Raw genomic sequence first — 265,752 nt, forward strand, 5'->3', positions numbered from 1 at the left:
CACCTGAGAAAATCCTCCTGTCTCCTCAGATCTCCGCTCAGATTGTCGTGGCTCATTTGCATGGCACTGGCGAAGCTACCGTCACAGACAAGTCATTGAGACAGTAAAGAGCTGGTGGTGTGCTTGACTTGGCCACGACTGGCCAACTGAATGTGAATTTATAATGCGGCGGGTTGGTTCCAAAAGGCGTTGGGTATCATCTCTCCTCTGCAGATGTGTTTTTGTAGGCCTAGGTTAAATATTTGAGGAGCACATGTGGGGATGAACGGTGGCACAGGATTTCATCATAAACCTGTGAAGGGCACGTCGGTGGGGGGTCATTTTAAGAGCAGTGTCAACATGGTGCGGACCCCACTTCTGTCGACTCAGCAAACAGACGCGTGAAAAGGCAGCGACGGCTGTTTTCTGGAAAGGCCCGGTGGTTTTCCCAGAATGCCTTTGATGGTGCCAACAGTCTCTGGACACATTTCCCTCAAAGACTCTGGGTTGTGTCCACAAAGTAACCATGAGATGTAAACTGATGCTTGAGAAAAGAAAATAAGATTGGACAATGGGAACGAGCCGACCTGACAGTAAACAAAGATGAAAGCCATTTACGGTAGGTGGTTCATCTTGCCATGACATTTCCATGTCTATTGTGTCATTATTATGGGATGCCGCTGCTGCTGGCTTTGCAGATGTGCCGGAGAATATTACATCATGTAAGTTTTTCCTCTCTCCTGGTTGTCACAGTTTCCCGTTGTGACATCCCAGCTGCATCCCAGCTTCCCCTGAAATCATCCGCTGCCTGCAGATCACAGCTTCTGATTTTGCAAGGAGCCTCGATGTTTTAACTCTCCCACTCAGTCAGTCGCCGGGGTGACAGTCGCATCAGGCTTTTGCTGTCAGCTCCTGCTGCGGGGGCTGCTGTTTGCACAGCCTGCCCATGTGTGGACATGTAGCACGGTTCACCTCCCTAAAGCAGGGAGTTTCAATCCAGCCAGAGATCCCTACAAGTGAAAATGTATCATTCAAGTGAGAATCATATTGACTCTGTTGATCATTTCCGATCTTTTACTTATCTCTGTGTTTAGTTAGCGTTTTGTGTTTTTCCAATTGAAAAAAGTTTGACTTATTTTTTTTTATTTGAGCCATCATTTCAAACTTCAGTTTTGCCCTTGACTCCTGTCCTTGCCCCTGCATCGCTGTGCATCATTTCATCCATTACCCAAACCATCCATCATGAGCCCCCACTTTTTTGTCCCTCTTTACTTTGCGTTTGCCTCTGTCTGTTTGCATGTCCACTGGGGGTTTCCATGCAACGCTTCTTTTCCCAGAACAGACACCTGCCCTTCCCCACCCAAGACAATCCCTCTGTCAGTCTAAATGTGAAAAGAAGAGAGAGAAATGTCTTTGATAAAACTGCATTGACTTCTCTCTGTGGTTTAACCCAACTTCAGTCACCATCATTAATGTACACCGAGGGGGGGGGGGGGGGGGGTGCAACACGCCATACGTGTTGCACTACAACAGCAACGTTTGTACGGAGTCGACTCAACTCTCCCGATACATCATTAAGGGAGGTTGTGGTTTCTCATCATTCATCACAGCAGCATTCAGCACAAGGACCCGGCTGGCCAAGCAGTATGTAGGCAGAGATGAGTAGCTTTCAAGACTTCTCCACTTTAAAACCTCAGATCATCCTTCTCCTATAACGCATCCCCAGTCATAAGGTGACTTTGTGACCAATCAAAGAATCAGTGCTTCCTGTAACTAAAGGGGTTGCGTTGCCTTTGTCGATCTTAACGTAGGTTCATGTTATCACCTCAAGTGAAATCAAATCTATTTGTTTCAGAGTTTTAATAGTCTGCCTACAAAAATTACTCGACACAGGAGTTTTCCAAATCTTGGATCAGAACATCGCAATGTGGGAATGTCACAATTTTACAGTTTATAATTTTAGCGTAAATTAAAATGACTGATGGTTCAGGAGGAAGCTGGAATGTTTGTTCAAGATATCTTGCAGTTATGGATGTGGTCAAACTTATAAGCTCTATAATTCACATATTTGTTATGGCGAGCATTTATATTTAATATTATAAGCAAGTCCTCCTATTGTTTTTGCTAATTTATCAAACCTGTCAAGACCTTTTTTTTTAACTTGTTAACCAGTTAAGAACAATTAAAATATTTTGGTGTATGCATTTTGGCCAAAGTGTTCAGGACTTTTAATGAGCTGGCAGCTACAAAGAAAGAAAATCAACATTGTATTACAGTCTGAGTGATGAGATCTTTGTTCAATTATACTGAACCACCTGTTGGCTTGTAAACAACAGAACAGTGAGATGTCAGAACTAATCATTTAAACAATATGCGACTTTATCCAGCTCCAGCAAATGATTTACTTTGTCAGCATTTATCCAACGACATCCAAATATGTTGAAATGACATCCTGACATTTCACCCTGTCTGTTGTAAAGAGAAGTAACTTTTTTTAGTTACTGTGAAACATAGAGAGTCTTATAGCTTAGCCTTAGTGGAACGCTCCCTTATCACTCCAAGTTGTGGGGGTTATTTGAACAAATACTGCCCCCTGGTGGATAACATATATATATATTTTAGATACATCCAATCGAAAAAAAGGAACGCAAATATGTAGTTAAGGTCATATTCCTATATTAATTATGTATCTATGATAGAATTACACGAATGAACTCCACAGCAGTCTTCAGTGAATGATGTGTAATATGTAAATAACATTTAAAATATTGCCATTTGATGAGTTGAATTTTTTTAATAATGTGGTACTAAAGCTTTTTTAAGGCATTGCCACTCGAAATAATAAAACTATAGAAAGAAATCGATAAGAAGTAAAATGATTACATTTTTATGAAATCTTAGTTAAGTGAAAGCACTCGTGAAAGCATCGTTTCGGTGTCCGTTCGTTCTCAAATGTGTTAAATAAGGAGGAACAGCTATTTTAAGCATTGTGGTGATGTGTCTTTCATCTCATCCAACATCCATCATTCATCTTCAGAAACACTCGTAAAGTTTGGAATAAATGGTTTTAATGAGACAAAAATGGTTTGAGAACTGAAGCGAGACAAGAACAGTGGCGTGAAAAGCACAATGTTTACCAGGAATATTTAGTGGAATAAAAGCATGATGTTGCATAAAATGGAAACACTCTACTAATGACTGCTCCAAGCTGGCAGACAGCATTTCACTTTATTTAAGACTTTGACTGTCATCCCTTGAAATGACACCTGTGTGATGAAAGCAGGAATGATGTCATTTGGGTTTTGCAGGGTTATGATTTTCCACCGCTAATGCACCAATTTGAGCTCTGACTGCTTGGCTCGCATGCCACACGTTTACACGTGTCATGCATTTCACTGACAGCCTCACTGCCCGGCACTTCTGGATGCTGCAACCAAAGGCCAGACTTTGTTGAGAGGTCTAACGTGTGTCTGTTTTATGTGAGGCCGAGCTCACAAGAGGAGGCGTTTGAATCAAAGCAGCGCATGTGGCAGCCTTGGTCTGGAGGTTCTGACTGGACAAACACATTACTGCAGATGTTGAGCTACAGCCAGACCAGAAAAAGTGGTAGCGACAAAACCATTTAAACCCTTTATGACACATCAGCTTTTATTAGTGCCGTTCTCAATTATATATGATTGACAGGAAACAAAAGAGATTGTTTGGGAGCAGTTCCATTTCAGACAGATGTTGCACTGGAAAGTATTCAATCAAATATTGTTACATAGAGAACAGGAGATCAACTCCTCAAATGCTGACAGACAGGGTCACAGAAAGAAAGCTGCATGCCACCCGACATGCAAGGATGGGCTACAAAGAATTAGTATTAGGCTAATAGCACATATGAGGCAAACAATATCCGACTCGTCAGCGATTTCAGCATGCAGAGAATATCTGACCACACTGGTATTGATGTACATTGTGTTGCCGTTTAACATAAACCTATGTCTATAATCTGTAAATTTGTTTTTTTTTAAATTTGTTGTCTTTCCTCTGTTTCCACTCCCAGTTTCGAGTCGGTCTAAAAGCAGCTCAGAGACGTCTTGTCTCCCTCAGCTGAAAAGAGTCAGCCTCTTCTTCATGTAGAAAAAAGCGAGGTACGCAGCCCCTCCTAAAACGCTGATCAGCAGAGTGGTGCCAACAAGAACCGGTGCATTCTTCCTGGCCACGCGGAACGCCACGGGGAGGACGGCGGAGATCAGGATGTTGTTGACGTGGCCCAGCACTCTCCTGAAGGCTGGCCGCTCCACCACGCGCTCGTAGTACGTTTCCAGATTAACGCGGTTACCGTTGCCCCAGTAGCGGCGGGAGAGGCCGAGGAACTTGAGGCGGTGTAAGATGACTGCCAAAGAGACGTCAGCTATGCTGAAGAACTCGCCGCATAACCAGGAAGGACTTCCTTCTTCTACGAGAGGAAGACGATGGAGATGAAATGTGGACATCATTGAAAATACAAACAATATGGTTCAGAAACAATAGAAAATGCCTTTCATTGTGTGTGTGTGTGTGTGTGTGTGTGTGTGTTTCCTCAGTACCCGGTGTTTCCTCCACCCTCCTCTGTAGCTCTGTCTCCACCTGGTCCATCACACTCTCCAGTTCATCCAGAAGCTTCTTCAGGTACTTCAGGTCGTCATGATCGAACAACTTGGACTGGACAATCATTTTCATTTTTTTTTTTGTGTTCATTCCCCGGCATAGATTATTTTTTTATTATGAATAACATAAATAATATTCTGTCGACATCACTTACTTTCAAGCGCCTCTGTTTTGCCAAGTAAGCATCTTTGAGCTCTGGGTTCTGCTCTGCCAATTTCTTCAGCTCGGTTTGTGTGTTTCCAATCTGCGCTGTCCCACAAAAGCACAGCATCGTGGCAGAGAAAGAGAATTCGTACAGTGATTAGCATTATTAAGCAGGTTTCCAAATTCCAAATGTATAATTCCATGTAGAAAATATCGCACAGTGCATGGACTTCTTTTGATCTCTTTGTGTGAACTGTGTCTTACTTCGTATACACGTGGCAGCGTATGCAGGGATGTGGGAGTCCACAGTGATCTCGGGGTGGAGGATGCAGCCATGGGTGTAGGCGTCCATCTGCAGCGAGTCCAGCAGCTCTCTGTAGTGTTGGACTCTGTGATAGTATGTGCTGCCCTCTTCTGGGATCAGCCTGGGGGTTCCTTCTGGAGGAAAGCAAGCCACAAAAAAAGCAAGGATCGGTGATGTAAGGCACTGCGGAGGACAGACAGCATGATCTTCCACATTAAAGAAACACTTTAAGGGAGAAAAAAGGAGAGCTAGAATGGGAATTTTTAAATGGAGTCATTTAATGGTGGATATTCAGAGACATATTACAGTGTATCTGGCTCATTTATTGACATGCTTACCAGATTTCCTCCTCTTTTACGTTGACTGGATGGGACCCTTAGAATAAAACGACTACGGATGAATGCAAACCAATAGAAAACGGAAAAATTAAACAAAAATGAATGGTTGCAAAAATGCACAATGAATTCAAACACACACAAAATCTGTAGCCGAACGGGTCGGTTATTTTATTTATTTATTTATTTTTTATCTCACCGTCATTAAAATTCTGCTCCAAGTAGTCCATGATCTGTGTCGGGTCACAAATGACTGTGTCATGGTGGACGAGGACCGGCACCTCACCAGTGGGGTTCAGATGCATGAACCAGGGCTCATTGTGCTCACTGAGGGGGAGGCTCACGTCGTACTCCTCACAGCGCAAGCCTTTCTCTGCTATGGCAAGACGCACCTGCAACAGGACACGAAAGGCATCGTCGTTGTGCAATTAAGACCATATGCGCTCGAATTAGACATTTGTTGATGTTTTTTAAATGACGTGGCAGACTCTTCTTTTTTTTTTTTTTTTTGCCCATTTAAGATCATAATAATTTCCAAATACTATGAACGTGTCACCCCCCTCATAAATCATAATAATGACAGCCAGAATCCACACGGGGTATTTTTGCAAATCAGGATTGCGCCATTGAGATTTTAGCGGAACCCTCCGCCGGGGCGCTGTCCGCCGCCCGGTGGTGCTGAAACGTGGAGACCCTCACCTTCTGTGAATTGAAGGACTGCGTCCAGTGATAAAGCGTTAATTTTGACTCGCTTTGTGTTGCGACTGATCCACGTTGTTGAAGCAGCCCGTCACTTTGCTCACTGTCCGTCTCTGGAAGAGCTTCTTTCCCATCTTGAACATCAGATGTTTTTTCGGACGCCATTTTATCTGTTAGTATATTTATGAGGGTATTTACAGGGTTATTACAGTCAGCGTAGTCCTCCCCCTACTGGCTCGGAGTGGAACATCAACACTATTCGTTTGTTTTTATAAGATTTATGCAAACAAATTATTACATTATTTTTAGCGTTGTAAATTAAAACTTCTTCTTCATCGTCTTCTTCTTCTTCGTCTTCTTCTTCTTCTTCTTGTTGTAAATGTATTTGAACAGCAGAGGTCGCTCTTGTCTAGGTCATTTGTACAGGACTGGCTAATAAAGCATTCGATTGCACGTAAAGGTGTTGAATATTCTTGCCAATTAATTTACATCTATATATACAAGTTTAGCGTGTTAATACTATGTAATTGCATTGACTAAATGTCACTGCTAAAATTAAGTTGTTGTTTTTTCAGCAACAAATTAAATGGTCGTGGAATGTATAAAATGCTTTAAAAACAATTTGCTACCTGTATTAATGTGAATTATAATGGGAATGTGGTATATGCCTATTATATTATGTAAAGAAACTGTGACATATTAAAACACTGTAACAGTGTCGTATGGTCATGGAAATATTACAGAAGAATAAATTAAATAAGTATATTGACTAATTCGCTGTGAGTATAAATATTTTATAAAATATAATCAACAACAAACTATAATTATATAAGCCTATATAGTTTCTAGCTTTTCTAGCTAAGGAATTCAAGAGATTCCTCATGACTGTGTTATTGATACTGTACAAATATGATCAGTTACATATTCTCTTCTCAAAAATAGGCCATAGGTAGATAATTATGTAACAATGGGCATGAGTTGCAATATGTCACCATTAGCTCAGTATTCACGGGTCAGGTGAATTGCGTAATTCCCTCACACCTGCTCTTTTGGAGCGGGCTTTGGGACAGCGAGACGCAGGCTCCCTTATTTGCGGCGCGTCCTGCCTCTTCTCTGGGAGAGGGGAGGATGGAGAGGAGGAGAGTGGGCGGTTCCTGTGGTGTGACGTTGCGATTGGCCCAGTGTCCGTTCCTTAGCAGGGACTCGGCGCGTCTCTCTCTCTCTCTCCCTCTCTCTCTCTCCCTCTCTCTCTCTCTCTCTCTGTGATCTGTGGGTGAGAGGGGGGAGACGCGCAACACACAACGGAGAACCCGGCGTGCGCCTCCGGTAAACGACGCCCACCGCTCATACCTTTGCATTTACCGTTACGCATGCCTTTCCCATTGCATGTCAGTGTCTGGAGGCGCCATCCTCTTTCCTCACGCTCCTATTTCTCGTCCCGCTACAGTCCATCATCTTGCTGGCTCATCCTTTCGTCTCGCCACCGGTCCCGGATCCCATCACCTCCGCTCCTGGAGACGCCTGAGTCCACAGCAGCGCGCGATCGGCTTTATTTCCAGCCTATATCTGAATGACGGGCGGAAGGTTTGACTTCGACGACGGTGGCACTTACTGCGGGGGCTGGGAGGATGGCAAAGCCCACGGACACGGCATCTGCACCGGACCCAAGGGCCAGGGCGAGTACGCCGGGTCCTGGTCGCACGGCTTTGAGATAGTAGGGGTCTACACCTGGCCCAGTGGGAATACCTACAAGGGCTACTGGTCCCAGGGGAAGAGGCACGGACTCGGCGTGGAAAATAAAGGCAAGTGGATCTACCGTGGCGAATGGAGTCACGGTTTCAAAGGTCGGTACGGCGTCCGGCAGAGCCACAACACACCTGCGAGATACGATGGCACCTGGAGCAACGGGCTGCAGGACGGGTATGGGATCGAAACCTACGGCGATGGCGGTAAGAAGCGCTGTCCTGTGCGCGCGCGCGCGTGTGTGTGTGTGTGCGTGTGTGTGTGTGTGTGTGTGTGTGTGAGGATGCTCACATTAACAGCGAGGGAAATACATCAGAGCTTGATTCTCCTCCATCTGATATGAGCGGAGTTGAAACTGAGATTGTGCGCACTGCGCACCCTGGTCAAGCACATCATCATTTGCTTCACAAATATTATTACCCTGGTAATGTTACGCGCTCTACACGAGCACGGAGCGTCTCTTGTTTCATCTCGTTTTTTGCGGAGTGACTGAGGAACGTGTCGCGGCTACAGGGAGTTTAAAAATCACAGCAAATCAATCTGTTCGGAGCCAAACTATCACTTACTTCTCCATCGTTGTCACGTTTGCACCTTCACTTCGACAGCAACGCCTCTTCGCGACTGTATCATTTGCGCACCTGCCAACACTTAGAATGAAGTTATTACATGTCTTTATTATTATTATTTTATTTTTTGAAAGGTGCAGTTTTCATTAACAGTAAAGTCATTCTGTTGACATTTCCGGGCATATCCATAAAACAGGTGAACCCACAATGAACACTAGTGCAAGTCGCTTGTATGCATTTAAAAATGTAAATGTAATTTAATAATATAATCTGTAATGCTATATATAAATATATATATGAATATAGCATCATCTATATATTAAGCTACAGCGTATTTTTATTATTAGTATTATAATGGCACCCAGGTAGCTATACAACATATATGTGTGGGCATCATCTCCACTAACAGAGGCCTTATGGTGCAGAATAAATATCTCCTACGTGACGGCTACAGAGGGATGGGAAATCAGCTGATCCTAGAGGATCTACAGAACATCTGGCTGTCTGACCTCGCAGCATCCTGATAACTTTATCTGCAGGGGGCACCAATTTGAACTGCAGCACAGAGCCAGCCTGTTAATCCTTCTGAACTCCTGCCCAGGCTGGTATATCATTTTCTGTGAGAATCTGACCATAATGGCTTACTTCACTGCACTGGTCAAAGGGATCTGCAGCGCTGGATCAACAAGCCTTTCTTATTATTAGGATCAGGATTGCAATACGATGCTCTGAAGAAGCTACAGTAGGCCGGCACATGTTTGTTGGGCTCAGCAGCACCAAATGGGATTATTGAAGTATTCCTCTCGTTATGTGACTCATATAGCAATTCTCCCTCGTCAGAGACAAACGGGTGGTGGTGGTGGTGGTGGTGAATGTGCCTACTGTCAATGGGGGAGTTAGAGACTGCCTGAAAATAGGCTCCGAGCTGAGTGGTTCACATTCATCCCAAGTGATTCTGAGTATCTTAATCAAATCTCCATGATTGACTTCGTTTGCTCGTAGTCCCGGAGCTGTGGGGAAGGGGAGGAAATACTTCCTCGGCTGTTATACTCTGCACCCCCGACAGCAGTTCTCCTCTCTAGTCCCATACTTACTGTTGTTTCAAGGACCTGGGGGCTGATATTGAGAATATATAGGCAGAAAATATCATTTGTACAAGAGGGGGGGGATGAGCAACCTCGTGGATCACCATGTATGATAAGTGCAAACCGTCAGTGGAAAGGCAAATGTTTCCCAGATTAACGCTCCCTTTAACATCTATTTTTATCACTTAACATTGCTTTTGCCTTGTTCACGTATTGTATGGTGAAAATCCTTCCCTGCAGATGATTGCTAGGCTTATATATACTTTTTCAACTCATTTAAATAAAAGGCAGACTGTTTTTGGAAGCAAACCCTGTGAGACAAAAAGCTTTGTAAATTGTTGGGAAACCAACTCTGATTATGCAGACAATGTTTGTATATAAAATACTCTACCTGTCTTCCAGGTACATATCAAGGCCAGTGGATGGGTGGGATGAGGCACGGCTATGGCGTGCGTCAGAGCGTTCCCTATGGCATGGCTACTGTTATCCGCTCTCCCCTCCGTACATCTCTGGCCTCCCTGCGCTCTGAGCAGAGCAACGGCACAGTGCTCCAGGACCTATCCTCACCTGCAGACACGCCGACGGGCAGCCGTGGCGGCTTCGTCCTTAACTTCCATTCAGACAGCGAGGTCGTCACTAGCAAGAAAAAAGGCCTGTTCCGCAGGGGGTCACTTTTCGGCAGCCTCCGGCAGTTGCGCAAGTCTGACTCTCGGACCTCGATCTCCAGCAAGCGCAGCTCTGCACGCAGTGACGCCACCATGAGCCGCATCAGCTCCAGCGATGCCAACTCTACCATATCTATCGGTGACGGCGAGCTGCCAGACGAGGACCCTCCTCTCGAGGATCACGTGGATGCCACCACAACTGAGACGTACATGGGCGAGTGGAAAAATGACAAGCGCAATGGATTTGGCGTTTCTGAGAGATCAAATGGGATGAAGTATGAGGGAGAATGGCTTAACAACAAGCGCCACGGTTACGGGTGCACGGTTTTTCCAGATGGCACCAAAGAAGAAGGGAAGTACAAAAATAATGTTCTGGTGCGTGGAATTAGGAAGCAGTTGATTCCTCTTAAGAACCCCAAAACCAAGGAGAAGATGGATCGGGCTGTGGAGGGGGCACAGAGGGCAGCAGCCATTGCCAGGAGTAAAGTGGAAATAGCAGCCTCCAGGTACTGTGCTGATGTGTTTGTGTTATGCATCTGAATGGGCATGTGGGTGTATACAGTGTCAACACACACACACACACACACACACACACACACACAAAAACCCTTTAGACATCACTAACAGTTGAGGATTTTGCACAACCAGTGTGATCAGCCCTGGAAAAGCTTATGTTTATATTCTCTTCCCTTTTCTTCCATTCCCAGAAAGAAGGGTCAGGAATCTTGTGCGTGTTGGTTTGTGAGTGTGTGAGATTTGTGGGCATTGGGAGCATAGCCATACCTGCCCCCCCCCCCCCCCATGCCAAATGTGTCTCGTGTGCCCAGTAACGATACCTGCTCGCCATGCCAAGCCTCGCTCTGATGTGGCATCTGCTCTTCAATAGGTGGATGAGGTGTGACCTTTTTGCTTAAAGCCTCCCTCCTACTGGGACACGGTCCAGCTTACGCAAGCGTCACTTTGACATCCTCGGGTCTCATTGCGTTAGGGAATTTATTAGATTGGGGGAGTGTAGGGATGTGAACAAGCTGTGAAAAGGTCTCAGTCATTAGAGCCGCACATGGATTTGCACGCATGAGAAGTACAGGATGAATTTATAAGCAGAAGCCATTGTGTTTTTGTGCCGTGCACATTAAGCGCAAAGAAAATGACTAATAATCGCACACATTGGTATTTCAAAAACAGTCAGACAAATGGAAATATAATCAGTTAAATCTGTCTTTTATCCTGCAGGGTGCAGCTAAAAATATCTCCACAAAACTTTGTCGATATTGAGATATTTTTCAGAATTTGTGTTGCAACCACAAGACTCAGTGTCCCACCAAAATCATAAGGACGTCATACACAAAAAATATCAGGACCAAATGTCAAAGCAATCTGTCCTTTAGACATGTCACTTAAAAGGACAACCAGATAGAGACAGAAAGTGAATATCTGAACAAAAGCTCGGCGCTATTCGACGTAATAGCAGACTTTATGAATAACGGACTTTATTATAATATACCGGCAATCTTAAACAATAAATCCACAGCGCTGCCACAGTAAAAGCTTTATTCTGCACATTTCAAGGATATAAGATAAAGATGGATTTACCATGCGTGATATAAAACACTCCTGCATCCTCTCTGCTCCACTAAAGACCCATGATATTATGACTTTCCCTCTGTGTCAGCGAGGATGAGATAAACTTATTGGGATGAGAGTAAACTGGATAATATGTTGTAAGATATAAAATCGTATCCCCTCTTTGGCTGAGCGATTTACAGCAGAAGGAAACACATAGCTTGATGCATAGCGCTAAAGCAACAACAGTGGAAGCATTCAAATGGATACAAAGTGTTTATGGAGGCAAACAAGGTCTCCTGTACCGTAGGAGGTGATCGAATTGCTGCCTGGTATGTGCCGCTGGAGATCTCAAAACGAGCTCTTCCGTCCTCCCGGCTGAAATCAATACATCCATTTTCAATAACTGCTTATCCTTTGCAGTGTCGCAGGGGTGGGGGGGGGGGCACTGGAGCCTGTCCCAGCTGACATTAGGTGAGAGGAAGGATACACCCTGGACAGGTCTCCAGTTTATTAGACAGCTGACCGTTTTTGATCACATTCACATTCGCACCTTCGAGCAATTTAAAGGCATCGATTTACAATTTTATTTGCCATGTTTTTGGACCGTGGGAGGAAGCCCAAACGCACGGCTTCCCACCCACTCGCAGTGTGGAGAGTGTGGAAACGCCACCCAGGAAGCCACCAGGATTGGGGCTGAACTCCTTACAACAGTCCTGACCTCAGCACCGCACTGACGACGAAAGCAAGACGTACCAGTTAAGACCTCGAATGGCATGATGCGGGGCTTGTGGGTAAGCAGGTTGCATAAGTCTCATAGCACAGTGCAGGGCAAAAAGATGCAACTCGTATCGATCCAGTTCTGGTCACATGACTCTCTGTCTTTGAGTGTGGAGCGTATCCAGCAGCTGCCACGGAAACGTCAGGAGAGACAGAGGAGGAAGTGGAGGTGGTGGGGGCGTTAAAAAAAAATGGATGGAAGTCGGAGAGGTGGGATGATTGTATACGATGATGGATGCAGCTTCTTTGCTGAGCAAGAGGTTTATGAGGAGGGAGCAGGGGGTAACAAAAAAAGGCGCAGAGCAGACCCCCCCACCCCACCCCACCCCATTGTGCATAACTGTATAGAGAAACTATCCCACCCTCTTCTGTAATGGAGCGATGACCTCATGCTCGTGATTAGCCACCCGATAGACAGCTGGTGTGATGCGGTGAGAGGAGCTCTGTGTCTATGACCCCCCCCCCCCCCCCAATTCACTGATATTTGTCATCGGCTTATGCTCCTGTCTCTGTGTGTGTGTGCGTGTGTTCTGTCCACGGCCTGTGAACTGAGATAAGTGACTGTGCCATTGAAATGTTTACTGTGTCACAATGCTTTGAACCAGAAAGCCTTTTTGTTACAGATGAGCAGTTCAGGTGTCCCGGTGGCCCACTAGCCGGTGGCCCACTAGCCGGTCGGTATATACACTGTCATCTACTCTAATGGCTTGTGTTGCTCTTAAACTTCCCAGTTGCTCACTATGTTATCCCGGCTCTCCTTTGAGGTTAGGTGAATTAAGGACACACACCCCCCCCCCCACTACAATTCTAAGAATGATTTAAATGCCAAAGCAAACATACTGTCAGCCAGCTGGTACATGGAGGTCAAGTGTACGTTTACATTTGATAGCGCTGTTTGTTCTGCGGTCTCTAGTGAAAGGTTAACCAACACCTAATATGCTGGTCCTACAGGCGTCGGGGAGATATTTATATGATGCTTATTTTCTCCTTCCCAGTGATCAGCAAAAAGTTGAGACTCATAATATTTAGGAACGGTTGTATCATTGTCACATTTCAAAATTTGCAGTGAGTGCGGTTTTAGTTGATGTAATATCTTTTGATCAAATAGCAGAACGAATTAAAATAAAGCCCCTGGCAGCAAATATTCCTCAGCGATATATGTGCATGCCTGTAAAATGATGACAGCTAATAAAGTGCAGAGTGTACTCTGTTATACTGGACTTCAGAGAATAAAAAAAATGCTTTGGTTGCTCAAAGGAATTACAACCAAAACAGCATATGAGATAATTAGTAATGAATTTGCATGATTGGAGTCATTATGAAGTAGCTCTGACAATAATTATCAAAGCTCCCCGGTAGAGGTAATTATATGGTCAATAATCCTTGAATTATGTTTAATTAGATGTTACTGAGTATAAATTCAGGAGGTTCGTTATCTCCAAATGTTTTGCCTCATGGTTTATTTGTATCATTATTTCTAGGAAAGCAAATTATAGTAGTATCACATTGTGTTTTTTTCTAATGTGTTTTTCTGAAGTAGTATTTTTAATGTCCTCAACATAGGAAGCGCAAAAATATGCACATTACTACGTTTGTGCTGTTGTATTTGTGTCACACTTGGGGAAAACGCGGACTTTCTGTTTGAATTCATTTAATCAGACGCGACCTGTCTGAGCAGAGGAACGCCTCACACACATGGACTCATGCACAAAACAGATGTATACAGTCAGACTGAATGTACTGTCTGCCTCTATGCTGGTGTGTCAGCAGTGAGCACTGACTAAATAAGGCAAGGCATGGCTTATCAACACCAGCCAGGAATACATACCCGTCCTACCACTGATATAGCAGCCCGCCATCTCACTCACACTACCATCTCTCCTAATCGCCTAGGTGTGTGTGTGTTCAAAAGAGAGTGGGAGAAACCTTTTTGAGAGATGGGATAAAGTTTGCTCTCATTTGGCAAGAGAACATATCAAGTGTGTGGATTGTTGTTGTGTTGTTGTGTGTTTGTTTGTCACCTGCTTGCGTGGTCACCTCGGCCACTTGCCACCAAATTAATCCCAACGTGCAGCATGTCATGTAAGACTCCATTTGTACATCTCCAAATAGGGGTAATGAGGTGTAATTTAAAAAAATATATATTCATCTGTGAATGCGCGTGTGTTTTGTGAGAGTCTTAATAAAGTGGCGCCACACACCTTTCAAAACGTATGTCAAGTTTCTCCATTTATGATGTGACAAAATGCACAGTAGCCGCGAGGCGTGAGGCGTTCTGCAAGTGTCACTGTGGGAAGGACTGCCAGTCATCTGAAACGCCGTGAAATGCAGAGTAGAGGCAGCTCTATCACACAGTTACATCATTCCCCTGACATGTCCCATGTTAAAAGGAATTTGATGGCGTGAGGTAACGCGTATGTTTCCGAAAGTACAGACCCACATGCAGGCGTGTGTGAAATGTCCAGCCTCGTGTGTCTCATGCTGTCTGTAGAAGTAGAATTAAGACTCAGAGTCATTGTTGTCAGCTTCTACATACGCAAGAGCTATAAATAATATAGCTGATGCAATGGTGCATGCATCATGAGTTCGTCAAGCAGTGTCCACATTACCCACAGTGTAAGCAAATTGCAGTTTGTAATGTAATCACATCCTGTGTTTAATCCAGTTATCATAATATAAAGTCATATTAAGCAGCCTTGAAAATGTCAGAGGAAGTCATTTTAGGCAGTGATAAAAGGAAAAGCTGATTAGTCTGGTGCCTTAGTTTTTTTTCCCCTTTTGCAACATGTTGGGTTTGAAATCTCCGACCCCTGCTGAGTCGATTGCTGTATATTTTTGGATGCACATTCATTCCCCGTAAGGTTCTCTCCCAGTGTCCCAGGTTTTGCTTTTTTTATGTGTGTTGCTCCTGTCCCTGAGAGATTCTGGATCCACCGCTGACCAATTACCTGTAAAACTAATGACATTTCCATCAGCCTCAGCTCGGCTGTGTTTGGCGCTAATTAGTCGGCAGCAGAGATGGTGAAAATAACGAGTGTGATCTTGTAAGCATCAGGATGCGAGCATTCACTTGTAATTTATTTGTTTAAAAAAGTAAATAACACAAATTGTGCTTTTATGAGCTTGTTAGCATTTAACTCACAGCATGACTCCCTTATGGAGCCACTAGCATGCCCTTAAACTCTAACGTTATACATGTAATACAATGTTAGAGGCGCTTTAAAAGATCACAACACAATTTAGAACATCTTGTTCTGTCCATTCAAATGAATGCGAATTCCTCATTGCAAAACCGCTTACAGACAAGACATTACATCACCTAAAATGAATGACTGGAGTATCCTCTGCTGTGAAGGCCCATTGTGATGCCGTAGTTGGAGGTTGGAGAAAGACCAAACATACTAAATGTTCTGACTTTCAGTTAGTTACACTGCATGAGAGATTTGTTGCTGGGAGAGGAGAGCTTTTACCCGTGACTAAATGTGAGTGGAGCAGGATTCGTGGTGACAGGATTGGCTTCCACCAGATTACCATTACGCTGTTTGGCTGCGGCTCGTTATCTCCTGGAAAATGGCACATATTTGTGCACCGTCGCAAGTAAAAAAAAAAAACATTGAGTCAAGCAGGGAGGCAGGCATGTGAAGGGTAGGGGGTGTAGAATCCACAGTTGTTGCAGTTAACTCCTGCAGCGATTCACCTGAAATCCTTAAATATTTAAAGGTACTCTTTGTGCAGCTGGGTTCCCCGGTCCTCGAGTTCCTCAATGATATCGTGATATTATGACTACAAGTATCCTTTTGTCTCTGTGTTGTATCCTGGGTTAATGAATATTGAATATTGTATGATACTCAATGATTTGGGATGTGGCAAAATAATGAGCATAAGATGATTGTATTTCTGTTCAGTGAGCTTGAAAGATTTCATTCCGTGTGCGTGTGTGTGTGTGTGAGTGTGTGTTTTCCCATGATGTGGCAATATATTAAGATATTCTATAAAATCCCAACTGCACCTGTTCAAGAGCTGTTTAAATAATTATACATACCGGTAGGTAGATTATATAAGCCTATATTCAGCCTGGTTCTAAAGTCTACTAGTGATGAAACTCTGATAAATGCACTTTACTTGCTCTGCTGTGGATTCTGCTGAAAGGGCTCACTTCCTGGCCAAAGCACTGTTTGATTGCTATAAAAGAACCAGTAAGGAATAAAACTCATGCATGGAGAGTGTCGACGTCTGACATTAAAATAGGGAGAGCATACTTTTAGGCCTGAAATCAAATTGTATATTTAATTAGATGCTTTATACACAATTCCCATTGTTGTTGCCTTAAAAGGCAGCTCTTAAAATCTGTGTGCTGTTGTGTGCCTGCGACCACAGATGTGCGTATTTAACTTGTGGCTGCTGATGTGCCCTGCTAAATCTCTTCTTCAACTCTGATTGGCTAGCTAGGCCGCGCTCCCTCCAGATGTTCACGGATTGGATTATGGAATTACCACTTCTCTTGTTGAGTCACAGTGTTGCTTTTTCTACAGAGAAATCCTTTGTGAAGCACTGAACCACACTTTTAATCATAGACATAGATAATGCTGTGTGGCATGCGTTACCACGGGACGCGGTTTCTTTAGGGTTTGTTCAGAAGCAAATGTGACAATACAGCGAGGATTATTTCATTTTGCACTGTCAAATTTAAATGCTATAATCCACTGGATTATATTATTTTAATGATGCAAAATTGGACCTGCAGTTGATTTCTATAATAATAGTTTACATTGAATGCATGTCTTCCACAAACTAGCGGTAAGCAATAAATTTACCGTGTAAAGACTGCGATGTGATTTTCAATTGCGGGCAGATGTAACCTCACTCTAGTGAGCCATTTTGCTGTGCACTCAAGAGGACATTGATGATCGTGTGTGTGTATGTGTGTGTGTGTTTGGGAGCGACTGGAAAACTTTAATTGAATCTATTCTATTCCGTACAAGTGTATACGGATAATGAAATGGTGATGTTACAACATGGAGCAGTGCCCCATAGTAACAATTTCCAGCATACTGATAATAAAATAATAAAATAAAAATATTGCACTGTTAATTACATGCCAATTACTATCTTGCACTTTATATTGTGTATATCAAGCTTCTGTAAATTTTGTAGGTATTCAGACCTGTATTTTGGCTGTCTATACATCTGCTTTATGATACTAGATCAATATTTACTGTAAATATTGTCGGCAAATATTCATCAGCAACAGCGGTTGTAAAATCTTTGATTGCATTATTGCTTCAACCTACTCCATTTGGGCAATGATGGTTTTGTTTTTATTCTATTTCTCTTTTTCTATTTTACATCTGAAATAAAGAATGACGACAATGGTGATGATGATGATGATTCCTGAAACTCAAGTGGTTGCCGAGGCAATGTGACCTTTACTCACACAGGCCCAGTTTCAGCTGAACCTGTCGCTCTTTGTTTTTAAACCAATACATCCATGTCTTCTTTTCTTGTATATCTGTTATAGTTTGTGCATGTGGGCCTGAAGTGCATAATTATCTTGTGGGCTGTCGTGTTGCTTTGTTCTGTCGCAGATCCATTGAAACAGGCCAGATGCCCCGTTTGACAACTCTCTCAAGTGGTTAGCACGGTTACTGCCTCACTGCCGTCATCATCGTTGCAGCCATTGTTTTTCTAATGGAATAGTAAAGTGAGGAGGTGTTGTTAGTATAATGTAATATCTTGTTATGCATATTTGGTTCCAGTTGGATGTACAAAGATTTATGGTCTGTTATCATAGAGACGACACTAGGAAGTCACCTCAGTGCGTCCTTTATTCACAGTGAGTGCCTGATTCCCAGTCGGCCTCATTGTGGCATGTCTCACTGATGGTCCTTTTCAACACTTGGTGTGTGTGTGTGCGTGTAAATGCGTGTGCGTGTGTGTGTGTTTGTAGGTGTGTGTCTACGGGCATTTTGAAGGTGTGTAATGTTATATTGCCTCCCAGCAGCTTGTCTGTGTAAAAGCAGATGAAAGAGTACAGAATATTCACTTGTGTGATTTGTTTTTTCTTTGGTGGGTGTTTTCTTCTGCTTCAAAGAATCGATTCATATTTAATTTTTAAAAATGCTACATATTTTTCTCAGTGGGTTGTCATGTTGGATTTAATGTATGTTTGCAGTGAGAAATGTTTCTTCCCAATATCGAATCTATTGTCAGTCTCACTGTGGGGAAATATTACTTGTGTAATTCAATGTGGGCTGTAACACTGAAGATGGTGTCAGGACCCACTTTGATTGAGAAATGCAATTCGGAAACTGAATTTGATCATGATAATATATTGCTGGACATTGATCATCTGGTCATTACTTGCTGTCGAATGTTGGCCACACGCACACCTTGTCAAAAACTTTGATATTGGGATTTTCCTTTTCTATTTGGTATACTTCATCATACAATGAATGATACTAGGATTCTTTTTTTTATATAAATAGGTTTGACAATAATCATATCTAAAATGAGAATAACAGCAGTATCATCAGAAGAAAGTTACTTTATGGTGGGTTTGCCTCCAATGGCTTTAAGCTTTGATGTTGATTACTATAGATATGATATAACTCACTAAGCAACTTACTAAACAGCAGCATTTCTGGTTTGAGTATTTACCAAATATTTAATGCCAAAAAACACAGCTGACTAACACAAACGCTCAAGGTGAGAAGGTGACTTAAGGTGCATCAAGTTTTTTGCACTTGGAGTGAGAAGTCTATTTGTGATTTCATTCATGCCTTCTATGTGTTTTCTATTTCTAAAGGCATGTCAAAGATTATATTTGGGGTTGTGTTGGCTTGATTTACAGGTGCCCCCCACTTTCCATCTTCAAAATGGTAGTGATATCAGACCCCTATTTTTCTTTTTTTTCTTTTTTTGCAGTGTATGACATTAGCCCCTTCCCATTTGTGTCATTAGCTTTATCAGCTGTGGCCATGTTTCAACAGCAGTGTTGACACAAAGAGCGCAGTGCTGAGATCTGAATCCCTGCCATTGCCCTTCACCAAAACCAGAGGTATCATTTCAGCAAGAGATTGTGTGTCACTCGCTCAACAGACTCATATCATCACAAGCAAATCAGACATTCAAACAGAGCAGAAATCTAAACATACAGGCGGTCCATCACACTTTTGCTGAATTTATTATAGTAGAAGAATACATGCATGCTGACAGCAGTTTTTGCAAAATACACATTCGTCCACATGCAAAATCACATACCTTAAACCCTTTTTGGATGAAGTCAATTTGAAGTCTCAGTGGAGGGTTCAGCACAGAGATCCTGAGTGGAGAACACAATGGGAGATTAGAGAGATTTTTTCTTCTTTGTTTAATCAAAATCATATTCTACTCATACTCGTTTCCTGAAATGAAATCTTTTCAGGAGTCAAATTTCAATCTGTTTCAACCTGCTTTTATCATGCTACAGGCCTTACATGGTGCTAAATCAAAGTAAATGTGAGCTCTATTCAGCACACAGTCGTGCTTTTTCCACGCTCATTGTCCCAGCTCTATGCACCGAGCTTTGCTCATTCACCACTGCGCTCCATGCTTTTCTAATTGTCACATTATTCATTCAAGTACCTGCATCTATCATTGTGTTTCTGTGCTGCTCCAGTGCTCCATTGTGCTTACATTGTGTTTTATAAAAATAAAATGTAAATAAAAACATTAAAATTCCTTTTCCTTCAGACATATTATTTTGATCGGCCTTCCACAAGGCAAGGAAATATAGAATAATGGGATAGAACCGAGACCCCAGACCCGAGGTTTCAAACAACAGTCCTGACTACTAAAATGCTTTCAGTGCACAGCCATTCCATTATTCCCATTATTCAGCGCGATAGTTCTCTCTTCAGGATTAGGTTGGCTGGGGGAAATTGAACATGGATCCTGTGATAGGTATGCTCACATCGGTGTGACTCTTTGCTGTCAGAATGCGTCATTGGTCATTAAGACTTCTATTAGAAGGGAAACATTTCACATAACAGAACATTTTTTAGAAATTAAGCATCACCTGGCCTGGATTTGAAGGCCATTAACTCAATACGCCTTTATTTGTCCTCAATAACAGACATTGAATGTCTTGCATCTCCTCTCCATGCTGCCTATACTGGCACCTGGCCATGCCGTTCATGGCCGATGGCGAACGCAGGCCCCGGGTTTGTGCTCGGTCTCCGTGTGTTCTGGCGAAGGCCGCTGGAAGAAGTAAGAGGGATTCACACTCACAGCTTGTGCTATGAGTGTGAACACCCCCCCTCAGGCCTGATGGGGTCATCGTGATAGAACCGACGGTCCCGTGGGAGGATGGATGTAGCGAGGCCTCAGAGAAACGCCTCCGGGACCCGGCTGTTCCCAGGAGAACCCGGCTGCAGTCTGTCTGGAGATGCTCACAGGTCCGGGGACCAGGAGGGGGAGGAGGAAGAGGAAGAGGAGGAGGGAGAGCAGGGGGAAGAGGAGGAAGAGCAGGGAGAGGAGGAAGGGCAGGGATAGGAGGAAGAGCAGGGAGAGGAGGAAGAGGAGGAGGGAGAGCAGGGGGAGGAGGAAGAGGAGGGAGAGGAGGAAGAGCAGCGAGAGGAGAAAGGGCAGGGATAGGAGGAAGAGCAGGGAGAGGATGACGATGATGAATATATCATGAGGAGGAGGCAGCAGACCCAACCTGCTGGCCCCCCCCCCGAGCTCCTTCTGTCGCTGCCCGGATCTAAATACATTAAGAAAGATCCCAAAACGCATGTTTGACATCGCTTTCAATGAATAATTTTACTGTTGGAATTTTATTGATTTTATATCCGTGTTCACATTTTTATTGTTTGTATTTCCTGTATTACTTTACTGTTTTTATTATGTACAGCGTCTGAGTTTTCAGAAAAGCGCGATATAAATAAAATGTATTATTATTTTGATCTTCTGCCGAGTTCCGTGTCGTTCGGACCCGCTGATGACGGGCTCGGGTCGTGCGCGCTGCTAAGCTAGCCTGTTAGCGTTCAGCGTTGCGCTCTGGCGGCTGGAGTCAAACTTGTGTGTTCCGGAGCAGAATGATTCAGACTGTTTGATTGTTTTAGGTTTATTAGAAAAATCTGAAGTTCATCAGCTGTTTAATTCAAATAAATATTAATGAGCGGGTTTAGTATTAACACAACAAAGTGTTTATTTCCTATGTTCAGCATGTTTGTGGGGGGAACCCGGAGAACCCGGAGAGAACCCACGCAGACACGGGGAGAACATGCCAATGACTCTGTGATGAACTGGCGGCTTGTCCGGGGTGTAGCCGCCTCTAATAGTTTCATCATCGAGCCGAGACTTTGACAGCCCAATCGGGTCCAGCAGAACCACCAGAGAACTGCAAGTAGTTATTACAAATACAGAACAATGTAATAGACGAGACGATAATAGCAACCTTTAAATGTTTTATTCAATTCGTTTGTGTTTTGTGAATTCGTGACGCGATCACGTGGAAACGACAGAACCCAACTTGACCCACAAGAGCAAGCGCTTTGGCAACGGAGGCAAGGAAAAACTGCCCTTTAACAGGCAGAAACCTTGGACAGAACCTAAGCTCATGGGGACGGCCATCTGTCTGACCGGCCGGGTTGAGAGAGAGACTGGCAGGTCAGAGGAGAGTCAAAAACAACAACTCCCATCTGTAGCCAGTCCAGTATCGGTGTCCTGGCGACTTGTTCGGGGTGCACCCTGCCTCTCACCCATAGCCAGCTGCCATAGGCGCTGCAACACCTACGACCTGCAAGCCGGGGAAGCATGCGCACACGCCACGAACGTCTCAACAGGACTTGGACGGGTCTTTAGAGCTCTTGGACCTGCGAAAGAGGCCACAAACAGACCGAATGACCCGAACAAATGGGTTCGGTCTCCTCGTCTTCTCCAGACATCTGATCAGGGTGTCGGTGACGATCTTATAAATCCCCGTCCTCTTCCCCATCATGTTCATGCAAACTGTCCAATGGGTGCCCATCAGTTTGCATAACTTCTTATGGACACGTCTGGCGAGCTTGTCGACCTGCTTCGTGTCCATCTCCAGAGTGATGGACGACTCCTGGATACTGGAGACAAGCACCCTCGTCATCATCTCCTTGATCTCCATCATGTCGGCGACAGGAATGTTCTTGCCCTGGAAGATCTTTGAGAGAAGCACCGTGACGATCCAGCCACACTGCTTCTCCAGGCCTTCCGGCGACGATGCCGTTCGGACATCGCTCCTGTCTTCCGGACCACAGACCCTTGCTGTGGGGAGATCTTCCTCCTCCTCGGGTACCGAAGGCCGAGGAACCCCCCCTTCCACGATGGCAGGGGCCTCTGGTAGCTCTGGAGGAGTTTCCTTCTCGCTCTCTGCGGGTTCACAGACGAGCTTGTCCTTGTTCTCGTAGTAAGTTTGGATCTCCAGGACAGCTTTATCGACGGCGTTGTTGATGGTCGATTCTGAGGGGAACACATCTCCCATCTGAATGGAAGGGATCAGATCTCCCATCGTGGAGTCCTCGTGCTCAGATCCTTCCGGCGAGGCGAGGTCCTTCGCTGCCGACTCTTCCTCTTTCAACCAGCAAAGGAATTTGCGACTCTTCTGAGCAAATCTCTGCAGCAGCTTCCTGAAGTGTCGCACGATGGAGAGCTGCGTGGGGCTGGGACCTCCCGCTGCCTCCTGCCCGCCGTTTGCAGCTTCTTTGAGGCTGCTGCGTAAGCTCTTCATGACTTCTTTGGACACCAGACGCGATATCTCGTACGGAGCCAAAGTCTCAATCATCTCTGGAGCACCCATCGTCGAGGCAAGGACCGGCGGGAGGACTTCATCCAGCGCTTCCTGGACTTCCTCTGTATCAACAGGAAGGCTGGTCCCCGACGTGTTTGATGTCGGGGGAGAAATGCTTTGCTCACACAGTTCTGGAGATTGTTCCAGAACCGTGTGACTCACTGAGTCGGCCACGACTTTGATTATATCACGACTCATGTCCAGAAGACGTGCTTCAGTCTTCTGGTTGGTGGTCCCTGACTGCAGGCCGTCCCACTCTTTGTCGGTCAGTTTCCCAAGAAAGTCTTGGAAAACATCACCGAGCAGGGACGACGTCTTTTCTGGAAGGACCAAACTCGTCACTCTTGCTGGGAGATCCAGACTCATCACTTTTGCTGGACGGACCAGACTCGTCACTCTTGCTGGGGTGAACAGACTCTTCGCTTTTCCTGGGGGGACCAGACCCGTGTCCTTGGAGGTCCATACCGGTGCTTGCATCTCTTTCTTGTACATACGAGAGTGTTGAGAAAACCACTACCTGAGAGGATTCGTGTGCTTGTATAAATAGGTTCCCACTCAATGACTTCAAAGACATAGACATCAAAGTTCAATAAGTACATCAATTGAACTTTGATGACAAGCTACATCAAAGGCACAGCAACGCAGTATGGCAGCAGTTTCATCAGTGACGTGATGCCGTCACATTGAGCGATATCACCGTGCCCCCGACTTAATTTAGCATCGTACCAAAGACATCTACGACTTCACGGTTAAATGTGAATGAATGTTTTAATAATAAATTTAACATGCCGATCACCGACTGAGCCCCCCCCCGGCTCGAGCGTCATGAGAAAACGTGTTTGCTTTTGACGTCATTAAACGCAACACCCGGATGAAGAGCGTCCGGCTCGTCTTACCTGCCTCAGGTGAGCTCGACGGTCGCCTACGGGTCAGGTCGAGCCCGCCCCCATCCAGCTAGTCTGTATCCCATTTAAAGCCCCATTTGCTGTAGCCACTGTCCTTCCACCATTGTAGCCGCTGGTAATGTGAGCCCAGACCTCAACCCAGGAGTAATTCCTGAATAATATCAGAGTCTGGTTGTAGCTAACCACTAATGGTGTTAGTCATGCTTGAGTAATCCTGAATTAGCACCAGCAGGGAATTCAATAGCAGGTCCGCATGGATATGAAAGATATGTGCAGGGCTAAGCTAAGTGCTAATTTGAGCAGACTTTCTGTGATGTTCTGTGAGCTGCTCTTTTGGGTCAGGACACTGTTTGGGCATGATGCAGGGCAGTAATTGCTGCTGATCTGTAATTTCCTTTCAAGGGCATATTTGTGCACAGAGATTAGGAGCATCATGGCTCAAATGGAGCACGATCTTGACAAATGATATTTGCTGTGTATTGTTTCTTTGGGCGTAGGAGCGATGAAAGGCAGCTTAAAGGGAAGATGGTAAAGCGTTGATGTTTTCCACGGACTAGGACAAGATTTCATCATCTGTCTCATTGCGTACCAGTCAGCATTCCAGTTACCATACTTGGATTAAAGGGGAGGGGGATTGGCACAGCGTGATGTAGAGAAGGAATATGAGGAAAAGAAAAAGGGGAGGGTGGCACATTGGAGAAAGAAAAGGGGATAGAGACGATGGGGGCAGATAACTGTGTCACCATGTGAGGGAGGGAGATCCTTCAAATAGGGCATAGCCTGGGGAGAATAGGCTAAAGCGTTACTTAATGGAATGGCCACATCAGACAGGCACACATACAGTTTTATACAGGAGGTGGAAGCATAACCCAATTCAAAAGAGGGTGCATCGTGCTGAATGTTTGCTGGGGTTACCCGGCCTACAGTAAAATGAGTGGGGCTGCGATACATAACTCAGCAGGTCTAAATACCCGGAGTTCTATAGAGGGCCGGTCTGTCTCATTCTCGGACTACAGATCTAAATTGCACTCCCCTCCATCCCTTAATTACACTTTCTTCTTTGTGTGTACATTTTTCAGACTCATTCTATATTGCAAACACACAAACACATTTTTCAGACAGGGCAGGAATCCGCTGCAGTTTGCCGCATACATCTAATTAATTTCGCAAGAAATAGGCAAGGAATTCAGCAGGCCTTCCGTCTCAATAAAGGATCTGCCTCACAGTCTTCTTTCTATATTTTCTACTCCTTTTTCCTCCAAGCAGCTGTGTGCTTGTGTGTCCCTGTATGTGTGTTGGTTTGTTTGGACCCATCCCAGCAGTGCAGCACGCAGCCAGACCTCTCAGAAGCTCAAACATTTGCTTTTACATCTATCTTCTACTCGCACTGAGCAACACTTTTAATCCCCCGAGTTAGTTGATAACAATAAAGCTCTGATGAACTTGTTGTAAAATTACAACACCAAAAAAGTTAGCAATAATAAGATAGCGGACTGGTGAAGCAGTTAGCAATCAATGTCGGACTAAAAACGCATCAACCCTTTCATGTCAGTCTTGTCCCACCGCTCCATCACACCATCATTCTCTTCCTGTCATCGCCAGCTTCTTGTGCCTGCCTGTGGCTTTGTGCCAACTCTTCTGCCTAAAGGGAACTGTTTAGATCCCGTTATGTCATGGGCATGCTGCATACATTGGTGGCACATTTAAGCCCCCTTTAACTTGGTTCCATATATATAGAAGCATGTATGTATGTTGTGGTAAGGTGTAGCAGTGGTGGTATACTGTATACTTCAGTGACTTGATGTAACAAACTGAAATGCTTAAATGTCAGTTTTTAAAGTGACATCCTCTAAATTAAGACAAAGAAACCATACACTTGTAGCTTTTGTCCACACTTTCACACACATCCACACATGCATGTTTGTAACAAGTCATGGCAACAGACAAAGCATGGTGTGTTTGACTGTTAAAAACTTGTTGAATCTGATTTATTTTTTTCAATTTGCAGCTGGCCATTGGTTTCCAGAGTCTGTGCTGCCTATAAATACAGTCTGAGTGTGTCCTCTGTATCTTGGACTTATTTCTGGAGAGGAAATAGACTGTCTCTCCGGCCAGCATGTGGCTTCTCATGCACTTTAATATCTTGCATCAAAAAACACGAGAGCCCAGAGTCCACGGACAGAGAAAAAGTCTGGAATAGAGACATCTGTCCGTTGGGGTCACTCTTGTCAGAGGGACAGAGGCACAGGGAGGATAGGAGGGGAGGATGTGAGGGGATAAGAGCAGGGATGAGGAGAGAGAGAAAAAACAGGACTGAGCATTGACTGAAAGAGGAAAGGGAGGGTGAAAGAAAGGAGTAAAGGTGAGTAAATCCTAGATGTAAAGACTCACAGAAATAGTCATGGTCCCGTGGGGGTGCCACTCACTCTGTCAGCACACAATAAGTGACAAATGCTGATTTAACCTGATGAAGTTTATTTTGTTGTAAAATTAAAGCCTTTTTGAAGGAAATCTGGGTTACACAGTGTATATATATATACTGTATATTTCTACACGTAAAGCTGCCACTATTTGATTCCTTGCGTAGCCCGCATGTGCAGTATCTTCTGTTGGATTTTTTAAGGGATTTGTTAAGCGGGTCACTCCCTGGCCTCGGTCTGGCTAACCATGGTTGCTCCCATAATACCGCTCAGTGCTAATGCTAAGCTCACATTGATCCTAAAACGTATGACTCATCTCCCATTTGGTCTTTGAGAATCAGCACCGTGTAGTCGATGCGGCGCTTGGTTTTCTCATGCTGATGTCCAGGCAGCGCAAAATATTGTTGCAATTATAGTCTCCTTATATTATTGTTAGTGTCAGAGTTGGATTAAAAACATGAGCAAAATGAGGATTATAGGGATATTAGATTAATTTGAATTACCGGTATTTGCTTTATTAATCATTCATTTAATCGCATATAATTGCTTGTGTGTGTGTGTGTGTGTGTGTGTGTGTGTGTGTGTGTGTGTGTGTGTGTGTGTGCACTGTTCCTCTGGTGTCCAGTGACAGTGCTCCAGACTGGATTAAGGTCTTGCTTGGTTGTGGCTGCACTTCATTTGAAAAATCAGGATTTTGGATTTGAGAGAGGAGCAAAAGGGGAGGTGTTATATCATCCCCAGAGTGAGTAATGCAGGGAAGAGGGAAGAAGGAAGGATGGAGAGTAAGGGAGGAATGAGCTGAGAGGTTGGAGAAGAAAACAAGACAAAAGACTAGTTTTGATGCTGAAAACGTGGCGATCACATGGAAAACAAACAAAGGTTTATCCTCTTTAACATCTTTGTCTTGCGATGTCTTTCCCTCTGATTTTCTCTTTTTTGATCTTCCCAGGACAGCCCATGCCAGGACAAAGAGTGAAGCTGCAGAGCAAGCCGCGCTCTCTGCTGTACATGATTCTGAAATTGCCAGGGCAGTTGCCAGAGAGCTCTCTCCCAACTTCTACCAGCCAGGTAACCTTTAACTACCAGCCTTCATTCCCAGAGGTTCAGCTGATCTTCTGCTTTCTGAGTAAGAAGCACGAAGAGCTGCCAAATTAAATGTGGTGCTATAGCGTTCCCAACAACTACTCTACTTTAGCAACTTGCTGCTTCCTGCTATGTTTTAAAATATTTTTTTAGATTTTAGACATGACGAACTAACGATTTTAGACATGACTAACCAAGATAAAGTTGCCGCTCCCCCCTCGGTCACAGGGGGGAGCACTTTAACACACCCCCCAAAGGTGCAACATTTAGAAGTTATTTGAAAACTGCCCTCATCTCCTCTATTGTATACTTGTTTTTAGGAATAGGGCACCTGGCTGAGCGATTTTTATGAATAATTTTAGCATTTTAGAATTTATTTTTTTTGTTTTGCATGCACAAAAATTCAGAATTTGGTGTTTTAAGTTTGAAATCAAAGAGAAGCCGAATTGAGGATGGCTTCTATCACCATAATGCAGGACTCTGTTTGTGTGTAGACAAAGCAGAACCAGCTTGAAGCAGAGTACTGTATTCTGGATGCAAGCCTTGCTGTCACTCTGAAAGGCCTGCTTAGAAATACTTGTTAAAAATTTGCAGCCGTACATTCTGCCAAAAACAAGTGAGAAAAATAAAATGTTTCTGTTCTGTTGGCGGTGGGTTTTCTCAGATCACAGCAAGCTTGTGCTTTATGGGAGTGCAGAACTGTTTCACAGGTGTAAGAGAGGCGTTAACCTGCTGCTACCAAGCAGTTTTAACGTTTGTCTCGCTGTGAGTTTGACAGGCGCACTGCTATACTCCCCGGCAGATCCCAGTGTAGGGTGTTAACTTGACTACGATGAGTTTATTTACAAGGTAAGCTGATTTTTACAGGGCAATGGTGAATAAATGGGGAGGGGTGCAAATCCTTTTTCGTTAAACAGATCGACATGCATTTGTTCAGAGGTGAAATATAAGGGCAAAGACAGGGCAACGGTCAAAATGCCTTAGTCAAAAATGAGTTGTTAATTACTGAACTTTTCCTTTTTGGTTTCTCTGTTGTTTTTGGAGAGCACATTCAGACCAGTATCTTCCGTTAACTCTAACAAGCAATTGTTTAAAGAAATAGCAGCAACTAACCAGGTTTGACTCTAGTAATTTGAAATTATTGTATTGAATTCAACAAAAAAAAATCCATTGATTTGTTCTTTAATATTTAACTGACAGCATATTTATAAATGCTATGTCATACCTTTTTTGTTTTGTTTATTTTTATTTATAGCTTAAGATCTATACCGGCCGCCTCTTCCACTGCCTTATATTTAGGTCTATGAGCTTGCGACCTCGGACCTTTGCCAGAAGCCACGACAGAATAGTGGGTGACAAATATATTGACAATGATTTCCATTCAAGTATGTCCCTGCGCTAAGCCACAGATACGGCTGACCGAGCCAGAGACATCCTGCATCATGTTGTGGAAAACGGTGGTCGTGTTTGGCAGGTCGAGTGATCTTTGCAGAGACGGTTTCCTTTCCCGATAAGCCGGGTCATGAATGAGAAAGTCGGTGACGTCATAATTATGTGCAGCATATGGCAAGTCTGCAGTTGCAGTATTCAAATGTTCAGTTGCGTAAGTGAATCTGGTAATCAAATCCAAAAGCCAGACAGTCAAACCCTTTTTCCATAGACTCATTTTATGTCCACCTTATGAAAGCCCTAACGAGAAAATGTCCTTCTTTGAGATTTGTTTGCAAGTTCACAGTTTGTTCTTTTGAAGGTTTGATCATGTTTTAGTGTAAACGCTTGCCTCTATTTGTAGCGTCCTGACAAAATGACCTCTGCTGCCGCCGACTTAAGAAAACAAATATCGGTACAGTTTAAAGAAATCTATCGAGTTGGAAGAGGAACCCAAATCACCCTGTCTCCCCTAATGCTGCAGTGGGAATGAACAAGCTGTCCAGTGTGACTACCTAGCGTTAGAAGGGACTTGGGTGACTTTCTCAAACTAATCTGCTTTGCTTCCTCTATGTCTACCTCGACAGTGGAAATATTCTCACTTACAACTGTCTCTCATCTTGTAATAAGTCCACTAGGGAAACAACCAGGGGTCTAAACCTCTTGTTGTATGTAATTGTCATTTCAAACTCATGTCAGATTATCACCCAGATTCTGAATGTGTGTTTCAAAAGGAAAACAAGGGTCATAGGGAACAGGACCCTGACCTTCATGATTGGTTCACAGACAGCATCCCTGGACTGGCAGCAGTGAGGGTTAGCTAGGCGTGGTCTATGTTGTGACGTTAATTGGGCTATATTTGGTGCGCACTGGAGTCTAATGGAGACATAGCTGGAATCCTTGTGCACTGAGAAGAGCTCAGCCCTGCACTTGTCCCTCTCAAGGCCTGACGCAGAGCAGCTGTCCCTTCCTTCAACTGGTCACTGGGGGCATGGGGGGACAAGGGGTGGGGTAAGAGGTTGGAGGTGGATCCGCCACACCACCCTTTTTGACCTAGTCAAGGTACATTAGACCAGGTGGAACCATAAAAGCCTGGACCTGTCAGAGACGTGAGCAGGCGCTGCTTTGCATCCACAGCGGCAGGTGTCACAAAATAGGTTTGAAGTTTAAAGTCTTTCAACAACTTATCATTTTTCATTTGTAACATTTGTGGAAATTATAGTCATAAGTCATGAGGAAAATGGGACAAAGAATTCATGATGCCTGTAAAACTGTATGAGAATTTGGGGCTTGAAGAGGATTTATCAAACTTCCAAAAAACATGAAAAAACGTTGGATTTTATTTTTCAATGGAGCTCTTTCCTAAATAGGCAATTGTAAATGTGTCAAATAGAAAGTTTGTATTCTGAAGAGTATGCAATATTTTCTGCCATTCCCTTGTCTGGATTTGGCTCTTTTCATGCGGTGTGTTCAATCATATTTGTGTGTGTTTCTAAGAGACAAATCATCAGGAGATATTGACATTCACTCAACCAGCATTCAAATACAATGGGCTGTATGTAATTTGCATGTGAGGAGAGAGAGAGAGAGAAAGAGACTTAATGACCCTCTTTGAGGGGCTGCAGCCTCAGTCCAGCTGATCGGTGTTCAGATGAAAGAAGCACCACAGCCATTTGGGTAACTCAGTCCCAGTACATGTTCCAGCTGACGTGTTCGGATTCCTTGGTAGAGTCTGTGCAATAAATCTTTGCTCACTCATCACAGCAAGGTCAAAACGCCCCAGAATATCTACCAAACAGCCACAAGCAAGGAGATTTGTCAAAGAAGATCCTTCTGTACCTTGGCTGCAAATGGGGTCAATGTGTGTAAGGCTGGGGGAGGGGGGGGGTTGAAAACCATTCAGAAAATGCATGGCAGGAATGTGTCCCCAAACAGTGTAGAACTGCTTAAGCCTGCACATGAAGCCTCAACTCTCACTGAGCTATGGTGTGAAATTAAGCTGGGCAGATATATTAAGGCCAGCAGATGTTCAAATGTCCCCCTGTCTCTTTGTAGTGGGTCTTATTGGTCGTAGCATTTGTGAAATAATTGAAGAATGCCATGCAGCAGAAAAATACTTTGGGTTTATGAGCACTGAGACACAAAATATTCTGCAATAATCAAATTACAGTGTGTAAACCTATTAAACATGCATACAAGGGCTGTCAGATAAATCATTTTGATCGATCTGTGGGATTAAAAAGACCAATAACTCAATCCCATCAAGCAACAGAGTTTATCTCAGTAACCTTCCTCCAGACTCTGTTCCTTCTGTTTCAAATCGGCTGAGGATCCTGTTCAGGCCATCTGATGTACTTGAAAACAAAGAAGTATTGTCCCTGAGTTAGTCACACTGACAAGATGTAATATACTAGTTGAAATGGGAAAAAAAGAAAACAAAGAACCTGATGTCCCTAATACATATTAATTCAGGACAGAACAAAGGGACAGCTAATGTGAACATTTTCTCACATGCAAAAAGACATTCAGACTTTTTAGACAATGTTATCTGCAGGTTAGAAGACATAATGTCAATGAAAATTGTAAAAAGTATAGTAAAAACAGGAGTGCACATTTATTCTAGATGCAGTTATCACCGTCGGCATCCACTTGACTAATCCAAGATGGCAGTCCATAAACTCCAGATGGAGAGACTGGAATTAAGTGGATGCTGAGAATTGATCGGAGAAGGGCCCTTTCCAAGAACACAAAACTGATTAAAGAGACTGACTGATGATGAAGAGGAGCCCTCAGAAGAGGCTTCCTCTGTGAATTGTGTTAGTGACCCTGCATTAATCAGTCCAGTTTTCCTTGCTTTAGTCTTTGCAGAATGATTGCATATAAATAGCCTCATGTTGATTTATGAATATTTCATTTTGAAAAGTGCAAGTTTGCTTATGGCCTTTTTTTTTCCTCAGTGGATGGGATGGATGGCAAATTAAGAGTGCTCTACTGTTCGAGATACAGTACAACCACCTGCAGGTTGTATCTTAGCTTAAAGTGTGGACATAAAAGTGCTTGGCCAATATATATTATAATCTAAAATAAACATCTGTGGAGAAAGGAATTACATAATTTGCATAATGGAAAATATTATCAAGCTGTTTCCCATGGTCAGGAGAAGCTGAGGTGATGCAGGTTTCCATGTTACACATGTCGGGTATGTTATTGTCTGTTACCTCTCTCACCTCTGCAGGACCTGACTACGTCAAGCAGCAGTCGAAGGAGCCTGTCGAGATTAAAGAGGTCCCGGTAGAAAAGAAGAACAGGTCCCCAAGAGATTCACCCCACTTTTACCGCAAGGGCACCACGCCGCCCCACTCTCCCGCGACCAGTCCTGCTGCCACGCCTCCCCCCTCGCCACACTCGAGCAAGAAGAAAGGTCAGCTTGTCAACAGCACCAGCCGCAAAACCAGCAAAGAGGAAAAGCCTTCCCGCAAGACAAGCAAAGAAGAGAAGCCAAGCCACAAGAACAAAGAGGAACGGTCGAACAGGAAGCTGAGTAAAGAGGAGAGGCCCTCCATCACTGATGGCCCTAAAGTTTCTCATTTGCATGTAGAGGCCCCTTCCAAACCTTCTAAAATTCAGCACGTTACATCCACATCCTCATCCGCTCCTCCACCACAGCCTCCAGCTATTCCAGTCAATGGTGAGCTTCATAGCGAGTACCACAGCTACTATGTCAAGACCCCAACAAAGGCGCCTCCGCCACCAGACCCTGAGGAAGATCCTGATGAAGAGCCTAGTCCCCTGGCACTTGCACATATGCCCCCTCAATCTGTTAAGTCCTTTAGTATCCCTACTCCAAAGCCAGCTTCCATACGGGACGGCAAGAGTGACCAGAAACTCAGGAAGCAGGATTCCCTTAAGCCAAAGAGCCTTGCAGACACAAAGAAAGCCAGCATGGAGATTGCAGAAAGCGTAGAAGAGACAGTAAGTGTTTTGAAAGTAATAGAAACTTGTATTAAGCTATGCTAACTGGCTGCTGGCTGCAGCGTCACAATTATCTACAAGCTATGGAATGGTGACAATTTTCTTGCCTAACTTTGGTCAGAAAGCGAGTCGGTGTTACCCGATTCAATTCTGCCTACTTGTCTTGGTTCAAATGATTCTTTAAAAGCTATTCTTGTGACGATGCATAATATATTCATCATAATGTCATCTTTTGCAGGGACCCAACTCCATTCTTGTTGCTATGGTAATGCTGTTGAATATCGGCCTTGCAATTATATTTGTCCATTTTCTGACATGATGATGCTGTTTCTCAGGTAAAGATCAGATTCATTTATTTTTGTTTTGTTTTTTGGCACATTTATTCTTTATTCTTTATCAGCAATTAATCACTAATGTATTTAAGTGTTTAAAATTCTGGTGTTGCCTTTACACCCATGCTGTGTGTGTCTTCTGCATTACAATGTGTGTCTAAAATATTACAAGCAAGCTATTGAGTAAATAAAAAATAACTGTTTTATGTTGCAGTGAAGCCATGGCAACCAGTGCAGTTGCATCGCCAGCCTTGAAGAATGGAAAAGGCGCCAGTGAGACACGGCGGGCGGTCATAGGTGTATTCGGAATCAATATGACACCGAAGAGAAACAGGAAGAAGGCATCACTACCACAAACCTGTAACGGGCCTTCTTTGTGACCAGCCCTGTGAATTAGCACAGCTTTGGCTTCTCTGAAAGCTAAAGTGAAGTGTTGTGTCTAGTGAGATTTAAAAATAACAAAAAGTTTAAAAATGCAATCAAACATACTCTGTCTGAAAAAAGAAGTAATTGAAACCCACACGTGTGCTGATCCAAGCACTGGTCTCTGTAGCCCACTCCCTCGGCCTTGGCAGAGATAGTGGTGGACTGAAGGACTTTGCTGGATGGGTGTGGAGATGCACTTTTAGATGATGGGAGCAAACAGCTGCCTTTCTATTTTGCCATCTGACGTTTTGATGGGGAGATATGAGCCCAGTGGCCGGGGCGGGTAGGTGGGAGTAGTCACAGTGGGAGCATGCTCGGGTGTTCGGAACTTTTTCTGGGGTTCACACCAATCGTGTAACAGCAAACTGGGCATGCTGGTTGACAGCAGTCAGTGCTAGCGCCACCACTAGCCAGTCTTATTGTGTTTACCCCTATCATAATAGCAGATTTCTCAAGGTCTATCCATTGTAATGTAGGTTACTCTGATTTGACAAACTCCCCACTTTTATTTTTATTTTGTATTGATTTTCTGTTATATTGTATTTTTTCATTGTTCTCTAAATGTTGGTTTCCTGCAGTTGACAAGGAAATGCATTCTCTTCTCAAAAAGGGTCAATCAAATTGTAATCTCTTTTATTTTGAAATTGTACTCATTTGTAAAAAGAAAAATAATATTTGTAATTTGAGATTACACGTTCATGTCGCAGTGCAATATTTGTATTTTATTTTAAAAAGAAAGCTTATAGACTATTTTGCCAAAAAACAAAAAAAGAGGGGGTTGTATCATAAAAATCCTATCTTCCATTTGAATAGACTGGTTCATGATAAATCGAGAGCGTGCTAATCAACAGGTCTGTTGTTTTCGGGAAGGAGCTTCACATTTTAAAGGCTACCTAGCTCTTGTGAACGTGATATAAAAATGTCTTATGCCGGTTTTATAAGTCAGAGGGAAATGTGTTTTATTGTACATGGCTAAACTATTTTGCTTTTATTCCTTAATTCTGGTCCTTGCTTTAAATCTCTCAACCTAAAAAGCACAGTCGCGGCTCTCAGCTGCTTCTGTAGGCCCAGTAGTGTTTTGGTATATTTGAGACTGGATCAAAGACAGTCTTGCAGAAAGTGGAAGCTGGATTTATTCAGGTTGAGGCCATGGGGAATGTGGCAGCAGGGAGAAGGAGAGACTTCTTTAAATGTCTTTAACAGTACGACTGTGTTTACCTCAGAAAAAAGATGAGGAAGGAAGGGGAGAGGAAAAAGATGCCGTCCTTGTCTTAACGTTGTCCTGTGGGGGATACTTTGACTGTTGTCATCACCAGAATTATGCTTTTACCTTGCCTCATCATTGCATTTTGTTATCTTTCTCGGAGGCATAGCATGAATTTATTTGATTTAAAAAAGAAGAAGTGATTATTTACATGGTTCACGTTTACTGTCATCACTAACAAGATTGATTATATATTCATGGTACATGTGTTTGTGGGTATTGGGCATCATGAAAAGGGCTTCAACATGGCTTTTTTTTGTTGGTGTAATTCAGTTTTGAAGTTCAACTTGAATATATCGTGACAATGGAGAATGCTTTAGCCTGTTGGATGTTTGCAAACTGACCACATAACTACTGGGAATTAAATAATGCAGTGTATTAAATAGACTGTATACACAGACCAAGAAACAAAGTAATTAAAAACATTTTTTATATCACAAATGTGTATAAAATAACGTTTTTCCCCTATTCTTTGCCACACCCTCTTTTTTTCTTGCTTTAACTCTCTTCACAATAACATGAAGACTGGAGTTTCCAGAGGGTTTAAAAGAGCAGCCTGTTTATGGGATATTTTTGAAACGCAACATAGCATGTTGAAGTCATTTATATAAAGATTATTATATGCTATTTGTAAGGATTTTTACAGAGCACAATCCAGAATCTGGTATGAGTTAGTATTTTTCTAACAATTTGCACACCTGTATTTTGACAATGACTATACCTTGTTTGTAATTAGTAATGCACATAAAATGACTGACCGTGGGGGGAAAAATACTTTATTTCTAATTGGATGTACTGTATGTACCGTTTGGGGATGTGAATGGCAGATTTTCTTGTTTAAACGTTTTAGGATATACCAAGGAACTGAAAGAGCTTTTTCAAATCTCAAGGTTCATGTTATCCCACTGATGTGTGCAAAGTCTTTGAGATGATTATGTGTACAACAATAAAGATGTTCCGCCTCGTTAAATTACATTCTGCTATAATTTGGGATGTTTTGTCACGAATAAGCAGCCAACTACGTTGATTCATAATCTTGAGCTGATGTGTTGGAAAGCACCTCGCGAGCACGTACCAACCCGACTGTCACTCAGACCGGAGCATTTGGGAAATAGTTAGTAGGATCTTTTGGAAACAAACTCATGTGACATCTTTTGACGTGACTTGAATTTTCCTGGTGGCAAAAAAAAAAGTCAAATCATCTGATTCCAAATTCCTTGGACCTGGAAATCTAATCCTACAATTTGGATCATCAATAGATTATGTATCTATTTAGAAAAATATGATTCTATTATGGTGAATTATATCTATTTTTGTCTGTCCTTTCTTACCATTCACAGTTGTGCAACATTTATTTGAATCACTATGACTCTGTATTAGTTACATATTGATGGCAATGTCCCCCCCCCCCCCCCCCCGAGCATGACCTACGAGACAGTGGCCCCTTAAGGTCCGAATGTGGATCTACCTGTGTCTAGTGATGGAATAACACGGCTTATGCGTTTGTGCTATTTATTTATTTATTTGTATTCTTTATTTTGGCCTCTTACTTCTTTTCATAACAGTGGAAAAACAGATTTGATAAAGGCACTGCTGGGTTGAAAAAAAGTGGAAACGCAATCCAACATTGACATCTGATCCTGAACCTGCTACAAAATGCCATCAACAAGTCTTCAGAACTGAAGAAGCCTCTTTCTTGGGTGACAGGTGAAAAGTTTTCAACCAAGCTTAAGCAACTCCAGTTGATGAATCGCATTTGCTATTTGTGATTTACCTCGACCCGCATGACGGAGAACCTACACAGGCGTCATCAATACGTTATCAAGTACAATTTGACAAAACTGACATTTTTCTATATAGTTTAACAAACATAAGCGAACGCATGACCTCCTTCAACTCTAGTTGGCAAAAGTGATATAAATAAATTACTTATATGAACATTGTATAATAAAATACAATATTACTATAGAAAAGCACTCAGATGGCGCAGCCCTCTGCCAAGCAAGGCATTAACTCTAAATTGTGATTTAAATTTGTTCTGACAATTTACCCAGAATCAACTGGACCTGTCTCCTCAGTTATTCAAGATAGAACAAATCCGTTGACATGCTCCGATGCTGAATTGGCTCACTTATCAGATGACGCTTGTTCGAAATCTCTATAGTATTAAATGCTCCATTTACTGAAATATTAAAAAACATTTCAAAGTGAACCAAAATCCAGGATCTCTTTCGGATCATCACCAAAATGTACTTATTTCCTTAAAATTTCATCATGATCCATCTGTAACTATTTGAGTTATGTTGCTAACAGACAGAAAAACGCCAGATAGATGAATGCCAGCAAAAACATAGCCTCCTTGGCGGAAGTAACAAGCCATTTATGAAAAGCTGTATGAAGCAGCACTGGCCTTGATATTAAGATTTTTTTTACTGCATTCTGAAATAGAATAGAAATAGAATAGAAAGCCCTTATTGTCCTTGTATAGTCGATACACAGTGAGATTAGGAGAGTGCAGACGCTAACGTGTCGTCTGCAGTGGGAGTACGTACAGGTGGAGGTCACCGGCCCAGCTGCAGCCCATGAAGCGGACCTCCAGGACTTTCACTCTGCAGCTTGGACCTAACTTCAGGATCCAGAACCAGTGACCCGCCCTGAGCAACCAGCTACCTCATCATAGCTAGATTGATATATACTTTATTTATTCTGAAGGAATAGTTGAACCCAGGAGAGTTGTGTGCGAGCCAGGAATCCTAACCACCAGACCAGGGGTCTGCAACTAGCGGCTCCGGAGCCGCATGTGGCTCTTTCATTCCTCTGCTGTGGCTCCTTGTGGCTTTAGAAAATAAATAATGAGTATTTAATTCAATGTATTTTATTTTAGTTCGTTCGTTTTTTAAATGTAACTCTATATTTGAAGATTATGGTGATTATAAATAATACAAAATAAAACGTATTCAATTTTTTTGTCGCTCATAATATACGTCACAACCATCGACATATATCCGGTCACAACCGCCTAATTGCGCGCGATTTCTTGAATTTTTCGACCCCCAGTTAGGATAACTATGGATAAATCTAAGAAAAGAAAAGTGTCTGAAGAAAACAGAACGTTTATTGATACGTGGGCAGATTTGTTCACCTTCACTGCTGACGAGACGCCGTTTACCGGTATGCTTAATATGTAATGAGAAGTTAGCAAACAACAAAAAGTCAAATGTCGCAAGACATTTCCAGAATAAACACACAGACTTTGCTCAAAAATATATGTCTTTTTTCGGAGTTCAAAATGTTTTTGTTGCGTGCAGAAATGTAATTTTGCTTCTCTGTAACAGTTCATTGATTCATAAATGCAACACACTATAGTTTGTTTATACATATATAAAGGTAAAAAACGATGATGAAAAGATGCAGTGTTGTCTTTGTGGCTCCCAGTGTTTTCTTTTCTGTGAAAAATGGGTCTAAATGGCTCTTTGAGTCGTAAAGGTTGCCGACCCCTGCAATAGACCATAGGGAAGCACATGGGCCGGTCAGAACCAGGTTTCCAGGTGGTTTTTGTCAATGAGAATTTGTCCTCGTTTGATTTTACCTGGTAAAATAATGGTTCAATAACGTTTCGCCTCCATGAACTTTAACAGCTGTGTGAATTTTAAATCACTAATCAGCAAACAATGAGCCAAAAAAACACAGCTCAGGTGAGGGGATCAAACCCAGAACCACCAGAACCATACCCGACAGCCAACCAGCCTCTTTACCCAATGAGCTACTTCAAAGAGCCTGAATGGAAATAGTTTCAGCGGCTCTTCCTGTTTCAGCAATTCCATTAGGAGGCGCTGTTGCATAGCAATATCAACAGCCTGAGTTGTCAGACTGATAAGTAAAACTCCTTCCAAAGTAGAAATAAGGATTGGAAAATACCTGTAGACATTGGAGCTCGTTAATTCACAGGTACAAAAGGAGTGAATTTTCGTGATCAATGAAAAAGGAGCTGAAGAGACTTGAACCACCAACCATTCAATCATCGGACAAACGTCACTACGAGCTAAGCTACAACTAGTGCTCATCTGCAATGCCTCGTCAAACACCAGACGGGTAAAATCCGTTTCCTGCCGGCGCCTCCATCGGACAGCTCTTCCTCTCTCTGGTTGTCGGCATTCACCAGCGCTGAAGATGGCTCAGCGGATAAAGATAACAACTCGACGCCGTGGGAAGTAGGATCGAATCCTACCCTGGCATGAGGTAGGAAACGGACGGGTGTGTGTGTGTGAGGGGGTCAAACCAAAAACTAAAAACCAAAACAAACAACTTCAAAACCTAAAAACCAAAAATCAAAACAAACAACTTCAAAAACCAAAAATCAAAACAAACCACTTCAAAAGTCAAAACAAACCAAAAACCAAAACAAACAAAGCCGATATCCGCGCATTTCCGAATTTCGCGTTGCGTCTGCCAATTTCAACGGAATGGACTTCGAGGGAACCAAGAACACAAAAGGTAAGTGGAATTAATTATTTTTTTCTTTGACCATAATAAGAATTTAAATATTACGAATTACACTTTCTGTCTATTTTAGATGAAATTAGGTTAATTTAGATGAAATCCCATAAACATTTCTCAATAATCAACTGAGCTATTGTGGAAAACAGAATCCAGGATCTCTTCTGCATCATCACCTAAATGTCATCATCTGTTCCTGGTAACATTCCCAACATTTCATGAATTTGCATCCAGATCTGTCCAGAACTTTTTGAGTTATCTTGCTAACGGACAACCAAACGCCGGCGATCACATGACCCCCCACCGAGGCGGAAGTAATAATACAGAACAGCATATACACCAACCAGTAACAGGATCAAAGTCAATACACTATCGTGGAATGTACTGATGGATCTGGATAGATAGATGCAATGACTACATGTCTTTCCAGAATGTGTTAAATTCCCTGGCTGATGTTCGCCTCTTTGGATCTCCAAGGTTTGTCATCTCATTTGTGGCTTCAGCAATGGTGACCTCATGGTGACCTTCTCCTAATGAGATCCTAGGGGAAAAGACTAGGCAAGAAATCAAAGTATTTTTGTCAGGGTCCCACATTAGGGGTGCGAGCAGAGGCAAGTGCCTGTTTGTCTGGGGTCAGTTTGTACTGTTTCCACTGCTGATCAGCCTTGGATTAGTGTAGTGTTACACCAACAGCGGCACCTGCCTGGTATTTGCCATTAATGCCGTGTCATGCTTGCTGCGCCCCGTGCCCTGATGCCATCAGACACTGGGATGCAAAGTGTAAATTGAGGTTTTCAGAGGTAGAGTAGATTTAAATTCTGAACTCATGAATAACTTGCTATTTGTTTCTGATAACGTGGAAAGTTCCCCATTATTTATGCATTTAATTTGAATTGTAGATGAAAATATTTTATTGTAAGATGACTGTTGCCTGTGAAGGATTTTTTTTTTAAGATATCAGTCTGGCATTTGCTTAAATGGGAAGCTTAACTCATCAGTTACAGTATATAGAATATCCCTGTTACTAATCTGATGAGAGGCAGCATGCTGGAAAATATTTGATTGCTCAAGCAGTCCTGGACAAATATAAACCAAAACCTTATAAGCATATCCTACCTACATCAAGGCTCTTTAATGAATTCAAATGACAGATATGATTCTGTCCAGGGTGGAGACTGCAATAATCAGGGATTGGGCAACTCTTCTCATCACCAATCTTGTTGCATTCTCAGACTACATCTTCAAAAGTTGCTCATAATAATTCAGTCAGATAATTCAACATTAAAAAGGGGTACAGATCAAAAGATGAGATCAGAATAGGGGTTGAGAAAATAATAAGATGATAAATTGAGATAACCCATGTTACCATTAAGATTTCAATAGCTATATACTTCTTTTAAACGTATGATGTCTCTTATTTTTGGACTGTGAAGTCATTTCTGGTCTCTCACTTGACCATTTGGGTCCTGCGTGATGCGCAATATCCAGCTCATGCTTACTCAGGCACTGATTGGTGAGATTTAGAGACGTGGCGTGAAGGTGTAATGATAATTTGGACCGGACACTTCTGAAAATGGATCCCCCTGTATTTCGCTCTTTTCCTCCACCTTTTCCTATTTTTATCTTCCTCCTGTTAAACTGTGCTGCAGTTCTAATCATGCTTGTATTAAGTAAACTGGGCAGGGAACAGATTTGCTATGAAGTCACTGCTACAGAACTGGTGGACAACGCATTGACACATGCCAACATGAGGCTGGCATGCATTTTAGATGTATTTCAGTTTGGTCACATGGCACTTGGCTGCTGTTGTTAGAAGCTTCCCACTGACCATCTGATGAATTTACCAACAGCTTACATTTTTTTCTTAATTCCTGGGTTACCAAAGCTGACTGTGAGGAAGAAAAGGTCAAATTTAAACAGAGAGAGTACAAGTGATAAGTGTCATGGAAATGATTATACAGCATTACGTATAATATTTAACTGGACAGTAAAATGTCATATTAAATCATAGTACTGTAATTTAAATCTTGGTATAAAAGATATTGTCCATGATATTTAGTGGCATCTAGTGGTGAGCTTGCAGATTGCAAGCAACTGAACACACAGCATCTCTTTCCAAGCATGCAGGAAAATCTAGTACGTGGGTCTTTGAAAGATTTGAAATGTGAACTATTAAGATTAAGATTTTACAACCACATAATCTTTTTTAGGTACAAACATTTTTAGGTTGTTTTGATTGAATAAATAAATACCAGTAGTAATAATAGGCTTCTAGAAAATATCACCGGTGTACTGTGTTAGTTAACATTCATTAACCTTTTATACACTAGATGTGGAGGCTTTACTCGAGGGGTTGTAATAATTTATGAGCTCATTAATTAACATAGGAAACTAATGCAATAATATTTACTCTCTGTTTATCATATATATAATATTTGTATCACCTCTGAATAGGTTGAGCAGTCATCTCAGGTTGGTCCACAATTTCTTTTTACGATTGATTAATCAAAATTAAATGTTTCTTTATCTGGTCTTTTTCTGGAAGGACTCACTTTGACACACAACATTTGTATCGTTCATGGATGAAGGCAAGTTCTTCTCATATGTATATTTAACTTCTTTCTCTGAGTCCAGGCCTCCACCTTCACTCTGAAAAGCAACTTGGTTATGCTTCTAAAATTGAATTAAGGCTTGTAAGCAGTGAGAGGATATCAGTGACGAGCGTTTTTAAAAAACTGTTGCTAAGACATCAGTATTAAGCAGATCCCCTTTCCATGCCTTGCATAGCTAGCTTAGCTTAGCATCACTTCATCTGTTATATTTACACAAACAAACCTTAGTTACGAAAGCATAAACCAATCACTCTGTCATCGAGAGTAAACTACTGCTGGTGTCTTATCATTTAAACATGCATCACTTTCTTTTTTGTAATGCCACAAGCTGATTTTAGAGGGGAAGAACAGATGATTAAAATTTAAACACAATTCAGTTGTTTGACTTTTAAGTGCAAAATGTTTTTTGGTTCTGTTTATTTGACATGTGAGTTGGTGAAGGGTTTATCATAGGGGTGTGTTGGGCGAGTCATTATAGGTCAAACAAGAAAGAAGAAAGGCCTCAGCACAGTGCATTCGCCTGAGGCTTTTCAAAGCAAATGACTGTCACATCCACTTATCTGTTTGTTATACCATTTAAAGCTTTATCATGTGGCGTGGAGGTGGAAAAGAAATATGCCAAGGTATTTTTGCCAGTGTTTATCTGTCTGTTTATTATTAGCATTAGATTTATGGACAGATCTTGATGAATTTTTCAGAAAATCTTGGGACTGTTACCAGAAACAGATTATTACATTTTGGTGATTATCCAGAAGAGATCCTGGATTCTGAATCACTTTTAACTTGGCGTTAACATTGCTGTCAATTAAGCTTCACAATTTGTTCCTCAATATATTGATTGATTATTGACCGACGTTTATGGAATTTCACTCAATGTTCTTATGTAACATAACATGCCTTAACATCACAGAATTTTTTTTATAATGAAATGCTTCAACAAAAAAAATAAAACAATCAAATCAAATCAAAGCACATTAGCTATATTATTTAGATAGTACTTTTTTTTTAATACTATTGAATAAAATGTGTTTTATTGATCCAGTTGTATTAAACCATTTGACCTTTCACCTAATGAGACATTATTGTTTTTGACATGCATTGATAAGGCCTCTCTCCAGCAAATATTTCAGAGATCAGCACGAGAACTGCAGAGAGTTATGAGTCACTGCAAGCAAAAGGGACAGTACCCGCAAATTCATTGTGACAAGCATTTTCCTCTTATCAGAGAAGAAAAGCCCAAAGACACTCCTCCCCCATCTTTGTCCTGGTTTTAGTCAGGGCCTCTGAGACAACTGAGCTATTCTACTGTTGATAATTTAGCCCGTGTGTTGACATTTCACCTGTGGTATGTAAGCATAATTACATCTGCACTTTTGAAAGCCTGTGTATCTTAAAACATGCTGTATATGGCAGTTTTCAGTTTTCACCATTGCAGATGTCACAAACACTGCCATAAGTACACTGTCTGGAAAGTTAGGGTTACCTTTCATTTCAACCATTTCCAGAATCACCTGACATACACGTAGTGTGTGAGTGTGTGTGAGTGTGTGTGTGTTAAGGAAGCTCTGTTCTGAAGGCCCACAGCAGCCTCCCCAAAATAGATCTGAGAGCAGCTGCAGGCTGCAGTGGGGTGGGTTGTATCAGAAAGACATCAAAGCATCTGCCGCCACCCTCATGCTCTGATCTTATAAGCACTAATAGCGTAATGGGGGACTGGAAGGTCAGTGATTGTTTTTGGTTGTGTGTTGGAGTGTGGTTAAGTGCGTGTATGCCTGTGTTTGTGTGTGTGTGTGTGTGTGTGAATCAAACAGCAAAGCATGTAGTAAACAGGCAGGAGGTTAATAGAACTTTATGGACCATGAGCTGAGAGCAGAGTTAGACTTTGTATTACTGTAAGACAAATACCAGGGCAGGTGTTACCTCAGATAGCACAGACAAATCAACTCACCCCCCAAAAAAACTCTGGAAACAATTGTTTCCGTTGTGCCACCTAAGTGTTTTTATCACTAATATCTGCACTTAAATAAACAAAAAAATAAACAACAAACATTAAAAAAAAATCCTTACTGCCTTCCATGAGGAGTACTCAATGTCTGGGTCAAACGGCAAAATTTACAGACGTGTTCAGTAATCTCCCGCTCTATAGTGTCACAGATCAGATAACTCTGTATCCATTTGCGAGACTCAGATTTCAGTGGTCAACACTTTTCCTGCATGCGAGAAGTGTAGTCAGGATCAGAGCAAAGTCATATTCCAAATCAGACCGTGACTACATGTGCCACTTATAAACTGTCTCTGATCTATGGCTTTACCACCTAGAATAGATTAGGTGAGTTTGAATGGAGGGTTGTTGATATAATAAATGAAATGTATTCAAATGTAGGAGTTTTAGATGGCCCTGCCTGGTCAAAACACCATTCACAGGGTAATGTGTGTACGTTTTCTTTTTTCTTCAGCCTACCAAACTTAAGTAAATTAAATAGACTATAGGTTTTGTGCAGTGGATGATAATGCATTGTGCATGCTCTCTCTCTCATTCTTTCTAGAATACATACTCATGGCTCCACACAATGTCTGTCATGTCACATCAACACCTGCTCTGGTTGATCACTGCCAGTGAAGACAGTTCGGGACGATATCTGAAACACAGGCGCCCCCTACAGTCTTTGTAGCGAAATTTAATCTAATTTCCCCCCTAATTTGTAAATGAAACAAACAAAACAAAAAACTGACAGTCAAAAAACAACAACAACAACAAGGGTTTGTGTCCTTACATAAACGAATAAATTAGCTGGGCAGGAAACGTCAAATAGATTTTTATTTTTGTTAACTTCAGTGAACTTCACTCGGCGCGACGGACAGGAAAGGAACCTTCTCTTCACGAACGAGTTTCTGCGGAAGATATTCATCGCGTACGGGTGTGCCTGCAAACCAGTTCCGAGGATTCGAAGCCAGGTAGCTAACGCCAACCGAGATCTGCAGTTCATTTTCTACAATAGAGTGGTAAGAGAGAGTACCGTCTGATTACTGGATGTGTGCCAGTGATTTTCGAACTCTTTAATCTAAATCAAATGTATTAAATTAGTTACTAAATACTCTATCAAACAGAATATTGTTCACTTGACACTTGGTTTGTTAGCTTGGTATCCAGTGCAGGCTAACGAACTATGCTGCGAACTCAAAACATTTCGGATGTTTAGAAAAGCTGTGATAAATTAGCTGACTGTGTGCTTGGGTATTGTGTATTTCAATTATAGTAACATACATTTTTAGGAGTCGGCTAACTATATACGTTGATTTTTATTAAAAGTAGCTGAAGCGATAAGGCCCCGTTTAGCCAAATCTTAACGTCGATGTGATTATTTTGCTGCTTAAAACTGTGCGTCTATGGTCTGTGTGATTTAGAATATGTATTCGATGGATTTTGTGTTAAGACGATATCTTTTTTTTTAATGTTCCCGTTCAGGTTTAACACAAATATCGGAAGCAGGATGGGTGAGTAACTGACATAAATAATCTATTATTTTGTACTTTCCCCTTAAATATATAATTCTGTTTTATTGCTGTCTGTTCACATGAAATTAATTTGCGTGCCTTGTCACAGGTATAATTCCTTTTTTATATGGGCAAATCCTATCCAATCACTGACGCCATTGCAGTTGGTGTTATTTTTGTGTGGTATACACGCATTTGTTGTACACGTGGTTTGTCCTGCTTGCCAGATGGAGAAGATAGAACCTATGGTGGCTGTGAAGGGCCAGATGCCATGTATGTGAAGTTGATCTCATCAGATGGCCATGAATTTATTGTGAAACGAGAACACGCCTTGACGTCTGGGACTATTAAAGCTATGTTAAGTGGACCAGGTAAGGTCTCGAGAAACTGTGTGTGTATATATAGTATTAAAATGTACTTGCTTACTTGTTGTGAGATTTAGCCAGCTATAGTTATTTTTGTTTAGCAGTTATTTCTCCCTGCCCAGGAGCTGGCACTGTGTTTCCTTTACATACAGCCGTTTTGTTAGCGCTCAAACATGTTTGTCTAAAGTGATCTCTACTCTTGACACACAGTGTAACATTTCAACTACAGGTCAGTTTGCTGAGAATGAAACCAATGAAGTGAACTTCAGGGAGATTCCATCTCATGTTCTGTCCAAGGTTTGCATGTACTTCACCTATAAGGTCCGCTACACCAACAGCTCTACAGAAATCCCCGAATTCCCTATTGCTCCGGAGATTGCGCTGGAACTGCTCATGGCCGCAAACTTTCTGGATTGTTAAAATGATGGCGATGATGTAACGGCTTAAAACACTTTTAAGTTTTGTTTGTTTTTGAATATTTAAACGTTTTCAAATTACATCATATGAAAATATGAGCATGTTCGCACCTGCCTCTGTTATAATTGTATTAATATTAAAGGATTTCAAATTTATACCGTGGCTGTATTGCTTTCCCCCCCTGAATAAGACAAATGTCTCTTTTACTCATATACATTTACTCACTCAGCTCTCCAGCTCAATAAAGACTTGTTTGGTGGGAGTTTTGCTTGCCAGTTGCTAGTTACTTATGACTATGACTTTTGATATCACATTTTCTAAGTTTGCATCATCCTGTATATGCTTTGATCTAGCTCAAGTAAAATATTAGAAGTAGCTAGTATTTGGTGGAGAGAGGTTGCACTAAAATATGTGATTCAAAGTTGGACATGGTTGATTTAGCACAGAGGAAAGTGGCTGCTCATTACACAACATATAGATATTTGGAAAATAAGGTGAATATTTATCAAATTTAGTCTTTGAATGATAATTTTCAAAACAAGACTGTTGAGTTTAATTTACAAATTGTACAACTTTGGCAAATTTGAATTGTATGTCTCAAGAGTTGTCAATTGTTTTATATAGAGGGGTTAAATAGCGTTTAACAGTTATGCAATTTTTAATTGAAAGTACACTGATCGGTGTGTGCAATTAACGCAGTACTTCTCTTCATGGACCGTCATAACCTCCTAATTTTAGCCTTTGGAATGGCGGCACGCTTTTCAGTCAGAGCTCATGTGGAGGATGTTTGCTGTCCAGTGCTGGTGCATGAACACACTACTAAACTAACCCCACAGGATTTTAAAAGGTTTGAATTGAGGCTCCAGGACTTCAGCATCCCTGTTGTGATTATGATTGGAATGAGTTGGGTCATTTTCAGACTCCACACTTCTCGCAAAAAGAAAATCAGAGAAGCCTGCCCAAACACCAACATTTCCATCCAATATAATAAAAAGATGAGCGTCATAATTAATAAATGAAATAACTTGGGAATAATAATAACAATCTGCTCCGCACGCCCTGATCGTCTCCTGTTTATCCACATATTTATTATTTTAATCAGTTAAAATGAAGGTGAAAAAAAAAAACATCTTCAAAACAACTTCTCACGTCACGTGACCCCGTGACGTACAGTCCTGCACTCTGCGCTGGTGCAGGGGGGGTTTCCATCATGGCGTCGATGCAGGTAGGACTACTATTGGCAGCGAGCGTATTTGTGTAAATTTACGCCACCACTGTGTGTTTGTCTTTTCGTTTAGCTTATAAACTACCTTCTTTAGACACACACAGTTTTTCGGAGAAGTGACGACGGTAAAGTAAAAGCGACGACATTTAACCTCAACTATTCAGGGTTAGCGCTTGCTTAGCAATACAGCTAGCATCATTATCAGCCGCTTCAAGGCTCGTGTAAAAGGCAGCTTCCAGTATCTGCGTGAGGATTAGAGGTCATTAATGTTTTAACAACAATACATGAAAGACAGTTTGAGGAATCTGTTATTCTGACTACGCAGTCCTCCTTAAATCTCTAGAGCGCCAGCTGTTATTCGCCGCTGACGTTCGTTAGCTAGCTAGCGAGCCAGCGCAGAACGAGTTGATGGTTTCCTTCTTAAACGAACAGGAGTATCACGTTCTCAAGATGGATTAGCTGCGTTACGAGGAGGATGGTCAAATCAGGATTGGGCTCTCCTAAAACTACAAATGTACTCCGCTCAGATTCAGAACGTTAGCCGCGGCCACGCCGTTGGGAAGTGACACAGAACGTACATTCATCCTTGGTATTGTCCCCGTTTTTTGGGACTCGCGTAATGAAACATGAACCGGAAGTATTTCTCATTGTCTGGTTTGTGCTTTCCTGTACGGGTTTTGTGTGTGGCGGAACCTCAAACGCATTCTCTCCAACAGAAAAGGCTACAAAAGGAATTATTAGCTCTGCAGAATGATCCACCCCCAGGAATGACTCTAAATGAAAAGAGCGTACAGAACACCATCACACAGTAAGTTCTGGCTGTTATTTCACGCCATTGATATGCACTTAAGACGGTCAGTTCGGGTAGGAATGTTTACATCACTGAATAAACAAGCCCGGGTCCAATTGGGTTCCGCTTCATCCCTACAACAGTGCTGTGCGGTGAGCCTGCTCGGTGCCACACATGCATAGGCTCAAAGATCTTGGAGCCTTGCCAGACAATCGGTGTCGTTTCAGTGCCTGGCAGCTCTGCCCCCCCCCCCCCCCCTCAGACTATCTCTAATGAACAGCGTCACTACTCGTAAAATATTGATTGGTTCGCTTGGGGTTGGTCTGGGTTACCTTAGCAAGCAGCAGGAGCTGCGTGGCTGACCTTTCTGTCTGGGTTCCTCGGTTCTATTAAATTGCTGCGGGTGAGTCAGATTGGTCTGAGGTAAAGACCAACACAGTCGTGGCCTCGTAAAATGGATGCATTGTGAGTCTGAGAGCTAGTCACATGGTTATGAACGTCCCAGCTGTCCAGCGTTATCGCATCTTAACGCAGCAATACATACGAATGTTCTACGTTGTTAATATATATATATATATGTTTTTGACCAGGTTGCGTGAATGATAGTGTGTTGTGCAACTGACAAGCCTCTGAACCAGTTCAGCTGGCTTCTGCTTTTGTGCATCTCAGGATCGCAAAGGTATTTATGGGTGGCTGGCATTTTGTCTTTAACAAATAAAGCTGCGCAGAGTTTGAGTTGGTTTCTATTCATCGTGATTGACAGTGTGGATTTATCACCTTTTTGCAGTAAAAGGAGCCATACGCTCTGTTTTATATAAAAGCCGATCATAAAGATCAAGTGGTGGGAAGAAGTCACCAGTGCGTTTGTTCTTGTGACGTTGATACGGTGTACAAGTACGACTAGTTCAGTAGCTTTTGTTTGTATTGCAGACTTTGTCTGTCAATGCTGATTGTCAGATTGTTGTGTTTCATGATACTGCCTCCTCTAAGTCAGATGCCCTGAGCCCTTTGGACTTAATAAGAATGGAAAAAAAAAAAGATTAACCTTTTATGTAGGCCTAAATGATTACCAGCCTGAGGCTACTTTTGAAAGAGGCACAATACTATAACCCGGGAACGACAGCAGCATGTCTTAATGGTGTCCGATCTGCACGACTTGCATCAAAGAAATGAGGCCAGAACTTGTGATGCTGTTCTTTTTCCCCGCCTCTGACGGTTCAACCTAAACCAGCCAATCTCTATAAATGTTCTCCACTGCACTAAAATAGTTTCTTCTTAGCCAGTGAAGCAATATCTACCTGTATGATAATAACCCCCCTGTGTTTGTTATTGCTGTATCTTCCATTCTGAGGAAGATGGTGAATCCCTCAGAGTTTGGTCAGTGGAGTTCTGTTGCCAGGCCACAGAGGCGTAAATGTATTTTGTCCACAAGATCAATAGAGCGTCACATTATTACGAAACCACTGTTATAGCTCAGATGAATATCGAATATCACTGCAATCAGTCGAACTCGACGCTTTTGATGCCATGGAGTACTTACTGGAGCATGTAATGACAATGAAATCTGATCCCTGCAACTCACGAGCAGAACATGCAGCATATTCATGTGAAGATAATAAAATAAGGGTCGACAGCCTGTGTGTGTGTGTGTGTGTGTGTGTGTGTGTGTGTGAGAGAGAGAGAGATGCCTGTGTTTACCAGTTGAAGTCATTGTAGCTGTTTTTGTTTGTGGGAAGTGATCAACATGTGTTGTCTTTTCTTTAGGTGGATTATAGACATGGAGGGAGCTCCTGGCACCATGTATGAAGGAGAGAAATTTCAGCTGCTTTTCAAATTTAGTGGTCGATATCCCTTTGATTCACCTCAGGTAAGTAACGTTAAGTGTCTGTAGGTAAATAACATGGTACTTTGTTTTTTCAAGAACATGTTTTAAAACTGCTTTGTTAGTCCAATCCATTTATCATGTTGCCCTGAGATGTCAGTATGTTTCAACCTTGATGCTCAAGGTGCTTTGTGGGAAAAAAATAAGCCACACAAAAGAAGACAGAATCAAACTCCAAAGAAACTATAGTTTCAATCTTTAAATAATTGTTTAAGTGAATTCAGTGTAAAATAGACATTTACTTGAGTCGCAAATATTTTTAGGAATACAAGGCTTTTTTTTTAAATATAAATGCAGACATGAAAAATTAAGTGTATTGGTTTTAAGATATTTATGTTTGTTAAATGTGAACTGAACTGATTTCTGTGAGGCTTTGTAAATCGCTTTGAGCACCATGAAGCTGTAGAAAGCGTTATATAAGCCCAGTCCATTTACCATTAACGCTGGCGTTCAGGACTTAAGCATGACTTTATACAACAAGTCTCATTTTTAGTCTTTCATGAAAAACACCCACTGAAAGAGTTATCTGGCATGCCTTCAGTAAAAGAAAGAAAAGTTTTATTATAAGAACATATAAAGTTATCTTCATCACTGCTGATTTACATCTCTCTTTTCATTCCAGGTAATGTTCACAGGAGAGAATATACCTATCCATCCTCACGTGTATAGTAATGGTCACATCTGTCTGTCTATACTCACGGAGGATTGGTCACCAGCCCTCTCAGTGCAATCCGTCTGTCTTAGCATTATCAGCATGTTGTCGAGCTGCAAAGAAAAGGTAGGTCGCCGGCAATTGGTGACAAATGGGCTGCAAAAGCATTTATTCCTGTAAATGATGCACCTCTCAAATGTTAACAAACTCTGACTGTTCTTTTGCAGAGACGCCCGCCTGATAACTCCTTTTATGTAAGAACGTGTAACAAAAATCCAAAGAAGACAAAATGGTGGTATCATGGTAAGCGTTTTCGGCTTTTTACATTTTTTCTCGGTTGACATTAAAGTCATTATTTTCAAACGTTTTAATTATTTCTGTTTTCCCTTACAGATGATGCATGCTAATGTCCACACTTTGCGTATAGCACTTTTTAATCATTCAGTCTTTGAACTCTGACCTTTGACTGGAATTGAGGACACGGTGTGCTGGAGACTCTTGGCTGCATTTTCCCCCATGGACAGTTTGGATGCATGTTTTTGTCGGAAACGGAAATTACGGAATATTCGGATGCGCCCAAGCAAAAGGTTGTAATGCAGAGAGCGAGCACAGCAATGTGGATTTGTAGTGAGGTGATTAAAGTTCCTGTTTTAAGATTAATATTGTTACCTTATTATTTGAGTGTGGGTGCTTTTCAAAGTCCTTGTGTTGTGCAATAATAACTGACAGAAGCATGCTTGGGCCCGCAAAGAGTAATCCAAACGTAATCATTTCCCGGATGGGATTTGACCGTCAAAACCCCAAGAAAATGCTTCATCTGTCTCTCTTCTTTTATTTAATGCACTGTGAGAGGATGATGTTAAAACAGCACTGTATGTATATTAGCCCCAAAATTGCATCTGGACTTTAAGCAGTCCCCCATTTCTTTTGTCATGTTAAATGGTTTTTGCTTGCAAAATGCCATTTTCTCCATCTTTCATCTTAAACAACGGCTGCAGTACTTCCCGTTTGACAGAATGTCGGTACAGATGGGAACAAATATAGTGATGGCTCTCTTGGTCGGCTGATAAGCTGTGCACACCTGGTTGAAAGGTTGGGCTCAAATCACCAAATGAAGGTGTGCAGCAGCCACTCTTCCGTTGTTGTAAACACGTTACTGCGTTTTTCCAGTTTGTTTGTGTGCTACTTTTTAAGTACATGTTCTAATCTTCTGAAATTTTAAATTGATCTGATTTGTTTATTTTCTTTACTGTTTTTCCAACTTGCTGATTCTTAACAAGAAATGAGGGTTGATTTGATGCGTCAGTATATATATTTTTTTGTGTGTTATATAATTTCAATCTTTGCGCTCTAGGATGATTTTGAATGAAGAAAAGGAGAGTCTTTATATATGTTTTAGTGCTCTCCCCTTGGTTAGAGATTTGGCTCAGGTACTTTTTCCAATAAAGAGATCTTCTCTAAAAAGATACCAATCATATATTTTGAATTTATCTATATTTTCACCAAAAGAGACTGTTGTATTGTAAAGGTATAACATGTCTGGAACTATTTGTGTATATAAGTCTTTAAACTGTTGGGTGATGTGAAAGAAATTAGCAGAGGCTGCATTTGCTTTCGAGCAGAATGATAAATTTGGATGTTGGCCTGCATCTTTTGCTAATCAGAATGTATATAGATGGCAGCAAACACTACTGTTGGTTAAAAAAAACAAAAGCATTTAGTAGTCTTACAGTGGGGGTGCATGTAATCTCAAACCCTGCTGTTTCTCATTGGCATCAGACATTGTCATATCTTTTGGTCTTTCCATAACATAGGTCATGGTTTATGGGATGGATATTGCAAACCTCAGCTCCAGATGCTGTGTGGCTCTGTCGTTTCAGACAGTAATCACTCCATCCCTGAAGAGATCTTCATGGCCATCCAGTCAGACATACTTGAATTTTCCATCTTTGGTTGTTTGTATTGCTTTTTTTGCATTATTTCTTGAATGAACTTGAGTGAATGTGATGCTAGTCTGTATACTGAGGATATTTCCACAGGACGCTGCTGTCTCGACGATTATATTGATAACTTAAGGATATCTATTTAACCAACGTATATTTTATTAGATTCAATGTAACGGTCTTGTCTGCTGCTGACGGAAAATAGGATTCAGATGATTGTGTAAATGCAGACGTGAAAAGAGTTTGAAGATGAGAAGCCTTCACCCCTCAGTGTATCGAAAGAGAAGAAAAAACATACAAGTGAATACGGTTGTTTTTTTTTAATCTTCCAATTTTTTCTGTTTGTATGTTTAATTCACAGGGTGATGAGTGCTCAACACTGAGTGTGTGTAACTTATATTTGAAATTTTGTTCTGGGATGTTCAAGCTCCATGTAATAGGTGCCTGTTCATTTTCATAATCTATAATAAAAGCAAAGATTCACTTTCATTCAAGCTGGGTGTGTGTCCAAAATGTGTATATAATCATTATTTCCTGTATCTTGCAAATCTTTTATTTCATGCTGACAAATTCTATTTAAATAGTTAATAAATAAAAAATGAGGGCTTTTAAAAACATAACCTATTATCAATGTTTTTGATGCATTCATGACCATGTTTTATCAAAGCACATAAGGCGGAGCCTGTTAAGTGATTGTCTGATCCTTGACAGACTGCACTGGAGTCAGCAGAGCTGCAGAAACACTGCTGAAGACTGTCATCTCTTCTCCTGATTGCTGGTCCTGAAGATAGCCGCTGAGAGGACGGCCATGTGTAGGAAAACTAATCGATCTGGAAGGTTCGAGCAGAGGTCCAACCCACTAGCTATGATTGACAGACCAAGTCGTTCTGCTGAAATACAACATTATGAAATAAAAAGGTTATTGTGGAAAAGGACATTATATAAAAAAAAATAGACTTCGTTTTTGTGTCATAAAGTAGTGGAAAACAAATAGAAAGTCATTATTTAAAAGTATGGCATTGTTAAAATAATTATGAAATATTTAATTATGATTTTGCAGATTGTGTCTGCAATAAAGATTTGATTGAGTGATTGATATAATATAATTATAATAATTAGATATTAAAGAATAGTAAAATATAATTCGTAATACCTTATTTCATCAATTAATGACCATATTATATATTTGTCTGATAATTATCAAAATGTTATTTATTTCAAAATTATGTTTTTATTTATTTATCAATCTTTTGGGCTTCCTTCCATAGAAATCAAGTTTGAAAAGGTTCATTTTTGTTCTGAATCAAAGTTGCGCTGTTTCGTGCTCTGAGGAAGCGAACCCGGACTGAACCATTCGCCTCCCTGCGGGTGATTGATTCATTCAAGCTTCCCCTTGAACTGTCACAACGATGCAGTGAGGTGTGGAACACGTGTCGCTGTTCACAAAGAAAATACAAACTTCGTACTTAATATACAAAAATAACAAGTCTCTTCCCTCTAAACCGTCAAATTTTAATGTTTTCCCGAGACAAAAAAAAATGTGGTCTGTTCCCCTCTTCCATCCAGTTCTCTTTAGTGTTTGCCAATGTCGGAGGTGTAACTGGGGTCTGGCCCAGGACAAAGGTAAAAACAATCTGGAATATTTGTCCCTTTGTTTTGGGAGAGCCTCTTGAATATCCGTCAAACTGTCGCCGCTCCGTGCGTGATGTTGCGGTGGTCTGTAATCGCCCAGACCGCCGCGTAAGACTGGACGAAAGGGAGACGCTAGCAAAGAAGGGTGCTCGGCCGATCAGCCATGATGAGCATTAACCGGCTAAAAACTTGGCGTTGCTGGAGGCTAAAAGCCGCTCCGTTCATCAGGAGAAACCACACGAGCACATCCACGACAGCAGAAACACGAAATCAGTTCTGCGTGGCCGAATTTAGGAGCTGACATTTGCAGGAAATGCCGTTTTTCCTCGTCGCTGTCGTTAGCTTCCCTGCTAGGCTGTGTTTCAGGTTGAGAGGTTTGCAGACGGGCTCTGCTCGCCACCCTTTAATGATCAAACAGCGTCACCTCGACATTTAACTTGCTGTCAGGCAAAATGCGCTCTGGATGGCGTTTGGCGTTTTATCTGCGTGTTGCTGCAAGAGTGAGAGGAAGAAAAGCGAGAAAGCTTTTTGATGTAGCCAGGGGTCGGATGAGGTGTGTCGAAAATATGAGCAGTGGAGCAAAAAGCTTTTTATTGATTCAGTGCAAAAGTGAGAGTAACTAGCATATTTATGTGTTCATTTGCACTGAAAATTCAAGTATGCAAAAAAAAAATTAAGCCTTTATAATATTTAAAACCTGTTTCCAATCAAAATAAGAAATTGGTGAAAGACAGGTGTTTTTAATGCTCTAAATTTAGTTTTGTAGATTACATGTTCATTAAAAAATATGATCCAGCACTTGGATCTGCCAGTCCAGAACTGAGGGAAGCGTCTTGGATGGGGTGTAAAACATTTTAAATAAGAAGTCCAGTTGCTTCATATTCATCCCTGAATACAGTCATTAGCTATAAACGCCATGATAGATCGGTGACGTGGTTACCCGTCAAAAATATTAGGTTAACCACATTAAATCTGACAGAGTGAGTCAGCCCCAACACTAATAAAACCAGAATAATAACTGTACTTGGATCCATCTCTTTATCAGGAGCTCCTAACATAAGCCCTAAGCCTACGGTAGTGTAACTCAAGCTCTATTGTAGACCATGATTGTCTGTGTTACGTTAGTAGTTGTTCATTACTTCAGCATAGATGACTGTTTTTTATTTATTTATGTTCTTCATTTCACTTTCTTGATGGATTCAACTGGTCATGTGGTCTTCCACAAAATTTGATCCAACGCAGGCCTTCTTCATAGTTGGTTTTTGGTTTATGGAAGGGCTACACAAGCCGTGACTACAACGTCACGATTGGTCTCCTAAGTCATGTGGGCGTGTTTTCCTTTTTATAACTGTAATTCGTAGAATATTTTTAATCCTCTCTATCTATGATTAAGGGAAAATACATGCTGGTATGTATTTATTTTTTTTTACTTGCATAGTCACAAGGCCTGTGTATAACTGCATTCAGCCCAATATTGCATGAATGCACCAAAAGATAAAGTTAATCTGGGTTTTATTTTACTTTTAACATACTGGTTGGCCCTCTCTGTCGTTCATCTTAACATACTTCTATTTCACAAAGCCTAATATAGTCGTAAATAAAATATGCTCTGAGTTCATCGTCTTGTTGAGCCTGCTACCGCTGGAATTTCTCTTTTTTTCCGGGGAGCTTAGCAGCAGTAACGCTCATTCAAATAAAGCTTTATTGTCTGGGGTGTATTAGCTGCCCGGGGCTCAGATTGTGCGATAGAATGAGGACTGCTCATTTTGAAGTCCAAGACCACAGAAATGTGTCAATACATGATACATTTCTTATTATGAACATGGTGTCTCATGCTAGTCTGCTTAAAGTGACTTGAATATATTATATAATTGCTGATGCCATTGAAATGCTTCATTGAGTTGTTACTTGTTGTCAGGAATAGAGCATGGCTCAAGTGAAAGTACAGACTTCAGCACCCCTGGCTGGTCCTGGCCTCTCCCCAGGAGTTGCCCCGGCGGCCATGGCCAGCCCAGGATCAGTGGGTCTGCAGCCCTCCCTCAATGGAGCATGTCCTAGCCCCACACCCGCCTGCCCTGCTCCTGCAGTCGGATATGGGGACGCTCCTGCGTCTGCCGCATCAACAGGTAGAATGCCAGTAGAGTTCTTGTCCTCCAGTGAAAATGAAGTGATTGTTTTTTCAGTGCTTTTAGAGTCTTGCTTATTATTGTGATAATTGGTTTATTTGACTTGTTAATCAAATAATGAATTGTTTACATGTTATCTGCCCTTCAAAAAAAAAAAAAACTTGAATTGCCATAGGCATTACAAGAGTGAGTAAATATTTCACTGCCGCACATTGGCTGGTATTCTACAGTTATTGAGTGGTTGTAATAAATATATTTATATCTAAGAATACAAGAGTATAGATGCAAAGACCGACAATGTATTCTCAAAATCCACAGCCCTGTCTCAAACCTTCTTTATGCTTAATCAGTGACGGGCTGCACACACCAGAAACCCACATGAGGATAAGTGTTGTTCCCAAATAAAAATACACACACACACACACACACAAATGAACGAGTTTAAAATCTTTCAGATTAAATATTCTAAACGTGTCTATAAAAATGAATCCTCTTATTTTCCTGAATATTATTTCAAAGTATGCACTTTTCATTCACCTAAATTGCATCTCTATTACTGTAATCATCACTCGCATTCGGTGTAAAGAAAATAAAGGTTACGGTCATGCCAGTTTCACATATTTTCATAATTGCAAATCATCCACCTGTCGTTTACACGGAGGTAATTATTTTTAACAAGACAAGCTATTTACAGGTTTAAAAAAATAATCTTGTTTGGCATTGTCACGTGATCTGACACTAAATTGTTCACATTTAATCTAACAATACACAACTATCCTCCATGTACATAATATTTTCTCGGACTGTAATCGTGTTGATTATTGTACCACATGCTCTGCTGTGCTCTATTTTAGGCCCACCCCAGGACAACATGGCAAACCCTAAAGAGAAAACTCCAATGTGTTTGGTGAATGAGTTAGCCCGTTTTAATAGAATCCAACCACAGTACAAGCTCCTCAATGAGAGAGGGCCTGCACATTCAAAGGTAAGGAATAGCTTTAGTACTTAAAGTTAAAAAAAGAAGAAGGTGCTTTTCATCTGTTGTATCGGCAAAGTACTGACGATTTCGATCAGCAAAATGTCTTGAAACATAAATAAATGTTTTAAGATTTAAGTGTCTGGAATTTGAAGAGGTTATAACAACGTTTCTGGGGAAAAAAGAAGGCGTACCGGTAGGTTTATTTTTTCAAAAGTTGTGTTTTATTCTTCCAGTGTTTCAATCTGTATTTCACAATGGCGAACATTACGCCAACGCCGTGTTTATTGTAGGATAAAAAGGGAGAGCTTTCTCGTTGAGGACTTGGTGAGCAGCAGGCACAAACATAGCACAAAACGAAATTATGAGGTGGTTGGAGGACAAGAAATATGGTGACTAGCAGAAACCATACAAGGATTTGTGTGTGGTGTGAACATTGTCACAAAATGTTCACACTTGCGACAGTGGCGCAAAATCCAAAAACCACCAATGCTATGCTGGCTAGAACAGGATTAACACTGAAATGAAGAATATAACAGAACGTGACGAAGTCACAGTGTTGACATTATGTTGCACTGACATTTCCCTCCGGTGACTCTCGAATTCTTTTCATGCTTTATTTGGGGATGCTTCTTTCTTTGGGCGCCACTGTTCCAGATCTTTACGGTCCAGCTGACTCTTGGGGAGCAGGTGTGGGAGGCAGAGGGCACCAGCATTAAAAAGGCCCAGCACTCCACAGCTGCCAAAGCTCTGGATGAGAGTATCCTTCCCAGGCCAGCGCCCCGATCTCCTAAAGTGGACATCAACAGCAACCCCGGTATTACAAAGACGACAAACCAGATTTTTGTGTCTGCCAAAAATATGTCTATTAAGGATTACAATTATTTCAATTAAATATTTTAGAAAAGTGGTCCATGGGAGGCAAACTTTCAGTAAGGGTATATTATTATTATATTATGGTCATATAGTGATATATCCTAGACTGTTTCTGATTGGCTCATTATATCGAAGATGTTTCCCACATAATTACAGCTCCATTTTTTCACACAAATCTGTCCACAACTACAAAACACTGCAATGTCTTTACTACAGATATCCTGTACCCTGCCATTTAATCTTATATTCCCTTGTTGTAGGCAGTATAACACCCACGGTGGAGCTGAATGGTCTAGCCATGAAGAGAGGAGAGCCAGCGATCTACAGGCCTTTGGATCCCAAGCCCATGCCCAACTACAGAGCCAACTACAACTTCAGAGGGATGTTCAACCAAAGGTGAGCTCTGGAAAAGATGTTGTGTTAATATCAAAATGGATCTGTTTTTGAACACTTCCTGTGTCTTCCAGGTTGCATTTCTTAAAGATTCTAAATTATTAATAAAGTCAAACAGGCAAAGGTACGATGGCTGTTCAGGTATAAATATGGAAAATATAGTGCATGAAATGCTTCATCTCTAAATATACATTTAGGAAGACCTTAATATCACAAAAAATAGTTGTTCCAAGCTAAAGAAAATGAAATATATCTAAAATAATTTTACCCGTGACCCAGTGGAACATCGGTTCTCGAGCAACTCAGTTTTCGACCAAAAAAAATGGAGTTTAAATTTAAATGTCAGAGAAATCATTGGATCATCTATAATGAGAGTTTGTGCTTTTTTGTTGACCTTTATTAGAGTTCAATACAAAATCCATAAATAATGTTTTACAGGGGATAGTAAATGGTTATTGTTAACTACATCTCTCATTGTTTGGCAGTATCATTTTTTTTAAACGCAGAGGAAATGATGAGGACATGATGAGATATTCGAATGGCCTCAGAGTGCGTTGTCTTTGATCCCTCTGGCACAGATGTGTGTCGGCTGTGGCCCCCTTCCCCATATGTCTTCTAAACTGATGAGTATCGTGCCCTCCTGGGGTCCCTTTGAACTCAGTCTCTGTCAGGTTTCTTTCTTCCTCTCCATTTTATTTCAATTTTCTTTATTTTTTTTTTTTTACTGCAGCCATCCAGCCGTTTTCAAAATGCCATTAAAACACCACAGCGATGTAATTAATGTACCCTACATAATCCCATACATAAAAATGTATTGAGTAGGAAAACACAAATTTCAGGTGCACTGTTGCACCCTCGAGTCAGATATCATTTTAATCACAAGAATGCTGTGACATAAAGTTGTGCAGACCGTTTACAGCAGATGAGTTATGTAGCCTCAGGACGCAAGCTGTCCCCAACAGCGTGGCTAAAATCTTGGGCCGTGTTCATCCGTTTAGATTAGATTCATGGGCATGAAGTTATTTTTTGCCAGCCGTTATTCCCTCCAGATGGCAGTGTTTCCTCACTTTCAAAGTCCAAAAGCACTTCTTTTCTTGGGGGGGCCTGAGCACCCATTTTGTAGCATGTAAGGCAGGAACATAAGGATGTGACATATTTTCCCCTTGTATGGCTCTCTGCAGTATAAATCCATTGTATTTCCATGCAATATTATTGTGAAGCATGAAGCATAAAAGGCCATTTTTGAAAAGCGTACACATCTATTTGGTTTCTCACATAAACTTTGACACATTTAAAATTGCAGTATGAGTTCTCATGCCAGTTTTTATGGGACGTACTATTTGTGGATACGCTGGCAGAATAGTCAGTAAATCTGTTAGGTTGATGGGTGACCGAGTCTCCTCCGCAAACAGTCTAGCATCTGGCTCACATCTTCCACTATTTGATCTATGGAGAAACAAACATGGGGTGAACGACAAATGTCTGTGGGTTAGAGGAAAGAAATCTGTTTTCCCAGCATCTGTCTGTCAATGTCATATGTCACAGTGATGGGCTTTTAAGAGACAGGCTGTATCTGTTCATCATGGTCTGTTTTGTTTTCCTATGGCACTTCATAAGGACGAGAGCGGGGATGTGGGTGTCTGCAACAGAGCAAGACACAGGAGGATCTATTTTCCCAAGGTCACTTGTGTTTTCATTAGGTCTCTGTCTTTCAGTGTGGTCGAGGCCCAGATTAATGAAAGGGAGACCCTTTGAATATGAATTCTCTTCATCTGATGACTGACTGTGTGGCAGAATGACAGGCCAAATCTCCAATCGGTCTCCTTAATGATTCTGCAAGGAAACTAAGGTTTCCATATGCCCATGTCCTTCCCTATTATGATGAATAAGAGTGATCCGGAGTCATGTTGATGGAAATTCTCACCATTAAAAGGGCAGCCTGGCTCTGATCCATCAGCGCTCTAATCACCACCGAGACCACTATTGATTCATTCAGAAAGTGCTCGGATGAGAAAATATGGCAATAATATAAAATGTGCATTTATCAGCGTCTTAATGAATCTTATTTATGGTGAAGGGCCTGTGCATAATTTCTTACCATCCAAGCCTGTGTTTAAATTACTCATTCATCTATTATAATGAAGTTCTAACCCAACCTATTGTTCATTCTCAAATGCTGAGTGAGCATAGTCAAAAGGATTCGTGTTTTGGGGGTTTATTCAATCAGTTACCGGGAAGCCCTGAAACGGCGTTTGAGAATTTAGCTCAAACGTTTCGCGTGAATAATCCATTGAATATTTTTGCTGTTAAGAAATGCCGTGAAATCAATGTTTTCATGGACTATCACTGATTCCCCTGTTATCATTGGAACACCTGATTCTATTGCCTCATACTGGGCTCCTCGAGTCCATCGGTGGCACTCCCAGCTTTTTCCCTGCTGCTCCGATCCCAGGGGGGTGGGGGGGGGCTGTATCTGTAAGAGTTAGAATTTGGATTGGACTTTCCCTTTTGGAAAGCAAAGTAGACAGTCGGAGGCCGCCCACCTCCTCTGGATCCTTTTTTGGTTGTGACAGTGAATTATGGCAGCTTGGAAGAATTGTGACTTGATAACCGAGGCTGCTTTTCTCTGTGACATTTCCTTCACATTTTCTGTCGCCGTCTTCCGCTGTTCTATAAATAAGTTACCAGGAGCGTTTTATGTCCACGGCACACCGTAAGATCAATCATCATGCTCATTCCAGTGAAACTAATAAAGGTGTAGCAATGATCATTCAGCTTTAAATACATTCAACACTGTTTTCTTGGCTCTTGCACGTTGAAGAATCAAAAAGCATGAAGGCTTTGATTTCTAATTGCAAGGTCATGTCTGCGTCCTTTCAAAAATAAATGACAACCATACCTTAGTAACACAGTGTATGGCGTGCGTGTGAATGCTCACGTAAGAAATACAAAGAGACAGTTGCCATGGACAGATACTTATCCTTGAAGAAAAAAAAATTCAATCCCCGCTCTGGTCTGCAAGATGTCAAGACAACGGCAGACAGAGAACCATGTAGCGTGCGCACACACAAAGATCTCTCACACACGTACAAGTGTACTTTGTCATCTACATCTAATTTGGCCAGCCGGTTCCCTGCAGTAACAAATCTGCTCTTAAGAACAAAATAATATTAAACATTTCCTCTCATCTCTTCCTATTAGAGGCATCAGATGTCTCCTTCACACACAGTCAGTCCTCTTGTATTTCTCGGTCTTTCTCACACACATGTTAGTTTCTTAGCTTTGGTTGCACACAGGGTAGCAGGGTAAGCTCTTTCATTCAGGCACGCCACATGTACGGTTTCTCTTATCCATACCATCATTACCGCTGTCGGGGAAACGAAATGGAGCAGACAAAAATCTACAAGCTTAATGCTTCAGCGGCAGAGCCTTCTTATTAATTCTGATTATATATTTTTTGTTCTTGAATCTGCATACATCAGTGAATCAGATGCATTTGCTCAGTTAATAAATTACGGTGTGTGACATGCCAGAACAAAGGATTATCTGTCCAAATTATACAAATGGGTGTAAACTCATAAAGCGATGTTTTATCGAGGCGACTTGGACTGGAGGAGTGGAATAAAGGTCCAATATAAACAAATTCTCAGAATGATTTGTGCTCAACAGACTCGGTGACACAGAAGTCTTGTCTCTTCTTTCATCTCCTCTCCTTTGAGTGGAGTTTTGTTTGTTTGCGTATCACTACGCACCCTCTTCTTTTCTTTTGCACTGAAGTATTGAATGCAATATCTGACCTGGGACCAGTTTGCACGACAAAGGTCGTATCAGTAGAGATACTGTGTTTCATTATGCTCAGCAGGGTGAGTCGGACAACTAAAGTGGGCTTCTTCACAAATCTCTCTGTAAATGCAAACTACTCTTAAGCATGTTTTCCCATAATATTCTACCCTTCTTTTTTTATTATTATTATTATTTATTAATTTGTTTCAAGCAGAATAAAATTTAACAAAACAAACTTATACCTTTTTGCGTACAAGAAAAAAAACCCAACAAATACGTCCAAAACAACCACCAAAGTTCATGTACACAAAAATAGCAATAATAAATTATATAGTGCATGAAAAGGAGTGGGAAGAAGAAAAACTTATTAAATCCCACCCCCATAATACAACTGCTATTGTTCATGTATTGGACAACCAGCAATGGAAAAGAAAAAAAAAAAACAACACAATGAAGATGAAAAAGCAAAACAAACAAAACAATTAAGTAACCCTCATACATAGAATAAATTACAAAATATAACTCTATATATATTGAGCCAGTATAATTAAGCCCCGCCCTCTCTGTACTGCATCAAAATCATGCGTTTGTAAGTAAATTTAAATTTTTGAATATTTTTGCATTGTTTATGTTCAACATGCAAGCTATTCCACAATTTCACCCCACAGATGGTTAAACAAAAACTCTTCCTGGTGGTTCGAACTTTGGGTACTGTAAAATTTCCAAATCCTCTTATGCCATGATGGAACTCTCTTAATGTAAAAAAACATTGTAATGTACTTGGTAGTGAATAGTTAAATGCTTTAAATAAAATTAACAAGGTATGATATTTGACAAGATCATTAAATTTTAATAAATTTGATTGAATAAACAGATTATTAGTATGAGATAAAAATTCAGTTTTGTGTATGATTCTTACTGCTCTTTTTTGTAAGATGACTAATGGGTGTATTGTACACTGATAAGTGTTCCCCCACACTTCAACACAGTAGGTTAGATATGGCAGTACGAGTGAACAATATAAAGTTCTGAGTGCATCATGATCTAAAAATTGCTTAGCTTTATTTATAATTGAGAGGTTTTTTGAAATTTTGGTTTTTATATGTCTGATGTGTGGTTTCCATGTCAACTTGTTATCAATTTTCACTCCTAAAAATGTATATTCAGTAACATATTCCAATTGAACATCGTCTATCTGTATTTGTTTTCCTGGATTACTCTCGTGTTTACCAAATATCATCACTTTTGTTTTATCCACATTTAAAACCAATTTATTACTATCCATCCATTTTTTAATTTTTGTGAGCTCACCATTTACAGTACTCAAAAGTTCACTCTCATTGTCACTACTGTAAAAAATATTTGTGTCATCTGCAAATAATATTAACTTTAGTAACTTAGATACATTGAAAAGATCATTTATATAGATATTGAAAAGTTGAGGACCCAATACTGACCCTTGAGGCACACCACACGAAACAACAAGTTTTTCTGAAATATGTCCTCCCATTTTTACATACTGAGTTCGGCCTGTTAAATAGCTTTTTAACCAATTCCCAGCCATTCCTCTAATTCCATATTTTTCTAATTTCGTGACCAAATTTGAGTGATTTATGGTGTCAAAAGCCTTTTTTAAGTCAATGAATATTCCAACTGCATATTTTTTTGCATCCAGAGCATTTGTTATCTCTGCGACTGCTTGTGTTAGTGCCATTGCTGTAGTCCGTTTGGCTCTAAAACCGTATTGCGCGTCGTTTATTATTTGATGCTTTTCTACAAAATCTTCCAATCGAGAATTAAATAACTTTTCTAGAATTTTTGAAAACTGTGGCAGCAAGGAAATTGGCCTATAGTTTGTAAATTTATGCTTATTTGCATTTTTATATAACGGAATAATTTTTGCTATTTTCATTTTTTGGGGAAAACAGCCAGTTGTAAACGACAGATTACAGATATATGTGAACGGTTTTAAGATATTATTTATAACAGTTTTTATTAATGCCATATCAATATCATGACAGTCTGTGGATCGTTTGCTTTTGCATTTTTTAACAATATGTAATATCTCTTGTTCAAGAGTTGCAGATAAAAACATAGATTTAGGATTTGTGTGTACAACATCACTAGACTGATGAACTTCTCGTTTAGGGATTTGAGCTGCCAACTCTGGACCGACATTCACAAAAAATGCATTAAAGCTGTTAACTATATTTTCAGAGTTGTAGTGTCGTCCGTCTATATCCTCAAAGTACTCTGGGTACATAGTTTTAAGAGATCCACGTTTTATTAAGGTATTTAGAATATTCCATGTTCCTTTTATATTGTTTTTATTTTCATATAGCAGTTTTTTATAGTACAACTCTTTGCTAATTCTGATAATGTCTATTAACTTATTTTTATAGGCCTTATACCTTAATGCTGCTTCCTCAGTTTTTAGCTTGACAAAGTTTCCATACAATTTATTTTTCTTTTTGCAGGCGTTTTGTAGTCCTTTGGTTAACCAAGGGCATTTAGAATATTTTCTGTGTTGATAGTGTTCTTGAAGAGGGCAACATCTATTATAGAGCGAAATAAATATATCAAGAAAATTATTATATGCATTATCCACATCATTTTCACAATAGACAGAGCCCCAATCCTGTAACATAAGACTGTTATCAAAAGCAGCGATCGTTTCTTCTGTTCTTAAACGTCTATATTTAACTTTTTTCTTTTCCTTGATCTTCGTAATCTCACAGTCATAAACAGTAAAAATAGGTAAATGGTCCGTAATGTCACAAATGAGCAAGCCACTGAGTGCGTGATTCAACATATTATTAGAAAAAATGTTATCAATTATTGTAGCACTGTGAGAAGTGATTCTACTGGGTTTGGTTATAGATGGGTAAAGTGACATACTGTACATTGTGTCAAGAAAGTAATCAGTGGTATTTTGCTTAGTTGGATTAAGTAGATCTATATTAAAATCTCCACAGATGAATATATCTTTTTTGTATATAACAGAAAACAACTTCTCCATCCACTGATTGAATGATTCTACGCTTGACTTGGGTGACCTATAAATACAGCTAATAATAGTATTCTTCTTTTTATTATTAATGATTTCCACTGTTAAACACTCCATTATGTTGTCTACTGTAAGGGTCATATCTGTCATCACCGTAAATTGTATAGATTTATGAATATATAAAGCTACCCCACCTCCTATTCTATTTTCTCTATTCATAAAGTTAAATTCATAGTCTTCTAAATTAAAATCAAAGTCTTTATTTTCATTGAACCATGTTTCTGTTATAGCTATGACACTAAAAGGGTGCGTGAAGAGTTGTAAATATTCCTTTATGGAATCAAAATTTGAGTACATACTTCTACTGTTAAAATGTATAATTGACAATTTTCCCTCCTGAATGACATTACTGGAGAACTGCTCTTGCGTGTAGTATTTACAGTTGTTCTTAATAGCTGCTTGTTGCTTCAGTACTGAGAGCTTTTTCCCTGCACCTGGATATCTGTGCAGCGCTATCTCGAGAATGCATGTCAGATTGTTGGCGCACTTGTGCGTAAACATTTTGGGAAATACAAAATTAAAGTACCGTAATATGGGAAATCTATCAAAATGAACTAGAATCTGCCCGTTCTTGCTTAATTAAACGATTAACAGATTGGTGGTTATTTCATTTACGGGATTTGCCGGTGTGGTGAGTGATTACTTAAGCACTGAAGGCGAAAACTTGGATCACATCTACCTTCACAAGGTACAGTCAGGACTTCTCACTGATTCTGTCTGCATCCAGTTCCAGATGGACTGATTGCCTCCAACTGAATTTAGGACATCAAATTAAGAAGAACCATTTATCATCCCATAAAATATGCTGCGCGCTACTCGTAAAGAATCATTTGCACGCAGAGCAATTTGGCAATCGCATATACATGTTAGATCTTAATAGAAAGTAGAAGAGGGGATTTTTTCCCCTCAACAAAGCAATGGTTTTCCCTTCTTAATGACAATGAACATAAAACAGCAGGTCAAAATGTAATATTACTAATGAGGACGGCACGGTCGGAGTTTAGACTGATTCCCAGCCAGCCATTCCTCTCATCCAGCCAAGTCTAAACAGTTGGCACCAAAAGGGCACAGAGGTTAAGAAATGCTGTGTACTTTTGCTGTGTGACATAAATGCATACATGGCTCAATTGTGTTGCACATTCTGGCACGTCTTCTATTCCACTGATATTTTTCTGCACTTAAGAAGTCATTACTATTCTCACACGGCCTATTTTCAGTCAGATTATTAGAGAATAGTGCTATACGCTAGTCATTACTTGTATTTCATCATAATGAAATCAAACAATTTTTAACGAGTATTACCTTGCTTTTTTCCCCATTTTTTTTTATTCCTACCAGCTACAGTCCTGTAAATCTAGCATGTTTGGAAACAAATACTTGATGCACGGCCGTGACCGAGTAATGAAATGTGACAGCGGGCTGGTTTGGTTTTCACAGCCCTGTGGCTTAAAGGGATGGATGGAAAAGGAGCAGAGAGGATAGCACTCTGATTCCAGAGCTCTGAGAGCTTTCATCTCTTTGAAACCATAACAAACAGTAAGAACAATGCACAAGATTATATTGGACAATTTAATAAAATGAAATAAAAGTTAAGAAAACTTACATTTTTGGGGCATGCGTCTGTTAACAGTTATTGACGAATAGCTGTTGTTAATAAACAATGTAATAAGAGTAAAGACACTAGCTATCTGCTGCACAGACATACACTGGAAGAATATGTGCTTAATGCGCAATAGTATACTGTAGATGACCATGTGTTCTACCAACAACCGCAGCTGATTGGGCTGAATAAATTAGGCAACACACCAATCAACCATAATGTTATTATGACTATTGACAGTCAAAGTGTATTGCTACTTATTACCTGTTTATCATATCACTTACCTAGCTTAAAGCATCTACTGCTAATGTTTTGGTGCCATGTGCCACTGCACATCAGGAGGTCTAGTGGGGGGGTGTCCATGCCTTAACAGATCAGAGCTGTAAAAGAGGGATCTACATAATATTATGGCTGATCGGTGTATATTCTTAAATTTGTGACTCTATCTGCTGCAAAGGATGTCAATATGTTGCTTAATAGTACAACTGTAAAAGTAGTGGTAACAAGGTTTATTCATGCAGTGAGAGAAAGAACGTGTTTTTTTTCTGCATAGGCATTTAGAGAGTAAACAGATTTCAGTACCATGGGAGAAAGAAGTTTCCTATTGAAATGTCACCCTGTCATTTATAGTTTTAATTACAATACCAAATCACCCATATCGCAGTGGGACTGCATGTTGACTGACCTTTTGAATACGGTAGGTCTTTAAATGATTACGATGAAATGGTGACTGACATGGACCATATCAAAGGAAGCTGTCGGGACTCTGACCTTAAAATCTTATGCATTATTCTTAATTTTGATGTTATCATTTGATTGAGTTGTGTTATCTATTTTTTTCTTATCTTAGAGTCACAGCAGACACGTATAAATACTTGCATCATCAGACAAAAAAAAAAGTTTGATCTTTCCATTTCAGCAGTCTCCACACCCTCCCTGCAGGTGTCCGAGTCCAATTCCCCCTCTGTAGTAATAATAACACGATAATAGTCGATAACACAGCACAGGCAGATGCGACCAGCGTGTGCACATTTTTCTACTGGCCACAGAGCACTGGCGTGATTTTTCCCTGCTTCTTTTGTCTGCATGATTTTGATGTGTGTGCTCGCCTGTGTTCTTGGACAACTTTATTGTGTGTAAGCCACTACTTTCCCACGTTGTGGAGTAGGAGCTCCCACAGGTCTCGCTCTATGTCCCCCCTCGCTCTGCCCTTTCTGAGTTTTTCTCTCTCTCTCTCTCTCTCTCTCCAGTAAGTCTCCTTCCTCTCTTTCTTATTCCTTGCTCTCTTTCCCTGCACCTGTATATTCGGTTCTCCAGTCCCAGCTGCTCCCATCTCAGTTCAGTGCTGTTGGCCAGGGCCCATGTTGCACTTGGCATGTCCTCTGAGACCCTGGGGCCACACTTGACGTGCGAAGGCGGGCCCCCACCCAGTCAAGGCTCCTGTGGCCAGGAGGAGCTAAAAGACTGGATGAGAGGAAGACTGTGGGCTGGAGGAAGACCTGCTGTAATTCTGGGAGTAAAATGCGGACTCGTTGTTAGGCATGATTGAGGAGAGACTTGAAGATGGAGCAAAAATGGGAAGAGATGTTTAGAGGAAGGACACGTGTTATGAAGAGACAATAGTTTTGGTACATTTGTTATGTACAAAATATACCTACAGTGTCCGCATTTAGTTTCTAGAGAACTCCATGAAGTTGATGGATAATTCCACTTAATTGCAATTTGGGTCAGAGGTGTAGCGATAATTGTGCCCCGATGTAACTGCTTAGATCTGGGAACGTTTCACCATTGCTACAAGTAATTGTAATGCCTGTCATCTGGTTATAAACAAGCCAGTAATTGACACATTGCTAATCCCACCCAGCAAATGCAGCTAGCCAATCATAATGTAGCATTGCCTGATCATTATATTAGATCCATAGATTCAAAGGCTATTAGGCACTTTCTGGCTTTTGCTCCCGTCATGCTTTAGGCTGGGACCTGTGAGGTGTGTGTGTGTTAGAAAGTCTTTTTCCCAAAGAACAAAACATCATTTTTTTAAGTCATTAGCTACCAATTTTATTATGTTTAGCACTTGTACAAGAAATTGTTCATAGTTTTGAAATATTTCCAAAAGCACTTTTTAGAGCTACATTTTCAGACCTTTTGTTTAATGACTTACGGTTCACACATGTGGTTGAGAAAGGAGCTGCAAGGTTTTTCTGCCGGACTTATCTGTGCCTCTTGTTTAGTTTTTAGTTTTAGTGCCCCCCCCCCTCCCCCCCCGCCCTGTTTTCACCAAATTTCTTTTCAAGGGTCATATGTAATGGCTGCTTCAGGCCCAAGTAGAATATTTGATGTGATGAAAATTAATATAGATGGATTCACAGAGCAAGGACACAGCTGTTCTATCTTGAAGTCGTTTCTCGGTTCTCTTCAGGATGTGATAAAATACACTCCACTGCACCATTAGCTCTGCCAAGGCAGCTCAGTTTCGCCCATTATATCATTTCACCTAAATAAAATCTTATGATGCTTTGACCCTCATAATATTAGTCTTTCACCATGCAAACTGACCCCTAGAAATAAAATGACATGGGGATCATTATTAGTTTGAATGGCTCTTGTTTTTTTTGTTTGTTGAGAAGTTATTTTCTCTTCCCACAGACCTCGTACAACAGGCTCAAAATGTACAATAAAGAAAACTAAAGATCTTTATCTTACAATGTTTAAATGATCATTGTATAAACATGGAACATCCTAATCTTTTTTTCCATGCGATATGAACAGCTCATTCGCTACTTTTTATCACAATCCACCAGCATTCATGTGTTAGAGATGGAAATGATTGAAAAGAAGAGTCCCATTTCACAATGTTGAAGTTTAAAATCACATATGTCAGGTATACTCTGTCTATGTGAATATACATTTATACTGGCGGGGAAGAAAAAGAACAGGGAGAGGGATATTAAGAAGTTCATATTACACTCTGCTCTTATTAGCTTTCCCACTATTTCTCTTGCTTGTCCTTGATCCGGCAGACATTCTCAGCCCTTCTCCCCCCTTACCCAGGAGGGGGGTATTACACACGCGGACACGCAGACCTCTAAATCTGCTCAGTGACAGTTCAGTCCCGCTCTGTCAGGACCCAAAGAAAGGGAGGAAAATCTATGTTCGGAGCCAGAAGAAAGAGGAGAGGATATATGTGTCTCTATGCTTTGTGTTCTATCCCTAAGCTGAGATTCAATAGCAAGACATCGTTCAAGTAGTTAGCCAACAGACTATTGTGCAGTAATTGACCCTGAGGAAGTGGTGGGCCTTTTAATTTGGGAACCGTGTAAACAGTGTGAATTGGAAAAAGTTGGCTAATGCCTAAACCTCTCCCTTCTTTTCACAGATATTTTATATTTATGAATAACTAATAACAAATGAAGAGGGGTTTTTTTTTTATAAAAAAAATTCCCTTTCCCTCTGTTGTTTTGTAAATTCCAGGTACCATTATCCTGTTCCCAAGATCTTCTATGTGCAGCTCTCTGTGGGGAGCCACGAGTTCATTGGAGATGGCCGAACTCGCCAAGCAGCCAGACACTGCGCTGCCATGAAGGCCTTGCAAGCCTTGCGTAATGAACCCATCCCCGAACGTCCACCCCAGGTAAATGCATTTAGAGTTAGCCTACATAGGAAGGCCATCTTCTTTACTTTGCTCTCCTATGGTGACCATATAAAAAGGGCATATTTCATCAAAGATTTGGTTTGTCTGAGCTTGACCACTGTAGAACGATTGTGGTGCAACTTGTTGGACTCTGCAAGCAAGTCCCTCTGTAAGCCTATTCTAATATAAGGTGAGGAAATAGATTGACGCAATACGGTCACGTCTAGAGGCGAGGTGCAAGATATGATGGGAGGAGGATGAGCTGCCTGGCAGGAGAAAACTAGAAAGGACCAAAGAGAAGATCCATGAATGTGGGGAAATATAACATGGCGGTCGTTGGAGCAGTGGAGAATGAGAACAGGTGGAAATGGAGAAGAAGAGTCTGCTGTGGCCACTCCTGATCATGGGTAGCCACAAGAATATGATGCTACTGAAAGCTTTTAAAGCTCCACCCTTCAAACTCTGGTTTCCAACCGGATGCCCTGTTATGTGTTCCATTTAGAAAAGGCCATTCCTCTTTCCGGTCCATTAATTACAATCTCATCCCTTCAACATTTTTTGTCACCTTGTGACTGTTTCCTCATAAGATGATTGCCTCTCCATGCCCCCTCCTGCTTGAAACCTCTTCCCTAAATGAAAAGCCCAAGGTTTTGCATTGCTGATCAGTTGTTGCTCTCCCTTGTGAGTTTTTGGAGTGTTGTACAATATTTTTTTTTTTAGACACTTTTATAGATGAATGCATAACCATCTTTTCATCAGATTAAATCCAGATCCATTTATCCACCGCTCTAATTCCTCTCATGCATAATTGAAGCTCCACAGTCCCCGTGGTATAGTTTGCACCTGGCAGGAGTGCATTTTCTTTTTCTTTCGTCTTACTCCCAGTATCACAGTACCTTTCCATTGTTTCCCAGACATAGTTGCTACCTGTTGTTATCATCTCCCACCGGAAATCATATTACCCCATATCCTCACCACCTGGCATCGCTAATGGTCATTCAAAACGTTTTTGGCTCCTCTCACTTACCCAAGTCGCTGTCGTATGGCGTCGGCCTCCATTAATGTGCTCTTTGTTTGCTGCTGCTTCTGAGTCTTTCTTTACAAATTGCGGCAGATTGAGTTCACAGTTCATCTGTCATTCTGTGTCCACATTAGTGGTTGCTTTTACATGTATTATTGTGTGGATAGCCTCAGGTTTAAAAGATTCCTTCTTAGTATGGGCTGACTTTACTTCTAGGCCTCTGGTAAATATCAGTGATGCTCTAATTGTGTTGTCTTTATATACAAGTTGAGGAAAAATTAAATTAATGATGTAAAATATGTAACAAGCAGACAAACACATCTAAATTTATGTCTGAATGTTGGAAAATATCAAAGCTCTGTTTTGGCAATAAAAAGAAAAGACAAATTATAAATATGCCTCCTTAGTTTCAAAGTCAAGAAACTAGTTGATGTTGAAAACGATGTTTAAGTCCATAAAAATCTAATAATTTAATGCAGGATTTACATTGTATCTTTTTTACCATCCTTTAATCTAGAATTTCTCTCCTCCCATTACGAAGCCAACTGCCCAAGAGCATTGATGTGAATGTGAGCCTTTTGTTTGCCCACCATCAGCGTTCATTCACAGAGGCGCCCTCAAGAAAAAAGTGTTTAGTCGAGCAGTATGTGGGTTCTTATATTGATTACACTCTTACACACCCAGGATTCTCTGTCCTGTAGATCTAAAAGAAGATATTGTACCATTGTCAGATTTAGCCCCCCCGATTTGTCTTTGTCATAGCAAGGGTTGGCCGTCCGTTTCTCTCGATAACACACTCCCACAGACATATGCAGGTACTTGCACAGTGGCTTGTCAATTCATCCGTGAGAGCGCGTTCACTTGATTAATCATATGCATCACTCATGTAGGCAGCAGGAAATGTAACCATGAATATAAACTAGAACTTAAATGGAAACAGATCACTGAAGAATTGATGAGGTCTCACTCCTTGCATGTCGACCTATGAAACAAGAGGCCGACAATGCATGTTAGGGAACAAAGCAAAGTTTGTGCACACACTCTTGCAAACGTGCGATAGGTGTGCACCGTACCGCGTGAATGTGTTTCCTGTGAAACACAGATCGCACCGTATGAATCACGCATCGTATCAGGTCCCACGATGAGGCAGGAGAAGGGAAGAAGCCCAAAGGGGAAGACGGCAGACGTAATCAAACATAGAGCTGGATATGAGAAGATAAAGATCAAGACAATCGGCATTAAAAAGCCTCGAGTTGTGTAGTTGACAATATGATCTCATTGATGTTAACCCTCTTCAATTCCTCCTTTTATGTGTAATAAATGCTAAAATATCTACTCTTGTTTCCTCAGACAAGTAGAGACCGTTCTTACTGTTCAGAAATTAGATTTTCACTATCTTGAATCATAAGGTAAACGCACAATGATTCTCCTTTAATGAAACATCCACTTGAGAGACTATCCTTTGCTGACCACTCATTTCCTGGAATATGGTTGACAACCGAATGCAAGATATGGATCAAAGCCAGAAAACAGGCTTTGGAATTTGATCGTGATCCATCCTGCAGGCTTTTAGATTTTTTGTTCAAAATGTTTTTTTTTTTTTTACTTAAAACTAAGGGGAAAGGCCATGCTGAACTCGATATAACAAAGTGCCTTATTTTCCATAGTAATGGTTTCGAATATAAAGAACTTTTTTTGTTTGCATGTGATCAGCAAGCCATCTTAAAATCCATGCGAACTTGCTATTACTCCTAACTTAATTTATTCATATGAACATCATTGGCCTCAAGCACAGCATGTTCTGTACTGCCGAATATGGTTTTACATCTGAAGCACATAAGGGAATCCATTATTTCTTCAGCCAGTACTCTGAATATCTTGCACCTAAATGCTTTTTCATCCATTTAATTACAAATGTCAAAGCATCATGAATGTAGCCATTTCTTCAGACATAATATGAACCTACATTTAAGTGCTTTTACAATTCCCACATTTATGCATAGTTGAATCACTGCTCTAGTTTGGGGGGGGGAATTATATATATGAAATTTAATTGTGTGTGTACTCTGTGCTGAATGCATTGACAATAAAGATTCTTCTGATGTCAGAGGCTGTCTGGCGCTGGTTTCATATTTTCTTTAACATTGTAAAATAGCTTGTTTGTTTTTCCTTTCTGTTCCAGAATCCAGAGGAAAAGGGGGATCCTGAGGAAGGCACTGATGCCAGCAAATCAGAGATCAGCCTGGTCTATGAAATTGCCTTGAAGAGGAACTTGTCTGTCAACTTTGAGGTGATGAAAATATACAATTATCCTTGACTGTATATGAATAGCTCACAAACGCCTATGTGGTTTATTAATATTAGAATGGATTGTCGTGATGACTCTGTACTATGATGCATTTTGAATCCTGACTGGAAATCCTAACTGTTAAATAGAAATTGAAACGACTTCCTGCTGCTGTCTCAGACTTTTTAGAGAGAAAGACATTTTAAATATATGCTTATGGCAGAAGACCTCTAAATCAACTTCATTTAGGACAGGTTTGATTTTGGCTTATTTGAATGACTGTGTATGACCAATGTAAAACCATACTGAGGAATCAAATTTTTGAAGGCAAAAATGTGCTTGGTTTACTGTCTTGCACAGTCTTGCATGGAAAGTGTTAATAGATGGAGATTTTCAGACCAAAATAAAGTATTTTACCTGCAGTTCTCATTCTGTTCTGACCTGACCTGCAGCATGATGTGATGAAACTGTATCACTCCAACATTACTGTAGTGCTGCTACCAGGCCGGTGGAGGTTACACTTCAACAGCTCCTAAACATTATGGAATTGGGCAATGCCACATAGTAATTATTAGAGGAGCTGAATCTCAAGCAATCGCTGCACCTGTGTTTTCTGCTGTCGCGGTATATGATTATGTGTGATAGGATAAAGTATTGACGGTTAAGCTTCTTGCAGAGGAGGGTTTCTGACCTTGGTATGCTCAGCTGGAGCTGTGCCGCTCCGCTGCAGTCCTCCCACAGGACAAAAAAGCTTTTCACATTTGCCTTGCACGATTCCTCTAGACATCATACACAGGCCCATCCAAATATAACTGTAATGTCAATGTGAAGGACGGGCATGAGGAATATACACGGCAGCTGAATTTCTCAGTGCACATCATGGGCTAGTGTGGTCAAAGAAGAAACCAAACACGACACTCCTTGGGAGGAAAATGAACAAACACAGTAAATCATATTTTTGATAGTTACTTGTGTTTTCATCTTTGATTAGACATATTTATTTACCAGTAGTGAAAATTAGTTTTGGTGCAATCATGCATATCATGTCTGTCCATCTAGCCATCCTAAATGTTTTGCAGTGTCACAAGGAAGCTGGAACTTCTCCCAGGTGACAGTGTTAGAGGTGAGACATACCCTGGATCGGTTGCCAGTTCACACACAGATTAGGATGTGTGTGTTTTTTTTTAATTATTAGAGCCACTGTCCCAAACCTTATCTAAATCTAAGATGAAGTATCGTATGTCCTTACATGACCTGTTGGGTCCATTTTCTTTGGCATTCACCATATCTCAGCTGACACAGCAAGGTGCCAAAAGGTTCAGTTTACTCTTTCTCCACAGAATGCCTGCCTTGCACCTCTCCTACCATGCCTCCCAAAAATCACACAGAGGGCGTTTGCATGTTGAGTGCTCGGGGATTAGAGGAAATGGAGAAACGGATGGATGGAAGGAAGGGAGGAAGGAAGGAAGGGAGGGAGACCAACTCTTCTGAGTTTGTTGATGTTACAGCTTTACACAACATTGGGAAAATCTATCAAAATCTGTTCAATCATCCTTCTTAGTTTTAAAAATGCATTTGGATGGCATGGATATCCATCTTGGAACTGCTATTAATAATTCCAGCTGGCTAAATTGGGAAAGGTGTTTCATCATGTGCCATGTCTTTGTCATTGTCAGGAATTATGCAGCTTTCATTTTCAGGCTGTCCAAATTGAAAGCTGATGGTGGCGCTTTTTAAAAGCCACATTCCTCTAAATACTTCTCTCTTCTGCTCAGTGTCAGTCTGTGACTATTCATGACTGCCATCTGTTCAACAGTGAATCATTAACATCTCTCCACTTTGTCTTTAATTTCACAATCTATCTTCCTCTTCTTCCTCTTTCGGCTTTTCCCGTCACAGCAAATCGACCTTCAAGTCGATAGCATGCTTAATTCATGGCTCCCACCATGCTGTGGCTTGAGACAAAGAAAGTTTGGCCTTTTCTCCTACCCTGCCATGCAACATCTTTTTTCCTGTTTTCTTTAATGCACTGAAAAGGAATGGCTCTGTCCCACACCAAAGTAGCAATCAAGTTCTTAGTTCACACACACTTGTATGATGCAGAGATATCCATGTAACCGATACAACACTGTAACAGTCATTTCACAGCAGCCATGTTTTCAGAGCATCTCATCCATGGCCTCACTGGGGCATGAAATTATGCATGAGTCACTTATTGCAAGTGTCTGCTTTCTTATTCCTCTACAACGATGAGGGTCGCCACCACCCTGAAAGCCAGTTGGCTTATTTAATCCACCCGTCAGGCAATATCAAACAGATGTCAGCATCAAAGCAGAGCCAATCTATAAATCACGGCTTGTGTGTTGGATCAGCGGCTCCTCTTCCAAGAGGGACACAAGAGAAGAGGGTTTGGGCCAAGAACCACCCATCTTACAAGAAGCAGTATCGCTCGGGGCTTGTCCATCCATTGCTCATTACAAAAGAGCCTTTCTTCCTGCACCAGTCTCCACCATTGTCCCACCTTGCTACCAATAGCCTCCTCCTACAGAGTACCTGGGGTCTTGCTACAGATCCTAAGACTTCTCAGGTTATTAATGTTGCCATTAGAAGCTGAAGAGAAGGCTTCCTATGTTACAGAAAAAGAGATCAGGAGACAAGGACTGACAGAAAAAAACAACATTGAATTACCAAGTGTTTCCTGCGCACAACTTGATCCTTGCCTCGTTTGGTGTGTGTGTGTGTGTGTTTAGGATGCAATCTAACAATAACAGACCCATGGCTGCTACTTTTAAACACCCAAATTACTAAATATACTTTAAAAATGTGTTGGTTGTATTGACGAGGTGCAGGGGTTCCTGTCATCACGAGAGGTCAGTGATAGGTTTGCGTCACGATGAAAACAATGTCAAAGCAGGTTTGTTGCAGTACCACTACGAGGCAGAGCTTTCATCTAATGGAAAACAACCTTGAGTAAAGTACATGGTGCCAAAGCAGGTTGGATTCAATTAGGGAAATTGCCAATGTGACCCTGTCCTAAGGTAACAACATTTCTCCCAGCACGTTTTAAGGTCTCTTAATAAAGCTTCATATTTCTTAAAACATACAAAAGCACAGGTGCAAAATGCCCAGCTTAAAGGTATTTCTTGACTTTGATCAGAACATTTCTGGAGACCATGCTTATTGCCTGATTAATGGAATAATGATGTGTAACAGAGTTTCTTTGTCTCAACCCAGGAATGTTGTGGTCACTCACCCGGATGCAACTAAATTCATGTCTTAGTCTGCTCACCATCCTGCCCAACCTCATGAGCTGCGATTGACACCAAAGGGTTTGATGAGTGATTAATAAGTGCAGCTACACTTGAACCCTCCTGTCCCTGTCCCATCATACATTATAGAGACACTCCAGTTATGTCTGCGTCCTGTTAAAAGCATTTATTTCCTCCACGTGTTATAATTGTTGCTGACCAATGTCATCATCGGCTCCATTGACACAATGGAAACAGTTCAGGAACATGATGCATCTATTCCCATTGCGTATTGTAATGTACATGAAGCTGCCATGTTCCATTTATTTTATCTGGCGATGAAGAAGACCAGATAGAATCCCCTCGGTGGGAGTGAGTTTGGCTGTTATGTTGGACAGTGTTTCCAAGGCTTTCCGACAACACACATCCTTACGATACTTAAAGTCATTGTGTTGAAATTCTGACAGGCAGCAGCAAGGATGATGGGTTACGATTCGCAAACCTAAATAGAGCCTCACATTTTCAGCCTAAAAAGGTTGACAGTATTCAAACTATATTATATTATATATATATATATTATGAGACTGTGTACCTGAAAGAGCTGTCATTTTGCCACGCTGACCCCTGTCCGAAGTGCCTACAAGGGCATGTGAGTGTCAGAACTGGTCAATGCAGTAATGGTATGGCTTTAAGAACACACCACCGTCCAGCGCCTCAGTTCTCAATCCAATCAAGATTTGTGGGATACGCTGGACAATCAAGTCCATTCACAAGAGTTCACCAAGCAGTTTACTGGAATTAAAGAATCTGCTGGTCATGTAGAGAAGGAAGGGTATGCAGACCTTGGGGTCTGGTATTAGTCTATGTTGATGTGTGAAACACCTGTGGATTTCTCAGGATTGTGTTTATCAGTTGAATCTGTTTTATCTGTCATTGGGTTCAAATTAACAGTTTCTAGATTGCATCTGATTGCTCCAATTTCCGCTATCCACGCCACAATATATCCTTTAAATATAAAGGAGAATGGGATTGGGGTGGTGATGGTGGTCACGCCATTTATGGACAGCAGCTACAGCTAAATTAGCAGCAAGAGTCTGACTAAGAGTTGAAAAGCATCAGCATCAGCATTCTCAGAGCAGTAAGTGTGGGAAAGTTAATTCTTCCTTCAGTCTGTTTTCTTTAATAAGGTTGGGGAAAGCCCCACCTGCTACACAAACTCACAAACTGTGCAGCACTTCACAGGAAGTAGATGTGATTGCAGAAGCATGACCTAACACTAGCCGGTGTTTGTTTTAGGTCTCCCAGGTGACCAGAGAGGAAGGAAACTGAGCCCTCAACACTAGAGACTGTCATCTAGGAACATATTCTTCTTCATATGTGTGTGTTTCTTTGTTTCTGCGTAGCACACACAAGTGGGTAGTTCTGTGACTATCAAGAACAGATGTTTTGAAACACCTGGTGTACTGAGCTCTCGTATACATTATGCATTACGAAAAAACCGCTTCGTCATTTTTGGGGTCTCTCTGTCAACATTTGTCAGTTAATGTGGTAATCCCTGTTTCGTCTACGCAAGTCCTTCATGTACTCATTTGTTCCTTTACTTTTATGGTCTGTATCCTTCCTTACAGGTGCTGAAGGAGAGTGGGCCACCACACATGAAAAGCTTCCTGACCCGCGTCACCGTGGGGGAGTTCTCCGCTGCGAGTGAGGGCAACAGCAAGAAGCTGTCCAAGAAGCGTGCCGCTTTGTCAATCTTGCATGAACTGAAGAAGCTGCCCTTCATCCCCGCTGTAGAGAAACCCAAGACACACTACAAGAAACGTACCAAAACCATCCTCAAGGTACTGCAGCTTGGTACAGAAACTGGATTATGTTTGTAGAGACATACATACTGTCATTTGAGGCTGTGTTTTGAAATACTCAAAATACTAATGTTATGAATTCTCTGACACTTTAGAGATATCTCAATTTCACCTCAGGGCAAAATGGGAGTAAGCAGATGCAGGATTTTAGCCTCTGTCTATTGCATGCAAGGAATACAGTACTTCAAAGAATAAACATTTACACCTGCTGTACTGTGCATCATTTGCACATTGATGATAATATGATAAATGAATGCCCCCCCCCCCCCCAGACGGGACCAGACTATGGACAGGGCATGAACCCGATCAGTCGTCTGGCTCAGATCCAGCAGGCCAAGAAAGAGAAGGAGCCAGAGTACGGACTGCTCTCTGAAAGGGGGATGCCTCGCCGCCGAGAGTTCATCATGCAGGTAAAATACGGTTTGGCTGTCTGTGTCTTTGGACACAAATGTTCTGTTGTTTTTTTCACTTTCTGGGCCTGAGCTGCAGTTAACAGGGCTAATGTATTGATTTTTCATCACCAAGTATGAACATATGAACATATAGCACATCTTAGCAGCCCTGATTTTCCTGATACAGCAGACAATATTTCATTTATATTATACTTTACTTGGTCATCTTTCTGTCTCTGTGCCAGCCAGTGCAACTTTTACCTTGTCATTCTTTCCACACTAATCATCTTTCATAAGAGCCAACCTTCCGTTAGCATCATGCAGCAGCAATACAGCCTCAATCCCTTTATCCATGCCTCTTTGATACTCACATTCGGCCCTGTGAGTGTGTGTGCATTCCTTTTGTGAAGTCCACTCACTCTTCTAAAATTTCCACATTGTTTCCATTGATAAGCAGCAGGACTCTGATCTGCCAGGTTTTTCCCATCTTTTTTTTTTTGGGGGGGGGGGGGGGGGGGTCATACAACTTACATACTCAAAATGACATACAAAAAGGGTATGCAAGAGTATTTGTGTTTTTTGTTTGGTAATTTATTGAGGCTTTCTTTCTCATTGTATATTTCACCTTCCTGGCCCTTTGACTAACTGCACTGGGCCCTCGCTGGTCACAGACTTTGGCTCTGAGTGTTATTTGTGGAGTCTAATTCTCTGTTTGTATAACATAATAATGTCTTATATTCTCTTGGGATATCTGATTACATTCTGTGTAGGCAGATTTAATGGTTGGGGTCACTGAAAAAGAAACTCCTCACTCTACAGCTTTTTATTTTATTTTATTTTTTGCATGTGGATTTCATGCCTGACTCGGCATTAAGTGTGTTAAGCTGAAAGTGAACAAAAGTGTGACAGGAATAGAAAACTAATGAGAAAAATTACTTTAAAGCAAATTATCAATTATTTTTCACTGATTCATTCACTGACAAGATGTTTATACCGCCATAGTGCTAATTTGTGATCTGTGCATAATGCAGGTAAATGTGAATAGTGAGGTTGCCACAGGAACAGGACCCAACAAGAAGGTGGCCAAGCGGAATGCAGCTGAGGCGATGCTCCTGCATTTAGGATACAAGGCCTCCACAGTCCCTCAGAGCCCCACTGAGGTACAAACGCCGCTGAACTTCTTGCTCATCATATACATATACAGCCATCCCTCCAGTTAGACTACTCCTGGGTCTCTCTCCAGTGTTCTAGACATTTTCTTTATGCTACTAGAAGGCTATTCGTCCACCGCATTCCTCTGCAAAGGTTGTACCAAAGATTCCTGGACCTACACCTTGATCTGAAAGTAAAATAGGCAAATGCAAATATAAGTCGATAAATATAACGACGGGATATGGGTGGGAAAAGACATTATTAAAAGCATTTATTTTCATATTTGAAACTGTACTTGTTTTTCCTCTTGTGATTTTTAATTAGCATATCTGTGGGTCAGTCAAGTTGGAAGTCGTCATCCCATTTTCTGGTAAATTGATAAATCAAAGAGATAAATCATTAATGGATCATAAAATTGTTGTGCTATTATATTGTCTTCATGCTGTCGTCTTCACAGCGCTATAGAAAATAAAATAGTCTTATTTTTAGATTGTCACAAATTACAGTCCAATTCCTGTTATGTAATCCGTTTATTTTCTCAGAACCAAACGTGTTTTGAAAGCAACCGTTGATTTCAATCTTCATTTACCTTATTGGTTATTACTCTCAGGGCAGGTTTAGATAGTGATATTACACAACCAGGCTTATTGTGGGATCCTAGACGGCTCATTAGTTCGATATTTACAGATGTATGTATTTTATTCATACAGCAATGCACTATAGCTAAATGATGACACTCTGCTTTCAACAGCCTACATATTCATAAGAAAAACTGTCAATATTATGCCTTTACTTATTTTGTCAGCACTGACAAACTGTTCGAAAGCTTCAGCATGTTAGTCTTAGAAAGTGTTGAACCCTGTGTGTGCAGAAAATGCTCCAGTTACGTGTTGATAAGAAAATGATGCAGATTTATTTTCACATCATTGCATGCTGTATGTGTTAGTCCAATAAGCTACTATGTTCTGATGTCTGACGCTTCAGATTAATGACAGTCTTCGGTGCGGAATATAAGCAAGCCTCACTGTTTAAAATAGTTCCTGGCAAGAGACCTTGCCGGTTACCCTTGAGCCAGAGCGTTTAAATGGAATGAAGTTACTGATACATGGCTGTCCATTGGCCTGTCAGCGATAAGAATGATTTGGAACGCCTACTTCTCATTAGGTCCTCAGACAACCCAAAGGATTTTGTCTTGATTGAACTGTGTTTTCCTGGCTCCTAGGACAGGTTGCTTTCTTTATATCTCGTTTTCTTCTTTGCCTGCCCTTCTGTTGGGAGCTTGGATGCACGAACAATCCACCGTGGGATTGTGGTTGATCTGTACAAAAACAAAAGAACTGGCATTTGTTTACAACCATGCCACATGCATGATTATGACTATGCGTGCTGTGTAGACATACATGCCACGTACCGCAGGAGAGGTAACACACTGAATTAGAGACTGCTTTTAGTTACCAAACACTGACAACCCCCCCTAATTAAGAAGCTGGCCTAGACAGACACTCGGCTCCCTAAGCGTCCCGTCTTGTGAGCGTTTGTCTCTTTGTTGCTCCAAACAGTAGGAAGGAACTCGTCTGACATGCGTGAAGAAGCTGTCTGTTCAAGACTCTACATCTCTCTTTCCTCCCCCTTCTTTCCTTCTCTCCACATCACTACAGACGGACAGCAAAGGCTGGAACGGACAAAAGGCGTCATTTACCGAAGCGACAAGTAACAGTGAGTATCAGCACATCCTCCTTTTCCTTCTCCTCCTCTTCTTTGGGTCTCCATCGCTCCCTCCATCCCGCAGGTGGTTTTAGCCGCTGAGACGGCCTGGCGTTTAATCTCTGTGACTGGTCAATGGGCCTCAGACTGTCAGCTTAATCGACCGTGTGTCCTCGTGGGGAGCCTGTGAATTCAGGCTCATTCAAACAGGCTTACAGGGCCGCACACTGAAGCCCTCTGGGGAGTCCCCCCCCCCCCTTGCCTTCCTGTCCAAAAAAAAACAAAAACCATAGCCTTTCACTCAGGATTAACTCACAAGCAAACTGGATTGCAGATGTGCACACACACACACACACACACACACACACACACACATATTCCTGTACACACGTGGACAAAAGGGTGAGCACACATATATATAAAGACACACACACACATATTCCTGTACACACTTGGACAAAGCGGTGAGCACACACCTTTATATACACACACACATTTTATTTTTTTGCAAATTTTGCAATGTTATATTTCCATTGACACACATTCACTGAATATATATTTATTACAAGAATCCACAATCACAACATTGTTCAAGCAGATTGAGCTTGAACAATGTTGTGAAGCCTTTTTAGGTTGTATTTTTGTCACTCAAGCCTAGTGGAGGCCTTTAGCAGGCCTGTCGTGCTCTGATATTCTGTATCCAGCTTATGTCTGGAGTCAAGAATGATTGCGATTCTCCAGTTTTCTCATGCTGAAAAGTACACAACAGATTGGTATAACTAATCATTCTGACTTTATGCTTTGCCAGTAGTGGTTCAGACTTGATTTACAAAATCAAGATGAGAACAGCCTGAAATGATGCCTCACCATAGGTGCTTTAAGGATTATATACTTACTATGAGATCATTACCAGAAGAGCTAACATTTCAGAGGAGTCATAGATTAAAATCAAAAACTGATAAATAAGTGCAGCCAAGACAATTAATAGATCTAAATGCCAATGAAAGGATCTTAAAAACAATTGTAGAGCAGATAGTTAGCCAGTGCAGAGACTAAAACATTGCTACAGTGTGTGCCGTCACTCTGGTACCTGTCAACGACGTTAACATAACATAATGTTTTTGGTGAGGTAACAAATGCAGAAATACACACATCTGTAACCAGTGACATCCTCTATTTTTTTCAAATTCTGTCAAATTCCCTTGTGTATGTAATTTAAATACTTTGTATGAGAGGCAGCCTCCACCAATCACAGTAAAGAAATTCAATAAAGTTTGCCTTACTGAATGCAATGCAGAAACACTTGGCTAAAGAATCATCCAATAAATTGCATACCCCCCCCCCCCCCCCCCACACACACACACTAATTTCTTGTTGGTATAAATGGTTGTAACCATGCTAGCATTAAGACAATTCTCTGCTAAGCTGTCATTGGCAAGATGAAGACAATAAGTAAATGTGTTCCGACCCTTCCATTCTTGGTTTACCATGTAAAGCACACACATTGTAGAAGAGCTCATTGTGTGTGTTGCAGTGTGCGGTTTCGCACTTTGGCCTGTGTGAGCTGTGGGGTACAGTGCTGCAACAGACAGGGTGGGTTAGACAGAAACGGGGGGGGGGGGGGGGGAGGTAGAAGAGAAAGAAGTAAAAGCAGAAAGAAGAAAGTCATTTTTCTCCCTTCTTTTCCCATGGGTATTGCAGCAGGGCTTTTCACTCAAGTTGCCACATTTCATTTCCTGCTGTGCATATTTGTGTGTTTGTGAATGTGTGTCCGTGCACCGTGTGCATGTGTGAACTATGTGAGGGTCTTGCTCCACAGTGGTGATTTATAGCGGTGGGCTCTGGCCCTATCTGTTTTCGATCAGTCTCATGCTTCGCTCTGGCTTCCCTCCAGCGCTCCCCTGGCCCACCGGACGCTGAGTCTGGGTGGGACCCCTCCAAACAGCCTGGAGCCAGCACCATAAGCACACACTCTCCCCTACGCCTTTATCCCCCCCCCCCCCCCATCGCACAGCCTCACTGGTTTCCTCGTTGTTCTCTTCCCGCTCTAACTTCATGTACACAGTTTCACAATCTCTACACGACATCCTCGCACACAAACACACTTTGTCACTCATACTTAATCAGTCTCACTGTCTCTGCTCTTGTCTCTCGCTCTTCTGTCTCTTGTTGTCACGATCTTGCTCACCGTCAACCGACACCAGCTTCAAGCAGTCAATCACACAAATATGCAAACATCCTCACCGGCACGCTCGCACTCTTCGGCAGACAATCACGCACACTCACATGGACTGCATTCACTATCCCATCCCAGCTGCCGCAGTATTCTTTGTCCACAGCTGATGTCATGTTGGCTAACACCTTCCATTTTTTTTCATGATAGATTCAGAATGCACAAGCCTGCGAGTTTTACTTGCGTAAATTCAAATTAAAGTTGTCATCATGATTGGGAGGGGGAAGAAAAAATCCTAGCAGTTGTGTCATTGCTGGCACGAATCAGTTTGTTGTAGTATGAGTAATACGTCCTGGATTTCATTGCTGTTTCCTTCATTTTCTCTGCTCTCCTGGATGTAAACCTTATTGTTCATGATGAGAAATACTGTCTGTAGGTTCCCATAAACCTTAGACCAAGTGCATGAAGGACTCCGTCTATCCATTGATGTTAATGGCTACGCAGCCAGGAAGTGGATAGTCATGCACTTTCTCACAGCTGTTGGGCGGTTGGTCCGTATGCAAATGAAAACTACCACACACAGATGTACAGTATGCGCCAATACACACAGCTGGTCTTCCTTTCTCTGGTGACCTTGGATGGGCTTCTGAGTCCCCGCATGGTTTCCACATTCCCACCTCCTCTTCCATAAGGACTAGCTTGTATACCTTACTCTATCTTCACCTCTTCCCTTTCAATGCAGCCACAAAGTGACCATTTCCCATTCATGAAGTCATACCCGCACTGTTGATATCGGAAGGTGCTTTGTTTGTGCCTGTGTGATTCTGTTTGAAAGTGAGGAAGAAATGGGAAGTGTCCGTTCTCAGAGGACACTTTGATAATGCTTAGTTTTATGTGGTATGGCACATACCACATAAAACTGTCATCTCCGTTTGGTAATGGAATGCTAGTTTGGGAGCCAACACACTTGCTTATGCACACACAGATGCAAGCGCATACACTGGCCTTTCCCCCCCTGTATTTGCTCTTTGCCATTTTTACCTTTTATTGATTTTATAAAAACCTCAAAACATTTTCCATCTATTCAGCCTCTATCTGCTCTTCCAAAATATCTCATCATCTGCCCTTTTTTTCATTCATCCAAACCTTAATATGTATCTCCTTTTCCTTCTCCCATAATCTTTGCTACGTCTCCCTTGATCCCTCCAGCCCCAAAGGGTCTGCTCCACCTGAGTCCTGATGTCTACCAGGAGATGGAGGCCAGCAGGAAGCAGGGCGGAAGCACTTCAGGCCCTGGTGGCAGCAACTACTTGACATCCAAAGACGTGGGCGCCTGCTCGGCCCAGTTACCCCAAGGACACCCTCCATACTACAGTGGCTCAGCTTCCTCAACTAGCCCAACAGCTACCATGGCCAGGGAGCTGCTTCTCAATGGTCAGTCACCTACAGCCGATGCGTCCCTGCCCATGAAGGGAAAGAGCCCGACCGTGGCCTGTGGTGTATCAGTGCAGCCTGCACAGCAGTTGGAGTATCTGGCTCGCATCCAGGGCTTCCAGGTGAGATGCAAAGACGTGATGACACTAATTAATGGGTGGTGGTCTCAAAGGGTATAGAGTTGGAAATGCCAGTATCACTCAAAGTCGTACTGTTTTGGCCGTTTTTCTTACACTTAGACCAAGAAGCAGCGAGGCAAGTGAAATTAATTGTTTAATATTAATTAAAACTAATTCCGTTACCATAGTGGAACGACTTTTCTGTGAGTGAGTACATTTTTGTGTTTTGCACTATATTGGTCTTTTGTTCCTTAGGATTGAAAGCCACATTAAAGATCCCTCCCTGCTGTTCCTGTCATTATGCAGTTGACTAAAACCCACTATTTAGATTGTGGAACATAAGCTTGTATTTAATTTGCTCTCCCATCATTTAGCTCTTAATGTCATCATTTAAAGTCGGTGGAATCGGGCCCTCTGCTGTACAGTTCTACAGTCTGCACACATGCTTCAGCTGCAGCACAAATGTTGGCGTGACCATGCATAAATAAAACATCCTCCGCACACAAGCACACCGCCGATATGAGAGGCATGATTTTGTAAGGAAACGTATCTAGGTTGACATTGCATATTAATGAAGAAGGGAGGCGTGAGAGAGGCGATCTTATGGAACGATTGGACTCGTGAAGTAGGGAGTGAGTCGTACATGTTGATAACACACTATCCGTCTTCTGTTTCTCGCTGTGGACGTTATTGGCAGGCTATGAAATTAGAGCTGGAACTAAACCTCACAAGTGCTTCTGTCATTACCTGTCTGGACACACACGGAACGGAAACACACACTTGCTGTTAGCAGGCTGTGTGTGTGTGTGAGTGAGTGAGAAACGGAGGACTAGCCCATGTCTGTTTTAATCAGTTCCGGCCGATCTACGGTACATACCATCCCACTGATACTAGCGCCTGTTCGTTTTAGCTGCAGATGCTTTTTATCATTTTAAGAGAAAACATTTTATTTTAACCTGCTGAGGGTTCCTTTGAAAGGCCTTTGTTATTGCTGTTAGCCTTCCTGTGTGTGTAACCTGAGAGAGTTCTGCAGCCTGGCCAAGCCCAAACACAGATATGCACACACAGCAGGTTCCGTTTAGGGGGAAAGGAAAAGTTGGGCCTAGGTGGAGAAAAGTCTTTCTCATTCTCTAAAAACAATATCACATATAATAATATACACATAGATCTATCTCTATAATATAAGATAGGTGCTCAAGATGTTGAGAAATGATGTGTATCTTTGTTTTTACATGCATCAATCGGTATGCACTCAAGTATCAATCACAGGTTTTGAAGCAGCGGCATCAGGCTTGAATCGAGACTTCCCGACAATGTGGGTACGAGTGAGCATCTGTTTCATGTGTGCGTGTAATGAGAACATTTTCATTTTGTTGTCTATAGAGTCGTGTTATGCAGACCTTTTAAGGATTATGTATACTCATGTGTATTTGTGGTATAAACCAAGACATATTAAAAATGGATTTTACAAGAAAAGAAATGCCCTTGACTGCTTTTCCATTGCCTACGTAATACACTGTTTTGTGTCAAACTGTTTTTCCGCTTTCCACACTCCACAACATGCAAGATTCTCTGCTAGTAATTATTATTTTTTAAGTAATTTGATAATAATCTCCTTGTCTGATTAGTAACTTTGTTTTGGTCATTTCATTTTGTGACGCAAGTGAGGGGATTACAGCGACGAGCCAACACTGGATTAAAGCAACTAAGTAAAGCGCTGCGGACATTCTCTTAGTGTCTGTTTCATCCATCCAGCCTCACAAAGGCCTGAGCCTACCTGCTAAGCCCTTTTGATTTGATTGGAAAATAGCCTCTGGTGAAGGCTCCAACTGGATAAGCAACAGTGTGTTGTACTCATGCCAGTTTTGAGCAAGGATGCTGGCACTTACTCCTGTGTGTGTGTATTTCCTATTAATTTGGCTGGTGTGTTGTTGGCACAGCGGGTATGAGCGCTGGAAGTAGGGCAGAAACAAAGAAGCAGGGGGTAATGGACAACACATGGACCAGGGATAAACCAATGAGTAAGAGCCATGTATGAGATTCTCCCTCTTTTACTTTGTTCCCATCTCTCTCTCTCTCTCTCTCTCTCCTTCTCTCTGCTATCTTTAATCACCTCTTTCACATCAGCCTCATTTCCTCTGTTCTCATTTCTTCTGTTTTATTAATTTCTTTCCCCGCTTATACATTTTGAAGTAGTTGAAGGGTTTGATCCCAGCGTTGCACTCACCAGCTGCCTGTTACCTCACCTCAATGTGAGCAGGAACATAAGGGATTGATGGAAATCTGTTTTTTTTTCTTTGTCTTTTTAAGCATTGCACACCTGCACTGAGACAAATCTACTATATCAGAGTGGATTTAGTCATTCCTTCACACCAGTATACAACAATTCTTTTTTTTAACGCTGGCGTATTTATCAGAACGCCTCTGTTTGTTCAGGTCTGAATATAGAGGCAGAAGCGGAGTTATTTAGTGGATGAGAGGGGAAGAGAGAAAGGAAGTGTGAATGAATGACTTCAGGGTGTTTTTGTTGGAGTGTGTGCCAGTACTATTTGATGCACACTACTGGGTTGACAGCAATGAAAGTGGAGCATGTGTATTGTCTCCCTAGCAACATCAGTAGCCAGTGGTGGCCATTTGTGCAGCCTGGCCTCATTGAGCCGGTTGTACATATTCATGTTTCATGGTTCAGCTTTTCTTTGTGGGAAGAAGAAGAATGTGTAATTTCATTGTCGCTTTAAATTCGGTCCACTACGTTTAACGGTCGTGTGCATGGTAAAGAGTTCGACCAGACTGGGGAGCATTCACGGCCTGCATAAAACATAACCAGACTAGAAAAGCAGTCGGAGAGCGCAAACCTCCGCCAAGCCGCTCATTCCTCTCGTAATTGGATTTACAGCAGAAATGATTTTTATTTTATTTACATTTTTAAATTCACTGACTATAAAACATACAATAGCAATTGAATTCACACTGACATCATTAGTGCAGTAGTTATGTTATTAAAAAATATATTTTTGTATCCAGACAGGTATCTGGATCACTCTCAAAATTTAAAGGGATCCAAATTATACCAAGACCCATCTTCAGATTTTTTTTCATCAAGATCTATGCAGCAGTCTTTTCCTAATCCTGCTAACAGTCAAACAAACGAACCCCGTCAAAGACACATCCTCCTTGGCGGAGGAAATTATTCATATGATTTGACAATAAATGCATTTAAAATTTTCAAAACATGAGTGCTTGATCCTCTCGTCTGTGAGTCATTAAAGTTGAACCAAAAAACGTGGGGCTAGATGTCGTGAGTGACGCAGGATATTGCTAAAATGGTTAATATCCCTTTTCAAATGGCCATCGAAGATCCCCGTACACTTATGACATCGCAGGCTGTGTCTGGTAGAGTTGAACGGTATCTACTCTATCCATCAGCTCTGACCACCTGCTAAATCCAGATGCAATAGCACAGCAGAGATAACGAATGGCTGAGTTACGTTGTCTACCCATGGCTGACTTAACTTGGGAGGCGGACTGACAGGAAAGGGAGGGCCCACACTCTTTTCTGTTGGAAACCCCATGTCAATGAAAACACGATCCTTGGCGGGTGTCTGGTGTTGAAATCCATTTAGTACAGTTCCCAGGATTTCCCACACTTTCACATTGTTTGTTCTTCTCTCTCGCCGCTTCCTTCTTGGTCTGTGTAGAAAAGCTCTGTCAGATGGTGACGACTACACCTTGTACCACTCCTACCGGTTTCTACCCCCCCCCCCCCCCCCCCTCCCCTTCCCTTTTGTTCAAAGATTCTTTAACAGTTTGTGTCCTCCTTCTTCGTCATCATCTAATTCCTCTACTCTCTGTTTACGCTGGGATTTGAATTAGAAAATTCATTTTGGGATGGCTAATCCCACCACGTTTGATTTCTGCGGCGGGATGATGGCTTCCAGCTGGGTTCTGTGGCATATTTGTGTGAAGAGCAATCTCCAAAACAAGTTCTGTCAGCGGGATAAATCAGAGCGTAAATGCTTTGCTGGCTTGGTACATGGTCTCTCTGCGTGCATGGTGGCCCATGGTGTGCGTGTCGGAGCACATGCCTGTGCCTTTGTGTGTTTGGCAAAAATGAGTGATGATGTTTTTACGACACAATGAAGCCCATTTGAAAACACTTGAATCAAATTCCCTTGAATGCTGAAACGGCGTCATGCAAATTTTAATTTAAAGCATAGCTTTTTTCTTCTTAACTTGCTTTTGTTCTTATTTTGTCATAATATTGATCACTTCATTGATCCACTGGAGAGTGGATAGTGTGGCAGCGTCGCCCCAGCCCCAGTGTTGGAATGATATTCTGTTTGTAATCCAAACGGTCCTTTTCATTATCTGCTCAACATCTGTTGTTGTAGAAATGTCTTAACCGGTTTTCTCCGAAAGTAAATAAATCCACCTAGTCTGGAAAACTTCTCAGGAAAAACAAGACAGAGACATCACTGATCCTCCTTTTTTATGTGAAGCTGTGGTTAGTTTGATGGCTGTAGTCTGATTTGTTTTTATGGGAGTGAAAACGACTGAGCTTTTTTCATCTTTTGTGGAAGATTTTCATTAAATTGCACTTAAGCACTTGAAAGATTTTACATAGAAAAAGACAGAAGAGCAGGTGAATCGGGAAATGACTTTGGAAATATGAGTCACAAATCCTTCTCTTACCTACGGTATAAACATTTACTCGTCTTTCGCTATCCTTGGAGAAAGAAGTGCTTCATAATATCAGTAATGTTTGAAGTATCAACTTCACATTGTTAGAAAACGCCCAGACCTTTCAACCATTTCACAATCGCATGAAACAATTTTAAGAGAAATTATTTAGCCTGGTTTGCCGCCAGTTTATAATAAACATACTACACTAAAATTCGGACTCCATCATTTTGCTTTTAATCTGTAAAGCATATCCTTGTTTTCTTTTTTCTTGTTTTAATTTCCTAACACTAGAATCCATTTAGTTTTATGAGTTAGTTCATTCGTATCTTTTGTTAGAATTTGGATCTTCTTTTGTCTAAGTTGCCTAAACCTTTTGGCATTAGAAGTGAAACGTGTATTATCGTGTGCTGTAAACCCCACCGACCCCTGAGGTTTCCACTGAAGTGGCTCAATGTGGATCTTTAATTGCTTCCCAACACTAATAGTGTTGCTCAAATGGGGAGGGCCTGTTTATTTTAGTGAAGTGGAAGTTTTTTCTGTACTTGGTAACTGACCACAGCTTGTGCCAAGATTAGTCTGGAATGTTGCCTGCATGTGTTTCGTCTGCGTTTTTTGTTCTCTTTTGGATTATTGTTATGCATATGAATATGTTGGCACTTTTGTGTGAGCACGTCTGCATGATTGCTGCAATTGGAATTGTGTTTTCAGTTTGTGCATGTTTGTGGTTGTTCAACTGAAGAGGAGCTGTCCAGCTTTAGATGTCAGAGGTCGTTCCACATTAGTGCTGGCAATCAATCGCAGGCTTTGCATAACCCTCCTGCTTCTTTGTCTCTGAAGGAAGTGGATTAGAGACTGTTTTCTGAGTTGGGACCTGGGATGATTAGCCTGGCCTGTTTAGAATGCATGCGCTCACAGATGCATACAAACATGCCCTCAAAATGGACAGCCTGAATGGCTGAATGGACATTTTGTCTTTAAGATGCTCGTTATTTCACTTTCTGCCAAGTTATTGCAAAACACCGATTCTCCGTTGATGCTTTTGTAGCAGGCAACCTTCTGTCTGCTGGAGTCATTTGAAATTCCCCACTGTAATCAGAAACTTGTACCATTTTATACATATTTCAAAACATTTATTTTGTCATGTCAGGTCACAAAATGGCTTGTATTATATTGAATAACCTATTTATTGAAATAAATTATTTCATTGTTACACAAGCTTTTAGTGTGACAGACTTCCTCATCTTCAAAGACACCATCCCAATGATGTGTTTCAGCAACTGAACATGGATGATTGTATGGGCATACCGTCCGTGTCCATATATCTCCTACTGGACGGCACAAGCGAAGGGCCTCATCCTCCACTGAAGTCCTGACCACTAGCAGTAGATGAACCAAACAAAAGGCCTGCCAAATAGACCACATGATTACAGCACAGTCTCCCAACCGCAGGCCCAAAGAAACCAGCATATCCAGCAGTCACGAATAAAAACGGTTGCAATGATTCTTATTTTAATGTTAACACTTAAAAGCGCCCAGTACTGTTCTCCTGGTTATGGGACCAGCTGTATTTCCTTCTTGTGTACATTTATGAACTTAATGTTACCAAATTATTATTTCTTGTTAATGTCTGCAGAATTTATTAGAGATACGCTTGTCAGCGAGGGCTTTTACCACATCTCGCTTTACTACATCCATCATTCATACACATAACAGGTAGCATTCCACAATTTATGGCTACTCCATCAGGTGTGTATACGTGTATGTGCACAGCGATGAGTCTGTGTCTACACATGTCCTCTGCATAACAGCACATATCTCTGCATGTTCATCTGTGTTTAACATGTGTCATAATGGGTCTGCATCTTAATGAGCTTCTGGATGGCTTGAGAGTCCGTAAAGGTTACCACATATGCTAAATTATTCAGAAAGACAAACACACAAACCCATTCTGGAAGCTTTTAGTCACCGCTCATTGTCACTTGTGTTTCTGTGCATGTACGTGCATGCGTATAAGTGCAGCGTGCATACTGAAAAAAAACACAATAGACTTCATCAGATTAAACTTGGACCCAATCAGGAGAATACGCGCTTGTATTGTGATGTGCATTTTCTGTTGATTAGAAGAATGTAATAACTTCACTGTCCTCAGCCAACAAAAATATACACAGAGAAAACCAACACCCACACTACATTTTACAGATGCTGACGTCAAACTGTTTTCAACTCATCCTGTAATTTTAGATATTTTATCGAAAGGATTTGTGTATCCGAGTTACAGTAGTCGCTGTTATTCGTTTCACTCATCATAGATCAGAAACTGAGGAACAGGCCTTTTTTATGGCAGATTTGAAACGCATTTACTGGCTGTTTTATTCTCAGAATGTTATTCCTCCACACAGTACTTCCAGTAATTCCTGCCACTGTCCTGGACATAATCTGGCCAGGAGAGCACATGTACATGTACACACACATTGTATAAGTGAGAGACAGTGAGAAGTAGGGCAGACAAGCAGGCGGGTATTGCTGAAGCAGGTTGGACCAGACTCTCCCAGCGGAGCGTCGTGTTATAACAGTCCTGATTGCAGGGCATTTAAGAATGCCTGCAGAGTTAACCTCTCAATGATGAGGGGTCACAAGTGATGTCATCATCACCGCCTCAAATGCCCCCCCCCCCCCCCTCCAATTGCTCATGCATGTTTTTGCAATCGTTTCCCTCAATTGTGATCTCGTTATGGTGTAGGGAAATTCTCTTGCGTTGGCAATCAGACTTGAAAGATTTCAAGTCAACGGTGTGCCATGGGCCAAACGCAAATGCTTCTGCTGACTTGGTGATCTTCTTCTTCTGGTGATTGGTGAAAAGTCTGGGGTAACTAATGTTTCCTTCCTCTGCTCTCTCTTTCAGGTGCAGTACAGTGACGCACAAAGTGGTAAAGATTTTGTCACCTATCTGACACTCTCCCCTGTGCAAATGACTTTCCACGGCACCGGAAGCACCCTCCAAGCCAGCCATGACCAGGTGTGTGGGAGGATCGGGGTGTGTGTGTGCCGGTTCTATAAATGTGAAGGGAGAGTGAGTGTCTGACTTTTGTTAAAGGTACGATGACCCTCAGAAAGTGGGCTTACGATGGTCTGATGTCAGTCAGCTGGTTTTAGCAATGCGAGCAGGTATCATTACACGTAGAAGTGATTGTGGGTGGTTCATCTCTTATTTTCTACTCAATAGAGACCAACCAGTACTGCCAGTATTAATATTGTAATATATTGTCATATGAATTGATTTTAATATTAAATGTATAAATAGAATAAATACTTTGTAATATGAGATGTCTGCTAAGATACATCTGGTTAAATACAATTTACATTCGAGCAATGAAGCTCAATGATGACGCTCTGCAATTATTATACAGTAAACGGCAACGTTTTGACCAACATCATGATGAGGGGGACACTGTCAGGAAGACACTCCTCCTTGGAGTCCACTTACACTGGGTTCGGTGAAGTGTAGCGTATCATGTAGTGCTCTGTATATAGGGCAAAGCCTCGGCTCATGGTTTTAATATTGAACAGCAGGACAGCAGAGGCACCTGTGCTAATAATAACTCCTCAACAAGCTTCCTGTCCGCCTGGTCCACCTGCATACAGTTCTGTAGGATTCTAATATCAGAAAGAGAAGCTCCACAGCTTGTGGCGTTACCCGCCTCTCTCCCTCGCTCGCTAGTTTTCTGACTCCCTCGCTCTCTCTCACATGCTTCTCTGTTTTCAGATGGAGGTTCTTTGTCTTGTGTTGCCCAAGCAGAAAACCAGTTGCTTACATTCTATCATTTAAACATAGGAAGCCCTTTTATTCAGCATTCTTCAAAGCTTTAATAAAGGGCCGACCCGGACCCTGAATGGGCCAGCTGACGGGGGGCTAGTGCCGCCACTGCTAACTGAGAGCCAAGCCAAAATAGGCCAGGCAGGTCTTGTACTCGGGACCTGTTGTTGCCAGGAGCACTGGGGCATGACCGACTGTTAGAGAAGGCCTCTCTTCTTCTCCTCTCAGTACAGTGAGGAGTTTGACCACAAAGGGAGCACCTAACAATAAGGGGTCACCATCAGCAGCCCTCAAAGCGCAACGCTCTTTGAACAAAGTAAGACTGAAGGCATCCTGCCTTTGTTTTTTGGGGGTTGTGCACGGACTCTGGCAGCTGTGAGATGGGCCTGTTCTTGTGAGCAAGGCAAAAAAATAAACATAGTTCTGACAGAATCCCAGGCATCCTGTTGCACGTGCATTCAGATCGATCCATCACTTCATCAAGAAACAATTTGCAGGTAATCCGTGTGTTTCTTCTGTTGCATGTTGGGCTTGGCCCCCGTGCGCAGAAACACCATCTTACAATTTACTTTGTGCGGTTAGATATCGTGTGTATATATAATGAGATGAGTGGATCTCTTCCCTAGGAGTTGGTGAAGGTCTTTCCTGGTGCGTCTCTGTTAACATGTTTAATACTAACTCTGTGGGAATCAGAATCATCCATGTCTTGATTGATGACCCATCTATTTCTTATTGTAATTTGTTTATTCTTGCGGTTTTGTCTTTATTTGGAAACAGGAGAAAGTCTTAACCAAACACTGATTTTGAGTCGTTGATTAAGTGTCAGGAATATATTTCAATTCGGTTGAATTAAAAATAAAAATGGCAGATTTTTTTTTTTTATTATTTTCTCCAGATTGTCCGGTTTCCTCCCACCTCCAAAAACATGCAATTTAGGTGAATTGGTTACTCCAAATTGTCCGTAATGTACGAGTGCTTACGTGAATGATTGTCTGTCTTTGTGTGGCCCTGTGAGATGCGCTGGCGACGTGTCTGAGATGTACCCTGCCTCTCGCCCATAGCAAGCTGGGAAAGGCTCCAGGAATTTATGTGACCCGCAAATATATATATATATATATATACATGTATATGTGTATTTCATACCAGCAGGGTCTGTGTGAAAAAGCATTTGTCCCCTAAGAAACTAAGTCCTAAAACATCCAAACTGCATTCAGAACTGGTTGCATTTAGACTGGACACACCCAGCCCTGATTGCTACCAGCCCTGTTCAATAAAATCATCACTTCAATAGTCCAAGCATGAAGTTGGCTAGTAGATCCTTCCATTTGCACACCATATCAAAATGGGAAAAAGGTGATTGAAATACATCAGTCTGGGAAGCATTACAAAGCTATTTCTAAGACTGTGTTATCCACAGTGAAAGAACGTTGCCTTCAAATGAAGAAGACTTGGAACACCATTGATCCTCCCAGACTGTTCTGGCATTCCAAAAATCTTCCAAATTACCGGTACTCAAAGTGAATAGATCTTATGTTTTGGATTGCTTTGTTCAGGAGCCGAGTACATTCTCACACCGGTGATTAAGGCATTGTAGAACCTTTTGGCCATATTATATTAAGTTGCCATTTAAAACTTGCATTTTCGTATCATCAATGTTGTTTGTAAATGAATGACCCAACATTCAGTATGACCTGAGTGTGGACACGCACACACACACACACCAAACAACTCCAGAGGAGGTCTAATATTTTTTCACAGCGCACAGCAAACGCTATTTGTTTGACCCCTTGAATTTGCATATCGTTAACTGACTGAGTCCAGTGTGATAATTGGAAGAGAGAGTTGATTAGCCATTAAAAGTAAAGCGTTGATGATCTGACCTTAACATTTCGGTATAGCGTTCTGTTCCACAGTAAACGCTAATGATTGAGAGCAGATGTGTTGTCATTGCAATTTTTTACAATGGTCTGCTCTTTATCAACAAGTGCAAACACACACACACACACACACACACACACACAGGAGCAGCATAATCCTTGGCCTTGTGTAGACATTCCTGGAGGGCCTGTATGTGTGAGAGATATACAGCTGAGTGCTCTCTTTGACCTTAAGTGCCATCTACTTTGTGCCATCTGCCAAACACATGTTAGCCCATAGACCAAACATGTTTGTCAACATCGTCCGCATATTGAAATCTAAGGCTGTCTTCATGCTATGTGGCTCAAGCGACCCAATGTCTTTTTTCTCTAATGTAGAAGGAAAGATTCTCTTAAGATCAGATTTTCTCAGATGGACTTTGGACTCTTTCGAATGTGGAAGTAGATCAGAATCAGATATGTGCATTTGTGTCCGTCATTCAAGCAGACACATTGGATTTTCTCATTTTTTTGATGTGAGATTGTAAATTGTTTGTATGCACGTAAAACCTCAGTTTCCAGATTCAGCGGCAGGTTTTATTTTTGCCCTGTTTGATGCACCTCTGGACTTGCAGGTTAGTCCATGTCCACAGGCTCTGTCTTGCAGCCTATTCAAGACTCTCAAGGTCATATGATTTTTGCATATTAGAATCTATATGCTTAATTGATCTGTGAATTACAACGCCAAATTGAGGGCCATTTCGCTGGGGTTTAGTTAGGTTACATGCTTTTTAGACAGGCGGATTTCTGTGTTTGTTCTGCAGACCTGAAGTAACTCTGTGGCAGTCCCTCTGTGGCGGCAGTGGGACACCAGGGGGGCCGAGCCCCACCAAGCTGTGTGTGAGGTGTCGCTGGTCCAACATGAACGGTCTACAATCGAAGATGACAGGGTGACTGTTGTCTGCCACTGGACGCAGTGCATGTGTGAGTGTGTTAGTTGGCAGCAGTGGGGTGGGGGGGTTACTTTGCGTGCAGTAATGTCCTCAGCTGAGCCACCCCACTGCCCGGGGGCCCTGTCTCCCAGATTGTCAGCTGTGGCTGTTTAGCTTTCCTGCCGCAAGAGCGCATTTTGACTGATTTGATATGACATGTGCATCAGGATTAAAATGTGTCTTCGACATACTTTCAGGTAGTGAGTCCTTCTACTTTGGATTGACTCTTTCTGGAGATGTTTTTCATCCATTGTTCTAGCCCTGCAAAGTCTCCCTGGCAAATTTATTTGATCTTTTCTTTACGTTTTTTTTAGTATGTCATGATAGAAGCCACAAATGATCCTATATTGGTGAAGTGCTGCTTGAACGGCGAGGGATAGAAACGTTTTTTACACCCGAGCATCTTATCTTCAATGCTCATCAATTAATACAGGAATTTGAAACAAATGTATATTCTAGTCGTGTTTATGGAATGATATTTTCACGTTGGGTTCATGATATTGGATTATTGATCATTGAATTCAAACATCAGTCTTGAAAAAGGATTATTATGCCTGTATAGGAAACAAAGGATTAAAAAAAGTGTGAGTGTGAGGATAACCACTGTTGGGGCGTAAATATATTTACATGTACATGTCCTTATTAAATATGAATGAGAGAGCAAAGAGTAACAGCAGGGGGGTGTGGTAGCACTGAGAGCACAGACAGAGCTGATTCATAGTGTGGTGGCTGCTGGGATGGTCTTCAGAGATCCCCCATGGAGCCCAGGAGAACAGCGGGAAGAGGGGCGGAGGGAGTACAAGTCTCGTGTTTGAAGTCTTTCCTTCCCAACTGGGGCACAGACGTTACCCAACGCTGGGCTCCTCTCAGGGGGTCCTACAGGAGTATTACCCAACCAGGCAGGCAGCTGTCCGACAGCCTCTTCTCTCTTCTTATCTGTCTCGTCTGTCTCCTCTTTATGTGCCTGTGTTGTGTAACCAAACACAGCACCTGGATGTATCCTAAATCACTGTATGTGGAGACAAAATGGGAAAATCGTTCCTAACCCGAACATTTTAGTCAAGGCGTAAATTGCCAAAAGCTGGAAAAGACTCAGCAACCCTTTGGCTTACATAAAGACACAGCTGAGTGTAATGATCCAGAACTTTGGCCTGCAGAAGTGTTCATCTGTTCCTGTGAGCCGAGCCAATTAAAAAGCTCCCCAGCTACATGCAACAAGTGGAAACATAATGCAAGTACTGTTAAAGTCCAGATAAGAAAAGATAGCAAAGGGGCATTTAAAAGAGATTGGACAACCCAAAGGTGAACAACTCAGGGCTCGCTGTATACTGTAGACCTTGTAGCTGAGCGCGTCTGTACAGTCAGGAACATTTTTAAAGAGCCTTGAATTTCTGAAAGACAGTCCTTTATGTGTGGGTTTTGTTCTGTGGTTTGTGGATGAAAAACTTTCAAGGACAAACCATATTTGAAGTGAAATGTCTGACTTGCTATCCCAGCTTTAAAAAAAAAAAAACGAAACTGTCACCCAATTTCTTTGCCGGAATGTTGCTCGTACTTTTGACTGACACAAACTTTGGTTTATTTAAATAAGGGCTCAGCAAAAAAAAAAAAGTTGCTTATCTTCTTTAGATGATCAAAATCAGTTTAAAGAAATACATATATATATTATGACGGTTATAATCAGAATTTGTATAACTCTTATTCTTTTATTAGATGAGGGGGTGGGGCTAACAGACATCTCCCCCCCACAAGCCCTCCTCAACACCTCTCAGAGGAGCTTTTACCTTGCTTCCCTCCCCAACACCACCTCACCCCCACAGTCCGACGGTCAGACCCACCCGACCCCTGCTGCTCCCCTCACCCAACCCCACCTTGTTCCCTCCTCGAAGAGAAGACAACGTGAAGCATGCAAAGAGAGATCCATCACTCCTGCCTGTCTTCTTGCATGCCCTCCTCAGGAAACACCTTTCAGACCGGGAGATTAGAATGTGACAGGAGGGGAGAAGACAGTGAAAGAATGATGGAGGAGAAAGAGTGGGGGGGGTAAATGATTCAGTGAGCTAGAGAGGGTGGAAGGAGGAGAGGGGCCAGTGGAGAGAAATTGAGTGAGTGTGGATACATGAGATTGATGAGGACAGTGAATGAGATGGGAGATAGAAGTCTTTTGTTAGTCTGAGCACCGGAGGAAGCCCGAAGTGTGGGGAGAGCGTAAACATGAACTTGCCCATTAGAACATGTGTTGATAGCTCCAAGTGGCCCCTTGGAACATTAGCATGTCTTTTAAGGGCTGACATGGTGTAGAAAGGGACACGCTGCCATACACAGAGACATGCTAACAGTTACTGTCCTGGATGCTAACAGTGAGCCTTATTTAAGTTTGATATAATATGAAAGATAAGCAATAAATTAGAATCACGCGAATGTGCTCTTGCAGGCTTTACATTGTGTTGTTAGTCGCTGTGCTTTTTAGACATTTGTCCTTTTAAATTAAGGCGATGCCATTTCAACATGTTCCTCCCACGTCTAAAATAAGCTGTGGAATCACTTTCGGCTGTTATTCAATTTGACAGTCTTACCAGACCAGACCCAGGAACCGTTTCATATCATTTTCTGTTTCATTGAGTGGAGTCTTCCAAAAAATTAAGTACCTCAAAGCCTTCAAGAGTAAATATGCAGGGTATGCAATGATTACAAGTGGGCTTCTTTCAGAAGAAACCGTTTTGTAAGCCTCTCTCTATGTGATATGTGCTGGGAAGTAAGGCATTGTAGTAAAATCCTTAACACTGAAATATATCAAATATAAATATTTTATTTACTTTGTACATTGTACAATGACAATAAAATAGCATACAATCCCCAGTAACAAAAAGCACAAGACCTTTTAATTTTGAAGACGCATATTTACGTATTTTTTTTCTTTTGTGGAAATCAATTTTGTTAGGGAAAAAAAATGAATGAGTGTTGTGTGTATTTTTAGTATTTATATCTTTATTTATTTTTTAAAGCCTCCAGTTTTTGTTATTTATTTTTTTAACTTGTGAGGCCAGGGTGGTGCCTTAAGGCAACCCAGAGGTGTTACATTCATTATCGCCTCCATGCTAAGAGCAGCAAGTTGTTTTGGCAGTGGCCTTGCAGCCTTCAGTGCTGTCGGGCTTTTTGTGTGATTTCCCACACAGACAAATTTGGTGTGGATAAATGTCTCCAAACCGATCACACCTTTCTTCACTCATCACCCCTGTGGGGAGGCAGGAGCTAGTCAGGCCACTCCCCATTGTTCTTTGTTACATCTCTGCCTCATCAACTTAATGCCATTTGATACTGAGTGATAGTTCGCCTCTCTGAAAAGGTCTCAGAGATAAGGGGCAGGCATTTAACCTTTTCCTCTGCTTTGCCATTGCCCCGTGACGATGTGTGAGATATGTCACCTGTGGAGAAAACACATTTTCTAACACTGGCACAGCCAGGTTCTCACTTTGCAAAGGGTAACATGTCTCCTTTGTTTCATAATCAGCATAATGCAACCTGATGTGGTCCCTCTTACTTGTCAAGAAAAAAAAAATCAAGGTTCTTGTTTGGTACAGATTTGCCACAAATTATGTACTTAACCCTAACGACAAAAGATACGCAAAAATGTCATGTAAAGACAGACAATCATTCACGCACACACTCACGGACAATTTAGTGTAACCAGTTCACCTAAGTTGCATGTTTTTGGTGGCGGGAGGAAGCCGGCGAACCCGGGAAGAACCCACGCAGACACGGGGTGAACATACAAACTCCTCACAGAAAGACCCCAATTTGGATTTGAACCTGCAACCTTCTTGCTGTGAGGCAACCCCTACCACTGTGGTAATATGGAATACACTTTTCAATCTCAAAATAGGCTAAATGGCCAAAATAATCCACTTTTCCCTGATTGGGGGGTAAACAGCTAGGAACTACGCCTCCAGTGGTCTGAGTCGGGTCAATGTCCCGTTAGGATCCTTGCTCTACGGCTGGTTCCTGAGTTATGGAGATGAGCACAGTGACTGGGGAATGTTTTTCTATCTGTCTGAGCCCCCCCTTCTCCACACCTCTCTCCACTTCAGCCACCTCCCTCTCATCTCGATGTTAACGCATTCTCAGGCCTCAAACAGCAGACATTTTGAAACTCTCAAAACAGCCACGTCGGGGGTTAACACCAGTTACGACTGAGGTGTCACACACTCCTGCGGTTTAAGTAAACATTGTTTGTGTGTGTGTGTGTGTGTGTGCACGCGCACCAGTCTCTGCTTCCCTACATGCCCAGTAATAATATCTTCATAGTCTTCCAAATCTCCTTTGTTACAGCTTGTGCTTTATTTTACATTTTGCATTTAAAGGAAAGTTTAAGCAAACTTAAATGTGGAGCGTAAGGAATCACAGCAGCAAGTGAAACGAGAGATCCAAAGCATTTCAAGACGTTCTGGCGTTACCCTTGTCCTTTCAAAAAATATAGAAATTTCACACACACGTTTGAGAGATTCTGTGAATGTGCATCTCACAGCTAAATTGTTCATTTTTATATTTAGAACTATATTCGCCTCCAGTATTTCTTGATGCTGTTCTATTTGAAAATTCAAATTAGCTGACACATTTTTATTCACTTTTTTTTAATTATTATTATTATTATTATTATTATTCTAAAGAGCCTTTTAAATTACTTTATATAACAATTATTTAACCCTAAATGGACACAAAACGGTTCGAGTGTAATTCAAGAAAAATCAGTGCACAACAATTCTCTCAAGCTCCGTTGTTGGCTGGCTGCAGCTAAAATAGCGGCATCCTTTTTCTAATTTTCTCAACAAGAAAAATAATAAGAATATATCCCATAATGAACTTAACTTTTGATCTAACACAATAGTAATGAATGTGTCCCTCAAAGCTTAATGTAAGTACCCCTCATATTTCCTCTGCCCTACCCTTTGTGTGTTGTCCAAATTATGTTCATTACAGAGACAGTTGTTTTACGTTTTCTCTCCATGCCTCAGGAGTTGTATGTTATTGATTAGATGCTCTTAGTGTCACGCAGACGACGAGGCAGTAATGCTTCACATGTAAAAACAAAACCTTGTCAGGAAATTGTTAGTTTTAAATCCATATATAACTCATCTGGTTTTGGATGCGTTGACTAAAGGAAACCGCAGAATGTCATGATCTCAGCAATCATTATTCCTTCTTTAAAACGCACGACTCAATTGAACATAATGGGAGGGAAATTATGTTTTGATTGCACTTCTACGCTTGCACGTGCACAAATGAGGAAGGTATTTTATCTTGACTATTTTCACATGTGCCCCGCCGGGTACGCACATTATGATAGTGATGCTGTAATGACTTTCCCAAAATGGTGTGATTTATTGAACATTCTTTCAAGTGAAATGTCTAATGCTGCACAGTTACTAAATAAACAATAATTTTAGAGGCCCCATTTCCCTCTGGGACATCTCTCTTCCTAATATCCCTCTGTGTCTCGCTTGAGTTAAACTCATTCTCTTTATTTCTTTCTGTTTATGTCTTTTCCTGAGTCTCACGTTCACCCCCACGTCCATAATCTCCCCTGTGCCCATTGAGTAAACGTGGAACCGTGTGAGCCTTCAGGACGACTTTGAAATGAGACGTGGCTGGGGACATCAGAGGACTCTGCCACTCTCAATGAAGCCTGCTTGATTTATAAGAGAGCATGGGGTGGGGGGCGGTTGTTTCCAGAGGCACAAGGCCACGAGGTCCCCCATTAGTACCCTGACCCCTGTTTCATGGGAGCCCAACCACTGCATAGGAGGAGAGGGAGAAGAATGGAAGGGTGAATGGATGGTGGACATGGGGGGCTCGTGTGTGAAGAGGTCTTTTCTTTTTTACCATAGAAAGTCTGCTATTTACATTTTCACTGCTGAGAAGGCAGCAGAAATGAGAAACCCTCGCTCTGTCATTTGTCAGCGGCCTGTGGTGTCCTGACTTACACGTCTGCTGGTTGTACCTGATCCCCGACTCAGGCCCGTCTCTGGTCCCTCTTTTACGATTCCCCCTCACAGTTTTACTGTCTGCAATCTAATTAGTTGTCTTAATCACGTGTTAAAGCGCAGCGCCTTCCTGGTGTTTACTGTCTGTTTGCCATGCTGTAAAAAAAGAAAGAAAAAATGTGTAAGGCGGCTCGTAAAAACTAACCTGCAGAGGATTAAGTATTAGTTATTTCTTTCTAATGGATAAAAATCAGGGAATCTGCGACAGGAAAAGGGGCTTTAGTGTCTGCGCTGTGCTTCAGCAGGAAGTGTGTTCTACTGATGTTTGTGAGGATGAGAGAGTGGAGAAAAAAAAGTCATTATTGTTGCACATTTAAATTTAAGTTGGAAAAGTGAGGGGAAACTGGAACTTGATCAATCAGTTTTGATCCTATTTGATGTGATTTTGGTGGAGTATATGACTTCATAGAGAGATATGATAAAAGGAGTCTTATTTGATTTCAGTTTGACAGACATGACTTCTTTATTTTCCTATCCACCCATTGAGATCATATCACGCTGTTACGTCAATCTATGTTGGATAATTACATCAGTCCTTTCTATGTTTGCAGACAGAATCCATAACATGGCTTCATTCCTGTCGAGATCAGTTCCTGTTGTTTATGAACTCATTGTGATAAGCCTGTCAGCTTCAGCCAATTTGGTAATGGCATCGTAGGAATATTTTTTAAAAGACACATGTTTTAGCGTACATTACATTCAAACATTTTCCCAATCACATACCATCTTTGTGTAGTTACTACGTCCGCTGCGCCTATTCATCAGAAAGCCCGCCTGGTTGGATCAGCCTTATCCTGCTGCTTGATATAAGCATGCTGGAATTTATTGTTTTCAGTAAACACTCCTTAAACGTAATCTCTGACTGCGGTATACACTGCTAGTTGCCGTAGCAACATGGTGGGGGTTTCATAACACTTCGATGGGGGGGGGGGGGGGTCTCAATCGGCCTCATTATTTCTTAGGATTTAGGTAAGAGACAAAATCCATCTACAAGCTAAGCAAGCAGAGGTAATGAGAAACAGTCGCAGGCCTTGTAGGGATCCATAGAAAACGATCAAATCCTTCAACAGCTTTTACGGGCATGTTCTTCATGGGTACAAGGAGATTAAACATCAGCACAGCAAAGGCGCCGAGGGGAGCGACAGTGAGGACGAGACAGGAGGAAGAAGGTGTAAAACGCCGTCTGACTGTTTGTCCTCTCTTGTTACCGGATGCATCGGCTCGCTTACACACACACACACACTGCTGTCTTGGTAAGAAAATATAAACGGTTTGTGATGGAGAGTTGTGGATTATTGCATGCAGATGGCGGCTCTCCGTGAGACACCCCTCTACCTTCAGCCTTTATGTTAACCCTTTCATATGCTGCATCCCCCACTTCCTAGTTCTGGGTTTTACTCGACAAAAGCTTTGTGCTGCAGATCTCATCATCCTTGCTGTTTGAATGAGTCGGTACTCTTCCAACCAAGTTCTTTGGATTACTCTGCATTTACATTTGTGATGCAAGTGCCTGAGAAATTGCATGTGATTGTTTTTTTTATAACTTTACAAAGTTCCAAGTTTGGTATTCATTCCCAGCTAGATAGTGTCAAAAAGCTCCCCCCCCGCCCCCCACAAGTATTTCAGTCCTTTTTATTGATAAAAAAATATATATATATATGTGATGGGTCATGAATGTCTTTGAGAAGAGACTGTAAAAATGGTGCATTATCCTTAACAACCACAATCACATCTTGCTCCTTTCTTCAGTTGGAATGCAACCAGCAGCTGTTTCCATAATGAGAGAGTAGGAGGATTCGATAACTACTTTCTAACGTATCTTCTCTGATGACTCATCAGATTTTAATACAATCCTTGTTTAAATGACCACCACTTATGAAAAGATGCAGGAAAAAAATGCAATTACATTTTCAGTGGGAGGACTGACGGCAACCTCCAGTGCGCTTTGATTTTCAGCCACAGTAGTGATTGATGAGGCCCACTGCAGTTCCTTTAGGTTATTATCTAAACAAATATTAGACAAGGCACAAGAATCATTCCTAAAGTACAGTAATACCTCGACATACGAGTGCTCGGAGACACGAGCAAACCTGCAAGCAACATGTGGTCCATCGCGAACAATGAGACATAAATTACTAATCAGAAAAGAGCAGCTTGGGATGCCTCCTGAGTCCAATCGCCGTCCCGCCGCTGATAGGTGTGAGTGCATGAAGCTGACTTTTTTCCCGCTATAGACTTTTTGTACATCCCCAGAGCACTTTGAGTCAAACTAGCGAGAATTGTCGAAGCTTCTTCCCTGCAGTGAGTAACCCTTCTTTGGAGTCACTGGGGAAACCTGGTGGAAACAGGACAGTCAGAATGGAGTCCGCTGTTATCCCAGTAACAGCGGCATTTGGTGATCTCATCTTTTCTGTAATTGTAAGACGTCCTCAGTGTGAATGAAATAAGCATGTGGGTGGGTTTTTTTTTTTTTTTTAGATAAAGAAAGACTTCATTCAGACTTGTTCTAGTCTACTTGGTTTCATCTGTGTTCAGTGGGAGATGTCAGTTAATGAGAATTCTGTTATTCAGGAAGAGCTTCAGTTGAGTCACCGGCCATGTTGGTGAGTCACTGCAGCCGTCGGAGGGTTTTCTGGTCTTGTCCAGTAATTTCACAGACAGTAGATCGATCAGCAATGCGTTCATGATGCATCTTTTCTCAATCTATTTTTAGTCATTCATCATTCTTCAGAAATTATTGAACTATGTTTAAAATATGGAAACTACAAACGTATTCTCTGTCATTTCATGTGGGTGGTATGTTGATGTCAGACTCTTTTTTTTTGGCAATTTAAGGCTATTTTATTCAGTCTAATGTTGCTTTTATGATAATAAACATGTCCTACTGTGACTTTGACTTGCTTGATGTTCATTCTCCCACATAGTCAAAGTTCATTCAGTGACTGGCTTTCCTTAAAGCAGTCGTCATGCCCAGCCAATCAGTGGCAGAGAAGGCCAGGTCATGGCATTACCATAGTAGGATTTCTTTTGTGCCCTCTGGGTATGACATGCTGTTCAAATAACTCGGTTCAATGATTATGTTAGTGTTTCTTGACTTAATTTATTTATGGTATACTAGTACAATGTTATCATGAGGCTGTATCTGCTTTTCCTCTGAATAGTTTTGCTGACAAGGCGGGAGTATGGTATGCTGAGGTGCTTCTGCCCTCGCCCCTTACCCATATGTTTTCTATTACAACCTAGGAGGTGCCATCCTCAGCAGCTCAGTGATGGGAGGGGGATAGAGCAGGCCTCTCCGGCCCAAATGACGCATGACATGGCGCTACGCCCTGGGCCTTAATTTATGGCTTCCCATGTCAGCAAAGGCTCGCTCCCCCCCGGGGGAGCCCCCCACCACCATTACCTACTACGCAAGCCATCGGTGCCCATCTGGGCTCTGAGAACACACACTATCCACTGTAGGACTTCTGATAACCAGAATGTGGCAACAGGCACACATGCCTGAGAAGTATGCAGAAATCCAATAGCGTTCCTCAAAGAGGAGATGTTTGTTTAGCTGTAAAACATTCACAGTTGCTGCACTGTTTCACAAGATGTGAAGTGGTGCATATGAAGTGCTACTTCAGAAGAATTAACGTCATGCCGGCTGCATCTCGTCCACAGCCAGGCACACACTGCTTCATTTATTAATCCCTCTGATGTGGGAAAGGATGTGAAATCTGGAGACAGAGTGAGGAAGAGATTTTGTGGGAGGATCTGAATTGCGTTTCCAGTTGAGCTGCTCAAGAATCCATTTACACATCACACCGCGTTAGCAAATGGACATATACTGTATACACTGCCAGCACTTGTGCACACACAGGTGTTCACCGTGGGCTATCCGGGAATCTTCCAGTGATCTCTCTCCACCGTTTTGATGTGGGTAGAGGGGGAAAGTAAGAATTTAGCGGAAATGAAGGCCAAGGGATGAGAGGAAGCTCGAGAGTAGATGACAGAAGAAGAAGAGGAAAAACTGGAATCGATGACATTAAAAGATCAGAGAACGGTGTGAGGCAGCACGGCAGTGAAAAAAGGGTTAACAGAGGACAAGGGGACCGGGACAATGGCAGAGGTTTTCACCTCCTTGGTATCAGATATTTCTTTGTGCTTTGGGGAGGGAGCACTGTCAAGGTTTTATGTGGCCTTTTGAAAACAGAACAAGCCCTCTTCAGAACAATATATCCCGCTTCAGAACCTCTCGTACAACAGGGCACTCATTTTTCCTAACTTCCCAGGTCCAGCCTGTAAAACACCCAGATTGAAATCCACTCTGGTCATTGTTTAGTCTCGTCGAAAGTCCCTTAGATCATCCTCATCAGCAGCTGTTCCGTATCCCCTTCATGTTTCGGAATCCTCCCGCCTTTCAGCAGCTCAGTACAGCCACCTGACATTAATCAAAGTCGTTACTAAAACCTGACAACCAGTGTGTTTTGCGGAATAAGTACATGCAACCTAACGAAACCGAGCCGTTTGGCTTATGGTCCGTCCGACCTTGCTGCCAAGCCTTCTCTCAAGTACGAGGAAACACTTAGAGAAGTGATTGTGAAACAACATTGCGGCTCGTATCGATGATAGCATGGTGCTTTCGTGGAAGTTGGCGATGTTGTTTCTTCTAATGATGCAATGTTGCCCTAACATGGAAGAAGTCTTGTTATTTACTGACTGCTTGCAGCGGCTCATAAAAGACTCCAACTCTGAGCTACATCATTGCCGTCCTCGCATCCATCCAACAACGGATCCCATCGACTCCGACACCACGTAGCGCCACGCACCGCTTTTCTTGCTTCATTTTTATATGTGCTTGCCAACATGCAGATTTTTTAGTTCAGAGTTGTGCAGGCTTGGTTTCCGCTCCTGTCAAAGGTGGCGAGATGAATGCGTCTGTGGGGGAATCCGGCAATGCCCTCTCACCCACCATTGTATAATGTGGACGTCCAAAATGCATCCATCGATGACACAGAATCAAAGAAAAGCAGCCGCCGCTAGTTGACGCCCTTGGCTTTGATTTAAGATTACATAATGGTAGTTCAGCTGGGTTGTATACATTAAAACCAGAGAGCCAAAGCCCTGCGAGTTTGGATCTGCTAAATGCTATGACTTCATCATCAAGGTTGAAGCTCAATCCTGGCGCCTTTTGTTTTTATCTGACCTCCAGCAGAGCAGAAGCAGAATCTGATCTGATAAAGACAGAAGAACATTGAAACTAGGCTAACCTTTCCCTTTCATCTTCTGCTCTGAAGATTCAGAGTTGGAGGTGAGAAAGAGAGGCGAGTATCCGAGAATGAATGATGTGTTGTCGGCCTTCTCCTGATTAAGACCTCCCTGAGGTCTTTGATGGTTCCGAAAGGCCAGAGGCTGGCGTGATGGAGATCGAAGTGTTGAAGCCTCATTTTCCCCGTCGTCTCTGGTTCTTCTCCCGCGAGACGTGTATGTGTTTCTCTCTGCTCTTTTTTCCATTCTTTTATTGTTCTGTCTCTTCATCATTGTTAGCAACTCGTTCCTGAAATGCCCTTATAGCTAGTGACTAGTCTCTCGCCCAACAGCAAGTGTGATCCTCTGATCCATCAGATCCATTAGAACTGATGCCAGGGACTCCGGGGGGGGGGGGGGCTTGTTCAGTCAGGCCGCTGACAGAAGTGAAGACCCCGTCAGAGAAACCATTAAGAACGCAGCGGGCCCAGAAAAATGAGCTGGCCTTGTCACTCCACATCAGGAGCTCAGCCACGGCTGCAGATCCCCCCTCAGACGCCGTCGCATTCAACCACTGTTCGTCCGGGCCTTTGAACCAGACACAGCTAGGTAGATGGATGAATGAGCCCATGTGTGTAGAGGCTCCCTGTCTTGGATCGATGGCATTCGCAGGCTTGACATCTGAAGCTTGGGTGAAGTCAGGATAGGTGGCGTGGGAGTGATTCGGTTTGGCTTTACTTCTTGCTTCCAAGGAGCTGAGGTAGAGTGCTCTGAAAGGTACGAATGAGAAGATGAAAGGTGGTACCGGTAATCCGTTCCGAGTGTTATTGGGTTATGATAAAACTCAGTACGGCTTATAATGTATTCAATTGACTATAATTAAAATTGACTACATTTTTTTTATGTTTCTGAGCCTATTGACTTGCCTGCTTAAATGTCCCATTATTCTACTTTATAGTTTTAAGATGTTTGGATCTAGTGCACGGAATACAGTAGTGCCCCCCCCCCCCCCATCAGCTTTTACTCCAGAAACTCAAAGGCAGAATTAACAAACAGAAGGGAAATAATAATAAACAAACAAATGTTGGTTTGCATTGACTGTCAAGCCTGCTAGCTAGTAGCTAGTTCTAGCTCTGTGTTGCTTGAAGACTGATGAGCAGATAAACAGATTGATCACATTTTTATTGGTTGAGATAACTTGGTTTAGTCCGAGCTTCAACTTTCTCTAACTTTCTCAATCACTGACAATCACACCCTCGTTGCGCATCAATTACGCGTGTGTGCTAGTGAAGCCCTCGGCTCCCTCTTAACCGTTCTTTAAGCAGCCATTTGAAAAGCCTCTGCTTCTCCTCTCTCGTTTGTTAATGACACCGTATCCTCTCCACACATTGTCTCCTGAGCCCCCCCCCTCTAACTCTCCCTTTGTTCCGTGACGGAGATGGAACACCTCCACCTTGCGTGTCACTGCCTCAGACTAAACATTCTCTGCTGGTGTTGATGCGTCGGCGTAGCAGCTACCTCTAACGACGGCCGACTTATCTCATTAGAATAATAATGATTTCACTGGCTGCCATTCCCACAGATATGCCCCGTATTTGTCTTGGGCTGTGTTTCCTGCGCCGGGGCTGCTGGGCCAGCACGGCCTTCGTGCCTGCCTGTCGTATATCAGCGGCGCTGCCACAGTCAAGCCCCCTGATTTATAGCTGTTTATCTGTAGTCACCCCCCCACCCTCCAACAGATGGGCTCTGAGTATTTGCTCAGGGGAAGGAAAGGTCCCCAAACCGATGAAATACAACAAACAAGAGGTAATCAGAAGGAACCTTCTTTTGATTACAATTTATTGGTCACCAGGATAATGGAGATTGATTTTTCTACGATGTTTATCGGGTGTTACATGATCGGATGTCCCGGAATAATGTGGCCGCCCCTTATCTTAATGAGTTTTTCCACTTCGGTGTGTTTTTGGCGATTCTGTTTATGGTGAGTTTCTGTGATGGCACCGCATGTATTAAATTATTATAGAAGAGGTCCGTCATGATTTATTTTTATTAGCAAAGTGATTATGAAAACATTCCCTCCGCTGCCACGCTCTACAGGGTTGTCACCTTAAATCTCTACAAATATAGTCGGGCTCTAAATCTCCTCGGCTGTCAGTATCTTCACAGAGGGAGAAGAAGAAAAAACACATTGCCCCATAAATTGTCGGTTACAGGCTGAGAGAGGCTCCATTTGATTTCTGAGTCTCTGGAGAAAGGGCTCAAGTAATAACCCAAGCCTATCAATTTTTCAAACTGGTCGCACTATATTGTTTTAGATTTTTCAGTACCTGCATTAGTTGTGTTTTTTTTTTTTTTAACTCGATGTGATGGATTCAAACCAGATTTTGACCCTTGCACCTGTTGGTCGTAAATTATGATTCCTGGTTTATGTTACTCATATTCTCAAGTTAAACACTTTGAAAATGATTTTGGGTGCAAGCGGACGGATAGCGATGCGTAACACCCTCCTTGTACGTCTCGCATTCCATAGCGACACAATAATATGCCATGCTCGTGGGATTTAGCTTTTCTCAGAATTAGACCGTGATTCATGGTTTCCCCCCCCCAGGTTTCCACGTTGGGCCTAAATGCAGACAGTATCACACGGAGACATCGCTCCGAAAAATGTCTCAGATTCAGATATTACTGTGAGGAGAGAAGCTAATTTGTCAGTGCCCAGTTCCTGTTCCAGCCAGTAAGAGTAAAGCGCGCATCGATGGTTGATGGGCTCCATTATGAGGTAAACCCGGCCAGTCATCGCTCCTCACTCATCTGTTGAGCAAAGCTGCAGATTCCTTATCTCGCCTCTGATTAAGCGGTGATGGAGTGTAAAGAATCTGGGTGAGTTCTGACCATATAGAACCAGATGTGTGGAAAATGATAAAGCGAGGCCCACATTAGATACACAATGTTATTGTTGAAGGTTTTAAATGGCATCTATAACATTTATTTCATAGTAGGTCTATTTTTCAATATTTCATTATTGTATTACTCGTCTTATTATTTGCCCATACAGCATGTTTAAGAAAGGCTGTTGGCAGCATCAGGAGATTCAGCATTTATTCCAGAGGTGCACCAAAATAGGATTTTAACTTCTATACATATAGCTTCGGTCCATACGTAGTCATCCTGTCAAAGGGACAACGACTGCCATTACCTCCGGTAGTTTAATGATGGCGACTGCTTTGAGGGAAGTGAGGCAGTTTGGTTGGGTGATGTTCTCCACAGCTGGGTCTCTGCATCAGCTGACCTCTCACAGAGAAAGGGAGAGGGAGGAATGGCAGCACATCTGCAGGATGATGGAGGGATCTCTTTGAGGGATGGGCCAGCAGCCCGCTTGGACCGGATCGTCACTCTTTCGCACTTTAAAGCCAGTCTTGAAATATTCAGAAACATTTCCTGCATGCATGTAGTCGTGTGGGAGCAGGGATTGGTATAAAGGGAACTCTTGGTTGGAAACTCCCCACCTCAAGACAGTTGATGTCAATGGGTTTTGAATTACCGCCGTCTGCTGGACTGTCTTTAGTCTGTTCCAGCATTGCCCCCCCCCGCCTGTCTTTGTGAATGTAGCCGCATGTGAATCATTCTGGCAATAACCTGCGTGAAAGAGGCACCTCCTCCAGAAGTGGCTTCAAGTGGTTTCTGTTTGTGACAGGAATTGTTTGGTCATGATGCTTTAGCTTTGCGGTTGCCAAGGTGTCTCCCCCCGAAGCATGTTGTTCACCAAAGGCACCGCTGCCTCTCAGGTTACGTTCTACTCCCTCGTATGTTAGCAGGCTGGACCCTCCTCGTATGTTAGCAGGCTGGACCCTCCTCGTATCACCAGCAGCCCCATCTAGCTGGCGTGGACGGCCAGACGACGAACGGGAAAGGAGATTACACAATCGCATTATTTTTTTATTGCGACTTGACAGAAAGTACCAGAGAATTACTGAAGCTGCGCGCGCGGAAATACAAATAGGATGTAGCTGTTCAATGGCAGCAGATTGCTACGCATGGATGGGTTGTGTCCTGATTACAGTATATTCAGTAAGACGCTACGCAACTAATAATTCGATTATTGCACGCATGCTTTAAGTGCCACTTAGAGCGGAATATAAGGCCTCACGGCTATAATTCTGCTTCTTGTGTTGCGTTTTTTGACGTATTGACATGTTGGCGCTGCTATTTGTTTAGCTGGTCTCTCTGAAAATGCAGATGTCACTCCGGTTGACTTGGGAAAATACAGAGCAGCCAAAACATAAAGTGGAAATGTTAACCCAATAACGCTAGATAAACAGTCAGCGGAGAGGAGCCAAAGACAACAGAGAGTGAAGGGAAAGTGTCCTGCTGGCATCAGGTTTCCCAGAGTAAGTGTTATTTGAAAAGCAGCTGAAGGGTGACACTCACTCTCCTCCCACCCAATCTTCCTCTGTCCCTCCTTCCTCCCTCACTTATTCGACCATCTGTTGTTCTCCCTCTTCTCAGGCTGCTCTAAGTGCCTTGAAACAGCTGTCTGAGCAGGGACTGGACCCAGTGGACGGCCCCATCAAGGTGCGTACAACACAGATCCACGGCAAACTCTCAGTCCAGACGTTCCACGCTCCTTCCTGGTTGGATGTTGAACCAGTCGGCAAGTCAGGGTGGACAGATGCTGTTCTAGTGAGGAGCCAGATGCGCGCGTGCCAATCTGGCTTTTTTGTAAATCCTCTTCGCTGCAGGCTGGCCCATCATCAGCTTCCTCCCCACCCACAGACACATGTTCAACATTTCTGTTCTGCATTTTTCCCCTCATAGGAAACAGTCGGCAGATATATATTTACACGCATTACACTTCTGTCAAAGCGCCATCCTCTTGTGACGCGATCGCTGCCTGGGCTCAAGTTATGACGGATAAGAAGCGCCCCCCCCCCCAACCCCCCTTGTTCCCTCCACAAGGAGGATGGACAACAGCAGAGAATATGTAGGAAAGATTTGTGCGTGCGTGAAACAATGGAAGAAATCAAGCAGGTTGGGAGTGTTTTCATAGTAGGCGTGCCCCGGGAGCCTCTTGCCTCCTTTAGAGCAAGAGAGGAAAGGAACAAGGAGAGGAAAGCAAAGCCACAACGTTGTAATAGCTTTGTTTACGTCATCACAGGAAGAGGGAGGCAAATATGGCAGCAATTTCTCTTTCACCTGAGCATTTAATCATTCATTCCTTCCTCCGCTCTTTTCCATCGCCGTCTCTGAAACTCGTTGACTCACAAGTGCTTTGCCCTCAACACATTTACGGTCATTTAGCCTTGGATGATTGCGGATCACACACACACACACACACACATTTTTCTTGACTGTCCTTTTCGGTGAAAAGCACAGAACAGGAGCCACAGCAGATCGGTAAGTGTGAAGGTCAAGGACTTCTGCCGTGTCTCGTGAGGGAATCCCTTATTGTGCTTTCAAAGAATGACTCGCTAAAGACTGAGCATATCCTGATATCTTCTGGGGAGGTCAGTGGAGTCCTTGGAAACGATCTGCTGTAACACACTTGTATTTGTCTTTTCAGACCAGTGAACCATGTGGGAGGGAGGACGGACATTAAACAGACTAACTCAGGCACCACCACTCAGGGCTGCAAGGATTCATAGGCTGTCGTCTAGGAGCTGACGACCCCCGAACCCCTCCTTCATCATACTACCCTCACCCTGATCTCTCTTAACCCAGAACCCAGCGCCCCACCCGGCCCCCACTACCCTCAGTTCCCTCCCTCGCCCACCCACCCACCCCACGACTGCCACTGTATCCTGCGAAGCCTGTCAACATGCAATAGGGTGGATGTGCACGAGAAACGACACGACTAAAACACCATTACCTGAGTCTATGTGAAGACAACGCTCTCTTAACACGTTTATTGATGATTTCGATCCAGATTTAGAGAAAGAAAAACTTTAAAAACATGAAATACAAACTAATGAGATCAATGCATGGTACTGTATGAAAATCGAGGGAAATCCAAAGTGCACAGCATCGACGACGTTCCCTCTGAATCAGTGTCTGTTGGTATGGTTAAAACAAATATGTATGTTAATCATTCCATTGAAATACAAGAGAAACATTCCGGGGGGGGGGGAGAAACCAACGTACACACAGTATCTTACTTTGTTCCTGGGATTATGTTTTTTATTTTATTTTTAAATGTATTTTTTATTAATCTAACAAATGCTTGAGTACTGTATTTAGAATTAACCAATGCCAGTGCTGTGAAAGTTGTAGTCGTTGTCTTCATATATAGTCACCCAGCTTACCTTGTATTCTGACATAAGGGAAGAAAAAAAAAACGGTTCATCATTCTATATGGATGTGTATGACTTACGAGAATATCATATTCCGAAAAATAACACACACAAAAAGATTTTCATGTCGACAAAAATGGCAAAACTGGTGTTAGCAGTTATCAATATAAGCGCTGACCACCCAGGAGGGAAGGTTGAACGAACCTTTACTTCCTGAAGGGGGTCTAACCTTCCCAAAAGCTTGGCATAGCATCACTGGAGGTGATCGCCTGACAAACCGCAGAGGCGAGGGGGGTGCTGCCAAACGCCGTGCTTTGTAGCTAACGTAAGAAGCGAGTGTCTTGTGCACATTCTCTAATGCCAGTAAACCTTTCAACAAACTTTAGGGTGGCTTGAAGGGGTGCGACCACACAACCTCCAGGGAGTCCTCTCCAGTCCAGTGATCCTGTGGCGGTGAATCTCACCCCTCCTTCCCGCCACAGTTTTGTCGATCACATCGACACCCATTGTGTGTGTGCGTGTGTGTGTGTGTGTGTCGTATTGACCCACCAAGACATCGACTGGGTGCTCTTAATGGCCTGCATTTTCAAGTATAACTTATGAGCAGAGAGATAATGTGCATCTGGTTTGCAGACTGGTTTCCCTTCCCTGAAGGCCACTTAAAGGGAGAGTCACAGAATCACTTTGTTCACTGACACTTGAGGTTGTATCTTCTTTGCTGTGAGTGCAATTGTTAATAAGGCTGTTACTGAAATGCAGTAAAAAAAAAAAAAAAAACCTCAGCTCATGTGGGGAGGAAAAGAAATGTTGTCCTGTCTTTATTTTCTCAAAACAGGTTAAAATGTTAATTGTTCCTTAATCTAGTGTAGTTCTTCTAGTTTATCTGGTTCTTTGTTATCATTACCAAATGTTCTCAGTTGGCCTGATCGTGTCGCTTTGGTCATGTGACGCATTTCAAAGCTGTGAGCTGTGGCTCGCAGGATTTCAATAAACGTTAACCACTTCTTGTAATAATTCTTAATTAATATTTTAAATTAATAGACCTTGCATTATTCACAATAAGAGCATTTATTGTGGCATGACTTTACTTCCTAAATGCCCGCGCTACTGCATTAATTAGTCAAAAGGAGTAACAGAATGTAATGAGTAAAATACAATGCATTTGGTGTAGCTTTTCCTCCAATGTTAATGCTTCCTCTGCAGCATGTAGAATATTCTTCCTGTCCTTATTGAAGCTTGTTCAGGACGTCGCTATGCAGCTCATAACAAAACACTTGGAGGTCAGAGATGTTCAGATCTTTCTTTCTTTTTTTACAGACTTTTGGATCATCCTGTTAAAATTTAACAACAGAAAAAAATAATTAATAATAGTTAACGAGTTAAGGAAACAATTCCCAAGTAACTGACTCTGCAGGACTGATGAAGGATAGATAATGTGAAACTCACCTCGCTTGCGTTGCATCATTCGATCACCTTTCCTCGGGTTCTACACGCAGCTCAGCCGCCTCTGCAGCACCGAATCCTCTCTGCAGTCTCCCATTAGCAAGATGAATGAATGAACGGGGCAGCGGTGGTCTAATTCAGCTTCGCTGACTAATGGACTCAGCTGGCGGCTACATCTGCTAGCCATTGGGGAGAGCCAAGTCTGTTCACACACACATTAGCAGTAGATCTCTATTCCAGAAGCTTGTTCAAGTAGTGGCCGACCAGCTTGAGGCCGTGTTAGACCCAAGATGAATTGCCTTGTTCTGACCAGCCAATATGGGAAGTGAACCTTGCTGCCCGAAATAGAACAAAATCAACGAGGCTGTGGAGCCTGTTGATGCCATGCAAAAGCCTGTCATTGATCTGAGTTATGTCCCATTGACTCCCTTGAAGTCCTCTTAATTAGACCTGTATTAAACAGGAGGATAAAATAGTCATGGGAATCCTGTAGATGTCGACACATGCCGAAGCAATGATTCAAGCCAAAGACATCTTCTCGCTTTCCGTCTCGGATGAGTCCAAAGCGTTTCCTGACCTAAAGGCCTGTTTCATAAGTCAGGCTGCTTGCACGGTCTGTCTTGAAGTGGCTGGTTCTGATAGAGGGGATGGTACCTGTCAGTACAGCTCTCCCTCATATTCGAGCTAATCTGCTGCTGAGCAACTTTATCCAGTCCGAATTAGTCACACAGCAGGACTGTTGCGCTGTGGAAGGAGCCTGATAGCTCATCGCATCCGTGTAATGCACTGGGAATGCTGGAATGTGTGATTGGTCTGGTCGATGGCTGCATTGTGTGTCACAGACACACAGAATGTTACGACTTCAGAAGTATTCCAAACAGCTGGTTTTTGTGATGCAAAGATGATTCAGTGGCTGAAATCAGCCTCAAAAGCTTCATTTTTACGTATTAAAATGCAGAGTCGGAACCCTTAAGCTCTGTTACCAGTATATACGTGCTTGAGGGTTAATTTTAATGACTCATCTAAAACTGATCTGCTGAGGTGTCTCTGGAGAAACTGCAGCGATGAGAGAAAGACTAAAACATGCGAGTCTTGGGCCTCGTGACCTTGGTATTCCAAATATTTTCTCCAGGGGTAAGAACATTCATCAAAAACTGTTTTGTTTTTTCATGTTTAATGTATTTAATAGCTTGATTGTTTTGATGGGTCATATTACTCAATTAAAGGCAGCCCTTTCATCGAGCGATCAGCTGCAGTCTGCGTGTGCACAGAAGAAATATAGCAACGTTTTCTGAAGTTGCACAAAAAAATCATGTTTGACTTGTGTCAGAAAAAACTATAATGAGGTCACTGAAATTTCCAAACATTCAAAGAGCATCCAGCTCAAACATGTGATTTCAGATCCAGCTCGTGTGTGACACCAATTAGGAGATGCTCGATTTCTTCAAGCAGGACTTCTGGGCGTGCTACATAACGGAGTCTCTTTGTTGTTGCTCCCCGTGCTGCCAACCTCGCCTCCTATTCCCATTTTTGTAGACAAACCTTAGATGTGATCCTTTTCAGCAGTGTCACTACTTCTGACCCATTTGTTGGACTTGTTTTTCTTTTTTTATGCGTCACCAGACATGTTTACTCACAAAGGCTTTCTTCTCATGGCCTCTATAAAAATAAAAGCTGCCTGACTGTGTGGCACAATGTGGAGGACTGTGATAACGATCCGAGTGGAAAACATTGAGTCATAAAGAGGAGAAAGGGGCAGGGTGGGTGTCATCTTTACAAAGGAAACTGTGTCAGCCCTGCGTCAGATCCTCTTTACTGTCAATGCAATGATTCACAGAATTAATACAACCCACTGCTGGAGTGGGAGGGTGGGTGTAAAAGCCCAAGGTTTGTCATTCCCGGTAATAAACACACGTCATTTAATAATCTAAAACACTTTTATTAATTTAAGTTAGGCAGAGACACTTAACATAGGAACAACATTTGCTTGGCTATGGAGTGGTCTTCAGAAAAGAGGCTTAAAAACAAATGGTAAAAAATTAAGAGGTAGAGAATTAGGCAAATCACCGTGACTGAAGGAATGATGCCTATTGGAATGTAGTTGAAACTCAAACTCTTGTCATCCAAAGGTTATAATAAAATATTCTTCTATCAAAGACACTTGATAGAAGAATATTTGGTGGAGACATTTTGGGATGCCGGGGATTTCACAACACAAAGACGTCAACGTTTCACTTAAACCGGAGACTGTGGTCGACAGACCAGAGAGTTAAAAGTGTTACTTGGGACAGAATAGTGGAGAGCTAGTGTCTAGAATGCGTTTCCCTCCATCACACATCAGTGTTGGGACAGCGGTTCACCTGGAGCTACAGCCTCTTTTGCATTATGTTTTTTAAAACACAATACTCGTAACAGATTTACAACATAAACACAACATAACGTGAACAAATACCGACAAGTGAGAGAACTAAAAATTGATTTTTTTGCTCTCGTTTTCTCCCAAAGTAGTAGATTCTCAACGCTCGTCTAACCCCGGGCACTGACTCCCTCCTCCGCTTTCCGTCTGAGAGGTTAGTCGATTCGGACCTGAACTAACAGGACCGTTAAAGGGACAACGTTACACCTCGCGATCCTGCGAGGATTTAAATCAGCCACAGTATGACATTTAAACTCTCCCATTTGGAATGACTTCACTCTTAGCATTCATGCTTACGTGTCTGTAACTTTAGCTTTTAAACAACAACGGTGTGGGGGTTTCGTTTAATTGTGAAATATTCATCATGCTTTGCTCATGTGGGATAAATCAGAGAGCTGCAGAGCTGGACCAACTGAAAGACGGACTCTGCATGGGGAGAAGTCGAGTCATTCATTTCCAACCGCTTTGTCCGGCACCGAGTCGCGGGCCAAGCTGGAGCCTATCCCAGCAGTCAATGGGCGAGAGGCGGGGTACACCCTGGACAAGCCGCCAGGTCATCGCAGGGCAACACAGAGACGAATTCCAAATCAGAGAAAGAAAAAAAAATATGCTGGCAGTGTAGAGAAAAATCTGAAAATACAGTGCATGTCTACTAAAATTAAATAAAAGGTGAAAACGCTCTTTTTACTGTTTGTACAGTAACATACTGTATATTTCCACAATGACACTAGATAAGGCTGGTGACTACATTATGTAAAGAGTTAATTAATGGATACCTTTTCTGTATGATTTCAAAACTAGTGACACAGAATATAAATGTTGGTTTCTTTAAACAAACTTAGAAAAAAGACAAAACAAAGTCAAATATATCCTTTGTGTCGTACACAGCTTTCTTTGTTCCAGGGGAAACAATATGGTAAACCTCTGCATTTCCTCAGTGCAAGTGCACCAGTCTGGATTCAGTCCTTCCTTCCCAATCATTCTCAGTGGTCGTTTCCTCACGCGTGAAGCCTCTATTCACGTTACGAACAGCGCCCCCCCCCCCCCCCCTAGATCCCGTTCTTCGCCTCGTTGTTGTTCATGGCCTCCTTCCTCTGAGCTAGGAAGGGGTACATGCACTTGTCGGCCCCCAAGAACCGGTACATGCATACGATGGCTTCGAACGGCAGGATGCTGCGGACACAGGACAGCGGAGATACGTCACACGAGATACGGCGGTATAGTTTGCACAAGTTGGGACAACTGAAATTGGAGGGGGGGGGGACTGTCGTGTAGGAGTGAGCCCACCTTTTCATAAAGTTGACCATATAGACGATGCGAGGTGTACAGATCATGGGCTGATCGGTGAGGATGGCCCTCATGGCCTGCTTCACGCAGAACTCCGGCTTCAGCGGCGGTAAAAAAGGCTCGATTTCCTTCCTGAACGGACAGAAATATATCATTGATTGATTATTTTACAGGCTCAAAATCCAGTGGGATGAGATTGAATGAAGTGATTGTACCTTTAAATGAAGCAGTAAGTGGAGTTTTAAGGACATCAGTTCATAACAGACAAAGTTTTTTTTTTTTTTGAAGCGTTCAAATTACGATGACTTTTAATTAATCCAATTAAGTGACACCGCTTCAAAATGATTGTGCACAGCTTCACTCCAAAGCGGCGTTACTGTAAAAATAATGATCATGTCACCTGCTGACAGCGACCATCAAATAAAAGTGAGCGCAATTACAGCAGAGCAAGAGCGGGGGGGGCAGGGGGGGGGGGGCGCAGTCAGCCAAGGTGCACCTGTTCCCCTGGGAAAGTCACCCTCTTTGTTTAAGAGAGCGCTGGACCAATCCTTGCGGCGGGCTTTATATTATCTCCTACACAGCAGGACCGTCAGCTGCCGCTTTGAACTTCAAAAAGGTGTTTATGAGGCTATTTTATACGGTGAAAATTAGAGATTTCAAATTCATCCCAGATGCCGGAAAGCTTTTGGCTGTGCACAGAAAAGCCTTCAAACAGCGCGGCGTGGATGCTAACCTTATCCTGCAGCCTTTGAACATTCCCGTGTCTACCAGGTAAGGGCACACCAGAGTCATGTTGATGCCGTCCTTCTCGGAGGCCTTCAGCTCGTGGCTCAGCGATTCGTGGAATCCGATGGCACCAAACTTACTGGCGCAGTAATCCTGGAGGAATAAAGAGAGAACGGGTTGGCCCTGTGCATTATGAAACGCGTGTGACAAGCGCAGAGGTCACTCCTCGCCGTTAATGGTACAGCCACGGAAACAGAAGTGAGCCTGTCCGCCGTTCTGCAGTTTCATTAGCATTCTGCCCCCCCGGGGCATCAGGAGGCTGCTACGCATGGCGGGAGGGTTTTGATGTGGTTCGCCGCGCAAATGCTCTAAAAAAAAAATGGCTTGTGCAAACACAGATGCAAGTCAATAAACACAGGGGGGGGATAAAGACAGTTGGCTTCATCCACACAACAGGCAAGGGGAGGGCGTTAGTTCCCTGAAATGAATGTTCAAGGCAATTCAAGCGTAATAATAATAGTAGTTACACAAAAGCTACCTTCGCTTCCCTTTGAAGCAGGACTCGATCATTATGGATCAGCACATGTGCAACAAAAGCAAACGTGCAGCTATAAAAACAAAGGCAAACGGAGCAGCGGTCCCGGTAGACAATCTGAAAATGGCGCCCTTCTCGGGCGAGGGGATGAATGAGAACTCTCTTCTCTGAAACGTAACGCAAAAACATCCTAAGAGGGCTCCCGACTTACTCCCGCTGCGGTTATGGAGATAAATGAGGGTGCTAAATGGTTTAATATGCATTAAAATAACAAAAAGATTCTGTACTGGGGGGGGGGGGCAAAAACTTTGCTGCTGTGAACTGAATACTGAGTGAGGACCGAGTTGTTCACAAAGCCGTGATGAAGATGTCTCTGTCTCTTGGGGAGAGCGGCGGCCAGAGCCCAGTGAGGACCCAACACCCCCCCCCCACCCCCCCGCTGCAGATAGAAGAGTCTATAAGAGGCTCCCCAACGCTCATCTATGTCCTTTAATTTGATGGGTGGAGGGACAACTAGAGAACGGGGGCCTAACTTCCCCAGGCCCAGTGTGCTGGCTGGCACGCAGAGGGCTTCAGAGAAAGCGCTGGTTCTGGACGGTGGGAACGATGGGATGTGTGTGTGTGTGTGTGTGTGTGTGTGTGTGTGTGTGTGTGTCTCGTCGTGTATGATACTAACCTCCACTCCAGCTGTGCTGAATAAACCCAGCGAGCTGGCAACAGTCACAATGTGGCCATGATTCAGCTCCAGCATCTTGGGTAGAAACGCCTTGGTGGTCTGGGGGGGGGGGGGGGGGGGGGGGGGCAGAAGACACAGAAGGGCAAAAGAAAAAGAATAAGGTTAGTTCACTTGGGCAGTCAGTCTGTGCCAAGGCCTTTGATCCCATCTGCCCCCCCCCCCCTTCCATGTGTTTCTCCCTCTTCTCCATGGTGATTCATTGAGAAGCGTCTGAATGAGAATTCATAACAGGAAAAATAATGCACTGGAGGCATTTACGTTTTACGTAAATTAGATTTTGAGGGAAGAGAAGAATGAGAGTCCCCCCCCCTGGGTATTCATTGACGGGACAGGTAATGTGGTGCGCGCTGCTGTCCAAGCCGTTCTTTTTCCCACACAGATCTGGTGCCCATCGTTGGGCCCGGTTCTAAAGACTCGGTGACAACACCAATCACAGGCCTCTGTTCACTCAACAATACAAGTCAGCCTCTCGTCTCCCCACACAGACCTGCGTCCTGCCCGGGCAGCAGTCGGTGGAACAATCAGCAGCGAGGTGAGCGCAGAGATGAAAGACTTTCACCTGGGAGCCACGTGAGAGCTGGAGCGGTTCCGATGAGCGGCGTGCGAAGTGGTGAGAATGGCGAGTTAGTGGGAAAGAGTGATTCATTTATTGATCCATTCCTCATTCTGCCTGTCTGCTGACTGGACACAGCATGAACCAATCAGCAGGCGTGGCGTGTGACGGCAGTAAACAGGAACCGACCGCACTAGGAGGTCTGCAATCAATGGAGCAGGGCTTCTGATTGGTGCTGCTCATTGTGAAGAAAAATGTTAATTATCGCTCAGGTTGAAAGTGGAAACTGAGGCCATCTTAATACCTGCGATTTTATGATTACCAACGGCGCTGCATTAAAAAAAAAAAGAAATCTGTCAAAGTAAGGGAGGCAGAGAATTAATCGCTACCAATTTTAAGGCAAAATAAATAACTCCTGCTGGTTACAGCATATGTAAAATACACAATGCGATACCTTTGTTTTTTTGGAACTGCGTTTATGCCACAAATAAAAAACTGGGGTGAAATAATCATTTCATTATTACTTTTGACATTTCATTTCTCGCTCCCAATAATTCCGTGGCCGTATTAACGAGAGGTAACGGTTTCGGCGGTTGGTACAGTTTGCGATCCGGGCCAGAGAAATGATTCAGCCTCCTTTGTAAACATTAGCCGCAGAGGCGCACACAGCCAGAGAGTGCATGGTACCAGGTTGCACAGCCACGAAACCACTGGCAAGGGAGGAAGAGCCTCATAAAAAACGGTACCCAGAGATTTAACAGCATTGCACCTACTGACATCTAGCGTAATCTCAGCTATGCTTAAACTATCGCTGTTTAAACACATTTGGGAAGCGATAATCCAGATCTATGTAGAGAGAAGCCGGCGAAAGAAAGATGACTTCACTCGCTTGGGTTTATTCTACACCCAGGTACAGCAGAACTGATCCGACTCGGCTCCACACAGCTGCACTCTTCTCGGACATAAATTCCAACTCGCTGCAATATTCAACTGATCTTGATGGTGGGGCCCAAAGAAAGGGAGTGGGAGAACGTGACGTCGGAATACAAGCCTCTGGAAGGCAGACTTGGTGGATGAGGCTTGCGTGCAAACAAAGCATTAAGCTACAGATATGCCCATACCTGACTTGAGCCAAAGTTTCCCACTCCCACAGACACTTCCAGAGAGCACGGCGCTCTCAGAATAAAGCCAACGCTCAGATATTGGAGAAGTATGCCGGGCAAGGCTGAAAATAAGTGAGATTGATGGAGGAGACGCCGGCTCCCTCAGCTGGAGGACGGCGGGGGGGGGGGGCTGAACATGAACGAGCGCTCCGTCTCTCGCCCGCCCTCGCGTGATGTCCTGCTTCTCATGGCGGCTCTGGCATGCGGGTTTGACCCCCGCCGACCTCTCAGACACAAAATGTGTGAAGGCGACCAAGGGCTCGTGTCTTACATCCGAGCTGCTGTAATTGGGCCTCAACGCTCCCTTGTTCCGCTAAATTACCCGCTGACACAGTCGGGCCTCCTTGGCTCCTATGTGGGGGTGCCTTACCCATTGCACCCCCTAATTGGTGTGTGCCCCCCAGGAGCATTTACGCCACACAAAGCTCCTTGCAGCTGGAGTGTCAGGCTGCATTAGTGCAAGCGCCTGACCATCAGGAATATGAACAAAATATTGGCCTGTGCGTAGGACCAGATGGCCATTTAATTGGGTGGACTTCTCCCTGGATGAGAGAGCGAGGCAGAGAAACGGCCAAGGGCCCGTCTGATCCGACAACAGACCGTGGAATTTGAGTGGGTTGTGTTTACTGGTCAACAGAGATGATGGACACAGATTGGCCATGTTGTGGTGGCCATGCTTGTCAGAAAGTCTCTGCTACAGCTGAATGAACCCCCCCCCCCCCCCCCAACCCTAACCCCCCCATGCTGGTTGTATTACCGGACTCCAATTTTACCTGGAGAGCAACAACATAAATATCTCAGGGGAACAAAAACAATCCAAGCCTCAAATATAATGTTTTAGAAAAACTACATTTGATGTAAATAATCCAATTGGCTTCACAGTTAGCTTAGCTTCTCTGCATTTAGTCACTATTCATTTTTACAGATTTTTTGGGGGTCTTTTAATCTCATCTAAGAAGTGTTCTATATAGCTTAGAACTCCATAAATACACAAAATCTATAAAAAAAAAATTGGGGGGGGGGGGCATTTGTTGTAGCACAACATAAATTAATGGTGCAAAAAGTCAAATGTGAAAATTGTTTTAATAACTTTTCATTCTTCTTTGCTCCCTCAAAAAAAATAAATGAAGCTCACCTGCAGCTGAAAAATAAAAATGTAAAATGAATCGTTCATGTTTACTGGATACAAAAAGATATTTGAAGACACAAAAGGGATGATAAATTCTAATGGGCAGTTTTTTTTTAAACCAAAAACATCACTGAGTTTAACAGATAATCCAATAATACTAAACTAAAGGCCTAATCCCCTGCCATGAGAGTACAAGTACAAGCTGAGGGCAGTAGCAAAGATGGGGACAGTCCTGTCAGGGGTACAGGTGCACCCGGCCTAAGGTGGGACCCACATAAAACCAGTCGAGTAGGCCCCTTCTGCCTGGCTGCCCCCTTTCTCTCGATACAGCAGGAATGCAGCTCGCAGAACTTGGCTCCTGTCTCCTGGCATTTCGTCAAACCGATCCACAGACAAGAAACCAATTGTCAGATAAAGTGGGTCAGCAGCAGCTCACCGTTACCCTCTTGCCACGCCTGAGGATGCGAAGGCACTACCTTCCTTCCTCTTTCCTTTGCACTGCTCTTTTCCCTCCATGTCACCACTTTCATGCAATCGCCCCATAATTATGGTCAGTTCTTCATAAGCCACCCCACCTGTTGGAGAATCAGCTGAGGATTTTCCTTCATGTCGTTCTGATAGACCTCCTCAGAAATAGACTGGTGGCCTTTATTGGAATGACTACACATTTCCCATCACGGATAACAAACGGCTGTGGCTCCAGCATCGCAAATCACAGCTGGACGACTGAAAGCGTCACCAAATGAATTAAATTATATCGTCTCAAGTTAGTGAGCAACGGAATGATAATTGTTTGTGTATGTGTGTGTGTGTGTGTGTGTGTCAGAGCTGCAGAACAGTGCTGGCCTCCGTGACTGCCATGCAGCTGCACCCGCTGTCTCCAAATCAGTTTGGGAGGAGTTGTTGGAGGACAGAAAAAGTGTGAGGTCTGAGCTGGCCCGGTCTGGCAGACGACGCTCATACCACATCCACCAATCTGATTATTGTTTATCGCCATCCCTGCTTTATTCCAGCTGCATAAAATGAAAAGGATAAAAGAAGATTTACGCGTTGGTAAATTGAAGATGAACCTGCCGTCAAACTGCTTTTGAGAGGCCGGCTGTTTGGGACTAGATTTTGTTCACTGGCTGGGATGAAAGCTGGAAAGCAGATTTTTTTTTTTTTTTTAAGGGTTTCACTGATGCCTCTTTTTTGCGATCCAACAGAGATTTCAAAAGCAATGTAAAATTTTTCATCTTTCATAAAAAGTCAAACTCCCTTTTTATTAAGTCCTTAAGTCCTTAAGAGCTAAAAATAACTTTCAGAAACGAGGTTCAAATTTCACTTTGTGTGACTATAGGCCCCAAACTGAGTAAGAAATCAGTCATGAGGCAAAAGTAAACCAGTTGTTGACAAAGGAAAACAAAATCAAAGGTGTGTGTGATGTACCGTATTTGTGTCAGACAGGAAAGTGAACCGGTCCCTGTTAGTCTAAGTTCTATTCATCTAGCTTGTGTCTATAATGAACCACATCCTCCATTCTGGCTGTCACCATTCATTAAGTTGCTCTTTCATCTGGCCCGTCTTCCCAAACGAATCCACGCTCTCCTCAGAATATGGGAGAAGACAAGCACGAGACCCTCTTAAAAATCTGCCGCCCAATCACGGGATCCTGACTCCAAATCCTGGATGCATAGGAATGTGGCGACAGCCAGAAGAGAGGCGCGTGAATAGTTCAATGAACCTCCATTAAAAAGGAGGGAACACACAACCTGCCTGACTGAAAACACATTTTCACACCAGATTAGGAAGCTTCGCGATCACTGTGGCTTCATGGCATCGTTGAAAACGCAGCCAAAGACTGGAAATAAGCCTCATCTGCACCACCAAATGAAATGGCCAATTCCTCCAAGCAGAGGAAACGTTCTCAATCCTTTTACTCAACAGCAGGACAAAAAAAAAAAAACACACACACATTTGTGCATGAGGAATAGATTTATCCCACGGATGTGAACTAATTCGGGCAAAACAGTCATTTACCGTTACATTATTACTGGTTTATTGGTTATTCGGGAGAGGGGCGTATAAAAGCTCACAGCGCTGAATCAAAAGCGTAAACCCACGTTCAACGCTGCAGCTCATGCTTATCTGAGATGCAGCGTGTCCACGCCATCGAGATAACGTTCATACTGAAGCAGGTAAGAGGTAAAGGGCCGTGGAAAAAAACAAACGAGTGCCTGCCTACAAAATGTTGGGAGGTGATGCGATCCCATCCCATCGTGCAAGGCAGACCTTTGCAGATCTGCACTGCACAGAAGAGGAGAGGAGAGGAGAGGAGAGGAGAGGAGAGGAGAGGCGAGGAGAGGAGAGGAGGAGGCAGGACCATGACTTTCATTGGACAGATATAAACATGCAAGGGAAATGTTTGTGGCCATAGTTTTTAAATCCTGGACACCTTTGATTCTTGAGTCAGGCTGGACACATTCCGGTGAAACACGCGCCCCACTGGATACATGTGATAACTCCTACATCGGCTTATCGCATATCGTGATTGTTCTGATGTCCACAGATAAAAAAAAATGTTTCCTCCATTTGGCTTGATTAACTTTCCACGCATCAACTCACCCAGAAGTGCGCGTGACAGTTGACCACCATGGTGCGCTCTATGAGATCATCGGGACACTCCAAGAGATGATGGCCAGAGACCACGCCGGCGTTGTTGATCAATATGTCCACCTCTCCCACCTCTCGGCGCACCTTCTCGGCCGTGGAATACACACTCTCCCTCTTCCCCACATCACACACATAGGTGTGGACCTGTGGCTGGAAGGGAGGGACCTCCTCTACCCCTCCAACGGGTCCTGCGAGGAAAGAGACATAGGAAGGGAAGATAAATAAAAAGATCGATTAGTTTGATTACCAGGCTGCGTGTAAATCATAATTATTCATAGAAGTTGATGCACATTTGCGCGCGTGTACCTGAATTCATTAATTAATCCGGGATTACAGTATAATGCATGTTAACATTTAGAGGCCGGCCCTTCTTTGTGATGTTAAATATTTTACGTGTGTTTATTTTAACACTCTGTCAATGGCAAACGCTGACTCGACATATCCTTTGACTCTAACTTACCGCCGCAGAAGTAAAAACCGAGCGAAAAATGCGCTTTCGCTGGCCGCGCGTAAAATAGCTGATCCACATCCTTTGCGCGCCGCAAAGAAAGAAAATCAGACTTACCGTCTTTGGCTACGGGAGTGTCCAGCTCGTGGTATATCTGGCGCACCATCTCCGCCGTCTCCTCGTTGCTCTGGCTGTTTATGTCCCACAACACCAGGATGGCGCGTCGCCGGGCGAACTCCTTGGCGAAGAGCCGCCCGAGGCCGCTGCCAGCCCCGGTGATCACGCACACCTGTCCCGCCACGCTCTTCTCCTTGGGCCGTACGACCCATTTAGCACCGGCGGTTACAAAGGCCCAGAGCACCTTCAAAATGACCACGAAGAACTCTGCGATGATTATCATCATGTTGATCAATCAATTTAAAAAAAACAAAAAAAACAAATAACAACAACAACAACAACGCACAGCCTGCAGCCAAAAAACAAAAAACGTGAGGGTCACACCGGCAAACTTAGAAGGCAACGCCAAGAAAGCTCAGATACATAAAAGTGAAAGTAAAGGCGCGCAACTTAATGAGTGAAGATGGATCTCCGTCAGAGTCCAGCTGCAGCGAGTCCGGAGAAGCTTCAACGAGCTGCTGCTCCACTCCTCTCATCCTCACTCGCATCCCGCTCGCTATTTATTAAGTCCACCCATCAACACCGGGCCCAATCGGACTGGGACTGGAGCGCCTGTCAGAGTGAAGCGCCAGCTCCATAAATTACACTTCGAGGTGACATAACTCCAAAGGATCGTCACTAAAAAGCTGCCTCTGGTGGGATTTCAGAGTCTGAAAGTAACGTTCCCCCCCCCCCCCCCCCCCCATTTAAAATAGGACAAAAGCGCCTTTACTTTATTCAAAACAAAAGTTATCTCTCAAAAAGTCTATTTTATGCTGCGAGTTGATCAAACAGCAAAGCTGGTTTTTATTTTATTTTATTTTTTTATCTTCATGAAGCAACTTGATTTTATTTGTACCCTTAAATTAGACATTACGATTGTAGAAAGATCTGCATTCAGAGTTTGAGGACTGCTGCCTTCAAGTATTAATAAGCAGAACTAATGTTTTATCAACCCTCTTTGTAATTTGTGCTTAATTGATTTTCATTCACAACGACACATTGCAACATGTTCAATGTAAACGACGCACTCACATAGGTATAGACGCCAGACAACATCAATTCAAATATACAGCATAAACCTTTTACGCATGCAAGGACTTCAGGCGCATCTGCGGTGCGCGCACGTTGAGAAGGATTTACGCAGAGAGATGCTTTTAACATTAACTGACGTCGTTGTGTAACATCTTGCCTTTTTGATGTGTTTGGGTATCTGATAACCAAACCGCGATTTAAGAATTTACTCATTCTGAAGGTCCCTTAGAGAGCAATAAAAAAAAAATTCATGTGTTACTGATTATATATAATTACATATAATCGCTGTCCTGTTTATAAGAGTCCGTGTATTGCAATATATCTGACTTTTAATTAAACATATTTATAATATGTGTAGAAGAGTTAAGTAAGCTTTAAAGTCGTGCAAAATAGAAATACTTACAAAACCATACACTTTAGTTTAAAATAAACTCATGCCGTACATAGTTTCTTATTCATTGGATCTTTATATAAGTCAAATGTCCCGTACTTTACAACCTGAAGTGGGTGAAGGAGTCTGAGATCCATGGACGGAGCCGAAAGCTTTCAAACTGCAGAATGAAGTGTTAGCGCCCTCTGCCGGATATACGATATACGTGAGAACTGAATGAATTATGAGTAAAAGACATACAGAATTTTATTTTAAAAAGTGCTTAAGATTTGATAACAGACTGTCAATCGCTAGATTCCATGGGCGGCTTAATAACTTCCGATTCACGCGTTCTTAAATACCTTGGTAAATAAAACCAGGGTTCGAAAGAACAAAAAAATATTCTACCGAAATATTCATTAGGGTTAGAGTATATTCATCCTGCAGTATTACAACATTATTATGCTAGACTTAATCAAACGTCAATTACTGTTGATTTTTTTCGATTACAGTACTTTGGAAAATTAATGAAATATCTTTTTAAGTCGTGCAATTACAAGGGCAGTCTGTGAGGGTCCTAAATACTTTAACGTGCGCATGCGCGTAAGGAGATCTCTCTTTCCCGGTGGACGCGATGGCGGACGCAGAGTGAGTGTTTGCCTCTGAATCGCAATCTAACGCCATCCATTGTTTAAATCATCATCTTTGTTGGTTTTTGCACGCGAACGTGTTGTTTAGTGTTCATACATTTTATTCATTATATTAGTGTGAGGGATTACCAACGGTGATCATCACGACCGCAGAGTGTATGGAAGCCTACGTGTATCTGAAAAGCAGCAGAACATGGCTGCTCGCCTCTCTTCCATGCATTCGAGTAATATATAACTTTGTTTTCTAGGGGGGGGGGCTAAGTTAAGAATCAAGTTACTGCGTAGTTTGTTTTCCTTTCGTAGTGTGTGAATAACGTGGAACGCAAGAGCTAGCCGTAGCGGAATAGCGAAGCTAGCATGTAGCTACAGGCGGCACCGAGACACCGGCAGCTGCCGGCTAGCGAGCTTTGATAGGAAACTCTACGTTGTCGGTGTGTTTCCGGTCGGTTCTAAAACGACCTATCTCGTTAACAGAAAAAAACTCCCGACGGTCCCGGAGAGCCTTATAAAAAGGCGAAAGGCCTTCACCGCCATGAAGACCATGCGTCTCAAGAAGATGCTGGCGGAAAAGAAGGTACGCTGCGTGCCCTTCTGATGGCTTCCGGGAGAACTGACTGTGCTGAATAGGTGTCTCCTACTTGTTCAAAGGCCCGCAAGGGAACCAGGAGGCTGATCTACAAGAGGGCCGAGGAGTACCACAAGGAGTACAGGCAGATGTACAGGCGTGAGATCCGCCTCAGCCGTACGGCTCGCAAAGTGGGGAACTACTACGTGCCCGCTGAGCCCAAGCTGGGCTTCATCATCAGGATCAGAGGGTGAGATGCGGACGCCGTGGGACGGTCCGTACCTGGACGTCAGACCGATCAGTGACGTTTACCTGGATTGCTACACTTCCAGGAGATTACGCTCGACGGTTGTTGAGGCGCCATCTTTTCTGATCTGGATGCCTCTTTGACGAGTTGAGAAACGACTAAATCTATGTAGGAATGGATATCGCAGCAATCCAAGTAAATGTTCCCGATGTGAGCGCTCGGTCTGTGGTTGATGATGCACATTCTTTCCCCGACATATCGACTATGGTGACAAAGATAACTTTTAAGAAGCCAATTGTTTCTGAAACCACAATAAGATTTAAGACAAGAAGCTGACTTTTGATTCCTAACCGTATGTTAATCACGTTTTCCTCTGTTGCCTAGCATCAACGGTGTCAGCCCCAAGGTCCGCAAAGTTCTCCAGCTGCTCCGTCTGCGCCAGATCTTCAACGGTGTGTTCGTCAGGCTGAACAAGGCTTCGATCAACATGCTCAGGATTGCAGAGCCGTACATCGCTTGGGGGTAAGGCTGCGCTCCTGAACACTTCGCCTCAACTAGGGCTGGGGTGCATTCATGTTGAGGGCGGGGCTGGACATTTTAAGTTTGAACGGGACTGTCTCTCTGGGATGTGGTTAATGATGCTGAACTTTTTTCCCCATCGTATCGACCATGGTGAAAACGAACTGAAACTGAGCCAGTTTTGTCTGAAACCACATTCTTTGAGGATAATAAGCGCTATTATCTGCAGAGTGTATTCGTCTCGTAGTTAGAAATGTGATTGCCAAGAGGTTGCCTCCTTTTAAAGAAGTCTCAACTGCTTGTTTTTGTTCAAGCCTGATCTTTAATGTGCCGGATGCTGCTGTTTTCGGTCCCGCGCTTGAATCAATAATTGAAATAATTCAAGGTTTATCTAAGCGTTCCTAGCATGTCTGTAATGCCTTGCCGGCCTGAAGTGGTTCTAATGACTTGTTGGGATTCAATGATGATCATGTTTGGTGCTGTTGATCCGAAAACAAAGCTTACTAGTGGTTTAAAGTAGGGTTGGGCAGGATCAAGGTGTATTACAGTCCGCCAGGGTGTTCGGGGGTGGTGATGAATATATTTTAGATAGAATGTTACAGTACAGAAGATCGGTCGGGGAGGAATCGTGTATGTAATTATGTATCAGCGATATAATTTTATTTACCTTTGTACAATCTCGTAGAGTTCATTGTTTTCTACTGCGTGAGGTGATTTAAATGGGGAAACTCGGAGCCTCAGTTTGTATTCACAGAAAACAAGCGTAGTATCTCAGAGGCCTCAGACAAAGAATATTCCATTGTCATGAGAATAGAGCAATAAGATGACCAATATGAAAGTCGTGCTATGTTGTATTTGATTTGTATGACATCATTTCCTGTAGGTACCCCAACCTGAAGTCGGTGCGTGAGCTCATTTACAAACGTGGCCACGGCAGGATGAGGAAACAGCGCATTGCACTGACGGACAATGCTCTGGTGGAGAAGGCTCTCGGTATGTAAATGTTTTCCTTTACGCCTAAAATGTAGCATGAAGATTAAGCCGAGGTCTTTAAAACGGTTATTTACTGTACTTAGCGTTCGGCTTCGTTGTCGGAGGCCTAGCGCCGCATGTGGTTAATGATGCACACTTTTTTCCCCGTCTTATCGACTATGGTGAAAAAAAACTAAAACTAAGCCAGTTTATTCTGAAACCACATGCTTGTAAAACAAATTGTGACTAAAATGAGAATAAAACGTGAAATTTGAGTCTCTTGGGATTCTAAATGTGTTGGGGCGTAAGCCTGTTTTGTTGCGTGCGGCTGCTCGTGTGGTTTAACTATCACGTCGCTTTGATCTTCAGGTAAGTACGGCATCATCTGCGTTGAGGACCTCATCCATGAGATTTACACGGTTGGGAAGAACTTCAAGCCCGCCAACAACTTCCTGTGGCCCTTCAAACTGTCGTCACCCCGTGGCGGCATGAACAAGAAGACCACACACTTTGTGGAGGGAGGAGATGCCGGTAACAGGGAGGATCAGATCAATAAAATGATCAGGAGGATGAATTGAGTTGCGGTGAGTAGTATAAATGCATCGTGTCTTATTGGGCCGTTGGGTGTGGTTAGTGATGCAGATTCTTTTTTCCCCATCTTATCGACTATGCTGAAACCCAGCTGACAATAAGCCAACTCTCTGAAACCACATCCCAGCTTCTGTTATTGTGTGCAATGAGGAAAATCAGGTTTACTGAATTACAAAAGGACGCCTCGTTTTATAAATGACATGCCAGCCGTCTTTCAGTGTGCTCCTTACAGCATTGTGAATGCTAGCGCATTACTAGGAGTGAATAGCATTCATTTATATTATGTTGCACATTTTGTACACGGTGAAAGATGATCATTCTTATTTTCTGCATCTGAAAGTATTCTTATTTTGTCTTTCAGGTTTTCAAAGGACTTGGATGTACAATAAAAAATATTTGGGCGAAAAAATGCTCCTGGTCTTGTTGTTGATTTGAGTCATTTATAATCTGTTATGTTGTGGTATCAATCTTCCCATTTAATTTGATTCAGTTTTTCTGTTTGTAATTTACATGGATTAACTGTCCAAGATGACAAAATATAAATGTACAGATAAAAGGGGTTGTTTACCTCTAAAGACACAAATGCGTCCATTTTAAATACTTGTATTTTAGCATGTATTTTAATGGCCGTGTACTATTATCACATCAGGCAGTTGGGGGTCTCCTTCCTATTCTAATGAAACTCCCTTTGAATTGACTAATTATAAATGCCTGTTCCCACGGCAACGCTAAACCTGTTAGCATCTGCCGCAGCGTCGGCGCTAGCGTTGACGCTAGTGGCTAGCAGGCTCGCGTGCGGGCACCGTTATGCCCGGATGTATCGGTGGCCTTTGACCTGTGGGGTTCCCTCCAGCATGACGACCTTTCGTTTGAACTCCCCCCGACCTGCCGCAGAGGAGTCAGCAGGCGGGGGCGGGCGGCCCGGCCCTGACGCGGCTGGATATCCGGCATCCAGGACCCTCAGGATGGGGGCTGATGGAGGACGGGCATCCTTCAGGCAGAGCAGCCGCAGGAGGAAACGCAGCCCCGCCATTGTACCTTTGGGAAGTAAGCGAACGTCCGTGACGGTTGTCTTAAATGAACGTTCGGCTCTTGTAGCGTCCGGCTAGTGGAAACCCGTGGAACGTGAGATGAGCTAACGCTTGTGTTTATTGTGTATCGCGTCATTCCTTATGCTACTCTCCCGGATTTTAAATTAAAGGTGGTTCTTATTTGTGTAAATCTGTTTAGTTTACGTCATTTAGCCAAAGATGACAAGCAGAAGTCAGAGAATAATCCCCCAGAGAGGGTTATACGCGGTGGGAGGCAGTTTTGACAAGCAACGTAAGACTTGACGTCAATATGGAGCATAATGTTCTTTCTCACCTTTAAAATATATGATCAGATTTAACCGAACATTTGAATTGATTATCAACGTGGATGCACTTTGAGTCATTCCTGCATTGCAACCTAACAACCGGTAGATGGCACTGTCTGTCGTATGATGTTCTCGGGTCTACCATAGCGGCGCTGCTAATGGAGCAATTTACAGATATCAAAACGTATGAATTGACAACATTCCATTACTATATTATTTATTTCGAACTTAATCTGTCAGCTGTGTTTGGCTAAATATGTAATTCTATTTTTGTTAGATGCGAGGTCGGGGCGAACCAGAGCTCTGATTCCTCCGCTAGTCAGACCTGAGAAGCTGCGTCCCCTCTGCCTGTCCGAGCAGCTTTCCCACAGCCGTCCGGGGCGGCCCTTCACCCTGGGGTAACTCCACGCAGTGCTGCCATTCTTTCTGGAGACAGCTGCACCTGATTGCAGTAATTAGACTGTCACTGTCTAAAATGTGAATCACTTGATGTTGGGGGGGGGGGGGCAGCCAGATAAAATTGATAATTCAGTCTGAGCAGTTTATCTGTCACAATCTGAAGATTTTAAGCTGCTGGCTTGCGATGTTGAGTCTTCCGGGCTGTCATTTATTCCTTCTTCCATGGGAAAGTTTATGTTTGATGCTACTTGGCTTTCGTGAAGTCGTTAACCTTTTGGCTCAGCAGCCTGATGCTTTCTGTCTTTATAACATCCCCACTTCTGTCCTGCAGCTACCCGGAGAGATGTGAACTGGATGCAAGTCCGGCCATTGTCTTCCCCTCCGCTTTCGTCCTCAATGGCAGAAACACCTTCACCTTTGAGAAATGCAGGCTCAGCAGGTATTTTGGTCCTTTGGTCCTAAATCTGACCATGACGATCGATAATTTTTGAAGTTATTTTGACGACTTGTTGCTTCTTTCATTCTGTTCTGCAGACCTAAGGTGAAATATCCAACCTACAACCTACTGACTGTTAAAGACAATCGAAAAAGTGAGTTGATGTATGAGGGAAGGTATTTGATGTAGGTCAGAAATGCCACGACTGTTTAGAATGTGATCAACAGAGTCCAACCTTTAACTTGTACAGCTGTTTATATGTTGATTTATTGGCAACAAACATGTACTTGTGTGGGTTTAACATCTTTCAACAAAAAATTATGGACCATAAAATTGTTGAACATGTGGCAATATGGCGAAGCGGCGAGCAGAAAGTGTGTTCCTTCTTAAGCCTCCTCATTTCAACATTCCCCAGTCGGTTTAAATGCGAATGCTGTAAATTTCTATTCAGATTTACTTCAGAATACCCAAAATGCTGTTCACACTCACCGATTCGGCCAATCAAAGTATCCAAAACCTCTCGTAATGCTATGCCTAAAGTCAATAATCACTATCTTATTATTTTAATCACAAAATAAGCTCCAGAGATGATGTCTAAAAAATGTGGAAGCTGCAGCAACTGAACATCATGAGAATTTATCTTTTATTCCCTTCAGTGAATCCAATCCAAACATTTCTTCTTCTCTCCCCCATTAATATCCTCCCGTCTCTACCTCATGTTGAACAGACCAGTCGTACCCAGACCCGATGGTCGGAGCCTCTCGCTATTATATCCACAGGATATCTGAGCTGTCCTCTTTGGAGGGTAAGACGGCGAGACAGGAAAAACTCAAGAAAATGAAGAAACCAAGAAAGCCGTCATCCTGACAATCACCTTCCTCCCAGTCGCCCTGCCTGAGGATCCAAACGTTCAAATCTGTGCCAACCGTGGCTGGTCGGAGGAAACCGTTCAGGGCTCCATGTTCATTTCAGTGGCTAGCGCTGAGTGCTTGCTTGTCCTCGGGGATACTAGTTTTCTGCTTGACATGGCTGATCTTCACATTTTGGGATTCTTGACCGGCGGTCCTCCCGTGTAGTATTTGCTGCTCCGATCACAAATGATGAGTAAACGCAGACTGTCTCACCGCTGCTGGTCGCGTTTCTCATCATCTGCACAAAAATAAGTTCATTTTTAACTCTGCAATATCTTGTGTTGGCTGTTATGTAATACTGCCGCATTTCTCACGGTGTCGTCTGTCACAGCTATTGTGCTCACAATGGTATTTAAACATTACTGTTACTGGGTTTTGTTAAATACCAGCATGTATTTACTTGATAGTTTAGAGAAACCATCATTGTGCCTTGCTTAAATGTCTTCCTGGAATTAAATACACTTATTTTTGTTATTGTTGAACTTCTGTGTCCTGATTTTTTGATGTGCAGCTTCTATGGGAGTGAATAAAGGGCTCCCTCTCCTTCCTATTTTGGGCTGATGCGCTACATATCGACCAACACGGTCATCAGAGATTACAGAGAAACATTATCTACATTCCATATCTACAGAACAGATACAAAAATGTGTGCCGAATCCCACAACGTGGTCCTTCCCCACATAATGCATTGTTTTGTTGCTGTATGGGGGGGCGGCTCGTGTCTGAATGGGTTCGTTCATTGTCCTCGACAAAGATTGCAGTCATTGCAGTTGTGTTTTTGTTTAGATAGAAATTAGGACTTCATTTTTATTTGACTTAGACTTACTGATAATGTGATGGTTCCATTTCTGTTGATTGGACCTCAGTTTTAACGTTCACAAAGTCTCACAGCTGTATCTTACCAGTATATTATCTTGTGTCATACACATGGATTTACCTGTTGCCAGGTGTGTATAACACATGATAATTAGAGTAAGGAATGAAGCCAGATGCTGCAGACGCAGTGTCGTCTAATACAATGGTTGTAAAACTGGAATAAACGGAAGAAGGAAAGTTTGATGACTTGGAAAATCGATTCTGCTAGCGAGAGATAAACCAGGAGCATTTCACGCAACATGACAAATGGACGGATGCCACTGATTTCTGATAGGAAGCGGAGCATAGATGGCTTCGGCGTCATCATTTCAGGGATGACGGCGTAGCGCAGCCTGTCCCTGAGATTGTTTCGGAATGAGGTGAGCTGAGAATGATGGATCTAAAAGACTTCCCAGGGGAAGATCAATAGTTTTTTTTTTGTAGCATTTCCTTTGATTAAACAAAGTGGAGACAGAAGACTACAGTGGGAGGGGGAGGATATCCAGAAAAGAACAGTCATCACAATGACCACAAGATAAAGGATTTGGGCCACTTTGAAACTATTCAATCTCCATGTTTGTATCTCTGAGGTTCCTTTTAAACAGGAACTTGATGTTGTCCCTCGTTTTGAATGACGGGGTGTTGATTTCAGGGGCGCACAGTGACCCAGAAACACAGCAGTCCCCTCATTCATGCAAAGTGAAGGGGCTGCATTCATGCTCTGAAGCAGCCCCGCTCTCCCTCTTCTTGCTGGTTTGTTACCATCCTTTTCATGTGTAGCGAAACAAAATGTCCCAGAACAATCAGTCAACAATGAGGTCTTTAATAAGAGCTGTCCTGGAACCAGGCCACAAGTGGTTTACCGTTTCACTGTAGCGCCACAGAGCACGTGATCAGCACGTGAGTACTGTTCTCCGTTAAACTGGCTGAGGTCAATTTTAATCAATCTGTAATCAATCTTTGTCTGTTGATCCAACATACAGAGAAAAATAAACCAAACCCAGCAATATGTAGGTGAAGGCGTGAACTCCACGGAGGCTGTAACGTCTGCAGGGTCTTTCAGCCCAATGTTTTGGTGCAGAATTGAAAGTTCGAGCATCTGAAGATTTGCTTATTTCATCTTCGATGAATACGAATGGGGAAAAAGTTCACTTACGGTAATAGGAATGACTTTGGTAGCCTTGCTTTGGGCTCTGTGAATATATGACCTATTAACTCCTCATTTAAATAATGTGTATCTGCAGCACTAATGAGAGCAGTACAGTGGAGTCCTAATCACATCCAACAGCCTCATATGTTCAGTTGACAAGAAATTAAAATAAAAGCCCTTCAGCCAACCCATCACCAATTCTACAGCTCACACATTCAGCCCTCTGCTATTGTGAAACCAGCCTGGGCTCTAAAGAAGCTTTTAAAGCGTTGTAAAAGATAGTTACCCAGTGATCAGAAGCAAATGACAAAGCAAACAACAGACGTGCGTCAACAGGAATCCTGGTCCCATCGTAACCTGTCGGTTTGTGTCTTCAGGTGGGGTGGGGGGGGCACTCAGAGGTCAAATGTGTGTCTTTACCATCATGCAAATGCAGCAGAGCCCAAAACCGTGTCGTATCTACGACAACAGAGATTCTCATTCCACAAATATCCACTACCGTCTCCTAAAAAAGTATGTTATCCGCTTTGATGGATATGCAAGTCAAAGCATAATACATAAGCTCCCTAAAATGATTTTCAGCTTCAGTGCCTGATGCATACCTGTAGTGATCTTTATAGACTTCACCTTTGGCAAAGCAACACACACATCCACAGGCACCGGACCAGGGGTGTAAACCTTTCAGCCACTGTCTGACATTTCTCAATATGATGGACGGAGATGCACGCACCCTCTTTCAGTCATTACCTGACGTTTCATCTCTCTCCGATGCAGGGGTCAGTCCGCCCCCCCCCCCCCCCCCCCTCCCGCACATGCCTCATCTGACTTCAAAATCTGCTCTGATTTATCCCCTTAAGGAAGTTTCATCATTACATGGCCAGCCTGCAGGGCCCGTTGTCAGCGTGTCGTCATCCCTCTTTGCTGCTGCAGTCTGGGAGAAGCGCGCTATCATCCATTAGCTGTCAGGCTAATGACCTGGAATGAATGGAGCACCATTAATGGGATGTACTACTCATTTAAGTGTGATGTGAGGGACTCACTGATGATGATGTAAGGTGTAATCCTCAAGATCATGCATTATACACCAATACATCCCTGTTTTAATGCGGATCTCAGGGAAAATCTCAGGATTTCTTTTTCCTTTTTTTTTGGCTTGGATTCACCTGTTCAGCTCTACTTTATCAGCTACAAAGATCAACCTCCGCCTGAATACCGTGTTCCGATGACACAAGCCAAGTCAAACATCGAGCTCCTCCACTCTTTCAATAATGACTCATAGCCAGGTTCATCATTCACAAGAAATGAGATAAAAGACTCTGAGACATTCCCACATGCCATCACATAGTCTCCACATTTAAAAGGTTGCACACACACACACAGATACTGCAGGTACACGTGAGGAAGTAGGAGAGGGTGGCAGTAAATGAGGGGCTATTAAACAAAGCCTCCATTCATGAGGCAGAACCAGGCTGTACTCAACAGAAAGAAGCAGCAAAGCCTTTTGTGAAATGAAACATTTATTTCAGGTTAAATATATATATATATATTAAAAAAGCTATATTGCTTTTTATATGTTGGATTTGGAACTTCGGTATGAAAGTAAAGAAAGCTTCAAGTCCAAAATGCAGACTTGCGTGCTTTATTTCCATCCTCATTGGTTAACACACAGATCCTTTTAGATGCTAGGACATGTATAACTCACCACAAAGCAAACACAACCCTGTGTGTGAGCTTGACACGGAGAGGGCGTTATCCCGCGTAGAAATGACATCATCAGCGTACCAGTACGACGAATGGGAAAATGAAATGGCGACCATGGCAACACCCGGTCATCGGTTGACACTGGAACAGCCAATGGTTTGCTTGCCCCACATGGGCAAGATGGAGCTAGGATTCACTGTGCTGTCTCCTGGGTGCCCGACGCTAGATGTGGTGGCATGTCTGTTAAACCAGATCTCATCAATCTCTCTCTCTCTACATCTCTTACCTTGCTTTGTATTTGTCAAGTAAAATAAGTGTGTTTTACGACTTACCAATTCAGACTGTGAAATGGCACAAATAGGTCTCCGTCCCGGGATGCACAGATGCAGGGATAATCTCCTTTCCTCACTCCTCACATTAATAAGGGCCGATCCAAGCAGGGCGTGTTACTGCTGGAAATTAGATAGTCTTTGACAAGTGCACAGTGGAGGGCAAGAGGTCCAGGGTTGGGGGGGGGGGGCTGTCAGATGTAGAACATGCATCATGTGGACTTACATCGTGGTGGAGCTGCAGCAAGCTGATGCAAGAGTTAACGAAGCCTTGCATCAGAAGACTCAAGTCAGCTATAAACATGCAATCAGGGGTGTGTCACATATATCACCCTCACGACGTACAGCATGACCAGAATTACAGTCAGAAAAATATTGAAAATAAAACCTGAAAATGATTCAATATTTTTAAGTGAAAGAGAAAATGTCATATTTAATGTTTATAGTTTAAAATGCACGTTAAACACTTGTTTATTTCTGAGGTCAGTCTGGGTTCAGCCACCTGATAAGTGAAGCTACACTGCTTCAGACATGCTGCTCAGTGATGCTGCTATGATGAAGATGAAGGATATTACTCTTGCTTGACCTACCTGCTTATGGGGAGGGAAGAATCAAAGCACCCAAACAGACCCCCCCCCCCCCCCCCCCCCCCCCCCCTCGGCTCTCCAGAAAGCAGAGGTGAAGCATCCAGATTATGGCATTTGTGCTTTCTTTAGCTTTAGGTATATAAGTATCCCTCAATCCCAGCTAATGTTTCCTCCTAGAACTTTGTAAAAAAAAAAAAAAAAACTTTAACAGATGCTCCGGTTCCTTGTGCAAACATAACAGTAAAAACCTTCTGCTGGTGTCTTACAAAATGTAATCTCCCACCCTTGCAATTAATATTCATCATTTAGAAGCTCGCCTTTGAACGCTGACTTCTGCGGTGATCTGGAAAATGTTCTTTTGCACCACATCAATGGAAGATTAAAAACAGCAGCAAAGCAGCATGTGATGTTATCGGCTTTTGCAGACCGAAATCCTTAACATTAACATCTTGAACAGTCTTGTTCATAAATCATACACTAATCAGACCTGATCGTAAGGCGATAAAACAATTAGCCTAGCTGCGGTTGTTATGGGTCTGCCTCACCAGAAAAACATGAAATAAAACTGTCATCAACCATTTGTCTCTGTTGTAAGCCAGGAGTTATAAATTAAGGCCACACCAGGAACTACAAATAGTGTCATGTAACGTTGGAGCTCCACCTGACTGATTCATATAGCCCTATAACCGATGCCTACATGTCTCGGTGCACGTTGATCCTTACAGAAATAAAACAAAGCTTTGAGAACAAGAGTAATGAGGAGATCAATAACACTGTCTTGCCTTAAGTGCAAAAAAAATAAATAGTTTTTGGCCTCTTAATACTCACGTGCCAGGCATGACACGCGTGTCTCAGGTTCTGTCGTGGCAAAAAAAAAAAGACGATCTGAGTCTCAGAGTTGTCTTTTGCCTTATCTTATTAAATTAGCAGCTTGTCGTGACAAGCACATGGTGGTTGCATGGGTGTGCCAAGATTCAATGTATGCATGCAATATTAAGATATTTATATGAAAGGCGTAGACGTGTGGGTCTCAGCAGAAGGGAGGGATGAGTGAGAGGTTAGGTCAGGGCAAAGATAAAAACATTTATGTCCCATGAGAGACAAAACACGGTCTCAAGGTTTGTCGGGGTAAGCATATCTGAGGAGACAGGGCAAAGGGGGATGTTTAGCAAACAATAATTCAGAGAACATTGTGTGCGAGATAACATGGAACATTAAATGGTGTCATAGAATAGCAATATCATTCATACAAGTAAAGACCAATACCTCAAAGTAAACGTTTTCCACCACAGTTGCCGACCCCTGATCTAGAGACAGGTTACCTAGAGAGGGACTGTGGTACTGCATGAGGAAGTCTGGAGTGGCAGAAATGTATGTCAGAGTAGTGCAGGACATGTATGACAGTTGAACCACAGCAGGGATCAGCTCTGAGCCCCTTTTTGTTTGCCATGGTGATGGATAGACTAACAGATGAGTCGAGACAGGAACCCCCTTGGAATACGATGTTTGCATGCAGATGACATTGTGACCTGCAGGTAGAGGAAAATTTTGAGAAGTGGAGGTCTTCTCTAGAAAAGAGAGGAATGAAGGTGAGCAGGAGTAAAACAGAGTAGATGTGTGTTAATGAGAAGGTCCCAGAGGGAACAGTGAAGTTACAATAAGGAATAGAAGTAAAGAAGGTCGAGGACTTCAGGTAGCTCGGGTCAACAGTGCAGAGTGATGGAGAATGTGGAAAGGAAGTGAAGAACCGTGTGCAGGCAGGCTGGAACCGGTGGAGGAAAGTATCAGGTGTGCTCTGTGTGTTTGCGAGGATGAAGGGAAAGGTCTACAAGACAGTGGTGAGGCCAGCCATGATGGACGGCTTACACTACGTTTACACTGCAGGCTGAAGAGACCCAAATCCGATGTTTTATTTTTATTTTGCCTCAATGCGACCCGCATCCGATCTTTTCATACCAGTCTGAACGGCACAGCTCAGATTTTTCCAAATGCGACAATGAGCAACAATGAGAGACTGGCAGGGGCAGCACCCTGCAGGCCCCTTGGCACAACTGACTGGACACCTGCCAACGACTCGCATTCCTGCCTTTCTTTTGGGATTCTGGGGCAGCAGAGATTGGCCGGGCAAAGCAGGTAGATCAGGGTCAAAGGAGTTCTGCAGAGAGTGGTAAATAGAGTAAACAACAACAACACAGGTGAAACCGAGACCAGAGAAAGCAGACGCGGAACCCACTGGCTCGCCCCTCCCTCGTACTTATTGTCTCCTCCCTTTTATGATCGACTGAAGGGAGGTGTTCGGTCGGGAGCTGGGAGAGAGACTCTGAGGAGAGAGGGCACAATATGAAAGAACAGGCGTCTGATCAGAGCTGGAATAGGTTGTTCTGCGCTGTAGGTCGCTCTGCAGATCTATCTCTCTCTCTCTCTCTCTGGAGGGAAGGAGAGAGGAAGGGGAGAAGCTGGACACAGGAGACGGGGACTGGAATTCCAGGACCTGAGGTAGAGGACAGTCTTGGCTGGCTTGAGCTGGTGCTACAACCTCTCCCCCTCTTGGTCATGAGTGTGTCGGATGTAGAGTAGGACATAAGAATTAGAGAAAAGTGTTACTGAAGTGGTCTTTCCTGACCCCCCCCCCCCCCCCTCGACAATGGGATCTCAATTGGAGTTTGCTTGTTTGCTGCTGCTGCTGCTTTTTCTGGGGAGGAACAACTTGGCATTTGGAGGTTGTTCTGGGAAATGCTGCCGGGGCAGAAACCTCGACTGCACGACCACCGACTGGAGGATGGACCGGGTGTATGGAACATGCTTCTGCGATGAGGGCTGCATCAGGACCAAGGATTGCTGTTTTGACTACTACAAAGAGTGCCCAGGTGAGGGATGAACAGCGGGAACACACTTGTTATACACCCCAACTATATGACACCAGTTGGGTGATAAGCTGCGCCATGAGATAACCTAAAGATAAAGATGTAGAGCAGAGGGATTGGGCCGCTTATCGCATATCTCTGAGATGACCTGAGTGTATTGCATTGAGAAATTGCTTGCGCCCAGAGTCCTGTCAGACTTTGCCGTGCGTTCCCTCTAACGTGTGCAAATAAAACGCCAACATTTGTCTGTGAATGAGTCACGGATGTTGAGGCAACAATCCGCTTGATAATAACCCAGGCGGCTCTGCGCCTCGCCTCATTTCAGTGAGCTGGCCCACATAATAGAATTAGTACAACTATTTGAAGAATGTTGCTCTGTCAATCAGCTGTGGCAAATTACAGTTGCAGTCAAACAAGCCAAGTGTGCCTAATGTGCATTATGCTACTGAATCTGCACGCTTAATAGGCATCCGTCAAAGCTTTGATGATGAAAAATGCAGGACTTAGTGATGGAATGAGTTGCTCTCTTGGCAAACTCTCAAACAACTTGTAGCAGAGCATGAAACGCTAATTCTTCAACTCATGATCAATGCCTCATTGATCTTCAGACACTTCCTGAATATCGAGCTCTGGTCCTGCAGCCCAGTTCTGTAGGGTTTCCCCGGGTTTGCCGTGACCTTAGCGACACCTTTTTGCAGTTTGATTGTTCGCTAACCACAGGATATCCTGTAATAATATTTGTTTTCACTCCGTGGGTGTCGACATCCAGCTCAGGACTGTGCTGTGAGTGAGTGGAGCTTTTGGAGTGGCTGTGCAAAACCCTGCCAGCCCTCGGTGCGGGTCCGTATCCGCCACAGAGAAGGGCCGGAGCACAGCAACGGCGGGGAGCCCTGTCCGAGTCTGGAGCAGCGGAGCGGCTGCAGGGAGTACAGAGACCACCAGGGCGGCTACTGTGGACACAACGCAGGTACACAAATACAACAACACGTCTAGTTATTATTTATCCTGTTTACAGAAGCACTGCATGCGTTTCTCTTACCAGGACCTGCATTCATCACCAGCGTGGAGTTTGGCAAGGGAAGGCCCAAGCATGGCAACGATGGAAACCCCCTAGACCCGGGGTAGGTTTCATAAAAAGCCCCCCCCTAAGCATGCTGAAACTGTACAAGACCAAAGGTATCTGCAAATTCAAAAGTTGAAACGTTCATGAATGCAGTCGGGACTTTACTTCACTTCGACATTATGCTGTATAACACTAACCATTGGGGAGGGGGGGGGGGGGTCAGCTTGTCTTCTGCTGCATGAGTTTCCAGTAGGTGTTTGCTCACCTGGAGGTCCATCTACAAGATTTCATTATATGTAGCGCTGCTGAGAGAATGCCCACAGCCCTTTGAAATGAAACACTTTAGACTTTAATAAGGACTTTCAAATGTGCACAAAGGGTCCGGATGATGGTGGGTGAGATATTGTTCGTAAGCACTGGCAAAATGATTGCTCTTCCCATTGCATTCTGGGTGTGTGCATACCACACTGAAATAGGAAGTTCCGTTGTTGTTCTGCAAGTTGCCTGATGAAGCAACTCAAACTGGGTGTTAATATCCTGTTCATGAAGTCTTTAGCCATCTATTATGATTCACTGCGCTGTTACCCCAGGATTGGATCGTGTGACCCACATGACCCTGCCCGCTGTTCCCTCGTAGGTTCTGTATGGAGTTCACACTGGAGTCCCGGACGCCCTACTGCACAGTGCAGAACCGGCCACACACACACTGGATGCGCTACATAACAGAGGGCTTTAAAGTGTGTGTGGCGTGTGAACCTCCCGCAATGAGGAACAATAGCGGCAGCTGCCAAGGAGACGGCCAGGATTCAGACAAGTACGAAGTTACCAACCAAGAAATCATACACTTAATGTTTTCTGATTTTGTTATTTTATTCCATTAGTTTCACCAGGAAACAAATGAGACTACATAAATATATATAATTTAATATCTCTACAACTAGATTAGCAAGGCAATCATTGAAGGTACACATAACCACGTGTGAAAACCATAAAGGTTTGGAACTGTGTTGCAGAGAAGCTGTGCTCCACTGGCAGGCAGTGGGGAACAGTCAGTGCAGCGGGACCTGGAAGAAGATGCAGAAAACGCAGCAGTGCAACTGTCCTCCGCAACACAGCTTCGTCTTCATCTGATCCAAGCCGAGCATCCATCAATAACAACGATCAAGCTCTGATCATCAGTGAAACTGAAAATACTGTGTTCAGATCAGACACCCCAGAACAGCAATTACACAGATATTAAATCCACTACACTTTTATATGAAAACATGTTCAACTCACCACGCACACTTTTCTATGTAACTCTGCAGTATAGTGAATAAATACTATTGTAATTTTTCACCTATCTAGTGCGCAATATGCACCAAACAGAATTGATTTTGAACAACTTTATTGAAAATCACTTTTTTGAATCACAAAGCTATTTTACACATTTTGTACTGAGACAAACACCATGACTTGGGTTATAGATAAATACTAGTCCACAATAATTGGTCAGTGTGGAGCGCCCTCTGGTGGTAACATTTCCATGGTGCAATCAGGGCAGCTGTAAAGAACAGGTGAGTAACACAAAGGAACAAGCAATAATTAAAACGGTGAACTTAATGAAGAAGGTAAAATGCTACATTGCACAAGTTACAGAGCATCCACTTACATGTTGAACATGTTCAAACATCCTAATATACAAGGTCACACCAACGGGCTATTGTGGTGTAATGAATACCATCTAGTGGTGCATCTACTTGTTCAATCAGAGCCATGCAAAACCAAGAGAACATAAAAAACAGGACATGGGTTGGAGAGTCTACTCAACCAGCAAAGCACAAACTACATTACACTGCAAAAACCCAAACTGTAAAAAGTAAAGAGTGTCCTCCTCTTCAGTTAACTTGATAAGTCCTCACGAGAACTCTCCATCGGTCTTTCAGCATGCCAGCAGTGCGTCCCTTAAAGTCATAATCCATTAATATACGAGACCACTTCCCCACTCCGTGATCGCGAACACCATTCTTCAGGCATTTGTCCAGCTCACTCGTCCATTTCTAAGAAAACAAATGAAAAAAAAACCCTGTTTAGTTTGTATTTTCAGAAGTCCCACCTGAATGAGAGAACGCATTTGAATGACGCTTCGAAATTCACCTTGATATCGGAACAATTAAGATTGTTAGATGTGTGTGTGGTTCAACTCACTTCAGGTGCTTTTCTTTTTTTTAATTCTGTCTCGTTCATGGATTTGGTTGAATTGCTCTTGCACACGACTGTCACAGGGAGAGAGTTAGCAGTCTCTTGAGCTTTTGTTCACACTCAGAAGTTGCATGATATAAAACATGGTGGTAAATATGCCGATAAACGCATTTGCTTTTAAACCTAAATCTTAAAAGCCAGAAGAAAAAAAGAACTTACCATTTACTGAGATTCTTTGGAGGGAAACAAAGGACTCCTTGCAAGAATCAGGTGTCCATGCATCAGTAATTTTAGTTGACATCAGTTTCCGTTTTGTTCTATAAAAGCCCAAATGGATGACAAACTGATTTGTTACCTGTTTTCTACCACGAGTTAGAGACAAACTGATGGTTGGTACCCAAGAAATATCCTATTGCACATTCCTCTCTACTAACCTCAAAAACGGATTCCCCTTTTCTCTGTAAGGACATAAACGCACATTTTATCAACACGGAACAGAAAACCATCTCATGTAACTTTCAAATATGCAACTTCTTACTCTGCAGCCTGTGTTGGTGTTCTGGCTGCTTCCGACAGAGAGCCGTCCCTCGTCTCCAAGTCCCCTACACTCTCCACGCCCCGTGAAGACTGCAGCATCGTTGTGGCTTCCTGGTAGACAGACAGAAACAAACAAAAAAGCGAACCAACGTAAATTATGTGATTAAATATTACAATTTCTCGCTTTTCTAAAACATTTAAATCTCAGATTTAAGCCTCGCTTTAATGTGAAGGCAAAAACTAATGAGACCCTTCATTACAACACCCTTTAAAATTAAACCTTTGTCAGCTGTCATTATGTAAAATATTCTCCACTTTCACAAGAAAAAGTGTCAGTGAGCCCCCCCGAGGAGGGCTCAGCTGAGTGCAGCAGTTTGTCCTTCCAGTTCATTTTGATGACAAATTGCCAATTAAATATGAGAGATAATGTCACATCAGCACCTTCAGCAGGTCAGAGCGACATTACTCAGAAGGACAAAGAAACTTAAACACGATATCAAGAAGATTTATTGGGTAGCAAAAAAAATACATATTAAATTATATTAAATATATTTTTGGAGGGCGACATATTAATTATTTATCGATTAAATCATTTATACCTAAAGGAGCCCTCCACATAAACAGCAAACTACGGCAGTCCACTCGATGGAAGCCATGTCCCGTACCTTGAGGAGGTAGTCGGAGGGGTTTTCCTCCAGGTAGGAATCCAAATAGGTTTGGACAGCCTCTCGCAGACGGCTGAAGCTGAAACTCATGAGGAGTGGGTGGTACGTTTCCGTCTCCGCCACAATATTCGACAGCTTGACTCCCAAATTCTGCTGGAACACGGAAGCTGTTCATGAACAGGCCGCTGCAGATCACCACCCTGTCCAGTATTAATGATGTGATTTGAGATAGTGGACATAAAGACCTGTGACAATTCATAGTTGTTCTTGAACCACTTGAGGGCAGAGGAGGCAGAAGATCTTTGGCCCTTCTCCAAGCACACTGCGACAGACTGGAGTGGTGCAGATGGATATCCAAAGTGAGGACAACTTTATAGCAAAGAGACCGCGGCAGTCTCCAGTATAACCGGTAATAAATCACGTCATTTAATGTTCTTTTACATCTGTATTATTACCTGGATGATCAAAAGGATGGAAATGTCTTTGAATAAACTTTTGTCTGCCACAGTGCACTCCAGTTTGGACCATATTTTGGCTGCAGACACCAGGGGACTTACGCAGTCGTCATCATCATCAAACTGGACATCTGGAGGGGAAATAAGAGCATTCCATTGGTAAAATTAGCAAGAGTGAGCAAAGCCTGCATTTTACAGCCATTAAATTTATCCTGAATTTACGTTGTTCACTCGGTGATATAAACTTTCTGAATGGCCCAAGACCTTCGTAAGTTTTGCAGACATGTTTTAACGCAAATATCAAAAGTTTTAATCGCGAATATCTTCTATATTATCAAGCTGCTGCAGATCATTGTTGCCTATATGGAAGGATGGAAGCTGTGAGTGATCTCCCAGCAGAGAGATGCAGTCGAATACATGCAGCTGGAGAACAAAATAAAAGAGCGAGGTTCAATTCAGACTGCGACACACCTTTACTTACCAAACTGCTTTCCATGCATGATTCTAGAAAGGAAGGCGCATATCAAGGTTTTCTCATTTTGAAGTTTTCTTTTCAGAGATGGACTCAAACAAATGGCTAGAAGAAGCAAAGGCAGAAAGATTCAAAATGTTAATGCAGGGAGCAGCGCTAAAAGGTAAGAAGTTCTTCATTAAGAGAGTATTGGGTACTTTGTATTATATATATATATATAGTATTGGGTACTTTACTTGGTTAACCTCCAAGAAGCAGTGGACACTCACAAATTCACTGAAGCGACAGTCTTGATTACGGTTCTCCAACGTTTACCGAATTGTCCCTCGACAATAACGGCTCCAGTTTTTGAATTAATTAAATACTTCCTTTAAAGTTCAACAACGCAACTGTCGTGTCAACATTTAAGCTTGTTTAAGCAGAATGGATATATGTCGAGAGCAGCCAGGTGAGGAGGCTCAGGTATCTATTCAGGATGCCTCCTGGACGCCTCCCTGGGGAGCAGGCGGCTGCAAAGTGCCCGTTGTGCGCATGCGCAAGCTACTATTATGGGAAAAGGTAATGTTTTTAGCATTTAGCCTAACCTCCCACAAGTCGTTCGAACGACTTTATCAAGACGTTTGGACACGAATTAAAAATTAATACAGGAGAACTTTCTTTAAAATGTAAAAACAACGTAAATGTTTCGATTTAGGCGTAGCAGTGGGTTCAATCGCAACCGAAGACAGGGAGGGAAGTTAAATATTTGTGGGCAACCATCAAATGGTTCCGGGCAAGCAGTTTTCATCTGGTGGCCACTTAGAAAATGTTAACGTCGAACCCCGAGTTGAATAACGCCTCGTTAGCTAACAATAGCTAATGGTAACTTACCCTCGATCTTCTCATTGAATTCGTCAAGTTTGTCTCCCTTAAAACACCGACACAGACTTAAAAACATGAAATCAAACGTCCACCCGGAAACTACATTACTAACACTGGAAAAACTGACACTTTCATCTGAATTATTTACATTTGTGGAAATCTTAGCGCAACTCTTACGCTCCATATTAATATCCGGGGAGGAACGTGTTTGGTTTCCGCGCGCTTCAGGAAGTTGTGTTTAGAGTCGCGTGGCAGCCTGCAGTGCCCTCTGGTGGCCCAGAGGAATAACCACGTATTTAATCAACTAACAGTGGCAGCTTTAGGTATGAAGAACGACTTTGCATACCTTTTTGCTGTAAGGTCAATATAAAATGTAAAAAGAGATGTGCATTTATAAATGTCAATATTTGTATCACATTATGCAATGATCCTAAATCTGAAAATAATAATAATTGTAAAATACAGTCATCACTTACAAGTTCATGCAAGTTCTATACACATTTATTTCTTACTCTGCATATGCTAATAGACGTAATGGGGAACAATGCTCTACAGAAATGTTGACATATATGCACAATAACAAAGTGTTCAGTGGTCACATAATTGTTCGAACTACTACATGCATACAAAGATGTAGTTTTCTGTAGAAACAGTCGGTAGCTCAGAATGTGTATAATTATAACGCTCTCCAAAGCTGAACTAAAAAAAAAAAAAACCCAAAAGAAAACTATATAAGAAGCAAAATACACAGGGAACTAAAAATAAACAATGCTTTATGTATTTTAGGAAGCAAGGGTTGATAAGCATGCACGAGTGACACAGACAATGCCCATTCTCTCAGAGAAAATAACAACACAACCTTTCCACTCTGTAAACCATCACAAATGATAATGTCATTGGCGACAGCAAGATGGAGCACAGTCCATTAGCCATCAGCTCACATAATTAATTTCAGTATCCACACAAACATCATCCCAAGGGAGTATACCTGATCAATGCAAATCTCTTGTTTCTCTACCCTACCTGTCAAAATGAAGGATTACTCAAAGCTAACACAAAGACATGGTAACGACAAACTGGAGATGAAGGGAACATTTTCATGTACGGAACAGAATAGATTTAATCAGAAAGTTATTGTTTAAACTTCTTTCATGAAGACAAAAAACAGACCCTCAAACATGTTACTTTGGAGAGGAGCAAAGAATCAGAACTTTCAATGAGAATCAATCATTTGAGACAAATCTTTGATTATTGAGTTAAATTATGTTGGTTTGGGTTTGCAGACAAGTAATATAGCCCACAGTTGACCATTTTGAAATTCTCCTCTCGACTCCAGGTTTCCCCGCTCTCTTTCATCCCTGTTCCTGAGGGCATGCCATGAGTGTTTGAGTCTCTCAAAATGTAGGGATTGGATCCCTCAACTGTATGGGAAATAATCTAGTGTTTGGTGACAGGAGAGCTCTTGTCCTGCTTTCTGATGGGCAGTTTGACATATGACTCCCATTCGGTCTATTTCTCATCTCTAAAAAGCCAAACATGCCCCTTTGATTGTGCTCCTTCATGCTTTACTGAAGACTGATGGGGGTGGACACTGAATATGGTACACAGATCACCAAGGAGGAGAGAGAAATATTGCCACTCCTTACTCCAGAAGCCAAGACATCAATGTGGATTTGACAACATCACCTTTCAAAAAGTACAGAAGTGACATTAGCTGTTAAAGAAAAAAAAACAGGATCTATCCAATTGGAACATCAGAGTGTTATAGAAAACCTGAGAACTCAATAACATTTCTGGTATCTATTACATAAAGACCTGATTTGTCCTATAAAATTAGAATTTTCTGTACAGTGCTATGAACAAAGCAAAATGACTTGCTACCTTCTCATAAACATCAGCGCTATGAAAAGGCACGCACCATTTCAACCACCATATGGCAGGAAATTGTTGTCATGCTCCGTTTTGGTTTAGAAAAAATAGAATAATTCTCAACATTAATTCACTAAAAACATAATATCCTACGTGTGGGGCCATTGAAATGGGATTATCTGAATATCCTCCACAGACATTTGTTAGATTTCTATGTAAACCTAACAATGATATAAAAGGCCAAAAGTGGTTAATTTGGATCCCCCTTTTCCCCCACGGATAATAACATTTAAGTGCAATTTAATATCTGACTACAATGCCAGTCATTCAATATGAAAAAGTAAAAGTCTAATTCTCATTTGCATTGGTTGTGAGATTCTGGTAGCTGTAATACTGTTATGCCTCATATTAAAGATACAACATTTGAAAAATACAAGTTATTTCTGCCTTCACACTTACAAATTCCAAAGACAGAAAATAAAGTGCCACAATTCTTGGCCTGCATAGATTGCAGTATGCGGTATTGCACATTCCACACCTCTCTGGGAGAACAGAAAACATGATAATAAGAAGAAAGAGAAATAAAATAAATAATAGAAACAACAAAGGATTCACCCACGCACTTCCTCTGGGTACCATTCTGGTTTGTGTGGCTTTCACACACACACACACACACACACACTACTAGTACACGCAGCCAAGCAACATGCTGAACAATAAACACACATTCCAGCAATAAAATTGGAATCAAAAGGCAACATCCAACAGATATTTTTCAGTCAGTGTAAAACGTGAAGCGTGAATGAAGACAGGAAAGAAAGAAAAAACTCCTTTGGGTTTAAGTTTGACTGAAAACTGTTTTGTTCACAATAACACACAATAAATTACAAGACACATATACAAGAAAAAAGAATATGCTCAAACTTATCAGCAGGATCAGATAAACTTGCAGTAGTATGGAACACACATCAACAACATCAGGGCACTGAGGATAGGATAATGAACACAATGCAGGTTATCAAATCAGCAGGAAACAGAAACATAACAACCGTCAGAATACATGTCATTTCTGTATGTTACTATGCAGCTGAGATAGACGAATGCTTGTCAGTGTGCTTGATTTGGTCCATTAATATCACAAGGAATCTTGTAATTGTAATTTATATTGGTGAATTGACAAAATATAATTACAGTGAAAAGCATTTGAGTGTATTGATGACCAGATCTACTGCGCTGGAATTAATAAATAGCCTTAACGCTGTATTATAGAATCTCACTTACCGACTGTAGGTTTTTTTTACTGCAGCTGATCTAGGCCTACGTAATTCTTAGATTATTCTTAAAACTACTTTTAAACATATATATATATTTGAAGTTGGATAATACACAAGATTTATTTTGGTGGTTTGGGAAGAGTCAAAAGGCTGAACTTGGAATAAAACGTCTTACACGTTGTTCTAACTTGTGTCTTGATAAATATTTTCAATAGTGTGAAATGCCTGTCTTTATTGGTTACATATATATTTGGCAACCAAAAAAGTATTAAGAGGAATCAAGGTGTATTTGTGCCTCTTTTCCACTGTCATTATGTCAAAGACTGAATATTGGCTGCGCAACTGAAAGTTTTGAAGTTGTAAAAACCAAAAGCAATAATGTTAACGTTACAGCTTCGTACATCATTTCTCACACGAAAAAACATTACAGGGTCATCATGGGAACATTTGCATTTCCACAGAAGGTAAATGATATGTTTTTTTTAAATAGGTCGCTACGATGCAACGCCCAATCTGAGGGCTCTCATTTCAACACCCTCCCATCCACCCTTTTCACATTACAAATATCTGTACCTTTAGTGACAGTTTTCCTGTGCCATCTTGTGCATTGTCATTGCCTTACATGTCCTAGTATTTACAGTGGAGCGCTTTCAGCAAAGTAAGCACCATAAAATAGTTGTCTTTTTTACTGCATGCTTTTTACAATTAAGTCCTTCTGTGCATTTCCGCCTTTTGCTCAAAAAAGGCGACTCATTATGTACATTGGGAGGACTAAAATATCTACATACCGGTAAGTCTATGTGTTTTCGGAGACTCCGGTTCGAGCCTACCTTTTGTTAGCCATTCTTACATCTGCAAGAAGCAGTGTAGTTTTCCTTGCAGCAATACACAAGAACACAAGTAAAAAGGACTTGTCATGCCATGCAAAAATATGTCCCCACAGCAGCACCCTTGGCTTCCTTCTCCTCTCCCACTCATCAGGCTGAGGTTGCAGTGGGTCCATCATCCCTCAGAGCTTGTTTCCCACTCACATGCTGGTTTCACAGGTTGGTGACAGGCTGCTATCCCCGGGTCTCAGATGGATATCAGATGTAAACATGTGGTTGTCTGCTTTGTGTCCGCTTTGGTTGCTGTCAGCCTTGACTTCCTCGCTTGCCCCAACTACACCTTGGGTGCAATTTTGTGCTGCTGTCTCGGGTGACAACGGTGCAACTGCAGCAGCCGCAACCCCCATTAGATGCTTCTCTGCAATTTTCTCAGTGGATTCCTCTTTATCGCCGGGTGGGGTGTCCACCACCAGCCTCTTCGGGGACAATGGGCAGTTCTCCCCTCTTGTGATTGGAAGCAGCTCATCTGATCTAGGGATGAGCGGGGAAGTCTCTCCCTCAGGTGACTCATCTTCCAGGATGCTGGAGCTTATGTCTGCAGGAGAGGTAGTGCTGGGTGGTGTTAGTGGGCTTTCACCTGAGGTTTTGGTGAAGTTCACCGTCAGCCCCTTCATGTTAACTGGATTATTCCCTCTTGGAGAGCTCTGAATGTAGCTCTCCCCTTTCTCTGTGTGGAGCTGTGATCTGTCACCTGGGTTGACTGATTCATGGACGCCATCTTTGAGCGTGACGCCAGGAGAGCTGTGCTCATCATTGGCCTTCAGTTTCCTGAGGTCTAAATATGGAGGTGCCCTGGGGTGTCTAATTTCACAAGGCCCGTCCTCTTTTGCACCGACGTCAGATCCTTGTTGAACAAAGTCTGCTGAGCAGCTTGCCAAGTTTTCTGAAGAGCACGGTTGGACCTCCTTCATCTCGAGCTCAACTTCCTCCCGCAATATAAAGTCAGAACTCTGAGACTTCTTCGGTGAGGTGGCGCCAGTCACGGTTGTGCTCAGAGTGCTCATGGAGCTTGTGGTATTGAGGTTGGTGAAGGACTGTGACTTTGTCATGTGGTTGTACATCTCCTCTAGTTTCTGCACATTGAGATGCTGTGGCGTCCTGCTTCTCTGCTGTGGGCTTCCAGTGGTGTTGTTGGTTATACGATGAGGGGAGCTTTGTAGTCGAGACTCTGGATTTGTTCTATCTGGAGATTTCAGGTTCGTTTCAGAGCTGGCGTGCCTGGTTGAGCTTCCCCAGCGACCAGGTGACAAGTGGTTGTCCAAGGAGGTTTTGTCCTCTCCTTTTTCAACCACTACATCCATTAGTTCCATGCTACGGGCAAAGGCATCTTTGAGATTCATGGACACAATGCTGCCATTTCTCTTGGCTCTCTCCAGTGCCTCCCTCCTCTTGATGGCCTTCTCTTGTCTCTTCTGCTCCTTGTAGAACTCAGAGAAGTTGTTGACGATGATGGGGATGGGTAGGGCAATGACCAGCACTCCTGCTATGCAGCAGAGTCCACCCACAATTTTCCCTAATAAAGTCTGTGGGTAAATGTCCCCGTACCCGACAGTGGTCATTGTAATGGTCGCCCACCAGAATGAGGCGGGGATACTGGTGAATTTGGTGGCATCTTCATCTTTCTCAGCAAAGAAAACCAAGCTGGAAAATATCATGATGCCCATGGCAAGAAATAAAATGAGCAGGCCCAGCTCATTATAGCTCCTTCTCAAAGTAAACCCTAGAGACTGGAGACCAGTGGAGTGTCTGGCCAACTTCAGAATCCTCAGTATTCTCATGATCCTGAATATCTGAACCACACGGCGCACATTTTGGAACTGCAGTACACTCTTGTTGGACTCAGTTAGGAAAATGGTGACATAGTAGGGCAGAATGGCCAGCAGGTCAATGACATTCAGCGGGCCTTTAAAGAACTTCCATTTATTAGGAGAGGAGAGAAAGCGAAGGAGGTACTCCATGGTGAACCAGGCAATACACACAGCCTCCACATGGGCCAGCTGGGGGTTGTCATTGGCCTGGCCAAACTCATCCAAGACCTGAAGATCCGGCAAAGTGTTGAGAGACAGAGCAATGGTGGAGAGGACAATGAACAGGATTGAGATGATGGCCAGAATCTGCAAAGGAGAGAGCACAGAAGAGAATCCAATATGAGTCTGACTCTGAGAAATGAATGCATTAATAACACTTTCACTGATTTTATTAATACGGATAAATAATCAGTCAAGACACGATGAAAAGCACGCATTAGATATTAGATGCATAAAGCACGGATTGTTTCTCAGTACAATTGATGATATTCTAAAATGAAAAAAGCAAGGTATCAAATGAGACTAAAGCATGTCCTGTCTATCCTGAAATGAATGAAGGATTGATAATGAAATGCATTGAAAATGTTACAAGCTCAATGACTATTAAAAAAATAGTAATAATGAAAAGAAAGAAGGACTGTTTGTCCTTGTTACGTTTACAACAGGCCTATAATACCTTGATATCATTCCCCATGACGTCTGCTCAGTAAGTCTGTGGGTAAGAACATCCTGCATAATCCTCTGAGGTCAACACGGCATGAGTCTGCGCTTCAGCAGTGACTCTTTACCTTGACCAGAATTCAATGACCTGTCCTGACTCAAACAGAGAGCAATGTGTGATGAGTGGAAGGTTGAGAGGTTTTACACGCCTCTCTCCCTATCTGCCCCTTTACCCTTCCTCTCCTCTGTAGTAGCCTGCCTTTCCACATTTTATTGAAGTCTCCAGACTTGCACCAGAGTCAGATATATATATATATATATTCCTGTTCAATGCTGCTGGGATTAGTTGATGTTCTTTTTCCACAGCCCAGTGAGTCAACTCATACAGGTGAGAGACTTACATTTGACAGCACTACAGAATAACCTCAGCAAACTGCAATCCAGTGCATGAGAAATGTTTTGCAATATTTAGTTTTTGAAGTCCTCTGTGACCTCAGTGACATAGAAGCCATTAAAATCTAATGAGCAAAGATTGAAGAGTCTACGACAAGATATGGGAACAAGGCATCTGGAATACTAATTAAAAAATGACATTGTCAGCCTCACAAATAGTCTCAGATAAATTACAGTGCAAGGACAGTCATGGCATCTCCTGCAAGAATGTATTCATCTTATAAATATCGCTTATTGTTAAATATCATGCAGGGAAAGGAGTTGGAGAGGTGCCCGGGGGCTTAGCCATTTTTCTGATCTGCCATCTAGCCTCGATAGCCTCGAGCTTGTAGAGACATAACGTAGCAGAAATATAGAGGCATTATCTTAACAGACAAATGTAAATGGATAAAAGAAATATATTCCTTCTATAGATTAGAAGAGAGAAATGACCAACACAGCAAAGCAGAGACAGGAGAGCACCATGGCTCAGCAGAAGCGTTGTCACTAATTTAATGATGGTGCTGATTAGGCTAAACCCATTAGCCAATAAATGAGGTAAACTGGGCCTGGTGTGACGCTGAGAAAGGTTGCTTCTGTGTCTCTGAACGTTTTTGCAATCTTGTTTGAGGTTGACCTCCTTATAATAAGGCACTTTGTCAGAAGACCTTTTCTTATGCTCCTGCTGCTGACCACCAAGTCAAGAGTGGACTCTGGTGGACTCACTGACTTGGACTTGCTTCTGCTGCTGATTTTTCCTGATTCAGAAAATGTTATTTGTGACACTAAAGGCAAAAGGCCACTCATTCTTTGGAGGTGTATCTATTCTTTGTTTCGATTGACATTAACAGATGTAGATGCGACAGTCAATCTTCTGCAGTTGCACACTTGGGAGCCAGTGAGCCCTTATAAAACTGCTCTATAAACAGATGAATGAATGAATGGAATTCTCGGTATGCACATAAACACATTCATGCTCATAGAGAGAGAAAAATTGGTTAATGGTTCACTGATCCTCATCCACGTGCTCTTACTTTTCTACACACACCCAATCACCACCGCGCATGGACAGCAGAAAATAGCACATGGACATAGTGCCGAGGTGGCATCTTGCATTAACCTGTTGTAACTGAGCACAGCAAAGCCAGTTTAGCTGGCGGTCACCCGGTGGAGGAAAGGTAGCAGAACTAGAAAAAGGAACGAGCCCTTCTCCTCACCATCCTCTGCCTGTCTGCATCTTTCCATCTCATGGTTGTTGTCGTGGTTGGGGGGCAATGGCTTTCGATGATTAGGTAGTGTGAGTCATTACTCAAGCTCTTCCGTTTCTTTCACTTCTCTTGAATTCTGCCTCACAGAGTGTCCAGCATGACTGCTGGGGAAACACTGCTCCACTTTAAGGCTTACAAAGAGATGAGCGACACATGAAAAGAGAACATTATAGAATATCCCGTGGTTTTTATTTCCACGCAACAGTCTGAGGATTTCCCGTAGAAGCATCGGTCTTCACTCCTGAGTGTATTACAAAATACATCATGATAAAAATTGGAAGAAAAAAAAAAAATCAAGCCAGATGGTTCAACCTCTCAGGGGACAGCTTAAAATAACATCCCAACTTTGTCTCAGCAGCTCCTCAGCAGTTGATCTTTTGGGAGCAGGACAAGTGGCGTTGAGCCGGGAGAGAAAGCAGACACGAGCCACTGAGCTAAGAGTTCGCTCAAGCCTCTCCTCTGAGCTGAGCCACTTTCAGTTTACATTTTCAGCCACCCAGCTGCTCAACCGCTACTCCTGAAATTGCAAGAATAACCTTTCCCCATCCACTTTCAGTTCCTGCAGGAGTCAGTCGATGGCCCCGCTAACTCGTCTCTAAACATCCTGGCATCACTGACAGCCGGGTTTTTCCACACCCCCTACACCTTACTTCATCTCCTCTTCATGCATCCCTATCATCTGTATGTTGAGGAGGAAAATAATCCCCATCACACCAGTGACCCATCTGCCAGTGTGGAGGAGACTATCGAATCGAGTACACGTCACATTAAGGCCAGTGAGCCCCTATTGATCGCCGTGCTTGGAGCTCTATTGGACCATAATCCACCACTGAGGTTCCCACTGGCCCTCCCTCCTTTCACCTGTGTCATCAATTTGTGCTGAACACATCGAACCGTTTCTCAGGTATGATAATTTCCTTGCTGTGGAATCAATACAGCCGATTATAGCAATAGTAATGTGGATTGATCCCAGGACTTCTTATACTGTATCCCTTCCAGTGTGATGATCTCATCAAAGCCCATGTGATGGGCATCACGTGGCTGCACAGCCGTGTGCATAAGCTTCAACAAAGTGTAAATTTTAAATTGAGTGAATTTAGTGAAAGTGCACACGCACCAGTGGTCGATGTGAGTTCATCATTCAGACCACTGTCTCCATGTGCTGGAAATAGTTTACGGAAGACCCAAATGGAAAGGCGTGACTGATAAATATGTGCATATTTAGTTAGTGATTCATTACAATGACACCTAGAAAAAATTTCTTGTTATGGCAGCTGGCACACATATTTATAAGGAATAAATTGTGAGGGTATGACTTGGATACATGCACCCTCAGATAAATTCAACAGTAATCAATAAAGGGGGGATGACATCCTCCCTATCACTCTGTCAGGAATCCTCTGATTAAGAGCTTCCTCTGTGGCTAATTTCCAAAAATCTTAGACAGAAAAAGCAGAGGGGAAAATGTGATATTTGGTGGCTCCCGCAATGTTCAGAACGGCCTGGAGGAAGGCCACTGCCATTAGGTTTAGGTCTCTACGTGGAACTGAAATCCGTTCGGATACTTTTGTAATACAATGAGATAAAACAGTCCAATCTGGTGCCCATCTGGCTAACTGTTCAGAGTATAATAATGAAATCTTATTATTTCAGGAAAAAATGACTTGTTTGTATATCTTTGGGCAGCTTAGTGAGTTATTTCAAAGCATGTAACATAACACAGCATCCCCTTACTGTGTGTGTAAGGAGTATGCATCGCAAGCTGCGTGCAAGACAAAATCTGCATGCAATGAATTTTTCCTGTTGGTATTTTTTTTTCAACTAAAAAGCCTTTCGTAAAATATTCATGTGAGGTGCAGGACTCACTCTTCAGCAGCAGCAGGGGTCCTGGGAGTTCCAGGCAACATTCTATTTTGAACTTGTGTGGTTCATTCAGGAGCACAAGATTCAGCGGCGGCTGAAAATATTTTAAATAAATCAGTAATTAATTGTTTAGCCACTATATTAAAAAAGAACGAGGAAAGTAAAATTGAGGACATTTGATTCTCATGTCCTTTTATTTTTCACACAGCTTTCAATCCTCAATCAATTTTTTTTGACATTTATTGATACCAGAGAGATATTTGTTTCTGTCATTCTTTTTTTTTATTTATTATTATTAGCAGAAGAGCTCTGTAAAACACCCCTCTAAAACTACCTATTCACTGTAATAATGACATTGTGAGGGGAAAATTGCCAGCGCCTGAATCCCGAGCCGTTGACAAAGAGCACAGGGAAGAATCTGACTTCTTTCGTGATGTGGCAGTTGCATTAATTATTTCAGTGTTTCTCTCCTTATATAAACACAAACTGAATGTTGAATCGTTCATCAGAAGAAAGGTTCGGTTACCACCCTCCACCTCTTTCATGATTCAGGCTATAAAACAATGAGCTGATTTTATTCAGAATAGAATGACTGTCAGTTTTGTTGGCTGGAATGACTTGATGATGCTGCGAGCTGAATTCAGCTACAATTAGCTTGCATTCCTTATTAACTGCGGCCAATTTTGAGATTTGGCTGAAATGTTTGCCTAGAACATACCTTTTAATCCAGCTGGCTGGTTATAAAAGTGCTGTAAAAAGTATGTAGGCCAGTTAATGGTCGTCTGGTTATTACATATATCTTATTATGCCGTTTCCTGGACACATCATCAGTGATAGTACCTGGGGTCACGGGGGGGGGGGGGGGGGGGTTCCGGGTCTTTCAACTACAGACCCCCTCACCAGGAGTGTTCAGTTCCTGGCCTGAGGCCCAGAAGGGCTTGTCCACTCCATGCCCTTCCTGATCCACAGCCATCGTGAGGCTCTCTCTGCAGCCTCAGAAGCTTTACCGCTGGCTCTTCTTGTCCGTGTCCCTGTGATGCCCAAGAGGCTGAAGGCTTTGCAGTGTGATTTACCTGCAAAGCCCCTCCCTCCAACTTCAACGGGTAAACGCCGCGCACGCCACGCCGTGGCACTCCTCCACCAGCGCCGCATATTTGTCCCTCTTTCTCTTACCGGCTTCCTCCATTCTCTCCTCCCAGGGCAGAGTCGAAGTTTCTGGCGTAGCTTTTCTACTGAACAGAATCGTTCAGTTGCTGATGATAATGGTTGTCATTATCTGGAGTTCCCTGTCCGCGCCTTCCTTCATGGTAGCTTCCAGGATACCATCCACGTCATCATCGAATTTCTGTCACTCACTCCCTTTGCTGGCTGGAGGCCACTTAACCCACCACTGGTGTTGTGGAATGGCTGGCACTTGGGTTTCCTGAGCAAGGAGGTTCTGGGCACTGAGGGGTGACTTCTGGCCCCATTCCTCCTGCACCTCTGGAGCAGAGGGTTTCAGGCCATTGAGGGGCAATTCCCAGCCTGGATCCTCTTGGGTCTCTCTGAGGATGTTCCTTACACGCTGTTCTGGCAGCAGCTCCCCAAACATCTCATCTTAGTCTGGAGGATCGTCAAACTCAGTGGGTTTTTTCACCTTTCCATACACATATGGTATTTGTTGTCGCTTGTGCAATAGCATATGGCTCATTGCCTTGTCTGTCTGCATGGGGTGTTCATATTCCCTTCAGACCCCCTCGCCCAGGCGACCCGACCCGACCCACTGTACCACTGTGCTGCCCTGATTATATTATCTTATCTAATTGATAATCTATGTAGAATATTTAGGTTTATCATTTGTTAGTTGGCTAATTAAATGCTCCATGTACGCACTGCTAAAATGTGCAGCCTTTATTTAGCCCACGATGCAGCACAGACACGCTTAAGCATTCATGAGTAAGCTGCTACACAACAAACACTTGAAATAGAAAAGCTTGAAATTCTAAACTTGGACATCAAAAGCCAGCAAGGCCATTTCTGGACTCAACCTTGAGAAATACCACAACCCTCCTTTTCAATCAAGTGTATTGATGAATTTATTTAAAGCACCAAGCAGATCCTTGAGCCATCCGCTCAGTAATAGATACCTGATGCTGATTGCAGTACAGCAATATTTAATCAGCATATTAGAAGGAGAAAGAAATCCTCCCATAGGGTGCTAGTTGCATGAATGTATGACTCAGCAGTTTTTTGAATTAAGAGTTGTCCTGCTGAGACGAGGCCTCCTAGGAAGGGCAGCATGGAAAGTCATGCACATACAGAAGAATTAATAGATTCAGGATTTGACTTGTCTTTCTGAAGTCAGCACACAAACCCTTCTTTTGGCAAACTTTTCACGTACAACTTTGTGACTTTCTTCAGCTGAACGAGTGGCCTCTGTTATCTGTCCATCACTTTTGCCCTTGTAGCAGTCAATCACAGCAGCCAATCAGGGCCACCAATCAGGGCAGCCAATCAGGGCCTATGACTTTCACATCGTGAATGTCAGCAAAGAGAGAGAGAGAGAGAGAGAGAGAGGCCAGAGGGGAGAACAGGCTGTACTAAATGTAATAAAAGTTGTATTTCCCTATTACACCATCAAAATGACAAAGATAAAATTCATCTATGAAATAAAACATATTTATATTTAAAAAATCTGCAGTAATAAAGAGATGATTGTACTTCAGAGAAAAGCCTATGAAAGTAATTATCCTAGCTGTAAAATGTGTAGGAACATGCTATGAGCTATGAAACAGACTTGTCTGTCAGTCAGTCTGTCCACCGCCCACCCACCCATCTATCCATCCATCCATTAGAAACCAATAAAGATAAAGTCCTGTAAAATGTATTTATATTCCATGAAAGATGGCGCTGGAAATATGTGTACATTTCCGTGTGTGTGTGAGTGTGTGTGTGTGTGTGTGCTAGCCTCTTCACATGAGCAGCAATCACTGTGTTAATCATCCAGCCAAGACCCTCATAATCATAATTTCCTCTAGACACAGACAAAATCAAGAAAAGCAAGCAAACAAAAGAAACAAACATGCATCCAGGACGATATAATAGTTCATATTCATGATAGTCTGGGTGCAGCAAATAATTCTGCAAAAACACGTGATTGCACCAGCTTTCGCCTGAACGTATGATGAAAACAACTGTGAGGAGCTTTCACAAGATTCCTGCTCCCCTTTACTCCTGGGTCTCCTGATAAACATCATCCATCAAAGCCTGGAGGCTGAGGGAGGACGGGAAGGTGGGCTTTAAGGCGTGATAAAGCATGTGTGTGTGTCTGTGTCTGTGTGTGCGTGTTGCTTTCGAGAAATTGACTCGGAATAAAAATTACTCTCTTGTCATCTCTCGCCAGGTTTTTTTTTCTTCACACATAAAAACAAGGAAGCCTCGCAGGAAAACTCTCCTTTACCACCTCTCCCTCTCTCTCTTTCTCTCTCTCTCTCTCTCTCTCTCACACACACACACAATACATACAGAAGTTGTGCGCTTGTGTACTTGTACAAATGCCCCTGCCTGCTTCCATTTGACAATCCTTCTTCTCTCTTTCCAAAACACATACTGTCACATTCAGCTGCACTCAACAGGCAGATCGCTCCCAGCGCTGGAACCCCCCCCCCCCCAACTCTTCCTCACCGCTCCTCTTGTATTTCTATCTGTTATCCTCGTGGAGATGTGTCTCAGTACTACTCATGCAAGTCAAGCAGAAAGCAGCTTTGTGACTTACCCCCCCCCCCCCCCCGTGATGCAGAGCCTTTGCTATTCAGTGGAGCGAAGCACCGCTTGGAGCAGCGGGATGATGGACACGGATTTCAGGGTAAAGAGAGGTTACTTGGTGCGCTGGAATTCAATGTAATACCAGGCAGCCTTAACGAGCCCCATCATGAATTCCAACAAAAACGCTTAACAATTGCAGTTGCAGGGAATTTCTTTTTTACATCACCTTACAGAGAAAGACCTTCAGTATTTTATAGATTGAACTGAACCCATCTTGAAGCAAGTGTTGCTCCTCTGGTTGTTAATGACTTCAGATACATCTGAGGGGTTACTGTTGAGTTGATAGCGGGACAAAGACTTTCTGCGTGATCCCAAAAGAGGAACGCTTCCTAAATTACAAATTAGTCAAATGTTCTTTTTGATATTTGTGAAGGGAGGTCAGTTGGGAGGTGTGGAGAAAAGCAACTGGAGGATGAGTTAGGATAATCCCTCTGTCCTTCACACAAGGAAAAACGTTCTCTCTCTGTTTCATGTGGGAATGCAGGAAGACTAGTGGTCACCGAGGAGTCAGCTAATCAGTCAGCTAATCCTTATTGGGTAAAAAAAAGGTGGCGCTCCATGGCATTCATTTAAATCTCCCACAACAGTGTCCAGCGTCGGTTCCAATACTGTCACCAACAGTGCAAATTATTTTGCTGCCTGTTTTAGCTGTGCACATTTTGTCAATCGCTAATACACTTACTCACATATCTCGTCCTTGTTGTTCGACTGATGCAACCCCCACATCACGACTCATCTGATTTACTGGTATTCAGCTTCACTTCCAACGGTAGGCCTCCATCACTGCCTGCGCTTAACGCGCCTCACACAGATACCAAGAAATCACACATATACGCACACCCTCATGTCTTTTTTTTGTCCTTTGCTGAATTTTTTTAATGTATTTTTTCTGTCCTCGTCTGAGGGACTAGGTTTAAAAAATGACCGGAACTGTTTACTAGGACAACCAAATGAAACTAACAACATGGTTTCCTCTGTAATGAAATTTACCCTGATGATTTTTATTAATATATTCATGTATGGCACGAAGCAGAAGTGAGATTGCAACAAGAGCAGCAACGTGAGGGAGATTGAGCCCGGCAAACAGCTATCAAAGTAAGGATTAAATACACACAAGTAATGAAACAAAATGTGAATTGAATTTGATCTTATCTGTGAGATGTTAAATTTCATGCATTAATTTGGCATTTCATGGTTCTGTATTATCGCTATTTAACAAAACAACAACTTGACGCCGTCATCTGGTCCTTGTAAAAATAGAGAATCTGAGAGAACATGGTGTCAACAACGTACTAATGCCTGTCTCTGTAACCATAGAAACTGAGTGGAATCCCCTGTTTGTTTTTTTAAATGTGCAAAGCAGCCAACATCACAGGAAAACAAACTGCCCAACCAGGGACAGACTTTCTGCACATCATTGATTTGGGTAGCTTATTCTGCCTGAAGCTTGATAAAACCCATTTCCACGCTCTCATATGCGCGAGCACACATTAGAGTTTTAATAAAAGCCGCAGCTCAGCTGAGTGATTTCGGCAATTATCTTCACTGGGGCAACCCCGTCCACAGAATAACACAGGCTGCTCTCTCCCTCTAAATGTGCCACGACGTTTACTTTAGTAATGACTCATGCTGGATCACACTCGGTGGTCGTCAGCAATAAAAGGACAGGCAGCAGTCCACAAAAGAAATGTGACTTAAAAAAATTAAAAAAAGAAATGCTGTATGAATGACTGAGCTATTGAGCTCATTGAGTGCTGCTTCATGGTAGAGACAAGCAGGGAGCGCTGATAAGGGAGCTGCAGAATTTCAGCCTTTGTTCTGCTGCAAAGGAGAGCGATGATCACTGTGCTTGGGAGCGGCACTCTGTGGCTGTTTCCATGGCGGTGGAGTGAGACACAACGGCGTGTGTACGTGTGTGCGTTTGAGTGTAAATCTGAGTGGGTGGTAGTAGCCTATTGTGTGTGTGGGTCTGGGTGGAAGCGAGGGTATTATTGCAAGGTTGCCTGTCCTTGAGAAGACCAGATTGGGTCGCACACGCCCCCCCATTCTTCACGGGAGATTTCTTTTAATTAATCCAGATGAGGACAAACTTGCACAAACACAAAAACACACACTAATCACACGCGCATTGCATTGAATTAGCACTGCACTAGATAGGAAAGTGTAAGACTGTGTGCATTTATATTAATTATTCATTTCATTATTCGTGCTTTGAGATTAATTGAAGATAAAAAAAATCTGCAAGGATTGGAAAAAAAGTATGAATAAATCTGCAATATTCTGTGATCAGTGGAGGCTGCTATCTGCAATAACAATGCTGTGAAAGATGTCCAAACTTTCAAATTGGTCCAGATTGAACTGAAAAATGACTCAAACTTTTTTCTTTCCTCATCATCGCCAGTGTTGCCATGTTTTTATCTGGAATCTAGAATGCACCATTTATTCGTTGAGTGCCAGCCGTTCCAACCAGCACAGGCCTGTCTGTGTTAGCCTCTCGCTACTCAGTGAGCTAATTCTACCACCAGACAGCATTAAAACAAGTGGACCAGTGGGCAAAACACTTTAGTTTGGATGCAAAAAAAATTAAAAGACAATTTTGAAGGCCTCACTTGGGACGTTTTAACATTGTTTTGACTAAGCAATAAAATAATTGTAAAAATAAATGGCAGATAAACCAAGAATGAGAGTCATGGTGTTCTAATAAGCTCACGATGTCAATGCTAACATATTTATCATGTAACCAGATTCACAGGAGCCTAAAGCTATCCTGGCAAAACATATAGATTTAAAGGCTAAGATGCAAGGGAGCTGCATGTATACTGTAGTGTGTGTGTGTGTGTGTGTATTACTGAGAGAACCCCTTTGTTACTGTAGTAGATCAAAGTTATTGATTTAAGAAATAAACTTTGTCACTCAGGTCTATCAGTGACTCAGTGTCACGCCTCCTGATCGACACTGAGAGAACGCTGCTGGTGGCTGATGGTGAGTAAATTGAGCTGTACTCAAGCTGCACCAAACACTGCCAACCGGCTTCTGAGAACTTAATGCAATCAGGAATCAGTTTGGCCCTGGGACTCGCCCAAAATGGCCTTGAATTAGGTCAGTGTGTCAGATCTGTGACGTTCTAATCCACAGGGTTACAGAGGATATTGTAATTTGAGAATCCTCTGCAAAGTCTTTCCAGCATGCGTCAGCACTTTTATTTGTGGGTTTTGTTTTTTAAAAGGCTTAGCCAAGTTCTGTTAGAAGAGAAAGGCCTGTGACATCGTGACAATCAAGGAACAGGTATTTCATTGGTTTAATACTGCATCGCAGGGGCTTAAAAGAGTCAGTTACTCATTATCATTACATAGACTCATAAAAAGTAGACACTGCGACCTTGTAGGGAACTATCACCTCTTTAAAAGCCTAATAATTCCACTGTACCATGGAGAGAAAACACTATAAAACAGGGTAATACGAGAATAGGTAAATGATAGCTCGATTATGGAGGAGCCAGCAGGACTTCCTATTAGGCTTGTATGAGGGTTGTTAAATAGGGATCTGTGGTCACATTTTCCACTTTAGATCCATAGATATATTTAAAAACTTAATATAAATAGTCATCCAAGTTCTTTCTATATATTTGTTTTTCACAGCAGTGGTTATGAGGCGATGCCACCTTTGTATGGCAGTGTCTAAAATGAATACTAGGAAGCGCTATAAAAGTTTAAAGGCAAAAACCTTTGTGCGCTCATGAAATGGTTTGGTTTAGTGAACTCTGTACTGTATGTATAATTCATAACTGCATTCAGTTCTTACTGAGTGCGTGAAAAAGTTGGGACTTTAATAAGAGTTTCCAAACTTTCAGCCTTGGAGTAATTGGCCTGTTTTTTGAACTCGGCTTTTTCCACCCATAAACCATGGCTCTGCAAATGTGAGTTAGAAAACAGTTCAACAACACTTAATACTCTGATGCATCTGAAGCTGCTTTAACCATAGAAATGGCAGGTGAAAATAATTGACCTCATCTCTCCTGGTATCGCTGACTCACATTTGTCTCTGCCTCAGCTCTGTAGTAGCAGGTGAACACTGTTATTGTTGCCCCTCCTAGCAGCAGGGAAGCACTTTCCATTTAATATTTCAAACCGGGATACACAAAAATCAAAACACGTCCCTTATGTCCCACCCTGCTAGTGATGCACATCGAGCTAACACCTCACAACATGATTCTTCGCTGCGCAAACAAACGTAACCACGCTCCATAACACTTTGCACGATTGATATGCTCGGGGCGAGTATTGGGAAGCAGGAGGCCCTCTGTAGCACACGCGCACGCACGCACGCACACACACACACATACAAACAGTGAATAATGTTCAATAAAATTAGTTTAAACCTCTGCCTCTGGCTTACAAGGTTGAATACATTCACATTTTACTGGAAGAAATCAACTGTCAAATTAATGAATTCATAATGTAACAACTGTTGCAGGATATTTACGACAGGAAAGTTTCTTTGTTGTAGTCTTTTCTTTGCCCATATTGATCTTTTACTACTTATCTGCACTTATTTCTGATTTTGTGTGCCTCAACTCTTTAACACCTGTGATGGGGCTAGGGTTAGGGTTAGGGCTATCAATATTCAATATCAATATTTATTATTCACGGAAGAGTCACATATATCAACAAGGTCATCATTGGCCATCAGGGAATAGCACAAGTATATATATGTATAGATGCCATTATGTTAGTATGTACGTGAATGATTGCAAGAAGCCTGCAGTAAATCATGCAGCTCTTTGGAAAAGGCCCATTAGCAACCAGTAATAATACGCAGCATCAGAAGCCTCTTGCTTCCTGTGTTCAGCTCCCATCACCGATCAGCATCTTGCTCCAGTGCAAATATCAAATTGATGCTAGTAGAACAGCCCATTGAGACACACCATACACTCAGAAAATCCCACAATCAATGACAGATATTGATTCTTATTCATTAAGTCCGGTCACTAACCCTTTAAGCCTGTGGCTTTTACACTGAAAAGCCCAACTAAAACTTTCATCAGAGCTAATGGAGGTTGGTTGTGCACCAACTTGAAGGTGTGTGTTCGTAGTACTGCAATGGATTTAGGTAAGGAAGCTCAGATAAGTAATGTTCTTTTAGTCCCACAAAATGACCGCTGGCTGGACTGTAACATAACAACGATATGACACAAATAACATTGACAATGTAACAATGACATTCCTGTAGGAACCTCAAATGCCTGCGTGTGGTGAATATGTGTGTGCATGTCTTTGGTTTAAAAGCTTTCCTGTGCATCTGAATGATGATGTCATCGCTGGCATCAGTGGGCCCTGCTTGACAAACAGGAACAGTGGATCCCGTGGCAGTCAGTGTGTGTGGCTAAATTAGGCAGCAGCAGACCACACTCTGATGTCACTAGAGGTCTAAGAACAGTTGCTACATGAACAGCAGTGGCTTTAACCTTGGCACCCAGACTACATTGCATTCCATCTCTGTGTTGCCCCTTCAACTTTCCCCTTGCTTTCTCTTTTTCTTTCAGCTCTCCTGCCGCACTTTTCCTCCCTGATTCACCCATCCTTAAACTTTTGTCATTATTTCCCTCCCCACTAGCCCTAAGACAGCATCCCAACATATTTTTGTGTAGCCTTTTCTGTCAGCCATATCCGAATAATTAATATGTGACGTCAATGTAATGTAAATGCAGCCTTAGACAGGCAACACGCTGCATTTTTCCGCTAAATAAAAATCAGCTGTGATGTCTTTCAGATATTTCACCTCTCATCTTAAATGCTTCATTAGCGCTGGACCGATGAACGAATGATGAGAGGTGAAACATACCGGTAATTAATCATTACAAAAAAGAGCCCACTTGTTTTACAATTGATCAATTATTTATGAACTACTTCACAACCTGATGAAGTCATCTGTAGGGAGGATGAAGAACAATCCAACCTGTGACGCAAACCTTATAATGACTCTCTGTGCGACAATCAAAAATAACAAAGACAGATATTGATGATGCTAAGTGTTGAAACTCATCATGCTGCATTGCACACGAGGGACTCTCACGTGTGTGATGATGTGTGAGGTTGCACTGGGAAATGAAGCGAACCCGAGAAAATAAAACACGCGGATGCCTCTAGGGAAAAGGGGACTGCAGCATTCTGCGCCTCCAAATAAGTATGCAAGCACGCACATACGCAATACACCACAGATATGCTGAAACATTAACTTCTTCTGCCGCATAGTTTCTAATTACGTAAATGGCTCCTTTCCTTCTTTCTTATAATGATCATGAAGCCAACCCGTAAGACCATCGGAGGAACAGACACCAATCATCGGAGACAAATAACCAAATAAAACAGAAATAAATGACACAGAATGGCAAAGCATTCCTCAGTAATCAATATCTCTCAATTATTAATTTGCTGCTACTTTTCTTTCTGTCCATCCCATGTGTGCCGTTACTTTATTCTCGATGGATACACAGACTTGAAATGCTGATCCTCTTGGAAAGAAGTACTGCAAAATCCCTCGACTGGCTTTAACTTTATTTGGGGCTTACTACTATTTGTACTGTAATACATGCTACTGTGTGACTGTACTTGTACTCTAACATTCTATCTAATAAATATATTCATCATTCATCTGGGTCAGCACTTTAGGCAGGTAACCAATTAAAAGGTGTGTAACTTTCCAAACACTTTGCATGAGCGGTAAAGGTAGGCTAAGCATGGGTGGCGAATCAGGTGAGACGTTGGAAGAACTAACACAGACTGACCATGACAATGTGAGCATGTGCACACATTTGCACTTCGCTACATTGATTGCTTGCTTGCTTGTTATTTTCATTCTTGAAAAGTTGATTGCTCACGGGTGAAATTCATGGATTTATGAAACGTGTAAAGAGAGTGAACCAGAGAGAGAGACAGAAAGAGAAAATGCCTAGAGAAGAGGAGAAGGTCAGAGAATACGTGCAAACCTTTCCAGGAAGATAAAGATAAAATCCCTCTTTCATGACTAATAAGCCACACACACACACGCACACGCATTCGTGCAAACAAAAATAGGCAATTTCCTCATCCTCACATTGCAAATTAGTTTCCAAGTAAATTCCAGGGAGTGCAGCTTACATGTCCAAACACCTGCTAATAAAAGGTTAGCAGCAGGCGTGACAGATTGGATGCTTTCCTGGGCTGTGGACTGCGAGCACATGTGTGTGTTTGTTGGTCAGGAGGACTGGGGAGTCCTGCGCTACCACAAAATACCGCAGATGGGAGTACATGTGGGAGGACCGCGGAATCTCCCCAAGAGTCTGTGCCGCATCCGCACCATATTTGGTGCTTCAGACTATCACTGTCATTCAAAGCCAAGTTTCAAGTACAGTGTGTACGTCCAATGAACCTTGGATTAAAAACCTTTCCAAATAATTTCTAATGTTTATTTTACCCTGCTTGGACTGGCTGGAGGTTGGTATTTGCAATATCAGCACTATTTAGATGTGGTCAATCACAGAAATGTAAAATAAACGGACTTTAAAATACTTTCATGCGATTGCCTAAACTTTCGACAAGTCCAGCTGGTGCTTGGCGCCACTGTGACAAATCCGGTCCATTTGGCATCTAATGCACAATAGCGTCGGCTCAAACAAGCCATAACAACCCTCGTGTGACATTAAACCACCCTCAGCTGTACATAAGAGGCTATTCCCTCCATGCTGGCCCTCCTGAAAGAGCCACTGTCCTCCCGTCTGCCTGAAGTATGCTCCAGGCACCCTCTTGCCTGGCTTATGATCCCTGACCAGAGACAAGTGCAATCCCTGATCTACTTTATGATCTACAACCTCAGCACACCATACACACACAGATATACACACACACACCTACACACACACACATGCTCATCTCCCTCTGAGGGTTTTCCTCAGAGCAAAAGCAGAAGCGTAGAACCACGAGTCAGTATCTGAATTTGTGTACATTTGTTTTCCACCGCAGCGCCTCCTGCATGCTGCTCCCTCCACTAATCTGCTGCAGTTTATATGTCTCCTTCATCACGAGTTGCATCCTGACTCCTCTCAAGTAGTAATTCTTGTGAGTGAGTCCGCTGTTGATGCCACAGCGAGCCTTCACAGCCGATTTCGGAAGGTTCAGAATAGCTATAAACATCAGGGAGACTGTTCCATTTTTAGGTACTTGCATATAGTCACAGGCTTTTGCTGCTCGCCAGGATGAACTGATCGAGCTCTTGTTTCACATTGGGGACACACCTACAGGCTGGAAGTGAAAGGTCTAACAGGAAATAATAACTGCTCTCGTATAACAGTGAAAGGAAACATCCTGAAAGCCTGCACTCTCACTGCGGTAACCCCTATCTCTGTTAAAAGTCTGCATACATGAAATGAATGTGGGAACTTAATATCACAGCATGGCTGCAGAAGGGGAGGACAGATTCTGACTTGGACATATTGCCTCTTCGGTGACGGATGGGGCACTGCAGCCAAGGAGAAATCCCTTTGACTCACTTCAAGCCTCAATAAAGACAAAAAGAACCCCCCCCCCCCCCCTCCCCGGATAACCTCATTCTCTTACTTTCCCATCTTTAACCCAATATAGAGACAAAACTGCACCATTTCTCTCCCTATCCCCGACTCACATCACTGCTGTTCTTACAAAAAGGCCATGATGATAGGGAGATTGCTGCCTTTCATTTGTCAAGCCCACTGCAACGCTTACGCTGAAGCTGTAATTAGTGTCAAGAACAAATTTGTTGGCGCTAATAAGGCTGCAAGCTGTGGCGCTAGCGAGAACAACATGGCTCCACACAGACTAGAGCAGGCATGGGCAAATCATATATGGCCCAACGGGCTTTTTAATCCGGCCCGCCGAACTTGTCCAAATTATATAATTGAATTACATTTTATTATAATTAAACCTCATTCATTTTCCCTTTTTCCCTGTAATGCTATCTGTAAAAGGCCAAATCCTTTCTTGTAATGGCTTTTACATGTCATTTATATTAGTTCACGCAAACACCCCATCCATCTATTTCTGGCCCGGCCCCCTCTATCAAATTGTAGAACCCATTGTGGGCCACGAGTCAAAACGTTTGCCCACCCTTGGACTAGAGGGAGCAGATGTAGCTGCTGCTGCCCTGTAGATTGGGAAGCAGGAGTTTGAGGAGGTGATAGGTTCCCTCTCCAAATTACAACACTGGTCTGCGGGTTGATTCATTCGTCCTCCACTTTGGTTGAGACTGAAATATTTCATCAAATTATGTATTGAAATGATTTTAATACTTCATATATTTCACATGGAACACTATATGTGTTCCATGTGACGTATTTGATTATATTGTCACACAGATTGGAAAGTCTTACTTAAAAGATTTGTACACTGTGAGATTTTCTCTAATCCATATAATGATCTTCAATGAGAATGGAGCACACAGATGGGCCAAAACCAGATAATGATAATGGAAACCTTAACAGATGCATTTTCCCCGGCCAGAGGCAGAAACATTATTTTATTTCCTATAAGATATAATAACCAAATCAATCACTTTCATTCACAATAAGTAAGAAAATCTGTCTCGCTTTAGAGCTGTAAGCTCTTTCTATTCAAGGCTCTGTTCATGCCCTCCATTATAGTTCTTGCACCATGGAAAATAAATCCAGGAATATTTCCAGCAAAAGTGATATGAATGTCACACCTTGGCTATTTCACAGTGGCCGCTATCAAAGGAGGTATTACTCTGACATATTCAAAAGGATATAATCCACATATGGCAAACTCTTAGCGCACATGTGCCTTTGGAAAGATTCATTTCATTGGCCAATCACAAATTTATTGCTTATGAAAGAAGAACAAGAATCATTTTCTGCAGACTGAAGTATAAGCTTGTGCTCGACTGAGCAAAAGCAACAGAGTTTGTGCAGCACAATCCACCTTATTATTTGAGAGAGGAACATAATTCCCACATGGGAATATCAGCTGCGATGTGCAGAGTGATTCCTTAAAATGCAGCTTAGTGGAGGAAGTAAATCAGCTGCTGTAATTCACTAGCTAAAGCAAAACACAACAGTCTGTTTGAGTAAATCCCCGAATATTCAAAATGTCTATTCTCACTGAATATTAAGTTTGTCTGTTCCATTAATCTGATACCGTCATCCCACCCAATGTCTGCTGCTTCTCTCTAGATGTCCCTGTAAGCACTGTCCTCCTGAAACCTGGACACACACACCTACACACACACACACACACACACAAAAACCCTTTCTCTTCATGAGTCACTTTCTGGGGTGGGATTGGTTTTGTGTGGTTTATTGGTCGTCGTCGTCATCAGTCAACACCAGCAGTGCAGCACAATGAAAGGACCACAGAGGAGTGATGACAACAATGCAGATCGTCAGCTATCCACAATCTGTTCATGAGCAGCTGATGAGGGGTTTCCCACCCTTCCGAGCGAAACTCTACGCATTCATCTGCTGTAATTTGATCCATTTCAGCTTGAATGCCACGTGACCGTGGAAATGCGGAGGCATTTGTTGCTGGTGATGCAGACAACCCATGAAAAGATTTGACAGCATGCGTCACGGTTATGTTCTTTGTTTTGCTTTCGTTCCACTTGCTTCCCCCTCCTCACCTGTTTCCGTTTGTGTCTCGATCACGCCCCGGCCTGGACACACCTGATCCTCATTCCCTCCTCATCAACCGAGCTCCATAAAGTCTCCTCTCCGCCACGCCCTTGTCAGAGTATCCCTTCAGTGAGCTTCGTGTTTGTGCCTTCCACAATCCGGCGCCTCTGGCCTGTCGCTTCTCCCTGCTTTTGATATCATGACTCCTTGCTACTATCATTATTTTTACGGCTGTGATTGTTTGCTAGTTTGGACGCCAGCCCGTCCTGGTCCTCCTTGTATTTGTTTGTCTTCAATCATGTGACAGCAAAAGCCTTTTTCTAATTTCAATCCGTGCCTTCGTCTCTGCATTTTGAAAATATGAAAATATGCACCTAAACAAGAATGCGCCTGTCTGCTGTTCTGTAAGAACGAACAATTTACATTAGAGCTCAATACAGGTCACCTGTAATTATGAGATAGATCTGAGCAAAATGTTGCCATAAAAAGGCATATAATAAGAATACAGTCTACCGGTAAGTGTATTTTTAATGTAAAAAAAATCTTTCATCATGCCGTAACTAAGCGATGAAAATAAAGACAAGTTTAAAAAAAGCATAGCACTAACAAATAAAGACAATAACCAAATCCCAAATGACTAAATTGCCCATAGGTGTGAGTGTGTGTGTGGCTGATTGTCTGTCTCTGTGTTGCCCTGCGATGAACTGGCGGCTTGTCCAGGCGTGTACCCCGCCTCTCGCCCATTGCCTGCTGAGATAAGCTCCAGCTTGGCCCGCGACCCGATAACGGACAAAGCGGTTGGAAGATGAATTAATGACAATGAGTCACAAAATGGACATTTTATGGATTGTTGTCCAGCTTTACAGCATTTAGATCTTATTGCATGACTATTTGGTGTGCTTCATGAGCCAGGCCGTCAAAATGTGAACAGACTGCAGGCGGTTAATGATGAGTCATTTACTAGGGCACAAAAACAGACTGAGCAATATTGGCATTACTAGTGAGTTACTCGTACCCGGGATTCCAGATGGTTGTTGGGGATGGGAGCAAGGAAAAAAAAATGAACCAACAGAAACAAAGATTTAGACAAGGTGGCTGGAAGGGCAGAAAAGATTATGCGGTGGTCTGTCAGTGGATTACTTGTGTTTTTTTTTTCTTTACTCTATTTGTCTACTTATTTCTCTGACCTGTGCCCTGCATGCTGCAGTCGCTCCCAACATCTGCCCACAGGCAAACTAAGCAGATTAATTGAAAGATTTGGATTTCTTTTTTTATTTAGCTTGCCTGGCTATAATATTTATTTTTTGTTCTGCCTCCTGTTCAGTCGTTCGACCTTTTCTCGGATGGCCCTCTCCACCTCCTCCAGCTACGCATATCACTGCTTGGAATGAGCTGAAACCTCAACATGATGTCACAGGTCTTGTTTATTACAACATGTCCCTCTGCAGATTTGGAAGTCATTCACTGCCTGGTGCTGCAAGTGGAGACTTTATCGCAAAAGAAATAAAGACAAGCAGACAGGGGATGTTACTGCTCTGTCCACCTGAACACGTGAGAGGAGGATGCAATGATATTAAAAGTAATAGCCATCAAGGACATAAACTTGTGATCAATCCTTATGTTCCCATAATGCAATGCTGATTTTCAGTGCCGATGTGCTATTAAGATTTCATATTGTTTATGGATTGTGAGACTGCTGTTGTGAAACAGTCGCACTATTCATGTATACAGTATATGGGTCTCAAGGCAGGCATCGCAGGCATGCACAATGTCCAATGACACTGAAGGACGCAACTCTTTGGAGGATTTCCTGCTTTCATTGCTGTGATGTTCTGAGACAAGCGAGGTTGTGTATTTCGAGGACATGCAAAGGCAGATGGGGATAAAAATGGGGGGACAAGGGAATGAACAGAGGTAGGTGCAAATTATAATCTGGATTTTTGGAGGTGAACCTATAAAGTAGTTTATGGAGACTGTGGCCAATTAACTTGCAAGTGCACAAAAACCACACTTGGGAACATAAAACATTATAAAATCTCAATCACACAAACTTCTCATGTAGAATGAAAAAGGTCAAGTTGCTTGCTACCGTTTCCAAGTTATTTGATTGTCATTCATCAGAATTAGATGGGATTAAAATCTGAGTTAATAAAAAAGGACATTTGGCCTGAAAACAACTATTTCAAAACATGTTAACAGCACTGGGTGACTAATTCAGCTCAGCAACCTTCAACTGCCTATAATTTGATGTTTGACCTAAAAAGAAAATAATTGCATTTACCAAGTGAGATTTCAGTACCTCACACATAAATCAACCAAACCTGGGCTAGTATACGCAATCATTATGGCCAACAGGAGTCGGGCCTAAGCGTCGATGACTGTGGGGATTCATTAATGAGAGATGGAGGACTGGTAACAGAAACTGAATGCACACCCTTGCAAAAAAGCAACATCCTACAGAAAATAAAAAAAATCCTGTTCAGTGTACAGGCACAAACACACACACACACACGCACGCCTGTGGGGCCCATAAAGACTGTCTGATTTAGTGTATTGATCACCCGCTCTACGCTGCAGAGGGTCGTTGGAGAGCATGGTATAACATAAAAGACAACATTACAGCTTATCAGCTGGGGCCAAACACAAGGTGACCTTGATGTTACTACCTTATGGAACAACTTGTTAAACAATTAGTTGCATGGTTGGAGCGATAAAAAGTGTCCTCCAGGATTTTGGAGGGTGTCAGAAGCTATTTTACAAGCACAACTTTAAAAACTGCCGAGCTGGTAACATGAATCTGCAAATATGTCTCTTTTGGAATTTTCTTTTTGTTTCAATTAATTTAAGAAATGCGGCAATATGAGTTTTGTCATATAAATGCTGAAACTTAAAAGCATTCCCACTGTAGAACTTTACAAATATGTACAAATATTGACAGATTTGTAGACAAACCTGTGTGTTTACAAAAAAAAAAACTGCGTTCAACCAGAAACCAGCAGTTTGAACATCCAGCATCGTCCCATCACAGCAGCGAGCTGGTTCTCACACTATGCACAGGCTGAGCAGCGGAGCCACACGCCATCCTTACATCAAACTGCATAAAGTGACATCATCAGTCAGTCACAGCAGGAGACTTGGACATTTTCACTGTCTGCCCTCCTCATGTTCTTTCAAATAAACTTAAAACAATTTTTTTCATACGACTTTCAATTTTAGAATGACTAATCGTGTTCCTCTCCCACACTGTGAGGCACGTACAGAGTCAGAGTGGAAACAAGACACTTCAACCAACAACCTCATTCCAAAGCTACAAATAATTTCAATGTCACGCAGCAGAGAAGAAAGGGAAATGGAATGACAGAGAACCCTAACCTAACCCTAATCCCCTTCGTGCCATACAACCATGCATTTCCAGGGACTGACAAAGTTTGTTTCCAGATGAAGGGAAATGCAGGGAAAATATATTTCTCCTTCCTTGACCTATGATCTGACAGGGGTTTAGATCTGCACCACTATATAATCCTTCCCTGAGAAATGACAGATCTGGGGGTGGGGGTGGGTGTTCCATCAGGAGATGGCCTTTTGTTAGAGGATTGCAGTGATCAAGTACCTCTACTGCCAAATGGGAGGTTTTGGAGGATTCATCCTGAGTGAGATGATGATTCTCGATGAATGAATGAATCTTTTTATTTTATCTCTGAGCCACCACTTCTCACCCACATACAATCTAGACTCGGCATCTCTCCCCCTGAAAGTCTCACAACTGCTGCTGCTGCTGATGAGTATATTTATTAGATAGAATGTTTGAGTACAAGTACAGTCAAACAGTAGCATGTATTACAGTACAAGTACAGTCAAACATCCTGTCTAAGAGGAGCATTTCAAAAAGGCCCTTGCGGTCTTGTTTCCGTTGAAAGTCCTTAGTACATAAATCATTGACATTTAACAATACCAATAAAATAAAAATAAATGACTCCAGATGCAAAATAACAATAAATTAAAATTAAAAAGACACATGTACAACGTAGGGGGGGGGGGATTGATCCGCAGAGAGTCGTGATGACTAGCTCACACCTTGGCTGAACCTGACAGTAATACAAATGGAACTTGCAGCCCCGTTAGGAAACCAACCTCTAGTGCTTTCAGTGACTTTGACTACCCATAATAGTGCGGTTGACTCAGCATATATAACCTTAAACACTGTCAATGTGTTAGCAACCTCAAATAGGTTAAATATCCGTGCTCCCCACCAGCCAGTAAGAACTGCAAGCCTGAGGATCAGGCCAAGGCCGTCTTAGTGGGACAAATCAGTGTCTTTGTCACGTAAGATACTTCCTGACAACTTTAAACGGAAGTCGCTATCTTCCAGCAAAAGAGGCAGATACATGATTTTACTGGGCATAAACAATCAAATACATCAAAGTACAATGTGTGTGTGTGTGTGTGTGTGTGTGTGTGTGTGTGTGCATATAGCTGCTCTGCGTTTGCAACACATTTCATGAAAGCTTTTGCCTCTTCATTAGCATTTACCCTGAGTTGATATTGCATTTCCATTCAGTTATATATGCCCTTAGGTTTTGGAGGGTGAAGGATGAAGGCTGCTATATTTTGTGTGAACACTTTTTAGATTGCTTTGCCCTCCAGACTGAGCGAGCAGAGATCACTTCCAGCCAAAAACAGCCAAGTAACAGTAATCAATGCTGCTCAAGTTATTCCAGGGGAAAGGACGATATGGGCCTATTGAATTTTCCACATCTTGGCTTTGGAGAGCTGATACTACAGGAACACATACAAAGTGTTTTCCAGGAATATTTCAACAAGTGTTTCCTTCAGTAAGCTTTTTAAAATAGAAATTCCACGGGCCCAGAATGCTTATTTCTAATGATGCTGAAAAGAAATCTGTTGTTTTTAGCAACATTTAAATTTTGTTCAAAGGAACCCAATTAACAGCAGAAAATACAACCCTGAACATGAAGTCAGCGGCGCCATCGCTGGTACAAACACCTGCAACTTCTTAAAATAACTCCTCTTTAATTCTGAGGAAGTCCTTTGTGAACTCAGTGGGCGCTTGTGAGCGTGTCGGTGTACGTGTGAGTGGTATTTTGTAGAGCTGTAAGTTTTTCTTCTCCCGTGATTTCCATTTCTCTCCCTGTACTCCTTTAACAAGGTGACCATGGTTACGGTTTTCTGTAGGCTTTGGTGCAGGAGAATGGATACAGGCATCATAACGGAGAGTAATCTCTTGTACCTGAACTGAAGGCTATCGACATAACAGCCTGTAAAGATGACCAAGTATCTGGAATATGGCCTGTGAAAGCCATACTTCTTTCGATTGTCAACGTTCCACTGCCTTTCTCTAAATCATGCTGCTGAAAGGACATCAGTGGCTGTGACAGAATCTAGTCTGAGGTCAGACGCTCTCTTTCTTTTCCTCTAACAGAACTGCGTAAAAGTTAGAACCGCCATGCGTTGGGTGAAGCACATTTAGAGGTAATAGTTGCCAGAAGCAAGCTCAGGCTGCAACATCATCCTTCAACCAGTTTGCTGTTGCAATGAGAGTTGTTTTGTTTTGTTTTAGCCTCATTATATTGAGACTTTATATTTGCAATACTATTTCTTTATTCCTTTGATATTGTGACTTAATTCTCCCAATATTTTAACTGAAATCTCGGATTTCCTTTTCCATGTGACCACAACGCTTAAAAATATATCATTTAAGAATCAATCTCTCTTTTTTCAGATTATAATTTCAAATCTACTGCTACTACTCCACTAAGCATTTAATAAATATCCTAAACTAGCCATTATTCAGGCAATTTATGAACTGCCCTCAGCATTATTACCTTTGCAATCGCTGGCGTTTGTTTGTCTTTGTCTGTCTGTTAGAAAGATAACTCGAAAAGTTCTGGAAGGATCTTGATTAAATATTCAAACAATGTTGGGAATATTACTAGGAACTAATGATTAACATTTGGTGATGATCCAGAAGAGATCCTGGATTATGGATCAGTTTGAAATTTTCAGTAACATTGCAGTAAATGGAGCTTCAAAATGTGTTCCTCAATATCTCGGTTGATTATTGACCAATATTTATGGAGGTTAACACGGTCATGTAGGTTGGGGACCACTGTCTCGCCACCGAATTTCATCTGGATCGGATCAAGAATGACGTTAGGAGAAAAGGCTGGCTGTCAAGGACATGACTGCTGGGAAGTGATTAAGAAGACTGTCAGCATTATGGAAATTGGGGATGGATTAGTATATTGAACTGGGCTCATGGGGAGTCTTTATTCAAGGCAAGAACAGCGTAGAGGTGAACAGGAAGCGACAATATTTGAAAATGTGTTCTGAGGGTTACACAGAATTTCACTCTATAAGAAGATGCATCTTAAAACAATCATCCAATCAGGAGCAAGTTCTAGATGGCATTCGAGAAGAATGATGTGAGTAGCATACGCAGTGCAGCTCGAGTTATTATCACTATAGCAAGAGATCAAAGTTTACATATTCTCAAAAGTTACTGGCCTGGAAACCCACCATGTGTGAAATAATATTCTTGCATAAATACGAATAATGAATCTAGTTCCCATGAAGATTTGTCTGTCACAATGACTTGTTAGGCACCAAGCTTCAACACTCACACAACAGTTATCAATGACGAAGTCAACATGAAAGAGCTATGCACGCATGGCCTTGTTGGGATTCTATTGAAATGAATAGATTTCCTAAAATGCTGGTGTGAACAGGCTTCAGGGTTTCCTTCCTTTGACAGCTCTTTGATTTAGGTAATGGATGATCTCTTGCTGCCTTCGTTTATTAAACTGTAAAATGCACCCTCCAAGAAAACCTGGAGCAGAATCTGCTGAGACACCCAGATCATTTCCTCTCCTGAACATGGCTGCCTTGTGTTACGTTATAGACCATCGTGGATGCAATTAAACGGAGTGCAGCTATGGCTGCTCCAGTTTTGTACATGCTGAACGTTCATGCAGCAACCCAATAGACTTTTTTTTGGTTAGTTGATTTTGCCTTACAAAGATCATTAAATAACTGGACATTATAATAATCTGGATTATCTCTCAGCACCTTTTATAAAGTTGTAATGCAATAATAAATCCATAACTGACTGTGGAAACAAACTGCTCTGGCTTCCAATCTAAAGGAATCAATGGTCCCCTTGGCTTTATTTCACCAATCACTATATTTTTCACTCTCACTATACCACTGAGCCTTCCCACTGCTGGAAAATAAAAAGCTTGTGCCACCAAGCTTATCTGCGGATATGTATGCATAGCAACAGTTACCCAGAGCTACCAAGCTAAGAATAACTCGATTTTGGATCAAGGGCGAGAGAAAAAAAAAAAAATCAGTCACAAGAAACCTTTGCAGTTCAAGTAAATGAGCATCTCCTCCCATGCTGACAGTTAACATTAATGAAACACAGTCCTTTCAATTTACATAATGATCCCTGCAGAGCAAAATTAATAACAGTGTTGCAGAGAACCAATCACTTGTAATTATGATATCAGAAAGTAATATGACTCGGTGTCTGTATGCAAATATTCTTGCTTATGGAGGAAGAGTTGGGAACAACATAGGAAACCGATTTTTGACCCAACATTTCTACAACATGATTTCACACATCTCTAATTTTGTTACGAGTCGTTCAAACACACATACAGTAATAACAGGAATGGCTAAATGACACAGCACAAGTAGTAATCTTGTGTTCTCCTTTATAGACATCTTCAATAAAATTGGATGATGGGAAAATTGATCTTGGAGGTCTGATCAATGAGCTAGTGGAGACACATCCACATCACTTATCGAGTAAACTGTAACTTTATGTAAGCGTTGATGTTGACCTTGCCTGATATTTCTCTCCAATGCCTTTTTATCCTTTGTTGTGCTCCTTCTGCTCCCCCTTTTGTCTGCTTCCCTCTCTGTCACACACCCACATGGGAGCAACAATTAGGGAGGCAATTAGGGAGAACAAGCAAGCCAAACCGCCTCTATCCATGAGGAAGCTGGACGAATCAGGAGAGAGAGTTGAATAAGGAACACACAGCTGCACGCCCTTCAAAAAAAACAACAACACCCAGGTGGACAGAAGGAGAGGCTCGTCGAACATGAAGGAAGTGATGGGCTTGTTGATGAACCAACTGTGATGCTGTCATTAGAAGATGATGGGGGAACAGGGAAATCACTTAAGGGGAAAATGATTCACAGCAATCATCTTCTCTCCACCACACCAGCTGCAACACACCTGACTCCGGCCTTTGCTGTCGGGCTCGTGACCTTGACCTTCCTTTATGAAATGAATTTCAGGTAGAGTGAAAGACGCACATTAAAGCTGTCTAGGTGTTGACAAAAAAAATTAAATAATATTCAAGAACAATAGAAATGTGGGAACAGCAACATTGCAGAGCTGCACATAAAATGAGATCTTGTCCAGGTTACCGCAGTGCATGCTGGTAGGTAAGCCATGCAATTAAATCTCATATAACACTAGAAGTTTAATGTCGATGCAGGAAATTGTCATATTTAAAAAGGTTAAACCACCAAATGTTCAGACATTAACATTCAATAAATGATTTAAACAATTCACAATATCATTTAATCAGATTATTCTGCTACATTTAGAACGACAGTGTCGTATGTTCAAATACAATATATCATAGGGTATCCACTGGTCAGTCTTTCTGAGCTCGCTCAACTTTTATTTGGTCAGGAGATCAAAACATGCCTAGAAAAGCATCTGGATCTGGATCATCAAAAGGTTCTAAATTGTTCTTGGTATCTTTATATCTAGGGCCCCCACCCTACCACTAGTGTGTCAAGTTCCATAAACATTGGTAAATAATCAACCGAGCTATTGAGGAACAGAAATTGAAGCTTCATTGACTGCAATGTTACTGAAAACTTCAAACTGATCCAGAATCCAGGATCTCTTCTGGATTGTCGCAAAAATGTAATCATCTGTACCTGGTCAGAGCCCAACATTTCCTGAAAATGTAGTCCTGATCCGTCCACACCTTTTTCATTTATCTTGCTAACGGACCAACAGACAGACAAACGCCGGTGATTACGTAACATAACAAATCAGTCATAAATTAATAAATGAAGCTAAAGTGCAAAGAAATGTTGTAGACAAGAGGAACAGAAAAGTAAAGGAGAGTAGATTGAAGAGAAGAAGAGTGGGTACAGCAGAAGCTCTCCTCTGTGTCGGCTCCCTGCCAGCTTTTGGACAGAGATGAAGCTTCGGTGCTCTCCTCCTACTGACCGCCTCCTCATCTGAACGCTCACTCTGCATTAATCAAATATTCATTCTCCAAAAGCAGCACTTATATAACCGATGCAACAGGTGTGTCTCCGCACTGACCCGACTGTAGAGAACAATGTGTTTACACCAAGTGAGGAGCAAACAATCATGCGGGCTAAGGGTCAGTGTTGTTGGTGTTTCTGCTCAGCGGCTAACAAGCGCTGCCTCTTTAGTGCACTGCTGCAGCTAATTAATGAATAAGTCACTTCAGAGGCAAAGTAGGGGGGTTCATGTCAGGAAACCGAGGAATGGGGAAAAAAAACCTTGCTTTTGTTTGCTCTGATAATGACAGCAAACGGCTTGCAGAGACAGACATTTCCTTTGGTCATTAACGGCATCTACAAGGCCGCTCTTTAATGCTTTTTCAGTTTATCGTTTACATGCATGCTATTTCTCAGACTTTGTGACTTTAGTTTGCACATTGTTATGTTCTTCTTGAGGCTTTGTTCCTATTGTTGATAATAGGAATAGTCTCACACTGCTGATATGGAAGGGTACTGCAACAACTAAAACCTGTATGCCTGAATGTGCAAGAGATATAAGCAAATTGTCAACAGGCCAAATAAAATACTGTTTCACAGTCATAAACTACACAGATTCACAACCAACAGATTTAAATGTTCCTTTTTTGGACGTCTTGGCTGGACATTTTCTTTTAAGTCCCATTATGTATATTAGCTCCTCATCATTTGCCGGAGTGCTGTATATGATTTGAAATGCGAAACGTCAAAACAATCTTGATAAATAATTACTTTAAGCAAGTTTTCTTTTTTTTTTCTGTCCACTCTTCTACTGAACTTAATTAAACCCTGTAAAGAGGGATGACACACTTTCAAAAAAAAAAATAAATAAATCAGGATTTGTTCTCAAGACCCTTCCAGATCAAGGCAGGGATGATTTGAACAGGGTTTGAACAGTTAACCTGTTCAAATCATCCCTGCCTTGATGATTTAACCGTTAACTGTTGAGGGACTCACAAAGGAGAGTGACAAATCCCATGGAGGTTATTCAGGAGTAGACACGGATCAACTTTCATGGGATGAGTGACCAAAATAATCCACAAGTTTCCAATTCTCCTTGATAAATTCATGTTACTGATCATGAACTCAATCCCTTTAACAAAAATGCCACATAATGATAAACTATCCTCTAACCGTCATCTGTCAGTCAAGCGCGGCTGATTCCTAAAAACACTCTTCAAGTGTAATTAAGTCGGAATATGAATCAAACCTCGACACTTTGCTGTGAAATCTTTAATGCGGGTCTGACTTTAATGTTACTTTTGAGAATTTCAAGTCTCAGCAGTCGACCTTGGCAGCTTGTGCTTCTTAGTTTTCTGTCTCCAACCTCTGTCTCTGGAAAGTGGATGAAAGGGAGTGCCTACCATCCAGACTTTCATAACCTAGATGCTACAGCGTGTGGGGAAAGCCAAAGTCTCCACTGTTAAGTGGTCAGTAATGGCAGAGTAATTCAATCTGAGTGGGTCTTTCTCTATCCACTCAAAACTTCCGGTACAATCCCTCCTTGTTATGCGGGTGAGCAGCTTTCCGGAAAACACACCAAGACATCTCAGCGACTCTGCCAACAAGCCAGTGATGCAATGGCAATTACACTGAAATTAGGGTTGTAATTGTTCTTTAATTGAATTGGGCTTCAGATTTAGAGGGCTGTGAGAATAAAGCCTACAGGCCACATCTTAATCTTCAGGCATAATGTGTCTGATGCTGCCTGCTGAGCCAAGACGGGTTTAAGAACAGGTGGAATTTTGGGCTAATCCCCATCGGAACACAAGATTAGTGTTGTGTAGGCTGAGCTTCAAGGCATGGGAAGGGAAAGACAGACTTGCTAAAAAATATAGGTGTTCGACTCATAACAATCAGAGATTCTGCTCTCATTGTATCTTTTCTCACCTTTGGCAATAATCTCTGCCTCTGAAGCGAAGGATTTCTCCATCTTTGTTGGCGCTGTCCACTCTTAAAGAAACACCTAATCCTTTAAGTTTTGTGATGTGTGGCTCCATTTATAAAACTGTTTACTAATCGAAAATGCAACAAACACACAAATATTGTCGTTGCTTTAGGTTTTTTAAGTTTTTGAAATGCTTTATCTCTTATTTTTAAGGTTTCATTCTCTTATTGTGCTTTGAGCTTCCTGCCTTTGTCTCTCTCCAGCTCTTGAAATCGCCCTGATAAAATTGTTCTGGTCTGGTATTGGGTTTCCCTCTGAGATGAATTAATTTGTCTTTGTGCTTTCTCCTCTCTTTTCCAGATTGTCTGTTTACATTGTTTGTCAACCTTTTTATCTGATGTCACTGGACCTTGCCTACTTCCATGCTGTCTGCTTCTCCTCTCTGTAAGGAAGCCAATGGTTTATTTGACATTTCCATTATTAAATTATGCAATTGCATGAAGCTCTTTCTCTGTCTGCATCCAATTACTTATGTTCCAACTTTATCTGTAAACACAGCCCTATGTTTAAAGGTTCAGGTGAAATTCTGGCTGAAAAGCTTGGTGCGACAGCTGGTCAACAAAGAAGCTGCACATGCGACATGCAATATGTGCACATGGATGTATGGGAATACAATTGTTTTTGGATGCATGTGTAAATGTGGACGAGTTACAGACAACACACTTTGCAGTTTGGATGACTTTCGTGCTGCGTGCACGTTGGCTTTTATGCTGCATCAAGCTTCAGTAAAGTGACAGGCAGGCTGGATGCCAACAAGCCATCCTCTTATTAACTGTCATTGTTTCCTCTTCCAGGAGGGCACTCTGTTAGTACACGCAAAAGACATGATGAACTTGGAGACGGTATGCTCCATTGCCTCCAGCCTCAAAAATTGAGTCTGAGTATCTTGTGTTCTTGAAAAAAAAAAAGGGTCAATCTTGCTCCGTAAGCTGCTCAAAGTGCATCATCAGGGGAGGAACAGCGTACCTCTCCAGTGTCACGGAACACTCACACGATTCACAGATGAGTTCTTGCACAATGTTTGGTAGTATACTGTACTTATGTCACAGCACAGAAATAGCAAGAGACCAGCCTGCTGGAAACCTTTCTATTACGTTGTGCATTTCTTAATGGGGACGTACAGTGTTTCCCCCCCAATAATAACATAGCAGAAGATGTCCGAAATAAAACATTAATACTCAACATTAGGGTTTTATTTAAGTTATGCGCTGATAATTATTTTTATCCCTGTTGGTCGTGATGGGAAAGAGATGCACTCATCTTTGCTGGCAACCTATGTCAGTTGTTTCTTTGCATATGCTATCTATTGATTCATCCTTTTATAATTAGATTTTGAGTAAAGGTTTTCCAGTCATGCCACACTGACTAAATGTATTCACTCCAAAATCAGATGCTTTTTTTCTCTCTGTGTAACTTTTCCAAATAGTATATTTAGATGTGATTGAAGAGCAAGTCGCACCGTCAAGGTGGTGAGTGAAGAGGGCCACGTGTGGTGAGCAAGCTTTCCCCGGTGACCACTGTGTCTCGAAGAGCTTTTTCCATCTCTATTTCCCCGAACAGGCTTTTGCAAGGCTGAAACATCTAATAATTACCAGTTTGCCCGTGGGGATGCAATTGTGCATCACTAATGTCCACAAAAACATTTTGGCCAGACACTGCGTACCATATAACCAGATACGAATGAACAGTTTCGTGTGTTTGCACATCCTAAAGTGGAATGTAAAAGGAAATCTGCCATTAGTCGCAATAATTGTATAAATCCTATAAATAAATACAATTATATTGCCACAATATTCTATCTTACTGCCATTATATGATGTGGTGTACCAAGGGAGGATGCTACACTAAGTGTGATGTATAAACAATGTGAAGTTCTGCCATTAAAGCAAATCAATACTTATTCAGAACATGATTTATGAATGCAGGTTAGTCGAGGCTAGTGTGCCAGGCTCTGCACGCTGCATGGGTCTGGATAAAGTGAAGCCATGAATCACTTTCATCTGGCAAAAGCCACGGATGGATTGCAATGGCTAGCATAGGCTGTGCTGGCCAGTGGGCCAGATGCAGAAATTGCAATGCAGAAAGGAAATGTTGCATTGCTATGATAATGGACCACTTCTCTAACTTCCTGCAATGGGTCTCATCACAGGACAGAAACAATCTGCTTCAGTTAACAGATCCTTTCATCCAGCGTCACACCTTGCACATTATATATGTCAGATCATGACACAAATTAGATATGATCTGGATAAAAGGAAAGTCGTCAAGCCCCTGACAGTCGCAAGAAATAGTTTTCCCAAAGGACCCTCACACACCCCAACCATACGCAGCATCCATTCCGTCCCTGATGAGCATCATAAGTGATAATGTCCTTGTTAATGAAGTGAGACGTGCTTCAGACCAGTGGCTGATGCAGCTGATGATTATCAGGGGGTGGGGCCCTCAGTGGTGCAGTAATAAAGTCAATATTTCCCGGGACAGGGATGAGTCTCGCTTTTGTGCTCACACAATATACTCCATTTTACATTTGTCTCTTTGTGTATGTATATAGTTCTGATTATGTGCCTCCATGTGTAATGTGAAAATCCCGAATGATAATGACCCATAAGTGCACATGCGCTGAGTGTTTGCATGAACATCTATAAAAAGCAGCCTTACAACAGCGTCATGCCACGCTGCTTCCTGCAATCAGGGAGAACTGAAAGTGCCATTCAGTTAATGAGTACCTTCATGTAGAGCACAGCAAATTACAATATTCAATTGTAACAGGAGATCACAGCAGGGCCTCTTGACCATTAGCACGCTTGCCAAACACGCATCACACATATTTAACTGACATCATTGAGCGATCAAGGATGCTCCATCTCTTAAAAGCCAGCAATTTGGTGGGATGTGAGATTGGAGAATGTTCTATAATGTGTCGGCTATATCAAGCGCCATATTGATTTACATCTCCCAACCTTGCGTTCATTTGCAAGACTGTTCACATGCATTGTTTGAGAAACAGGCTCTGTCTGTCTGTCTGTCCATATCATGTTCTCTAAGGTGACTAACAGACCTGCTCACTCCTACGCCCCTTTTTATATCAATCACAGATTATTCAGGCATTATGGCGATTATGTGTCATTCAAGAGGAGAGAAACACTCATCCGTTACCAAATGGTCTGTTGTTCCTGCCAAAAAACAAAAACAAGTGTAGAGGAATAGAGTGAGGGGACATTGAAGAGGAATGCAAGGGCGTAGATGGATGAAAGGAATGTACAGGTCAGAAGAAGATGTGAACACCAATAAAAAGCCCCCATTACCTGCACACCTCATGTGACAAATGAAATTGAATACTGGTTTCTGTGAGGAATAGAATACGAGTTAGAATCCCATCCTTCCACAGCCTTGTCAAATTAATGCCAGCTCTTGAAGCCTATTTAAAGTCCCTTTGCCACCTGGGCGTCTCTTAAAGGATTCAACAACTCCTCAAACGTGTTACAGAATTTATATGAACTCATTTGCCACTTCTGTTTTTCTTCTTGTATTGGCTCCCCAAACACAAATAAGCAGTTGTTGTACCGACTGTGAATCATGCACCGGATATCGCCAGTCATGCCTGTAATATTCAATTATTACAGCAAATATGACAGGGTGTGTGTAATTTCATTGTGAGTGAGCTTTATCACCACCATGTTGTCAGAAGTTTTTTTTTTCTTGAATCTCTCACACTCAACAATGATTTTCATTATTGGTTCCTCAACGATACAAGGTGACGCCAATGAATCTTAATAGTTTTTAATCTCCATCAATTACCATATTTATACATTGCAGGCTGCGAGCACATTCTCAACAAATTATTTTACTCTGCACAGCCTTCCTCTGCCTGCAGACCGGGGAAAAAAACATTGATTTACATTACATAAAGAATAACAAATCTGACAACTCTCCTCCTGTACGTTTCAGATCCAGCCATCCGAGACCACATCAAGCTCCTGTGTTTATTCATAATTGATGTCTGCAGCACCGTGGGACCTCAACAGGCGGCTCATTCTTCGCTAATACATAAGGATGCTGCACTCATTGTGCCTGGAGTTGCACATTACACACGGGCTACCGCCATGAAGCGATTGAGTGGGTCAATATGTGTGGATGGGAGCAACAGATTGGACTTTGTACTGAACGTACCGGTTCTGCAGTTCCCAGGTGTTTTTAGATGGTGTGTATTGGTTAAATATATCACTGATTCTCTGTAGAATATATAATGGGAGCTTTCATGTTGCTCTACATAGAGATGTGGGTGTATATGTGTGTGTAGGTCTTGTATTGGCAGTAAACTAATTCCTAAGTATAATGACAATTACATAATCGATAATTGTAAGAGCGATCAAATAATCATTAAGTGGCGATTAAACAATGCTAAGTAACTTTGACCTACAGGGACGGTAGTAGGAAAACAACTGTCTGCAAAGGTGTGAAAAAACACAATGTTCCTTTCCACTCGCTAAATAACCGTCTGCAGAGGTGTGACAAGACGAAAAAACAATGTTGCTAGACAGGAAGTACGCTTCAACGAAAGACCCTCGTATGCAGCTAAGTTTTGTGGTAAAGGTTCATGGACTGCATCTCCGTATTGATACTTAGAATTTATGACTTCCTCCCATATTGTTACTTAGAATTTCCCTTGTACAACACCTGTTTCCTGTTCTAAGAATGAAAGAATGGGTGCCTATATAAGCAAGATGTTTTCACTCTTCTTGGCTTCACTCAGCCAACCCTTTTGCTTGGATGTCTGAAGCCCAAAGCTTTGATAAAACAATTTAAGACCAAACCACATGATCATGTGTCTTTATTATACAATTAGTTAAAAGAACAAAAAAACTGCCAACACAACTTGGTGTCAGAAGTGGGATTCCCTGGCTGGTCGCCGGAGCCTGGGTGAACAGTGAAGGCCACCAGATCTGTAGCAGATCTGCCTCTGAGTCCGATCAGTGTTACGGAAGGAGGACTGTTCACGCTGACTTCTGGTCGCCACCACGGGTCTAAATAAAAGAAAAAGGACGCCTCCAACAACTTACTGGTAAGAAAAATTTAATGTTTACACTTGTTAACTGCTTTCCATCTTTCCTCAGAATAATTGGTAGGGAATTGATGTCCAGACGAGATGCCTGTGTTTCAGGATTCCAAGTGATAAGTCCCCCGGGGCCTCTGAGTGAGAAAAGGGGAAACGTCGGCAAACTCGTTACGCACACCAAGTGGTAGCTGGAGGTTAGAGGCACTGCTCGCCCGAGGTATTCTGATTAGGTACTGAGTATCTGGCCGAGGCACCTCTTTGCTGACGGCCACTAGAGACGTCTAGGTGGTTATTGTGTATTGCTCGCCCGAGATATTCTGATTAGGTATTGGATATCTGGCCGAGGCAACCGCCGGAGACGGGATCTTCAGGCGGCAAACAAATAAAGGATGCTGATGATCAGGTGGTCTGGACATCTACACTAATAGTCGACGTGCAAAGGAAATACGGTAAGGAAAGTGCTATCTGTCTTCCACATTTTGTATCTCGGCATGGCTTCCCGAACACTGGGAGCCTGAGTAGTCGCCAACTGGCCATTTTAAGAAGTAAGGTTGACCTGGAGAAAACTGTACTTCTCCAGAAGAATTCGGTAAAGACAGCTGAATTGGCTGCATGGGAGGAACGTAATAAATGCCTTAAGATGTGGGAGACAGAGAGCCGCCTCCGTACTGAAAAAAGTAAACCAAAGGAAACATGGAGAGCAGAAATAAAAGTGAATGATCAGGTAGCCAGTATTACCGAGGTAACCTCTAATCAAATCAATCTCGATTGTAAACCGGCAGTCTCTATTCCCCCACCTTGTTCTAATAACAATCCCTTTCTTCCTCTCCTCTCTTCTCATCTGTATCCGAGTTTGGCACAAGCGGGTCCCTCTGGGCCAGCACCGATGGAGGACTGGTTCCCACCTCCGCGCCGCCAAAGGCCGACAGCACCTCCATCCACGGCTGCTCCACTGCCCCGTCTGCATCCTCCACCTGGCCTGCGACCCCCCCCCCCCCCCCTTCAAGCCTACGTTCACACCAGTCTCATCGGGAGATGGGCTAATGATAGACTGACTGCTTGCGTGTGTGCGTCACGCCAAACATGCTGAAGCAAAAGAAACTGAAGAAAAAAAGAAGAAAACAGACAGGGGGGAGCTGCATCTGCTTTGGCCACACTGGATGTCCTGCAGTCGTCCAACGCTGCACTGACCGCCATGCTCCAGACCAACATCCCTCCTTCAAGGGGACGCGGACCCCGGAGGGGCCCTCCTTTCAGTGATAACAGAAAGAGGGACTTCGCCCCTTTTCCCCCTCCGGCCCATGGCTCTGATGTCTGCTTCCTCTGTGGAAACTTGGACACTGGGCTGCTGACTGTCCCCACCGACGGTGGAATGAGGGGAGAAATGACCGCCAACGGTTCCGAGGTGATGGTTTAGGCTGTGGCGGACGTGGAGGTGGACCGGGATCCTTCGCTGCTGGCTCCGACTGACTGACCGTCGAACAGCCCTCGGACAGTGAGATGCACACACACACACACACATTAGCATCGCCGGTTAAACCCCAGCCACCTGCGAATGCTACTGATGATGTTCATAACCCTTATGCCTTTTTAAGACAGGCACAATTACTCTTCTTGTTAATGACGTCGCTGTTCCCTTCCTAGTCGATTTTGGTGCCACCCATTCCCTCATCCGCTCTGATGCAGGTGTTCCTCTAGTTCCTAATGGGAAAATGAATAGCTCCCTTAGTGCTTCTGGTTCTGTCACCTCTGAGCCTTTATCCCAACCGGCTCTCTGCATCTGGCCTGTAGATGATGTTACTGTCACGGTCCCTCACAGTTTTGTCATGTCCACATTATGCCCCATCAATCTCTTAGGCCGTGATCTTATGACCCAATCCTGTATGATTCTCACATGTACCCCTGATGGCGTCGCCATAACGCGCATGCGCCCCGACTGTCCTGACTACGACTCTGCCGTTGTGCTTACCGACCTTCCTGACCCTTCCTGTTTGCTGAATGCATGTTCCTTGTTTGTATACAACTGGTCGTTGAATGAACCTGATGGTCAGGTCCTGTTGGACTCTGTCATGCCCTTCGTTGACACAACACATTATGTCATGTCCGCCTCTGCCCTGCATTGCACCACACATGTGTCTCATGGTCCGGACCTAGACTTTGAAGAATTTTTTTTTGATGATGATGCTGTCATCCCTGCCGTACTTTCGGTGACTGATGTGTTCTTTAATTCTCTGTTCACCGCGGTTGCGGTGAATCTCAACCCTGTTCAGCTTAAGTTTTTTGATGTCGCCTTTTCTTTTCCTCACATCTCAGTGTCAAGACGTGAGGGCCTTCACTGGAAGGACTTGGGCCTCTTTGTGAACACTGCTGTGGCAGCCACTGTCTGGTCAACTCCAAATGCCAGTGGTGTCCGTTTCTCCGCCTCGTGCCAAACGTTCAGGTTTCCTTTGTCTGCCTGTGTCTCTTCTCTGAGGACTGTCACGCTCGCCAAAGAAGTTTCTCCTGCTCTCCTCTGCCCTGCTGTGGATTCTCTGAGCGTGTCTCCTCTCCTCTCTCGGGTCCCCCCCTCCCTCTGGGTGCCCATAAACGTGATGGAGGCCTGATGAAGAACTGTCAGCCTGTTTCCCTCATCCCTGAATCCTCTTTCCACCCCAGGCGTTGCCAGTATCCCCTCCGGAAGGAAGGAGAACAGGGTGTCACACCTGTTTATGATTCCCTTTTAGATGCTGGTATCATTGTTCCCTTCCCTGATTCTCCTGTTCAAACCCCCATCTTTCCTGTCAAAAAGAGCTGCCCACCTGGCCAACCCACAGAATGGAGTTTCGTTCAGGACCTGCAGGCGGTCAACGCTGCTATCTCCCCTCCCACCGCCCAAGTCCCACACCCATATGTCATTCTCTCCCTGATTCCCTCTGGCTCTTCCTGGTTTTTTTGGGTGTGTTTATTATACAATTAGTTAAAAGAACAAAAAAACTGCCAACACAGTCTCGATGCAGGACTGTGTGTGTGTGTGTGTGTGTGCCCGGGCTTTGCTCAGGCCATGTACGGTAATATAGATATATTTTTCTCTGTAAAGTAAATAAAAGAGGGACCATTGTAAGAGAGACCTGCCAACAACATCCCGCTGAAAACGGTGCAGCGAAAAACACGCAAGCCCCTCGTTGTTTCTCTGCTGTAGTTTGGAAAGAATCACTCACCCTAATGCGGAAGAGGGAGGAAAAAAGTGCAGCCCAATGATGAGCCACAATGATGCTGCAAATGTCACCGAGTAAACAACGTGCACATCCACATAGCTTCCCTCAGAGGACTTCCTCACACTCCCACAGAAGTCCATTAGCTTGTCATTCGCTTTCTTTACAGTCATTCAGCTTTCGCACATGGCCCGCGGCAGCGTGGAGCAGCTTGCTGCACATGAATAACAATATCAGACAGAAGCGAAGTGACTCAGCTGTCCTATCATCGGATCACTTCCTGTCATTTCTTTCCATCTCCTGCAAATCTGTTCAACCACTTCATCTCTTTTAATCGTACATGTTGCTCATTTCTCTGCATCGTCTCACTTTCTTGCTTCTCTCTGCCTGTTATTGTGTGTGCATCGTTTTTTCTTCCAGATGCAGAAATGCTAACTTTGCCATCGGCCATGTCGGCTCGCTGTCGCGTGGGCAGGACAACAGAAGGATGAGGGGGAGTCAGTCCTGCTCCCGAGACATAAGCATGAGCCCACAGGGACAGTCCTGACTGTTCCCACCTTTGAATGCGCTTGACCTCCAATGGGATATATTTAGAACAAAACCAGCCTGTTCATATTGTCCTACTCATATTTGTGATTTAGATTATGAATGGCATGCCAAATAAAAACAAGACAAAATGTTGCTTTAATTATCTTTTTGTGTACCCCTTGTTCTGTTTTTTTGCGAATGCGTTTTTGATGAACGACTGCCGTCAGCCAACCACGGCGACAAGCGTTTTACCAGTCGAATGCTTTGTCTGCAGACACCTATGGGAGGGAGGGAGAGAGAGAGAGAGCTACACAGTAACAGCAAATCCTTACTGTAATGATGTCGTTGAATCCCTTGTTTATGGGAACAATGAAAACTACATGGATGCCATACGATTAAGATCTTGATGATCTTACGTTAGTAAATGTGTTATCTGAATACATTATATATATATATATAAAAAAAAAAGCAAACATAAGAACTCAACTGTTTCACCAACTGGCAGGTTAACGTGTCACGCAGCAAGGTGCACGTTTCTCCTGACTATCTTGCATACAGGCAGAATTGACTCGCTTAAACAGGCAGGGCAGTCAGGTCCGACCGAGTTCATGGCTTCTAAGAGGGAGCCCTCTTTGATAAGGAAATAAGCCTCAGAGGGCTCCAAAGAGCTGCCCGAGTCAGCCCCTTTCAGATCCGAGCAAAGTCCAGCTGAACAAAGGAAAGCTAGCCTCTCATCAGAACCGACCCAACATCAAAAGACTTCTGTCCTGTCCTTTGCTTCCATGGACACTTTTTCTCCTCACGCCTCACTTTCTAACATCTGAGGAGTCACCTCGCCTCTCTGCGTCTCTTTTACTTTTCCCCCTCATCAGCCAGTCCTTTTTCAGTTTCCTATGGTGGAACAAATCCCTCTCCTATCTCCATCAGTACTGTTAAGTATGAAAACGTATATTGGCATAACCACAAGGACAAATGATCGCTGTAACCTTTAAATACGAGCCCACCCTCCTTCAATTTCTATCTTTTCTTTTCCCGCTTTCCCGTGAGAGCCCTTAGACGTGTGGCACCTTTCGTTCAGCTCCTCTGGAGCAGGAGATCTAGTGACCTGAAACGTAAAAGCTGGCGTGTGATGAAAGGTGCGACAAAAATCACTCTTGCAGCAGGGTCATTGTTTTATCAGTAAATGAGCAGTGGCAGGGGAGCTGATGGTGAAGCGATGAAGACGTTTTCAATCCTGCACACCAGAGAACAAAAGAGCAATAAACAAACGCTGAGCAAGGACATGTCTAATTAATAGAGGTATGATTATAGAGCCATCCTGCTCTACCAAATGTTGTGCTCCACTTTTGTGTCTTGGGGCTCTGTTTAATCATTATAATGCTAATGAGACTAAGGGGAAGGGAGGAAGATCAAACCCGTTTAGATAATAGGGGTTAAGTGAATTGGAAGGCCCAGAATGTCCTGCTTGTATTCTTGTGATGCATTAATTATGACTCAGCATTGCAAACAGAATCAAATCATCTCTATGGGTGCTGCTCCCTCCAACCAAATGTTGACAATGAGACATTAGGATGCAGCAAGCGTTTCAAATGTCACATGGGAACAAAAGATTGAAGGGGCTATTTCAGGGGTGGGCAAACTTTTTGACTCGCGGGCCACAATAGGTTCTAAAATTTGACAGGGGGGCCGGACCAAGAACAGATGGATGGAGTATTTCTGTGAGCTAATATAAATGACACATGAAAGCTATTGCATTAAAGGATTTGGCCTTTTACAGGTAGCATTACAGGGAAAAGGTCAAATGAATGAGGTTTAATTATAATACAATTTTATTTAATGATATAATTTGGACAAGTTTGGCGGGCCGGATTAAAAAGACCAACGGGCCGCATATGGCCCCCGGGCCTGGGTTTGCCCATGCCTGGGCTATTTCATAGTACGGTAAGCCAGATGAAATGTGAAACATGATACATAGGACGTGCGCTGCCCCCTGCTCTGGAGAATATAGTGGACATTTCATGCAACGCATTCCCTCTATAAGAACATGAGATCCGTGGCCGTCGCTCACAGATCTCGGCCAGCTGGCTGATTTCTGTGCCACGTAATTCATCTGGAAAAAGTCATCAATAAAAAATAAAAGAAGGGGGCCGGAGAGATGAGACGAGTGGATCTCATACTGTTGCATTAACCATGAGGGGTGTCCCTCCTTTGTATTCCCCCGGCTTGCTTTTCATAAGAAGTTCAAAACAGGAATGAATGAAATTCATTAGCAGAAGAGAACACCACAGGTGCATTGGCTTTATAGAAATCTGATTGATTTGGGGAACAGCGGTAAAGCCGTGGACACAAACCAACGCCTGGGCAAGAGGCCAGGAGAACGGATCTGCACATTTCCCGCTGTCCCGGCCAGGCCGGTGGCAAGGCGTCTCCATTTTGTGTTGTTTGTTGAGAACATCCTTGATCTGCCAAGTTTTAATGAACTACTCCATACGGCAGCATAATTACTTCACTAACCCTGGCCTGTCGATGCATACAATATTTTTCCTGCTCATTGTTTATTACCTGAATGCATCCTTATCACAAAGTGAAGGAGACAACTGGGAGTGTGAGGTAACCCGATGATAAAATCGACTGCCATAAAGGTATGGCACGGACGTGATACATGAGCTGTTTTAGGACCAGGGCAGTATTTTTGAGATGTTATTGTCTGAAAGGCGACGCCGCATCCTGCGCTCCACAGTCACTTCGGTTTGAATGCTTCACCAGCTTCTGCACGCTCTCTCTCTATAATCAGGCAGCTGTATCACAGTGAGGGAGGAGACATAATTGCATGCTTTCTTTTCTATTGAGACCAATCCGGTGGGAAGTGTAAAAGTATCCACTGTTGTCTTGGTTACATGTTCTCGCTTGTCTTTTCTGCTTCTAAAAATAACACGGAGAGCTCTGAACTCAGAGGAAGCCCCCGTTTGTGTGAGTCAGTTTAAAAACAGTGTAAAACGCAGAGAAAAATAAAGAAAAAAGAATTACTGAACATAAAAAAAGTACATGTTGTTCATTTTTCTGAAAAAGTACAGATCCATTATGAGACAAGATGAGATGCACAATATTTATTTGAATTATCTGACCTGTCAGCAAATAATAATGAGGCTTAATTAATGAACATAAACATATTGCGTGTTAATAAACAAATACACACTATGACACAACAGATGATTGTGGTGGCTCGCGTTCCCCGTACTTGTGGTAGAATGATGTTCTCTGTGCACGAGCAATCGGACACTGGAACAGAAATTATACGGATTCCAGCATGTTGCTGTTGATCCTGGCTGGCAGGTAGGATTTAGCACAGATTTTCTTTTTACTGCATTTCGTATTCAGTCGTTCTGCTTTCAGTGTCCGTGTTGATGGTTGTATGTGTCGTACTGAACTGCACCTGTTCCTCGTGAAACACAGGCCAACATGCAGACACATTCTGAAACTCCATGTGATGCTAAGCTAAGTGCTATGAAGGTGAAAAGAAGACATGCTGACAAGCAATCATCTCACAAAAGTAACCGTAGAGATGATCCCAACATCATGGCTCTTTTACAACACGCTTATTAGAGATTAAATAACTCAAACAATAGATGATTGTAGATAGATAGATTCAATTTCATGGAATTCAGAGCAATTTCCATATTAAATATGACATTTTTGTTATCAGATTCTGAAATTATTTTTATTTTTGTCTCATTCTTCGAATACAAAATACATACGTTTGGGGTTTTGGACTATCAGGTATGTCATACATCAGAACCCAACATACACCTCATATTTCACCAACATGAATCATGTGTAAATATACATGTGGATGAAGTATTCTTTAGACTTCATTGATTTGTTGTATTTGCTCCTTCCCGTTTCTCTTGGCTCTCAAGCAAGCAAAAAGATTCTCGCTACGTTTTCTTACACCTGACATGTTATCGCTGATTTGCCTGTTAAAGCAGCTGCAAACACGCCTAAGCCACGGTAGATGCCACATCCTGTGGACGAGCTACTCCCATCATTCCCTCAGAGTTGTAACCGCCTGTCTGGGCCGGGTGGGTGATGTCACTGATGCTTTCCGGTGCACTGCTCCTGTAATGGAGTCAATTTAGCTCTCCGTGCTGAAGCATTTCTGTCCAGCCTCACCCCTTGATGGACACATTAGTCCCTCCACCCTCATCCCACATCTCTCATCTCACTTTCCGCTGCTTCCTCTCATCTTTTTCCTCTACACCTCTCCTATTTGATATCATACATTAACACATTTACACTTTGTTTCCTGGGCCACACTTCATTACTTTCGCTGCAAACTCCCCTTTCCTCTCCTGGAATAAATATAACAATAATGCAGCCACCTGCATGGAGGCACAATCATCATCATATCATAGTCAAATAAAATGTGCAGACGTGATTGAATGCTAATCAGTGGCACTGGGAGGATGGCGCTCTGAGGAAAACTGCACTCCCTGCTCTCAAAGACAGAGTTTCATAAACATCCTGTATACTGGTTGTCTGAGAGTGTATTTTGGAATGAAGTAAGCATCATTTTTACTGGGTTACTTCGTCTCTTAGAAACAGTTGTGTTGGAGTGAGTTGTATTTCAACACCTTACAATGAACCCTCATTAAAGCCGTTTCAACTTTGACCCCAGACAAATTTCACATTCTAGTTTCCTACCAAGCCCATAACTTTCTAATGCACACTCACACAGATCCAAAATCCAAAAACATCTTCTCCATCTCTATCTCTTCCATGACTAAACAAAGGAAGGATTAAGGCATCAGGATGATAAAGCTGTTTCCACACACAAGCGCTAAATTGGAATCTTTGCAGTGGAAAGTCAACTTTAAATAGCTCATTCTACGTTCATGCCGGATTAGCACTGCTGCACGCATGGTTCACTTGCTAATTTGACTAAATTGCCTTATGCAGAGGCATGAGATTAGGTGGTGTGACCTGCACCTCTGCCACATGGGCCACTGGCCACCATTCAGAGTTCATTCTGGGACGGAGGATATGCAATTGCACACCACAAATCTGGTCTGACTTTGTGGAGAAAAATTATCATTTACTGTGTGAAATATTAATGAGCTCTAAGAACAAGTGTAATATGCTGTTAATGATGCTAAAGTGTTACATGCAGTGTCTTCCATGAAGGATAAGTAAAATACAGAGTATTTTATTCTGAAGGGTAGAGGAGGAGAGTATTCTGGGGAGTGAGTCCAACCAAAGAGAGGGAAGGGAAAAAGAAATGACACCAAGGGAAGACCAAGAAGAGGAAAAACAAATGGAGAGGCAGGTTGAAAAGAAATAAAGAAATTGATGAGAGGAATTAAAATGGAATTTGAAGAACGGATGTGCCCTTGTATTACGTCATCGCCATTTGCAGACAGATCAAGTGTCTCAATCCCAAATGCATCTAAATCCTTGACATTGCTCTGAGCCTCGGTTTGTACTGCTCTATTTTATGGCCCTATGTTTCAGCTTAGTCAGCCAAATGCAAATGTGTCTCATATCCATTTTTATGTGAAAAGGGATTCGAGCTTCAAAATAAGAGCGACCACGAGGCAGAGGATCGCTGAGGTAAAGGCACAGAGAGACATGACTGTGCATCCGCACAGGCACAGACCTACTGTTCTGCTACTGTGCAAACATATGCTTTGCAAAATGCGGTACACATAGAGGAGCAGGCTGTGCACACATGAAACATTTACCTCCATCTGCAGTGGCAAAGACGGAGAGGGATGGCGAGAGAGGCTGGCTAAATCTGGCAACGACAACATTATTTTATTTGGCAGCAAGATTGATGGAACTCTTGGATTGAACCAAACATCCAATAAATGGAGTTTGGAAATTATTTAGAGACTATTGATTGTGCCTCACTAGTGTGTTTTTCTTCCATGCTCAGGCTTCTGCGCACTGAGTGGTTTCGGGAGAGCAGTGAGGAGCACAGTCAAGAAGCTGCCAGGAAAAATATTCCGGATTGGAGTCATGCTCTCGTCACGGTCGCAACCTTAACCTAAACTCCATCTAACTGAAGCTGTGTCTACGGCACTCCTTCATGCTGCCATGACTCAAAGTGCTGCAGTCTGTTACTTTGATTAACTGTAGCTCACCTCTCTCTCCCTCTCTCTCTTTCTGCCTACGGTATTTCCCAGCCCTTGCTCTATCGTTCACATTCCAAATCTCCCATTTCTGCCTGTGAGCACTCCGTTGCAAGTCAAGTAAAGAACCTGGCTATCAATATTTCATGTCAAAATACATCTCCTTCACTGTGTCCTCTTTTGCGAGAGCTTCCAGATCAAATGAGTGCTTTCACAGAGCACAAGGCAAATATCTGCAGTCTGCAAATTTCATCATTAGACTAGAAATATTCTCTCACTCCGGACTCATTTCTAATTAATCACATGAATGAATGAATTTATCTTATATTGAGAGCGTATCTAATGTAGTCTTGAAAATGGAGCTCCTAGTTGGCTGCAGAGCATCTGAACTGCAATTGTCTTTGCATGATGCTGTCCATGCAATGTTCTATATGGCTGGCTCAAGTGTGCTGCGTTTGCATACCGACAGTCATGCACACTAACCCGTGAACCGCACAGACATGTTGGCAGTGTGCACCAATGTAACATGCAGGGTGCATACACAGTGGACGGCTTGTATATACCATCTGATTAACTTTACTTCTTAACTTTTTTATATTGTATCCTTAGCTTTCCACCTTAGTAAATGCATCCAAGTATCTTCATCGAAGCCCATCATAATGTATTTACTTTTGAGAATGCATTTCGGTCTGAACTGCATGTGTCCACCCTTTTAATAACTCCACCCGATTAAGCTGCGGCTTGACCTTCTATGAAACAAGCTGAACAGACATCCATTTTAATGAGCCTGCCTTTGGCCCTATTTAGCCTTAATCTGACGTACTATAACAGCAGAACTAATTGGTTCGCCATTCCCATGTGCATGCAAGTGTTGCAATGACAAGCAGCCGGGACGTCACATGCACTTTAACAGGGCCGTTAAAGTCTGTCCTCTGGACTATGTAGTGTCATCAGAAGGATTAGGACAGCAGCACATCAGGTTGGGGGGGGGGTGTCGGCCCGTCTGTCGGACAGACAGCAGGCTGGATTTATACCTCTCCCCTGCAGACTTAATCCTAGCAAGAAGACAGACTCGAGCTTTCAATTAGGGAAGAGTAATTTGTGGAATTTTCTCGCGTTAAGTAAGACAAATTACACCAACATGATTAAATCAGCGGCCCTTTCAAATATAGAAAAAATGTTAAACATCTTAAAATGAATATTTAGCAAACTTCCAAACTATTTAACATACACACCATTCCTCTGTCACAACTTTTCACTGCCAAAGTGTGAGCGGCTACTCCAGACACATTCCTCCGGCTCTGAGGAGGTCCATCAGCTGAGAGCCTGCACATCTGGTGGTAAAGCCACAGATATGGAACAGCTCTCGACCGGAGGACTGAGACAAAATAAACAATAGTTTTAATGCCAGATCTCTCAAATGAACACGTCCTTCTGCTGCACCATTAAAAAAAAAAACAATTTGGGGTGTGAAGGTGATTCTTCAAGTGAAGAAAATTGATTTCTGCTTTTTAAAATTCTTGCTTGCTTCAGCTTTCTTGTCTGAACCTTCGTCACTCCTTGGCGTCTGTATATCTATTGTATGTACGCGCTCTTGATGTTACTTGATTAGATTAAAATGCTTTCTGAGATATACAAACACAGCCAAAAGATCACCGAAGCAAATCCTCCTGCTGACTCCAACAAAGATTAAACGCCATGCATTCATCCACTGTGCCATGTGAAGAAAGGCAATAAATACATATTGAAGTAATAACAGAGGGTGGATGAATCACTGCCTTGGCAGATTAATGCAACACATTATAATCCGGATTACCTTGTAGCTATATGGTTAAATGCTACAAGTTTATCAACTGCATTGTTGGTACTTCTATGTCAACATTAATGCAGTTTTAAAGTGATATAAGCGTGAATCGTGCATAGTGGTTGAAAACACGCTCTTGTAAAAGGCAAGAATGACAACATTGGAGAAGTGACAAAGGTCGGTGCTTTTTGCCTTTTATCAACAGTCATCCATCAGGATTAGTCCTGGTATTCGCTTTCAGACACCTTATTCATTACCTTGGAACAGGAGGCAAAAAAAAAAAAAACGATACGGATGCTTTAGTGTACAAGATGGCCCTTGGATATTGTCATGATACTTAAGGTGGATTTATTGCAAAACACTTGAAAAATCTTTATTTGAGTCAAGGCCAGAGATCGGGGCCAGTACAGGAAGTTCGAGCGCATGCAGGACTGAGACGTCTTGTGAGTATTCACATGTCAGCATAAATAACAAATGAAAATAAATAGATAGGAGTTTGGAAAGAAGGAAGAGATCTGACTGAAGAGGAAATAATCAATTTGGGCCCAATTGCGAACGGCAAGATGAGACTCGGATGAGATAAAGGCCGGAGAAGAAGTATATATATCGCTTTTCTATTTGCACACACACATCAGCAATATTTGACGAGAGTGCAGAAGCTGATCGGCGCATACTTTGGCTTCCTGCCTCTGACACGGGTCACATGGTCTGAGTGTGTCTTCATCCCTGCATGTCCTGCAGTCAGACAGGTCCCTCCCTCCAATGACAGTAAGCTGATTAAAATCACACTAGCGAGCTATGGGACTTTGCCTCTTGTCACCTTGCCTGACTTGACAGGCAGACAGGCATTTGTAGTTGAGATTTTTACTGATGTGTCTGACTGATTTATTGATTTTACGAACGTCTCGGCTGAATACTGAATGGCATAGGAAGAAAGGGATGAATATAATTGTTTTCCACCTACTGCTTACACACTAGATGATCATGGGATTAAGGCTGTGACCTTTGGATCACAGATAACGTTTTTGTTTTTTTTACTGAGTTTTGTTTTTTGTAGAATGTTTCTCCTTGAAATTATTAAAGGAATCGTAAAGCTACAATTAAATTTTCCATAAATGTCAAGTTATACAAATGTACATCTGTGCTTCCGTGACCAAAGCACAGCTGAATGGTAATGATGTATGCATAATGTTTATTATTGAAATTATGATAAATTACAAATATCAGGCTGTCAACACAACTACAGCTGGCACTGAGGGGAGTGCCATTAGTTTAGCAGACACCAAATCAAGTCTTGGAATCAGCCCAATTATTGATGCGTGATCCTGGGAATATTAGGATAATCATCCGTTACTAAAGTATTCCCATCTGGAGTGGGAACACCTAACATACAAACATATCTGTCCTCTGGATATCAGTGAAGACGCTCTTGAACCAAGCAGAAATATCTTCGACCACAGAGAGGAATTGCAGCATTGTGCTTAAACATGTATGACCGAAAATAAGAATGCAGCTTGTGAGACGTGTCTGAAATACAAGGTACATTCAAGGTTTCTTAAGAGTTACTGTGGTCAGCACTGAGGAACTGCTGAAGATGATGCAGGAGCCCCCCCCAGCCCCCACACCCAATAAAAAGAGGATATATAATAATATCATCTCTTCTGTCACTTTCTGGCATGCAGGGAGACGGCAAACAGCTGGCAGCGCAGCCCACGTTGACGACAACAGCTTGATGACATGAGGAAAGTGAGAAAGAGGGGAAGACGCCGTTGAAAATGCAGTCAGTCCATTAGAAGAGCCAAAATAGGAAAACTAAAGAGTAGGGAGGAAGAGGAGGAGGTGTTGATTCGAGCAAAAAGTGAAGAAATGCTAAAATAGCTGTTGCTTCCTCACCGGGCTTTCATTAGGCAAAGGCTAACAACTGGCTTCAGCCCTTTTAAAACCTGCTACTGATCTGCGCTATCTGCGATTGAGCTGAGGTTCTTAATTAATCTTGTTTGGTCCCGCCACCAAAGCTTCAGAGACCTGAAGGCCTGAAGTGTCGGGCAGTGAGAAAGACGGAGACACGATTCTCCTCTTTTCCATCTTTCACGAAAGCATAAACCCAACTGGTTTGCTTCTTCTTACCCTTAAACCGAGGACAGCAGATCAAAGGTGGTAGTACAGCAGCATCTCCACTGATTATGACTGCGTGAACACATTTGAACACAATGTTCATGTGCTGTCGACAACTATCTACAGACATGACAGAAAAACAAAAGAAACAGAAAACACTTGATAAGGTTAAAAAAAAATCAAATCACCATTGTGGGAAAGCCTTCAATCTGAGGGGTTATTCCAGGCAGTTAGACCTGAACGGTGCAGCACTTGCATTTCCCTGACATTTGCATTCGGGGCTGGTCGTGGAGGGTGAGGTACCAGCTGCTCTGCCTCTCACACAGCCTGCATAGGGATGAATTGCTCCCTGGGTGTCGATAAGTCACCATGGCACACCACAGTCACCATGGAAACTACGCAAACACAGCATATTAGAAGAAATAAAAAAAGAAGTTGATTACACATTCCTTTTTTTCTCTTTCAAGAGCGCTGTGGAGGGATGTTATTGGTCAGTGGAGACTGCACGGACTCAGAGAATATCCCTTTTATTTGTACAGATTCTCAATATGAATCAATTGACTCATGTAACCATCAGTCATTTCTCAACATGTCTGGATTGTTTGCATAAAAAAACCTACACAGGTTTTGTATTTAAATCCAACAATGATGTCTCAGCCACATCCCTGGAAGCCGCAAAGGAAGTGGAAACACCTGAGGAAGTACCTCTCAGACCAGTGGCACTAAATCATAAACGCACTGCTTGAATACCGATGCCCTCTCACATCACTGCTTCCAAGATGGAGCCATGCACAGGATCACTATTCAGCTTTCAGCGGCTCGTAAATAAAGACAACGACGTGGAGGGGGGGGTCGCAAAAACAGAGCGGGGGGAGTGAAAGGGTGAGGGAATCTGCCTTATAAGAGGAAACAAGGGGGTTGCAGGATGCTGTAATTAAAAAAATCAAGCGTCAATGGAGGTTATAAAAGCAGTCCAGGGGGGGTAAACACAGAACAGAGAGCAGGTGATGGATATTTAAAGAGAGACGGCAAAGGGCGAGTGAGCGCGACAATTGCATTCCTGTTTTGCGGCATCCCCAGAACGCTGGCTCAGCAGTATTTGCTGATGTGTGTTTCCGCATTCAGAAATATCGGTCTGCGTGTTGTACTTGTCGTCTCCACGATGTGTGCATTCGTTCATGGGCTAAAGGTGCTTAGTGAAGCCCATAATAGAAACCTGATGTTCATAGAACGATGACTGCTCTGCCCCTACATTTACCCCAATCGCTGATGTCTTCTGCAGAGACAAGGCAAACTAACCTTCCTGAGAAGCACAGGTGGAGGCATGAAGACAGGGTGGAGATGAGAAAGGCATTAAAAATAAGAGGAGGGGGGCACATTTGCCTCTTACCAGTAGCATTCTTCGCTCACTGCTGGTCCACGGCCACTCCCAGCTGTCAGTGGGAGTTATGTCTCTCTTTGACGGTGCTCAGACTTGGGGCTCGATGCCATTTTGCATCCTATGGACTTTTTTGCAGGTTGAACTTGCATCATAGACAGTGTGTAACAAGAAACGTAGGCTAATAAAATAATGCTTTCTTAAATAATTAATCATTTTCAATTACCAATGGATCAAATGGCTACTCAGATGCCTTTAGTGTCATGGCCTAGTCTTGTTACACCCTATAAGAGACTGAGTTTTGGCTTTCAGCTTTAATCAGAGCATCCAACGATACCAAAAGGCCAGCTGGTGAAATGAAAGCATTTATCCTCTGGAGAGACTGAAACGTCATCTGGATACTGTACTTGTTCTTCATACAGACAAGGAACAGCAGTTTAACTTAGACTTTAGGAAGTATTTACTGGACCCGCCAATGGCAGGACTCATTACCCATAAATGTAACAAAATGTAAATATGTACAATGAAGTGGTACAACCTGCTGAATGAGCATATGACCCACAGGCTGAATGTCACGTCTCCAGCCAGATTGTGGACAAGCGGCCATGCTAAAGCGTTAAAAGATTTGCTGCTCTCTGCAGCTGATGACGCTCTATCTTTTTAACAAAGCTCATAGTTAATCCATATCGGGAAGCTGTCATAGGCCAAGACTGCTGACGTAACCTCCTATGTCACACTGAGCAGGTCTCCCTCTCCTTCTGGTGAGTCACATTTAAAAAAAGATATGTCACTAATTCCTCTCTCTCCGTCTGTTTGTCCCTCTTTGCGTCTCGGTGTGCACGTCCTTCTGTCCGTGGTGCTGCAGAACCTGGACTGTGGCTGTCAAAAGAGATATCCATATTGCTTCACCTTCTCTTTTAACGCGAATATTGTATAATTACCATTTATGGTCTGATCCAAATCATCAGAAAACCCACTTCAATTTCAGATATTCCTTGAGTAACTAATGTAATTTATATGAAGGCAATGGTTGATAGAGGGATTAGGTTTAATTCATGCAGGGACTATGAAGACTCACGCCAGCGATAATCTAGAAGCTTCACCATTATTTGATTATGTTTGCAGGGTAAAGAGGATTTAGGTGCGAGCGCCGAAAAGCTAGGCTGTACTGATTAGAGGCCCGGTGGAACGCTTATGTAGCTACCGAATAGGAAGATGCAGATGAGGAAAAAGGTGAGCTCTGTCTTAAAAGAAAGAAACATCCTCACCTACTTCATGATAACTTTCCTTAAAGCCAAATAAGATAACGTAGTATGAAACCAATTCCCCAGGTCAGCTTCTCTGCCTCTTACAGACAGGCTGATACAATATAAATGCAACAGAGATCATTTAGTCGGGTCTCTCCCTCATTTTTCTCCCTACTTCACCTCATCTCAACTTAATTCTCCCATTATAAGAACACGGAAACGTCCATATGCTTGCTTCGGTGCTGTAAAAGCCTGGAAGGAACTGGACGGATGGAAAGTAAAAGGCTGTCTGCCACAATACGGAACAACACGCTGCTGGAGTTGCAGCACATCAATACTCGTGCTCTTCCCACATGTTCTTACATAAGATCAAATTTTAAGAGCGCCCTGGACCACACGTAAGCCTGTAGGCACAACGAGGAAACTTGCTTTCTGTGGGGTGAAATATGAATAATGATGCAATTATGGAAAAGACAATTTAAAAGAAAAATACAGTGGTCCATGAAATCTACATATTTTCTTAACTTAACATAAGTGATACCAGATATGGCTGCAGCAAGCACACACACACAAACACAGGAGGGTGATGGTTTGTTGTTTTTCTTGATGAGATGTTGCAACTATTTCACTTTAACTTCGAAGGAGTTCACTATTGATTGTTCCATATGCTCAAGGCAGAAAAAACAAGAACACCATTTGTAACTTTCTTTCTCTCTTTAAGTTTAAAGGAGACATATTATGAAATTCTCCCCTGTTTCTACACTAATATATGGTGGTTTTAGCTCATTACCAACCCCAAAACTGTGAAATTAAACCATCCAGTCAATTCTAACTAATCTGAGCGGATGGACCTTAGAATTAAAAAGACCACATGGTGGGCTATATAGACATCAAAAAATTATTTTATGCATTATATTTAATGAAATGAAGCAATCAACTAACATAAATTCCCTCTGAGGATGCAAAATTTGGATCTGCTTACTGGTCACTGTCCAGTGGAATATCAGAGTGTGCCCTCAATAGAGGAATCTCCCCAGCGATTGCTCCAAAGCGTTCATCCATATCTACTGTTTTGACAGATTCCTTGCCTCCTCCGCCTGGCATTCATTTTTGGCCTCAATTTTTAGATTTCTTATTCTGACAGTTCTTCTGTACATACAGCATACATCCCACTGGTGAACTAATTCCCTGCATTCTGCGTGCATAGACTGGTCACCTCACTGCTGCCCTTACGATGTCATTCCTTTCCCTTTCCTTTTCTATATCTTATTTTTTGAGTGGTTTGTTGGTTTATGGTTGCAATTTGAGGCCAATTGCGATTCATCAGCAAAAGCAGACGGTGAAGAGCAGACTTGACTGTCTCTTGTGGAATATGAGCAATAAATATGAAAGCATTCAGACACGAGGAACGTTATGTCATTACAGCAACAGTGGATGACTAACTTTGAACATAGAACATGGCTGATGTGCGAGGAGGAGGGGATAGAAAATGCAATTTGAAATGTCTGACGAGTCGAAACATTGGTCTCTTTATGCTCTAAAACCCTGACCATTATTTTCCAAGGCTTCTCAAATTGAATGGACTAAAAACCATAACAGGGGAACGATTCCTGACTGATGGGTGTACTGCGGCTTTAATATTTCACCTAACACCACTAAAATTCTGAAAAGCTTTGCTCTAACACTGACTAAGAAGAGGCCACTCTCACAAACAGAACTATGCATATTTCAAAGGTGAGCATGATGGGGATCCATGTGGCACCTGATAACCTCAGTTGATGACACCAGATGCAGAGACTCATATGTTAATAAATAAGCTGTCGCCAAATCACAAATTGTCTGGATCAGAGTGTTTGAGACATTAATATTTATTAGGTTACAAACAATCATTACGCTTATCTGAGCTAAATAAATAATACATAAATAAATAAATAAATCACATTCCCTGTCATGCTGACAGAAGACACTTCCAGTGTAAAAGCATAGGCAGGTGACAAAACTGTATTTGCAAGTAATATGCAGCAGGAGAGGAATAATGCTCGGCCACGGTAATGCATTTACACAATAAAATACAAAAACAAAACGTAATGTGATTCAGACCCCTTGCAGGAATTCAACAGTTGGGATGTGGTTTCCGCTCAATGAGTCTTGTGCTAACTGTATTTGTTGCACAGCAAAACGCGCATGAGTCATTGTAAACAAAAGAGGGTCAGAGCAGCACAAATCCCTCTGGTCCAATATCAAGGATGACACGTTCTACTGGATTAACAGAAATGATCGCCTACAGCATGAAAACAATGACATCCATCAGACAGTTTTCATGATTGCCACTGTAATATTATATAAGTGGCTGTAAACTATGGAGGCATTCAAGGAAAATTGAGAATTATTCTATTTTGTGTTGCTTAATAAAAATATACTTTCAATAATGTGGCGGAAATTCTTCGAATGAGTCCTCAGGTGCAATCTCCTGCAGATGCACATAAACATCAAAGACATTGCAAGATCTTGTTGCACAAACATCTTGATTTGTCCCTTGGATGTTCACCTGGGATAATCCAAGCACCAGATAACAACCAGACACAAGATGCAGTAGCTCCCTGCCCATTCCTCCTCTGTCCACTCAACCAAACATCACAGTACCACAGAAAAGCCACTGCATTAGCCCGTGGCCTCTCTGTTTTGACCATTGCATTCATTATTCATTGGGGAAGGATTTGAAAAGATCCAGCTCAGCATCCTGAGGCGTATTCTACATGACTGAATCTCTTGCATTACCCTCGCTCAGCCTTTCTGCACCAACAGTATATTTTCTGCCACACCCTCCTTTTCCATCACGTGTGGATTTCTCTGAATAAAAAACCTTGACTGCTTTTTCAACCAGTAGTTTCCTTTTTTCTCCTCCAAAGAGGCCGTGCACTGCAGCACTGCGGTTTAATCCTAACTTCAGTGACCCCGCTAAAAAGGTCAGCCCTCTCATGCTTGACCTTTATTTAAGGGCAGAGGACCATAGGTGTCATAAAGCAGCACATAGGACTCTAATATCTGATTAGGGCAGTCTAGGAAAGAGGAAAAGAGTGAAAGGAAAGGAGACAGAGAGGGCGACAGAACGTACACACTAGAAATAGACCTTGTGATTGCATTTGACAAAGAGCCCAGGTATGTTTGAATAAAAGCACACAGATGTGTACCAGCCTGGTAACGGTGCTTCCTTTGGTCAAGCGATTTCAAGGGTTCTCGCTTGACGATTCTTGCCGCGTTACTTGGCTTCCCCAACTTCAGGGAGCTGCCATCTGACAGTAAAGCAGGAGTTTATTTCCTAATGTATTATCAGTTGTGGACAGCCTTAGTGCAATCAGAGGGCTGAGCTTTAAGGGTCACATTCAAATTCTCTTCACGGAGCACTTAGCGGAATGTCAATACAACCTGGACTAAGGTGGGATTCCCCTTTAAGGTTTCACAGGCTTCCCCCTGCATGAAAGTGAAGCGGTCAGCATTACTAAGAGATGTGTGTGTGTGTGTGTGTGTGTGTGTGTGTGTGCGTGTGCAGAACAGGGACTGCACTGTGGAGGTAAATCACTTTAAATGTCACGGAGCGTATCAAATTACCCTGCTTCTGTCACCCGAGTTTGCCTTAAATTAGATATTGGCAATCTCCTGATAATTGATTCTTGTGATATACTGCTAACTTCAGTGAGGGCTGAATACAATTATTAAGCTGACTGTCAGCCGCTGATGAAGAAGCCCCTTCAGGAAAAACAAGTCACGAAGGAATGCAATATGTAAGAACTGGACCCCATTTGTATTTTATGCAATTTCAATATTTTTGCCATTTTCTAAGATGAATGCTGAGTTTTGAATTTTTATACAAGGCACTCGGGCTGTGAAATTGAATCCATAATGATTTCCAAACTGTCTCAGCCAAAGGGCTATATTGTTTGATTCAAGGATAGAAGCTGCAATAGTTCATCAATGGGGCGGCGGCTGATATAGGGGGACTTAGTCATGCACCCTGATTATGATCGTCTAACATAGAATATAATGCCAACCAGTCCTACCCTGCACTCTCCAGTGATTAGATCAGGACACTGGATACTAAAGGTAAATTACTACAGGGATTGGATTTCATCAAAGTTGACCTATAAGGACAAAGCCAGCATGGGAACTGGATGACGAGGAGGTGGAGCTGAGGTGCCATACCAGGCACAACATTGATGTTGCTATACATCCCAATTTTTTTTATCAAGCGCAAAAGAAAGCCTGCATGTGACTGACACAGCAGTTTTCTAAACATGTGCTTGTAATCAGATCAATGTGCTCGAGATAAATATAGTAAATGGGCAGTAAGAATAGACACGGCTGCAACAAATTCTGCAGTCGCTCTGTCAAATTCAAAGCAGAGCATCCAATCAATGAGGAGGACTGACACACAATAGGCCGGTAAAAAGAGACTTGCGCCGCTCCCTCTAGGAGAAGCGCCATGCCGCACGTCACTGAGGGATTTGGTCTACAATGTCATAGTTTATCCTCGCACAGGAAACAACATGAGAAGCTGACAGATACCGATCAGTTTGTGAAAGGAAACCCTTTATTTATCAGTGCCACAAGTGTATGTTTTACATCGCCATGCCGTCCGCTGGTACATCACTTCCACCTCTCATGTGCCTTTCTCTTCCATTGCATCCGCACAAATTGTCAACCAAATGTTTTTTTCTATATTTAAATTCATCACTAACAACAGTTGCTATGTACAAAGATGGGTAGCTGACAGATGGCACAATAAAGCGCCTGATGACAGATGACGGGACAGCGCAGACCTGCTCAGGTGGTGGTAGGACTTTAAAAAGTCTGCTGTTAACGTGCCATGATCCCAGCAAAGCATTTGGCGCTGAATGTAATCAAGAAATGTGAGACGGGGGAGGTGTGGGGACATTTCCAGTTTACGTTCCTTACCTTGGCAGCCACCGAGGAGCCGGGCTTCTCCAAAAGATCCCACAGCTTCTTCCTCTTCTCTGGACAGCAGGTGTTATCAAACTCTCCCTCTCCCTCCCTGTCCCTCATCGTCTCTGCCTCCCTCCGCAGCTCCTCGTTCATCTGCTCCTTTTTCTGGTGGTAACGGGCCTGGCAACAGGACTCCAGATAGATCTCGTCAATCCCCCAGTAGTCTAGCTCTTGGCCAAATGAAAGAGCGCACATCTCCTCCATCATGTGCAGCTTGCCAGTGCGGTAAAAGTTCAGAATGGAGGTGAAGGCCCCAGGGTGCCGGTCGAAGAAGTACTCATTTTCATTGAGGCTGTAATCATCACAGATTTCCATCAACGACTCATGGGTGTTGCAGTCTCGAAGCCTGCCAAGCCGGGTTCTGGGTAGCCGGTCCAGAGTCCGCCACAAGACCTCGTGGTTTAGACCTCCGACGTTAAGGCGGACTCTGCGGGAGCGGGCTTTGTTGCGGATGATGTCGATGGGTTCTGGAGGCAGGGATGGAGTGGTTCTGATGTTGGTGGGCTTGAGCCCTGCTGGTCCAAGCTTCTCAGCCATGGTGATGGAAAAAGAGACTTATTGGGGAAGATGTTACAAGGCAAAAAAATATTTAATTAAAAGTTTAAATGTGTAAAATTATGTCGGATCCTCTTCTGGGATGTGCCTCCATGGCTGAAAAAACAAAACAGACAGTTTGTAAGGCGATGAAGTGATTGGCTGCACATAAGTTCATCAGTCCAGTATGGAAGATTTGGATGAATTGCAACATTCAACAGGGATTAAATGCTCTGTGCTATGAACATATAAAAGCACCAGCTCAGCTGTTACTTAATTTGCAGTCAGAAATAGCCAGAGTTGTGCAGTGTTATTGATCGCTTTCATCACATTTCACAAAAGGTGTTAGAAAGAATCAATGATTTTGTTTTAACAGTCAATATGGCTGCTTTAGTTTTGCACTCCACTCATGCACTGTTATGGCTGTATCGAGAGGAACTCCTTCTGGAGCAAAACTATCTGCTGCCCATCCATCCAAATTGGACTCGGGAAACAAATTAGCTGAAAGAAGCCATCAAATCCACTGTCGCGCTTCAAACATTTTTTTAGAGGAGGCATGCGTGCCAGAAATGTCAGGAGTCTTATTTAATTTCTCATTTTCCAACATTTGTATCCTCGCCACGTTTTGGCCATTCCTCACCTATTCAGACTTTGGAGATGACAAGAGACACTGGATTTATTAAACAGAGCAGTAAAATGGCCCTTACATTTTGGCTCAGTACAGGAAATTGTGCAAAAAAAAAAGTTATAAATTGCAGTCTGTAGTTATTAATTAAACAGGTCAGAGGGAATTGAACCACCCAGAATGAGAGATAAGAGAATGTTCCTGGATGCAACAGTCAGTCTGATGATTATTTTTATTTTTTACATCATTTGTACCAAAGCATCTGCCAAGAAGCAAGGCTTATAATATACAAATGCAATCAAACATGTCACTAATAAATAATGTCTTGACTTGTTGTGCAGTCTGAAAATCCTCCAGAACCTACCTGGTTAAACTATGTTGCATTTTATGTTCTGTGTGTGTCTCATCATCCAACACCTTTAACGTACATTCCTCTTTCAAAGCACGGCTTGTGTTGTTAACTGTTTAAAGTGTCTGGGTTTGGGGGGAAAAAAATAAAAATAAAAGTGGCAGATAAACAGTCTCCCTCACCTTGTCGAGATGAACCACCTTTTGCATCCAAAGTCCGCTTGTTTCCTAATCATGGAGTACAAGATGAGAAGCGAGCCGGGGATCTCCCTTCAGTCAAGCGGCCACGACCGAAGCCAGCACTCCGCAGGCGCCGCGCAACCAACGCGCGTCCCGCATTTTAATGAAAACGAGTGCAAGAAGAGAGGGATGAGAAACAAAGCGCGAATATCTTCCTCTGAAATTTAATCACCGAAACGGAACCACGGTTTCGCCATCGGGAACAATAAGGTGAAAGAAAAGTCCTGCCGTTATCCCAAAGCTTTCAGCGCGCGTGGAAGACGGAACTCACTGGGTGGCTGTGCGGCAGACGCCGTGGCGCGTAAAAGGCAACGGGAAGGCACGGGATAAGCGAACTGCAGTGTCCCGCTGCACACTAGTACACGAGGAGGAGTTGAGGGGTGCGCACGGGCTGCGCCGCATCACAGAGGTGAAAACATCACTACAACTGGTGGAACATTATATTCTGGAACACAATGAAAAGAGCGCGTTCCATTCCGGGGAAATGTGGGAAGAGAGTTAAGTGGAGATGATTATTTTTCTCATTGTTATTTCCTCTTTATTTTAGTCTCTATTACAGAACACAGACTCAAACACAGAGACCATCATGTCTCAGAAATCACATCATCGGCCATGGAAGGCTAATGTTGGAGTGCTGGGAGGAAATGACATTTGGTGCACAAATCGCCTTTCAATGAAATCACCATGACATTTGTATTTTGATTACGATTATAAATGCAACACAAAGCATTTCAATCAATAAATGGAGCTCTATTTGACCCATGATGGTCCTGATCTTTCTGCTCGTACTTGTGAGCGCATTCATCAGGGAAGCAGTGGTCCAATTCAGACAGACACACCTCACTTCTAACAATCAAGAAAACCAACTTATCTATCAGTGATCAATATGTATTGATTTGCCCAAACCCTGGCTTTAAATAAGTGAAATATTACATTATGTATCCCTTATATGCAGCGTCTCCTCTTTCTCATACTTAATTTCTCCGTCCCTCACGCTTACTTCATGTGAATAAAGTTCATTATATGTCAGTCCAACATTCCCCTTAGCCACGCATTTATACAGAAATGTGATTATAAACTGCCTACTCATTATTGATTACCTTGCCATGTTCCTTCCTTCCTGTGGTAAGTGATCAATAATGCTGCATTGATCAAGCATGTAGCCTCTGTGTGCACGGCAGGTATGGTATGCTTTGTTTTAACTGTGTGAGCGCCGTTGCTTGAAGGTTAATAGTGTTTGACATTAGCTGTGTGAAAAAACATGCATCTAAGACTTCAGCTGAAGACAAACATTTTTAACATTTACCATGGTAGCATTCATAGGACAGTGTTCACGAGCAAAATGGTTTTAAATAATTAAATTCAATTAAATAATTGAAGGATGTAAACTATTCTCCTGGTGACAAAGCCGCTCGTGACACAATTGTTTATTACTCAGGTTACAGGGAAATGATTAAAGGTGATTGACTGTGTCCTCATCCATTAATTATTATAAACAGACAGCCAATCAGGTCTCCCGTGAGTCAGTATGTGTGAGGCAGAAGTGATGCAAAATAATCAGCAGAGCGCGGCTGTGCACCACAGCTTCTGGAGCAGGAAAATGTGTTGTGAGTACTAATGTCGTACTTTGTGCAGTAGCGGCTCGGGCGCTATACGAACTCCACTTGCCTGCACGGATTCTCTGAAGACAGCCTCTGTGGGTGGGGAAACTCCAGTTATCAATAGGTTGATATCTGTAATCATTCAATTTCTATATAAAAATCTGTTGATGCACTGTATGATATAAAAGACTGAAAAACAAATGTTCTTCCTACGAGGAGGTAAAAGAGACGATGCTACGCAGTTAATATGACTATTTTTAATGTTCTTGTGTACTACGTGGGTATGTGTACTTGTGTGGGTTGTTGCCATAGCAACCCAAATTGTAGCATCGTTCTGGAGCAACTCTTTTGATCCGTGAAGCCAGATAGACTTGGATGAACTGTTTGGTCAATTAACCTTTGCTCTATGTAATTATCTGAATACATTATGCAAGCTGGCAGAGACACCCTGATGTGATAATTGGGGACTGAATGCCACGCACAAAAATGTATACGGCACATTCTGTGAGTGAAAAACAAGTCATAAACAAGAAGCAAAAAGTAAGGAGCTCGCCTTACTTCATAGTCATCTCCTGCTCCTCCCTTCGTAAGCAATGCGAGTTGGCGCTCTCATCCCTGAGTTGTAACTATCTGTGATGCGTTTCCTTTCCAAATTTACCCATAGATGTGTCCACTCCCCCAACAGAATAACACTTGGAGGCCACGACTCTTCCGATGAGCGAAACATACCATCATGTGTTTATCATACCTTTGTCACGGAGAGCAATGCGTAGATCTGTTACTGTTCCGTGGAAGTAGCTTTTCGCATATAGATGATGACAATGTTTCTACACTTGGGCGGCGAAAGAGTGAATATGTGCATAAAAGAGACGCTCCCCAACAGCAGATTTAAACAAAAGAGCTGCTGCATTACGTGCAAAATGGATCCCTGCCAAAGAATGAAATGAAGATGACTGTAATTAACTGAGAGTTTCTGCAGGAGCGGAGGGGGAGAGCAGCAGTCACTTTCAACTAGATTACAATAATAAGCATTCAATCAATGTGTGACTCCTTTCTATTAATAGAATGCTGCAATAGATTAAAATACATGCACTGGAAAAAATAGACCTAGGTGGGCACGTCTAAAAATGCAAGCGATTCTCTCCCACTTTATTTCTCTGCCGCCGGCACCACGTTTTTAAGATATAATATCCTTTTCAAAGTCGGCATTTATTATTTTGTGAAATTCAAAGTTGAGGAAGTGCAATGTGAGGACAGGTGTGTTTGAAGACGAGGCACCATGTGTTTGGGTATACGTGTGGTTGCGTCTGTACAAACACACACAGACACACGTGTGTGTTTGTCAATAAGTGGGCTGAAAGACGCCATAGTAGTGGCCTGTTTATTCTCTTTGACTATTTTTAGCCACTGGCCATGTCAAGGTCCACACAACGTACTACCCACAGTGGGCAGCAGGGGCGTTCAATAAAATGGTCTCTGGTAGACCAGAGTCGTTTATCTATGTCAGCTCTTCATTCATCCAGTTAAACACACCTGTTCACATGCGATGCTGCCAGCAATTCTCTGGCTTGTTCTAGCGCTCACTATTGAAGTGAAAGACAGGAAGGAGCGACCGTGTTATGAATAGCAATTCATTCACTTGCGGTGCAGCTTGAATATTAGGGATGCACCTCTGAACCTTATCTCCATTCTGGATCTGACAAGATGAAGTTGAAAGTTTAATTTTTTCAAACCACCTGCTTGTCACCATGCTTTTATTTTTTTTACTTTAGCGCAAGACGTGTAAGAAATCAGTTACATTTCTCCAAAAATATGTGCCGATGTAACGATTTTACTGTCATCAGCTTATATTACAGTTTTTCTCGATTGGTTTGACTCATTTCTTGATTCTGAAATTACATTCTCAAAACAATACGGACAAATCTCCAAACCACTTGGCAATTGCTCACAACAGAATTTAATTTCTTCTTAATTTCATCAAATTAAAAATGCCCTAGTCTGTTTCTGTGCATCTTTGCAAATGATTAAGTACAGGTAGCCCGCATTTAGTACAATTTTCAAGTGAATAGATCTTGTTAATGATTAATCTACTGATTGTTGGCTTCTCAGTCTAATGGCTGTTCCTTCAAAAACATGTCAGCATTATTTCATTGTATAATCCATCACATGCACAATAGTCTTTTCAACTGTAAAAATTAATCAACAACATGTAGTAAAACCATGAATACCATACACGAAGCTCTTTGAATAAAGGACAAATTGATTACGCTAATTGACAGTCAGGTGAAACTAGAACTTTGACTAACGAAACAGGAGTTTCCGATGACCAATCAAACACAGCGTGTTTAGTTACCTGCCAGGCATGTAAAGCTAGAACAGGACAGGGACAATTTCTGATGTATTTATGTTATTCCGTACACAATCTAATTTTTACCCTGATATATAGAAGTTACTTTATGCGTGTAAATATAAAGTTAGTTTCCTTGGCAGTATGAATGACTATATGTGCACAGAATTTAGATTTAACTAATGAGTGAACAGTTTTGAGATAAATTATCTTTTGCAAGTGAGCTAGTTTTGAGAATTTCATTTCAGTTTCAAGACGAGAAAAGCACACGGAGAGCGCAAACCTCCGCCAAGCAGCTCATTTCCCGCGTAATCGGATTCACACCGTCCACATGGCGATCTGGATCATCACCAAAAGGTTCTAAATTGTTCTTGGTATCTTTATACAGCAACCATGAAAAGTAAAAATGAATCGGAGTGAATGTGTATTTGATATGATTTTTGAATCTGTAGATAGGTGTTACGAGCCGAGCAAGGATTTTGACCCAAGAATGCAGAGTAGACACAGTCAAGAACAGTTTTTATTTTAGTAAAATGAATCAAACGAAATATCAAGATAGGGAATACGGAATGACACATAGAACGGGAGAGCCTGAAAGTACTGAGGAAACAGAAGATATTCTGGCAGAGAACTGTCCAGAGAGGCAGCAGCTGATTAGGTGAGATGTGTAACAGGTGCGTCTTGTTCAGTTCAGTTCAAAGATGCCTCTTGCTGCAGGCTGTCTGCTCCTGCACAAAGTCACCAGAGCTACCCTCACAAAGGGGGTTTTAAAGGTCCCGTATTATGAAAAACTCACTTTTCTTATGTTTCTACACTATTATGGTGAGTTTGGGTCCACATGAACCCAAAAACAGCTGAATAAACCATCCAGTCAATCCTTCGTAGTTTGTGTAGGTCTGTAATCACCAACTGGAACGCGTCTGGAAGAAATCTCTCCCGGCTTGACGTCAAATGTTTTAGTGTGTGCTAAACATTTTGCGCCAGACTGCTTTAAGAATCTCGGACAATATAACACTGGACTAGTAATGAAGCTTTATCTAAAAGACGGAGTGCTACCATCTGTCCGGGAGAGAAGTGGAGGCGAGGCAGCAATTGTGAGTATTTTAATGTTATTTGCGCTCTCTGCTCAATATAGCGTGTAGCTATATTGAGCATGCTATATGCATGTAGCAAGATACATGAAAAAGTTTCATTCAATGAATTTGAGGTTGTCTCTGAGTTTAAGACGTTAATATTTGTACCGTACATATTTTATGAAATAACATTATTAAATTCTTAAAGTGTTAACAATTGCACACAAAAAAGGAAATCACAGCTGGTGGACTAGGGCCCAACAAAAAAATGTCATTGCACAATTATGGAGAGATTAAATTGAAATTAAACCCAAAAAAAGAAAAGCCTCTCGGGCATTGTTTCAGAAAGACTTTTAACTGTCGGACACAGTAGGTAGTGTGGCAGCAACACAGAAAAAAGTCCATGTTTTAATAATGCTCATTATTATTGCTTTGGGATGCTATTGCTAGATTTTTTAAAATTGTCAGGACATTTCGTGTCATCTTAAAATGTTTAGTCTCACAGTGGTCACCTGATGAAGCTCCAGGGAGGTGGGTTTCACACACACACACACACACACACCTCCAAAGTCATATATGAGCAGAGGCTTCTTGTGATTGAATGCACAGCTGCTCACCAGCTGGAGAATCAGAACCTCAGAGAATAGTTGCTCAGGGAGAGGGCAAGGTGTCGCTTTCCCATCCAGTTCCCTTTCCTGAACACGCATAGCATCCGTGGGACTGTGCGCACTCAAAACACTTATTCAATGAAGTCATTGATGATCTCTGTTGATGCTCCAAATGCTCATTTAAAAATAGACAACCAGTCTTTCACCCATGTCTGATATGATGAGACACGCGCTTCGTTTGGCTGGTTTAATGCAGTGAGGCTGCAATGTGCTTTTTTGTCTTTTAGGATATTTTGGTCGTGCTTGATTGGTGCGAGTCATGAGTTATAGGTATACCTTGTACTTAATTGTAAGCCTTACAGTTTTATATGCTGTGCACCCTCTACGTAACACCAAAGTCCCGTGGTGAGAAGAGAAACTACTTGATAATTAATGTGAGGAGCATAATTACTCAATGTTGCCAAATGATATCATTTTATTCTGTAGACGGTTCCCTACTGATGAGGTGGAAGCAGTAGATCCTGTCAGGAGCCTCCTTCCCTCTCATTCATCAGACGATTTGCCAGGCAACCCTGCGCAGCTCAACAAGCCCTCTACCCAGAACACAGATCCAAACCCGTGTCCTAAAGCGGAGTCACAATGAAAAGTATCAAAATGAATTATCGCCGTCACCGTAAGCATAACCCATGACGACAGATGGCGCTCCCTGGATCATCGCACACACATTAACCTTCCTGTGAAAAGGATCAGGCGCAGGCTTCCTCGCACAGGGGAGTTGGATCATCGTGCTATGAATAAGCTCTCTAGTTTTTGGGGCGCATCTCTTTTCGCTTGCTCTTGTGGCAGAACAATCCTGGGACAGGCAAACAGACTGAAAAGGAAGGAAGCCCTAGGGGGGAGAGAAAAAGAAACAGCAGGCAGGGCCTCCGCGGTGATGGTAATGTTATCCCTTGTGTGATCTGTAAGTCACACCTGAGGGAAACGTTAGCACACAGCTGAACTCCGTCTATTTAATTACCACAAACAGGCAGAGTTAATTAACTTCACACGGTTCAATTACTTTGAATTGGATTGAGTGTTTCATTGTTGTCCCTGCTTACAGGAAGCACCGTAAAGATTGAGATGTTGCCTTGGTTCCAGATATGAACAAGCCCAACAGCAACAATAGTCGGTCATTTCTATAACAACTTCAAGTGGAAAATCTAGGTTTTCTCCACTTTTTGTAAAAGTTATTACGCCATCATATCTATTTACAATAAGTTTGATTCGGGCAAAGTCATTTTAAGGCCGTTAACCTTCCTGCTGTGGCGATCTGACTCCCGGTGAACGCAACACAGTGACTGTCTCTTACAGAACACCATTAACATGTTTCAATCATGCATTTTGAAGAAATACAAAATACACATCAGCACTTTACCCCTCTGCATTCAGGTAAAACACACATTATGCAACAGCGTATTCAAGAGTGGCTTCTGAACCTCCCGCCAATTCGTCTTTGAGCTTGGCTGTGTGTCCATTGTTGAAAGCATAATGAGTGCTGTATTTTCTAATGACTCCATTCATCAGTATTACCTTTCCGTCATTTGAAATGCAGCTTGAATGCATTCTATGCAAGGTGTTTAATTGTCTGCTTTCCAAGTACCCTTTTGGTATTTTATTGTACTAATTTGTTCTGAATGGAAACCCTGGAGGGTATAAAGCCATCTGTTTGACATTGCCAGCTGGACCCTGTCCGATAAGACAAGTTTTTTGCAGCGAGGTTAAGTTCCGGGGTTTTAAAATGCACAATGGAGCGAGGTTAGCAATTGTGGGACCCTTAGACCCAGAGGAAGTATGGAACTAATTCAGCAAAACTGCTGAATTCACACTGATTAGATCATAAATTGTGATCGCGATCTTGGTGTCCGAAACTAAAGAGACAGTTTGGGGAAACAAATAACCCCACAAGGTGCAGGAAGGGACACGTTAAAAAAAAAAGCTGAGATAAGAGCTGAACACCTGATAGAAGATAGAGAGAAGATTTGTGTGATACCAATGAATAAATGTTTCCCTGCAAGGTCGGTTTTGTTGCTCGGCTTCTCCAGGGAAACCTCCGCCACACGCACACACACACACGCTGTAAATCACTGGCTCCCCACCATGCATCACTGCAAATATCTTCCCACACTGAAATGCATTTTATGTGAGCATGCACATGCACTTGTGCTACGTCATGTAATGAGTGCGGCGTTCCAGTGAGGCTCTGGACCTGTGCATGTGGAAAGCAGTTTGCTGTGGGAGAGGAGGAGGTTCAAGGGTGAACATGGCTCTCAGCAGATACACTGAAATTGTTGCATGGTGAAAAACACATTTTGCAGTGATGGTTTCTTTCAATCCTACAGGTGCAGCATTATAACTTATGAATTACACCGAGACCTTGCAGATTTAAAGGTGACACCAGGGGTAAGGTAAGATGGAGTTATATTGTAAGTCCCTGCCTTGACTGCATGCGCTTTAAGGGTGCACTGTTGTATATGAAGTAACATAAATATCACCAAAATAAATTGGAAGGATTGGGATTGATTAAACTTCTCAGGGTTATTTATTGTGTGCTGAGTAGACATCCTGAGTTATTTAGTTGCGAACCATCAAAAATATTTACGAGTCTGTTTCAGCAGTATGTGCTAAACAAGAAGTCATAAATCTGCCCCTGATTTGCCCTCCCTGAAACTGCCCTCCCACCTCACTATCTTATTTGTCACTTCTCATTCTTCACTGACCATCATCGCGACTACGTGCCAGTACTCATAAAGTTTTTCAACCAATTTCACATCCGTCAGCGCTGAGTGGACCTTGGTTTATTGTAATTTTTTTTTTCAAGCTGATGGTGTTGCTCTGAAGGGTGGGGGCTGCTGCGTTTGATTCGGTGACGCATCTTAAACATGGAGCACATTTGATGTAGTATGTATAGAAGGCTGTAACTGTGGAAGTAAAAGGGGTGATCCTGCACTTTGTGGGGGATTTTGCCGGATAAGCATTCCTGCCTCCCCCCCAATTAAAATAGTAAAAACGCTTTAATGTTTGGGAGTGGTGTGTGTACACAACTGACAGCGATCCAGCAGTGTGTGTGTTCCTGCCAGATTCTTCTGTCTCCACAAGGTGGTGTCATGCTCATTAACTAAATAATGCAGCTCATTCTACAGTTTCCCCTCAGTGTTAAATAAAGTCTTTGGATGAATGAATGAATTCTCATTCACTCTTGAACTCTTTAAATGTTGCTGCCTCTCCCATCGTCACATCAACTGAAAGATATGAAGTACAGTAGACCGTAGAAAATCAAATAATAGAGTTTCAGGAAGACACGAATAATTGACATCTTCATCCCTTATTCTTATTCAGGTTGGACCATGTGTGGACAATCCTTTTGTAGGAGGTGTCCAGTGTGAATCTAGTGCAGCTGAAGGCAGCCACTCATTACCACCGTTTTTAAGATAGCGGTCTGTAGCGCTAGCTGTGTTGGCCTGTTGACTGACCTCCAAAATAATTGTTGGAGTGGAGTGGAGGCAGTTCATTACCCACAATGCCTGTCGGTTCACTAGCTTGACTCTCATCTCTGTCTCCTCTCTGTTCCTTTTCCCATCCTCCCAGTCCTTCAAACCGATCTCCTCTCCCGTCCCTTCCTGCACCGGCTCATTGCTATTACATAAACACTCACCTGCGATTTAGACAATCATTCTGGGGTTATTACCAAACAATCACTTCCTTATCTCTCAACCTATCATTACCAGCTGTACGCAGAAATAAAGGATGGTGTGTAAATATGTATTACAACTGAAAGTAAACCATGTCTGTCCTTACGAGCTGGTGGTCAGCTGTATTGACCCACGGTGTCAGCGTTAAAAAGCTTTGTCTGGACTAAGCAAGCATGAGGTACTCATCCATGACCCGTGTTTACAGCAGCATCAACCTATAAACACTGGACAGCTTAGATGTATGTGAGCATAAAGACTTTAATAAAAATACATACAGAATAAATTTACTCATCTCTAAATTCATTTGAGAGGGTAGCACGGTGGACCCACGTGCAGTAGCAGCTTCTGATTCTGATTTTAATATTAAAAACATTAATATAAAAAACAAACAAAATAAGGCTGTGTCGTATAACTGCCACAGCCGGAGAATGACTTTTAACTGCTGCTAGCAGCTAATATTTACAGACCAATTAACTATGCAGTGCTGCAGGGTCTGATGTGAAGTCAGTGCAGCAGAGAAACGAGCTGAGGGCGAGACAAAAGAGGGCAAGTGTGCCTGCTGTGTTAAATCTAATGTGATTAATTATATATAAACATGCAGTATATATCATGCTTTAAAATGCTGCTGACTTTATGCTTTAAGCACATAACACAAGCTAACAGTTTGAAAGCGGTGTGCATTTAACCACCATCCTGTGTCATGTCTAGTTAAGAGAGATGCAGAAAAGGAAGAAATGATTGTGAGGTCAAAATTTAATCGAGAATTAATTATGAAACACTGGTATTAAATGGCTTAAAATCTGATATAAGGACACGGTGACATGTTGGGACTCTTCTATCCTGCGATGTCTCTTTGAAATACAACTATTTATTAGAGGTGGAGGAGACACAAGAAGAACAGCGAGGAGGCGCACGGAGGGGAGCAGGGCATAGAGAGAAAGGAGCAAAGAGAGGAGGCGGTTCTCGCATGATTAACTTGTTTTCAATAGTTGCTCTCCTAAATATGTTTTGCTTGTAATGTGTCTTATCCCATAATTAAACCTTCCATTCCTGTCAGTGACATCATAAGCCAAACTGTGATCAGACAACCCACCTTCTCAGTGGCTGAATTATAAAAGTATATTTTGCGAACGGCAAATGAAACATCTCCACATGGAAGAATATGATTAAAGAAGGCTTAATAGTGGACTCGCAGGATGTGGTCTTCCATCTATGTCACCGGGTGGTGCAGGGAGGAGCACACTGATCATTTATTTTTTTTAAAAAAAGGGGACGCCATGATCTGAGAGCTATTCAGGTTCCTTTATTTAGGAAGCTGGAGAACCTGGAAACCACCCAGACACGAGGAGAACATGCAAACTCCACACTGGAAAGGCCCTGGTGCTCATGTGGATTTGAACCCAGAACACTCATGCTGTGTGGCAAGAACCCTCATATTCTGGTTTCATCATGTCTCAATTGCACCATTGAGGGTGATAAAAAGAAAACCAATATAAAGTATATTAGCTAAAGGAATTTACTATTTAAATCTGCAAAGTTAAATTAGGGGAGGAATTAAGGGCGTAAATTGAATACTACTCCACGAACAAGTGTTGGGGTTATGTTGACACAAGGTGAGCAGATGTTGTAGCTGGGATAGGACAGAAATGATATAACAACCTGACAAGCAGCAGCAGCCTGTGCAGCTCATGATTGTTTTTCCAGCTTGACCTGTGTGAATGCGCACAGATAATCACAGGCATCAGGATGAAGGATTTAGACCTCAGTGGGTTCCAGCAGTCACACTGCTCACAGTCGTCCCAAGACAATGCTACTGAGCTCACCACAGCTTAGCTCAGACCCGCTGGGGCTCGGAGAGATGGAAAATAAATGACAGAGTAGGGAGAAAAGAGAGAGAGAGAGAGGGAGGTATATAAACAGAACACTGTTAAGAAACACCTATCTAAGTGTTAGTTGTCACGCCAACTATGGCTCGAACCTATCAGTGAGTCAGACACACACAAAAGTGACACTGTCAGTTGAGAAATTCTCTTGTGCACCATAACTGGTAAAATTCCCACTTTAAGGACTAAATTCTATCATACACAACGACGACTACTCTACTTTTGACTTGTCCCACAAAGGGGTCGCCACAGCAAATCAGCCTTCTCCACTTCAGCCTGCATCGTCACCCAAAACACCAGCCACTCTCTAGAAAAAAATAATTAGTTTGCAAAAAGGTATTGTCGAAATTCCAAATCCATCTCAGTCGAGCTTAACCCTTAATTACTCTGTGTGATTGTTTTTTTTTCATCACAGAGTAATCATTCCTTGTTCCTGAATATGAGGTAAACGGAACCAACAGCATAATCTTTGCTGGATTGGAAATCAGTGTCAGTAGATTTGAAAAGTCAAACCTGATGTGCATGTTTCCATCTGAAAGGTCTCGAAGGGCACCAGCACTAACCTCGTCTATGGTGCAACGTCAGTGCAATACCGCATGTCAGGACCACAACCCCACCCATACAGAGACGCACACAAACACACACACACTTTGGCTGCACTGATGTCTACCTTTGACACAAATATTTTTTCTCTTGCAAACACATTATAAATATAGGATAGCTCGCCTCGTAACTTCTCCATGCTTTAGGAGGAGAGGACAAATGTTAGAACTGAAATTTGTGTATGTATTTGTAAATGTATGGGGTAGCCTGTGGGAAATATGCAAACCATATTTTCATTGCGCACTCATTATCATACGTGACGACTCATCTCGGCAATAGTGGAAACAAATTGAATGAAAACAATCTCATCACGTGGTCTAACTCGTCCTCGCTTCCGTCCTTTAACATAATCCGTCACGTATTTCCCAAACAAACACAACTATATTGTTCTTCAACTATAAGTACTATACGTGCGTCTTTTATCAAACGCAGCCCGATCCGGGTTCAGCTGCATGGGGAGATGATACTGGCTTTGTGATGCTGGTGAAGCTTCTGCTGTGTGTGTGTCGCTGTTCCTCAAATATTGCATGAATGAAAGTACATTTGAAAGATAACACGGAACAATAACCGGGCAAATATTGGTTCTGAGCCATTCGATGCATACCATGGCTAGACGCTGCATTTAAATAAGATGAGGCTGTAGCTGGTGACATTTATTATGATGGATGATTTTGCATTTTAGTATTTTGTGGCAAAAATGGAACCAAAAGATGTTTCATAAAATTATAAAATTGCTTGCTTATTTGAAGTTATTTGTTGATTGATTATAATTCAGCTGTTAACATGTGTGAGTAGTTGGAATCTAGTATTTTTAGAAACTATAGCCTAAATCCTTTTTTTAAAAATCTTTAACGTTGGCAATTTATCTTTCAAATGACCAGATCCTCAAGCCTTGGTCCTACACTGTTAAAGCCTTTGTATGTCTGTCAAGCTGTTACAGCTAGAGTGCCAGCTCTCCCCAAAGAAATGTTATTTAATTTATGATAATAAAAAAAGGGAAAGTAATGTCAGAGAGAAGGAGTATAAGTTTGAAGGATATATCCAGCTATTCAGTTTGGCTAGAAACACATAACAGCTGTTAAGCAGTGTTTACAGAAAAACATACTTCTACCAATCTCCTTCTAATGCCATGGTGTAACTCTGGCATACTTCCAGGAGCAATCCTTATCCGGAAATCACTTCAAACGGATGCAATTGGACAATCTGTATTGGAGAGTCGGGGCTTATAATGCTCATCCTGATTGGAACGTAAATAGACAATTCACTTTTCCCTGAAATACAGTAAAAGAAATACTGTAAACTTTATATTTTGTTAAGATGAAACATAATAATCTATTTAAATCTAATTAATAGTAATATGGATGTTTTATCATGTGCAGCTGGGTGGTCAAGTTCTTACTTTGCTTTGTTTAAAATGTGAGGAAGTATTCCTTTTTAAATAGCAACCAATTAGTGCCAAGTTTTTGTTTGTTTGTTGTTTTGTTTTTTTCTAGTGGAAAGAAAGCTTCCAGTCTGTTAATGAGCAGGAACTTATGTTTCCCAATAGCTAATTATTTATCTCTAATCTAGTATAAAACATCCATTCTTACAAAATAAATCCTATTCTAATTGTCCTAGGAGTATCATTTACTGCTTAAAGTATTGCTAATCTCTGAATTAGCTATCACATTACAGCATGGGCTTGCCTTCTTCTCCATGAAAACGTCATGATGATTATTTGGTCACAAGGGGCAGGGTCTTGCCTGCTAAAAGCTCAACTGCCCATACTATTTAAAAGCCGTGCTACAGCGGGGAGAGAACATCCTGACTGCTCAGCTGAAGATCAGAATCACAGAAGCACTGTAAGTACCTTCTATTTTCAGCTTTATTCCTTGAAAGTGTCAGTTTACTTTTCAAAGACTTTAGTTGTATTTTAAATGCTGACAAATGTTAATGTGGAAAAATATTTTTCAGTGTAAACTTTCAGCTATTGTTGTAATTAAGATGTCAGTTTAACTAAACTTTGTTAGATGGATTAGCATGAGTGTTAAATCCAACAAATATGCACAGAGAGCAGTGTGGTTGAATGTTCTTTACAGTGCATGAAGTGTAATAATACAGAAATGTAAACCTACTCTGTGAAATATCTTAGACGAAGGTAGTGAAGTAAATTAAAGTAGCTGTATCTTATTTTTATGCAGTTACATTAAGACAGACTACAGGAGGTGTTCGAGGAGAAATGTGTGAAATCATGAAGACAGGATAGTGAATTAATTCATTTTCAAAAATGTGTTTTATTTTAAATACGGATTTGTGAAAAGTAGTGAATAAGAAATATACAGCATCATGAAATACAAAGCAGGAATTACGTAATCCCACCACTTTCTATTCATTTATTTCATTTTATTATTTGTGAATTAAATACGACATAAAAGATAAAACACTACTTTTATTAAATCATCATGTAAATGCTATCAGAAAACGCTCATGTGTCAAGGATGATTCTTCATAGTATTGAGTCTAGAATTTCAGTGGCAACGTTAAAATCAAATCTAGCATCTGAGTTGGAATGAAAGTCATCTGTATAGCTTTCCCACAGCCTGATTTCATCTGTTTGGGAAATATCTTTCCCAGTGTCCATTAGTATGCTTCCTGTATTCTCTGCCTCAGCAGACAGGGATGGCTAACAGACTAAATCAGGAAAACCCAAGTGACAATTAAACAATGAACAATGAATGCACTCATAGGTGATAATTAAATTTTGTTGGGAATATTTTGCTACGGTTCAACAAAAAACATCTAAAATACACTATTATAATGTAATTGGAAAAAAGTACGTGATTTATTCACATAGAACTATAATAGAATTGCAATAAACATTACCCTTTATTCTGAATTTGTGTTTCATCGTCTTTTGTCCATAACCATTTGGGATAGGCTCCAGCAACACCAGTGATCTGCAAGGCAGATAAAACTGTAAATGAGATTATCCTCTATGAGAAAATGGATGGATGGATGGATTAGAACATGATTGTTCGAGTCTGATTACCAGTCAGAATGATCCATTGTTAATTTGCAAAGTTCCCTAAAGAGAAGTAAATTAAATTGGTTACCATGGCCACATTTCACGGAGATTAAAGGTAATCATTGATCCCTCATCTGGAGAGAATCACTCCGCTCACCTTAAAGGAGAAAGTAAAGAAGCGGGTTCTGTAGGAACCTCCATTTAGCTGAAATGACCTATGTGGTAATTCCTAAATCTTAAAAATGCACTGCAAATCAAGTGCACTATAGGCTCAAAATGTAATTTGAACAAAATTACTTCCATCAGTCACGAAGTGCACCAAAGGAATACTGCTGTCGATGTTGGATTTCCAGTGAGAATTCTCCATAGTAATTTGCTCACCAGAAAGGTCATTTGTTGTTTGGCCTTTTGAACAAACTGAGGACCTAAAACAATACAATCACAAGGTCTCTCTCAATCTCACTCACCCAGGATCACCCACGGACACCTGGGACAGACTCAAACGAGCTGCCCCTCAGCTGTGAGGGAGATAATTGCTTATACTCAGTGTCTCTTAATGCCCTTCTGGGTAAAGACAAAGTCAACCCTGCCCATATCCCCTCATGGCAAGAGGAGAGTATGGCTTAAGGCAGTATGCGCCCTCTTGGTCAGATGAAACGCTGTTCTTCCAGCTCATAAATCAGGCGCTATATGACTTCGCTGATTCTAGGGCGTCTTTGTCTTTTATTGTAGAACTTTATTGTAGCAAAAACCCTAAAATACAAACTGCAGACCTTCAAATAAAAAACATTTATCAGACTCTCCTCTGAAGTTTGCCTTGGTTGTGCATGATCCTATGTGGACCATGTACCTTTTTAGCTTATGGGATATATCTATACAAATGGGTTCTTTGCTTATGCAGAACACAAATCAAAGCCAGCACTTGATGGTGAATGAGCCTGACAGGAAGTGACTCACCTGATTTTAGACAAATACAGTGGCATATTGTCTCTCTGGTATTAGCTCCAGCTGAAAATATGGATTCCACAAACGTGTAATTTAAAATGAAATACTTTTCAAATATTAGGTATATTTGTTTAAAAGATATTTTTGAAAATGACATTGAGGTTTTTACTGCACAGCGAAATGCAAATTACAAAATGCCCCAATTAATGAAACACATATAATCGAAATGGATTTAATTCTCTTTTTGTGTTGGTTATGTCTGGAGACTTGCCAGTGAGCATCAATGCAGGAATGAACTTCGGCAGGGAGGTGGCTCGACAGACCAGTTGTTATATGTATGTGATAGAGGATGAAGATCCAACCCTGGCAAACCTTAATATATTTGAGGTAAGTTTGTCCCTAAATATATAACTTTCACTATAACAACAGATACAAAAGATGGATTTTAATGTCTTAAGGTTTTAAGAAAAGCGCTGTACTGAATAGTGGCCATGAAAAACCTTAGTGCAGATCAATAATGTTAATTGATGAGCAGGACTTGTACTTAAATAATTAACGCTAAAGACGTCCTGCCATGCATTATGACAGAAACAAGACACTGATAAGTTCAAAATCACTAACCCCCACTGTGTGTTCTGTGGTACACTCAGAGACAAATGGAAATGTATACAAGCTCTCAACGTCTCATCTCTCTCCTTGTGTGTATCGCTTTCTATTTGTCATCTAGTTGGCGGAGAAGGGTGACCTGACTCTCCTGGAGAACTTGGTGAAGAAGAGCCCAGAGGTCCTGAGTGAAAAAGATGAATGTGACGCCAGTCCCCTTCATCACGCTGCTGCCAGAGGCTGCATCACTCTGATCCAGTTCATCGCCACCGTCAGAGATCCGCAGGGTGGGCCCGGCATCGGTCTTTGATCACAGTTTACAGTCGAGCACTTTTAAAATCGTAGGTATCTTATTTTAAAGTCTATACAAGTCGGAGGCAGCAACGCACGAGAAGGTTCACTGTCCACCCCATCATGATGAATAATTAGTTAACATTAGTTCTGTTTATGATTTGCAAGACGTGTTATGAATCCAGAATCAAACCTCGTCACTTCACATCAGAGACATCCGTGTTTGCTGCAGTGAAAGCTGATGTTAACTTTTGCTTCCCTCACTTTTTCCTCTTTGTCACCCGACTCGGATTCTTTCCGAGAGCAGATGATAGTGACGGTTTCAAGAGATTCAAGTTCAATTCAATTTACTGTTGTCACTGACTACCAGCCCTTGTATGGTCTATCTATGGTACCAGTTAGAACATGTCAGCCTCTCACAGCAGTAAATATAATGTAACACAGGCTCATAGATGGAGAATGGAATCAAGTCAAAGAGATAGAATATCCTGGCGAGTACAACGCTCGCGCTGACTTCTATCGAAGTCCTTTTTTTTGCACAAAGTTGTGTGATACAGCTCAGTCAACAGCGTCTGTACATGCCTACAGCTAAAATGAGATTGTCCTCCCTTTCTGCATCAGTGTCCTACGGATGAACCTGATGTATGCCAAATAGAGAATCTCAACTCTGATTTTTTCTTCTGGGTGCGCAGTGTCACTTCTTCACATCTACTCCCCTATTGTTTTGGCTTCAGTGTGAACACCCCAGTAGTGTGTACTGTCTGTGTACTTAGAGCAGATGACTACACTGTATTTACAGGCATGGCTGAGTAATGAATTTACATGTGTAATTGCCTGTACTGCTGAATCCCCTCCCAGAGCTGAACAGCTGTGATGAGCAGGGCGATACGCCGCTCCACTGGGCCGTGGAGAAGAACAAGGCAGCGAGCTGCGGGGCTCTTCTGGACCTTGGCGCCGACCCCAACATCCTCAACAGGGCGCTTCTGTCACCTCTGCATGTGGCCATCAGTCTCGGACACAACAGCCTGGTGGAGGTGAGGAAGATGAACCAACTACTCTTGTACAGAATTACTCCTTTGATTTTGATTTTGATTTTTTAAGTTCAACTACAGAGAGATTTTCAAGATGTGGAAATGCTTGTCGACTCTGAGATAATCCTTCATCCGAACCTCCTTTATAAAAAAAATATATTCTCATAAATAGTCTCATAAATGCACACATAACAAAACCAGAATCATAACGTTCCAATCATCCTCAAAGCATTTGGTTGTCATCCATTAACTGTGTCGTGGTGGATGAAAGGATGAGGATGTATAAAGTATGTGAGAGAGCTGAGGACAGAAACTGGATGCTGATGCTGTGTTTCGCTTGCTGTAGCTTTTGCTGTCCTACAGTGCCACAGACAGCAATCTAGAGGGGGACCTGGGGAACACCTCGGTGATGCTGGCGTGCTCCATCAATAACTGTGAAGCGCTCAGCATATTGGTGCGTACAATAGTCATTTTCGTTGTTTCCCGTCCACAGTCTGTAAAGGATAAATGTCCGGCTGTGCAAAGCTGATTATGTAGTGGTTTTGCGGACCGACTGGCAGCAGCTCTGTCTCTCCATCCATTTTCCTGTCTTTTAAAGTTAAAGCATGGAGCAAGGCTTTGTCGCCAGAACAAGCTCGGCCATTTTGCCATCCATGCCGCAGCCTTCGCCGGTGCAAAGAAAGCCATGGAGGTGATCCTGAAGACCGGTACGATAAAAAGAATCCAAACATTGGGTGTTGATGATGCTGAAAAAGCTTTCCAGCAAAGCTTCTCATTAGATAAGACACTGCAATCGTTCAACAGATGTTTAGCTGGAAAATGCTTGTGCTGCCTTTTTGCATAGACCATATGCCACAAACTGACAGTATGTTTACCCACGGTGGGAGGTCTGTTTAGTTAATCTTGTCTAGTTGGTGGAAGTTTCAGTCAGAGCACAAATGATTAATGACACATGTGTGATTAGTCACGAAGGGCATTATTGGGTATTAATCTTATACTCCGTTCACTAACAACTAAAGTACCTCGGACTGGGTTAAACAAGTGAGGTCAAATCAAAGTACCGGAATCCTTTATTATGTTCCTAACATGTACACAGTAGATTGTTCACAAACACTATTCTCCTCCCCTCTGGCAGGAGAGGAGCTTGGCCATGACATCCAAGCACATGTCAACTATCTGGACAAGTCCAAGAGCAGCCCTCTCCATCTGGCTGTACGTGGAGGGAACATCGAAACCATCCGTCTCTGCATCGCAAAAGGCGCCAAAGTTGACCAGCAACAGGTATCTGTGTATCACAGAGGAAATTTCACATTCAGAATGTAAATCTCTACATTTCTTTTTATGTATTTGCTTGTGGGTTTTTCCTACCAAATTGTTAGATCATATACACACCTGGGAGCAGGATTGGAAACCTTGCTGTTTACTTTCCGTCCATCCAGTGGACACTTTGTCATCCTGTCTCATTTGCCTACTCATGCAAATTTAGCAAAGGTCTCTGTATGCTAGAGCGGATCAGTTTTATTATGCCCATCTGGGAGGGCTCATCATGCCCAGCTCTGGGCTAGTGGCCAGAAATGCAGCTGGAATAGTGAGTAATAGCTTTGTTCTGCAGAATTGGTACAAATTGCCTCCATTTACACTGTAAAGCCGAGCCGAGTGATCACCGGCCTCCTCCGGCCAGTCTTGGTTATCTCATTAAAAGCTTGCGTTGCAGTTCCTTGTGTTCAGCCAGTAAGTCTGGGATATACTTTGCTAATGTTACACTGGGGAAGACTGCAATATGCATGTGTGCTCGTGTACACGTTGTTCGTGTGAGTGGGTGTTTGTTCTGCTCTCGCGTACTGCGTGTGTCACAGCATCTCTGAGCGGCGCACACACAATCGTCCTTAAAGAGCTTGCGAATATTCATTGCGTTGATTCATTATTTATTATTCATAATGCGTCTGTGTTTGTGTTTGGGCAGAATGACAAGTCCACGCCGCTTCATTTGGCCTGCACCCAGGGTAACACGGAAGTCGTCAAGTTGATGCTGTCCTCCTTCGACCAAGTGGAAGACATCATCAACCTGCCCGATGGAGCCAATCAGACTCCTCTGCACAGGTTGGCTCCACCCCTTGATTATCTGAGTCAAGCTACTGAATCATCGCTTTAACATGTGATCATGAATAAACTCACAGTTGCCTTTTGTTTTAATACTTTGTGTTTACTACTTCAATATAGTCACATATATACATCTGTGTTTGAGTAACAAAGCTCAGCCATGCATATAAACATGCATTCACACTCCAATTACTTACATGCCATTCTCACCCTTGGACATAGTTTTATATCAAGTTAACTCGTGTCATTATTCAACTGCAGCAAGGACATTGAAGGCATCGGTCCAGTAATTGCAATGCAATATCATTGCTGTGCCGTACTTCTGTCGGCCCCGCGAACACATTTCTGTGTAGTAGTAGTTGCATCATTATTGTGATCTTTAGCACTTTTAGCTCAAACTGCGCTTTAGCATTTTAAATGCTTGACTTACTTTGTCTTAATACTCCCACACAAACTGAGCAATAAAGGAGCAACACTCCGTGAAAGCTATCAGACTCATCATCACCCGCCACTGAGAAATATAATTTAACAAGTAACGCCATTTCTCGTAGTGCCAGTTTAACAGCTCAACATTGCCACAAACACAAAATACATTTGAGGTTTTTGATATTTTGGTATGGCCTCTCCTCTCCTCTCCTGATTATGCTTGTCCTGGAAACAATGGCTGGAAACCACAAACTACTTTGGTGTCATACCGTATCCTGACATGCAGGATTTTAGGGGCTTGACCTGGTTTGACTTGTGACAGTAGCGGCAAGACCTCGACCCACAAAATCACGTGCCGTGGAACCGGTTTTACAACAACTGTGTTTGCTTTTCCAGGGCTACAATTTTTGACCACGCAGAGCTGGCAGAGTACCTCATTTATTCGGTAAATAAAGAACACGTGCACACACACGCACACATACGCACACACACGCACACACACGCACACACACGCACACACACGCACACACACACACACCACAGCTGTTATGTACATGAGATTCCCATCGTATCAGGAGTTTGTTATCAATATTGACTGAACTGCAAGTTTAATAGATGCAAATTAAATGCCACGTTATAAAGTTTTACATCAGCGCTCCTTAGATTTTATTTTGTGATTTTGCTACAATACTGGCTGCATGTGGGTTTTTTCCATTGAGTTGTGCCAAATGCTGTTTTAAACTTTAAGCAGACCTCTTGCATGAATTGCTCCGGGGGGGGGGTTAAGAGAAGTGTTGCTAGGAGAAAGCTGCAGTACAAGTTTATTTCCTCTCAACTCATTCTGTGAGCAAACACTGCATCAGGAAATATCCCTGTTTGCATTGAGTGTGTTTATTACATCCTCACATTGATACTAGAAACTAATTAATTGCAGAGAACACAATATTAGATTTAGATGGATTTGGACAGATTAAAAAAATAATAAATGAGGATCAATAATGTCTATAGTGTTCATCTTCTAATTAATTTGAATATGTGGCTGCTGCACTTATAAACTGGAAAAGCACTCTGAGAGCGAGGACCTCCTCTTATTGGATTTTCACCATCCCCATGGTGATCTGGACCATCATCAAAAGGTTCATCTTTATGCACCAACAATGAAAAGTGAATCAGAGTTTGTTTTTAACTGATTTTTGAATCCATGAAAATCCATAAAATGTTATATTCTTTCCTGACCTCATTCTGGATCAGATCCAGCAGACATTTTGCATGATAGTGTATACCATACCCCTTTATGACTGTGATTTTTGGTGAGTGAATTGAATGCATATTTTACAAGATAGGATTTTTAAAACTCCTACATTATAAGTAAATGAGGAAAATTCTTATTTTCTTTGTATCCAGAAGGGTTTCCGGATGGTCATTAGTTTATGTGCATTATGTATCTTGGCATTAGGGCGCAGACCTCAATGCCATTGATTGTAAAGGAAGCTCTCCCTTACTGCTGGCTACGAGCTGTGGAGCATGGAAAACTGTCACCCTGCTACTATCCAAAGGTGATGTCTGTGTCTTACTGCACTACCCTCTCTTATTTTTATGCACTCGTATTCAATTTTAAAATATCTGATCAAGCTGGTTGCACACACTCATTGTGTGTTTATGTCTTTTAGGGGCAAATCTAAGTGTGAGAGACGGATGCGGTTGCAACTTTCTTCACCTGACCATTCTGCAGCCAAAGGGTCTGAAGAATCTCCCAGAGGATGTACTGCAGGTACCATCAGATGGTTTTTGCATCTTTGTGACTCATCACAAAAACGCTGCATGACAAAAATCTCATTAAATTGAAATTGAATTACTACCCTGTCCTTGATCAACGTGCCTGCAGCCTAGCTGCAGGGATAAAGTGCAACAGATGAAGTTCCTCGTTCTCTCCCTAAGCCTTTTAATCATTGAGCTTTACACGGAGCTCAAAATGAGCCATAGAAGAAGACTGACATTTATATAATCCATATCTATTAACAAATACCATTACACTATTTTATAAGTATATAATCTTAGTATTTGAGCATGTTCTTGCGTTTACTATTGGGTAACTGTATTTTGGGTAGAAGACACACAGCATTCTGAAAACCTTTGTGCTTTTTTTTTTAATGCATGTCCCACAGTTTAAAACATATGATGTGTCTGTCTTCAGTCTAATAGTGTGAAGGCATTGCTGAGCTGTGAGGATAACGAGGGGTGCACCCCACTCCACTACGCCTGCAGACTCGGTAGCCATCACTCAGTCAAGAACATGCTCGGCCTCTCAGGGCAAGTGGGCCTCTCGTGCAAGTCCAAAGACAAGAAGTCCGCCCTGCACTTTGCTGCTCAGTGAGTTTGATTACTTCCCGAACTATTGGATTAAACATTACTTGCTTAGAATGATTTCCTCTAAAATTCACTCAGGCTTCGCTAATTTGATCTAAATAGAACCGGCAATGTCGGTGCAGCTGACATTGAATCAGTGTGGGATGTAGCGTACTGTATACACTTGTTGAGTATACACACTCAATCTAAAACATTTAATTTCATAAAACATACAATCACACCTTCTGCCTTGTATCCCACGAGTTGCCCTGCGTTGCTGTGGAACGGTAAAATTACCTCGTCTTAAAGCATTCTGCTTCGCAGGCAGCTAAAGATCACATTCTGTCACTGTGCTTGTTAAATAAAACCACAAGGGTGAGAGACATTAATCAAAAATGTCTCTTTGGAGGACGTTGACTAACGATCTTCCAAAAACCCAAGACTTTTATTTCTGTAATTGAATAACAATGTCCAGATGAAAAATGAGCGATGCTCCTATATTTAAAACCATTACCTCACTGCAGTTATAATTCGGTGAGCGATGTCTGCACTTTTGATGATTCATTTCCATGACACACCTATCATAAGTTGACCCAAAGGAATAGTCACTAGAATAGAATTAAATTAGCGAGGCACATGTAAAGAAATGTTACCAACGGTCTGCAATGAGTGGACATTTAACATCGCTGCCATTGATTTTTCTATCATGTACAGTCAATTGAAAGAGTGCATGCGAGGCCATGATATAATGTTGTATGCCAGCCATTGTAGACGCGTCATCCCATTTCCCACAAGTCCCATCTCTCAGACTACATGCTGGTGAGCTCCTTAAGAGGAGGCAAAAAGGATCAAAGGTTCCTTCGGTTTTAAGCTGTTCACAGTTTGTCATTAACACACAGAACGTTTTAAAAATATATTTTACCTACTATTTCAAGTACTGTAACAGCAAGATGTGTCTTCTGAGAGGGATGCAAATGCTCTGCAGGGGGAGTGGGCCAAGTGAGGAAAACATCTCCACTCTCTCCAAGCTTCTCCTCGTTCATCTCTTCTTTAAGGTATGGCCGCATCAACACGTGTCAACGACTGTTGGAGACCATCAAAGACTCTCGTCTGCTGAATGAAGGTGACGAGCGAGGCCTGACACCGCTCCATCTGGCTTCAAAGGAAGGGCACGCCAAGGTGGTGGAGCTGCTTCTGCGCAAAGGGGCTCTCCTTCACAGGTAAAGACATGGATGAACATACATGTGCAAAAAGTCCTTTTTGCATTTATATTTGTAAAGCGTTGCAGCGTCTGCTTTTTCCACACTTGTTACGACTCTGCATTTTGTTCACGTCGTCTTCGCAGTGATTACAAAGGCTGGACTTGTGTGCACCACGCTGCCTCTGCAGGATACACACAAACTATGGAGCGTCTCCTGTCAGCCAATCCGAAACTCCTAGATAAAACGGACGAGGATGGGGTAGGAGTTACCGCATCATCTTTATTTGATTTTACACCAATTTTCTATAAAGGCTTTTGAGACTTTAGGGTTTGCAGATCATTAATCATTCCTCAAAAAACACTAGCACCCTAATATGTCCATCAGCTTTGAATAATACACACGTTGCTGTTCTATAATTAACACAGTGCCCCCCCCCCCGCTCTGTATTGATATATCAGAATACTGCACTCCACATTGCAGCAAGGGAGGGGCATGTGGCTGCTGTCAAGCTCCTGATGACACGGGGAGCAGAGATCGTATTAAACAGGAATGACGCGTCGTTCCTCCACGAAGCTCTGCAAAGTGGGAAGAAAGACGTGGTCAACGCTGTAATTGACAGCGAAAGGCATGTTCTTATGAAACTCTGCATTCTGTTCTCACTTTGTAACATATTTCATGCCGCGTTTGAAATCTGTGAATCTATCATTTCAGTGTTGTCATGGAGGCCGCATGTGTCTCATAAAGATCAGCTTTTCATTCGCTAAAGAGAGACAGACCTACTTTCCTCTTTGTGAGCCTGACTATTTCAGGAAAACTAACTATCAATTTGGAGTCACTTTTTCCCCCCTCAAATTGAGGTTGCTCCAAAGTGCAAAATGTTTAAAGTCTGCACATGTTTGCTTTGTTATTAATGAGCTTTTTCTTTCTTTCTTCTTTTACAGACGTTACGAGGCACTGATATTATTCATGCCTGGCTCTGGTCAGCGAAGTCCAGTGCTAGATATGATTGAGTTTCTTCCTGAGACACATAAGGTTGTTGCTGACAAAACAAACATGTGCACATAAGTCATCATACATTTTCACCTTCTGCAGTTTTATGATGTACAAAGTGATCTGAATAAGTGTTGCTCTGCTCTCTTTCCACTGTGTATTTGCAATTTCTCATCAGCACCTCCTGGACTCCTGTGTAACTGAATCTGATCATGATCTCAACAGTTCTGAATATCATGTAATCAGCTGTACATTGCATAATCAATACTTACTACTTCTGTAAAATTATGAATCTAAATTGTCTTTTTTTGGGGGGGGTGGGGGGTATATAGATTGAATACGATTTTGTATGGCTTCAAGCGCCCATAGCATCGAGGCTGACACTTGACAAGACCCAGAGGATTCAGCCGCTAGCTGCACTCAATGTAAGCTTCTTCTTTTTTTTGTTTAAAGGAAATGTAATTTTGGAATTATTAAAATAGTTTATTTCAATATGAAAACTGTACTCCATAAATTAGAAGTGTTCTACTACAATTCTGCATCACCCTCAAATAGGATGTGGGCTGAACCATTCACCATCATTTTACATACCTACTGTATCTTACAAGGATTGCCCTATCCATCCACAGTGGTGGCGCTGTTGTTCAACCGTCTGTAGTGATAATAACTACATTTTTCTTTCCTCTGCTAACCGAGACTGAAGTGTCCCATTAAAGGGCTTTCATCATTAAATACAAGTTTTTTGTTTGTTTGCGTCAATAGAAAACTGCATTTGTGTCACCTTTTGTCCAGGCAATGGTGAAATACAACCGCATTGAACTCCTCAACCACCCAGTCTGCAAAAAGTACCTAGCAATGAAGTGGTGTGTATTTATGATTTCATCCCAGAGGGTGAACTATCTCATTGTGATATCCTGTGACTACGGAGCAGATCTCATCAAAGAGGATTGGTTCTGACGACTGCTTTGAACACATTGCCGGATCGTGCATCTCTAATATTTAGACATTGCTCTGTTTTCATTTGCAGGCTTGCTTATGGGAGCAAAGCTCACTTCATTAACATGTTCTTGTACCTGATGGGTCTGTTGCCTCTGACTCACCTGATGGTGGCTCTGAGGCCCTCTGCTAACATGACTTCTACAGGCGAGCACAATATCACCATGGTGCACGTGTCTTTCACTGAGGTACTGATCGTCAGTCAGTGATCATAATGCTGAAGGCGTTGGCATGATCACGTTGGCTCCATAAATATCAACACATTTCAATGTTTCCAATTCGACAGCAAAGTCTCGTATTGACCATCGCCATGATGATGGTGTTCGTCATGAACATCTACGCCATACTGAAGGAGCTGGTACAACTATCACAGCAGGTACTATTACATAAGGTTTTCTACCTCATGTGTTGCACGTGCTGAGGAATCTGTTTCAACACCAGGTCTGTGTGGACGTGACGGCAATCAGCCATGACGGATGATCATCTTCGGAGACGTTTTCATAATGATCCTCACACATCACTTACAGCGTTCTGCGCCTGATACTTCCATAAAGGAATTTGTTCTGTCTAAATGCATGCATTAATATATTTCATTTTCTTGTTACTTCTAAGCGCTGGAATTACTTCAGGGATTATTCCAACCAGAATGACTGGACGTCGGCCATCCTCTCTCTTCTGTTCATCATTCCCACCATGCTCAATCTCGAGGGCTCGTTACACTGGCAAGCGGGAGCGCTGGCAGTTTTAAGCTCTTGGATTGGCTTTCTCCTCTATCTCCAAAGGTATCGATCACTGGTTCCGTTGCATCACATCTAAATGATGTTTGTGATGAGAATAAACGGGATAATCGCTTGCCTCTACAGGTTTGAGGGAGTCGGCATCTACGTTGTGATGTTTTGGGAAATCATGAAGACAATGGTCCGTGTCATCATGGTCTTCTTCTACTTGGTGCTTGCATTTAGTTTGGCATTCTACGCTCTGATGCTCAACCAGGTAAATGGGTGAATTAGGGGAGTTCATTGCATTTGTTTGAACTAACATGAGAATTATGCTTTGACACTGCATGTTTTATTATATTGTATTAGAATGGATTGTGACAGTATTTAACTTGTGAAATAAATCAAATGTTTTCACCCCTTAGAAAGAGTTTCAAAGCCTGCCACTCTCAATAATGCAAACCTTTGTGATGACGGTTGGGGAGTTGAACTACCAAAATAACTTCCTGGATACTTACCTGAAGAAACAGCTACCCTTTGGCATCCTGTCTTATTCTGTCTTTGTGCACTTTGTTATGCTCATACCAATACTGCTGGTGAACCTAATGGTAAATATGCTCTGACAGAAAGCTGCATCCATTTTCACCAACTGTTATTTGCACAACTTACAAACTTACTTACTAACTTACGAACTGCTTGTTAATATCCTCTGTTTGTCTTTTGTTTGTGTTGTAGATTGGTTTGGCCGTTGGGGACATTGCCGAAGTACAAAGAACTGCTGCTCTAAAAAGAATAGCCATGCAGGTATGATTATCATTACTTCTGCCGAGGAAGTTTTGTTTTTGACGCCGTTTGTTTGTTTCTTTGTCATTTAAAAGGTTTACGGAAAAAAAATAATGGATGCATCTTGATGATCCGGATACTCGTCTGGATACGAAAAAAACCCAAATATCCAGATTTTCCCATTTACTTATAATTGAGGCTTTGAAATAAAAACCATATATTGTAAAATGTGCATTCAATTCATAAATGGGTTTGATTTGCACTATAATGCAAAATGTATTTTGGGTCTGATCCAGATTGAGGTCAGAAAAAAAAATACAATTTTAACATTAAAAAAAAAAAAAATCCCAAAACAAATCAACTCCGATTCCCTTTTACTTTTCATGGTAGGTATATGAAGATAACAAGAGCAATTTATAACCTCTAATGATCTGGATCGCCATGTGGATCCATGAATTAATATATATATATATAATATATCATAAAATGCATGCATTTGACATATCCCTACCTCCGGCAAGGAGGTTATGAATAACTACTGAACTATTGGTGTCAATGTGAATTCAATTGCTAAAGATATGTTTTATGTTCAGGGAATCTAAACATGTAAATGAAATAAAAGTAAAACTAATTTATGGTGTAAATCCCCATGCTTAGCTGAGGTTTTCTCTCTGAATGCTTTTCTAGTTTATTTTATGTAACCCAACTTTACTATGGCTTTCTGATGCCAGATTGATCTCCACACTGCTCTGGAAGATAAGTTGCCTTATTGGTTTGTCAAACGCGTAGACAAGACGTCCGTCACCATCTACCCTAATCGCAGTTGCTCCAAGGTATGCTATATAAGTAAACCACATTTTGCACGGCATACTAATTTGTGTAACTTTTCTAATACTTGCCACTCTTGTTAACAGACTCTGTTTAGGCAATTAATCACAGGTGATGAAGGTCCAAATGAAAACTGGGCTCGCATGCAGGCCAAATCCCAGAATTGCTCTGTGATACAGAACGAACTCAAAAAACAGAAGAACAGGTAAAGCACACATGGACGATCAAATGAAAGTCACTGGAGCTGGAGAGTGAAGTGTTTGTAGCCATTATTATTTAAATAAATTACACTGAGCTCCATTGGGAGTTCAACGCCTGATAATCTAACACTAGTTTTTGATGATTTAGCGCCACCTTGTGGTAATAATGAAATAGAGCTTGCACCCAAGTCATAAAGATAAGACTGGATCTCGTGCTGCAATAGGCATCACATGGAACCTTTCAGCATGCAAACCAGATTAAGTGTCAACATATCATCCAGCAGTAATCCATTTGTTTTCTGCGCTCAGGATGAAGGAGATGGCCAACGATCTGGAGAAGCAGCACAGCCTGTTGAAGCTCATCATTCAGAAGATGGAGATCATCTCTGAAGTGGACGAGACAGACGGCCCTGTAACCGCCAGGGGCCGGATATGGCCATCTTTGAGACGGGCCAGACATGCTTCCCGGTGGGTCCCTCTGATGAAGGCCATCGAATCCAAAACAAAATGAAGACGAAGGGAACCAATAAAGCATCTTAACATAACAAGCAAAAAAAACCAACTAATTATCACTGCATTATAATAGGCAGGGTATAATTTAATCTATGGCTACTAGACAATATAATTGTAGTAGTTACAAAATGTAGCGCTAGTCTCTACTGAATGCATTAACTGCACTCATCGAGGTGTCTTAGCTGCATGTGCATCTAAATAGTGCATGTCTTCAGGTGGAATTATTGTTTTTAATTATTATGAAATGTTTTCTTGTATACTCAGATGGTAACATCCTCGGCGCTATGAACTCACGCCAGTGTTTAACCGTCGACGTTGAATATTAAAGTCGTCGCACTTTATTAGGTAAACAGTTAAAATATAGAAATGTATTCCTGTGTGGGTTTTGCTTTTTCATTACTGAATTGCTTTCTGTTAAATTGAAGATTGAAGGGTTGTATTCCTAAACTGGATTTTGGATTATGAATCTATTCATTTCCATATATTGCTAAATGAAGCTATTAATTATTTTGCTGCTGACATGAACATCAGAGAATCTGATTGAATAAACTACTCTATGAATGAATTTTCTTCATCTCTGGGTTCTTTGTAGTTTGAAAATGTTTTGATCTGGTTTCTGTTGAGAAGTCTTGTAAATCCATTCAGGCTATGGGGAAAACTTCCCAATGCTTCATGGATTATTGCCCCTTGATTGTGCATCTCAGCAGATTTGTGCACTCAGTGGCGATCCTGGGAAATCAAAGACCATGGGGAGAGAAGCGGAGAAAGCCCTCTGACATCATGAGCTTGCACCTGTCCCTCTGTTTCTCCACCAAGGGGTCACGACCCCTGAAAGTCTTTGCTGATAGACAAATGATAGGTCTCCCTTCAAGGCAAGTTTCAAAAGATTTTTTATTACTGTTGGCCCTGAGTGTAATTATTCCCAGGGCAAATCGAATATCCGTGTTATCTTCAGCGACACGGATGTTTTTCGTCAATGTTTGCTGCTCTTGCTTGCATCTACAGGATGACGAATGAGCACCCTTGCTAGATGAAACATGGTCGAAATGTGTGGCATGTGGCGAGTACCTTTTCATGTTGTATAAAAAAGAAAGAAAGGGAGTAAATTATTTAGCCTGTATGTTCAAGTCATGCCATCCACCTCACTGATGGATGCAGCGACAGCACAATATGATATCTCAGCCTCATGACACTGGCATGGATGAGCTAAAACCCCTCTCATGTTCAGATGATGTCTGAGTTTCCTGTGAAATTGTGCATAATGGACAAAGTGAACAACTCGTAAGCATGGAAATGTGTCCTTGGATTAGGGAGTGAAAAAAAAGGGATATTTGAGCAGTGAGAAGAGCATAAATTCCAGAACAGTGACTCAATTTCTGACCAGCACAGTGCAGAGTACAGTAATTCCCATTTTGTAACTGGCACAGCCACTTCTAAAAATCAAGCGTGGATCTCAGCTGTTGTTGGGGTAATTCTTGGCAGTTGTGCTGTCATTGTAAAAAAGAATCTAAATTTCACACATAATATGTGTAGTAATAGCAATCAGCAATTTGGGATTTTCTGGGAATATCTTGAGAAAGTAGAGCGGCTGCTGCAGGAGCTGCATGGACACACAACTTTCCGTTAATCCAGACAAATTGCTCTCAAAAACATAGAAGGTCTTCACAGTTGCTCTTGGAAACGTGCTACCCTGTGGAACCTGCCAACTTTGGAAGGGATAAAACAACTTTGAAAATGAACAGTAAGAAATATTTGCGATTGTATGGGAATGAAGAAAGGGGCCTCTTCGCCTATGCCACACCCCTGTCATGCCAACACTCCAGATGTCATGGGAACGACAACAGCTGGTCCTGGTGCACACAGGCTGCGTGTGAAAGGCTGCTCCATCTGCAGAAACCCAATCCCTCTGTGAAACCAGCGAAGGATTATGCACTTTTGATAAGGTCCTCGAGATATTTCTATTACCAAATCACATGTGTGAAGCTCACTATTTTAGGAAATAGATTTGTACTTTACCAAGTTGCGCAATAGTTTTTATGATTGCCATTAATCTAACAACACATTTGTGTAAATTTTCCTGCTACGCAAAGCTAATCATTAAATTTATTTTGCAATTTCACTGCACCCCTCACCAGATTGACTAAAAATTAGATGCTCATTTTGCAGGGATTCATTTAATCATTGAGTTGCAGATGAGCAACTGAAGTCTTTATTGGTGTAACTGAGGAATTGTGGTCCTGCTGGGTTCATGGTTGTTTGGGGAAGAAAGGGGGAGGAGAAATACTAAAAAAAAAAGCTGTGCTGATGCCAAGTCGTGGACCCTTAAATTAGAGGGGCAGCAAAGAAAGGAGGCATGTTTCATTTTCGAGGGCGCACCAGTCTCCAGACTGGACTCCAATGAAATGCTTCTGTGGTGAAGTGTTTGTCATCTCAAGGAGAAATAAGTTGCAGGGTTACCAAATGGGAACTTTAAAGCTTAAATAACAAGCTGACATTTCCTGTCTCCGCTGTGTCCCCTAAAAGCGTCTCTGGTGTCCGCCTCCCTGCAGGCGCAGGTGGAGCAGCCATGTCCACCGGCTCTGCTGCAAGTGATGCTGAGGATTACGAGACGTGTCACAGAAGGACTGACGCCACTTTGGAGAGGAGCGCACGAAATACTACCTGCTACAACCCCGTCCGGTATTCGGACGAGGATCAGGAGGATGACGGCGCGGAGAGGCGGATCACGCGTGAGCGCATATTCTCCAAGACCCAGCAGAAGGAGGCGCGACAGTCTCAGAGGAACGCGGCCAACGCCAGGGAGCGGGCGCGGATGAGAGTGCTGAGCAAAGCCTTCTCCAGGCTCAAGACGAGCCTGCCGTGGGTACCGGCGGACACCAAGCTGTCCAAGTTAGACACGCTTCGCCTCGCTTCCAGCTACATCTCTCACCTGAGGCAGCTTCTTCAGGACGACCGGTTCGAGAGCCGCTTTGCGCACCCGGTTAATCTGGTATGAAGACGCGACACGGAAAGAAGTCCCGCAGTGAAATATCACACTATACTTATTACAGCAACACGTGACTTTAATAGAGTTTGTAGATTTGAAAATGACCTTCTAATTTAATTTGACAAAAAAAAAAACATATTTTATAATAATACTTCTGCAGCATCATTTCAAAAAAAAAGAAAAGAAAAAAAAAAGAGTCTCTCCATCCAGATTGTTGTAATTCATATTCAGTCTGAGAAGATGTGGTGTTTGCTTCTTCTGCTAAACTGTGTTGTCTTTTGCTCTGTATCAGACCTGGCCGTTCATGATGACAGGGCGACCCGAGGACAGCCAAGATATCTCATCCACTGTCAGACTCTGTGGAGCAACAGCGTAGGACCCCCCCTCTGCAAACAGCAGGAGGCCAGACGACATGCTGACTCCTCCTGTGCAGAGCCCAGATAGTCTGCACCCTCACGGCTCTCCCTGCGTGACCTGATCATCGATTTCAGAACACGATCAATTAAAACAATCTAAGATCGATTTTATTTGAAATATTTCCTTATGTGCATGTTTGCTGGATTTAGCATTGTATTATTATAATTATGTTTACCATTTCCTTTGTTTGGATAGAAACTTGCCTCTAACCAGCTGTCTTGAATTTTATTGACTATTGAGAGGCGTCCCAATATTTATCATATGTGTATAATCCAGGTTTTGGGAGGTCAGCCGGTTGGCAGTATGGACAACCGTTCTCTAAATCACCTCACAAGTTCAAACATTGTCTATTTTCTTACTTTGATATGACATTATTGTGAATAATATAATAGTGATTCTGCTTTGTTGTAAAACCACAGTATTTATTGTGTGCGGGATGTTTGTCTTTTAATGTTGCATTTCAGATAACAAATGTCATTTTGTTTGAAATTAAATAATGATAACAATAATAATTCCCTCAACTATTTAGCAGCACATCATTTCCTGTTGATTTGATGAATCTTAGCCTTTTCATTTGACTGAAGCATCGGATGTTTGAACTTTTAATAGTCAGAGGCTGATTAATAATTGTGGTCGTGAAAAAAGAAAAGAAATGACAAACACTGTTATTCATTGATTCCAAAAAAAACCAATTGTGCATTTCGTAAAATCACAATTTGGTACTCAACAACAACAAAAAATGGCTTCCTTCTTGCAACAAAACATTCCTTGCATTGTATATTTCTCAACAGATATTTAAAGGCAATTCAAAAGCTGAGAACATTCTACTCACTATATACTTCATTATTGTGCAGTTGTTCACATTTCAGTCAAAACAACTAACTTAACAAAGCGCTGGTCAAAAGTTCAGCCGCTGAGCCAAACATGCACAGACGCTCAAAAACATGCTCACTTAGTGGACAGAGAGTGATCTCTTAATCTACCAGCGCCTTTATATTCAGCTAAATCCCAAAATGATGTGAGTACGGATAGATGGGACACCCAGGGCCCCTGACAGTCTGGGCCGAAAGACCCACAAAAGGCTTGAGATGAAGGAAAAAAAACGAGAAAGGAGAAAGAGGAAGAGTTTTCATCAGCTTCACGTATAGAGTCGCAGCTGTTGGGCATGTTTGGTGAGTTTCCCAGAACTCTCCTGGGAGGAACCAGCCACTGCTGCTGGACCCCGGACATCTAATGAGCTGCCTTCTCACACTCGGCTGCGTGGTCTCTGTCCGCGCATCATTAACTCCAAATGTGGCACCGAGAGAAAGCAAGGTGGAAATGACCAGAGTGCATGTTTACTGCGCAGAGAATGAGATTCCATTCATCCAATCATGTCAACAGAACGCTGATGGTTTGGGTCCGACTCATCCGATTGCAGAACTCTGGAGGGGAAGCTTTTTGTGTTGCACAGATAAAGCTGCTTATTTATGACAAAGCTGGAGGAACGCATGCATTGCTGTTGAAGGGAAATGTGTTGCTGTATTCTATTTCATTCTCATGCAGATTGTAATGTCACATGAGCGACATCTAGTGGCGAGGGTCGTGAACTTAGAGCAACAAACCCATGGTGTTCATAGTCAGTAAAAAAAAATACAAAAATGTGCAGACATCATAATAATGTCCAACAGGTCATTAAGAGACCCCTGATGATAATTAGCTATTTTAATAAAGTAAATTCCATGAAGTTACACCAACACCCTCAATGGTGCAGTGCTTACCTGAAAGTAAGAAGCATTGTTTAAAACATTAAGGAGCCCAAAACACATAAAGTGTCTGTACTATAGTAATTGCAATTAAAACTTTAATTACAACCGTGCCCTTAACAAGTAAAAAAAAACAAAGAAGTGAAATTACCATCTGAAAATGTGTTAAAATCACTTGTTAAAGTGCAGCATCTCTTTGTTCTGTTGTCTTTCAAGATTCGCAATTACTGTAATATTTCCAAAATGACATATTTCATTAGAGATAATTCATTAAATGTAATTTCACAGAAATTCAAATCTTTGAATTCTCACGTGGTTTGTGGCAGTTGTTTAACCAGCATCTATATTTCCAGCAGAGGTCAGCATATCTTCACTTTGTTCTCTGCAAAACTGACACTTGAGCTTTCTTGAACTTGCACATAAATAGAGATTTGAAAGTCTGAACAATGCATTTATTTTTCTGCGTGCACGTGAAGCAAAAATGCATTGTTTTAATACGTTAAATGAACAAGTGATTGTGACAATTTATTGCAAGAAATTAACTTTCCACATAGAAATATTGTCTTGGGTAGTAATAAAACACATTTTAGTCTAACACATTTAATTAAATATGGCACATTGCTTTGATAATAAAACCGCATTGTCGACCATCAATGGTCAAAGCAGTCCAACCTTTCTCTTGGTACAATTGAAATATATTCCTTTGTAGAGCAATTTCCATGAACAGGAAGGAACTATGGGTCCAAAGCCAACATCCGGGGGTTCGGTGAGGCTGCCTTTGTAGCTGTCCCAAAAGTGCTAACTTTAGGCCTTACAGCCTGCAGGAATCCACCCGAAGCTGTGAGCTTACAAAGCCCACTTTCAGTGTGTTGGTTATTTAATATCCATCCCTGAATACCACTAATGAGAAGTGGGATATGCAAACCCCAGAATAACTATTTTGCAAATTGTATACACTTCCCCACGGAGAGACTGGTAAACCTGCTGTGTCCAGCCCGTTGTTTTTGTTTTATTTTTATTTTTTAAATCTTTTGTTATGTTCATTGCTGAAATTCAACAGATGTGGATGTTGTTTTATGACAAATTATCCGCACCTAACTGGAACGTTTCTGGGTAATGTGCACATGAACTGAGGAAACACAAGTTTTAGCACACTTGCAACAGATCCAGTGGTGGAATAAAGGAAGTGGTGGTTTGCTTGACTGAAGGTCACTGAATGAACCTGGAACATGTCTGTCCATGTGAAATTGCATCCATGCAAGGATTTATTTTTATTTAGTTTAAATATTTTCAAGCAGAACTCTGTCAAAGTTACTTTTTGTTTTCTTTTGCAGCATGGAAAAAAAAATTGGGATTATGATGGAATAATTTTAACCCAGAATCCTTACTAAATCAAAAACAAAATATTTCCAACCCTTTATTAAGAAAGGATTAAACTGGATTAAATTGGGCATTGGTGCAAGACTCTTTTGAGCTCTATCAATGCCCTAGTGAGCATTTCATGCAGTTTCAAGTACCAGTATGTCTTATTTGTGATCAATTCAAACCAATCTACAGACTCCAGTGCTCTTTTCATTATGTGGTTGGTTTTCGTTTCAGAATAGTGCAGAAAAGCTCCATGTATTTCTGCATGTCCTCTGGAGAGTGTGACCAGTAGAGATAGAGAGGCAGAGAGATGGAGGGCTGTCTGGTGAGCGAGACTTCCTGTTACTCTGTGGAGATGACACACTCTTCTGTTAGATAGGTGATTGGGTTACAGTTCGGGACTGGCAGCCTCCTCTCAGGAGAGAATGGAGGCTCTTTGTGGCAGGATGAGGTGGACACTCTGAAAGGGGAGGCAGAGCCAAAGAAAGACAAAAGACGAGAAGAAGAAAGGAGGGAGGATGCATAAATTGCCGTGGAGGGATAGGGTTGCCAAACATCCACGCAAACCCCACGGCCCTCGGCTTCATCCTCCACTGTCTCCCCGGCTGGTCCTGTAACATTTTTTTTTTACTGAAGACGTCGCTGAGCTGCTTGGGTGGTGTCCTGGTTCCAACGGGATGTCAATGGGATCCCAGAAGAAACAGATATTGAGTTAGTTCTCTGGGCATGTGGGGCTATCGCAGCCTTGTTTACAAGGACTGGGCGGTGCCCCCTGACCTGTTATTTTGTCCTCGCCTTTCTGTCGTTCTCACAAAGAGATTTACAACGCCAAGATTCTTTCAGTGTTCTTGTTTCGCACACACACACACACACACTGACTGCATATTTGGCCCATTGTGTTTGAGTTTCTGGGTAATATAAGGTGTTGTAGGATATGTTCTTGCAGGCATTCAAACAGGCTGATGTGCATAAGCAAAGGCAAAACTTGTGTAATTTCAGGCTAGAGAAAGTTTTATTTTGTTTAATGTCCTTTTTATTTTCAAGAATTTTATTAGGCTGATCATTACAATTAAAAAAAAAGTTACTTTATGGACATTTTAAAATTAATGAGGTCAAAAGTATTTGGTTTGATAGGGAGAAATGCCTTCATGCAGTCTGAGCTGGTTCCAGCCCCCCTCTGGCGGTACATTCTCTCCCCTGATTTCATCTTCTGACATTACAAAGACGGCAACAGCCTGACAATGGAGATAATATTTTCCTCTCACAATGGTCTCCTCATCTGTGCTCAGGGCCAAGGCTCAGTCGCTGTAAGCTGCCCGGTGTTTTCCCACCCCTGTCAGACGGCGACCCAGCCCAGTGGAGAAATGAGTCCCCAGGTTGCTTAAAGGCCCAACCTGTCAGCGATCCAGAGGGATTAGCCATTCACAGCCTCCATATTGTTCTCCAGGCCACAATGGGCTGCATGGGGCACAGCTCTTTGTCATCAACTCTGTTGTGAACTTCTGCTGGGGCAACAAAAGTGTAACACACCTGCGATTGTGGATTAGAACTTTTTTTGCCCTCTTTTTTTCCCCCTCCTTACTTGTCTTATTCTCTTTCTTTTCTGACACATTGCCTCTGGCGGTGTTGGCCACATCAAACACGATCTTTGAGAGAGAGAGGGGGGAAAAAAGACAACAGGCTTTCCTGGTAAACACCCAACAATGGTAGAAAATATTTAGTAGAAATTATTTTTATTATTGTTGTTTTGTTATCCACAGATGCTTACCTGAAATAAAAAAAAGGTAACAAATATTTAAGCAGGTCTATATTGACATGTTGAATTCATTGATTTTGTTTTGCAGGAGTCCATCTTTATAATCATTCCAATCAGTTTCTAATTTTCATATGTCTAAATAAATGCCAGGAAGGCATCAGTCTTATTTTGACATCCTTGCATCACCTTTAACCCTGTGGAGAGAGAGAAAAAAAAAAAGTTCAGTCAAAAGTGTCTGATGGCCGCATCCAAGCAACTAAATCCCTAATCCAACCTTTTTTTCTAAGAGGCTTGAACTTTCCTTGACCACATCGGAAATCAAAGTGATTTCATGGTCATTGTGTAAAACGTGATGTCCTAAAACATCTTGGTGGAGGAGAAAAATGTATTGAGACGTGGGCTCTTTTCTAGTTTAATGCCTCTGAAGAGCAAAGCAGCACAGGTGCAGCACAGAATTCAAGTCTTTTAATTGATGAAAATATTAACATATATATATATATATATATAGTATATATTTTGCTGCATCAGTGCTATTGGTATTTGTCTGTAATTATGAGCATAACAAAAATTACTTTTAAAAACATTTAATGATATTCTCTCTTAGATGGCATTAAAAACTAACTCTCTGCCTTTATTTTAATGTATTTTCTGTTAACACAGGGGGAGCCTCATTTTTAACTTAAACCGCAGCATCAGCAACTAAACACCACTGTTTGGAAATGTTGCACTGAGAGGTAATAATCACATCTTATCACACAGTTTATTCAGTTTGAATCCATAAACTACCAAACAAAACACATAAATACGCAAAGAATATGTTGTTTTTGTCTCAAAGAAATAGTCAGACTCTCCTGAAACGAAAACAGTTCTTGTCGACACATTCTTTGTCTCATTTTGCAAAATCAAAACATTATAATTACAGAAAAAACTCATGAAAAATGTCATTTGAACATTAAAAAAACATTGCTTTGATGTTACAGGTAAAAACAAGCGTATGCAATATGTTGAAAACAAGAATTAGCGATACTAAAATTATTACTTAGAAGGCTGGGTGTTTCTGGAAATGTTTTAATACCTTCATACATTTAATAGCATTAGATAAAACCTTACACATTACTTTAACAGACAATATATAAGGTATTACAGTGTTTGCGTCATTCTTGAGGCAGAGGATGGATAGTAAAAATGTCCCCCATTCCAATCTATCCCTTTAGGGTAATTGTTAGAGACCTTCAATCAGACGGCACATCTTTAGGATTAGTTTTATGGTGCATCCAATTCCAAATTGCTGAAGAGGGGATTGTCATTATGGCACATGATGGTCTCTTTGGGCTAACCTCAGGGTCACCATCATACACCAAGACACAGCTGACAGCAACACTCGGCCAGTTAACGCTGTTTGATGGATCGCCTGTGCGTGTAAGCCTGCAAGTGTGCATGCAGGTTCGGGTGTGTGTGAGAGACGTTTGAGTGTGTGTGTGTCTGTCCCCCTGGAGAGCCTCTATGGCTGGATGGTGTATCGGATGGCACGTTAATTACTCAGCCTTCAAAAGGGGGGCTGTCCTGGGTAGAAGTGAGCGGAGAGCTGATGGCGGTGCGGTGGTCAGAGAGGCTGCCCGTGGGGAAAAGGCGTGGGGATGAGGGCCACATGTGGAGCTCGACATGCCTACTCGGTGATCACACAGACATGCAACCACTCACACAGGTGAATGATCGGATTAGAGCCATAGAGAGGTGATCCGCGGAGCTATCGTTTCATCTTTTAGCCTACGCTGCTTCTTTTGTGCACCTAAAATCATCCTGAGAGGTCGGTAGAAAAGATTAGGCTATTATGCCTCAAGTTTTACAGTTTCATTTTTTTTTCCACCCGCAAATTGTTAAAAAGCATCACAGCATTCAAGTTCATTTGCAACATTTGCAGTTGTAAGTAATAATGTCATGGCCCTGTGGAGCTCACAAGTCATTTATTCACTTTTCGCCGAGCCACATTTTTAGTCACAAATTTATAAATCCATTATTCCTAATTTAAATGTGGATCGTTTATCTCCATAGTGCATTTTTTAATCTATCATTTAGTGCTGAATAGATAACATGTAGTGGGTTTTAAGACCATTTTATGTTTCAGCTAATTTTGGAGTGCCCGAAAGTGACAATCTGAGAGCATTGGTAGGGGAAATGGAGAGCCAGAAAGCCAAAACATTGAGACGAAATATGGTATTAAAAATGTCTGGGGCGAATGGAAAGTGCAATCAAGTGATATTTCACACCACGTGCAACAATTATTATGTTACAGTTGGTCATTTTATCTGTTTTACTATACCAATATAATTATAAAATATTTTAACTCTTCATAAATGTACATATTTGCTTGTATAAGTGCTTTGGCTGTTCTGTATCCCAAAAAAAACCCCAGTCAAGATGGACACCAGCCTTTGACCCCACCTGACCCTGACCATCCCCCTTCTTTTCTGTCTGCTAAACCATCACAGACAGACAGAAAGAGAGAGAGAGAGAGAGAGCTCTAAGAGTTCTGAAAACCCTCTCAGATCCCCTTCTTCTGTCCGTCAGATCAAAGCTCGCCGGGGGTTGAGAGAGACCTGACCCGTGGGAGAGGCGGAGGACCCTGCTGTTCGGCCGGTCGGCGGTGTGGAAAGAGACAAACAGGCAGCTCCAAGGACAGCCAGAGAGCCCTCCGGGCTGATGGAGCCGTAAATCCATGGAGGATTCTCAAGGCCACGCATGACAGAGGAGGTCATTTGTTCTGTCATCATCGAAAGACATACTCACAAACACTTGAAAAACACGCACGCGTGCACGCGCACACACACACACACACCGTTTCTCACCTTCTCTCTGAATCAGTAACACACTCTCTCTCCTCCTGTATCACTGCATCCCAGATGCAGAGGCAGACTCAGCCTGTTTTGGTGCCTTTCCCTCTTCTGTTATTTGCGTCGCCTGTTGCACGTGCAGGCCTTCGCCGTTCATCTTCTCTCTCCTGCCGTCTGGATCTGTGACACTGATTCATTTGGGCCAGAGAATGAAGCCACGTATTTAAAAACTAATACATTCATTACATTACATCCCTAATTCTTAAACCGATTAAACATGCTCCTTTTTGAGAATTGGACTGAGCTTCACGGGTCACGCGCCAGCCAAGTCATTGACATGTTTACGTACATTATTGTTGTATTGTATATGTTCTTGATTGTGACTTAGTTGTGCATCTTTCTGGCACTGTGAGTATTCCAGCTGCCTGAGCCTCTAGCAGAAAATTAATCTGCATGATAATGAAGACAAGCAGGAATCCCTGGGTGGGGGTAGAATCAACAAAATAATTTCATAATTATCCGCTAAGTTTAAGAACTTGATGTTTCATGGGTTGCATGATGAGATTATTAGTTGTGGCCATTGTGAATTTCTATGTTGTTCTTTCCTTTACACTTTAGTCTTTGTGCAGAGATGGCTCATTTCCTTTTATTTTGAAAAACAAAAAGCTTGCGTTTCACCGTCTCTATTCACTGAGAAGCATATCGCACAGATTTGCTGCATGAAATTTCCTCTGAAATCCCAGAGACACCTGATGCTTGTTTGAGCTACTTCATGTGTCTCATGCCAGGCTCCTCTGAGTTTTTATTAAGCGCCATGCAATCTTAGACCCTATATTCCCCTCTCTTCTCCCTCTGCCTCTGGTGTGCAACAAAAAGACATACGGCGGAGCAACCCCTTGACTTCTCCACACTCGTCGCTCTTCCTCTTTAGTTTACAAGGTGACAAAGCTTGCCACAGTGTCTTAGTGCAGCTGGCATCCCCCCAGTAAACGGGGCAGCTCCCATGTGATCTATCTGCATGGCGCTCATGTTATCTCCAGCGAGGGCATTTAAAGCTCTATGTCTTTTCCACATGGCCCAGACTATTTTAATTACCGTGAGCTGCCTCATCTGCGACTGAACGGCATCTACTCTGGTTCATGTGGGAACCAGAGTGGAGGAGGACAGGGCTGGAGCCCTGCTACATCTGTGCAATTACTAGCAGGAGCAAATGAAAATTCATATAAGAATTAATTTTAATAAAATAACATCAAGTTTGGAAAGAAACCATATTCTGTTGGTTTATATTGCTTTCTTTACTCATTGAAAACACTCTTCTCAACTCATTTACAGACATAATGATGTGTAATTTGCACAATTCTTATTGAATTATTTGTTCCATTAATATATGACAAAATTCACTATACTACTCTGGCAAATGCTAACACATATGGAAACATATTTACTCCTGCACATTCAGGTGAAGCTGCAACCCAGTCTGAACTCATGTTGAGCCACATGCTTGATATTTCCAACAGACTGCGATTCTATTCTAATAAAGATTAGCTTCTTCCATGGACTGTGGGATTTGAAGGAATCTTTGACTACCTCACTTAAAATTGAAGGACTTGATCATACAGTGTACTCATGAAATATACAATGATTTATGTGATAACATAAGACACTAGGTAAGGGCCTTTGATTTCATTCAATTTGAAAAAGTCAGTAGGAGGAAAAAAATAATTCTGTTTTTCCTTGCTAACTTGATTACTTGTCGATAACTTAATCCCCGCATGGGGAGTCACTATAAGCAATTCTGATAAAATAAAATAAATTCAAAGACTCTTGTTCTAATTTCTCTATTATGCTGAAACACAACAACACAGATATAGAGACTTTAGAGAAATGGAAATAGTACCTATTTTCCTTAACTATAACCACTCAGTGTAGCATTCGCATTCTACTCTGCAGTATGAGAAGGTGAGACGGTCCAATGGGAACAGCCGGTATGAACTCTTTCCTCCATCACTCTCTCCTCACCCCTGTCGTCCCCCCTTCCCATTCCATCCTGGCATTGTTGGGGCTGGGTGGCACCCAAGGTCCTCTCGTTCTTCTGGGTAGGGTTACAGCAGCCTCGACCTCGGCTCACATGTTTTAACAATTTCCTCCCATCCTCTGTGAAATTATGCAAATATTTTAGTCCAGTTTCCTTCAGTCTGGAACACCAACTAAGAGGGTCTGTTTGGTTTTCATGAAAGCTGTAAGAAGCTTGCAGATAATCAGACGTCGGACTGGAGAAGAAGGGCTCCATCAGCAGGCATGGTCCCAGGTATAACATACACATGCAGGAGACTTTGCTACATGCTGAGGTGAGATTATACCATAAAGATAGAGGAATCAGTGGGATGAAGACGTTGAAAAATAAAGTCTATGAGGTGAACAAGTGATCCTGGCATGAGAAGGAGCAAAGGAGCAAAAATGGAGAGCTGAACTTAGACAAAAGAAATTCAAAGGAACCAAAAAAAATCAGTGGTGGTGAAAAAGGAGTATTTTATTTTCCAAGTATAATATGTAAAGAACAGCACCTCCTTTTCTGGGAACTTCTTGAAGGTGGCTTTCAATTTCCAGGTCACACAGGGCAGAGACACATTAGGATGGCTTTATGGTGGGTTTCAATGCAGTTCCTCCAGCAGCAGGGAATAAGTTATCTATAGCTGCAATCCCAAAAAACAAACAAACAGTCAGCAAAGTCAGCGTCTAACCTGGCCTACTTCTGGGACTATGAGTTTTACCTGCATATCCAATAAGTCACCCAATAATGTTCTGTCTAACCAGTTTTATTCTGTCTCTGCCATAAAAACTCACACATCCTGCACAAGAAAACGTGACCTAAGTCGCACGACGCTATCTCACTGCAAGTCAAGAGTCGATTCACTTTAAAGACCTACTGGCTCCAGAAATTCTTCATCACGCTGAAGAATCTGATCCAGGGGATTGTGCTGTCTGGATAAATGTTCACCGTGGTCTATAATGTGAATGGATTGAGGTCACGGCACTAAAACATCTCCCTGAGTTCAAAGGTGGGCATGAACGCAAGCCATCATGAGAGATTCATCTCGGTCAGGAGAAAAACTCTTGAAAGGAGGGCATGTAATCGCAATATGTAGTGTGACAGACCATGTCATTATAAAATGCTATTGTTAAAGAAAAAAGGAGCGAGAGGTCAAACCTGTTGTAAGCTGCCTGATTGTGACATTTGAGATGAGTCCTTCACTGACGCTGGTGATGGAGGGAGGGTTAGCTTTGATGAACTAATCCATCGCTATAAATAATACCAAGAAGTTGGATGTCAATTTAAGAGGAAACAAAAAGGCCATAGCTTTATTTATGCGCCCATGCCTTGTAAAATTTAATGTTAAGCAACTTCTTTTGATGTGTCCTGAGGAAATCTTACTGTAATATAATAGTGTCTAGGTTTTAGAATTCAAACAACAGTTCATTTGCTTTGTGGCTGTCGAGAGATGCCACTCATATCTGTTTAATATAAGTCTGTATAGCCAGCAGCCAAATAGCTTAGCTGAGCAAAAATATTTGTAAGAGGGAGTACATGTAGTACACAAAAATAACAGCAGATGTTTCTACATAAAAATATATATATATAGGTTATGTAAATTAGAGAGCTGTAGAAGTGCTACCACGTGGGTTATGTCACCGGTAACCAGGTTAGCTAATACTAAGATAAGATAAATCTTCTCATTTAAATGTTAATCTCAGTTCTTCCTTCATGATTTGTTGCTGCCTCACAATTACCAAGATGTCAGGCCATATGGAGAATATTTATAGTAAATGTGTGTACTTCTTTGTTTGCATCTACATCCTCACTCCATTCACCACCTCATTCCCTTTATTATTATTGTTTATTTATTTGTTTATTTGTAAAGGGACCATGTAGACTAAAAAACATAAATGTCTCCATTTGATGCATTGCACCAGAGTTATCTTAAAGCTAATTTACATCTGCAGTCTCTATGCAGGTCACATAGCATTTTACCTCTCTCTTCCTCCCATTTCCAAACTCTCCTCTCCGTGATGCCTCAGAAGTCTGCTCCAGGTGATCTAAGGCCAGCCATCTGTGTTGTCTTTGTGACGCTGTCATCTGTCTCCAGGCAGGCTTTGTGAGGCTGCCAGTGTGAGGATGGGCCTGGGGAGTACTGCTGATGGAGATAGTGCTTTTTGATGCAGCTTCGCCCAGACTCTTATAGGAGTGATGTTTGCACCTCAGTCAATCCAAAAGAGAAACGGATGCTTTATTCCCCCTCAATGACATTATATCACTATAGAATGAGATAATCAAATACTCAAATTTAAATTATTTTAATACAAGCATAAAATATGTGGCCAGTTTAAGTTAGAATGAATATATGTAGTCTAAATAGGATTATCTCAGCAGTATATTTATGCTCTATTTAGTTTCCTTTGTGTCAGGATTTGTTTTTGTTTTTAAACCATTTGCTGCCATTCCCTGCTCCATAAATGAAATCCGTTCTAATAGTTAAAGATAGTCATGGGACAGAACAGGTGGTGCAAAAGAAGAGCTCGTCCACACATTTGTTCAGTGAGGAAGCTCCACTGATAACTGTGCAGCCTTACTCTGATATCTCACTATTTATGGAAGTATGTGCGTAGGTTTTTATTTTTTCTACAAAATGCCAAGGAAATGCATAAAGTCTAAAATCCAACTGCTAATCTGTGTTTTTGTTTGTCCAGAACGCTCTGCTGTGAACGCCTACTGCAGACAAACACTGCGGGACAAGTCACAAACTTTTTGCATTTTCCCCTCATCTCCACTTGAGGGAAACATTATGCAGCGAAGACACCAATCGGGTCCTGAGCTTGATGTTAGGACATTTGTGTTTAGGAGCATCTACATCTCCCAAATACTTCTATAGACATATTTGGACATCATTAGTCAATTTGTCCTTTACTTTCTCGATCAACCAACACAATTGAGGATATAAAATGCCAGAAAATAGTAAAAGAAAATGACTGTACTAGAGCCCAATAGGACATTTTCAAATGAGATGCTTCAACTACAAAATGTTAGAAAAGGTATTCAGCCTAAAAGTATTTAAATGTAGAACATATTCTCTAATATCTGCATATGACTATTTATTTATTTATACATTTTTGGTTAAGTAATAAGGAAATAAGAGTATACATAAATATATTGTGTATATTTCTATATACATAAAAGTAGGCCGTAATAATTCCAAACAGATATGAGATATTTTATAAGACGACTATATTCAATAAATAAACAATTTAAACTGATGACTGTTTGAAGGTTACAGTTTACGCGCGTCTTTATTTACCATTACACCAGTGGATATGCGCTGCATCCCCCCCCCCTTTCCTTACATATTCACAGTTTTATTCACTCCTCATCCGGAGGGAACATGTTGATAAATGACGGCGCTGCGTCGTGGGACTCTCCTGTTTAAGAAGCGGCCAGGCGATTTATGAGCGCTGCTCTCGCAGGCTTCAACGTGATTAATCGACGCCGTCCACCGCGGCCACAGGCGGGGCAGGGGCAAGTCGACCCTTCCACTGTTTGGATAGGGAGATAACATCAAAGCAGCCTGCTGCGCGTGTTAAGAAAATACTGCATTCTGGGTCAGTGCAAATGAATCCAGGAGGAGCTTGAAACTGTTTTTAATGGCATTCCCATCGATTTATTATCACTCTGCAGAATTTGAGCGTGGAGGTCACAAATGACATTTGAAAATGTCTTTGTTCTAACCCCCCCAGAGCTTCATTTAGAGTTAGACTGTGGCCGACTGTGAATGACTTAGCTGTTTGTGTTGGGCTGCGTTTCTGAATGGAAGGGTGCGCGATATCAGCGGGAACAAACTTTATTAACGAATTTCCTTTAATTTATCTTGTGTAGAAATACAGCTAGGTCTTATTTTTACATTTGAATGTGATGGTCAAATAGTTAAGAGAATTTCACTGCTGGTGCAGATGTGTACCTAATGAGTAGTAAAGAGGTATTAGCCTCTGCAATATTTACCTGGCCTGGTGTTCTCTTCCACACCTGCCCCATTGATCACAGGTCACACTGGTGCTTCAGGGCTGACACTGCTGCTCTTTTGATCTCTCTTTTTTTTTTAAATGGCCTGTTCGCCACTGGTTTTGTCAGATTGAAAAAAGAAAAGTATGTCCTCAGGTAACGTGGACTGCTTGTGGTTCCGCTGCTGTCCACAAAGTGTAGATCCACAAAAGCCAACCTTTGAATTCACTGACGATGACTTATGTCCTGTTCACGCAGGCAGCAATGGCTTTTTTCTAAAATTGGAGTGAGGCAGGACATTGTCTTGGTGCACATGCATCCACAAATACTGCATGCCAGGGCAGTATTAGAATACCGGTAAGAATGAGATCACAGTAGTCGATCAGCCGTTTTAAACTGGCATCATTGACCCAGCAGAGTCTGCAGCACCAAAAAGGCCGGCCGGCGTCCATTTGTTGTTGTTGTTGATACTGTCAGTAAACTCCTTATTCTGGAACAGCGATAACATTGTGTAAAAGTAGAGCTGTGATGACCCCATTTTTAAAAAAGTTGATTTTCCTATCGTGACGATGATACAGTGGTATTTTTTAAAAAGATCACACTCCGGAACCAATTCCCAAAAAAACTTGCATTTTCAGGCCCGAAAGCATTGTTGTTGTATAAGCAAAAAAAAAAAAAAAACCTGCAATGAAGCTTTAATTTTAACTGGCACTGTTATATGTTCTGCTCTGAGCAATGAAATAAAGCAATCCTTGCCAAAGCCCGCCCCCCACCCCCTGGTTTGTCGCATTTACACACCAAAATAGTTTCTCTCCTTTCCAATGGTGAGGGTGCCATATTCCTCAAGCCAACTGGGAATCACTGGGCAAATTTCCGCTCTTTATTTTCTAGTTCCAACTGCTTCCCGTGTTTCCTAAAAGAATACCAATTTAGCTGAATTCATGGTGAGTTGAAAGGCGCACTGTTACCTGTCCGCTGGGGTAGAACCTCTGCGGTGACTGCCCTTTCCCATGCTTCGCCTACAAGACCTCGACCACAGGCAGACAGAGGGGACACCTGTTCCCTCGGAGAGGTTGGCCAGCATTTGAAATCTTAGCATTAGCCCAGTCTATTGAAACTGGGCAGCACTATAATGCCCCCTGCACTGAGATGGGGCAGAAGAAACCCGAGGAGCGAGCAGGAAAGGGGATGCCTAAAGCTTGATGAACTGATGCAATTTGCCAAAACACAGAGCCTCCATCCTCAAGACGATTACCCACACTTGCAATAGAAAACTCATTGTGTGGTACGAGTCTCCACTCTTCTGTGTTCTTTATCGTCCTTTATCTTTATCGCAAATGCGGAGAAACAAAGGTGTGTCTGTGCTGCCGTAAAGGACAAAGTTTAGTGCTGAGGGGAGTCAGTGAAATGAACTGTTTCTACAGCCACTGGTGTAAATCAGCACAATTATACTCTGCTAGGAAAAACATTGGCCTCTCCTGGAAATACCTTTGACTCAAAATCATAAATTGTTGGCACAAAAAAAATATAAAACCATCAAACTTTACAGTCTTTGAACTGTCTGTGTGTACTTAGCTCCGCTCGGTCACTATTCATCTCTGAAAGAAACAAAACAGTGATGCTGTTTTGAAACCTCACGGCCCATTAGATATGATAACTTTTTAAATATGTGGTTAAAACAGGAAAAGACTGAAAGACGAACACATCTAACGTTCTCTGCAACTCAAGCTTGCAGTATAAAACCAAGCCTCACCATGGCTTGACGGTGCACTGCTTTCGGAGCATCTTCTATGAAGACAAAATAAAAGTATTTCCTTTGTCCTGACCAGGAACATGGGTCACAAGGGGAAATGTGGTGCAGCACGAGTTTGTCCAAAAGGCTTCCATATGATTCCCTCAATGAACCTTTCAACTGTCTCCCCCCTCACGCAGTATATCAGCGTTCCCTGCTGAGAGTGCGTCACCCTCTCCACAGCATTTTTGATGTCCTGTAGCACGATTTGTATTCGTTCGTGGACAAAGTCTCATGCGAGACTTGGTGAATAGTGATCTATACAACTGTTTTCATCAAATGCCACTTTTTTTTTTAATGATTTTCCCTCCGTGCTTGCAGGGTCGTCCTTTCTGATGCAGTTGAGTTGCATGAGTTTCGGCATAAAAATGTCAAGCACGGCAAACCTCGGCTATTCTGAAGATTCACATCACAAGACAGGATGACCACCAAGGGGCCATTACCGAGGCCGAGGTCGATGTCTTGTGCTGCCTTCAGAGGCCATGGGGAAATAACGAGCAGCTCTGGTGCAGGGAGTGAACGGCCCAGATGCGCTCTCCTGGAATCTTCAAAGATTCTTTCTTTTGACTTTCACTATCAAACATGTGTGCAAGTAAGAATGTTTTATATGTTGGTCATATCTGCTGCAGAGGAAAACCTGGAAGCAGAGTGATTTACATAACAGCAGGCTTTTGTTTTAACATCAGGATGCCATTTGGGATGTGCTGTACTAAACTGTAAAAGTGTTGCTGTTTCCTGCGATGGAGGCAGAGATATTTGAGCAACGTACAACTGGTCGAGGCAAAAATCACACTACCATTAAACATTTTCAGCCCTATGTCTAAAATAGCACAACATATCCAGTGCTGCCATTATGTTTTGACTTCTTTTTTATTAATGAACGTGGTTTCAAGCTTATCTAGTCGCTCAGTGTGTTTTGTGAAAGCAAGCAGAGCTCAAAGTCCTGGATGACAGCTTAATGTGGCTTCCTAATTTATTTCCCCACCTATCCATAGACTTAGAACCAAAGAGAAAACAATGTATTTTCGCAGCAATAGCAGAGGGCATGCTACTGGGGACAGCCCGTTAAGCTGTCCTCGCCTTTCCACCTGGTCTGCATTTGGTTGAGATGTTTTGTAGCTTAGGCATCCTTCCTGCAAGATGAGAAATGGCTGATTTATGACCGTAACATGTTGAGAGGGAAATGTATGGGCACCCACAGAGAATTATCGATCCTGGGAATTAGCAGTGAGGGGTCGGCAGTGTGGAGGAATGGGAAGAGTGGAGACAGATAGACTGATATAGAGGAGCAGGAGAAAGAAGGCTGGACTCAAGCCAGGATAAGAATCGGATGTCCAAACTCAGAGAGCACAGACCTCCACCAAGCAGCTCATTCCCCTCATAATTAGATTTACACCATCCACATGGTGATCTGGATCATCATCAAAAGGTCCTGAAATGTTCTTGGTATCTTTACACACCAACCATGAACAGTAATAGTGAATTGGACTTGATGTGTATTTTTAACAGATGTTTTAATCCGTAAATGGGGTTTTCAATGTTAAGATTTAATATTTTTTCCTGACCTCATTCTGGATCCGAGCCAGATGAAATTCGGTGTTGATATAAAGACCGCCACCCTACACGACTGTGTTACATTCCATAAACATTGGTCAATAATCAAACGAGACATTGAGGTAAAAAGTAACATTTTCTCTCATGGATTGAAGTTGGGTAGAAGTATAAAGTATCTCTAAAGTAAAACACTGAAGTAAAGTAGAAGTGCCAGGAGAGCTAAGGTAATGAAGGATGCTCTCTTGCATGGAGACAGAGGAGGAGCGGAGGGTCTCTAATTGGATAACTCCCCCATCAACCCATAGGGGAGCTGCCTTTCAGAGATGTTATCAATCCAATCATATGTCTCCATCATGCCTGCCATACAATACGCCCACTATAACAGAAAAAATGTAAATTATAACATATAACGGACTGAATATCTTTTTTTTTCTGTGAATCTTGAACATTAGATAAATAAAGAGGCAAAGCAGGAGGTGGTGATTCTCTGCAGACCGTCCGATCTACGTCATTCTAATATTCGCTGCGTGTTTACACTACAATCATCTGCACAGAGGCAATGGAGCACTTAAGGAATTGCGCCTCTAACAGGCAAAATGTACACGTTTTCTTTAAATAAACACAACCTCTCTGGTGAGTGTATCATAAAGGTAGCTGACAGTGCCCACAATATGTCATGTGATGCCATACTGAGCCCTGATCCATAACATGATGTAATCAGTGTCTAATTTAGCGTGTTTACTCTTTGCTCGCATACAGTATCGCTACTTGTTGCCAGACATTCAGCTTCTAAACAGGGGATTTTGATTGTGGAGAAAGTGAAAAAAAAAGAAATCCAGCTTACCATATTAGGATAGCACTGCCTTTCAAAATGTCTATATTGAGCAAAATATTACTTAAATAGTTACAATGTAATTTTATTTCACGGAGGCAGATGGCTTCTTCTTCAATATAGTACCTGCTCTGATTGAATAAACCCGCTACTCTACTGTTTATTGGAAATATATTAAGAACAACCGTATCCGGACACCTTGAGTGGATAACCATATGCTGTCACCGTAGACCAGACGCGCCTCATATTGAGAGCTCTGTTGACCTGGGAATTGTGTGGGAGGTGGACTGTGGGGGTGGACGGGCACGGGGGACTTGTGAGAGTTTCGAGAGGTACAAATCAAGGATTTAACTACTCAAGACCTCTCTCCTACTCAAAATGCACAGGCCTATGTTTACATTTACAGCTCAGAAACGAAGGGAATTATTCAGGGTTTGGGGGTGGGGTGGCGGGGGCGTGTGGCGGTGGTGATGATGGCTTTTGGATTTTGGATTTTGGACAAAGTGAGACATGGCGTGCAAGACAGACAAATCCAACAACAGACGGAGATAGAGAGAAAGACAGATATTGCACCAGAGCTGTGGGTCTTTATGGGACCACACATTAAATGAAAGGCAGATGTTCCCCTTCCTCTTGACCGAACCACATCAGCTGTCGCTACCCTTATTCCCTTCAGCAACCCCAATTATTTCACAGAAGGCACAAACAGTAAACACAAAGACTTCTCAAATTCCATCAACGTCAACAGACACAGTAATCCCGATAGCCTCTAATTGCATGAGTCAGAAACTTCTCTCTTGTTCTGACATAAAGCTACAGCTAGCTTGCTAGCACGGGTGAAGCGTTATTATGGTTTAACATGCCAGCAGTTCCCCTCATGTCAAGGAAACAAACCACCAGCCCTGTCAAACAACTACTTCCTTCTTAGGCAAGCACATTGTAATTTGCTCTGTTGAAGCCTAGCTTGTGGTCAAAAGTTGTGCGCCACAGTTTATGAATTAGCGAAGCAACCAAACAAAACACAAATGTTCCTTTGTGACTCAAAATGACCAAACCCCAACTATGCATAATTATGCAACAGCTAGCGAGGGTTGGGAAGTTTTTTTTTTTTTTAACACATGTGCCCTTGCAGTGACCAAGCAACAGAAAGTAGGAAATGTGTCACTTTAAACTAAAGTAAGCGTGAGCCGAAAGCTAGCGCAGGTATTTGGCAGCAGA

General features: G+C 42.3%; 12 protein-coding genes and 4 non-coding genes across 17 annotated transcripts; 12 read left to right on the forward strand and 4 right to left on the reverse strand.

Annotated features, from left to right (window-relative positions):
- Positions 1 to 4,070: 4,070 nt before the first annotated feature.
- Positions 4,071 to 6,261, reverse strand: LOC137913840 (ganglioside-induced differentiation-associated protein 1-like). The gene is made up of 6 exons (XM_068757474.1): positions 6,097 to 6,261; positions 5,597 to 5,789; positions 5,023 to 5,196; positions 4,769 to 4,863; positions 4,554 to 4,668; positions 4,071 to 4,423 (listed from the first exon to the last, which is right to left on the reverse strand). Exons 1-6 carry the CDS (start codon positions 6,259 to 6,261, stop codon positions 4,071 to 4,073), a joined length of 1,095 nt encoding a protein of 364 aa, XP_068613575.1.
- A 1,405-nt stretch (positions 6,262 to 7,666) lies between these two features.
- LOC137913833 (junctophilin-1-like) lies at positions 7,667 to 33,426 on the forward strand. The gene is made up of 6 exons (XM_068757467.1): positions 7,667 to 8,045; positions 9,893 to 10,661; positions 27,574 to 27,692; positions 32,371 to 32,729; positions 32,802 to 33,107; positions 33,346 to 33,426. Exons 1-6 carry the CDS (start codon positions 7,667 to 7,669, stop codon positions 33,424 to 33,426), a joined length of 2,013 nt encoding a protein of 670 aa, XP_068613568.1.
- An 11,729-nt stretch (positions 33,427 to 45,155) lies between these two features.
- Positions 45,156 to 46,670, forward strand: LOC137913838 (elongin-C). The gene is made up of 4 exons (XM_068757472.1): positions 45,156 to 45,241; positions 45,705 to 45,733; positions 45,961 to 46,104; positions 46,328 to 46,670. The coding sequence occupies exons 2-4, from the start codon at positions 45,730 to 45,732 to the stop codon at positions 46,516 to 46,518; spliced, it is 339 nt and encodes a 112-aa protein (XP_068613573.1). The 5' UTR covers positions 45,156 to 45,241; positions 45,705 to 45,729; the 3' UTR covers positions 46,519 to 46,670.
- Positions 46,671 to 47,716: 1,046 nt separating this feature from the next.
- LOC137913831 (ubiquitin-conjugating enzyme E2 W) lies at positions 47,717 to 53,496 on the forward strand. Of its 2 annotated transcripts, none has more exons than XM_068757464.1 (6): positions 47,717 to 47,740; positions 48,457 to 48,548; positions 50,295 to 50,397; positions 51,035 to 51,190; positions 51,292 to 51,367; positions 51,458 to 53,496. In XM_068757464.1, exons 1-6 carry the CDS (start codon positions 47,726 to 47,728, stop codon positions 51,469 to 51,471), a joined length of 456 nt encoding a protein of 151 aa, XP_068613565.1. In that variant the 5' UTR covers positions 47,717 to 47,725; the 3' UTR covers positions 51,472 to 53,496. The 2 variants fall into 2 exon arrangements, with proteins under 2 accessions (XP_068613565.1, XP_068613566.1); XM_068757465.1 differs by having other exon boundaries at positions 51,116 to 51,190.
- Positions 53,497 to 56,566: 3,070 nt separating this feature from the next.
- LOC137913836 (double-stranded RNA-binding protein Staufen homolog 2-like) lies at positions 56,567 to 114,694 on the forward strand. Its single transcript, XM_068757469.1, has 14 exons — positions 56,567 to 56,765; positions 57,620 to 57,750; positions 58,399 to 58,558; positions 58,878 to 59,013; positions 70,932 to 71,091; positions 74,295 to 74,402; positions 79,276 to 79,488; positions 79,782 to 79,919; positions 80,933 to 81,061; positions 82,712 to 82,769; positions 86,140 to 86,486; positions 94,069 to 94,182; positions 113,605 to 113,670; positions 114,659 to 114,694. Exons 1-14 carry the CDS (start codon positions 56,567 to 56,569, stop codon positions 114,692 to 114,694), a joined length of 1,995 nt encoding a protein of 664 aa, XP_068613570.1.
- A 5,599-nt stretch (positions 114,695 to 120,293) lies between these two features.
- LOC137913827 (retinol dehydrogenase 10-A) lies at positions 120,294 to 128,876 on the reverse strand. Its single transcript, XM_068757459.1, has 6 exons — positions 128,591 to 128,876; positions 127,978 to 128,213; positions 122,469 to 122,567; positions 121,265 to 121,410; positions 120,532 to 120,663; positions 120,294 to 120,417 (listed from the first exon to the last, which is right to left on the reverse strand). The coding sequence occupies exons 1-6, from the start codon at positions 128,874 to 128,876 to the stop codon at positions 120,294 to 120,296; spliced, it is 1,023 nt and encodes a 340-aa protein (XP_068613560.1).
- Positions 128,877 to 130,625: 1,749 nt separating this feature from the next.
- On the forward strand, positions 130,626 to 133,987 carry LOC137913828 (large ribosomal subunit protein uL30-like). The gene is made up of 7 exons (XM_068757461.1): positions 130,626 to 130,682; positions 131,159 to 131,258; positions 131,333 to 131,499; positions 131,881 to 132,018; positions 132,899 to 133,008; positions 133,357 to 133,571; positions 133,940 to 133,987. The coding sequence occupies exons 1-6, from the start codon at positions 130,669 to 130,671 to the stop codon at positions 133,563 to 133,565; spliced, it is 738 nt and encodes a 245-aa protein (XP_068613562.1). The 5' UTR covers positions 130,626 to 130,668; the 3' UTR covers positions 133,566 to 133,571; positions 133,940 to 133,987.
- LOC137913849 (small nucleolar SNORD12/SNORD106) lies at positions 131,719 to 131,810 on the forward strand. The gene has a single exon (XR_011106389.1). It is a non-coding gene; the product is annotated as a small nucleolar SNORD12/SNORD106 (small nucleolar RNA).
- On the forward strand, positions 132,122 to 132,213 carry LOC137913846 (small nucleolar SNORD12/SNORD106). Its single transcript, XR_011106386.1, has one exon. It is a non-coding gene; the product is annotated as a small nucleolar SNORD12/SNORD106 (small nucleolar RNA).
- On the forward strand, positions 133,124 to 133,214 carry LOC137913847 (small nucleolar SNORD12/SNORD106). Its single transcript, XR_011106387.1, has one exon. It is a non-coding gene; the product is annotated as a small nucleolar SNORD12/SNORD106 (small nucleolar RNA).
- LOC137913848 (small nucleolar SNORD12/SNORD106) lies at positions 133,611 to 133,701 on the forward strand. Its single transcript, XR_011106388.1, has one exon. It is a non-coding gene; the product is annotated as a small nucleolar SNORD12/SNORD106 (small nucleolar RNA).
- Positions 133,988 to 143,947: 9,960 nt separating the features above from the next.
- On the forward strand, positions 143,948 to 146,361 carry LOC137913843 (somatomedin-B and thrombospondin type-1 domain-containing protein-like). The gene is made up of 5 exons (XM_068757477.1): positions 143,948 to 144,170; positions 144,937 to 145,134; positions 145,210 to 145,288; positions 145,868 to 146,044; positions 146,244 to 146,361. The coding sequence occupies exons 1-5, from the start codon at positions 143,948 to 143,950 to the stop codon at positions 146,359 to 146,361; spliced, it is 795 nt and encodes a 264-aa protein (XP_068613578.1).
- A 307-nt stretch (positions 146,362 to 146,668) lies between these two features.
- Positions 146,669 to 150,585, reverse strand: LOC137913844 (telomeric repeat-binding factor 1-like). Its single transcript, XM_068757478.1, has 10 exons — positions 150,411 to 150,585; positions 149,550 to 149,645; positions 149,069 to 149,199; positions 148,859 to 148,945; positions 148,614 to 148,763; positions 147,950 to 148,059; positions 147,846 to 147,869; positions 147,631 to 147,728; positions 147,418 to 147,485; positions 146,669 to 147,269 (listed from the first exon to the last, which is right to left on the reverse strand). The coding sequence occupies exons 1-10, from the start codon at positions 150,583 to 150,585 to the stop codon at positions 147,108 to 147,110; spliced, it is 1,101 nt and encodes a 366-aa protein (XP_068613579.1). The 3' UTR covers positions 146,669 to 147,107.
- A 3,986-nt stretch (positions 150,586 to 154,571) lies between these two features.
- On the reverse strand, positions 154,572 to 213,177 carry LOC137913832 (potassium voltage-gated channel subfamily B member 2-like). Its single transcript, XM_068757466.1, has 2 exons — positions 212,593 to 213,177; positions 154,572 to 156,545 (listed from the first exon to the last, which is right to left on the reverse strand). Exons 1-2 carry the CDS (start codon positions 213,175 to 213,177, stop codon positions 154,572 to 154,574), a joined length of 2,559 nt encoding a protein of 852 aa, XP_068613567.1.
- A 17,296-nt stretch (positions 213,178 to 230,473) lies between these two features.
- On the forward strand, positions 230,474 to 243,350 carry LOC137913837 (transient receptor potential cation channel subfamily A member 1-like). The gene is made up of 27 exons (XM_068757470.1): positions 230,474 to 230,569; positions 230,910 to 231,072; positions 231,935 to 232,110; positions 232,454 to 232,561; positions 232,706 to 232,814; positions 233,243 to 233,388; positions 234,071 to 234,207; positions 235,030 to 235,078; positions 236,090 to 236,189; positions 236,304 to 236,404; positions 236,828 to 237,003; positions 238,035 to 238,199; positions 238,325 to 238,439; positions 238,640 to 238,806; positions 239,123 to 239,213; positions 239,350 to 239,409; positions 239,504 to 239,596; positions 239,964 to 240,034; positions 240,199 to 240,355; positions 240,454 to 240,543; positions 240,780 to 240,949; positions 241,031 to 241,160; positions 241,309 to 241,491; positions 241,619 to 241,687; positions 242,398 to 242,499; positions 242,581 to 242,699; positions 243,004 to 243,350. The coding sequence occupies exons 1-27, from the start codon at positions 230,474 to 230,476 to the stop codon at positions 243,203 to 243,205; spliced, it is 3,345 nt and encodes a 1,114-aa protein (XP_068613571.1). The 3' UTR covers positions 243,206 to 243,350.
- A 2,423-nt stretch (positions 243,351 to 245,773) lies between these two features.
- Positions 245,774 to 246,569, forward strand: LOC137913842 (musculin-like). Its single transcript, XM_068757476.1, has 2 exons — positions 245,774 to 246,196; positions 246,486 to 246,569. Exons 1-2 carry the CDS (start codon positions 245,774 to 245,776, stop codon positions 246,567 to 246,569), a joined length of 507 nt encoding a protein of 168 aa, XP_068613577.1.
- Positions 246,570 to 265,752: the final 19,183 nt, after the last annotated feature.

This window comes from Brachionichthys hirsutus, unplaced genomic scaffold, assembly GCF_040956055.1.
Source record: "Brachionichthys hirsutus isolate HB-005 unplaced genomic scaffold, CSIRO-AGI_Bhir_v1 contig_424, whole genome shotgun sequence".
NCBI classification, from domain to species: domain Eukaryota; kingdom Metazoa; phylum Chordata; class Actinopteri; order Lophiiformes; family Brachionichthyidae; genus Brachionichthys; species Brachionichthys hirsutus.

Bases quoted from the DNA above. Each gene is read 5' to 3' on its own strand.
- LOC137913827 (XM_068757459.1), bottom strand. From the start codon at position 128,876: ATGATGATAATCATCGCAGAGTTCTTCGTGGTCATTTTGAAGGTGCTC. The intron at 128,214-128,590 runs GTAAGTCTGATT...CTTTCCTCGCAG, and splicing joins CACTCCCGTAGCCAAAGACG to GACCCGTTGGAGGGGTAGAG. The intron at 122,568-127,977 runs GTGAGTTGATGC...CCCCCCCCCCAG, and splicing joins ACTGTCACGCGCACTTCTGG to ACCACCAAGGCGTTTCTACC.
- LOC137913837 (XM_068757470.1), top strand. From the start codon at position 230,474: ATGAACTTCGGCAGGGAGGTGGCTCGACAGACCAGTTGTTATATGTAT. The intron at 241,492-241,618 runs GTAAATATGCTC...TTTGTGTTGTAG, and splicing joins TACTGCTGGTGAACCTAATG to ATTGGTTTGGCCGTTGGGGA. The intron at 241,688-242,397 runs GTATGATTATCA...TTCTGATGCCAG, and splicing joins TAAAAAGAATAGCCATGCAG to ATTGATCTCCACACTGCTCT.
- LOC137913833 (XM_068757467.1), top strand. From the start codon at position 7,667: ATGACGGGCGGAAGGTTTGACTTCGACGACGGTGGCACTTACTGCGGG. The intron at 10,662-27,573 runs GTACTGTGCTGA...TGATCTTCCCAG, and splicing joins GTGGAAATAGCAGCCTCCAG to GACAGCCCATGCCAGGACAA. The intron at 32,730-32,801 runs GTAGAGGCCCCT...CCTCCACCACAG, and splicing joins CTAAAGTTTCTCATTTGCAT to CCTCCAGCTATTCCAGTCAA.
- LOC137913843 (XM_068757477.1), top strand. From the start codon at position 143,948: ATGGGATCTCAATTGGAGTTTGCTTGTTTGCTGCTGCTGCTGCTTTTT. The intron at 144,171-144,936 runs GTGAGGGATGAA...GTCGACATCCAG, and splicing joins CTACTACAAAGAGTGCCCAG to CTCAGGACTGTGCTGTGAGT. The intron at 145,289-145,867 runs GTAGGTTTCATA...GTTCCCTCGTAG, and splicing joins GGAAACCCCCTAGACCCGGG to GTTCTGTATGGAGTTCACAC.
- LOC137913838 (XM_068757472.1), top strand. The intron at 46,105-46,327 runs GTAAGGTCTCGA...TTTCAACTACAG, and splicing joins AGCTATGTTAAGTGGACCAG to GTCAGTTTGCTGAGAATGAA.
- LOC137913842 (XM_068757476.1), top strand. From the start codon at position 245,774: ATGTCCACCGGCTCTGCTGCAAGTGATGCTGAGGATTACGAGACGTGT. The intron at 246,197-246,485 runs GTATGAAGACGC...GCTCTGTATCAG, and splicing joins TTGCGCACCCGGTTAATCTG to ACCTGGCCGTTCATGATGAC.
- LOC137913836 (XM_068757469.1), top strand. From the start codon at position 56,567: ATGGCTCAAGTGAAAGTACAGACTTCAGCACCCCTGGCTGGTCCTGGC. The intron at 57,751-58,398 runs GTAAGGAATAGC...CCACTGTTCCAG, and splicing joins GAGGGCCTGCACATTCAAAG to ATCTTTACGGTCCAGCTGAC. The intron at 74,403-79,275 runs GTGATGAAAATA...CCTTCCTTACAG, and splicing joins ACTTGTCTGTCAACTTTGAG to GTGCTGAAGGAGAGTGGGCC.
- LOC137913828 (XM_068757461.1), top strand. The intron at 131,259-131,332 runs GTACGCTGCGTG...ACTTGTTCAAAG, and splicing joins AGATGCTGGCGGAAAAGAAG to GCCCGCAAGGGAACCAGGAG. The intron at 133,009-133,356 runs GTATGTAAATGT...TTTGATCTTCAG, and splicing joins TCTGGTGGAGAAGGCTCTCG to GTAAGTACGGCATCATCTGC.
- LOC137913844 (XM_068757478.1), bottom strand. From the start codon at position 150,585: ATGGAGCGTAAGAGTTGCGCTAAGATTTCCACAAATGTAAATAATTCA. The intron at 148,764-148,858 runs GTCTTTATGTCC...GTGTTCCAGCAG, and splicing joins ACAACTATGAATTGTCACAG to AATTTGGGAGTCAAGCTGTC. The intron at 147,270-147,417 runs GTGAGTTGAACC...TTGTTTTCTTAG, and splicing joins AAAAAAGAAAAGCACCTGAA to AAATGGACGAGTGAGCTGGA.
- LOC137913831 (XM_068757464.1), top strand. The intron at 48,549-50,294 runs GTAAGTTCTGGC...TCTTTTCTTTAG, and splicing joins GTACAGAACACCATCACACA to GTGGATTATAGACATGGAGG. The intron at 50,398-51,034 runs GTAAGTAACGTT...TTTTCATTCCAG, and splicing joins ATCCCTTTGATTCACCTCAG to GTAATGTTCACAGGAGAGAA.
- LOC137913840 (XM_068757474.1), bottom strand. From the start codon at position 6,261: ATGGCGTCCGAAAAAACATCTGATGTTCAAGATGGGAAAGAAGCTCTT. The intron at 5,197-5,596 runs GTGAGATAAAAA...GCTTTCCTCCAG, and splicing joins GGAGCAGAATTTTAATGACG to AAGGAACCCCCAGGCTGATC. The intron at 4,669-4,768 runs GTAAGTGATGTC...ATGATTGTCCAG, and splicing joins CAAAACAGAGGCGCTTGAAA to TCCAAGTTGTTCGATCATGA.
- LOC137913832 (XM_068757466.1), bottom strand. From the start codon at position 213,177: ATGGCTGAGAAGCTTGGACCAGCAGGGCTCAAGCCCACCAACATCAGA. The intron at 156,546-212,592 runs GTAAGGAACGTA...TCTCCTTTGCAG, and splicing joins GCTCCTCGGTGGCTGCCAAG to ATTCTGGCCATCATCTCAAT.